Source organism: Eulemur rufifrons, chromosome 6, assembly GCF_041146395.1.
Source record: "Eulemur rufifrons isolate Redbay chromosome 6, OSU_ERuf_1, whole genome shotgun sequence".
Classification (NCBI taxonomy): Eukaryota; Metazoa; Chordata; class Mammalia; order Primates; family Lemuridae; genus Eulemur; species Eulemur rufifrons.
Genome location: NC_090988.1, coordinates 97,299,542 through 97,550,489, shown reverse-complemented (window position 1 = coordinate 97,550,489; position 250,948 = coordinate 97,299,542). Strand labels below are relative to the sequence as shown.

The 250,948-nt window shown below is 53.6% G+C and overlaps 12 protein-coding genes, 1 long non-coding RNA gene and 1 other non-coding gene across 40 annotated transcripts; 1 reads left to right on the top strand and 13 right to left on the bottom strand.

Moving 5' to 3' along the window:
* Positions 1-12,524: 12,524 nt before the first annotated feature.
* RASGRP2 (RAS guanyl releasing protein 2) lies at positions 12,525-26,855 on the bottom strand. 4 transcript variants are annotated; one of them, XM_069470222.1, is made up of 17 exons: positions 26,672-26,855; positions 24,202-24,344; positions 23,450-23,552; positions 22,826-22,888; positions 22,364-22,495; positions 21,435-21,585; positions 21,058-21,231; positions 20,788-20,904; positions 19,463-19,744; positions 18,642-18,719; positions 18,278-18,400; positions 17,855-17,970; positions 14,618-14,759; positions 14,297-14,333; positions 13,753-13,935; positions 12,887-12,951; positions 12,525-12,741 (listed from the first exon to the last, which is right to left on the bottom strand). In XM_069470222.1, the coding sequence occupies exons 2-16, from the start codon at positions 24,272-24,274 to the stop codon at positions 12,893-12,895; spliced, it is 1,833 nt and encodes a 610-aa protein (XP_069326323.1). In that variant the 5' UTR covers positions 24,275-24,344; positions 26,672-26,855; the 3' UTR covers positions 12,525-12,741; positions 12,887-12,892. The 4 variants fall into 4 exon arrangements, with proteins under 4 accessions (XP_069326323.1, XP_069326321.1, XP_069326322.1 ...); XM_069470220.1 differs by lacking the exon at positions 26,672-26,855 and adding an exon at positions 26,143-26,228; XM_069470221.1 differs by lacking the exon at positions 26,672-26,855 and adding an exon at positions 25,420-25,559.
* A 1,207-nt stretch (positions 26,856-28,062) lies between these two features.
* On the bottom strand, positions 28,063-39,292 carry PYGM (glycogen phosphorylase, muscle associated). Of its 3 annotated transcripts, XM_069470217.1 has the most exons (20): positions 39,050-39,292; positions 37,919-38,020; positions 37,747-37,825; positions 37,555-37,658; positions 37,055-37,186; positions 35,587-35,698; positions 35,413-35,495; positions 34,852-34,995; positions 34,441-34,533; positions 34,077-34,223; positions 33,707-33,870; positions 33,261-33,375; positions 32,573-32,674; positions 32,081-32,228; positions 31,735-31,793; positions 31,469-31,610; positions 30,849-31,056; positions 28,638-28,772; positions 28,343-28,409; positions 28,063-28,212 (listed from the first exon to the last, which is right to left on the bottom strand). In XM_069470217.1, the coding sequence occupies exons 1-20, from the start codon at positions 39,290-39,292 to the stop codon at positions 28,063-28,065; spliced, it is 2,529 nt and encodes an 842-aa protein (XP_069326318.1). The 3 variants fall into 3 exon arrangements, with proteins under 3 accessions (XP_069326318.1, XP_069326319.1, XP_069326320.1); XM_069470218.1 differs by lacking the exon at positions 37,919-38,020; XM_069470219.1 differs by lacking the exons at positions 37,747-37,825; positions 37,919-38,020 and having other exon boundaries at positions 37,555-37,575.
* A 4,380-nt stretch (positions 39,293-43,672) lies between these two features.
* Positions 43,673-58,745, bottom strand: SF1 (splicing factor 1). 14 transcript variants are annotated; one of them, XM_069471640.1, is made up of 14 exons: positions 57,936-58,744; positions 56,457-56,585; positions 53,661-53,736; positions 50,098-50,250; positions 49,814-49,903; positions 49,279-49,462; positions 49,072-49,187; positions 48,823-48,930; positions 47,243-47,423; positions 46,705-46,978; positions 46,313-46,372; positions 46,019-46,198; positions 45,064-45,265; positions 43,673-44,631 (listed from the first exon to the last, which is right to left on the bottom strand). In XM_069471640.1, the coding sequence occupies exons 1-14, from the start codon at positions 58,333-58,335 to the stop codon at positions 44,502-44,504; spliced, it is 2,283 nt and encodes a 760-aa protein (XP_069327741.1). In that variant the 5' UTR covers positions 58,336-58,744; the 3' UTR covers positions 43,673-44,501. The 14 variants fall into 14 exon arrangements, with proteins under 14 accessions (XP_069327741.1, XP_069327745.1, XP_069327742.1 ...); XM_069471644.1 differs by having other exon boundaries at positions 58,305-58,739; XM_069471641.1 differs by lacking the exon at positions 45,064-45,265 and having other exon boundaries at positions 57,936-58,742.
* Positions 58,746-66,780: 8,035 nt separating this feature from the next.
* MAP4K2 (mitogen-activated protein kinase kinase kinase kinase 2) lies at positions 66,781-81,192 on the bottom strand. Of its 2 annotated transcripts, none has more exons than XM_069471637.1 (32): positions 81,082-81,192; positions 80,886-80,943; positions 80,559-80,649; positions 80,414-80,478; positions 80,074-80,129; positions 79,716-79,763; positions 79,587-79,629; positions 79,113-79,185; positions 78,903-79,034; positions 78,767-78,829; positions 78,260-78,341; positions 78,063-78,170; positions 77,562-77,640; positions 77,410-77,468; positions 76,928-76,971; positions 76,807-76,845; positions 76,677-76,710; positions 76,449-76,554; positions 76,282-76,370; positions 76,163-76,204; positions 75,992-76,076; positions 75,818-75,897; positions 75,670-75,730; positions 75,448-75,565; positions 70,887-70,945; positions 70,708-70,811; positions 70,446-70,623; positions 69,608-69,676; positions 69,405-69,491; positions 69,103-69,173; positions 68,975-69,030; positions 66,781-68,882 (listed from the first exon to the last, which is right to left on the bottom strand). In XM_069471637.1, the coding sequence occupies exons 1-32, from the start codon at positions 81,175-81,177 to the stop codon at positions 68,795-68,797; spliced, it is 2,463 nt and encodes an 820-aa protein (XP_069327738.1). In that variant the 5' UTR covers positions 81,178-81,192; the 3' UTR covers positions 66,781-68,794. The 2 variants fall into 2 exon arrangements, with proteins under 2 accessions (XP_069327738.1, XP_069327739.1); XM_069471638.1 differs by having other exon boundaries at positions 76,282-76,346.
* A 397-nt stretch (positions 81,193-81,589) lies between these two features.
* MEN1 (menin 1) lies at positions 81,590-88,201 on the bottom strand. The gene is made up of 10 exons (XM_069470216.1): positions 88,181-88,201; positions 87,330-87,790; positions 86,166-86,374; positions 85,827-85,955; positions 85,466-85,506; positions 85,297-85,384; positions 84,493-84,629; positions 83,933-84,068; positions 83,130-83,294; positions 81,590-82,913 (listed from the first exon to the last, which is right to left on the bottom strand). Coding segments are annotated over exons 1-10 (1,851 nt in total). The 5' UTR covers positions 88,183-88,201; the 3' UTR covers positions 81,590-82,430.
* A 9,743-nt stretch (positions 88,202-97,944) lies between these two features.
* Positions 97,945-116,029, bottom strand: CDC42BPG (CDC42 binding protein kinase gamma). Its single transcript, XM_069471636.1, has 37 exons — positions 115,759-116,029; positions 113,206-113,297; positions 113,041-113,124; positions 112,537-112,632; positions 112,113-112,261; positions 111,547-111,640; positions 111,143-111,343; positions 110,790-111,038; positions 110,295-110,374; positions 109,475-109,572; positions 109,288-109,368; positions 108,940-109,046; positions 108,662-108,841; positions 108,429-108,518; positions 108,187-108,308; positions 108,032-108,104; positions 107,711-107,817; positions 107,519-107,633; positions 107,164-107,312; positions 106,999-107,087; positions 106,650-106,702; positions 106,462-106,560; positions 106,322-106,381; positions 106,036-106,141; positions 105,609-105,742; positions 105,388-105,527; positions 105,214-105,295; positions 104,249-104,465; positions 103,257-103,319; positions 102,545-103,144; positions 101,201-101,298; positions 101,037-101,121; positions 100,826-100,946; positions 100,593-100,710; positions 100,275-100,398; positions 100,083-100,168; positions 97,945-98,937 (listed from the first exon to the last, which is right to left on the bottom strand). Exons 1-37 carry the CDS (start codon positions 115,916-115,918, stop codon positions 98,881-98,883), a joined length of 4,659 nt encoding a protein of 1,552 aa, XP_069327737.1. The 5' UTR covers positions 115,919-116,029; the 3' UTR covers positions 97,945-98,880.
* A 6,967-nt stretch (positions 116,030-122,996) lies between these two features.
* On the bottom strand, positions 122,997-144,940 carry EHD1 (EH domain containing 1). 3 transcript variants are annotated; one of them, XM_069471632.1, is made up of 8 exons: positions 144,591-144,940; positions 144,390-144,507; positions 144,116-144,249; positions 142,783-143,187; positions 139,292-139,389; positions 127,778-128,190; positions 124,264-124,428; positions 122,997-123,816 (listed from the first exon to the last, which is right to left on the bottom strand). In XM_069471632.1, exons 3-8 carry the CDS (start codon positions 144,187-144,189, stop codon positions 123,292-123,294), a joined length of 1,680 nt encoding a protein of 559 aa, XP_069327733.1. In that variant the 5' UTR covers positions 144,190-144,249; positions 144,390-144,507; positions 144,591-144,940; the 3' UTR covers positions 122,997-123,291. The 3 variants fall into 3 exon arrangements, with proteins under 3 accessions (XP_069327733.1, XP_069327734.1, XP_069327735.1); XM_069471633.1 differs by having other exon boundaries at positions 144,390-144,500; XM_069471634.1 differs by lacking the exons at positions 144,116-144,249; positions 144,591-144,940 and having other exon boundaries at positions 142,783-143,209.
* Positions 144,941-144,961: 21 nt separating this feature from the next.
* LOC138385360 (uncharacterized) lies at positions 144,962-155,021 on the bottom strand. The gene is made up of 3 exons (XR_011233704.1): positions 154,999-155,021; positions 147,488-147,633; positions 144,962-145,594 (listed from the first exon to the last, which is right to left on the bottom strand). It is a non-coding gene; the product is annotated as an uncharacterized lncRNA (long non-coding RNA).
* A 1,214-nt stretch (positions 155,022-156,235) lies between these two features.
* On the bottom strand, positions 156,236-176,486 carry ATG2A (autophagy related 2A). 3 transcript variants are annotated; one of them, XM_069471630.1, is made up of 41 exons: positions 176,310-176,486; positions 173,576-173,738; positions 173,328-173,480; positions 173,076-173,178; positions 172,514-172,649; positions 172,289-172,387; positions 171,901-171,997; positions 171,655-171,819; positions 171,412-171,552; positions 170,600-170,837; positions 170,369-170,516; positions 170,178-170,270; positions 169,554-169,709; positions 169,193-169,436; positions 168,774-168,870; positions 168,504-168,663; positions 167,677-167,819; positions 167,455-167,594; positions 167,187-167,371; positions 166,691-166,841; positions 166,368-166,561; positions 166,182-166,262; positions 165,833-165,939; positions 165,653-165,745; positions 164,324-164,394; positions 164,051-164,127; positions 163,282-163,446; positions 163,010-163,136; positions 162,706-162,923; positions 161,949-162,157; positions 161,557-161,692; positions 160,066-160,272; positions 159,746-159,847; positions 159,569-159,653; positions 159,338-159,458; positions 159,182-159,254; positions 158,894-158,976; positions 158,487-158,608; positions 158,185-158,339; positions 157,081-157,233; positions 156,236-156,998 (listed from the first exon to the last, which is right to left on the bottom strand). In XM_069471630.1, exons 1-41 carry the CDS (start codon positions 176,478-176,480, stop codon positions 156,762-156,764), a joined length of 5,799 nt encoding a protein of 1,932 aa, XP_069327731.1. In that variant the 5' UTR covers positions 176,481-176,486; the 3' UTR covers positions 156,236-156,761. The 3 variants fall into 3 exon arrangements, with proteins under 3 accessions (XP_069327731.1, XP_069327730.1, XP_069327732.1); XM_069471629.1 differs by having other exon boundaries at positions 156,237-156,998; positions 163,276-163,446; positions 167,187-167,347; XM_069471631.1 differs by having other exon boundaries at positions 156,237-156,998; positions 167,187-167,347.
* A 3,084-nt stretch (positions 176,487-179,570) lies between these two features.
* Positions 179,571-179,696, bottom strand: LOC138385629 (U4atac minor spliceosomal RNA). The gene has a single exon (XR_011233849.1). It is a non-coding gene; the product is annotated as a U4atac minor spliceosomal RNA (small nuclear RNA).
* A 1,942-nt stretch (positions 179,697-181,638) lies between these two features.
* Positions 181,639-189,944, top strand: PPP2R5B (protein phosphatase 2 regulatory subunit B'beta). 4 transcript variants are annotated; one of them, XM_069471628.1, is made up of 14 exons: positions 181,639-181,933; positions 182,382-182,825; positions 183,539-183,735; positions 184,350-184,451; positions 184,614-184,706; positions 184,830-184,960; positions 186,115-186,174; positions 186,273-186,381; positions 186,873-186,926; positions 186,999-187,049; positions 187,184-187,303; positions 188,208-188,335; positions 188,608-188,709; positions 189,175-189,944. In XM_069471628.1, the coding sequence occupies exons 2-14, from the start codon at positions 182,627-182,629 to the stop codon at positions 189,320-189,322; spliced, it is 1,494 nt and encodes a 497-aa protein (XP_069327729.1). In that variant the 5' UTR covers positions 181,639-181,933; positions 182,382-182,626; the 3' UTR covers positions 189,323-189,944. The 4 variants fall into 4 exon arrangements, with proteins under 4 accessions (XP_069327729.1, XP_069327728.1, XP_069327726.1 ...); XM_069471627.1 differs by having other exon boundaries at positions 182,463-182,825; positions 186,873-187,049; XM_069471625.1 differs by having other exon boundaries at positions 186,873-187,049.
* Positions 189,945-189,962: 18 nt separating this feature from the next.
* Positions 189,963-194,730, bottom strand: GPHA2 (glycoprotein hormone subunit alpha 2). The gene is made up of 5 exons (XM_069471624.1): positions 194,719-194,730; positions 191,281-191,531; positions 190,825-190,927; positions 190,460-190,644; positions 189,963-190,361 (listed from the first exon to the last, which is right to left on the bottom strand). The coding sequence occupies exons 3-5, from the start codon at positions 190,925-190,927 to the stop codon at positions 190,260-190,262; spliced, it is 390 nt and encodes a 129-aa protein (XP_069327725.1). The 5' UTR covers positions 191,281-191,531; positions 194,719-194,730; the 3' UTR covers positions 189,963-190,259.
* MAJIN (membrane anchored junction protein) lies at positions 193,821-224,377 on the bottom strand. Its single transcript, XM_069471623.1, has 11 exons — positions 224,222-224,377; positions 213,898-214,015; positions 206,487-206,532; positions 202,781-202,856; positions 202,475-202,600; positions 201,612-201,643; positions 201,199-201,290; positions 199,545-199,608; positions 195,653-195,725; positions 194,719-194,827; positions 193,821-194,093 (listed from the first exon to the last, which is right to left on the bottom strand). Exons 2-11 carry the CDS (start codon positions 213,996-213,998, stop codon positions 194,048-194,050), a joined length of 765 nt encoding a protein of 254 aa, XP_069327724.1. The 5' UTR covers positions 213,999-214,015; positions 224,222-224,377; the 3' UTR covers positions 193,821-194,047.
* Positions 224,378-235,447: 11,070 nt separating this feature from the next.
* BATF2 (basic leucine zipper ATF-like transcription factor 2) lies at positions 235,448-240,987 on the bottom strand. Its single transcript, XM_069470215.1, has 3 exons — positions 240,927-240,987; positions 239,389-239,493; positions 235,448-237,246 (listed from the first exon to the last, which is right to left on the bottom strand). The coding sequence occupies exons 1-3, from the start codon at positions 240,963-240,965 to the stop codon at positions 236,563-236,565; spliced, it is 828 nt and encodes a 275-aa protein (XP_069326316.1). The 5' UTR covers positions 240,966-240,987; the 3' UTR covers positions 235,448-236,562.
* Positions 240,988-250,948: the final 9,961 nt, after the last annotated feature.

The window sequence follows — 250,948 nt, the reverse complement described above, 5'->3', positions numbered from 1 at the left end:
CCTCTCGAAGGACCCAGGTGTCAGACTAAGGCCAGTTCCTGGGGCTCGGCCTAGGAACTCTTCTCCAGCTGGTGATCCCAGCTCCTTCTCTGAGCTGCCCAACCTCTGTGCCTGGCTCCCACCTCCAGCCACCGCTCTTCTCTTTCATCAGCTCTTGATGCTGGATAATGAAGTTGCTAAATAATTCATTGGGATTAATTAAATGCCAATTCGTCAATGGCATCACAGGGTAACCAGGCGGGGAAGGGGACAAGGGAGAGAAGCTAGCCAAGACCCAGGTTTCCAGGCCCCAAGCCCTCTCCATTCATGCAAGGACACAGGCATCTGATTGTGTGTCTCCAATGCCCCCCAACCCATACTCACCCCTTCCCAGGCCCCAACCTTTCCCCTCACCAGCCCAGGTCCTTCCGGAAGCTAAATGTCTGTCACCCTCAACCACCAACTCCTGGTCCTCAGCCTCAGGACTGGCCCCACTACCCAGGTTCTCTTCACCCCTCAGTTCCTCCTGCCACCCCCACCCAGGACTAGGGGAGCCACCAGGAGGCAGGCAGGCTCATTTGCATAAAATTGCCTTTCTGAAATGATTACCCTTGTAACGGGCTGTCAGAGAGCAATTTATACCCCACGCCAGGGAGGGGAATTTGCATCTCGTTAAACTCTGAGTCGTAATTATTTATATCCAACAACCCTCCTGAATATTGCATTGATTTTATTTTGGGGAGGGAGAGAGGGAAGGAGGTGGGGATAAGCCTGGGAGAGAAGCAGGGAGGGGCCAGAGTTTGGGAAGAGACAGGGAAAGATTGAAGGTGGGGGGAGAGAGAAAGAGGAAGGAGAGAGGAAGCGCATGAAAAGTGACAGAGATGGAAGAGTGATGGAGGAGAAAGGTGGCCTGGCGGGCAGAAAAGAAAAAGAAGATAGAGAAAATTAAATTCCCAATTCAAACAGCATTTGTCAAGGCCCTGGATACTGGGCATTTTTACAAATCTCATTTTACTTAATCATTTGGAGAAGTCCCATTATTCCCATTAACCACCAGGGAAACCCACGTAAGAAGTCCAGGGACTTTCCCAAGGTCACATGGCAAATCAGCGTGGAACTGGGACTCAGATCCAAGTCTGTTCGACTCCAACATCCCCAGGAAAGAAATGAGGACAGGATAGCCACAGGTGTAGCTGTGAGGTGACAGCCAAAAGAAGAGGAGAGGGCTGACTTGGGGAGGGGAAGGTTGCAGGGGTGCAGTGAGGAGCCAAAGAGCTGTGTGGGAGGAAGTTGGGGCCCCCCTAAAAACCATAAGGAGGGGGTGAGCCAAGAGTGGCGCATGTACAGGAGGCAGATGGGACAGAGGGGGCCTCAGAAAGCCATAGAGAGTGTGTGGAGAGCCATGTCCAAGAGACCAAAACAGCCCAGCCCTCAGGTCTGTCCATCCAGCTCCTTCTGACAGCTGCCCTCCCAACCCTACAGGCTCCAAGGGGGACCCAAGTGTCCTGCCCCAGTACCTCTCCAAGGGCTGCCCCTTCCCAGGCAGAGGGGAGGAGATCTAGGCAAGCAGCCCCCACTCCCTACAAACACTGTCGAGGTTATATATAGCTTTGCCACTGCCTCTCCTCATTGGGTAATGGAGATAATTAACATGTGCGGGCTAATTAGCCAATCAAATTAAATGCAGCACCTGCTCCCAGCCTGATTGACGCCCTCACCCCACACACACACACCCCTACCCTAGCCCTGGGCAGAGGAGGGGGTCCCTCAGTCATCAGGGAGGGAAAGGCCAAAGCACCCCTACTTTTCCAGGAGTAGCCAGAGACCCCAGCAGAGGCACAGCCCTGTGGCCAGAAGTGACCATTCTTCCTCCCTCCCTGCTGGGATCTGGGTCTCAGTCTGGCCTAGCCTAGCCTCCGTCTGCCTCTCTCCCAGCCCCCACCCCTACACTATTTTGGGGAGGGAATTAATTAGCTATCGATTTCTGCTGGCGGAAGGAATAGAATTCGTGCTGCTGTCCACTCACCCCCCAAGCCCAGGAGAGGGGGGATTTCTATCCCCTGCCCCACTCCCAACCCAGTTCGCCTGCCATGCTCACTTGTCCCACCCTCTAGGGAAGTGGCAGTGGGGTTCTTGAGGAAAAGCCTAGGGAAGGGTCGCCCTCCATTCAGGGGGTTGGAGGAGGAGAGCGAAGGATGGTGGGGAGGCAGACAGAGCCTGGGAGGCAGGCCCTGGTTCCTAAGAGCCAGAGCTCTCACCTGGTTTGGGGGGTGGGGTTGGGGAAGAAAGTGAGAGTCCAGGAGGAGGTGACCGTGCTCTGTGTGAGGAAGGAGGCACGTGTCTGTGAGCGGCTGTGGGGCAGAGGCTGGGCTTATGCGGGCGCCTGGAGGGAGGGGTGAGGGCAGGGTCCGAGCCTGCGGCCCCTTAAGGCTCATTACTCATTCTCCCCACAGCCCACAGCTCTGCAGCACAGGCTGGCCTGGCTCGGTGCCGGGGGCACAGGGGCTGCAGGGCTGACCAGAAGGACGCCCCAGCCCTCCCTGAGTCCTCTCCCTGGGGACCTAGAGACCCTTGGGACAGCTTCAGCCTTCTGAGGCAGAGATATCCCCAAGAGAAGTGTGAGCTAAGCGGACACCTGGGTCCTTTGCACCCCACCCCTGCACCCCATGCCCAGGAAATGTGCTGCTCCCCCCCCCACCCCCGTGCCTTCCCCTTCCTCCAGCCTCCCCACCCCAGGCCAGGCTTCTGCTGACCTAGCCTCCAACCCACCCTTCTCCCAGGACACAAGGGTGTCCCTGCTGACCTAGGGTGCCCCATCCTCCCTCGGCCCCTGGTACTCCACTCTGGCCTCAGCAGCAGCCCTTATCTCCAGCGCTATCCTCCCCAGGGGCCTGGCCCATTGCCTCCCACAGCTATATCAAGTAAACGGTGTCCCCTGGAGTTGTACAAGGAAATGGCCCCTCCTCTGGGCTGATGCAGTACAGTGGAAGCCCCCTGCACCCACAGCGTTTAGGCACTGTCCTCCAAGACCCACTTTTCTTCTCCAGGGCCCACTGCCGTGCAGGGACATTGGCAAAAGCAGCCCTGGGGCACCCTGCGTGCTCACTGGCGTCCCCGTGCAGTGCACGCTGCTGGCCTGGGGCCACCACAGCTCTGGGGAGCTGACCTCCCCAGTAATCCGGGGATTCTGCACCCACTCAGCTCCCTAGCGTCCCCTGCCCACAGATGGACCCTGCAGCCTGAGACCACTGGTGACTGAAGCTGGAGGGGGTGGGGCTTGGGGTGACTAGGCTGCCCTCAGAACTACTGCCTACTCTTCTCCCTGACTCTACTCTCTCCCACTAACTCTTGCTGGGTCCTCCTAAGCCAGACAGCCTCCTCCTCATCCTCCCACAGCCAGGACAGTGCCACTGTAGCCTCTGGGCTGCAATTTTTGGGCTCCAAACTCTGCATGAGGCGGGACCCCCATGTGCACTGTCTTATTTAATCCTCCAGGTTCTAGGAGGTACTTTTGTCACTCAGGCTTTCAGATGAGGAAACTGAGCTTAGAACGATGTATTCACTTGCCCGATGTCACAGTGCAGGTGTGGCTCTGCTGGCTGCAAAGTCTATGGCCTTTCTTCTACCTCGTACTGTCCCCAGGCCACAGGGCAGTGTCTGGGGCTCAGAGCCCACCCTCCTCTGAGCTGGTCTTCACAGGGGACACCACGCTCTACAGGCGCCCCCGACTCTGAGCCCACCCTGGGGCTGAGAGAAAGAGGCCTCAGAGCTCATGGAGTTCATCTCTCTCACTTTTTCCTGAGGTGGAAACTGAGTCCCAGAGAGGGGCAGTGACTGAGCTGGTATCACAAAGAAAAGCAAGACTAGAACCGAAGTCACTGGGCTTCCATTCTAGATGATTCTCACTGTACACACTGATGCAGCCCTGGGCCTTCCTGCCCCACCAAAGTCCTCAGCCCTGACTCCACCAGTAAAACGTGAGCAAATGGGTGCACATTCTGGGGTGAGGAAGTCTGTGCCTCCCCCGGCAGATGCTTGGCCAGGGGCCCTCTCCCAGCATCCGCACAGCCCCCTCTCTGGCCATGCCAACACAAACACGCACACACCTCCAGCCATGGGAATGCCAGCCTCCCTCTGGCTCTCCTCTCCTCACGCCAGCATCCTCTCATGCCAGCTGGGAGTGAGACAGCAGGGGCCTCCCCCAGGCGCCAGGGAGGAAGAGCTGGGTTTACACACATTCTGGTGGCCCCAGAAGGCAGCACGTGGACAGGTGGGAGAAGTGCGTGTTACGAGGGGGGGAGATTTTGGCTCAAGCTAAAGAGAAACTTGCTGGCAATCCAAAGCCTCCAACAGTGGAGTAGGCTGCCTCAGGGGGTGGTGAGTTCCCCGTCTGTGGAGGTGTGTGAGCTGAAGCAGGATGACTAGTGCTCGGAGATGCTCAGGAAGGGGCTCCTGAATCATATGGGAGGGGGACATCAGACTGCTTGACCCATCAGGTCCCTTCAGGTGCAGAATGTTTTTTGGAGAGTCTCCTCTCCCCTTAAAACACCAGGCAGGATTGGCAGACTGCAAACAGTTCCTACCTTGCCTTCCTGCCCCTTCCTGTGAGCCCTGATGACCTGGCAGAGACAAGGGAAGACCCCCAGCAGGTACACACCCAACCACAACCTCAGCAGTGGGCAAACAAAAGTTAGTGCAATGGTTAGAAGCACTGGCTCTGGAGCCTGGGTTCAAATACCAGCTCTACCCCTGTCTAGCTGTGTGACCTTTGGCAAGTTACCTAGCCTCTCTGTGCTTCAGTTTTTTAATGTATAGAGATAATAATGTTGTCAAAATTAGAATTTATGTATGTAAAGCACTTAGTACAGTGCCTAGCATAAAGTGTGAAAAAATGTGTGCCGTATTAATGATGATTTTAGGACTCCTCAGCCTTTTACAGTTTGCAGAACTACACATGTATGGTGTTTCCTTTGATTCCCACCAGCACCTGGTAAGGGAAGTAAGCAAGGCAGGTATTATCATTGCGCCTCTTACAGATGAGGAAACTGACATGCAGAGGGGAGAAGGGGCCCACCCCAGGTCACACAGCTCATAGGTGGCAGGGCTGGGACTCAGATTTGGTTCCAACTCCCAGCCCTCGTGCCCCCCACTCTGCGTCGGAAGGTAGAACAAGTGAAGAGGTCTGAAGACAGGTGGGCTGGGAGTGAGTGGGCATGTCTGTGGGTCCCCTGAGCAGGTCTCTGGGCACATGGAGAGAAGTGTGAAGAGGGCTGGGCACAAGGGGTGGCAGCTCGAGGTGTGCAGGGCGAGAACGCTGAATGCTGCCAGGCGTGTGGGGCTGGGGAAATGGGCAGGCTGGGACAGAGGTACAATGGGGCGACTCGGTGGAGTGGGGGCCAGAGCACGTGGCACCATGGGGGTAGGCGGTGGGAAAGATGAGCTCCAAGTGTCCCTATGTTTTGCACAGCTGGGACACACCAACCTGGGCGGGTGTGGCCCAGTGATGCAGAGGGGACAGATGGTTTCCAGGGGCGGCCTTGTGAGTAAGCACAAGGTGCCTGGAATGTTCTAAAAGGTACCATGACAGGTGTGTGTATATGTGTGTGTATGTGTGTGTGTGTGTGTGCAGAGAAGATTATGATAATGATGACAAAAATAGCTGCCGTTTAGTGGGGGCCTTCCATGTGCCTGAGAAATACATCCAGTGAAGAAAAGGTCACAGAGTGCTTAGCATGGAGCCAGGCACACAGTAGGTACACAATAAATACAGTTGTTACTATTGTTATTGCCTCAATAATCATCTCATCTCCTCTTCATAACATCCCCATGAGGTAGGTGTGAGGATCCCATTTTACAGGTGAGGAAACTGAGGCTCTCTGAGGAGTAGAACTGAGTCCATGCAGCTGCCCCCTCACCCCACTGTGCTAAACAGCCTTGTAAACGACAACAGGTGCCATGCACACGCCAAAGGTGTGCGCCGGACCATTTGTTGAATGAGTCTGGGAAAGCCTACAGGCCTGTCGGTGTGGAAGGGGCCGGGGTGGGAGAGCTGCTCCAACAGATGGAGCAACAGGGTGGGTGGCGCGTGAGGACACACAATCAGGGCATCCCCGTGGGGGCCGAGCCAGAGCTGTGAATGAATGGACAGTGTGTCTCCAGCGCAAAGGCAGGTGTAGGGGCCCCGCGCATGAGGATTAATGCTGGGGGTGGAAGTGCTGAGAAATGGGGGGTGGGGTGGCTCAGAGGGAGGCCAGGTGTGGCTGAGTGCTAGGCTCCACTGGGAGGGATGGTGGTCATGGTCAGGACGGATGGCAGAGCCTAGGACTTGGGGGCTTTCTGAGAGTACAAAGATAAGAGAAAGAGTAACAGGGAGAGCGAAAGGGGGAGAGAGACTTAGGGGGTGAGCCAAGACATAAAGGGTGTGTTCGCATGCATGTATGCACCTGTGTGCACACACACGTGAACACATACAAAGGCCTGGGGCAAAGTGCTTAGGACCCAGACAAGCACATGGCACTCAATCATGCACTTATTGGGGGGCAGGGGTTTGGTGTGTCTAGGAGGGTGTGCATGTGTGGGTGTGTATACCTGGGAGTGATGGTGCGTCTAGGAGGGGAGGGTGTGTCCAGGGAGTGAAGGCCTGTGTAGCAGGAGCACAGGTGTGCCTAGATGCCTGGGAACCTGCAGAGGTGAATGGTTGCATGGGGGCTGTGTGTGTCTGAGGGTGAGGGCCGGTGGTGCTGTGCTGGGGGCTCTGGGGGCATGTAAGGGCCTTGTGCATGTCGTGTACATGACAGCAGGGTGTGTGGGGGAGGTCTCTGAGGCAGGCATAGAGGTGGCGGGGAATGTGGGTGGCATGCTGCTGGGAGGTGTATTGTGTATGCAGGTGTGTGTGCTTGTGTAGGTGTGTGTCTGGGTGGGTGCCACCAAGCGTGTGTATCAGTGTCAGAGTGTCTGTGTCACTGACAAGGGCAGGCAGGAGGGAGCAGTCAGACCTGGATAGAGACTGAGAGTGCGGAAGGGAAGCCAGGTGCCCAGCCCCTCCGGAACCCGGCCCCTTCCTCCCGGGAGTCCCTTGTCATAAGGGCTCAGCCCGGCCAAGAAGCCAGGGGAGGCCCAGGCTCCCGGAGAGAACTCCCCAGCAGCCGTGGCCTGTTGGCCAGTCCCGCCCACCCCTGTGGATCTGAGATGGGTCTGAAAACACTTGCTCTAGCAGGAATGAAAAGCCCCCCAGCCAATCCCTTCTCCCCTGCCCCAGAAAGATCCAGCCACACCTTGGATGCCAGCATCCCTGGAGCCATCCCTGGCAGCAGGAGGAATTAGGGACCTGAGCAGCTGAAGCACCCACAAAACGGAAGGCCTCACAGTTAACAGACCAGCAGACCTCCCTCCTCTCTTTCTTCCTTCCTTCCCCCTTCTCTCTTTCGCCTTCTTTGGCAAAAGACAGAGAATGTAAAACCCTAAAGTCCACCCTCCCCCAAAAGGAATGCCCAGAGCCTGGAAAGGTAGACTAGAAGGAGGGGCAAGAATGAATGAGAGAGGGGAGAGAAGCCCACCCCCCCAACACATACAAAAATGAGGGTGTACGGAAGCCCCCAAGGTAGTCAAAAGGACTGGAGACCCACTACTCAGCTCTAAGATTTATTCCACACTCCAGGTCTGGGCAGCCTCTCCCTTCACCTCCAGGCACCAAGAAACAGCCCCCTTCCAGCCCTTGCTGGTTCAGTGAGGCACCAAATGCCCTTTCCCAGGACTCAGGAGTGGGGTGAGAATAAAGGAGCCAACAGCCTCCCAAAGCCAATTTTGCCCCCAATAGCCCATCAAGGGTTCAAGGGCTCATACTCCAGCCCAAAGAACCCAGGGCAGACTGCTGCTTCAGCTGGGGGAGGAGGCTGGGACATCAGAAATGGTCCCCTCCTCTTTAGGGGTGGGGGAGCAAGCCCAGGGCCCTGCAGCTCCGTCTCCCCCTGCAGCACTCTCTGACCAGAACCTTGTCGCCGCCCCCAGCGCATTCCCAGCCCAGCACAAGCCCCCTCCTACTGATTTCCCAGTCTCCCTCTCTCATCACCCCCAGCCTTCCCCCGCAAGCTTCCGCTCCTCTCCCTCAGACCCCATCTCTCTCCACCAGCACAGACCATCTCTGCCTCAGCACGCTGGCACCTTCCCCTCTGCTCCCTCCCAGTAACCTCCTCTCCCCTTGGCTCCCATCCTCAGGAAAGCCTAGTCCTCAGTGGGTCCCCCCAGAAGGAAGCCCTTGGCCTGGCTCTGCTCCTTCCCTCTCCACTTCTCTCCTCTCTCCTCGCCGGCCCCCTCTCCTTCTCCTCCCACGAAGCTCAGTTCTCGCTGATTTCTCCCCTTTAGACCCTCCACAGCACAACAGCCCCTCTGGCCCAGCACTGCTTCCAGCACAGGCTAGGGACCCCCTTTAGCCCTCTGAACGCCCCTTCTTCCCTCCCCATCCCTTCCCCCAATGACCCACCCCTCCCACCCCCTCCACTCCCCCCAGCTCAGGGCCAGTGCCCCTTCCATAGAGAGCCTCCGACCCCCAAAGCCCCCCACCAGCGGCTTCGCCTCCTTGCTGTCACCCAGCCAGCCCTCTCAGCTTGGCGCCCCCGCCCCCCATTCATCCTTCATGCCTCCCCCGCCCCCTCCGATCCGCTCCCCTCACCCGATTCGGTTCCCACCCCCCGCCTGTCTCCGCCGCAGCCCCCTTCCTGTACCTGGGTCTGGGGGCGCCAGGAGCTGGAGGGTGGGGATCAGAGCTAAGGGCCGCCCCGTCTCCGGCGGGTGCAGAGCCAGGACCAGCAGTGTCCGCCGCCTCTCGCCTCTCTCGCTCCCCGCCGCGTCCCCGCCCGCCCGCCGGCCCCGCCGCGGTGCCTCTCCGAGGAGGATGCTCCGCGAGTCAGGGCGGCTGCTCCCGCCGCCGCATCCCTGCAACACCGACTGACGGCAGCATCAGCACCAGGGCCCGCCCCCCAGGCGTGCGCATTGGACCGCGCTGCGCTAACGGACGAGCGGCGCAGCCAATGCGAAGGCGCAGAAGCCGTCAGTCCCGCGGCTCCACAGGCCCACCTCCCTCCCCCACGCGGAACCCGGGCGTCCCGGCCCTAGGGCTCTCGTGCTCTTCCCCGCCTCTCCAGTCCTTAGCTCGGGCGCCCGGGACCCCAACCAAGCCGACCCCCAACCCAGCCTAGAGGTCTTTTCCGGGAACTCAGGCGCCCTAGCCCCTCACCCTTTGGGTTGGGCCCTTGGGTCCCGCACCCACCCCCCGGACGACGGATCTGTGTGGCAGCGCCCAGGGCTGGGACAAGCCGAAGGAGAGGCTGTGGACCCGGACTTGGGGCACCGCGGGAGCGGGAATGGCACGGGGCCGGGGCCGCAGCGCCCTCTGCTGGCTACGCCCTGGGGCGGGCCAGGGCTGCGAGGAGCTCAGGGAACCGGGAACCGGCCCACGGTCGCCTGCCAGGGGGCTTTTTCCGGGCGGTAGACTGGCCCCGCCTCCCACCGCCTGGGGGCCCCTAGCTTGAAACCCCCAGAACTGAGGAGGGAGGGGCTTTGCTGGGATTAGCACAGACAGGGGGCGGGAAGGGAGAGAAGGGGTCGAGGTACACCTAGGGGGTTGGGGTTTCCCAGTCCTGCCTGGAGCCCTGGTCTGGGGTGGGAGTAGGTTTGGGGGCGGGATTGCGGCTTCACATGCCCGGTCACTGAGGGAAACTGGCAGCAGCCCCCTTCTCTGCTCTCCTCCCCCCGCCCATGAGTTTCAGAGTTAGTGTGGCACTGGGGTGTAGGTCTTCCCTGTAGGGGCGTCTGCATCGCTGTGCATGTGTATGAGTGTGGGGGGGAGGGAGACACCTCTTCACTCAGCCAATAAAAGGTGGACCTGGCACCTACTGTGTGTACCACAAAGTTGGACACTGGGCTTCTGAATGAGGCAGTGTGTGTGTGTGTGTGTGTGTGTACCAGACCATTCTGCCAGCTCACTCCAGGACCCTAATTTCTGTTGCAGGGTCTGTGATCTGCACAGCTGGTGGCAGTTGGCACTTCCTTAGCCAGAGGCAACAGGCAAGAACACGCATATTCAACCATTAATGCATGCACATGGGGACACAGAGCCATGCACACCTATCCGTGAACAGGAGGCATTCCCAAAGAGACGACACACAGGGGCACTTGTAGAAATGCCCCACCATGGTAAGACACCCACAGGAAGCACATACTTGCCCAAGAACACACCCATGCACACACACACACTTGTGCACACAGGTACCTACACACTCGGAAATGAATATATATCCAGGGAACAGGTGCACACAGGGGACCTGCCCAAGGGGTCATCCTCCCCCATGAAGAAGTTTGCACAGAGTGGTCAGTTACTGAAGGGATGACTGTGGACAACAACCACCAGAGGGAATCTCCCTCCCCAGCCTGTGAGGGGGACCCAGGAAGGGCTGTTTCCCAGGGGTTGGGAAGGGCAATCCCTGAGCCAGGTCCCAGACTTAGGGCCCACTCTGACCTTGAAGAGACCCTCAGGTCATCCCTACCAAGGCCACTGAAGGAGCCAGAGAATGGGAATTGCTGAGTCAGGGCCTATGAATGTGAAATCACCTCTCTCACCCCACAGCCCACTGCCCCGCCCATTCCCCACTGCTCCTCTTCCTGCGGCTTCCTCGGACTCACACATAACCTCTCACACACACACCTGTCCAGCCAGGCACGAGGGCATAGATGGACAGACAGGGGCAGTGACTCAGATTAACTCTCAGACCCTTATAGATAAGCCTGGGCAGGGAGGCAGGTAAGGGTGAGCACTTGTCTCCTGTCTCCATCCTTAGCTTTGCCCATCAAGGGCAGGAAAGGTCACCTGGGCAGCTGCTGCACCTCCCTGCTCCTCCCACCTACAGGAATGTCTCTCCACAAGGTCCTCCATGCAGTTGGGACCCACCACTTCAAGACACACCCCACATACACATACAGGCACCCATCCAATGTGGATACTTGAGTGATATGCTGAGCACACGCTCTTCTCCCATACACACAGGCCAGTGGGGACACACAGGGGAGAGGAAATGCAGTGAATACAGCATGCATGTCCATGCACACACATATGCACACAAGCACGCATGCACACACAAGCGAATGTGAAGCTCAGACATATGCAACCATGAAAAGACAGGCACACATCACATCCCGGGTGGGGCAGACCTGGGCATATATATGCACACGCGTGCGCACGCGCGCGCGCACACACACACACACACACACACACACAAACACGCAGGGAAGAGTCCAGGCTGGAGCTGGGGGGTGGTGGGAAGGGGAGCCGACCAGGCTGCAGGGATGGAGGCAGTACAGGAGGCGGGTGCCGCAGGAGCGAGCTGCTCTTCACAACACAATCGCCGTCTGTTGTTATAGCAACTCAGCCCCCAAATCGTGAAACGGATATTACAGCCTCAAGAGGGGGAAGGGCTGGAGGGGGCTGAGGACAGAAGGAGGAACAGAGAGGGCACTCAACAGGGGACAGGGCTGGGGGGCCCAACAGGGGGCAGGCCTGAGCTATTGGAAGGGAGAAGGGGGCGACACAAAATAAGGACTAGGCCGGGGGGAGTGGGATCTCAAAGGTGAAGATGGACGTAAGGTGGGGGGACCCTGGAGGAGTACTGGGGCATTCACAGGGGAGCCGAGACCATTGCCATGTCTACAGATATTGTGCTTTGGACTTGGGGTGCTCAAGTCTCCATCCCCAAGACAATCCCACAGCTGCTGTAGGACACCCCCAGTTTGGGGGACTGGGGAGGTAGCTTGCATTCTCAAGGGTGCTGTCTGGAGTCTCCTGACCCCAGGGACAGCCTGGCCCAGCTTCAGAAGCTTTAGGAAACTCCCAGACCAGCTTTAAAAGTGGCCTCAGCCTTCTTCAGGTAGCGGTGACCCCCAAAACCTCTGTGCTGCAAGCTCAGGAGGGAAGAGCTGGGTTGGGAGAGGCTGCCGGAGGCTGAGAGCAGGATCAATATGCATTTCCTCTGGAAGTCACTGTCCTTCCGGCTGGCAGCAGTACCAGGCCGCTGGGAGGCTGCAAGGCCAAGGAGTGCGGCCCCCATCCTGAGGCACGAGCCCAGCAGGGGCCTATGACTGCCCAGTCCCTCTCTATCCCTCCCTCCTCCCCCATCCCCCAGCCAGCACTCTGGGCTGTCCCCTCCCTCCCAGGCCTCCAGCACCCCATTGCCAGAGGTGTCCAAGCAGGAGCTGAAAGGCCACCTGTCAAGCAAAAGAATTTTTTCTGTGGGCTGAAGCCTGAAGGTTATACATGACCACTGGGCCCAGCAATTCTGGGGTGCAAAGGCGCTATAGTTTCAAGTGTTAGATCCCCAAGATTCTAGACTCTTCAAGATTCTTATGTTCCAAGGTTTTCCAGTTCTAAGGTTCTATCCCCCAAAGTTCCAGACACATGAGATTCCAGACCTCCCAAGTTTCTCCAGCTACAAAGCTCTAGATCCCAAGATTGTAGTCCTTGTAATACAGCCCCCCAGGATTCTAGGCTCTGATGATCCAGGTTAATTACACGGGCCTTTTTATTCCATCTGGAAAATACAAATATTCACAAGAGTCTGTACAACCTTAGGGACACCAGCCCAGGCCCTGTCCTTAGCCACATGCCACCCTCACACCCACCCCCAGCCCCAGCCTCCTGCCCCAGCACCCCCAGGCTCCCTGCTCTGGTCCAAGTGTTTTCTCCAAGGCAGGAATGAGTCCTTGATCCAGTCACAGCTGGGAAAAGAAAAACAGAGGTGGTGAGGAAGTCCCTCCCCCACCTAGCCTGTGCCATTTGGACAGAGCACCCATTTCCCTAATACCCTCCGCCCTAGCCCCAGCCCTAAATGGGGAGGCTCCAGCTGGCTGTGGGAGGACTCACCATCAATTACAAGTGGATGTCAAACACCCCATCTTCCACGGTCTGCACCTCCTCCTCACGGATCTCTGCTGGGAGGGGGGTTGTCACAGAGGCCACTCCAGGGTCCCTGTGACCTCAGCAGCCCTTCCCCCCTCACAGGAGACACCTGCCCCATCCCAGAAGCAGACCCATCCACCAAAAATCAATTCCCTGAATGACCTAACGGCCCAATATTTGAGGCTCTTTTTCTAAGTTTTCATTTTGCTGCAGCTTTTTCGCAGCCACAGATTTGTCAGTGCAGTTTGCAGTGTGTACTTCACATTTTAGACCCTTGCACTTCTGGAAGGCTCGATGCAAATGGTTTTCTCTCTTCTATTTTTGAGGACTTCGCCCTGTGTCTGCCTCTATTTTTTTAGGACTTACGCCAAGCCAAATGGTTGTGGTCAACTGCCTTAGACCCCAGTTTAACATAGTTGCTCAGACTGTTCTCACCAAAATAATTATTTGGTCAATTGTCACTCAGCAAACTGACCAAGAGATTATTAGGGCCCGGACTTTTCTCAGAACAGCCTCTAGAGCAGCCTAAAAGGAAAATGCAAGCAAATGGCTCATATAACACCTTCTCCGATCCTTTGTCAATCCCTCTAACAAAGTAAGAGTGTGCCTGGATTCTTAAAGCTTTTTACATTTTTAGACATCTTTATAAATTAGGGTCTCTCCTTCTGGCACCCTTACCTGTCCAACACTTTCTTACTGTCCCATCAGAATAAGAAAATTATGAACTCTGGAATGGTTTCCATCCTGCATAAGTTAATACTTTGCCACAATGGCCCTGGATCCCTCCCTCCCTCCCTCCCAAGGCCTGTGCAAATGAGACTCCCTCTTACCTGGAGGCCGGGAGCCTCGCCTGCCAGGGCGGGGCAGGGAGAAGCTGAAGGCGCGATGATGATGGTGGGTGTGTGTGGGTGAGGGTGAGGGTCCAGACCCCTCCAGACTCACACTCTGGGCCCGGCGCCGGCACTCCACTGACAGGCGGTCCTTGCACTGCTTGTGGCAGTTCACACCACAGGCTGGGGGAAGGCAAATGGGGAGCCCAGCCAGGGCCATGGGTCAGAATACCCTCCATCCTTCAGGCAGGTTCTTTTGCACCTGAGCAGCTGCCCCACCAAAATAAGAATCTCCTTCCAAAGTGCTCTCTTCATCCTAACTGCCAGTCTATGCCCTCTCCAACATTCTCTGTCCCGGCAGCTGCCTCACCAAAATAAACATCCTCTTAAAGGCTACCCTTTCACATCAATCAGCATGCCTCTGTGGTTCCCAAGGACTTCACTGCTTGGCAATTGCCCCACCAAAATCAGAATCCCCGCCCTAACAGTAACTCGCCCAAAAGCACTGCCCAGCAGAGCAGCCCTGCCATTCATTCCGTCTCACCTCGGCATTTGAGGCCCTGCTTGTAGATGCCCAGGATCTGCAATAGAGGAAGGGGCCGTGCTGGGGAGGGAGGGATTTAGGGGTGATGACTCTCCCTCTCTCTTCTTGAGGGCAGGGACTGGGGTCTTAGAGCCGCCTCAGGGACAGAGACAGGGACAGGGACAGAACCACAGCAAGAGGAGAGGCCGGTGGAATTAACCAGGTTTGCCTCGGCAGACAAGGCTCCGGCAGGGGCGGGGTCAGAAGGGGCGGGGCACGGGCGGGACGGAGTCGGGGCTGCAAGGGAGCGGCTTGGGCGGCGAGCAGGTAGGGGGCGCTCACCAGGGCTTTGCAGTGGCGGCAGGCGACCGGGCGCAAGGAGTTGCTCTCCTGGAAGTTGTGTAGGAAGCCCATGCGGCCGCCCAGCACAGAGCTGGAGCGCAAGAAGTAGGAGACCATCTCCTCCCTGCTGATGCAGCCATCCCTGCAGGGGCGTGGGGGTGGGTGCCTCAGCTCCAGCCCTCCCAGGACTGCCCACCACTGGCCTAGCCCATCCCTCTGGGAAACTCCTACCAAATAAAAGGTCCTCACTGAACTTCAGACTCCTGGTGCAGGGAAGAGAAAGCACTGGCAGATGTAGCAGCTGCCATCAACTGGTGTGTGGTCTTGGGCAAGTCACTTTCCCTGGGTTTCCTTCTCAGAACAATGGGGATCATATTCCTGCCCTGCTCACTTCACACTTGGTGTGCAAAGATAAAGGGCTGTGCACTTTCCTGTGGAATCACCAGCCTCAGGTTCCCAAAGTGTGCTCTGCACACCAGTCAGGACCCCTGAGAATTAAGAGCTCTCTAGAGAGTTCTGGGGCCAGATGAGATGGGGGAAAGCTGCATCCCTCTCACTCTCGCATAATCCTGCTGGAAAGACACCTGCAATCTAGGGTTCCCCACATAACCCAGGGCTTCCAGCAGAACCTTTTTATTCCCTTATATTTTAGGGAAAGAATGAGCATGTGTTCTGGACACAGGCCTCAGTTCAAATCCCAGTTCTACTTCCCTGCCACGTGACCTGTGGCTAGTTAATCTTCCTGTACCTCAGTTGCCTTTTCTACAAATGGGCATAATGAGAATTCCTATACCTCATAGGATTTTTGTGAGGATTAAATGAGAAAATGCATGTAGTGTGCTTACAACAATGTCCATGAAGGTAATGGGTCCTCAGCCACTAGGTCTGGCCCTCGTTTGGGATTCCCACCCCCTGTATTTGAGGGTCCACAATAGAACCAGGTGGCAACTGGCCACCTGGTTTCCGGGACAACTGGCCCCGGAAAAAAAGATATAAATCTAGATGCCTACCTCATACTGTACATGAAAACTAAATTCTCACTGAATTGAGAACACTAATGTAAAAAATAAAAATCATAAATGCACCTGAAAAGATATGAGACTAATTTTGTAATCTTGAGGGGCTGAAGGCCTTTCTACACATAACACAAATCCAAGAAGCCATAAGGAAAAGACTGACATATCAAACACACAGAATTTTTTAAATTTTATATGGAAAAAGACAACATAAATGACAAACAGGGAGAAAATATTTGCAAACATATTCAACAGCAAAGAGTTAATATCCATTAACAGAGATTCTAGAAATCAATGAGAAAAAGACCAACAAACCCAGCAGAATAATGGACAAGGAATATGAACAGGCAATTAACAGAAGAAATGTAAGTGGCCAATAAACATATAAAAAGATATCCTATCCCCATTAGTATTAAAGAAATGCAAATTTAACCAAGATACCATTTGCCAACGAGACTGACAAAATTGTAAAGCTTTTTATAGCATCCACTGTTGGCAAGGAAGTTGGGAAGCAGGCACTTGTACACTGCTGATGGGCGTGTAAACGGGTATAACCTTGTCTGAGGTCAGTTTGGCAGCCTCTCTGCTAATTTAGAATGTGCATATCTCTTGATCCAATTATCCCACTTCTAGGAATTTTTCCTACAGAAATACTGGCCTGAGTGTATCAGTAAAAGGATGCTCACAGCAGCATGGTATATAATAATAGTGAAAAACAGGAACAGTCTACATGTCCATCAGCAGGAGAATGGTTAGGAAAACGATGGTCCAGCCATACAGTGGAATACTCTGCAGCCGTTCTAAAGAATGGGGCAGTTCTACATGAATCCACAGGGAAAGATGTCTGTGATAAATTGTTAAGTGGAAAGTAAACACGAAAGCAAAAAAAGCAAGGCATGCAGTTCTGTCAAGACAATGATTAAAAAAGGAAAAGAAAAGCAAAGAAAACAAGAAAAAAGAAAACCCCACTGCTACAAACACCTAGATGCTGGTTAAGAATATTTCAAAAATTGCTCTAAATGCATAGGTGATTTTGCAAGAAGGAAATGGAAACCGCCAAGTTCCAGAAACAAAGAGGGGCTTCATGATGAAGCAATGTGCTGGGCGGATCCTGAGAGGGAGCTGCTGATCTCCCTCTTGGTGCTGGGTTTTCATACCCACCAGGGCCAGGAGCACAGCCTGGGGCCTGCATGAGGCACAGAGTTAAGGCTGAGACCCCTCCACAAAGCTGGGGCCTCCAAAGTCTCCAAGGGCTGCACCCTCACTGAGAAGGTGGCCTGGAAAAGAATCCACCCACCAACCCAGGGAAATAACATGGAACTCAAATACCTTTGCCTCAACTCTGGGAGAAAAAACAAAGCAACCGCAACAAAAGCCACAAGCAGAACTGGATTTATACTATAATCCTGTTTGTCCGTGAAACAGACACCAAAAACACAAAATCTCTATCAATTTGCACATGCATAGAGAAACAGACTAGAAGGGTACACATGTTGCCAAACCGTTAACATTGTTAACAGTGTTTAAGCATGGTAACCTCTACTGGTGAGAGAGGGGGGAGGGAACTTTCACTTCTTTCTTTAAACACTTTGTTCACTATAAATTTATTTGACTGGTTTTTTTTTTTTCACCATGGATTTTTGTAACGTGGACATAAAAAACAATGGACTCTTGAAATCCAGGTAACATTAAAAAATAAATCAACCTGGGATGGACTGTAAATTTTGATTGGGGTTTCATCTGCTCAGTAAAAATGGGGCATGAACCTGGCTGCAGGGGGCATGTTTAACCTACTTCAGAGAACCAGCTGTTTTTCCAAATTGTCAGCATATGAATTGTTGATAAGCAAGTGGGTGCTAATTACAGGCATTTCTTATCTATTCATTAAAACAGGCTACCCAGGAGCTCAACTTGCCCACACTTTTTGCCAGCTGTGAGCTCCACAAATAAAACAGCCCTTACGTAGCAATAGTCCCCAGGCCATGGTCTTTGCAAGATTCAGGTGGAGCCCCCCATCTATCTGAATTAGTGAGGTGACATTGTGCCTCCACAGCTGGTAGACTCCCCTCCCCCAAAAAGCAAGAGGCCCTCCCCGTGTGGGCAGCTTCCCCAGCCAAGATTATCTGGCTCGATGGCCTGGTATTGCACATGAGGAACCTGAAGCCCGGGGGAAGTGGGCTGGGCTGCCTTCCCTCTCCCCCAGTCCCCCAGTCCTCCTCACTGGTTCTGGTCGAGGTCCCCAAAGGCGCTGAGGTAAGGGAAGTTCCCACGGATGATCTGGAACTCTTCCTGTGAGATGTGGCCATCCCCATCGACGTCAAAGTTCCGGAACACAGACTGGGGCACACAGAGGGACATACGGGGGTGGGAGAGGGAGAATCAAAGGAACATCAGGACCCATCCCTTTCCACATTCCCAGTCCACGTTATGAAGGATGCCTCAGAGAGGCTCCCCGACTCCACCACGGGGACCTCAGTCCTGTGCAGCCAGCTTGCTGTGCCCTGCGCCTCCTGGGCACTGAGCACTGGTTCTTGAACATGTCACTAGTGCTGGCTCCCAGGCAGTGCTCCGGCAAACCGGCCTTTACTGACCACTGCTTCTGTCAGTGGCCTTTCCCCCACTGCGCGGGCTGCAGGAGTCTCACCTCCACCATCTTCTCGATGTGCTCCACCACCAGGGCCTGGTCCAGCTTGGGCTTAGCAGCTGAGGTCCACTCCTCCAGCACAGGGGGGCGGGGAGGCGGTGTGCAGCTTGTGGGGCTGGTTGGCTGTGGGAACAGTCAGGCCTGAGCTAGGGCCAGAAGTGGAGGGAGCCCAGGGCCCAGGAGACCAGAGCAGGCAATCCCCAGGGAAGAAGGGGGCCTGCCCAAGGCCACTTCCCCGCCCCCAGGTTGCCTCTGTCCAACAAGAAGCAAGGGTGAGGTAGGTAGCTTCTAAGAGCTCTTCTTGTCCTCATATCCTGGGATTCTCAGGTGGGCCAAGTGAGGAAGCGAGGAGTCCCTCCCTCACCGAGGACTTGGAGCGAGGCTCCCGCTGCAGGGACAGCTGGTACAGCTCATCCTCTGTCTGATACTGATCCAGAGACACCTGCAACACACCGGTCTGATCACACCCACTGGCCCCTACTGTTCACAGGAGCACATGGCCCAGAGTCCAGAGCCCAGTTCAGAAGCCAGACTCAGGACAAAGCCTGGCTTAGAACTCACCCGGGCAACCCCACGCTGGCCTAGCACATAGACCAGACCACAGCTTGGCCCCAAACCTTCAACACAAGGCACTGCCAAGATCTCAGCCAAGAAGCAGGTCAGAACCCAGCCTCGAGCTCTGAGATTCACCTAGAATCCAGCTCAGATTTCAACCTTGATCCTGTCCAAAGCCCAGAAGCACCTAAGAACTCCAAATCCTAAAACCTAAGTTCCAGCCAACGTCTAGAATGTTAACTATAAATAACCCAGAACCCAACTCCCATCCTAGACCCCCAAACCAAGTTCAAGGCCAAGCCCAGAACTTCACTCAGAGCCCAGGACCATGTTTAGAAACCACCCCTGCCTGCAAAATCCAGAGCTTGGCCCCAGCCCTTAAATACAACCCACTACCAGGAACTCAACCCAGGCCAGGACTCAGCCCAGCCTCAGACACAGCACACAATCCACGTGCCAGCCTCAAGATCAGACCCCATCTCAGCATTCACTCCAAACCCTAGAGCTCAGGTTAGATCTGAGTTCCTTGACAAGAACCCCAAACCCAAGGCCAAGGCCACAGCTAGGACCAGATGGAGCTATCAACCCCTGGTGCCTGGCCCCCCAGCCTGCCTGACCCCAGCCCCTCACCGTGAGCAGGCTCAGCAGGTCAGGGTTGGCTTGCACCGGTGGCCGCAGGCTGGTCACCATGGCCAGCTCTTCCAGGATGCTAAAGAGCTGCTTCATCTTGGCCCCATTGAGCCGGGTCCTGGCAGGGTCCAGCCAGTCAGGTAGCGCCAGCTGCAGGGCCACCAGGTCCTTAAGGTGCACACCCAGGATGGGGAAGCGGAAGCCCACACAGGCTGCCAGCCGGCGTCGGTAGTTGCCATAGTTGCCCGTGGCTGTCACTAGTTCCATCAGACCTTCCCAGAGCTGGGGGGAGGGGGGAGGCAGAGGGTCACACACACACCCCCCACTCAAGCATCCTCCCCACCTCGGCCCCGGAAATGTGGAAGCAGAGAAAGAGGAGTCAGGGTCAGGGATAGATGAAAGAGTAAAATCCTCCCTTACTCTCCCTCAACAGCAATTCTCTAGGTCCCTGGAGGTCAGAGTTCATAGGTCATGAGTTCAAGGCAACACCCACTGCCAAACACACCACTAGACCTAGGCACAGGTTTTCATCAACATTCAACAGAAAAAGAAACCAAGGCTCAGGGAGGCAAGGCAGCACAGGGCAATGACCTAGAAGAATGTTCCTAGCTGCATTGTCCATCCATAGCAGCAAAAACTGGAAAACCCCCAAATGTTTAACAATAGAATAGAAACATAAAGTGGGATAGACTCACAATAAAATATTATGTGGCAACTAAATGAATGAACAATTGCTCCACATAACAGAATGAAAAGAATCTCACACCATGAGAAATGAAAGGAAGCAAGATACAAAATAACACATATGACATGATTCCATTCATTTAAAAACAGGCCAAAAAAAAAAAAAAACCCACATATTTGGGATGCACAGGTAAGTGGTAAAGCTGTAAAGAAAGCCAAAGTCATCATCACAAAAGGCAGCCATCATGTACCTCTGGCAGGGAGGGAGTTAGGCTCTAAGGTGCTGGGAGCTTCGGGGGCCGGAGATTTCCTACTTCCTCACCTGGCTGGCACTTACACAGGCATTTTCTTTATAATTTTTCTTTAAACTATTAATATATTTTATATACTCTTCTATAGGTACATTACCCAATATGTTTAAAAAAAAAGGGAGGAGAAAAAGAATAAGCTTTGGGGTGAGACAGACCTGTGAGCCCCTACTCTGCCATTTCCACTGTGCGACCTGGGAAAAGCACTTAATCCCTCCCAGCCTCAGTTTTCTTATCTGTCAAGTGAGACAGTCATGCCAGCCCCCAGCGCTGCTGGCAGGACACAGTGAGGCCAGACCTGGGAAGCACTGGCCAGTCCCCTATGGCAGGCACCTTGATGGTCTCAGGGCTGACGTGGCTGTGGGTCTCCTTGAGGCGGGAGATGGAGCTGTGGCTCAGGCCCCCAACCACCGCCATCAGCGTGTTGAAGTTCTGCAGCTGCAGCAGCTTCTGGGAGGCAAATGGGGAGGAGGAGGCAGTAAGTCACCAAGCGGGCCCAGAACTTGGCCCGGCCTTTCTGGATAGAGGCAGTGGGTTTGTGGAAAGGACGGCTAGGCTGGACTGGCAAATGGGGAGGTCAAGGGTGCGGGGAGGGGCAAGCACCTCTGCAACATGGACGAAGTGTGTGATGACCAGGGCCCGCTGTGGGGCTGTGGGCTTGCTGAGGATCATGAGCTGCACCCACTGCGAAACACTGTTGAAGAGGGAGATGAATCGCTCCAGGACAGGGTTGTCCACGGTGCAGCCGTGAGTCACGAAACTGTGATAGTCCTGGAACTGGGATGGGTGGGAGTGGCCTCAGCGCCTTGCCAGCCTCTCCCCTCATGGATGCCCACTTCTCAACCTCCAGCTGTCCTTTGATGGTTACACTGTAACCCCAAGCCCACACTGTAACCCCAAGCCCACACTGTGACCTTACCCTTCTTGGGACCCCCTTACAGCCCACACCAGACCCCTGGCCCCAAGCCCTCGGGCCACACCAGGATCTTGCAGAAGGAGCGATACTCCAAGTAGGTGAGATGCTCCGCCAGCTCCATGGGCTCCAGGTGGTCAAACAACAGGGACATCTTGCGTTTTTTCTGTCCCACAGGGTTCCGCTGGGTCACCTGCCGCTTCCATTTGTAGGTGGGGCTGGGGGAGCAGGGGTAGTGAGCCCTTTGCTAGAGATGTCCCATGCCTCATGGCCCCGCACTCACGCAGACACGCCACTCAAGCTGACGGAAGACCTCCACAATGTGCGGCACTGTCCTAGACACCATGACCCCAGTCTCAGCAACTCCGTACCTCCCATCCCGGTCATGCACTCAACACACGTTTATGGACAACGTACTCTGTGCCAGGCACTGTGCAAGGTGCTGGGTATACAGAGGTGAGTGAGACACGGTTCCTGCCCTCGAGGAGCTCACAGTCTACTAAGGGAGACAGACACAGAAACACACAATCACAAAACAGCGTGACACATGTACAGAGGTCTTTGTACAGGAATCTGTACAAAATTCCATGGGAGAACAGAGGAGGGAACAACAAATTCTGTTCTGGAAGAGCTCTGAACCCTCAGAGCCCAGAGACTTCACACGAGCCAAGTCTTGGCAACATGGAGGGGAACATTATGAGCAGACACCATGGTGGGAAAGGATGCAGTGGCTCAGACAATGGAGAGTGGACCCACGTAGCTGCAGCATGAGGTGTGGGGGATGGGCGGTGGGCTGTGGGAGATGGACAGGAAGGCCAAGCTGATGTCAGACTACCAAGGGCCTTAATGCGCAGATGAAGGCGATAGGGAGCCATGGAAGATCTTTAAGCAAGAGAGTGACATGACCCTCACTCATTCAATTCAACAGACATTTATTAAGCACAGATGGTGTAGGATGCTGAGTGCCCCCCAGCCCTCTGAGCTCCCCCCACGCACACGCTCTCGATGTCAATGAGGCTGCTGTGCCGGCGGTTGCCTTCTTGGTCTAGCAGAGCCTTCAGCTCCTTGATCTGCTCAGCCAGCTCCGGGTTCAAGTCAAACTCCGCTGGGAAAGCTGAGATCCAGTACCTAGTGGAGGGATGGAGTCATCCGAGGCAGCCCCCCCGCCCCCCACCACCATCCCCTAGTGGGCTACCCAAGGAACTAATTGGCACTGCAGTCCCCCAAAGAGGGGCAAAGAGCCTCAAACTGTGGTTCCCCCTCTCCCGGCTCTTTCCTTCTCCAAGTTACAGAAGACCCTGAGACAACCAGCCCCACTGGGCAGATAAGAAAACTAAGGCCCTTCAAACCTACATCACCCAACTCCTAGAATAGCGCTCTGTCCACACCTTCGGGTTCTCCTGAAGCCTGGGAGAATGGAGCAAGAGGAGGGGACGGAACCCCAGGAGGAAGACTCACCTGACCAGGTGGCACGTTTTCACCTGCAGTGAATTGGAGTTGTCCTTCCGGGATTGTTGGTAAGTGAAGAAGAGTCAAGGAAAGCAAGGACGGGGCCTAACTCTAAAACCTCTAGAACCTCTAGAACACGAGGCAGGGCTGGGGCGGAGTTCCTAGGGCAGGGAGTGGGGGCAGGGCCTGGCTCCACCGTGGGCGGAGCTCGTGGGGGGTGAGAGAGCTCACTGGGGGCGGGGCCTTTGTTCTTGGAGGATGCTGGGGGTGAGGCATGAGCTTTTCGAGGTCGTACAGGGGCTGGGGGTGGGCTAGGTTCTGGGGAGGCTGAGAAGCAGAGCCTAGGCTCTGGGAGAGAGGAGAAGCAAGAGCGGGGACCTGGACAGGTCTTAGACTCTAGGGGGGCTGCGGGCAAGTCCTAGGCTGGGGAGAGAGTCTGGGGCGGAGCCTGAGTGGCGAGGGCGCAAGGGTGGAGCTTAGGCCCCAGCGGGAGGCCGGCAAAGCCTGAATTCTGGAATACAGAACGAACAGGCCTATACGTAGGGGCGAAGCTCACTCTCCGCCTGGGCTGGGCAGCGGGGCTCGCTGGTGGGCCCCAACGGCAGCAGCCTTGGCGAGGCCCGCGAAGGATATATATGGAGCAGTTTTGCCGCCAGCTGAGAGGAGGGGATGTACCAGGGGTGCATCATGAGGAACATGCGCACCAGCTGCGGGTCCCGCACCTTCCCAGAGTCATCTAACTCCGAACAGTCAAAGAGAGGCGGGCTGACGCTGGGTCCCGCAGCCTCGGCCTCTAGACCCTGCCCCGCAGCCCACTGGGCGTCAGTCCTTCGGGCGCAATCCCGACCCCGCCCACCTCCCCGCTTTCCCAGGACTCCGAAACCAGGAGACAAACTAGAAAGGAAAGGTAGGGTGGGAGTAGGAGAGGGCCTGCCCTGAGGAGCTGGAGGAGGGGAGCGCCTGAGCCAGCCCATCGTCCGGAGGGGAACCAGCTGGGGCGGAAGGAGCCTGGGTTCCCTGGGGTCAAGAATCCAGAGGTCATTTCCTGAGTGCTGGGGGGAAGGGGCACCCTTCACCAGATAAGCCGTCCCCCATCAGCCGGAAACAGCTCCCAGGCCGGAGATAGCAAGTTCCTCCGGATCCCCTGGGAGACAGATAATGCCCCTCCCGTGTCAGAGCCTGGGACCCCGGCCCTCCCATCACCGCTGGCTTGGGAAGACTGGGGAAGGGAAACATTTCATCTATCTGAAACTCGTGCATCTCTGCCCTGTGGTGAAGAGGAGGCTTTCAGTAAAGAGGCTGCATGATGCGGAGCTGGGTGGGTCCCGACCAGGGGTCTGCTCTAGGAGACAGGGCCCCCCCGCCCCCTCCCCCCAGCCACTCACCGAAGGCTTCGATGCAGCCGCGGAGCAGCTCCTCCACCGTGCAGCCCTTGTCCAGGTCCAAGGTGCCCGCCATGGCCGCCAGCGCGGGTGGGCTGGGCCCAAGCTGCGTTCCGGGAGCCTCCCACCGGGTTCGCACCGAACCCCTGTCCGGGAAAGACAGCCGAAGTCTGTGGAGGCGCGGGCCGGGGGAGCGGCCCCGCGGGTAGGAACGGGGTGGGGCGGGCACGCCCCCTGCTGGGCAGGGGCGGAGTTGTCCGCTGCGGCCACTCCCGGGGTTAAACGGTCTGGCCCGGGATGGTGCAACCCGCTAGTTGGGAAACCGACGAGCCGAGAGGCTTCCGGCCCACCCTCGGAGTCGCTGGAGGGCCGAGGGGCTCCACGAGGATGGAGACGAGCCAGGACTCCAGGGATTAGCTGGTGCCCCAGGCCCCCGCAGGCCCCCTTCTCCTCGCTCCCTCTCCTGAGGCACCTGCAGCACCCCGCAGCTCAGCTCTGCGCCTCGCCCGCTTCCCTCCCTCCTCAGCCTCCCTTCCCCCGCAGGGTTATTTTGGGAACCCAGAGCCTGAGGGGACCTCGGAGGAATTTCTCCCTGAGTTGGGAGGGGGGGAAGAGAGAACCCAGGCGTCCTGCCCGCCTCGCCCCCTCCAGGGCGCCCAGGAAGGGAAGGCGGGGCTGTGGCGGTCCCCAGGGACCTGCACTTGGAGAGGCGGGCTGAAGAGAGGAACATTCCTGGGGCGGGGATGGGGGGTGGGGGGCCGCTGCGGCCCGGAGGCGTCAGCTGGAAGCCTGAGCCTGGGAACTGAGCGCTCCCAGGCCACCTCCGTGAAGGTCCCAGGGGTCCCGGCTCAGCTCTTCCACAGACCATCTTGCTCCTTAGGCCCCGCTCGCGACCCAGGCCCCCGCTCTTACACAAGCGAACTGTAAGGGCATACAGAGTAGGGTGCCCAGAAGGGGGCGCTAGCGTCGTGAGGGGTGACCAGTGCGTGCATGACACCATTAGCAACTCTGGTCACTGGCGGGGTCATATGCACCCATGCAGGGACAGACATCATTCCATACCCAAGTTATTCACCGGAGGCCAGGCAGCTGCACTGAGGTGCAAGATGCCCCGCTCACCCACACCAGGGCCACAGGCACTGGCCTCCCATCCTTCCGCTCACACACAATGGCACCCACACCCGTGCACACCTGCTCGGAGGAACCCTCAGGCACACATACCCAGTTCCTCTACCCCAGAATGCAAACCCGTGGACGAGGTCGCCTCCCGGACCTGCTGTTCACTTGAGCCAGGCCAACCTCGAGTCTTGCCTCCACAGCAGCGCTGACATCCGCACACGTGTGCACACACCCAAGCCAGTGCATCTCCACGCATGTACGCTCTCCCACACACATGCACACACCCCCGTGGGTGTGCACACGCCCATTCCACCGCCCCCCACTCCATCCGCTGTGCAGGGCCTGCCCTGCGGCCCCAGCGCCCTGACTCCCCTAACTCCCAGACCCTGGCCCCACGGAAAGGTACCCCGCCCCCACATACTCCCCCAGGCTGTGGGCGGGGGTCCTCTACGGAGTTCTCAGGCAGACTTTTCCTATGAGCCGCCTAAAGCCATCCCCGCCTGGCTCTGCTGCTTCCTCGCCGTGTGACCTTGAGAATTACTTGGCCTCTAGAGCCTCAATTTTCTCATCTGTCAAATGGGGGTTCGCAGAGTAGGGCCCCGCTGAGGTGTGGCTGGGAAGAGCCTGGTGCGCCGCGGATGCCCCCCCTCCCGCGGGTAGTCCAGAGCGCCTCAGCTCTCGCGGCAGCTCCCTCCTATCCGCGACCCGGGCCACAGACTCCCCACCCATCCGCCTCCCCCAGCCCACCCGCGCCGTCCTGGGGGGACCCAGGGGACCGTGCGCTCCACTGCCTGGCACCCCGCCAGCGCTCGCTCGCTCACTCACTCTTGGGACCTGCCGCAAGGAGCCCGCACCCGGCCGGGCCGGCCCCACCTCCGTGCGCTCCCGCCCGCCGGCCTCGCTGCGGCTGCAGCTGCCGCCCGGTCTCCGTGCAGCGGCCCCGCTCCCCGCCGCCCCGCCCCCGCGCCGCAGCCGCCCCCTCCCCTCCCCGCCCCTGCGCCCGGCTCCGCACCGCCGGCTGCGCCTCCCCCACCCGGGGCTCCCTCTCGCCCCGCACGCGGCGGTCCCTGCGGCAGCTTAACCCCTCCCCTGCCGCGCCACCCTGGGGGCAGGGGCAGCGGGCGGGGGCTGCGCCACTGGCTGCGCCGAGGGTGGGCGAGCCGAGGGCAGGCCGCGCGGGACGCGGAGGGGGTAACTAAATTAAGAGCCCCCTCCTCCCACCCTGGACGCCCTAGTGCCCCCCACCCTGCCTGGGTGTCGCGCGGAGGAAGCCGGGAGGGGCAGGAAGCGGACTGCGGTGGGGAAGGGGCGCCCCGCCCAGCCCCCAACCCGGGTTCCTGTTTTCGAGACAAACCGTTCCCACGGGGCTAACCCGACCCCGGGCCGGGCGTCTTCCTGCAGGAGGCGGGAGGCACAAGCCTGGCGGAGGTCTGGGGCTTGGGGGCAGCGGGTCCTTGTGATAGTCTGGGGGAGGGGCTAGGACAAGATAGGAGCATTTGGGGGGAAGAGGGGCCTGTAGGGAGCGAGGAATGAAAACGTGGCTACCTGGAGACGCGGCCTTGATGTCGGGGGATGGGCTGGGGGGGCTCCAGTTCGTACAGGAGGGACGGGGCCCCGGAAGCCTGGCTCCCTACAGGGCCAGATGAAAAGGGGCAGCCGCAGGCGGTGGGGGCCGGGGGTTCTCCGCAGCTTGGAGACTGGAGGCCTGGAGGCCTGGGCCCCAGCAGGGAGGAACTTGGGAGAGGCAGCCGCAGGCGGTTGGGGTCCCCTCTAGCCGGGCCTAGGAGAGCCGGCAACGGTTTCCGGCCATGTGGGTTCAGACACACTCACTTTGAAACCACCGACCCCAAACCTCCCTTCCGAGGCTTGCCCCTCCCTGCTTCGGGGCCACACCTCAATCTTGTTAATGTGAGACCTAGGAACAGGCCCTTTCTGATCCTCAGTTTCCCCATAATAAGGCGCTAACACTGGCCCAGCCTAGGCGGTCTATGCGTGAGTATCCCCTGCCCTAACACTCCCCTGACTTTGGATCAAGCATAGCCACCTGCTAAGAGACCCTTCAACGCCGCAGTGGGGCGGGGCTAAGGGCGGAGCCAAGAAGGCGCCAAGCACCTACGGTTGCCTCCCATTCCTGGGTCCTATCCCTGACCGCGTGGATCCTCTGTAGTCCCCGAGGCTTCAGCCCAAGTCCCAGCTCCCAACCCGGGTGGGCCCCACCCAGGCGGATGCCCCGCCCCGGCCAGCCAGGCTGGCCGCTGACCTAGTATGGACACAGCACTGGGAAGAGAGGCGTGGAGGGTGACGCTGGGAAAAGGGGCTGGAGAGTCCCAGGGCCCGCCCCTAAGGGCCGCTCCTTCCACCTCCCACCCCCACCGTACCCCCGCCCCCGGGACGCACCTTGGGGGGGGGATATGGAGGGTGGAGGATAAGGGGGCGATTGCGCAGCTGCTGTTGTGCCCGCCAAGAGCTAAAAATATTTCGCAACAGAGAGAGGAATAAGGAGGCTCCTAAGGAGAGTCAATTTATTGGGGAATGGGTGCAGTTGGTCAGACCCCATAAATAGGAGGGGGCAGAAAGCCTGAAGACAGAAGGGCACCAGTGTCCTTAGTCACACTGGACACTGAGGCCTGGAGGCTGGGGAAAAATGAGGATTCCAAAAAGGGGCTTAGAGAACTGACTCCAATACCCCATCCTCTGCATGAGGAGCTGGGGCTGGGCCAAGGGTTTGGGGTCTGGTCTGGAGGCTCAGATCTTCTCATCGGGGGCCGGCAGGCGCTGGCGGGAAGGCTCTACACCCCAGATCTCCCGGGCATACTGGGCAATGGTGCGGTCGCTGGAGAACTTGCCAGAGGTGGCTATGTTCCGGATCACCATCCGCGTCCACTCTCTCGGGTTCTACAAGCCAAAGGAAGTTTTGGATTCATTTTGTGGGCTGGGGGGAGGGGGCGGAAGTTGGGGGGACCTTCTGACTCTACCTAGTCAGGGCCACCAAAGCCCTGCCAACCTCTGACCCAGGACTCCTCACCTTGTACAGGTTACTGACTTTCTCCTGGCATTTAATGTAGTCTTCGTAATCTGCAAAGACTTTAAACCTGGAGGGGAAAGGACGGGCATAAGCCATCCCCTTTAAAGGGACAGGATAAGCCCTATGAGTCAAGGGCCAAGCCCATCCTGTGCCCTAGTGGACAGCTAGGACCTGGAGACTGATGCCGCTTCCAAAGGAGAGTGGCCCCAACTGCCCAGGACTCCTGTCCATCCTCCCCACCCCCACCTGAGCCCAGTGCAGCCCAGCAGCCCCACACGCATGGCTGCCAGCTCACCGGTCATGGTGCATGAGCATGTTGACAATGTCCTTGAAGAGGTCAGGCTGTTTAGGGGAGAAGAAGCCGCTGCTCAGCTGCTCAATGATTTGGCGAAGCTCGGGAATGCGGTCATAGTACTCCTGGGCATTGTACCTGCCAGGGCAGAGCCGTAGTCAGCTCCCTGGTAAGGAGTTCCCCACTCCTCCTCCACAGGAAATCTGGTACCAAGTACCAAATCAAGTACCAAGCCCCAGGGTCAAAACCCAGGCCCAGCCCATGGCTGCCCTCCCTGCGGCAGCCACATCCCCTCAGAGAGTCCTTCCTTGGCAGGTCCCTCCCTTCTTTGCTCAGTTTTTCATCCCCCATTTTGTGGATGAGGAACCTGAGGCCTGGAGGGGACAGAAAGGGAAGTGTTACAGCCAAGGCCCCAAAACAAGCGTTCTTCTTCCCAGACATCACCCCCGTCTCCTGGCCTCTTTGTTTCCTCTGTGAATGGCTTTTCTCCCCCACTGTCCCAAGTCCATCCGTGGCCTTGCCCTTGGGCTCCAGGAAGAGCCAACAGGTATGTCCTCAGGTATGTCCCTTAAATGCAGACTGTCCAACCGACCCTCAGCACCCCCACCCGGGGTTAGAAACCCTGCACAAGTCAGTCTCATCTCTTTCGCTCCCTGCCCCTTCCAACCAGAAACCAAGGACTCCCCCACCGCTTCCCATCCCCACCCCTGTGCTGCCCCAATGTGGGTGACTCTCCCTGCATTATGGTGCCAGTCAAGGCCCACACTGGTCCCCCCTGCCCTCTCCAGCCTAATCTCCCTCCCGCAGCCAGAGCTGTTCTGGAGCCCAGTTCTAACATGTGGGACCTTGCCCAAAACATTGCACAGAACAAGGTCTGAACTTTCTAGTCAAGCCTCACAGGAGAAGTTCCTTTCACTATGCGATGCCAGCTCTCGTAAGCTGTTGGTGGGAGTGTAAACTGGTAGAAACTTTCTGGAAAGCAGAATGGCAATCTGTGTCACCAGTCTTAAGAACTCATACTCTTTGGTTCAAAAATAACCCCCTTCTAATAATCAGAGGAAATAATCAGAGATGTGGACATAGATATTAAAAGGTTGCTCATCACAGGGATATTTAGACTAACAAACAGGAAATCAACCTTAGTGTCCAATCATATGGAATTGATCAAATAAGTTGTGACATGTTCATAGGATGGAACACTATACAAACATTTAAAGTATTTTTGAAGACTAATGACATGGGAAATGTATCTCTAATGTTAAATAAAACATCACGACTCAAAATTGTACATATGTTGTTCCCAACTTTTAAAAATTATATACAAAAATATATATATAGACACACATAAAAAAGGGGACTGTGGCTTTAAATCTGGGCGATGAGATTATGGGTGACAGTGATTTTGGTTTTGATTTTGTATTTTTCCAATTAGTGAGCATGTATTACTTTTATAATAAGAAAAAATCATATTTAAAAATACATTTTTGGCCGGGCGCGGTGGCTCACGCCTGTAATCCTAGCACTCTGGGAGGCCGAGGTGGGCGGATCGTTTGAGCTCAGAAGTTCGAGACCAGCCTGAGCAAGAGCGAGACCCCATCTCTACTAAAAATAGAAAGAAATTATATGGACAGCTAAAAATATATATAGAAAAAAAATTAGCCGGGCATGGTGGCACATGCCTGTAGTCCCAGCTACTCGGGAGGCTGAGACAGGAGGATCGCTTGAGCTCAGGAGTTTGAGGTTGCTGTGAGCTAGGCTGACGCCACGGCACTCACTCTAGCCTGGGCAACAGAGTCAGACTCTGTCTCAAAAAAATAAAAATAAAATAAAAATAAAAATACATTTTTTTAATGCCAGGAAAATGGCATTTCTCCTCTGAAGAACTGTGGGGTTTTGTTTTTGTTTTTGTTGTTTTGTTTCTTTTTTAGAGTAAACAGAGTGGGGTCTCGCTCTGTTGCCCAGGCTGGAGGGCAGTGCTGGGAGCAAGAGGCATATGCCTGGGAAGGCGGGCACAGGCTGGGCAAGGTCTTAGTTACAGCCATCAGGATTCTGGAAAACTCTTGAGGGAGCTTACAGGAAATAAGGATAATGAGATGGGAAAGAAATAACACAGAATTGAAGGAAAAGGAAGAGAAAACTATATTGGCAGACTGAGGCACACCTTGGTGCCTCCTGCCCATGAACCATGACCTTTGGGTCCTTGACCCCCATTACCCTCTCTGGTCGAGCTTTTCCACGTCCTCCACCCGCATGCCAAAGATGAAAAAGTTCTCCTCTCCCGCCTCTTCTGCCATCTCCACGTTGGCCCCGTCCATGGTGCCAATGGTCAGCGCTCCATTGAGCATGAACTTCATGTTGCCAGTCCCTGAGGCCTCAGTGCCCGCAGTGGAGATCTGCTCCGAGAGGTCAGCAGCCGGGATCACTGTGGGGCAGCAGCAGAGGGACAAGGAAACTCAGGGAAGAGCCCCACCCCAACTGGGGCTCTCGGCATAGCTGGACTCAGAGCCCCCCGGACCCCAACCCCCAGCCTTCACCAACCAAGTCTCCCTCTCACACCCCACCCCCACTGCCCTCCACCTATGGTTGATTCTTGAACACCTGGGTCCAACCTCGATTCCCCTACCTCCATAGTGGGATTTGAAGGGCACCGGCAAGGCCCGTCTGCCTGATGATTTCACCCTGTACTGCCTGAAATTCCACCCTTAGAGGGGTATCCTCATGGTTTAAACATGCCATCTCCAGATTCTTCTTTCAAGTGCAAGTACTCCAGGAAAAGGAGACTAATGCCTCCTCTTGGGACTGAACTAGGCAGAGCCTCCACAGGCAGCGCTCACCTTTCTCAGCCAGTGAGACTCGATAGTTCTCCAAGAAGATCACACGGAGGCGGTCTCCCACTGCTGGGTCATGGTTGACCACATCCCCAATGGCTGTGATGAGTTTAATGATCATCTTGGCCATGTGGTACCCAGGTGCAGCCTGTAGGGGTACAGTCTGGGGTCAGCCGTACATGCCAATCCCCTCTGTACCCCCTATCCTGCAACCCAGCCAAGCTGGCCTCAACCTGGACATCAAAGGCCCAGAGTGGGCCCCGGCTTCTCACCTTCCCTCCGATCATCACAGTTCGAGGTACAACAAACTTGTTGGGATCCTTCTTGATGCCTGTGGAGAACGGAGAAGGATCAAGCAGGCCAGCTTGTTCCCTCTGGGTAGTAGCTCCTGATAGGGCTGAACTGGGAGACAGTAGGCCTGACTTGGACAATCACTTGCTATGTGACTCTCGCTTTTCCCTCTCTGAGCCTCAGTTTGCCTATCTGTGAAATGGGGATAATTCCATGACCCAAGAGTTGTCATGAGGCCAAAGAAGATATTGATTAGGCATTATATGCTATGCTAACAGGTACACAGAGGGGACAACCGAGAGACAGGGTGGAGTCCCTGTCACTCACGGTTGTACAGGGTGATGACATGGAGGCAGTTGAGGAGCTGTCGTTTATATTCATGAATCCGCTTCACCTGGATGTCAAAGAGTGAGTTGGGGTTGATGTGGACTTTGTACTCCCTCTCTAGGTATGCAGAGAACTTCAACTTGTTTTCCTGGAGGAAGGGAAGAGGGGAAACGCTCACCAATAGGCCTCAGCCCCGGGAAATCCTACAGTCCTCATGTCTTTCCATTCACTCAAGCCCAGGAAGGTAGATAACAGGAGGCTCACTTGCTACCTTCATCCACTCCTGCACCAGGGCAGACATTGCTAATCAATGTCAGCACTCTTCCCTTGAGGTCAGATGATGTCTCAGACTCCAGACAACTTCAGTCAATGGCCTGGGGCTGGCAGGAGACATGAGCTCCATTTGCCGTCCCTAACCCAGTCATCTGGCCCCTCCAGCACTCTCCATGTGCCAGCCCTGGCACAGCTGTTCCAGGTTGCAGCCCTCCCCACCTGTTTCACTTTGGCCACATCCCGGATAAAGGCTTCATCATCCACGAAAGATAGAAGTTTGCGCAGCTGGTCCAGATCTGAGATGTAGTCCTCCCCGATGCGCTGTGGGAAGATGGCTCTCAGTCAAGACCATCGCCCCATCCTTCTTCTTCCAGACACAGGGGGGTCTCTGTCCAGGTCAGCCAAGCCACCTCTGCCCAGCAGACTGCTCTGAGAACACTCCCCTCTCCTCCTCCAGTCTCCTGACTGGGGCATGGTGCATCCCTGGCCATCTGCCTCCTCTCCCATCCTTGAGCTCTGATGGCTGACCCCCCCTGACCCCTGCAGGCCTTCCTGGCTTCCTGGCCTTTTCGTCATGCTGGCATGAGCTCACACCTCCTCTATTAGATATCTGCCCCTTCCAGTGTCACTCCAGATGTGACCCATGGATGGCCCCCCATTGGACTGTGAACCCCACCAGGTTCACCTCCAAAGCCAGGGCCTCCACTAACCTATAGGGCACCCTCATGAAAATAAGAAAGTGGTGCCCCTTCCTCCAGGCAGCTGCAAGGGAAGTCAGGGCAGGATGGATTTCAGCCCTCGGCTGGGGGCTGGGAGCCCTGGTACAGTGAGCCACCTACCCCACCGTACCCAGCTGATCCCTGAAGTGACCTGTATTAACCCTACTGGCCATACAGTGGCCTCTCACCTCGGCAATGACTTCTGCCAGCCCGGGGTTACACAGAACCAGCCAGCGTCGAGGGGTGATGCCATTGGTCTTATTCTGGAACTTACGAGGCTCCAGCTCATAAAAGTCCTTGAAGCTGCGGGAGGGGGTTGGACGAGGGTCGCCACTCACCCCTGTGGGATGAAGGCCTCCTCCCTGGGGCCCCTAGCCTGGTATCTTGCTGAAAGGGGCCTGGGCTGGGGAATTGCAGACCTGGGGAAGGTGAAGGGTGCTGTGTGTAAGACCAGGTCATCTTGGGACAGGACTGTACTGGAAGGGGATTGGTGCTTGTAAGAGCTACGCCACCTGTGGAAGGGGCCAGCTGCGGGAGACCGTGAATGGTCAGTGCCAGAAGGTGAGGGGCGGGGTCTATAAGTGACAGGGGCGTGGCTTGGTGAGAGGGGCGGGGTCCATAGAGCGGAGCTCACATGGTCTTCTTGAGGATCTCAGAATGGATGCGAGCCACGCCATTGACGGCGTGCGAACCTGCGATGCACAGGTGTGCCATGTTGATGCGCTTCACTGCGCCCTCCTCCACGAGGGACATGCGTCGCAGCCGGTCTACATCCCCTGGGAATGCGGCCGCCACCCGCTGTGTCCAGAGAGTCCAGAGCTAGGACCAGGACCCAGGAACCCCAGTCCCCAGCCCCATAACCCTGGAGCCAGCACCCATAACCCAGCACCCACTGTGCCAGTCTCGGGACCCTGGCTGGACACCCCTTCCGTGCCCCCGCTCCCGGCCTCTAGCCTGGGCTCCCACTCTGCCCCACAGCCACACCTTCCCGAATCACGACTCACGTTAAGGAAGCGCTGGTTGATCTCATAGATGATCTGGAGGTGCCGCGGCAGCAGTGTCTCCATGAGGTGCACTGGCCAGCGCTCCAGGGCCTCGGGCAGCACCGTGTGATTGGTGTAGGCGCAGGTCTTCACTGTCACTTCCCACGCCTAGCATACGGGTGGGAAGCGGACTCGGCCTAAGCCCCATGGCTCTCCATACGTACTGCGGCCGTTGGGACTGCCACTGCCAGGTTCCAGACACACCCCTCTGGTCTCACACGCCCGTCTGTTCACTGCACTCATATCCTTCCACCCCCCAAACTGGGAAGGGAAGGGAACCCTGCAGCAGAGAGCAGCAGATAGGTAGAAGGGTCCCGAAGCCCACCTTGTCCCACTCCATCCGCTCCAGGTCCACCAGGATCCTCATCAGCTCAGGGATGGCCAAGGAGGGGTGGGTGTCATTAAGCTGAATGGCCACCTGTGGGAAGGGACCGGAAGTCAGTCTGGGCTCCAACCCAAGCACTATGGTCACTGTCCTTTGCCACTTCAGAGCCCCCCAGAGAGCCCTGCATGGTTGTAAGGCTGAGCTGGGGGTGCAGGTGCTCATGGGGGCAGTGGCGGGGCAGGAGAAGGGTGGGAAGCCCAGGTTGTGTGCCTGTTGATTGAGGATCCTGAGAAGTCACAAGCCTGCACTCCCTCATCTGTGAGACAGGGTGGGGCAGGCTGAGGCTGGAGGGGAGAGGCGATGGCACACACTGTCCAGGTGAGAGCGTGGCCCATCCCACAGACACAGCACCTTATCTGGGAAGGCATCGAAGTTCGTGCGCACGGGATCACGGCAGCCAAACTTGGAGGACTTGAAGCGACGAATGATGTCCTGGAGGGTGGCGGCCACCACAAAGTACTCCTGCTTCAGCCGCAGCTCCTTCCCCTCAAAGAACTGGGGACAGCATGGGACAGGTGAGACAAGGTGGCTGGGGCGTGGCCTAGAGCTGTTATGGGTGTGGCCAGACCAGGCCCCCTGGGCCCTGAACCTGCCCCACCTCCAGCACACAGGGGTCTTTCTCCCACCAAGAAGTAGTGGTAGGGAAGAGCATCAGGAAGAGTGGGACACAAGGACCAAGAGTATTGTGGGTGCCACCAAGGGACAGTGCTTCCAAGTTCCCTTCCCTAGCCACCTCCCCTCAGGACTCAGGTGTCCTCCCACTCAAAGAACTTGGGGTGGGGGGACAGAAGGTACAAGGCCAGCAAAATGCCCTAGGTGTGACTAGGGCACCAGCACCTGTCCCTCCCCAGCTCTCCCTGACCCTCTCCCAAGGACTCAGGCTTTCTGCCTCCAGCCCAGGGTGTGACACACGTTGTCGTTGGGGTACAGGACACGAGAGATGTTCTCCGCCAGGTTGCGGTCCAGCACAGCCTGGATATAGCCACCAACGTTGACTGCGGGACGAAAGTAAGGACAGGGTCAGGCCTGGGCTGAATGTGGCCGGTGGGCAGGCTGGGGCGGCTTGCTATCAGCGGATGAACTCACAGTCCTTGAGGTTGAAGTCATTAGGTGCCTTGGCTGACCAGAGGCGCATAGTGTTGACAACATTGTTGCGGTAGCCAGGCACGGGTGTGTCGTAGGGCATAGCCAATACCACCTGCAAGGCACACTTTATCAGGAGCTGGACGGTCTGCCAAGGGTGCCAGCCCTGGTATCTGCCTGTATCTGACTCATGGGGCCCCCCTCCCCTCAAAGCTAGGACTCAAGACTTTGTCCCTGCACTCTGCCGAGTCCCAACCCGGCTCTAGTCCCAGCGCTGACATTTACGAGCTGGGCAACCATGAGCAAACCCATAGCCTCTCTGGACCTCATCTATAGGGAAGACACTCCCCAGCATCTCTCCCAGACGCCATAACCCCTGCCTTGTCTGACTGTTGCAAAGATTATAAGAGGAGCAGAGTGACACACCCAGAGCCCAAGGTGGGGCTCTGTTGGTGGCCACTCTGCACTGAGGGGGTTGGGCTGGCCACCCTGGCCTGAGCAAAAGCTAGAGACACTTTGGACTCATGAGAGGGCTGGGGGAATCTGGGGCCAGGCTGAAGTAGTCACAGAGGTCAAGTCCACTCAAAGGTCTTATGCCTGGTTGACCACAGGGCTAATTAGCAGTGACTAATGCTGGCCCTGCCTCCCCACAATTAACAAATGTCAATAACTGCTGCCAACAGCCGCCTGGTACCACAGTGCGGGGCACATGCGCTCTGCCAAGGGAGCCCTTTGAAGGGGCATTGCCCTCCCTCCCCACACTAAGTCACCCCTGATTGGAGCACAGCCAGAGCTGCTGCCCAGAGAGGGAAGGGACCGATCCAAGAGCACACAGCCAGGTGGCAGTGCCTTCTAGCCAGACTGCTTGAGCCAGGCTGCCATGTGCACCTGGCACGCACTGCCAGCAGCCCCACAGGGCCTTAGCCTGGATGACAGTAAACGAATGCCCAGTGCTGAAAGCCTAACGGTTTTCGTGCAGCCCATCTGGAGGCTGGTGACCTGCAGCCGCAGCAGGAGGAATGAATGAACTGGGATTTGGACACCTGGTTTGGCTTTACGATCCCCTGGCTTGCTCTGTGACAAGGGAATTCCTCACTCAAGGCTTTCATTTCTCCCCTGCTCCCCTTTCTGGGCTGCTACAGAATTGAGTCACCATGCTGGTCTTCTAATGAGTCTTGTGTTGTGGAGAGGAGCCAGGTCAGGGGAGGGGCATTGCGGAGCAGGGCAGCCTCTCTCTTCCTCTCAGGCTCTGCCCTTAGCCTGGCTCCCTGGTGACCCTGCCTCCAGTCTCTCCTGGCTGCAGCTGTGTGACCTTGAGTAAGTCACTTAGCCTCTCTGAGCCTCAGCGTCCTCGGTAGTAAAACAGCACTCGGTCCAATAACCTCCTGACTCTTTCCCTGTTTCCTGCTTCCTCTGGGAGCCTCCTCCCCTCACTGGGCGCCCCCCCCCCCGCCCCCGGCTTCATGCTTACCTGCGTGTCCACCCACTTGGCCCCATGGCTGGTGTGCTCCACTCGGCCATAGAAGTGCACAGGCAGCATGAACTCGGGTCGGGCCTTCTCCCAGGGGTTGCCGTAGCGAAGCCAGTCATCAGCCTCTTCCATCTGGACCCAAGGCAGGCCAGGGAGGAAGGGAGCCACGTCAGAGCCTGGTGGTCATGCCACAGTGGGTGGCAGGGCAGAGCAGGAGCAGTGGCCCTGGTGTACCCCCTACTATGTGTGAATTAAGGGCCCTGAGGTGGGCTGGCCCCTGGTCTGGTAGGCTATTCACTGGGACATGATGTGTCCCAAGAAGTCCACAGGTGGACCACCTGTTCCAGCGGTCACCAGCTGGCTTTGGGGGATGGGTAAGGGGCGAGGAGGCTTTCTGCAGAGCTTTGGGCTGATTCTGGACCTTTCCAGAGATGGATAACCAAATGGGGGTCCTCTCCATCATGACTGGGCCCCACAAGGTCAGGGCCAAGGCTGCTCACCTGCCAGCCCCCGCAGATCTTCTGGTTAAAAATCCCAAACTCATAGCGAATCCCGTAGCCATAGGCAGCCAGGCCCAGCGTCGCCATGGAGTCCAGAAAGCAGGCTGGGGGTGTGCAGGGAGGTGGGTGTCAGGGACCCAGCACAAAGGAACCCTTCTGCTCACCCCACCCCCAACAGCCCTGTGCACTTGCCTGCCAGCCGGCCCAGGCCCCCATTGCCCAGCCCTGCGTCCTCCTCGATTTCTTCCAGTTCCTCCATGTCCAGGCCCAGCTGGAGGGGGAGGGGTGGCAGTGGTCAGGGCCAAGTGCCGGCAGGGGAATCCCCCAATCCCTCAGGCTCACCCCACCCCCCACCCCCACACACCTGGTAGGTGGCCTCATCGCAGGCATTCTCCAAGGCCAAGTTCACCATGGTGTTTTGTAGCGTCCGTCCCATGTAGAACTCCAAGGACAGGTAGTAGATCCTCTGCCCAGGGAGACAGAGGGGGAGGGAGTGGGTCAGAGCCACCCACCAACATTCAACCAGGCCCACCTGGGCCTGGACCTCTCGCCCTCCTGCCCTACTCTTGGGCCCCAGCATGTCCCATCCCTGTCCCCAACTTCTTCCTCCCCACTCAGAGGAACCATCTCAGACTTTGGGGACCAGCAGGTAAGTTTCTGGTCCCAGCATTCCTCTGAATTTGGACAAATCACTTTCTTCTCTGGCCTCAGTTTCCTTATCTGGAAAGTGGAGCTGGCTATACCTACCTCAGAGATGGAGGTGCTCGGGAGAGGTGGGAAACCCTTCCATCATGAACATGCCTCCCAACAGCCCATCTGGGAGTCAGGACAGAGAAGCACCTCCAAGTACTCCCCAAGAGAACAGGGCCAAGGCCCAGAGAAAAAAGTCATTGGCTCAAGGTCACACAGTGACTCAGGGCTAGCCATTACCACCTCCCCTGCTCGCACAGCCCAGTTCCCTTGGCCCTCAAGCCTCAGTCCAAGAGGGGGACCCGGAGGCACCTGGAGCTAGGATGCTGATAGTGCCTGGTCTCCCTGTTTCCTGGGTCCCCTCCCTGCCCTGCCTGCCTGCCCCTCCCCCACTCCCCACGGTGGGGTGTTGGGTTGCTGACATTTACCAATGATCCCACCAGACACTTGATCCCTGCCGCCTCAGCTGCCCCAGCCTCACCCACCTGCTGCACAGGCACATCAGGAATACATCCCATGACTGACATGTCCTTCCACCCCGGTCCAACCCAGGCCATAGGCATCGTCCTGCCCACCACCAGGCCCTCTACCCTTCTCTGAGTGGGTGCTGGGCCTTTGCAACCAGCCTATCTGACTGGAGCCCCGTGAGCTGCCCCCACCCCAGGTTTCTCCCCTGGGCTGTCCCAGCACCCCTGGCACCTGGCACTCCTGGATCCTCCAACCCCAGGAACGTGGAGTGACCAGGGACAGCCACTTAATCCAGATCTCCCAGCCCATACCCCACCGAGGGTGTCCCTAGCAGCACCTTGGGGTCCTTCTCATAGTAGTGTTGCTGTGTGCGGATCCAGCGGCCCACAAGGTGGTCGCGCACGGTGTGGGCCAGCGCAAAGTAGTAGTCTCTCGGAGTGGCCACATTGCGGTCCTTTACGAGTGTGAAGTGTAAGTGCCGGTTGAAGTTCTTCTTCAGATCAGTCACATTCTCCACTCCGGCCAAGCCACGCACACTGATTTGCTTTCTCTTCTCCTGGTCTGACAGGGGCCGGGACATGGCTGTAGGAGGACAGGCCAGACGGATGGACGGATGGACGGACGGACGGACGAGGGGACAGTGGCCTCAGCGGTGCCTCCAGCCAGGGAGTGGAGCTCCCCAGCCCTGAGGGGATTTAAAGCCTGGCTCTGGGCGGCATGCCCCGCCTCCCCCTGCAATGGGAGGGTCTTGGCCTGGCAGCTCAGGGATCTATTTTGGGGTGAGCAGAGGAGAAGGGAGGGAGGGACCAGCTCCATAGGGCCAGGCCAACCCAGCCTGGCTTGTTCACTGCCCTGTGCTGACCTACTTCCTCCAGGTCTTATGTCTTCTGTCCCTTGTCCCTGCCTTTTGCAGAGTTGGAGACAAATGCAGTAGGCAGAGTGCTGCATTGGGGAGCTGTCTGTAGCTGCACTGGGGGAGGGAGTCCATGTGTTGTGGCAGGTCCCCCTGCAGGCTGAGGGGCCAGGAGCTGAGGGTCAGTGTGCCCTGCACAGAAGAGATGCAGCTCGCAGAGGACACTGGGTGTCTGCAAGAAGGTGGACCAGGACCCCGAGTTCCAAGGGGTGTTGTCAGGGAGGTTGTCTGAGGCAGGGCCACTGCCTCACCCCACCCCCACCAAAGCTGCTCTGAGCTCCCCCTGTTGCTGTCCCTCAAGGAGCTCCGAAGTGACCTTTTCGAGAGGGATGGTCAGATTACAGGCCAGCTTTGGCTAGAGGCCTCCAGCCGAGAACAGGGGTCCCTGGGAACTGTAGTCCTGTGGCCCCACAGGGGTGGGAGAAACTGAGGCATTTCCCACCCACACATAATACTGATGCATGATATTGTGCTCTCCCTGCAATCCCACTGCTGATGAGTGACTGGAGGCCTTCTCTCACTCCCTCCTCCCCCCTGCGGCCATGGCTCACAGCTCCTCGGGGATTTTTTTTTTTTTTTTTTTTTTTGATACAGGGTCTCACTCTGTCACCCAGGCTGGGATGCAATGGCGCGATCGTGGCTCGCTGCAGCCACGAACTCCTGGGCTCAAGCGATCCTTCTGCTTCAGCCTCTTAAGTAGCTGGGACTATAGGCTCAAACCACCACACCCAGCTAATTTATTTTTTATAGAGACGAGGGTTTCACTATGTTGCCCAGGCTGATCTTGAACTCCTGGCCTCAAGTGACCCTCCTCCCTTGGCCTCCCAAATTGCATCTTGGGGACTTGACGTTCCTGTGTGCCCTGGCAGCTTCAGGCCCTTCCTTGTGAGGCTTTGGCTCAAAGCTGCCCCCATTCACTGCTCATGTCATGGCCCTGGCACTGACTTGTGTGACCTTCGGCTGGTTGTTTTACCTTTCTGAGCCTTGGATTCCTTCATCAAATTTATACTCTCAAATGAGAATATAAATCCCTGCCTCATCAACTGTTGCCTCCTAATCTTGTGGGGTCAGACTTTGGATTTGGCTTTGTTCTTTGAGCAGAAGGAACCCAGGACCTTGTGCTATTTCAAAGGCAGCCCGGGCCTGCTGGGGTGGTGGGCTGGTTGAGAGGAGGAACTGGGTGCTCTGTGCTGAGGGCCAAGGAAGCAGGTCAGAGGCCTGGACAGTTACAGGATGCTATTGAGAGCCTGGTTTGGGGAAGGCCAAGTTTTCGAGGACTTTCTGGGCCACAGCAGACCCAGCCCTGGAATTAACTGCTCTGTGGGGGCCAAAGTACAAGTCCTACCTCCACAGGCCTTAGACTCCACTCCCCGGCCCTGCTCCACCCTGCCCCCGGGGCATCACCAACTGGCTAGTCATCCAAGTGGAGAAAAAAAGACCAAGAAATCCCCAAAATACACCTCCACAGATATAGTTAGTGGAAATATGGAAAACTTTTTTGCATTTTTCTGTAATTTCCAATTTCCTTTTTTAAAAAAGTTTTTTATAAACCATATTTCAAGACAGAAGCTGAATGCAGTGGCTCATGCCTGTAATCCCAGTGCTTTGGGAGGCTGAGGCGGGAGGATCACTTGAGCCCAGGAGTTGGAGGCTGCAGTGAGCTGTGATCGTGCCACTGCACTCTTGCCTAGGCTAGAGACCCTATCTCTTAAAAAAAACCAAGAATGCTGGTGGCTCTCAGATCTCTTCCCCTTCAAAGCCGGCACCCCACCCTCCACCAAGCATGGAATCCCTGGCTGGGCCTGGCATCTGAGATTCCCCTGGCCTGCACTTATCCCTGGGGGAGTTGCACTCCTGGCAGCCACCACTGGGCAAGTGGTGGCTGGTTAGCTATGCTGCCACCTCACATTCCAGTTGCGGTAGCATGTTTTGCCCACACAAACCTTTGCACATTGCCCCTATTGCCTGCAAGACTATCTTCCTACCACCCAGGACCCATCCTAGGAGACCATCCCCATCTTCTTATTGGCAGGCCTAGTGAGTCCGGTTCTTTCCCAGCTGCCAGCCCAAGGCCCTCCCTCCTGTCAATTCAGCCCTCTCCCTCCTGCACTCAGGCACTTACTGCAGCCCTGGAACAGTTTCTACTGGGCAATGCATGGTGCTTTGACTTGTCTTTCTTGTGGGTTGTGCTAGCAGCCCCTGAAGTGCTTCCAGCCTTTTTCCAGTGGTGACCACAGGGACCACCTCATTATTTGTACATCCAGCTCAGCATGACCAAACCTTGAAGGTTCAAACTCACCTGCTTCTGTTTCCCCATTTCCCCCATCCTCCGTCACCCCTCCCCCACCAGTGTTATATATTTTAATGAACCCTAAAAGCACATTTTCCCAACCTGAACTGCCCTCAAGGTTGTTTATCTGAGTTTCTACCAGAAACCCAGCCTCTTCCCTGGACCAAGCTGGCTTTCTCCAGAGCACTTGGCTGGGCCTCAGTAACAGAGCCTAAATGCTGACCTTTCCCACTGGCATTCCTCTTGTGGGCTGAGCGGGTGGGGACACTGCTGCAGCAGCAGAAACAGCCCTGTCACAACATAACATGACGGAGTAAAGGGCCTTCTTTCTCATTAAGACAGGTGGGCAAGCATTTCCCATCTCTCCCCAATTCTGCTGAAAGGCAGGTGCTTGCTGCAGTTCTGAGGGCCAAGCCTTTCTGCTGTCTCTTCCATTTCTGGGCCTGGAGCTCTGGAGACTGATGCCTTAGTCAGCCACTTTGTTACTCTCCAAAACCATAACAAAAGCTGACGGCAGGGAGCAGCGAGGGAGGGAGCACAGGCATGGAGCTGGCCTCAGGAGAGAGAGACTGGAGAAGATAGCTGGGCTGTGGTTAAGTCATTTATTGATTTTATTTCTAAAACCCACATAGCGCCACTTTGCTGCTTCCAGAGCTTCAAAGAGCTAATTAACCGCCCAATGAGCCCACCAGGGAAACCAAGCTTGGAGGGGAAGCAGTGAGGGGGAGCCAAGGTCAAAGAGGGTAGCCAGGCCCCAGGCCCTGCCCCCATTCCGTCAGTTAAGGACAAAGGGAAAGGATCTTAGTCAACCTTGGTTAGGGAAACCCGGGAACTTGCCTTGCTTCTGAGGGTTCCTTAAGCCCTGCAGGCCCATAGCAAAGCAGCACAGGCATCCTGGACAGCGACCAGACACTGGCTGCGCTCCCGGTCAACAGCAGTAGCCAGCCCGGGCTCAAAGCTGGAAAGCAGCCCAGGCCAGTTGCTGGCCCCAGTGGCCAGGTGCTGGGGGCGCTTGCACCGCCTAGAGGAAGGAGGGGTGGCTGGGAAGCAGGGCAGCTCACCCCAGGGGTGGTGCAACCAAGCAACAATAGCAGGAGCTAGGTGAGGGCCTCACTACCTGGGGGAAACTTCACATGGGTTTTTCTTCTGCCACAATGGCTAGTATCCACCGCCAAGACATGAAAGAAACTCAGACACAGCCTAAGACCCTTTGCAAGGTGCTTACAAAGCAAAAGGTGGGGCACTTTATCTTGCCCCCACCACTCCCTAAAGCCTACAGTGCTGGCAGGCTGCAAGCCACCAGCAGAGAAGAAAAAAGCCACTTGGCGGTTTTAATTTTAGCTGCTCTGTGCCTGACAGGCAGGATTAGTTGGCTTGACCTTTAGTGCTGATGCCTCCCCAGGCCCAGAGCCTTGGTCAGATGGCAGCTTCCAGGCACACATCACAACTGGAGCTCATCAGACGCAGGGTCCAAGCCCCAGGAAAAGGCCTTCGAAAAGACAGAGACTAGAGAGTTAACGGGTGACCAAGGAGGGGGAAACCTGGTTCTCAGCTATGTTAGCTAGTCAACAAGGGGCAGACAGTGGAGGCCCCGCAGGTAGGCAGGCAGCGGACTTCCTTAATTAATGCCCCACGGTTTCACCCTGGGGAGAAGCGGACTAGGGCCAGGTGCCGAACACAGGCAGGCAAGTTTGATGATGCTGCTGCCGCCGCCGGTAGAGGTACTTTATGTGAAAAGAAAATAATAAATAAGCAGACCCAGAAAACCGCACTGCTCTTTTATTCAATGGAACATCCCCCCTTTAGGGCAGTGTTAAATCAAACACCGAAAAAAAGCCCAGAGAAATTTCTGCAGATAAACCAGTGAAGAGAACGCGCAGTATACATTATTGTCAACATAATCACTCCATGGAGAGGAAAGGGGGGAGAAAAAGGATGTAGAATGAAGAACAGGGGGCTCAAACCCCTAGACACTGCAAAACATTCAGATGTTTGGGATTAAAATAAAATGTAAAAGGAAACCTTGCAGGAAGGAGAGGAACAAATGGAATCCGAGGCAGCTTAAGTGGTCAGGGAGCACAGAAAGAACTCCAGGCCAGCAGTTAAGCCCAAGGTGACTCGGGCTGTCCCACCTACTGCCAGCAGGAGTGCCAGGACAGATGTAGATCCTGCAGGTCCCAGAACCTGGCGATCAACACACCCACGGCAACCATACCAGACTTTCAACAAGGGTGGCAGAGATAAAACTCCACATGTAAGAAAAACAAACAAAAAACAAACAAACATCTTCAGGGGTAGCTATGGAACCTTGAAAAACTTAGAACCAAATGATACCCCCCACCTCCACTAGCCTGACATTAATGGCCAAAACCTGTGCCTAAAACCATTTGCTCCTCTCTCCTTGGCAAGGGAAGAACTGGAGAGAAGGGAAAGGAATCTAATTGCAGCAGAAGACCGGGAGAGCGTCTCCTTGGACGGAGTCTGAAGAAAGGAAGAAATAAGGAAATAACAAAGGAAAAAGAAACAAATTAATAAAAATTTCACAATATGGAGCCAGCGTGTTCCGATTCCGTCCACAAAAATAACTCAGGCTGCTTTGCCGAACCATCCTGTCCACCAGGGGCGCTGCTGAGGCTGTCTGCCTGGAAGGGTCACCAATGGGCGCGGAAAGTCCTCACTCTCATGGCTCGGGCCATCGCCGCCGCGGGGAGGGATCCTGGCGGCCCGGTTTGGGGAGAGGCAAAGGGAGTTGGGTGAGGAGAGAAAGAAGACAAAGACACTCGATGCTACGGGGCGCCAGGAGAGCCCAAGCTGGCGCCCCTACTACCATCTGCCCGTTCCCAAGCGAGTCCTCAGTCGCTTGGCCCAGCCCAATGCGTGCACACACACACATGCGTGCACATACAATCACATGCGTGCGTCCCAATGTCTGGCTCCATATCGTGAGGTTCGGCGTGTGTTTAAACGAGACCAATTCTCTCTCTCTATAATATATATTTTCTTAAAAAAACAAGTCTAGTTCTGTGGTGGAGGCGGTGGGGGAGCTGGAGGCATCCCGAAGGGCGGCATGCCCGCCACCCCCATGCCCATCATGGTGACAAAGTTAGAAGGGTCCATGGGAGGCGGAGGAGGAGGGGGCGGGGCATACATCATGCCGGAACCAGGTGGCGGAGGCGGCGGAGGGGGAGGGGCCCCGGGCGGCAGAGGCGGCTGGACCCCGGGGGGCAGGGGCACCATAGTGGGGTTGCCTTGCATCTGAGGGGCTCCTGGAGAAGCTGCGGCAGCCGCCTGCTGCTGTTGCCATGGCGGGATGGACCCTGTGCCAGCGCTCGTGGTGGTAGTCGTCGTATCTGGGGTGGTAAAGAAGCCCAAGGTCACACGCGCGGGGGCACACCGCGGCTCTCTGCGGCTGCTGCCTTGGGATGGGGGCGAGGGGCGCCTGCTCCTTGCTTGGCATGCGGTACGGTGGTGGGGGGGCGGGCGGGGCTGTCCTGGTGATGGGGAGTGGAGGGGTGGGCAGGACTACCCTGGGGTCGGCCTCGAGGTCTCTGGGCTTAACAGAGTAAGCCCTTTGTCACCAATGCCCCTGAAAGGGCTGAGGGGAAGGTACCAGACACAAGAACGGCTCTGATGTCCCTCTGCCCAGCCGCCGCCACCACCGAACGGCACATTCAACCTCAAGGCCACAGCTGCTCTCACCCCACTGCCCAGCCCCATGTCTGCAGTCTCTCAACCCAATCACAGCCCTCTCCAGAGCATGCATGCACCATCCCACTCGGGCCATATGCACCAGGCTCGGGCCAGCCAGCAGCTCACTCAGCCCATGAGAGCCTGGACTTTTGGCACCCTACCTAAAATAGCAGGCTCCCCTCCAGGCCGGCCCCCACAAATTTCTCCCCAGACACAACCACACCAAACATCAGCTCTCCTCTCCGAGACACCCCCCAGACCAGGAGGCCCTTTCTGTTTTCACCCCCAACAGAGACTAGAGTCTCTCCCCAAGGTGTGTCTGTCTGCCTGTGTGAACTGTGAGGTTCTATCATTCCTCTCAGCCCTAGCCCCCCATCCCACCCACCCCCACAAGCCCAAAATATTCTACTCACTTTGCTGCCATGGCAAGGGGGTACTGGAAGCCATACTGCTGCTGGGCGGAGGGGGTGGCGGAGGCTGCTGCTGCTGCTGTTGCCATGGGGGAAGAGGACCAGAGGGCGGGGGCGGGGGCTGCCCACTGGGAGGTGGCGGCGGTGGTGGCATCATGCCCATAGGCGGCGGCGGCATCATACCTGCAGGTAGGTGGAGGCAAGGGTGAGGCCTCAGGGCAGGAGAGGAATTTGGGCCAGAGCCCCCACTCACTCCCAAGCCTAGGGGAAGACGCAAAGGGAGCAGACACCTGTTACCTTTTCCTTGATGTAGGCGATAGACCCCAGAGCCCACAGGCGTACTTCCCAGGTACTGATCTTGATGGAAGGAAAGAGCAGGGACTTAGCAGGACATTTGAACTGGCCAGGAAAGACACACCCTCTCCAACAGTTTAAGTCACCACCCTTACAAGGAGTTCTCAGAACCCTGCCTGTAAGGGGCAGATCTGTGCCCACCACCCCACCCAGAAGTCACTCACTACCTGAACCAGAATGTAATCTTGCTCCTTCTGGAGCCTGAGCCTTGGCAAGTCAGGCAGATCCAGGGCACTACCTAGCCACTTTGAGAGCTGCTTCCAAGCTCCCAGCAACCCGATGGAAACCCTTGCTTATCCCAAAGCCCCAAGGTTTCTGGTCTGACACTTACTTACCCATTGGAGGAGGGCCATGGTGCCCAGGTGGGTGGGGGCCCTGGTTCATCGGTGGTGGTGGTGGCTGCATCCAAGGGGGTGGGGGTCCGTTAGGGTTGTGCTGCATGGGATGTCCACCATGCCCACCTGTCAGGCTAGGTAATGGGTGTGGGAAGCTATGGGGGCCGCCTCCAGGCCCGCCAGGACCACCTCCGTGCATGCCATGGTAGGGCCGACTCTCTGAAGGGCCAGAATTCATCCAGGGCGGGCGGCTCTGGGTAGTAGACATAAGAGACTATGTGAAAGCATTTCCCACCAATGTCCCTGCCTGTGCCCCCCGGTGGCAACACTGTTCTTCTGGTTATGCCACAGGACCAGAACACAAGAACATGGTCTTCCCAAAGACGAAAGGTCCCCAAACGGGCCTAACATCCCAGAAGAACAATGTTGCCAGCCACATTCATCAGCCTGCTCTACCCAAAGCAGTTGGCCATGGCTCCCATTCTCTGTGGAAGAGAATGGGGAAGCCAGACCAAGAGAACCAGCCCCTGAGGCTCACCGGTGGAGGAGGGTTGTTGGCAGGAGCAGCAGGCCGAGGTGCACTGGCCAGGGGTGTGGAGGCTGGCCCAGAGGTGGAGCCCACAGATGCTGGTACAGGCGCTTCACCCAGTTCAGCCATGAGGGACAAGTATTCTTTATCCATCCGTGCTTTATCCTGAGCTGACTGGGGGTCACCTGGCCTAAAATGAGGCAGGAGACACAGAGAAAGGGGAAAAACTCATTAAGAAGGAAGCTTTTACCCTCAGGAATTTATACACAGACGACTTTGGAGAATTCAATCGTATCATTGTATCTTCCTAACCCCTTACTGAGCATGGCTCAAAACAGTCTCATCAGATCTTCAGTTCTGTGCCCAGTTCTGCACCTGGGATCACCATGGCAACTGTCACAGCAGAGGCCCTGGGCGAAGAGCACAGGAAACCCTGAGCACCAAGCCCTCTCCAGCCACCAAAGCACAGGTTCTCTCAACTCTCAAATTCATTAAATTCTCCCTTCCCAGTTTGAGGGAAGGAAAAATGTGCAAGACTGGAGCAACTGCCAGAAAAAATTTCCTTAACAAAGCCTTACAGATTTGCTACCCAGGAAAAAAATGATTTATAAAGTGCTGATTTGCAACTGGTTAAAAAAATCGGATTGCTTAGTCTTCTTGAACCAATCTAAAGCAGGAAAAGTAGTGAATTTAATATTATAAGCCCAGTGAAAATATTTATGCCCAGAATGTGAGCTTCTAGTTTTCTTGGGCTAAAGACAAATTAGGAATATTTTCTGTACAGATGTTTCTAATCATCCTGGGCTTTAAATCACATTACAGACCACACTGACAGAAAACATTTTTCTTGGGCCGGGCGCGGTGGCTCACGCCTGTAATCCTAGCACTCTGGGAAGCCAAGGCGGGAGGATCACTTGAGGTCAGGAGTTCGAGACCAGCCTGAGCAAGAGTGAGACCCCATCTCTGCTAAAAATAGAAAAAAATGATTTGGACAGCTAAAAATACATATACAAAAAAATTAGCTGGGCATGGTGGCACATGCCAGTAGTCCCAGCTACTCGGAAGGCTGAGACAGAAGGATTGCTTAAGCCCTGGAGTTTGAGGTTGCTGTGAGCTAGGCTGACACCACCGCACTCTAGCCAGGGCAGAAGAGCGAGACTCTGTCTCAAGAAAAAAAAAAAAAAAAAGAAAAGAAAATATTTTTCTTGGACCCCTAAGATTAACCACCAATTAATGTGCTATGAAGAGCTGTCTTGGCCAGGTGTGATGGCTATAATCCCAACACATTGAGAAGCTGAGGCAGGAGGGTTGCTTAAGGCCACGAGTTTTGAGACCAGCCCGTGAAACATAACAAGACCCTGTCTCTACAAAAAAAGTTTTAAAAATTAGCTGGGCATGGTGGCTCACACCTGTAGTCCCAGCTACTCAGGAGGCTGAGGTAGGTAGGAGGACTGTTTGAGCCTAGCTCGAGGTTATACTGAGCTGTGATCAGCACCACTGCACTCCAGCCTGGACAACACAGCAAAAGGAGAGAGCTGTCCTGTACACCATGGGCTACCAAGAAACCATGAGAAGAGCCAGCCCCTCACCTTTGGAATTTGCAATCTGATGCTATGTGGCCAGCCCCTCCACACTTGGTACACACTGTGGTGTTGGTGATGCTGCGGGTCTCTGAGCTCTGCCAGGGTCTTAAGATCCTGCTGAGAAAGAAAAAAGTCAACAAGGGCTGTGGACAATCTCTACTTCCACAGGTTCTTCAGGTCTCTCCGCACTCTCCTCTAAACCGATTATATACCTGTTATCATCTTCCCGCACTCTCCTCTAAACTGATTATATACCTGTTATCATCTTCCCGAAGGGTCCCATTCAAGCGAGCCAACTCCCGAAGCTGCATCTTCCGTAGATCGTTCTGGTCCTCTGGGGTCTCGATACCCTGTTTCAGGATGTTTCTGATCTAATAAAGACACAATGGACAGCTATGTAAGTGTTTGAGGCCACCACCTAGATGCATGGCAAGAAGCTTTCTTTCTGGGCTCACCACTTACCTGCTCTACTGCCTTTTTGACATTCTCCATTGTATTGGCAGTGACCAGGGCATGAAGTGGCTCATCTTCTCCCGGCAACATCTGGCCATCTTTGCGCCCAACCTTCCCTTCTTTCACAGACCCTTTCCCCCGGATCATAATCTTGGCGTTGCACTCCTTCTCTATGTTCTTCAGGGTGTTCCCTCTATCAGAGGCAGAAAAGGACTGAGTTTATATCTGACATGCAAGTTCAGAGTCCAGGGGGGCAGACACTGGGCTGATGAGGCATTAATAGGAAACTACAAGTGCAGAGAATTGGATTTTCCCACTAAGATCCCCATAATCTCTAAGGTCAGCCACAGCAAATCCGAAGATTTGACTTCTCTGCAGTAGAACAGGGAAGTAAGAGAGATTTTCTCACGGAATGGCATAGTTCAGCCAAAGTGAACATCCTACCAAAAACAGCAAAGTAAGCCAACAGCACCCAATTTGGCATAACACACACATTTCAGATGTTCTAAAGAATTCTATATCCCATAGTTTAGCAGTCACTCACCTGGGCCCAATTAGCAGCCCCACGAAGTTGATTTCCGGATATTCATCTTGTGGAATCATTACTTTATCACTCACACGTGTTGCTGGAGGTCTAAGGAAGAACAGATTGTCACTGACTGCACACGTACAGAAAATGACACATATAGCCAATAGCTCTTCTAGACCCACTGCTACCACGTGCTAATTATGGGTGATTTGGGGCAGAGGCGAGTAGTACCAAAATTGTCCCAAGAGGTCACACATGACCTTCATGTGTCCTTGTCCCAAGGTAGCCCTGCTGCTTACTTGTAATCTGCAGGTGGCTTGAAATCAGGGTTGAGAGCAACCATCTCTGTGATGAGGTTGTGCCGTTCCTCTTCGAGTTTTTTCCGGGTGCGGAACTCTCGGGTGTTAAGCCGCTTCCCCTCACTGTTGTAGATGGGCTCGGGGGAAGGGGACCTGTGGGAAACAGACCCCTGTTTACTGCTCTGCCCCAACTTCTCTCATTCCCACATGGACTATAACAAGTCTTCCCCAGCCCCTCTGCCTTAGACCCTAATAGAACACTCTTCGGAGGAACCGACCATAACGTGTGCTACTCAAGATCGTGTGGAATGGAGAGATGGATCTGGCTTAACATTAGGGGGACTGAGGTGTGTGTGAGAAAGGAAAAAAATGGTTTCGCTTCTAAAAGTGAAGAGAGGGAACAAAAAAAAGTCTATCCTTTGGGGAAAATTTTGGACTGTAAGTGGCAAGGACAGTATCATCCTCTGGAGTCTTCTTGCCAAATATGGACTTTCATTTGAAAAAAAATTACAATATCACAACTTTACGAACCACAGAAACCCCATGTTTAGGCAAAATGTTAATTCTTGGAGAGCTCATGCCCTATCAGGAAGAGTGTCTGTACCCCTGACACATAGTAAGTATGAGCTCTTTAAACCCAATGCAACTGGGACACAAGGCTACTGAAGCTACTTGGCCCCAACAATGGAGAGAGATGGTTCAAGGCTTCATCTTTGCTTTTGCTTCAATGGCCTGGCTGGCTGTGTCCAAGGCCCAGGAGACAACCTGTTTTCTGGCTGTTCGAGGTTGGGCAGTCTGGGTAGAGAAAAACGTTAAATTGCTAAAGCAGCCTCTGAGAGAGGCTGCAAATGCAGATTTGGTCAAATACTTGTCTAGGGTCTGAACCTGCAAACAGCAAGGGGAAAACCTATGATTCTCCGCCAGAGTTTACAAAGTCCAGAAAGCAGATTTTCTCTCTCTCTCTTTTTTTTAAGGAGTAAAATGCTGTTGCTACAAGTAAAAAAAAATAGTAATGATAAAATGGTCAGTTTACCACAGCTGGATTTTGCGGTAATAAAAAAAGAGAAGTTACACTCCTAGAATTCTGAGTTAAGATTATAAAAAGGACCATAGGTTGATAATCTGAATGAAAATTTAGTAGCAGCTGCAAGAAGGGAAGAGACCATGTGGATCAAGTTATTAAAAAAACATCCTGAAAGTAGTCAAGACTCCTATACCCTTGGTTTAGTTGAGAGAACCTTGCCTAGTTGGAGAGCAAGGACTGAACTCGGCTGCTCCCACTGTCTTCAGCCTAAAGGGAACCATGTCATACCACGTTACACACACGATGGAATAAAAGGTCAGGTTTGTTCATTGCTAATGACGGCTAATTGACACCTCCGTTTCTAGCATTTGTATAAACTGTTAGCACAATCCAGTAATAGTGAACAAAAGCAAACATACCCCCACTCATTAGACTATCATCTTATACATTTAACTCTACAAAGATTTTAAAACATTTTTAACTGTTTAAGTTAAGCAACATCAAAATAGCATAAAGTGGCTTAATTTTGAGATACACCTTCTTAAGAAATAATCTTATTAAGGTAAGAAACTCATGCATTTCCCTCCAACCTGGTCTTAAAAGCAAAACCAATTAGGCATTAGGGCCTTCCAAAACTCAATACAAGGGAGGAAAAACCCTGCTCTGGTTTTATTTCTAACATGCTTGACACTGTTAATACCCACCCACAGCTGTCTAGAATTAAGCATTCTGGCTAATCACCAAAACAAGTTTTATCAGCACCCAATTGGCCAAATAAAGGCCTCACACCAGTTTAACCTCCTCCCAAACTGCAGAAGTAAAAGGTAAAAGCTAATATTCTAGAGGTTAGACTAGCCCGACTTCTTCACCTTGGATACGCATCGGATAGATCAACTAAATTGTAAGTTCTCCAGGAAGCAAAGAAGGTTTGTTAAAAATTCAACCTTTGGAGGAATTGCCTGGTAACCTGTAGACATATTATTAAAGGGAAAAAGGCCAAAAAGGCGATAAACAGTTGTGGTCTATAACCTACAATGTAAATCTTAAAAAAAAAAAAAATCCTCAAATCAAAAAGAAATGTACATCACAACACAACCCTCCAACCAAAATCTATAGGGAAAAAAATTACAAATTTAGTAAGTAAAAGTAAAGAGTCAATATGGAGAAATAAGGAAGTTAATCTGTTTTCTGACTAAGGGCAACAGAAACAGAAAGATGCCTGAGTGACTTCTGAAGCCATTACATCATCTTCCTGATTTAATGAGCTATTAACTGGGTAACAAAAGCCCAAAACACTACTTTTTAAAGCAAAGTCTTTTCTTTCTTTCTTTCTTTCTTTCTTTTTTTTTTTTTGAGACAGAGTCTCACTCTGTTGCCCAGGCTAGAGTGCCATGGCGTCAGCCTAGCTCACAGCAACCTCAAACTCCTGGGCTCAAGCAACCCTCCTGCCTCAGCCTCCCGAGTAGCTGGGACTACAGGCATGCGCCACCATGCCCGGCTAATTTTTCTATATATATTTTTAGCTGTCCATATAATTTCTTTCTATTTTTAGTAGAGACGGGGTCTTGCTCTTGCTCAGGCTGGTCTCGAACCCCTGAGCTCAAACAATCCGCCCGTCTGAGCCTCCCAGAGTGCTAGGATTACAGGCGTGAGCCACCGCGCCCGGCCTAAAGCAAAGTCTTTTCAACTATGCTGTATGCATTAGGACAAGTTTCAGTGAGAGGGAGAGACTATCCTATTAAATTACCAAATTTTAGCAGCTCAAAGATCAATTAGCCAATAAAATTCGAGTTTAAACAGTTCATCTCCCTCAAACTTTTTATTTTTCAAAGGACGAGAGAAATTGTAAACTGAAATGACATGACCACAGCTGTTTGAGGCCCACGCTCCCTTTAAAAAAAAAAAAAAAAAAAAAAGAGTAATTTAATTTAGGGTTGGTTGCTTGACTTCCCCAAACAGTTAAGAGTATTCTGGCCCCTCCCAGCACCCCCAGGCAATGGCCAAGGCTGAAAATTAACTGGCAGTGAAGGAAATTGGTTAGGAATCTCATCTGATTTCAAAACCATCTCAAAACCATGAGCAGGAAAGACTGCAGCAATGAGCTGATCCGAGTTTCTGGCCTGCTCAAATTCACCGATGCTCAAAAATATTCTTAATCCCTGCATCGTGTACCTGTGAGAAAAACTCTACCCCCTGGGCTTTCAGCCAAAGCAGGTACTGAAAAGGCAGGTTAATGGGCCACCTTAACTGTCCCTAGGTGTGGGTAAATCAGGTTAAAATCTACATGCTTACCAATCGGAAACCAGTTGTCCATTTTCCTGTGACTTTTTATTCTAATAATTAAGTTTCATTTCAATTTTCTAACTGTTGACTGACAATATATATCACTAATTAAACCCTAGGCCCCACAATGGTCAGAGTACCAGTCGTCTCACTAGGATAGGATTTCATTGAACTGACACAATATGTTGCCACCAGTAAAACGTATTGAGAAAAAGGTAAAAGCGTTACTGTCAGCTGGTTAAAACTGTTTCCCAACCTGTCCTCAGGGTTAGGGGGGATGCCCAGGTCTCCTGTGCGCAGTTTACGAGTCAGGTCTTCTATCTGCAGTTGCACTGGAAGAAACCAGGTTAGGAAAGAAAAAAAAAGGATGGAAAAAAGACAATGTTACCAAAAAACATCTCAAATCTCAACAACAAGCATGAAGAACTCGGAGACTTTGAAAGGGACGATTGATCAGTGAACACATTGAGGCAAAAAACCCCCAACCACCTATCGGAAGGAATCCACTTAAATCTATAGGTATTTTTCACTTCAAAATGGTTATCACTTAAGGAAGCAAACAGTTTGTTGGAAGAGGGGTTAGCAATAAAGACTGTTCACTAAGGCTAACATAAAAGCAATCATTATGAGGTGTTGTACCTCTCCCTCCCCATCAAGGCTTGCTTACAATTGGCACCCAGAAATCAAAAAACCACATATGATATCACCAATACCCAATTCCCACCAAATTACTTGAGGGCAAGACTTGAATTCATTTTTCTTCATTAAATATTAAACATAGCCCAAAACAAGACCCAATTAACATGGGACAAGGAAAAATACCAGTTGAGCAAAGATAATCTTCATTAATACCAGGCTTAAAATTCCTTAAACGAGACATTTAATAACCAATTGAACACCTTACAAAAATTTGTACATACTCTTTCTGTACAACCAGACCAGTACTAGTAAAGGTCTCCCAATACCTGTAGCTTTTGTTCAAATATTAAATGACAGACCACATTATGTTAATAAACCAGTAACCATTAAGTGCTAGAAATCTGTTTTCAGACTTGCTATTTATACGGGGAGTTGACGTGTAGCAGATGGGAAGTGTGGGTCAAGGAGAATGAATGTGGCCCTCAGGCCTTGACCAATGAGGCTGTACACAGAGAGAGATGAGGGTTTCATAAAAGTTGCCAGTGACTCCAGGGAAATGTGACACAGCTGATTTTCCGAGACAATGGGAACTGCAGAGCCACAGTGGCTTTCTTCAACGTGCTGAATAAATCACCTGTTCCTTACCTTTGTAGCATCTTAGAGTTCTAAGCAGGCATCTCTAATAAGGGTAAGTCTTACTAGGTTGTGTCAAAAGTTGAACTGGCTCCAAGATAGGATACCCTTCTAATTTTAAGTACATCCTCCAGGGTAATATCACCCCCCCCCCAACACTGAAGAAATGAAAACTCGTTAATATCAAAAGAAGACATTGAGGGTATTCTGGACAAAGCAGTGCATATCGCGGGAGACAGAAAATGAGTAAGACCCATGGCTCCCCAAGCTCCTTTATGCCAGAAAAATCCTGACTTTGCAGTTGAGTGTTAAGTGCTCAACAACTCAAGGTGAAAGCCACCTTCATGAAGCAATCAGTCTTAACTGGACTGTGGGGCTATGGACTCTAGTCTGAATAAACAGCTGGTACTAAAGATTAAATCAAAACAACCACTATCTTCTGAATAAATCTATTCCACACTCTACTTTTGATTCTGCCTATTTTGATTATAGCTATAGATTATCCCTTAAGGCTCAGTGCTTGGCCCTCCACAGAAAGAGTTGTTGTAAGAATAGTTTATTTTTCCCATTTTCTAAATCTGCTTGTGTTTTTGGTACACCTCTCCACTAGCGGCATTCCACAAGGTTGTAAAGACCCAACCTGGTCTAAAATGAGACATAAAAGGGGGCCAGGTGCAGTGGCTCACGCCTGTAATCCTAGCACTCTGAGAGGCCAAGGCGGGAGGATCGCTTGAGCTCAGGAGTTTGAGACCAGCCTGAGCAAGAACGAGACCCCCGTCTCTACTAAAAACAGAAAAAATTAGCCAGGCATGGTAGTGCATGCCTGTAGTCCCGGCTGAGGCTGAGGCAGGAGGATCGCTTGAGCCTAGGAGTTTGAGGTTGCTGTGAACTAGGCTGATGCCACAGCACTCTCCACAGGACAACAGAGTGAGACTGTGTTCTAAAAAAAAAAAACAAAAAAAAAAAAAACCAACCAAACCCCACAAAACCTTGCAGCTAAAAAAAAAAGTAATTCTGAGGTTAATTCCAATTCCACCATGGAAAGTCATTCTTAATTCTTAAAACTCCCCAGCAAATAAAATCTTTTATCCTACCACCTCATTCCAGTTCCATGCAGTATATCCCTTCTCCAGCAGAGTTCTTTAATAGTATATACAAGAGCCTGTTCATTTTAAGACAGCTCTCCGAAGACCAAACCAGAAAAGATACTGAAGGGGGAAGGTTAAAAATCAACAAAATAGTAAAAAGGGGTGAACTGTAAACACACTTTCAGAACCACTTTTTTGTTCAAACTGAGTTTTTTTTCCTTTCAGAAAGTACCTATAAAAGTAAAACCACATTTTAGGGGAGGGGAGGAATATGGAGTTATGGTGAAAGGCAATGCTGTGAAAAAGGTACCTGGTTTACAATACCTGCAGTGTTCTTCACTGGGGCCTGTCCAGAGCAGCAGACGACACTCACCTCATCAACTGGCAATGAGCAGCAGCTGAAAAGGGCGGGCTGCTGGACTGGGGATTATTCTCACTCCTAAGTGGGCCCCTACCTTTCTGGCACTTGTGGAGAACACTGCTATTATGAACAGACCAAAACAAGGAGCTGCAAATGCAGGACTCACTGTGCAAAAACTGATGGATCACATCAGAGTCATGAAAGTACACCTGAACACATCTTGTATTAAAAAAGAAAACAAAAATCTCAAACCTTCAAAACAAACAGAAGCATCACTCAGAATAAACAGTAACAATCTGAAAATGCATTTGGATGCAGAACGTGTATTTACCTATATAAGCTCTTTCTTGTTCCCGAGTAAGTCCAGGGGGGATAACTGTAGGCATTCCTGGAATCACTGTCTTCTGTTCCATTGTGTCTTGGTTCCAGCGGCTCCTCTTCCGCTTCTTACTGGGGAAGTCTAAAGGTAGACAAAGTCCATCAGGTGTAAATATAAACTAGCAAACCAGAGTAATTACGAACAGGCAGTACAGGATATCTAAAATATTACACAGAAACTCAGCAGACTCTGAAACTGAGAACTTGACCTAAAATTTAAACGACACAGAATGGAAAACCAACCTCAGAGATCAGAGATTAAAACACATGGCCACTATAAGAGTTATCTGGTCCTGGGTTAGGAAGTTAACATTTCATGTTCCTTATTTTTGTCTAGAGAAACTCTGTAGTATATAAACAAGGAAGCAAATCTTAATGCACAAAATTTCAGAGAATGAAATGATGCAATAAAAAGATATACACCACATTCAAGGGATGCTTTCAAAACTCCAGGGGAGACAATAAATTTAAGAATCACCATCAGCGGGTCTGTAAAGCACCATGGGGGCAATGCTGGCTCCTCCCACCTCCACACCCCTCACCAGTCAAGTTTCTACAATAGGCCACAACACAACTAAATCTATGGTTACATACTACTAAGTGAAAAACCTGATTTTTCAACAAGATCACCTTTTCTTCTTAAGTTTAGCCAAGATCAGCATTCACTTTCCCTGGCCAGTTGGACACTGAAGTCTTAAAGGATGTATCAAAAGTTCAACACAGAACAAGCTATGACAGTAAGGAAACCTTCTTTTCCGGATACACTGGCAGACACTCCCCACATTTAGCACACAGAAGTTGTGCTACTGCCCAAGGGGTACAGGTCCAAAGAGAAAGCCTTTTATATCAATGATGGGGAAGCCAATAAGTCACACGTGAGAACTCTCTAGGGTAAAATGGGATTTGGAAAAAACCGGAATCGCCTCCCCCAAAAAGCTAAAAGAGGCCGAACCAACCATTTGAAGCCTCTCCCGCTCTCCAGCGCGAACACCTTGCCGTGCTATACAAGCGGAGGAGCTGTTCGTGTATTAGTCTCCCTTTGAGATTCCTCTCAGACTAGGACACACGCTACGCGTCGTCAGGTGACCCTTTCACGCCCTCCCGGCATTCACACCCTCTATCCCTCTTCCCTACACTAGCAGGCTGGAGGGCCAGAGAGGGCCCCCAGCTTTTAGAGCTGAGCCTCAAAGCCCGGCCACCTCACCGAGTCTGCGCACAGCACACCTCCTCCCGCCCTTTACCCCTCCCCCAGCGCGCGTGCGCACTCGACGCCCCGTGAACCAGGCCGCGCGCCTTAGGGCGCCTCCGCCCGGGCCTCCCCGTGCGCGCGCGCGCCCCTGCCGCGTGCAGCCTCCGTCGCCGCTGCAGCGCGCCCCTTAGGCGGCCGGGCCCGTCCGCGCGACGCCGCTCGCGCTCTCTCGGCCCGACTCACCTCCTCCGCCGCCGGCCGGGCCCGGCTGCTGGTCCTGACGCGGCGGCTGGAGTGGCGGCGGCGGCTGCGGCGGCGACACGCGCTGGTAGAGCGGCGGCGGAGGGGGCGGCTGCGGCGGCGGGTACGAGGTGCCGGGGGACGGCGGCGGCGGCGGCTGCTGCTGCGGAGGTGGGGGGGGCGGCGGCGGCGGAGGCGGCGGCGGCAACGCCGCGAAGGGGAAGGCCGCGGTCAGGGCCCCCATTGAGCCCACGGGCGGGGGCGGCGGCGGCCCAGGCGCCAGCAGCCCCGCCCCAGGCGCAGATGGAGGCCCCGGTTCGAAGCCCCCTTTGGGCCCGGGAAGCGGAGGGAGGCCGGGGGGGCCGAGCTTACCCAGCGGCGTGGCGTTCGCTCCCGTCGCCATGGCGCCCCCGGGGACCGGCACCAGCGGCTCCTTTTTCTCGGCGGCGGCTGGCTTCTCCTTCGCGAGCCTCCCGGGGGGAGGGAACCCGACTGCGCTGCCGCGGAGCGCGGACCCAGTCCTCTTACGCGGCGGCGGCGGCGCGAGACGCACAAAGAGGGAGGAGAGAGGGCGCCGCGGGGGCGGGCCGGGGGCGGCGAAGCCGGGACCTGGATTGGGCCCGGCTGAGGAGAGGGTCAGAATCGCCGGCCTCCGATTGGCGGAGCCTTAGTCCTTCTCGATGCACGCTGGGATTGGCCGAGCCGTTAGGCCAGGCGAGGAAATGGCGGCGGAGTCCGGTAGGCAGGGAGGTGTCGCAGCGCGCACTTCATTTGTTACTGCGCGAACAGAGCTCAGAGTCCAGAAAGGCGGGGACAGGGTGGGGCAAACTCTATGACGAAGGGGCGAGGAGCTCGCTCATTGGCTACAGATGATGGAGTCAGTCAATCTCGGTTGCTCCGTAGTGGCGTGGGATTGGCCGTCGCTGGCTCGACACTTTGTCTCCTCTCCTCCCCCAGGGAGCAGTTTCTCCGGGATTAAGCGAGGAGTCAGAGCGGAAAAGGCCGGGCCGAACCAGCTTTATGGTCGGGGAGGCGTGGAGCAAGAAGTGCGCGTGCGTACGTGGGCAAAGCCGCCTCTCCGCCTCTTTCGCTTCACGGTCTACCTTGGCGTCCAGCGAGGAAGCCCTCGGTGACGTCAATCGTTCCCATGGTAACCGGAAACTTGGGGCGGGAGCGGGGGAGGGACTGGCGCGCGCCGGAAAATCGGATCTGTTGGTGCCGCAGGTGAAAAGGGATTTCCTGTTTTCTTTAAAAAAAAAAATTAAGTGACCCAAAAAGCTATAAAATACTCTTACTGAAAAATTTAAAATAATATCTGAACCGATGGACCAACATAATCTTAGATGAAAGACAACATACACTGTCAAGTCTCAAGTTAGTTTACAAATATAACACATTTCCATTGGAATACCAACGGGATAAGGGGGCTTTGATTAAATGATCTTAAAATCATGTAAAATAATAACTATGAAAATAATGGGAAAACTTGTAAACGAGACTGAGGAGGGGCTTGCCTTTCCAGTTAATAAGCATAGTCCCTAAGACACAATGACACAATATGACATTGTTGCAGAAAGATAAGTGCAACACAATAGAGTCCGGAATTAGATTCCCTTGGTAGAGGTAGAAGTATCACAAAGGTGGTACTTCAATTAAATGGAGAAAACAGTTAATAAATTGTGTAGGGTCTTAAAACATTTAGAATACAATTTCGGAGACTATAAAGATAATCTAGAGGTTGAGAGTCTAGGAAGACAGGAACCTTGAGCTAAAAAGATATATTAATACTTGATTAACAAAAAACCTTAAAACTTGTGGAAGTCAAGAGACAATGATAGATTAGGGGAAAAAATGTGTCTGCAAAGATTTCAAAAAAAATAGAGTAAATAATAAAAATTAAAAATTTTTGGCCGGGCGTGGTGGCTCACGCCTGTAATCCTAGCACTCTGGGAGGCCGAGGCGGGTGGATTGCTCGAGGTCAGGAGTTCGAGACCAGCCTGAGCGAGACCCCGTCTCTAGTAAAAATAGAAAGACATTATATGGACAACTGAAAATCCATATAGAAAAAAAATGAGCCGGGCATGGTGGCGCATGCCTGTAGTCCCAGCTACTCGGGAGGCTGAGGCAGTAGGATCGCTTAAGCCGAGGAGTCTGAGGTTGCTGTGAGCTAAGCTGACGCCACGGCACTCACTCTAGCCTGGGCAACAAAGTGAGACTCTGTCTCAACAAAAAAAAAACCAAAAAAAAACAAAACAAAAAAAAAATTAAAAATTTTTTTTAAAAAGGAAAAAATATTTGCAACACGGATAAAGAGCCAATATCTGTAATATACAGAGAAATCTTAACAAATTAAAAAAAAAGGCAAAAACAATAGAAAAGGAGCAAAAAATATGAATGGGCATGTCTCAGTGAATCCAAATAACCAAGAAACAAAAGGTTGTACAATCCTCCTGTTACAGTTTGTGCAAGTAAATGTAATTTTAAAGCTTTCGGAAACTCCAGAACACTTTAAGCCTTGAGAGAGATGTGACTATGATCTGAGTCACACATGGTTACAATTTGTTTCTCAGATTATCGATTGACTCGCTGTCTTATTTTTCTTGTTTTGTACAATGACTAGGGGACAGAAACCTCCTGTCTATTTTTTTTTTTTTTTGAGACAGAGTCTCACTCTGTTGCCCAGGCTAGAGTGAGTGCTGTGGCGTTAGCCTAGCTCACAGCAACCTCAAACTCCTGAGCTCAAGTGATCCTCCTGTCTCAGCCTCCCGAGTAGCTGGGACTACAGGCATGTGCCACCATGCCCGGCTAATTTTTTCTATATATATTTTTAGCTGTCCATATAATTTCTTTCTATTTTTAGTAGAGATGGGGTCTCGCTCTTGCTCAGGCTGGTCTCGAACTCCTGAGCTCAAACGATCTGCCCACCTCGGCCTCCCAGAGTGCTAGGATTACAGGCGTGAGCCACCGCGCACCCGGCCTCCTCCTGTCTATTTAAGTAGTGATTTTTGTCATAGATTAACTTCCCCTTTGTTGTCCTGCTATGCTTAGACCAGATGACAGAAAACCCATGACTATTACATCCTCTGTAAAAAATATTAAATGTACCCTTCTCAAAAAGAAACACTGCCTATAATTGATCAAATTGCTATAACTGCACCAACCGTGTTTAAATAATGTAATCCTGCTAAAAACTCTTCTGTTTCTGCCTGTATAAATGAAACTTTAACTTCCCTTCTTTGGACTGCTGACTCCATTCCTTTGGAGTTGGTGTGTCTGGGTGGTCCATTCTCACACTTTGCACCTGAATAAACTCCCTTTAAATTAGATTCTGACCCTTTTGATTATTTTAGGTTGACAGTTTTTAATGTGTTCCCCAAAGTTCATGTGTTAGAAACTCCTTTTTTTTTTTTTTTTTTTGATACATGGTATCACTCATGCATCATCATAGCTTACTGCAACCTCAAACTCCTGGGCAGCTGGGGCTACAGGTGCACACCACCATGCCTGGCTAATTTTTTTATTTTTTGTAGAGATGGGGTCTCACTATGTTGCTCAGGCTGGTCTTGAACTCCTGGCTTCAAGCAATCCTCCCACCTCGGTCTCCCAAAGTGCTAGGATGAGGCATGAACCACAGTGCCCAGCCCATGTGTTAGAAACTTAATCTCTAATGCAACAGGATCTTTAATTAGGTCATGAGGGCTCTGCCCTCGGAAATGAATTAATGCTTATACCTCAGGGGTGGGTTCCTGATAAAAAGATGAGATCAGCCCCCTTTTCCTTTCCTTTTGTGCTATTTTGCCCTTCTACCTTCTGCAATGGGATGACCCAGCAAGAAGACCCTCACCAGATGGGGGCCCCTCTACCTTGGACTTCCCAGCCTCCAGAACTGTTAAGAAATACATCTGTGTTCTTTATACATTACCCAGTCTCAGGTATTCTGTTAGAGGAGCATAAAGCATATTAAAACACCTCCTATCAGGGAAATGCAAATTAAGGTGATAATGAGGAATCTCTTTATCAAAATAGCAAAAAATAAAATGTGCTAACACCTGCTGCTGTGAATTCCTTTTTTGGAAAGCATTCTGTTGTCCATTAAAATGGTTCCCCCTTTCAAAATAAATAATAAATAAATAAACCCTTTCAATCCAGCATCCCACTCCTGGGAATCTGCCCCAGAACAAGGCATGTGATTATGTAATGTGTCCAGGCCGGGCACGGTGGCTCACACCTGTAATCCTAGCATTCTGGGAGGCCGAGGCAGGCAGATCGTTTGAGCTCAGGAGTTGGAGACCAGCCTGAGCAAGAGCGAGACCCTGTCTCTACTAAAAATAGAAAGAAATTATATGGACAGCTAAAAATATATATATATAGAAAAATTAGCCGGGCGTGGTGGCACATGCCTGTAGTCCCAGCTACTCAGGAGGCTGAGGCAGGAGGATCGCTTGAGCCCAGGAGTTTGAGGTTGCTGTGAGCTAGGCTGACGCCACAGCACTGTAGCCCAGGCAACAGAGTGAGACCCTGTCTCAAAAAAAAAAAAAAAGAAAGAAAGAAAGAACAAACAAACTATCAACAAGGTTCAAAGAGCTTCCAGTTTGGTGAACATAATGATGTACCAGGAGGGTGACATACCCTGACTTTACAGGGACAGAAGGTCTTGGGCTCAGGACCCTTCTAGACCTCACTGCCCTGTGTATCTCTTCATCTATCTGTTCATTTGTATCCTTTATAATAAAATGGTAATTATAATTATAACACTTTCCTGAGTTCTGTGTGTCAGTCTGACAAATTATTGAACCTGAAGGAGGTCATGGGAATTAGTGGCCAAGTTGGACAGAAGTGAGTTCCCTAACCTGTGGGATGGATCTGTGCTAACTCCAGGTGGTTCCTGTCAAAAGTGAATTGAATCATGGGCCATCCAGTCCGATAGTTGGTGTCGGAGTATTGCTGTTGAAGTGCAAAGGGCAAGAAGTTTCCAGCCTTTTCTAATCTCTGGCATTTTCTTTTATCTCTACATCTGATAGTTCAGAAACCCCAAGCCTGTGGGCATGATGGAGAGGCAGCAGCATCTAGCTAGCTGAGACTGGAGGGAGCAAGTCCATGGCTGTTTGTTTTGAGTCCAGCCTTTGGAGAGCCTCGCACCTCAGCCAAATTAGGAGTGATAATGTCTGCCCTGGAGTGAGCCTCTGTGATGCACCAAGTATTAATATTTTCCTTCATTTTTTTTGTCCTGACAACCATGTTTATTTAACAGCTTCCTATTAAAGGTAATTTGAGCCAAAGAGAAATGGGTAGCAGAATTTGTGACTTAGGTACAAATTAGAAATCATAGCATAATAGATAAGTGCAAATCCCAAGTCTGGTAAAGAACTTGTATCCAGACTCAAAACTCAACAATAAGAAATCTTACAAAGAACTGGTTTTTTTTCAAAGTGGACGTAAGATTTGAACAGACACTTCACCAAAACAGATGTATGGATGGCAAATAAGCACAGGAAAAGATGCTCAACATCATTTTTCAGTAAGGAAATACAAATTAAAACCACTGTGAGATACCACTACACACCTATTTGAATGGCACAGATTAAACAAGGCTGACCAAACCGAACGTTAATGAGGATGAAGGAAATGGAACTCCCCTCTAGTGCTGGTGGGAATGTAAAATGATACTGTTAGGTAGCTCGCGAGGGATTCTGGGTCTTCTAGGGTTCAAAGTGAGTGCCTTGCCTTGCTGCTGCCTTGAGCAATTGCCATACCTGGGAAGAGGGACAAGGGTGGGCCTCAGGCCCCCATCTTGTCGCTGTGCCACCTTAATCCTGTCCCCATAAACTGCCATACCTGGGGGTGGTGGGGACGCCCTACCAGTCTACCAATCGGAATTTAGCACACCAACTGCAAAAGAATGCAGAGGACTCTAGCCTGTGGGCAAAGTGGCATAGGTATAATAGATTCTGGAAGGTGACTTAGGACAACCTAAGGTTAATTATCATGTCATTGACTTAAATTTATGTTGTGGTTCACCCCCCACCACCATGGGCTTTCAGAGAGGCTCATGGGAAATCCACATGCACAGTAAGACTCAGGTCATATAACTGTCCATCAAAGTGGTTCCATGATGACATCTGAGCCACAAGGAGGTCCCTGTCCAGACACTATAAAACAAGACCCAGACCATAACCAAGTTTTCTTTTCCTATGACAAGGGGTCTGGTCGTCATCTGTGGCGTATGCATCTTGCTCTGTAAACCCCTATCTTAACTCATGCTCTATAATCCTATCTTGCTCCCCCTCAATTAATTTCAGCTCGTGCTTGCCTTACTTTGGTGTGTCTGGTCATTCTTTGGGAAGAGCACACCAAGAACCAAGAACACAGAACGAGATTGCCAAACCTGACAGTGCACCCACTTTGGAAAAGTATGGCAGTTTCTTATTTAATTTATTTAAAACTTTTTTTTTTTTTTACAAATGGGGCCTTACTGTGTTACCAAGGCTGGATTTGAACTCCTGGGCTCAAGCCGTCCTCCCACTTCATCCTCCTGAGTAGCTGTTGACTGCAGCAGGCACGTGCCACCACACTCAGCTGGTAATTTCTTAAAAATTTAAACTACATATACTTGTACATATGACTCAATCCTTCCACTCCAAAGTATTTACCCAAGAGAAATGAAAGAATATATCCAACAAAGACATGTACATGAATGTTCATAGCAGCTTTATTTGTAATAGTTCAAAACTAGACATGGTCCACATTGTCCATCAACAGGTGAATAGCTAAACAAACTGTGGTACATCCATACAGTGGAATATCACTTGGCAATAAAAAGAAATGATTGTTAATACATGCAGCAACATGGGTGAATCTCAAAATCCTTATACTTAGTTAAAGAAGCCAGAGAAAACACAATACATACTGTATGATTCTAGCTGTATAAGGTCTAGAAAATGCAAATCAGTCTATAGTGACAGCAGATTGATCAGTGGTTACTTGCGGATGGGAGGCAGTGGGGAGCAGGCCGGAGGGATTACCAAGGAGCACAGGGAAACCAGGGAGTGAAGGGGATGCTCATTATCTTGACTGTGCTAATGGTTTCACGGGTGTATACATATATCAAAGCCATCACATAGTACACTTTTAATAAATGCAGTTTATTGTATGCCAATTATACCTCAGTAAAGCTGTTTTTAAAAAAAATAATGGAAGACATATAGAAGTAGAAACTTGACATTTGAAAAAAAAAAGAGAAAGAAAAGATAATAATAGAAGACAGCAACTACAGGGAGAGGGTTCTGCCCAGAGTTCTATGCAGAACACTGGTGTGATTCCTTTCCACTTGGTTTCATTTAGGAAGGGATCATCTTTGTTTTTAGTTTTGTTTTTCAAGCCAGTTCTATTTTTTGAGTGATTACTGTTAAATATTAGTATTTAAAATTAAATTTTATTACCTAATATTTGATACATACAGAAGGATGTGTGGCACCTGTTGAGTTAGGAGCTGAATTATAAATCGAATACCTGTGAACCTACCGCCGAACCTGAGAGCCAAGATACCAGCAACACCTTTGCAAACTCCTGGGGTCCTTCCTTATTCCATCCCACACTCCCCTCAGGGACCACCGTCTTGAATTTTGTGCTTTTCCTTCCCTTGATCTTTAATAGTGTTTTATCACATGCTTGTGTTGCCAAACATGTGATGGTTTAGTTTTGCTTGTTTTTGAGCTTTATAAAATGCTATCACACTGTGTGTAGTTTTATGCAGATCACTGTTTTAATTTACCTCCAAGATTCATCTGTGTTATTGCATTATGTATATCATAGTATGTCCAGTCCTCCCAACAGCCCTGCAGTTGGCTTAGGATACGGTATACCTGGGGGGAATAAAGCTCAGCAAGCTGGGGTGGCTCACCCAGTCCACGGGCCAGACTCCAGGGCCATCTCTTCACCACCATGTTATGTTGTCTCCTTCATTCATGAGGGCCTCCTGTGCGCCAGTGAGCAGGTGCTGGACATACATCCTATGGGCATGTGGCACATCCCTTGCCATCCTGAAGCATACATCATGGCTCTCTGTTGACCATCCCAGCCAGGATGACTCCATGCACAGGCCAGTTACCCAAACATCCTGGGGCGCCCATGTCCCTGCTACTTGTCCATAAACATGACTTAAAAAGTGTCTGGTCTGACCCATCCCACAGGTTTCTGCCCATGGAGGGCAATTTGACAGTAGCTATTGCCATGACAAACGCAGCCACCTCTGACTCAGTAATGCTACTTGCAGGAATTTATCCTATAGAAACACCTGCATATGTACAGAGTGGCACTGGCATAAGAGTATTTATTGCAGTGTTGTTTGTAATATCACAGTAGTAGAAACAACTTAAATTTCCATCTGTAGGGATCTAATAACAGCTCATTAACATTAGTTATGGGGAACCTACACAAGGGAACACCACCAGCTTTGAAAAAAACAAAGGGGAACATTGATAATGGAAAGATCTCCAAGAGATTTTGGGGATACATGTGATAATTTAATACATTCGTATTCTCCAGGATATATTTTAAAAAGGCAAGGTCAGTACAGTATGTGGAATGTTACCATGTGTATAAAAGAGGGGGAAGAATAAAATTGTCCAAATATGCATAAAACTTCTAGAAGGGTTCATAAGTAACTGTGACCTGGGTGGCTGGGGACGGGTGAGAGGGAGATTTACCATATCTCTTTTGTTTGTTTGTTTGTTCATTTATTTATTTATTTTCTAACCACAAACAAAGCTTATAACATACCTCTTTTGTATTTTAAAAAAATATATACAATAGGGAAAGGGCTACCTACTAAAAAATACATAAATAAAATTTAAAGTTTTAGTTTCTCAGTGCATATTCCCCGGCTTTTGGCCTTTCTTTGGCTTGCAGTCTGCCGTTGCTGGCAGCAAACATTTCATCAGAGGCCCCAGCGTTTCACAGGCTCCCCCCTACTTTGGCACATTGCACTCTGACGCACAAACCCCCTTTGCAGACAGGATCTGAGGGCTGGAGAGACCTGCCACAGGTGGCACTGCCTGCCGCCTGCTGCTGTGTGGGCAGAAGGCCCGCCCTCCCCAGAGCACTGGGGTCTAGGGTCAGGGGCTTCTGGGGAATGGGAGCTCACCCCCCCCCCGCCCCCAGTATCCCTCCAAGAGATCTGGAAAGGAATTCATTTTGTATGCCTATCCCCTCATATGTGGACCATTAGATGCCCTTCAGCCCTTCAGACAGGTGCAAATCAGAATTGGAAGGTGCCTCTTGCCCTCCTTTGGGTCTCATGGGGAACATGGGTGTGAACAGCTGATACCGAGAGATTGGTCCCTGCCCTGGTCTGGCTCCCTGTTTCATCCAAGAAACCCTCCTAGTCACTGAAGGAGTCCGAACAGGCAGATCTCTGCTGGAGGTGGACAAGGAGACAATGTGATATTCATGGGAGCCACAGTCTATTCACACACGGGGCCATCCACCCTCCACCCCAACGTTGCTTCATTCATTTAGCAAGTATTTACTGCCGGCCACCATGTGCAAGGAAGCTCTTGTTCAAACACTTGCCTTAAATGTCAGAAGGAAGATAGTGGGACCACCTCCAGGCCTGACCTGGGCCTCCCCTCCTCCCCCTGCAGGCCGGGCCCTGCCTGTGCCCCTCACCCCTCAAGGCAGCTCTCCTCCTGCCTCCTTGGCCTCATCTGCTCCTGCCCAAGAGCAGCTGGTCAGTGCCTGGGGCAACAGGGGGACCCCTGGCCCTGGAGGGCCTTGGGGTCGGAACACTGTGAGAGGCAAACAGGGGAGAATGACACGCCCTTGACATGCGGACTCCAGCAAGGATGCCCCCTCCCTGGGGGCTGGTCCCTATCCTGGTAGTGACCCCAGGGCTTGGCACTGAGGGGGCCCTCCAGGAGTATTTGCTATAGGGACACAGGCTAATCTTCCCTCCAGTCTGACTTGATCCTCCTGCTGTGATCTAATGTTCCTGGCCTGACACCTAGGCCAGAGGTGGGAGGCAGGGAGGCAGCTCCAGGCCTGGGTGGGGTTGCAGGTCATAGCGGGCTGTTTCTACAGGCAGCAGCCTCTCTGAGGCTGGATGGAACACCCTTGGCTGGCCCCTCCTGGGCCCTTCCACAGGCCAGCAGGTGAGATGAAGAGTCCCTTTGTTCAGGAACCCCCATCTGCAAGAGTCCTTGGCATGCCAAACTACAGCAGAAGCCTCAAACTGCAAAGCTGAGGGTTAGTTCTGAGCAAGAGCGCCCAGGAAAACACGGTGCTGCTGAGATGGCAGCTGGGGCCACTGGCCTCCTGTTACCCCAACCAGGCTTCCCCAAAACACTGGTAGCCCCACCCTTCCATGGTGCGTGCACAGTACCTGGTGGCCACAGAAAGGTGTGCTAGAGGGAGAGAGGAAGGGGAGGAGGGAGTTGAGGCAGTGGGCTCAGCTCCCCCCACCTAGAGGGACCAGAGGAGTAAACCAAACCAGCTTTAATACCAATCTAGTGCTCTCTTTTAAATACCATGTTCCCCAGGACAGTGCTGGGGCAGGCTCTGGGCAGAATGCGTGGAAAGGAAATGTGGAATGGATGGCCCAGGGCCCCCTGCCTCGGGGCACTAGGGACTGGGTTGCCCCTTGGGGAGGGGGAGGTGACAGCAGCTTCCCCTGGTGCAGTTATTGCAGAGGCGTGGGTGGGTTCCCCTCCCTCCCCGGCCCCTAAACACCTCAGGATTATTTCTGCCCATCAGCCCCAGCAGAGCCCGGGCCTGGGCTCCTCTATCTGGGAGGGGCCCCTTTGCCCAAAAGGGTCTGCAACTAAGGCATGGGGGTGGGGCGGGGTGCCACTGGCCAGGCCTGCCGCTCAGTAAGTGCTCTGATGGCCTGTGAGAATGTAGAGGTTGCTGTGTGCTCCCGGGTTGTCAGTGGGAATGCTCTCCAGGATGATGTCTCTGGAGGGGATGGAGAAGCAGAGGTGAGCAGGGTGGGACGCACTCAGGCAGGCCCGTCCCTCCTCTGGGGAGGCTGAGGCACCACTGCCCACCTGTAGGCCCCAAGCACTCGGAAGATCCTCGTCTCATCTGTGATCTCCTGGGTCACCTGGGAAGACAAAGGGCACTGAGAGGTGGGGACCAGAGGGCAGGGGCAGGCCAGTTCCTGAGCCCCACGCACCTCGTTGGTATCCAGGCTGCGGCCTTGCATCCCATGGCTCCAGAAGGCCAGCACGCTGTCCTGAAGACACACTAGGGGGCCGGGCTGCCATCAGCCCTGCGCCTGCCCTGAGGAGACTGATGCCCCAAGCCACACCCACCCAGGTCTGGGCCACAGGTCTTCGCTGACCTCAGGTGTCCAGGCTGGCTCTCGAGAGGGGCTGGGGGATCTACCTCCTTGTCCCACCTCCAGCCCCGGGCCCCTGAGCCTCCTCACGTGTTCCAGGCCAGACAAAGTCCCGCACCCCGCCTCCGCTCACTCACCCACAGTCTCGATGGGGAAGTCAAAGGTCAGCTCGGGTGCCAGTGTGGCCGTGGGCTCACCCTGCATGTTGACTATCCTCACACAGCCTGCACGGGGAGGAGGCTGGTAGGTGGAGGTGCGTGGCCCCTCTGGGGAGGCAGACGACCAGGCTTCCCTCACCCCCACGATCTGCTGGCCCAAGCCCTGACCCCGGGGCACTCACGTTCAAAGCTGACGAGGACTGTGTCCCTGTCCACCTGGATTACCTGCTGGGCCGAGCCGGAGATCCCCTCTGCAGACAGAGAAGGGAGATAGGGCTGGCTGAGCCACCAGCACACTTGGGCCCCAAGAGAACACAGGGGACATACTACAGCCAGCCCTCGGCCATGAGCACACTTCAGCCTCACGATGGCCACATGGGGTTGGGAATCTTAATGTCAACTGCACAGCTAGGGAACTGAGGCTCAGAAAGGGTAAGTGACCCATCCTCAGGCTCTTGGGGAGCACGGGAGGAGTCCCAGGGAGCCATGGGAGGGCTCCAGGGTCAGGCGAACCAGGCCTCGTGACTCAGTCACTGTGTGACCTGGGACAAGTCACCGTGAGCCTCAGTTTCCTCATTTGTTACACAGGCACGATGATGCCCACCTTGCAGGGCTGCTGTGAGGGTCAAGAATGAAAACCCAGCACCCCGGAGGCCTCAGTCCATGTACACCTTCCCCTCTCCGTCACCCATCCCCACTCCCTAGCGGCCCCAGCTCCCAGCCGCAGCTCCCTTGCTCGGGGTGGAGGCCCCTGTCCCAGCCTTGCCAGGTTTGGCTCTTCCCTGCGGCTCCTGCCTCGGTCCAGAGCAGCGCTGGCCAGATTTTCCTTAGTTGCCACGCCCTGTGGCCTATAAAACCTTTTATGGAAGCTTGTTGAAGGGAGGCTGGGCGCTCCATACCCGACTCGGCGCCCTCAGGCCCCCAAATCCCCATAGAGCCTTAGGCTGTGAGGAGCCTAGTTTGAGAGCCTTACCCCGCCTCCCTCCCATCTGTCTCTCTGACAAACGCCCTCCTGCTCACCAGGTGGGATGAGGATGTCAGGCGTCAGGCCAGCCTCCAGGGGCAGGACATGGAACAGGACACGACAGCCAGGCCCCTCGGGCGCCTCGGCCCCCACACACACCTGAGGCAGCTCCTTCCTGTCCAGCACCAGTGGCTCCAGCATCCCGGCTGGGCAGGGCAGAGGGCTAGAGAAGTTCTGGGGGGCAGCAGGGATGCTCAGGTCTCCATTTCTCCCTGCAGACCCCTGAGGGTGCCTTGGGCCTCCCCCACCACCCCTCACCTTCAGCAGCAGGAACTTCTGCAGCGGCTCATACCACTGCAGCAGGAGCAGGCTGGCGGGCAGGGCGGCCAGCAGGAAGGTGCTGCCCGTGTAGGGGTTCCGCACTGTGGGAAGTAGTAGTTGGCACAGGGCCAGGCCTGCACTGCCACCCCTGCCCGGCACCCTAGCCCCATTCTTACCCACACGACACTGCAGGCAGCCTTTGGTGTCGGGAATCTTGGTAGACAGGGCAAAGCGCCTATAGGGGTGACAACCAGGGCATGTGTCTGGGTGCCATCTGCAGGCAAGCTCCCCACAGAGCCCTATGAAGTGGGCACTATCATCTTCTCACTTTACAGGTGAGAGACTGAGGCTCAGAGAGGCAGAGACACTTGTCCAGAGAACAGCTGTGAAGGGCAGAGGACCTGGAGCGGGTCTTGAGGCTCTACAGTCTGGAGTGTCTCTGTCCAGTCCAGGGCTTTGGGTCACAGAATCACCTCTAGCTCTGTGATCCTGTGCAAGTCACTTAACATCTCTGTGCCTCAATTTCCTCTATAGAATGGGGATAACAGTGGTGCCCATCCCAGAGGGTCAAAGAGGGGAGAAACTGAGAGCGGTGTCCAGCACATTGTGTGCTCACAGAGGGCTGGCTTTTATCAGCCTGTATTAGTATTTTTTTTTTTTTTTTTTTGAGACAGAATTTCACTCTGTTCCCCAGGCTAGAGTGAGTGCCGTGGCGTCAGCCTAGCTCACAGCAACCTCAAACTCCTGAGCTCAAGGGATCCTCCTGTCTCAGCCTCCCGAGTAGCTGGGACTACAGGCATGCACCACCATGCCCGGCTAATTTTTTCTATATATATTTTTAGCTGTCCATATAATTTCTTTCTATTTTTTTAGTAGAGATGGGGTCTCGCTCTTGCTCAGGCTGGTCTCGAACTCCTGAGCTGAAACGATCCGCCCACCTCGGCCTCCCAGAGTGCTAGGATTACAGGCGTGAGCCACCGCGCCCAGCCAGTATTTTTTTTTTTTAAATAGAGATGGGGGGGGGGGTCTCACTATGTTCCCTAGGCTGGTGTTGAACTGGCCTCAAGCGATTCTCCCACCTCAGCCTCCCAAAGTGCTGGGATTACAGGCATGAGCCACCGCACCTGGTCTCAGCCTGTATTAGTATTTTTCCATCTATTTCGAGTCATTGACAATCCTTTTTAGGTGAAGACAAGGTACAAATGAAGAAATGAGAGCATGTAGGCTCTGGCTCCCAGACTGCACAAAGTGCTCACGGCCCATTTCACAGATGGGAAAACAGGCCCAAGGAGGTTAAAGGACTTCAAAGGGCTAACGGCCCTCTTCAGCTGAGGCTACAGCCCTGAGGGCCCAGTGGGTGGCTCCCTTGTTGCCTGGGGAGAGGGGTGAGGGATGGTCATCAGAAGGGTCTTTGCGGGGGGATGGGTGTATACATACATAATGAGTGCAATGCGCACCGTCTAGGGGATGGACACGTTTAAAGCTCTGCCTGGGGGTGGGGCATGGGCAATATACGTAACCTAAACTTTTGTACCCCCACAATATGCTGAAATAATAAAAAAAACTGTATCTGACTAAAATAAACTTAAAAATGTAGAAATTATGATATAATGATAATGAAATTATCAATTAAAAAAAAAAAGAAGGGTCTTTGCCTTGGTCACTGAGTGTCCCATAATCCCCCAGAGGACCCTCTGGGCCTGTTTCTTCCCCTGGGGAACGGGGCTACATGCCGGCAGCCCTGCCATCTCCACTCAGCGACCCAGGTCCTGTCTGTACCTTCTGCCAGGACATGGACAGGAAGCCAACATTTGTCTGTCTGCCACCTCCCTCTCCCCTTGTTCTGCCCACCCGCTTCCCCAACTGGTCTTCGGGTGGGACAGAGGCATATAGTTTTGTATTTGTTTCTTCTCCAAACAATTCCAGTCCCCTGTTTTTTTACATTCAAAGTGGACACTGTGACTCTGTGATTTCCCAAACACTGGCCCAAAGCAACTCTTTGGGGCTCTGACAGGCCTCTTTCCTGCAGGTCCTGGGCCAAAGCACACGCTCCCTTGGGGACTGAGCTCAGGAAGCCCTGAGGCCACAGGGCTCCAGATGCAGTCCAGGAGGGAACACGTCACAGGAAGGGCCTGGGCCCTCCTGATCTGCCCAGCTGGAGCAGCCACTGGCCCGGCATCCCCTGCCCTCCCTGCTCAGTCCCCTGGTTCCCACAACCCACATGGTCATGACAATGTCTGATCCCATAGCAAACCCCCTCTCCTTGGAGTCCAGCCCCACCCAGCCACAGATGGATGGAGGTCCCACTTGCACATCTAACAAGCGTCTTAATGTGACAAAATTGAATTCAGCTCCCCCTGAAACCCACAGCTGATGACAGCTGCATCCTTCCTGTTGCCCAGGCCAAACACCCTGGAATCATCCATCCTTGACTCCTTTTTCCCTTCTATCCACCACCAACCGTCAGGAAATCCTGTTGGCTCAACTTCCAAAAGAGAACCAGAATCGAACCATTTTCTCCTCCTTCACTGCTACCCTGGCCCAAGCCACCACCACCTCCAACAGCCTCCTGAGGGGTCTCCCCTTTCCCCCTAACTCCTTCACTCTACTGTGGTGAACACAGCAGCGGCAGTGAGCTCATGCAGCTCTCAGCCCATGGCTCCCTCTGCAGCTTCCTCGCTGCTCCCCAAACAGGCCAGGCCTGCTCCTGCCCCAGGGCCTTTGCACTGGCCATCCCCTCTTCCTGGGACGCCCTTCTCCCAGGTACCCACAGGGCTTCCTCCTCACCTCCTCTAAGTCTTTGCTCAAACGGGACTTTCTCAGCGAGGCCTTTCTCAACCACCCCATTTGAAACCGCAGGCTACACCCCACCCTCCTGGCCTTCCTCACAGAGCCACCCCCACCTTGGTGCGTCATACAGAACACCCTCCTTTATCACGTGCACTAGCTACTGTCTGTCTCCCTCCACGAGACACTGGTGAGGAGATAAGGAGCATCTCAAGCCCCAGGACACGGCCTGGCACCTACGAGGTGCTGTGGAGATACTCACTGAATGATCAAGGAGTGACTCTCCCCTCAGACGTCCTCCTGGCGTCTCATAAAGCACAGAGCTCGTTATCTTCCTGCGCAACCTCCTGACACCACCCTCACTCCAGCCAGCGCTCGATCCTGTCAGTGCTACTTCCTGCACACTGCTCGGGCGCCAGCCCTCAGCCCAACCGCCGTCCTCTCAGGCCACTCCGCCGGCCTTCCCTCCTCCAATTCACCTTCCACTGTCGCCACAGCCAGCCAGCAGGTGCCTCTTGTTTTCATCTGCCCAGCATCCTTCCCGTTTGGCAAGAGGACTGGGGTTTTCCTTTGGGGGGCTGACGAGCCCTTCTCCCTCCCCCAGGCTCCAGGGAAGAGCCTGTGACCCTGGCCTGGCCACCCGCGCCCCACATCCCCGGGCCCCAGTGACTGGTGCAGGGGCAGGCATGCACCTAAGCTAGACCAATGAGAATGGGCTTCGGGACTTTTGTGGGAATGACTTGGAAACAGAGGTTCTAGTTCCACTGAGCTGTTAGCTAGCAAGACACGGGCCTGCAGGTGCAGACAGCCGTCACGTGACAAGACAGCCAACAAAGCCAAGACATGCAGAAAGGCTCCTGCTGGAGCCATTTAAACCCAGATCCGGTGGGGCCTGAAGCTAACCCTAGTCCTGAACTGTCAGTTACATGAGTCGTTAAGTCCCCTTTCTGTGCTTACGCCAGTGAGTTGAATCACCTACAAAAGGAAGAATCCCGATGAGCACACAGCGCGATCCTTTTATCACGCTCACGGTGCCACTACCAGCTGGACGAGGCCCAACTCCTGGGCCCGGCATCAAAGCAGGGGCTCTGCCACCTGTGCAGCTTCCACTCAGGCTATTCTGCCTCCTCCCTCAGGCCAAACACCCCTGAGCTCCCCAGAGCATGCATTCACCCCAACGTGCATTCGCTCTTCCCTCTGCCTGGAATGCCGTTCCTAGCTCTTCTGCCGGGGAAACCTTAATGTCCTTTCAAACTCCATGAGCTTGCCTGCCCTCCCTGAGGCCTCCCTGACCCCTCCCAGGTCCCCTTCTAGTTGGCTCTCAGCACCAGGTGCTAACTGTCTGGTGGTTTTTTTTGCTTTGTTTCTTTTTGAGACAGAGTCTCGCTCTGTCGCCCTGGCTAGAGTGCAGTGGTGTCATCACAGCTCACTGCAGCCTCAAACTCCTGGGCTTAAGCGATCCTCCTGCCTCACACCCTGAGTAGCTGGGACTACAGGAGCGTGCCACCATGCCCGGCTAATTTTTCTATTTTTTGTAGAGATGGGGTCTTGCTCGTGCTCAGGCTGGCTAACTGTCTGGTAATGGGCCCACATCTCCCTCGACTCTTGAAGGCATGGACTCATTTGACTCATTATGTCCCCGGGCCCAGAACAGGGCCAAGCACAGCATACATGCTCAGGAAATGTTCAACTGTCAAATCAAGCACCATACCCTAACAACCAGGCTCTCACAATTTGCAAAACACTTTCGCATCCACTACCTCCTCCTGGCCGCCCTACAAACCTGGAGAGGGCTGTCAACTGTATTGACAGAGGAGGAAATGGGCTCAGAGAGGGCAAGCAACCCTCTAAAATCACAGCGGTCCCAGTAATGGGCAGGGCCACATTCCGGCCCCACTCTGCCCCTCTGCCTCCCAGTCCCCTGCACACCACGGTCCCTGAGTCCCTGACCTGGGGATGATGCGCTGGGTGAGGCGGTTGGTGGGGATGGAGAGGGGAACCTGTTGCTGTAGTCGCCGCTGCTCAAACAGGCCTGGCAGGTCATGGGCCCAGATGTGCGTGGATTTCCCTGCCAGGGAGGGAGAGAGGCAGGGGCTCGAGGGTGCTGGTGGGCAGGGTACTGAGGAGCCGTGGGTGCTGCGGGGTCACCTCCCTGCCAGTCCCATCTTGTACCTGAGAGTGACAGCAGCACATTGTTCACACAGTAGAGCCAGGAGCAGCGGTGTGAAATCAGCTGGAGGTGACAGAGGGACAGGTGGACTGGTGGTCAGCACCTGGGCCCCTCAAAGCCCTCTACCCTCCACGGCCAGCCAGGCCTCACCTTCTCCAGCGTGTCCTCGTGCAGTTCATGCAGGTTGAGGGTGTAGATGCCTTCCTCGGCCCCCACCACCAGGAACTGGTCTGCAGGTTTGGGCACAGGTCAGAGGTCAGTCACGCCCCCTGGCCCAAGCTGAGGGATTCCTGGGCTCCTGCACCCTCCCTGCTCCCAGCCTACCCCGAGTAACAGGGTGAATCCAGGTGACAGCAGCGTGGATCCGCAGGGGGCAGCCATTGAAGACTTTGGAGAAGCAGGCCCCCATCTATGGAGGAGCGAGAGGCTGGAAGGGCACGTAGGGGCAGGGCAGGGGCAGGGGTGGGGGCAGTGGGGCCATGGGCAAACACTTACGTGCACCTTGGGGGTTGGGGGCAGCCCATGGCAGGACGACCTCTGGGAGGGAGGGAAGGGGTCAGGGCCAAGGTGAGGCCCTTGCCACCCACCCCCCACCCCTTGGCAGCACCCCTCACCTCAGGATCCTCCTGCTGCTTTATGGTGGCCCAGGCGGTGGGCAGCAGTGGAGGGCTGTCAGGGCCTTGTGGAGGTGGGGGCAGGGTTCCTGTAGGCACAGACTGGCTGCGATTCCCTGCCCAGCGCCTACCCTGGGCCTGCCCGACCTCCCAAGCCAGGGACTCACCTGGCAGGCTGGAAAGAGGGTCCTCAGCTGCAGGCTCAGAGGGGGGTGGCCCCAAGAATGGGGCCCGCTTGATGGTTCCCATGGAATCCTCCGGAGAGTCCAGCTCCTGGCAGGAGGGTTGGGGGCCCAGCCTGGCTGTTAGCAGGTGGCTCTGTAACCCGCCCTACCCCATCACACCCTCTGCAGTGGGTTCCTCACGCCCAGCTCCAGCCTCCCTCCATTCTGCACCTGCAGTTCCGAGGCTGGCCGCATGGTCAGGCTCCTGTAGGGGACAGACCAGAGGCAGCTGAGGTGTGAAGAGGTGACTGGCACCCAGGCCTGGCTGCCCCATGCCTGTCCCTGAGGCCCAGCCGCTCACCTTTCCTCCAGGGCCTCCTGGACCGACTGCAGCAGGCTCCTGGGCAGGGGAACAAAGGGGTCAGAGGTCAGCCTTTCTGCTGGCCCCAACCCCTCCCTGCAGCTTCCCTCCCCTCACTTACCCACTCAGCTCCTCCTTCCCCAGCAGCGTCCACTCCTCCTCCCACTTGGGGAAGCCACGGCAGAGACCCAGAAAGGGGCAGAGAGAGGGGGACAAGGTGAGAGGATGGTCAAGAGCTTCACGAAACAGCAAGGACAGACAGGTGGAAAGGGAGCTGCTGACAGGCAAGAGACTTGGGAGAGACGGTGAGAGGCAGAGAGACCAAGAAATTGTGAAAGAAAAGGGCAAAGAGACAAACAGGCGAGAGGGAGAGACAGACAGCAAGGCAGACAGGGACCGAGCCTGTGGGAGCAAAGGAAACGTGGCCCAGGAAGGAGCCCCGAGCCCTCCGGGTTCCTGGGTGGGACAGGCCTGCCTGGACAGTGGCCGAGGCCCAGGCAGCCACTGCTTCAAAGCTCCCTTGATTGGAGGTGTCCAGCTCCCCCAGAGTGCCCACCCACCCCACCCCTGCACACCACCCTGTCCACAAAGCCTGCCCCTCACCGGCTCATTTAGGGGGTCTGTTTCCTTCCTGCGTGGGGCACCAAATTTCACCTGGTGAACTGGGGGCCCAGAACACAGGGGTTAGAGGGCTGGAGTCTCAGGATGAACCACCCCCCTAGCAAATCCGCACACAGCCCCGCCCGAAGACTCACACTGGATCTCTGAGGGGGTCCTCTCGGCCGGGCCGTGCTGACCCCGGGAGTGAATGGTGTCTGGAAACATGTCATACGTCTAAGAGAGAACAAACAGTGGACACACACCTGGCACTTGCCTCACGCCCGGTATCATATTAGGTGTTCGTGGATTTCACTACAACCCTCTGAGGTTATCGTGAGATGAGATGACACCCTCATATAAGAAAACAGGCACAAAAATGTCAAATAACTTTTGAGAGATCACACAGAAAGCAAAAAGAAGCTGGGTCATGGTCTTGGTCAGCCTGGGCCCGAGGGCAGGAACCTATCAGGGTTCCTGGGTGTTACAGGGAGGCAAGACCCAGCTCAGGAAAGATTCCTAATGGGTGGGCCCAACTGGAGGGAAGCCCCCTGTGCAGGTAATTGTACAAGTTGAAGGGACCTTGACTGACAGACACCACCTTTGGGTCCTTCCAACCAGGCCCAGCCAAGACCCATTCCCCAGCCCCTGTCACTCACCTCCAGTTCACAGTCTTCAGGGGAGGGCGTTCCCAGATGGGGGTCATTGGCCTTGTCCAACAGCTGTGTGAGGAGGGCCCGAGGGAGCTGCTGGGTTGTGAATGGGTGCTGGAGGAGGCGGGTGATCACGTTGGTCCCTGTCGTCCAGGCCCCTGACTTGGAGCACTGAGCCCCCTGCCCCACCCCCTGCCTCCCACCTGCAGAAGCTTCTCTGCTGTTGGCCTCTTCTTGGGGTTCTTGGTCAAGGCCAGCTTGAGAAAATGGTGGAAATTATGGGTCCTAGTGGGCACAAGAGCCCCCCACCCCCAGACTCAGGTTAGTTCTTTTTTTTTTTTTCCCACACTGCCCGCCCCTCAGGTTAGTTCTTGTGTACAGCATCCCACCTGCTGCCCTGTCCCCCCTGAAGAGGAGTCTGCTGGGCCCACGCAGGAAAGAGTCAGCAGAGGCCAAGGGCAGCTGGCCTGAGCAATGCTGTGTTGCGACACAACAGATCCTCTGTCATCAACCCTCTGCCCTTCTTTTCTGTTCACACTGAATCCTCAGCCCAGAGGGCCACCAAGCCCCTCACTCAGACGGTCTGTAGAAGCCCAAAGAGGGCTCTTGAGGCTGCACCTTGGGAGCTGGCAGAAGGCTCCTCCTCCCTCATGGGGCCTGGCTGAAAAGTGGGGGGGAGGGGGTCCTAGGAGGGGAATGTGGGCCCTCACCAGCGAGTCTTGTCTCTCAGCTTGGGCGGCTGGAAGTTGCTCTTCGACATGAGCATCAGAGCCCTGTGGAGGGTGCAAGGTCAGGGGCCAAGGTCCGCAGGACAAGGGTTACAAAAGGGGCAAGTGCTGAGCTGACCTCATGGGGTGCAGGTGAAACAGAGGGGGCTGTAGCTCGCCCAACTCAATGGCGGTGATGCCCAGGGCCCAGACGTCACACAGCTCATTGTAGCCACCTTTGCGCTCCACAGCAGCCACCTCTGGAGCCATCCTAGAGGTGGGGTAACATGGGATGGCTGGGTGCCACACCTGTGGTCCCCTGCCCCCTCCGCCCGAGCCGCAGCCTCACCAGTAAGGCGTCCCAATGAAAGACCTCCTCTTGGCCACAGATGCCGTCAGCTCGCCTGACACCCCAAAGTCAGCTGCAGGGAGAAGCAGGGGCTCTCACCAGCCCTCTGCCTGCCACTTGCCATCTCACCCCAGGGTTCAAGCTCAGGATGCACCTGGTGGGGCTCAGATGGGCAGGTGGCCCAGGTTCAGTCATAGCTGCCACAGGCCCAAGGCAAAACCAGGTCCCTCTCCAGAAAGAGGTCAACCACCCACCATCCCTAACCGAGTGCCTGTCCCGTGTCAGTCTCCATACAGACCCAACCTCATCCAACCTCTAGAAGGGAGTACTGTTTCATCTTCTGAATGAGGAAACTGAGACTCAAGTGGCAAAGTGACTTGTCCAAGGACACCCAGCACTGAAGTCCAGGTTCTCTCTAAGACTCCCAGAGCTCCCACAGAACCCTCACCCTGTCTGTGTCCCCAGGGTACTGACCCAGCTTGACATCTCCCTGGAGAGTGAGGAGAAGGTTGGCTCCCTGTGGGAATGGAGGAAAGAGAATCCTGTCTGGTGCCCCGAAAGCCTCCTCCTCCCTCCCACGATGCCCTATGGCCAGACCCCTACCTTGATGTCTCTGTGGATCTTCCCCTGAGAATGCAAGTGGTGGAGCCCCTGGGGACAAAGAGGAATCCCTGAGAGCAGCTACCCAGCCCTATCGCCCCTCTCCTGAACCCCCTCTCAGGACTGGGGCCCCCCACCCAAGCCGCTTCCTCCTCCCCTCTCCCCAAACAGGAAGTAACTGAGCCAAGAGGGAAATGGGCTGCTTCCGGCAACAGGGCTGGGGCCCCTTCCCTGTAGGACCCACAGCCCCTTGGGCCAGCCCTGCCTGAGCCACTCCACCCACCCCCCCACTGTTCAACTGGGCTCTTGGCCCACAGGTCCTAGGTATTGGGGGTGGTGAATGACTCATGGGCCCAGCTACCTTCAGTGCCTCTCGGCAGACATAGGCAATCTGCCGTTCCTCCAGGGGCCCAGTGGCTGAAACAGAAAGTGTGAGGGCTGGTAGCAGGGCCAGGGGATATGCTGCCCCTCCCAGGCTACCCTGTGTTGGGGAAACAGCAAGCATTGCTAAATGAAAGAGCTGTTGGCCACATTCCCTCCTAGTATAGTCCGGCATATTGAGCCCAGAGATGGACAGCATTTCTCTCAAGGTCACACAGCCAGCCAGGAGTGAAGAGGTGCCCAAGTCCAGGACCCAGATTCTCCTCTCCTGCCCCAGCACTGGGGTGGGGGTGGGGTGAGGGGAAGGCCCTGGCCCTTACCGTGGTAAATCTCCTGCAGGGACCCCCCTCCACAGAACTCCATGCAGATCCACAGGCGGTCATTCCTGGAGGGACACAGAGCTGGGGTGGGCACGCAGCAGGCCACATAGGGGCTGCCTGGGAGCAGAAGATAAAACAGCCTCACCTGAGGTAGCTGCCAATGTAGGCCACCACATTGGGGTGGCGGCACTCCCGGAGGATAGTGATTTCCTGCTGGAGGGAGCTGATGTCGTCGCCTGGGGAACACAAGAAATCATGGGGGGAGCCGCACAAGGGTCGCCCTGACTCAGTGCCCCCATCTGCAAAATGGGTACAGAGTGCCTCCCTCCAGGCCAGACAGGTGCTAAGCGACAGGACCTCCTGGGGCATGCCTCTCAGGGACGCTCGCAAACGTCAGCCCCGGGCCCCCGCACACCGTGCCCGCCAGCGCTCCGCCCTCCCTCCGGCGCAGAGGCCCCGGCCTGGCCCTCACCTGGGTCTAGCTTGACTATCTTCACGGCGGCCAGTTCGGACGTGACCGTGTCGCGGGCCTGCAGGGGCGGAGGGGCGAAGGGGCGAAGCTGGATGAGGAGGGGGCGGGGCAGGGGGCTGGGGGCTGGTTCCCGCGGCAGGACGCAGAGCCGGCAGCCTCCTCCGGGCTCTCCCGCCTGTCCTGCCGCCCGGCGCACCTTGTAGACGTCGCCATAGGTCCCGGCTCCCACGCGCTGCAGCAGCTCGAAGCGGTCCCGCGGATCCTGCAGCGACACGTCCCGCAGCAGCGCCATGGCCCGGCGCCGGGCGGGCCGGCTGGCGGGCGGGCGCGAGCTGCGGAGCCGGCGCGGGACGGCGCGGGACGGCGCGGGGCGGGGCGGGACGGCGCGGACGCCGGTGGCTCCGAGGCCGCGGAGGCGGGCCCAGGGGCGGGGCCAGGGCGGGGATGCCCCGCCGCTGGCCGGGAGGAGGCGCCCGCGGGACAGGCCCTCTGCGACGCGGGGAAGTCCCGAGGCCGGGGCGGGGCCTGGGTCCTGAAGCCACGCGCCAGATCCTCGCCCTCTATGGGTAGGGGAGCGCCAAGTCCAGAAAGCCAGAAGGCAGAGGAAAGAGGGGCGTCCCACTCCCCTACCCATCCCCAATTTCCCAGATGAAACACAGACATGAGTTTTGTTTTTTTACAAAACGTATTTATCTTCCTCAGAACTGAAAAATAAATCTATGTACAAAATAGGAAGAGATTAGGCTCCCTTCACCCACTCCCAACCCCCTGCAGATTTCCTCCGGGGTCCCGGAGGTGGACTGAACCTCGAGGAGGTTCCTAGAGGGTCGTAAGAGAGGTCCTGCTCTGATCCCGGGCCAGTTAGGTCAGGAAGAGAGAGGGCAGGACTCAGGATTCTCATAGGCTGGGTGCAGAGTTTCGTGTCAGGGGCTCTTGGGATAGGAAGGAGAGGAAGCCAGGATTTCCAAGTTTTGGAGCAGGACTTAGGTTCTTTGGGGTAGGGGACTTCGATTCCCAAGGGTTGGAATTCTGAAGTGCGGAAATGTACTCCTAGGGGCTAACAGGGGCTCTGGGTTCCAGGGCTGGAGATGGGACCTGTGCTTCTTGGGTTAAGGGCGAAACCTCAGCCCCTACAAGCTGGGAGCAACTCGTAGCTCTAGGTTTGGGTCTAGGTTAAGCGCCTCCATTCTGAGGAGGAACCAGAGCAGAGTTTCCAGGCGTTGGACCTTTAAAGATCGGTGATCAGGGACTGGGGTGAGGTTTCAATCGGCCGGGTGGGATTCTGGGAGCGGGGTCCACGGTTCCGAGCTGGCGCGAATCTTAAATCGGGGATAGAGGGGGTATGTATGTAGTCGGTATTCCGGGGACCAGATTGCCTGGGTTCCGGGTAGGGGTGGGGCCTGGTCCTGAGGTGGCCGCCGGGCCCAGGCCCCCGAGCGCTGGGGGCGGAGCCTGGGCTCAGAGCGGGAGGACAGGGGTGGAGCCTCGATGCGGACTGAGGGCGGGCCCTGGGGCCGGGTGGGCTGTTAGGGAGTCCTCGGTATCTCAGAGGCCCTTGCGCTGCCGCTTGAGGAAAGAAAGAGTGTAGTCGCTGGGTGTGGACACTTTCTGCTTCTTCATCTGCACTTGCGACTGCGCCGTGAGTTGCAGCTTGATGGCACTCGAGTTGATCTTGGTGGCCACCAGCAGCTCCTTCATGCCCTTCATCTTCTCGCTCTGGAAAGTGAGCACCGGACCCTCGGGCGGTGGCGACGCTGCAGGTGCTGGCGCCTGAGTCGCGCTGCCGCCTTCAGGGCCTCGGGCAGTGCCCGGGACCATCCCTGCGGGCTTCCGTGGGGGTGCCGACACCGCATTCTGGCCAGCGCCCAGGCCCTTGTCCAGAGCGGGCTTCTTGGGTGGCGGAGGCTCCTCTGGCTTGGACTCTCGCCGCGGGCCCCTCCGCCGGCCTTCCCGCGCTTCCTCGCCCCAGGGCTCCTCGGCCTCTGCTGCCTCGGCCTCCCGGCTGACTATGCGCACCTTCTGCCGCACCTGGGCCGTGAGAGAGCAAGCTGAGGGAAAGGCTGCGGCCCACTGGCTGGAACTCCAGGACCCTGCCGTGGCCATCCCATCCTGTATAGGAAGTTTTGGTCTCAACTGTACCCAAGGGGATGGACAGATGCTGCCCCTGGGCCACAAAGGTCTAACTCTCCTGTGGCTGCTGTCACCACCTGGAATGCCCAGCCCCTCTGTATAGCCGCCCCTCACCTGTCCCTCAAAGCGTCCGAGGGACTGCACAAGGAAGGTGGCCCAGCCTACGTGCAGCACAGGCGTGGGGCTGCCCTCCTCCCATTTGCAGATGCCATCGTAGAATCGCAGCAGGTGGGCGAAGCACTCAGGGTCTTGGAGAGCAGAACCCTGGCTCTGGGTGCCCTGGGTGAGGGGGAAGGGAGGGCACAGGTCAGAGCCCCTTACTTGTCCCTAAGCAAAGGGCACAGTCCAGCCCCCCCACCTAGGCAACAAATCCTGGCTCTGGAAGAGGTGAACATAGGTTGGGAGCAGTCCCAGAACTTTCTTTTTTTGAGATAGGGTCTCACTCTGTCACCCGGGCTGGAGTATAGTAGCATAATCACAGCTCACTACAACCTCAAACTCCTGGGCTCAAGTGATCCTCCTGCCTCAGCCTCCTGAGTAGCTGGGACTACAGACACGAGCCCCCACACCTGGCTAATTTTTCAATTTTGTATAGAGACGGGGTCTCGCTCTTGCCCAGGCTTCATTCTTTCATAAAACCAGTCCTTAGCCAGGACTGGGGAAGGGGAACCATAAGCTGAATGAGGGACCTTGGCCATGAAAGAGATGAGCTTTCACCCCATTTACTTGAAGGCACAGGGTAGAAACCACTAAAGTACTCCCTGCCCCTCAAACCCAGGCCCAGGACCTCAGCTACAGCAGAAGGGAATGTGGCTTTCTGTTTGGAGCCACCTTCCTCTCATATAGCCCCATGTCCTGTAGCTGGGGAGTCCTGCAAGGTGGCAGGCTGGACACAGACTAGAGCACCAGCTCTTCACCTGGCTCTGTTCCCCTGGCCGCTCCTCGCCTGCCTCCAACAAGCTGGCTGCCTCCTTCAGTAAGTTGGGGATGACGTCATTGGCCACTTCAAAGAACTCCTTGTAGATCTCCTCATCTTCTCGGCAGTAGTTGTAGCTGTGAGAGCAGTGGGCACTGTGGGCTCTTGCCATGGGGGGTACCCCTGGGGACCCAGTGGGGGGTAGAGCCCAGGTTTCTTTTCCTGGGTCATCCAAGGGACTGGGGGAGTGGTTGGGGGTTTCACTCCAAAGTGATAGTGTCCATGTTAGCTTAGAGCAACAGTAAGGAGTGGGCATGGGGCTAAGGTGGAGGTCCCACTGCTGGATGACAATGGTTAAAAACTGGGAGGAGAGAGGGAGGGAGGGAAGGCCTTAATCAGGAGTCCCTACCTCCTGGGTGATGGGGGCTTTGGCTGCCTAGGGACTGGACAGAGAGGGGATGGGGCTTAGGATCCAGGCCTCACTGCTGGACGAGAGTGGTTGGAAACTGGGTGGAGGGTGAAGAAAGGAGGAGCTGGAGGCCCTAGTGGGGAGATCCTCACTCCTGGATGACAGTGGCTGTGTCGGCCCAGGCCTGCAGGGCTTCGCGCACATTGCGGTTGCGACAGTGGTAGCCGGCCAGGTACATGTAGGGGTAGATGTGCTCATCTCGGTAGTAGGTCTTGGCTGAGGCTATGCCCTGGGGGGTGAGGCAGAGGAACCTCAGGGAGGCAGCCCCCAGCTGCCTCAGCTGGCACAAATGCCTCATTAGGTCACACCCAGAAGGGGTAAAAGGAAGAGCCCAAAGAGTCCTTCCCATCTCCAATCCCACCCAGTCCCTGCCAGCTCCTCCCTGGGACTGCAGGACTGCTTGTTGAGGCCAGGGGCCAACTGCAGGGGTGGGGCCCACACAGAACAAGCCTAGGGAGGGGAGAGGCCTACCCTCTGAGCTCTGTCTCTTACCCAGGCTTTCCCACGTACTCGTCTACACAAACACCAAGGACTTCCAAGCCAAGGCCAATGGCCCTCCTACCCCCACCTCCACTAAGTTAACATTCCCCCCTCGTGTTCCCACTGTTTTTGACCTTCTGTTATACTCCAGGAAGGGGAGTGAGAGGCAGCAGAAAATGAAGGGCTGAAGGGACAAATCCAGCTCCTGCCACTCTCAGGCTGGGGAACCCAGAACACCCTTCAGGCAGCCCTGACTGCACGGAGTATGCACACAGTATATCTGATACAACGTGGGGCTGGATGGTAATACACCCCTACACACAAAGTTCTCACCTCACCTGCCCCTCCAAGCCCCTCGAAGGGGACCCCAGCCACTGCTGGGGTCTCCCTTCTGCACCCTCCTGAGATGACCCCACCTTGTGGTAGAGGGTGAGTGGGTCTGGCCGGCCAGGGGTGGGCTCCAGCTCCTCCAGATCTGCCAGGTTCCCTAGTGCCATAGGGTACCTGGGAAAGAATCATAAGTTCAGGCTGCCGCCCAGCCCTCTGGGCCCCCAAGGCCCAGCCTGGCCACTTTCCCCTACTGACCTTTCTAGATGTCCCAGGTCATAGAGCAGCCAGAGCAGCTTCTAGGGGCCAAAAGAGAAAGTTATGAGCTAGGAGGGTAGGGAGAGGAAGGGTCCTCAGTCTATCAAGCAGAGGTGGGAGCCAGAACCAACAGGGATCTCCCACCAAGGCGGAAGGGCCAGAATTTAGGAACTAGCCCTTTCATGTCTCAATTCCACTCTCCCAATAGCCCTGGGAAAGGCCAGGTCAGGAGTTACTAACCCATTTTACAGAAAGGGAAGTTGAAGCTCAGGAAGGGAAAGTGCCCCTGCCCCAGGTCCCACGGCAAGTCCAGTCAGCAGCCTGGCCTAGCCCACTCCTGCCCTACAGGCACAGCCCTCACCTGCTGCAGCTGCAGCAGCTCCAAGGAGTCGGTGTGCAGGTCGATGGAAGGGTTGATGGCACACACCATAAATGCCACCTCCATCTTGCGATCACAGCGCATGTATGATCCTTTCAGGTACAGCCAGCTCTTTCAAGGAGACAAGACCAAATGTCTCATGATGGTCCACCCTGTGCCTGCTTCAGGGAATGACAGCCAGGGAAGGGGCTCTTCTGCCTTCCCCTCCTGATATATGTAGGTGGTAATGGGAAGAGGGGAATGGGGCCCAAGAAAGTAAAGTCCTTTGGGTGGCTTGGGCTAGCAGAGTATGAAGGGGACAAGGTTGGGAGAACACAATACCCGCTCAGCCACACCCGCGTTGACAGTCTGGCCCCTGCGGTCCTCGTTGCCCTTGCCATGCCAGGTGACCTCAGCTGTCTGCTCTCCATTAGGCCCAAACACTACCCAGGCATGATCCTCAGACAGGGCCAGGTGGACATCCCGGAGACCCAGGGCCTGGCAGGCCCCCACCACAGCAAAGGCCACACCAGAGCTGTCCAGTTTGGTGCCTGTGGAAGGGGGAGGAAATGAAAGAGTCCTCTGTGCTTTGGCCTGGGGAAAGGGGGACAGGTAGTGATGGGCCACACTCCCTCCCATCCCCACTCTAAGCCTGTGCCCCAACTTTAGATGCTCCTGCCCACTGTCCCTTTTGCTCTTCCCTACTGTGTTCAAAGCCTCTCCCTCCCCGTTTACAACCCATCCCCAACAAGAGACCTTTCTGGATTTCCTGTAGCTGACCCAGACTTTGACCCTGTCCCTTCTCTCTCTGCAACTATGTTATATATTTCTGTGAATTTAAGGACTTCCCCATTTTATTGCACTTATTAGATTAAAACAGGGATGGCAAAAACAGGACACTCTGGCCAACACTCTTTTCACACACCCACCAAGATACTCCTAATTTATCTCTGCACTCTTTCCTGCTAAGCTCAGAAGCAGCCTCAGATTCCTTCTCAATATGGCATACTAGGATGTGACTGCCAGTCAACTGGGCTTGGCACAAAGTCACTCTTTGCAAGCTCTAAATCTTAATCTTGAAATTAAGCCCCTGGTCTGTTCATTTCCAAAACATTCTCATAGTTACTATTTCATTTAATCATCTCAAGTGTAGCCCAATTTTGTCTCCTTGGCCCTTAACCTGCTACCACCCTCTGTGCCTCATGCTGGGCTGCATGACTCCTGTGGCTGCTCAATGTCAGGGGTGGGGGTTCTGAGGGGCCAGAGGAGAGGCTAATGGATTTGGAGCCAAGTGATCAGGTTCCAGTCCCAGCCCTGCCATTCTGTGTGAGACTGGCACATCACTTTCCCTCTCTGGGCTTCAGCTTCCCCAACTGCAAAGGGACAACTAACACCTGCTCCACCACACAAGGTTTACAGGTCTCAAAAGGGCTTGTAAACCATGGAATGTTGTGAAGAGGTGGGACAGGATTCATTCTCTCCCCTTGCCACCAGTCAGGCTCCAACCTGTGATGAAACTGAAGAGGGACTGGATGTGGGCCCGGTCCTTGAAGTAGGAGCGGCTGAGGCTGTTCCATATGACATCGGAGACCTTCTTCACTAGCTCACGGCTGGAGACACCTCCCTCTCGAGGGTAAAGGGACAGGTCGACAGCGCCACGAATCTGGGCGGTGAAGCGGGCATAGAGGGCAGCGATGATGGATAGGTCAGCCACAGGGAAATAGGTGAGGCCGCCAGGAGGGTCAGGTGCGGGGCTGGGCTGGAAGGTGAGCTCGGGCACGTTGGTGGGGATGACGCGGTTGACAGCCAGGAAATGCTCCACGAAGCCCAGCACCAAGGAGAGAAGCACCAGGTCGGGCTCCTCACGCCCCAGCTCCGCAGCGAACAGGCGCACCACGTCGTCGATGGAGCGCAGCGGGAACAGCGTCTTCTGGGCGGCCTTCAGCCCCATGGCGGCGGGCGGCGGCCTGCGGGCGAGCCAGGGAAGGGAGGGTCGGGCAGGCTCGGCTGGAGAGCCCCCTCCCAGGCTCAGCTAAGGTTCCACCCCCAACAAACATACAACTTCCCTGCTTCCCTGTCTTCACTCTCCGCTCACCAGTTCTCCCTCTTTTGTCGGCGAGACCCTTCAGCTGAGGCTGTAGTAGGGCCTCCTTGTCCCCCACAACCCTGGGACCCCCAGCCCCGATGAGGGAGTGCCCCAAGGACCTCGCTAAGAACCCCCAATGGCCACCCCGTCCCCTCCCTACGACTGCACCCCCGGACCCCTAGAGTCCATCCGGAAGGCACACCCAAGCCAACGCCCCCAAACCCTAAAGAGAGTCCTGGCCTCGGTCCCCCGCGCCCACCTCCGCGCTTACATCCCACACAAGGCACCAAGGCGCCCGCCGCCTGGAGCCTGCTGGGAAATGAAGTCCCGCCCCTCGGCCTGCACTGCCTGCCGGGAAGTGGAGTCTGACCTCCCCCGCCCAGCCGAGTCTGGCGATGGGGCGGGCTCGGCCAGTTCGCGGTGGCTTGTGGGAGTGGTAGGCCCGTCGCTCCGGGAGCCGCAGAGGTAGGCGAGGAGAGGAGGCGACGCAGCCTTCCCGAAATACTCAGGCTTGGTCATTCCCTTCCCGCAGACCAGGTAGTAGGGGTGTCCGCGGTGCCTTCTGGGAGATATAGTCCGGGTAGTGGCTGGGCACGCTCAGGGGGTTACTGCGCTTCTGCAGGTTCTGCTATCACTAGTCGGTGGCCAAGATATGAGGGAAACAGGTACTTTTAAACACCGGTGGCTATATTCATAAGGGATATTATTGAAAAAATAAAAGGAAAAACAAAAAAGAATATAATAAATTTAAATGAATGAAGAATTTTTATATTATTAAAAAAAGAAAAAAAAATTTTAAACCAAAACAAACAAAAAAAAAAATAAACACCCGTGGAGTGTAAATGTGTTCAGCCACTTTGGTTGTATATTTACCAGGATCCATTAATGTATAAATATGCCTACTCTGTGTCTAGCAACTCTTCCCCGACGTGCAAAGAGGAACCTAAAAGAACCACTGTAGTTATTTGTATTAATAATAAGGTAAAAGTTAGAGTGAAGTAGCTCTATGCACCCTAAAATGGATCCTCAGGGCATATTTTTGAAGGAAATAAGCTGCAGAACAATATGTGTGCTAGGATAGTATTTATATCAGTATTTTATTTTATTTTATTTTTTTTTTTTTTGAGACAGAGTCTCACTCTGTTGCCCGGGCTAGAGTGAGTGCCGTGGCGTCAGCCTAGCTCACAGCAACCTCAAACTCCTGAGCTCAAGCGATCCTACTGCCTCAGCCTCCCGAGTAGCTGGGACTACAGGCATGAGCCACCATGCCCGGCTAATTTTTTTGTATATATATATTTTAGTTGTCCATATAATTTCTTTCTATTTTTAGTAGAGACGGTGTCTCACTCTTGCTCAGGCTGGTCTCGAACTCCTGACCTCGAGCGATCCACCAGCCTCGGCCTCCCAGAGTGCTAGGATTACAGGTGTGAGCCACCGCGCCCGGCCCTATATCAGTATTTTAAAACTTTGAAACAATACTAAATTTCCGCAGAGTCAGTCATGCTTATTCATTCAACAAACGAATTTTTGGTACCTACAATGGGCTAGGCACTCAGTTCTAGGCACTGAGTATATAGTAATGAATAAAACACCAAATTCCTGTCCTTCACCTCTTCACCTCTGGATTTTCCTCAAAATCCATAACTCTCATCTAATCATGAGAAAACATCTGATAAACCCAAGCTGAGGGACATTCTGCAAAATACCTGACCAGTACTGCTCAAAAGTGTAAAGCTCATGAAAGACAAGGAAGGACCCAGAAACTGTTGCAGATGAGAAGCTAAAGAGGCAGGACAACTAAATGCAATGTGGTGTTCTGGATTGAATCTTGGAACAGAAAAAGGACATCAGTGGAAAAACTAGTGAATAGGGTGACCAGCCATCCCAGTTGGCCCAGGACTGAGGGGACTCAGGGGTATGGGACTTTTCTGTTTTAAGATCAGTCAAGTCTTGGGCACCTGGGAGCCCTATGTGTGGAATTCAAATAAAGTCTTGGTGAATAGTTTTCATCAATAGTTTCAAAGTTGTTTGGTGAATAGTTTTCATCAATTAATTTTGATAAACGTGCCATGGTTGTGTAAGTTGATAACATTAGGGGGAGCAGGGTGAAGGGTTTATGGGAATTCTGTTCTATCTTTGCCACTCTTGTGTAAATCTAAGATTATTCAAAAATAAAAAAGTTTACTAGCCTGAGCAAGAGCAAGACCCCGTCTCTACTAAAAAATAGAAAGAAATTATCTGGACAGCTAAAAATATATATAGAAAAAAATTAGCCGGGCATGGTGGCGTGTGCCTGTAGTCCCAGCTACTCGGGAGGCTGAGGCAGAAGGATTGCTTAAGCCCAGGAGTCTGAGGTTGCTGTGAGCTAGGCTGATGCCACGGCACTCTAGCCCAGGGCAAAAGAGCGAGACTCTGTCTCAAAAAAAAAAAAAAAAAAAAGACAGTGCCGACTGCTGTGAAGACGATACACTGGAGAGGGTCAAGTTTGAGGACTGAAATAAAAGTCCTACTCCTCCCTAACAGACTAACAGACCCTCTTTTGGCTAAAAAACCCTGAAGTTTTAAGTTCCTGGCCATGACAGGGCAGAGGCTGGCCACATCCCGTTTGCTTCTACCTCACTTCCCTTTACTAATCCTTACTAGATTTTGTCAAAGACTGACTTGAGAAGAAAAAACTGGAAGACTTCGTTTTTTTGTTTTTTTGTTTTTTTGAGACAGAGTCTCGCTCTTTTGCCCTGGCTAGAGTGCTGTGGTGTCAAGCTCACAGCAACCTCAAACTCCTGGGCTTAAGCAATCCTTCTGCCTCAGCCTCCCAAGTAGCTGGGACTACAGGCATGTGCCACCATGCCCGGCTAATTTTTTCTATATATTTTTTAGTTGTCCATATAATTTCTTTCTATTTTTTTTTTTTTAGTAGAGACGGGGGTCGCGCTCTTGGTCAGGCTGGTCTTGAACTCCTGACCTCGAGCTATCCACCCGCCTCGGCCTCCCAGAGTGCTAGGATTACTGGCGTGAGCCACCGCGCCCGGCCTGGAAGACTTCTTCACTTACTTCCTGCGACCCCCAGTGGCCTCCTCCTGTTTTTATAGTTCTGACATGACAGCTATTTCACACCACAGTTTCTTCTTAATAAACGACCGTCAGCCGTGGACTGGTTCTGGCTGGTCTCCTGAGGATGCACAGTGCATGGACTCATGGCCTACATTTCACGTTTTTATGTATAGAACTTAATTGTAATGTATTTAAATGTTAAATCTCCACGCCAAAGTGATTATGGGATGTAGGTTGCATACATGTAAACCTAATACGCATGTGTGTGAGTCTCCTTTGTAATATTCATAACTCCTCCTGTAACCTGTTCAATATGTACACTTGGCCAACCTGTTCAGCATAAATTTCTGTCTTACCCCTTCCTCCCTTGAAGGGCCATTCTCCTTCTTAGCCTGTCAGAATGGCCAGCCTGCAGCTTGTAACCTTTTAGAAGAAATAACATCTCTTTTCTAAATTTACATACTTTGTGACTCTTTCACTCAACAAGGTTAGGGAGAGAACCTGTTTGGAGATACTGCAATATTCTGGACAAGAGATTACGTTTCTTAGTCCAGTTAGTAGAATTGGAGGAAGTGAAAAATGACCAGATTCTAGGTGTACCTTGATGATAAAGCTGTTGGAATCTGCTGACAGAATGGATGGGGCTATGAGAGAAAGAGAGGAATCAAAGATAATTCCAAAGTGTCCTTGTTCTTGGCCTTCTCTCTACTTATTTTGGATGAACTGTCCATGCTCCCAGCAAAAGCCAAACCCACTTGTGCAGGAGGTTGTTTTGGACCTGGTAAATCTGAATTGCCTCCTGGACAGTTGAGTAGAGATGCTGAGTCAGCAGCTGGATACATGAGTTCAGGGTTCTGGGAAGAGGTCTGGGCTAGAGAGAGAAATCTGGGACTTCCCAGCTCATGGGTAGGATTTAAAGCAGGAGAGGATGAGATCACCAAAGACTGAGTTCTGGGGTGCTCCTGCCTATAGAGTTTGGGAAGCCAGGATGAACCAGCAAAGCATCTGAGAAGGATTAGCCAGAGAGACAGGAGGAGAAGCAGAACATCTGGTGTCCCAGAGCATAACAAGAGTGAGGATCCAGGCAGCAGTGTGATCAGCAGTGTCGGATGCTGCTGATAGGTCAAGCAGGTTGAGGACCGACGACCCACCAGTGGATTTAGCTCTGAGGGCATCCCTGATGCCCACAGTAAGAGCAGTTTGGGAGCAAAAGTCTGATGGGCTTGGGCTCAAGAAAAATGGGAGGAAAGAGATTGGAGACAGTGATAACACACAACTCTTTCAGGGATCTTTGCAGCAAAGGGAGGGAGAAAAATAAGATAATAGCTGAAGAAAAAAGGTTTCATTGGTTAATAAGAGAGGAGTGGTGGCCTTGAGTGGGTGAGAGGGAATGAGTTTCTGGGTGGCAAGTTTAGCCTTTGCTAGAAGCGTGGGCCCTTTTTCCACAGCAACTGCAGACAAGGCCAAGTGCACGGGCACATGTGGTGGGTGCTTCGGTTTTCTCAATGAAATAAGAAGCCCAGTCGGTCATCGTCCTGTCTCCAGATATCCCTTGAGCTCCCTCCCTCCTTCACACCTTTGTTCAAATGTCACCTTCTCCATGAAGCTGTCCCAGACCTTACCTTCCTACTTAAAAATCACACCCTCCAGCCCGAATTCCTCTATTCATCCCTTGACCCTGCTCTACTTTTTTTTCTAAAGCATTAGCACCTTCTAGAACAGGATTTCTCCATCTAAGCACTATTGATATTTGAGACTGGAACAGTCTTTGTGGTTGGGGGCTGTCCTGTACATTGTAGGATGGTGAGCAGAATGCAGGGCTTCTACCCAGTGAATGCCAGCAGCACCCCTCCCCCAGCTGTGACAAATAAAAATGTCTCCAGACATTGCCAAATGTGCCCCGGGGGTCAAAATAGCCCTCGATTGAGAACCGCGATTCTAGCATATAATATAACTGACTTATTTGTTACTGTTTGTTTCCTACCACCAAAATATAAGCTCCACAGGACAGAGACTGTGTCTGTTTTGTTCACTGATGTGTCTGTCCCATGTGCCTAGAATAGAGTATGGCAGATAATAGGTGTACAACAAGTATTTGCTGAATAAATAAATACATGCATGCAAAGGAGTGATTATTCATGATTGACCTGGAATGTAGGCTGGGTGAGGACATGATGACACCACTGCCCTCATGCCCAGGCAACAGAGCAAGACTCTGTCTCAAAAAAAAGAGAAAGAGGCTGGGTGCGGTGGCTCACGCCTGTAATCCTAGCACTTGGGAGGCCGAGGCGGGTGGATCGTTTGAGCTTGGGAGTTCGAGACCAGCCTGAGCAAGAGCGAGACCCTGTCTCTACTAGAAATAGAAAGAAATTAGCTGAACAACTAAAAATATATAGAAAAAATTAGCCGGGCATGGTGGCGCACGCCTGTAGTCCCAGCTACTCAGGAGGCTGAGGCAGAAGGATCGCTTGAGCCCAGGAATTTGAGGTTGCTGTGAGCTAGGCTGACACCACGGCACTCTAGTCCGGGCAACAGAGAGAGACTCTGTTTCAAAAAAAAAAAAGAGAGAGAAAGAAATAGAAAAAGAGAAAGAAATGTCACATGAGCTGCATATGGAACTTTGGAATTTCCAGAAACTACATTAAAAAAAGCAAGACAAAGACACAGTCGGGATTAATTTTATAATAATAATATATTTTATTTAATGCAGTATATCTGAAATGCTATTTCAACTTGTAATCAGTATAAAAATTACTAATGATAATTATAATTCTTTCACACAAACTCTTTGAAATCTGATATGTATTTTACACTCATGGCACCTCTCAATTCAGACTAGGCACAGTGCTCCATGGCCAGATGTGGCTGGTGACTCCTTACTGGACACCATGGCTGTCCAGCATGACTGTGGGAATGAGTGGCTGAGGTAGGATAGAGGACAAGATCCTGGGAGAAGAGGGGTCCAAGGAACTGAGAGGCCTGGCATGTATATGGAAATCTCTAAGAATTAAGACAGGAGTGGGATGAGGAGTAACAGCAAGCCAGAAACCAAAATTATCTAGAAATGAGCCATCCATACGTTGGGAGATGTCAGAAACGAAGTGGGTTGTATCAGCTGATAACTGGAGTTTGAACCTGAGTGCTTGAAAGGAGGAGGGATGGAGAATGTCTGTAAGAGGTGATGGGGGCTAAGGAGGACAGGAGGACACCTACCTCACCTCCTCCAGGGCCAATGTCAGGAGGGGCGTAGGAAACCCTGGGGGGCGGTGGGGGGAGTAGCAGTGACCTCAGGGAGAGCAAGGTTTCTGCTAGAGCAGGGGGGGCATAAGGAACTGTTTGGAGAAGGGGTGAGGACCAGGAGATTTTGCTGAAGATGGACAGTCAACTACAGAGGGCACAAAGGACAGTTTCCGGGGCTGAGGAGGGGGGATGATGTCAGAAAACGGGGTGCCCAGAGCTGTGCAGAACCTGAGGAGAACTTGGGGAGCCTGAGAGTCTCTTGTGGTGAAACTGACCCACAGGGATGAAGGGCAGGACCACTTCAGAGGGTCTTGAGGTAGGGTGGGGGCAGGGAGCCAGCTGTGTGAGGGCAGGGATGTGGAAGTTCCTAAAGCTCCAATGTGATTCCCACTGCTGGAGGCAAGGAAGAGGGGGTGGTCCTTCTGGACATCTGCCAATATGTATGTATGTACAGGTAACCACGGAGCACATCAACATAAATTAGTCTTAATGGGGGGAGGGGAGGGAGTCAAGGGGGAATTCAGCCTCTAATTTTCTATTTTTTTTTTTTTTTGAGGCAGTCTCGCTCTGTCACCCTGAGTAGAGTGCAGTGGCATCTTTGTCATCATAGCTCACTGCAACCTCAAAGTCCTGGGCTCAGGTAATTCTTCTGCCTCCCAAGTAGCTGGGAATACAGGTGCATGCCACCATGCCCGGCTAATTTTTTCTATTTTTGGTAAAGACGGGGTCTTGCTCTTGCTTAGACTGGTCTCCAGAACTCCTGGCCTCAAGCGATCCTCCAGCCTTGGCCTCCCAGAGTGCTAGGATTACAGGCATGAGCCTAACATTCTTGACAGAAAAGTGCAATCTGATTTTAATGAGGAAACAATCAGACAAATGCAAATTGTAGTTCATTCTAAAAAGAACTGGACTGGACCCTTCAAAAATGTCAAGATGATGAAAGACAATAAAGAGGGAGGAAGGAATTGTTCCAGATTAAAGGAGAATAAAGAGACATGACAACCAAATGCAACATGTGAACCAGAATTGGATCCTTGATATTTCAAAAATGCTGTAATGAACATTTTTTTTTTTTAAGATAGGATCTTACTCTGTTGCCCAGGCTGGAGTGCAGTGGCCTGATCATAGCTCACTGCAGCCTCAAACTCCTGGGCTCAAGTGATCTTCCTGCCTCAGCCTCCCAAGTAGCTGGGACTACAGGCATGTGCCACCACACCTGGCTAATTTTTTAATTTTTTTGTAGAGACAGCGTCTCACTGTGTTGCCCAGGCTGTTCTCTAACTCTTGGCCTCAAGCGATCCTCCCACCTCGGCCTCCCAAAGTGCTTGGGATTATAGGCATGAGCCACCATGCCCAGCTATAAAGGACATTTTTGACACAATTGTATACAAAGTGGGCAGCTTAAGCAACAGAACTTTATTGTCTCACAGTTCTGGCAGCTAGATGTCCAAGATCAAGGTGTTGACAGGGTTGGTTCCTTCTGTTGGCTGTGAGGAAGACCCTATTTTATGCCTCTTCCCTAATTTTTGGTGATTTGCTGGCAATCTGTGGTGTTCCTCAGCTTTAGAAGCGTCACCCAGATCTCAGTCTGTGCCTTCATCTCACATGATATTCTCCTTGTGTGAATCTGTGTCTAAATTTCCTCTTTTTAAAAGGACACTAGTCATATTGGATTAGAGCCTACCCCAATGGCCTCATCTTAACTAATTCCATCTGCAATGACCCTAGTTCCAAATAAGTTCACAATCAAAGTGTTTGGGGTTGACTGCAACATACACATTTTAGGGGTTCATAATTCAACCCACGATAGACTGTATATTAAATAATGTTATATCAATGTAATTATGAGGTTTGGTGGCTTCTTATTCTTACAGATGCTTGCTAAAGCATTTAGGTGCAAAGTTCAAGATGCCTGCAACTTCCTTTCAAATGGTTTAGCAAAATATATGCTATACATATGTAGAGATGGAGAGATATGTAGGTAAAGCAAAGGCAGGCAAATGTTAATTGGCGAATCTAGGTGAAGAGTATATGGAATTCAAATTCTTGCAATCTTTCTGTAGGTTTGGAATTTGTCAGCATAAAACAGTGGGAGATTAATCTTCTAAAACTATAAAAATTTGGAAATCTGAAAGTGTTTTGGCTAAATTATTGCTGAGCACCAGAGAAGCAGGCATTTCTCCAATATAGTGAGGGATGGCTCCAGGTCTTAGCCTGCCTGCTGTCTGCCCAGGATCCTCTGTTTGGGCCTCTGCACCCCAATAGGCACACATTTCCTGAGTGGGCCAAAGGCATTTTACATCATTATCTCACCAAACACCAGAACCTCCCATGAGATGGATTTTATGATTCCCATTTATATATGGGGAAACTGAGACTTAGAGAAGTCAGGTAACTTATCCATGGCTGCATAGCTAGACTAGAATCCAGGTTGTCTGGCTCTCACTCCTGGGCTTCTAACCAGGCCATAGGATTCGATGGACACCCTCCAATGCCATTCACAACCAGACAGTGGCACCCCGAGTCTCTTTATTTTCCCCTAGCTTTAGGGCCCACGATGAGCCATAGGGCATAGCCATTGGTCCCCCAGGCCTGCCCCTGATCCTAGGGCACATGCCCTCCCCTCTTCTCAACCAGCCCAGCCTCAAGGTCTGGGTCCTGCCCAGCCATGGACACCCAAGCTAAAAACAAGTGAGACCCCTCCCAGACCTCTCCTCCTGGAGGGGCAACAGGGCATTGGATACCCCTGGTATGCCCTCCAGATTCACTTCTTCCCTTCTCCACCCTGCTGTGCCTCCAAAGGTAGCCACTACAACCTGTGGTCACTGAGTTCTTGGGCCTCTGGTTGCTAGTTGAGTTTGGACAAAGGGAGGCAGGAGATGGGAGAGAGTACTACTGGAGATGGAGGAATTTACTTCCTGGGCTGCCTTCCTGCTCAGCCATGGCCAAGTTCTACCAAAAGCCCGAGCTCCTATCAGGTAACACCATTGCTTCTTCCCGCCCAGGTGGCTTGGGATTCTAAGTTCCCCACTGCTGCCAGGGCTAGGGCACTGCCATTCTTTGATGGATTCCCTTAACACTGCCCACATTTTTATAAACCATCCCTCTGCTATTAAAGTCTATTCATTGGCCGGGTGCAGACTCACACCTGTAATCCCAGCACTTTGGGAGGCCAAGGCAGGAGGATCCCTTGAGGCCAGGAGTTCAAGACCAGACTGGGCAATACAGTGAGACCCCATCTCTACAAAAAATAAAAAAATTAGCTGGGCGTGTTGACACACATTTTGTAGTCCCAGCTACTTGGGAGGCTGAGGCAGTTATAGTGAGCTATGATGATGACACTGTACTACAGCTGAATGACAGTGAGACACTGTCTCAAAAAAAAAAAGCCTATTAATTTACTCCATTTGAGTCACCTGATTCCTGAAAATGCAGGGAAGGCATCTTATCTGTAACTTTCCATGTCACTCCCACTCCTCCCTCCATCCCTGACACCCCATCTTTTGAACCCTAGGTGGACAGATCCAGGCAGAGAGACCAGCAGCTTACAAAGTTGTCTTTATTAGTTTCTTGCTGCTTCACAGAGCATCATGGTCTGTCCCTCCTGGGAATGTGGCATTTGAGGAGATAAATATTTATTTTGCCCCCCACACCTCAGTAGGGGGAGGTTTAATAAAAATAGTAATATAATAACAATAATAATGACTATGATCAATAATAAAATGCCCCCTATGTTCCCCTAATACACAGTTGGTCGAAGCTTTGAGGAAAAGGAACCCCCTTTCTGGGAAGGGCCAGAGCATGCCTGGAGACCTGGCAGTGGCCGCCCTGGATGCCCATCTCCCAACAAGAAGCCCTTATAAATACCCTCCCCATCCCGTCCCTGCCTAGGATTCTCTTCCCCTCTGAGAGGTCTGGCTGACACTGAGTCCCCCTGTTCCCAGTCTCACCAAGCTCGTCCCCAGAGAAGGGACTGTAGGACTGTGTTCTTCCAGCTCCCACTCCTCCCCGCTCCTTTTCTCTCTCTCTTCTCTTCTTCTGCATCCTTCTTCTTCATCCCTCCCTCCCCCTCTGCATGGCTTCTGCCTCCTTCCGATTATTAATACCTCCTCCTCTACTTCCTTTCTCATGCCTCTCTCTCACCTCCTTCACCTACATCCTCTCCCTCCTCCATCCTCCTTGTCTCTGGATCAGTGCCTGTCTTTCCCACCGAGACCCTGAACACAGACCTTTCCCACCCAGACCCTGAACACAGACCTGGACTTGCCCCATCTTGGCCTCAGCTGGGGACCAGACAGTCTACAGACAAGATCCCCAACCTGCTCCCAGGGACCCGGTCCCTCTCCATCCCTCATCCCGACTCTCACAAGCCTCCTGGGGCTTGGTACCATAAGAGCTTTGGCACAATCACCCCTGGACACCAGGACAGAAAAGGGGCCATTCCATTCCCAATGGCTGGCACAGGCTGGGGCTGGGAGCAGAGGGGAAGGCAGGATGAGGACTGGGAGTCAGGACCGCCAAGTCCTAGGAACCCAGGCAAGCCTCTCAGTCACTGCCCAGTCCAGGACCTCCCTGAGTCCGAATTTCCATGTCCCGGACCAGCCGGAATATGGCATTTCTCAAGCTTTGTTCCCTCACATCTTTCTGTCCTGGGATTGGGGTGGGCCCTGGCAGAGAACATCAAAGTGTGCTCTCTGATTCAGGGGCCGGGGGGAGGCTCCGGGGCCGTTCTGAGACCTGGAGGGGAAAGAGAAGGATGTCAGAGTGGGAAGAGGCAGGGAGGACTATTTCCTCAGGGGGCCAGTGTCTCCCAGAGGCCTCCCTAGGACCCATCACCTGCTGTAGCAGGGCCCTTGGAGGAAGCCAGATGTGCAGTGGAGTTGGGGGGGGGGGGACATAGGTCATTGGAAGAACCTGGAGAACTCCTACTTAACCCTAAATGAACTCAAAGTCCCTTTGCTCATTCACTCCATTCTTCATCCAGTCAACAAACATGCTTTACTCTGGGCAGAAGAATGAAACCTGACTCCCACCATCAAGGAGCCCACAGTGGAGAGAGGACAGATACCCAGGAGAAAACCACAGTACAGCAGGAGCTGCAGGGAAGGAGTTGGGGGGAGGGGGGTGGCAAGGTGGCACCAGCCCCAGGGAGGCAGTGACCACCTGACCAGTGGCCAGGAAGGCTTCTTTGAAGGCGATAGTAGTGGGCACCTTGGAGGGAAGCCTAGGTGTTAATCAGGTTAAAGATAGGGAAGGGCATTCAAAACAGGGGGAACAGCAGGGGCAAGAGCCTGAAAGTGTGAAAGAACACGGCCAGTTCCAGGGCTCTGAGTGGCCTGGTGTGACTGGAGTGGGTGTGTGTATGGGGGGCATTGGAGATGTGGCTGGAGGGTGAGTGGTGCCTTCCCAGCTCCTCTTAGGTCTTCCCCTGTCCCCAGTCAGAATGGATTGCTCCTTCCTCTGACTACCCACCATGGGCTGGGCCTCTGTTAAGAGTTCCCAGAGCTCCCCCCGTGTGGCATCCTCCCCCTGTGCCAGGCACTGTGCTGAGCCATTCCCAGGTATCCTCACCTCACACAAGTCTCACGAAAATAACCTCATTTTACAGGTGAGTCAAAGCTCAGGGAGCTTAGGCACCTTGCCCAGGACCACACAGCTGGGACAGTCAGAGCCAAGATTCCCACCTGGCCGACCTGCCTCCAGGGCCCTGCTGGTGCCCACTGGTGGGGTCATATCGGTAAGAGTCCGCATCTCTTAGGATAGAGGGCAGGGATGGGCTCAGCTCATTCCCTAGCCTGGGGTCCCAGAGCGGGGGGCCTAGCACAGAACAGAACTGCCTGTCCTTTGAATGGCGGAGGGTAAAGCCCCTCCCACCAGCTCACCTGTATTAGGGAGGCTGCTGGGCTCAGAGATCCCTGGGGGCAGGACACGGACTCGCTGGATAGAGATGTCCACGGTTTCCTCTTCACTGCTCCAGGAGCAGGATAAGGGGACAAAAATGCCAAGGTCAGATGTGAGGAGCCCACAGCGGGTGGGAACTCGGGGGAGGGTGTGGAGTACTGGGCTGCCCTTACTGGGGTCTGCATGTCCAGCGAGGCCGTCACTGCCCACAGAGGCTGGGCGACGCAACGCCTCCGAGAAGCTGTGGGGCCGTTGCGGGCCAGAAGTGCGGGCACCTCGGCCCTTCCCTTCCGGAGCCTGTTGGGGGACAGTGCAGAGGGGCTAGGACCCGGAGGAACAGGATACCAGGACGAATGAACTGCCCTCTACCCCCGTCCTGGAAGTGCTTGAGTCCCAGCGCCGGAGGGATGAGTCACAGGCCTGTAATCACAGACGCCTGCGATTGGCTCGAGCTCACCACAGAGGCCGGTGATTGGCTCCGCAGGACTCACCCGGGGCGGGTCCCTGGCGCTGGGCCTCCCGTTGGTGGGGCCCACGTGCACCAGGTGGTTGAAATTGGTGGGCGGTGAGATGAGTTTGGAGCGCACAAAGGGGTCCTTCAGCATGTCCCTGCAGGTGGGTGGAGGGTGTGTCGGGAGCTGGGCGCGAAGCTCAAGGCCCCTCAGCAGGCGTTTCTTCGTCCCGCCCACAAGGAGGCCCCGCCCCCGGCGCCGCGCAGGCGTACCTGCGCTGCTGCTTCTGCAGCTCCTCCGACACCCGGAAAAAGAAGCGGCGCTTGCTCTTGGTGCGGAATAGCTGGCGCCGGCTGTTGTCGGTGAGGTCGGGGATGTCGAACTCGTCCTTCTCTGTGGGAGAGGCAGAGAGCAGGGCGGGGCTCACAAGTCCCCAGGGCCCCAGCGAGCTCGCGCTCAGGTCACACACACACACTCCCTCACCTGCCAGCTGGTTCCTGAGGTAGGTCAGGCGGACCTTCTCGGTGCCATAGAGGAACAAGGAGCCCTCTGGATTCAGGGGCCGCACCTGAGGTGGCAGGCAGAGGTCAGGCCAGGCCACCCAGCCCCTTCCCAGTGCAGCCTCAGGGGTCTGGGGAAGCCCTCACCTTCTTGAGCGGCACCGTCTGTACCCATTCTGCTCGCCTCACGTCAAACACATCGATGGCGCTCTCGCTGGACACTGTCAGGTAGGGGGCTGCATAACCTGCAGGCAGGAAACTGCCTGTGCTGTGCAGCCCCCAGCAAATCAGGCACCTCTCTGAGCTCATTTCCTCCTCTGCACCCCAGGGACCCTGTGCCCTGTCACAGCACAGTAACTTCCACACTCCACGCAGTGGTCCTTCTCCTGAGGACCCTACGGGCTGCCCTACAGAACCTCCACGGCAAATCAGAGGTAACAACTGTGGAGCACGCACTGCATACCTGGCACAGGTCTAAAGACTTGGCATGTTTTTTCTCCCTTAATTCTTTCCTCTCTCTCTCTCTTTCCAGACAAGATCTGCTATGTCACCCAGGCTGGTCTTGAATTCCTGGCCTCAAGCAATTCTCCCACTTCAGCCTCCAGAGTGGCTGGGATTACAGGTGAACCACACCCAGTTCCCTTAATTCTCAAACTCTGAGCAGGTACTGTTATTATCACCCCTAATTTACAGATGACAGAATGGAAACCTGGGAGCTAAGTAATGGTCAAGGTCACCCAGTGAGGGCTGGGATTTGGCCCCAGGCAGTCTGGGTCCAAAGCCTACAATGCTGACAGTCTGTGCTACACTCAAGCCACAAGCCCCATCCCAGAAGAGCCATTGCTCATGAAGGAAGCTCTGTCCCTTTTCCAGCCCTTAGCCCATCATCACACCAGTTACTTGTGAACGCACCTAACTGCCAGACTGCCCCACTACCCCATTCATTCATTCATCCCTCCGAACATTCACAGCCCCTGCAGTGTGCCTGCCTGGGCTGCGTGCTGGATATAGATGATGAAACCAACAGGGCCCATTCCCCAGGCCCCCAGCGCACCAGGCCAGTCGTTCAGTAGGAGGTGATGAGCCAGGACACAGGTTTGAACGGAGAGGTAGGAGAGCAGAGAGGGGAAAGACCAGTGATGGGAGGGCAGGGCTAGGAGCACGAAGGCACTAGTAACAATGACAGCAAGGGCAGCAGTCATCTTTAGAGCGCCTACCAGCTCCAGGCCCTGCACTGACACTGGAGCTGGACTTGGTTAAGAGTTTGCTGGATACAAAAAGACGGAGAGCAGCTTAGGCATGGAAGAGGAAGGTCCCACACAAGCCACTAAAAGCAGAACAGGCTGTGGTTGGGCTGGAGGATGTGCACTGGATCAAGGAATGAGATGTGTGAGGCATCCAATACCAAACTCAGGAGTTGGGGCAGGACCCTGTCTTCACCTATACACCGAAGGTGCCTGGCCCCCCAGCCAGGCCCTCTGCAGGCCTTACCCCAGCCTGTGGGTGCTGCTGGCCACAGCAGCTCGTGGCCACGAGACTTGCGGCCTGTGCCATCCACGTAGACGCCAGCAGTGGTGAAGAGCAGCAGGAACTCACTGAGGCTGAGCTCCAGGGCGCCCAGTGCCTCGCCCAGGCCCCCTCGGGACGGCGGCAGCTCCTCAGGCACCAGACCAGACCCCAGCACCAATGGTGCAGCCTCATTGAGCAGCGGGTAGACTGTGAAGCCACCGGCGGCACCCACACACAGCCGGTCGCCCAGCAGCCCCAGGCTCTGCACAGGTGCGGGTGCCTGCAACTCACGGATGCGGTGCTGCCAGGGCCCTGGGCCTGGACCCAGCTGGTAGCAGAGCACTTGGCGCTTGACAGCTACACAGAGCACTGGGGTGCGATCCTGCAGGATGCGCCCAGTTACCACCATCTGGCAGCCTCGAGACTCGGGGATCTTGGCACCTGCTGCCTCTGTGCTCTCCAGCTCGGCCAGTGCAAAGAGGCGCACACTGGGGCCACGGCCACACAGCACGATCAGCAGGCCCGCTGTGGGGCTCACGGCCAGCCGCTGCACCCGCCGGCACTCCCCCACCTGGAAGATGTCTGCAGGGTTGTCGAAGGGAGAGTGTCACCCACAGGTGGGTGGAAAGCAGCACATTCCCATCCTCCACTGTCCCCTGGGCTGACCCCACCCATGCCTGCCCTTGGCATGTACCGTTGCTGTGCAGATGGATCACAAACAGCCCCTCCTCGGTGCCCAGAGCAAGCCGCTCCTGGTCTGGTGGAGGGAGGGAGAGGGTCGGGGGTCAGAGGGTCTGTCCAGTGGTGGAAAAACTGGGCAGTCCACCTGCCCTTGCCGAGCCTGTTTCTCTTGAGGAGGTAGGGGTGGTAATAGTCCCACTGTCCCTGTGTCGCCGGACCCTTCTCTCCCTCGATTCAAAAGAGGAAAAGCTGTGGGGGCAGGGGGTAGGTGAGATGCCCACCACCTTGAGCTGTGGGATTTGTGGTAAGTCACATCAGCTCTTGGAGCCTCTGTTTCCCCTATGCAAACTGGGGACAATTATGGCACCTCTCTCACAGGGCAGCTGTGAGGAAGAGAAGCAGCAATGCTGGTGGCTGGGAAGCAGAGCCCTTGCTCAGTAACGCCCTAACCCCTCCAGCTCCCAACTGCCCTAGGGGACCCACACGCCCTCTCCCATGGCTCCCACCCTGAGCGAGGGCAGGGCTGGCTCAGGGGCTCAGCTGTTAGAAGACTAGGAGTGCTGCTTCAGGCATCTTTCCCCGCTGTAAGTCACGGAGGGGCCCTGCTGAACGTGAGTGAGCCTCATGGCAGCTCCGCCCAGGAGATGTGAGGCACCGGGTGGGTGGTTCTTTGGCTGCCCACAGTCCCCTAGCTGCTAGAGAGAGCCAGGACCGGAACCCTTGTTTGTCTCATTCAAAGCCCTTGCTCCTTCCACTTGCTTGAGATTCTTTTAGAAAAAGCAGAAACAGGCACAGAGAAATGCAGTGGCGAGAAGCCAGGCTCCCTGCCCCGTGGCCCAGGACTCTTCACGCAGCTGTGCACAGAGGAGGGCAGAGAGGATATGTGTGCAAAGCTGGGTCCACGGCTCATGGCTGCAGGGAATGGGCAGGGATGGTGGCCCTCTGGACTGTGCCTGGGCCAGCACCAACCCTACGGGCCCAGGTTGCTCCCTCGAGGCAGCTCACCAAGGATGGCAGCGCAGAGTGTGTGGGGCAGCAGTGGCAGCCCGTTGTCGTAGGCCTCCTTGAGTGTGTACACGGGCCGAGGTCTTGGCCGTGTGTCCAGCAGCAGCCGCTGCAACTCGCCCAGCATGTGCAGCCAGCGCTCCCGCTCCCCCTCGCTCTCGGCCAGCAGCAGCACGGTGCACATGGTAGGTGGCACGGTCAGCTGGGAGGCTGTCACCTGCAGGCAGGGTCCAGGCTGGAAGGCTGTGGGCTGAGAGCCTGCCATCCTGCCTCCCTTCCCACCTCACCAGCCAGTGTGCACAGAAACTGAGTGTGTACTTGTTGGGTGCAGCGCTAGGCCCTGTCCACAGCAGGGGACAAGCCAGTCAGGAGGTCAGACAGCATGCAGACAATTGCAGAGGACCGTATGACCAGCGCCATAATAGGGCAAGGACGGGCCTTGTGGGAACAAGAGTACAGCCCCTACCCCAGGCCAAGAGCTGAAGGATGACTTCCCAAGGGATGTGAAACTTCTGCCAGAGCCTAGGGGTGAGTGGACTAACCAGGCGTTAGTCAAGGAGGGTGAGGGGCTGGGGACCGGCGGGGGCTGCCAGTTCCATACAGAGGGAACAGAACATGAAGGACAGAGGATAAGGCGCACAGGGGTACAGGGAACCCTTGGAACTGGAGAAAGCAAGGTGTGGCCAGAGCAGGGAGAGGTGCCCGGGGAGAGGGCTGGGAGGCCTGCAGGGTCAAGGCCTCAGTCAGGAGCACCCTGAGGGCGATGGGAGCCACAGAGGATCCTAAACAAGGCAGGACGTGTCCAAATGCTCATGTGGGAAGCTCACTGTGGCTGCAGGATGACAAGCTCATTAGGGCCAGAATGGAGGCCACTGTGGCCAGCATGTGGAGAGGGAGGACAGTGGCTGGATTGGGGACAGCATGGGGAGGCAGTGTGGCTGGCCCATTGCGCCCCAGGCACTCACCCTAAAGATTCGTGGCAGATCCTTGGACTGAGCATGGATGACATCTGAGGCCAGGACAGGAGTGGCTGAGAACTGGGGATCCCTGGGAGGTCCATGGAGCAGGTTAGAGATCTCATTGTCCCTGGCTGCCCCCTCACCATTAGTCCCAGGCAGTGTCCCGCTGCCACCACCCACCTCAGATCCAGTGCCTGCAGGAGGGCCCCACTGGCTGGGCTGAGCCGAGGGTCAGGGGCGTCAAATAGCAGCAGGCGCGAGTCGCTGAGCGCAGCAAACACCCGTTGCCAGCCCCGCCGGACGCCAGAGGGCCGCGGCACCTGGGGGAAGGCAGGCATGGGAGGGCCCGCGCGCGAGCCCTCAGCCCCCCATACCGACCCTCTCCCCCAGCCCCTGCTCACCGACAGGAAGCCCTCGTAGGCAGTGCCCGTGCCCGTTTCGGGGTGCACTCCCAGGGCTGTGTGGAGCAGGTCAGGGGGCACGGGGCAGGGTGGGGCCTGTGGGACACAGGTTGAGTGACAGAAGTAGCCGCAGGCTGTGGGGAAAGTGGGAGAGGGCAGATAGGGTGAAGCTCGGAAGGGACAGCCTCGAGCCAGGACTTTAGGCATTCCCAGCCCCAGCTTTTCTGAGGCCATGGTGGCACCTGAACTGTCACCAATTCCCCAACAAGTGAGAAAAGAAAGACAAAAACTGAGCAGTGGGACATTGGACCAGCAGGTGCCAGTGACCCTCGGTTGGGAGAAACAGCCTGGGTGTGTCAGGGTCACACACATGGGGGCTGTGGCTGGAGTGTGGGGAGCGGGTGTGCGGAGGGCTGGGGCTTCTCACCGTCACAGCCCAGGCCCTGGCGGCCCAGGCCCAGCATCAGCGAGGTGCAGCGGAGACACTTGGTGGGGGATGGGAAGCTCCGGGGGCGCAGCATGTGTGAGCCAGGCTGGGGATGGGGAACATGCCATTACCCATGCTTGCCACAGCCTCCCAGGGCCCTGTGCCCATCCCTGAGGGCTCAGGCCACCCCAAATGTGTCTGCCCATCATTATGTGCGTGGAAGGTCCCACAGAGCTTGGCAGAATAGTTTGGCGCCCCCACCCCGCTCAGCCTGCTAGGTGCTGACCTTAGCAGGAGGACCTTCTGCAGGGGCTGTGGTGGCTGCAGGTACTCTGGGGAACACAGTCTGCAGGAGGGAAAGTGAACAGGTGAGAAGGGCAGGGGGTGGGGCCCCGCCCCCCAACCTTGGAACCTGCCTGTGCTCACCCCTGAGCGCAGGCTGCGTCGGCCCTCTGGCCTCAGCTCTGGCTCCATCCCAGGCCTTGGGGCCTCTCCTGAGATGCCAGTCTCTTTGGCAGGATCCTTCTGGGGATGGGAGAGGGAGGGACAAAGTCAAGGCCCCTGCACCTCGCTCCAGGACTCCTCCCCAAACAGCCCTTCTCCCTATCTCTTACCTCTGAGCTCCGGAAGGACAAGAAGGGAATCAGGGAGTTTGACGGCTTGGGGTCTGCAAGCAAAGAGTGTGGGTCACTGGGAATGGGGTCCCTGGCCCAATGAACCTGGGGCCAGCAGGGGCCTCAGTTAACCGCCTGAGTAAAACAGGGAAAGGACCACAGGCTGGGTGCAGGGCTGGCACACAGCGGGTGCTCAGTGAGTGCTGGTGACAGATGGCAGGGTAAGCAGCAGAGTCCGAGAACAGACTCCTGTTCCCACAGCCCTGCCAGGCCATTGCCAGAGCCCCTTGGTGGCCATGAAGCTGTGGTGGGGGCCTGGCTCCAGAATGGGCAGGCAGTGGCCACTCACCCCCTGGCCCGCGGGCCCGCAGCTCCTCCCGCAGCGTGGCCAGCTCCTGTTGCAGGGCCTGGCTCTTCTTCTCGGCTTCTTGCAGACGGCTGGGAGAGAACAGCAGGGGCTCGCCACCGGGCTCTGCACAGGGCCCAACCCTGCAGTGCCTGTCCCCAGCCTCACCGCTCGGCCTGCAGCTGGGCCTCCTGCACCTGCGTCAGCCGCTCCTGCAGGCCCTGCTTGGCGCGGATCTCCGCCTCCAGCGCCGACTGCAGCTCCAGCCTGGCCGAAGCCTCCATCTTCTGGAGCCGTCGTGCCTTCCACTGGTGGTCCTGATGGCCATGGGGCACACAGGTAAGATGCCCTCTGGGCCCGGCTGCCTCAGGGGCCCACTCCCCCAGAGCACACCACTGCCCATGCCTCCTGGCCAGGCTCAAAGCCCCAGCTCAGCCACTGACCTGCTGTGAGCGCAGTGTCCCCACCTGCAGAGTGAGGCTACTGGCACCCTGCACCCCCTAAGGGTGTCCCTGGGGCTCACCAGCGGCCGGGCAGGGAGTGTCTGGGTGCCCACGTTCCGCAAGGACTCCAGCTCCTCGGCCATCTTGGTGGCCAGGGCCTGCAGGTAGCCTCTTGAGACCTTCTCATCATTCACCCTGTTGGGAAAGGGGCTCAGGGTTAGGGGCTGGCCCTTCAGCCCTCCCTGGGCCCACTCTGGCCCACCAGCACCCACCAGCGGAGGATGTCAGCGATCTGGGCCTCCCAGTTGCTCTCTGTCTCCCGCCGCTCGCCCTCCAGCTGCTGCTTGCTCTGCTGCTCCTGCGCCAGCTCTTCTGCCAGCTGGGGACCGGGTGGGGAGGTGGCTGAACCCCAGGGTGTTCCAGCAGCCCTGGCCATCTGCTTTCTCCCTACAGGACTGCCAGCACCCAGAGCCCCATCTGTGTCTTGCTCACTGCTATAGCCTGCCTGCCCAGCCCCTGGCAGCTCCGCCCACCCTCCTGCTGGCTCTCCTTCCCTCTCTTGTCTACTCTGTCCCTCTGTCCGCCCTGCTCACCCGCTCCTGCTCCCGGCTCAGCCGCCGGTTCTCCTCCTGCAGCCGGCACAGAGCCTCCTCCTTCCCACTTGGCCTGGGGAGGAGAAGGCCGAGGCAGTGACTCCCAGCCTGGCCCGGGTCCAGCCTGTCCCCACCACCCCTCCTGCCCAGCTCACCCGTGGCTGTGGGCCTGCTCCAGCTGCTCCCGCAGAGCGGCCACTTCCTGCCTCAGTTGAGCTTCCTGAGGCCCACCCTCAGGCGGTCCCGTGCCATTGGTCTCAGAGGCTGTGTGGACCGTCTTGAGGACATGGAAAGGGGTCAAGGCAGGGGCCCAGGAGGCCATGGTCCACCCCCCCTGGGACACAGGGGTCAGGCCTGGGGGAAAGCACCTCTTGCCAAGGGGGTAAGACCTCACTACCTTGACCTGGGAACACTCCTCAAGGCTTCGCTCCCACTGTCCCTGCAGCTGTGTCACCTCCTGGCTCAGGGTGGCCACCTGGGCCTCCAGCTGTGATGGGTGCAGAGGCAGGCCAGTGCTGACTTTGCCCACTCCAATCCGTCTGCCCCACCTCGCCACAGACTCAGGCTCTGCCAGCCACAGCAGGCACGAGGAGGCAGTGGGCTTTGAGATCACCCCTCCTGCTCACCCACCTCCCTCTGGGTAGCCCGGGCTTCCTTCAGCTGGGAGCTCAGGGCCTGGGTCTGGCTGACTATGGCCGCTTCTCTCTTCTGGGCCTCCTGCAGCTTCTGGGACAGCTCCTCCTGCCGCTCCTGGGCTCTGCATAGCTCCTGCTCCTGAGCCTGCAGATTTGCTCGAGCCTCAGCCAGCTCCTGGGGAGTCAGGGTGGGGAGGACAAGGCCCAGAATCAGGGCAAGGACCTCCACAGCATGGAGCCCTGGGCCACTCACCAGCCTCAGAAGGCCCTCACCTGGTGGAGCCGGTCTCTCTCCTGCCATGGGTCACTGTCCTGACCTGGGCTATTAGCAGGGGACCCATCCGTCTGGGACAAGGGGGCATGGCTGTCCTTCAGCGTCTCTGCCAGGAATAGTCACTGAGACCTGCACGTACTGACTGCCCCAGCCTCAGCCAGGTACTGCATGTGCAGTGTCTCATAGAACCTTCACCACGGCCTGGGAGGTGGGTCTCCTTGGCCCATTTCCCACATGTAGGTTGAAGGTACTTCCCCAAGATCACACAGCATGTACAGAGCAGGGGTAGGAATGGAACCCAGGTGGGACTCAGCCCCAGCGTGGGCGTAGGATGGGGCCAGCAATACCTGACAACCTCTCCCGTAGAGTCTGCACTTCCTTTTGTAGCTGCTGCAGCTCCCAGTGGTCTGAAGGGGTGTGCAGGGCCTCTGGCAGGGGAGGCAGCCCCCATAGGTGAGCAGCTGCTCCTGCAGCAGCAGCCCCCAGGGCCAACATGCCCAACCTCAGCCAGTCCTCCCCAGCTGCTCCCCGTACCTTGGCACTTCCGGTTCAGCTCTACCTTCTCCTGCTCCAGACAGCAGAGCTTCCGCTCCAGAGCAGCCAAGGGCTCAGAGCTGCCCTCAGGACTGGGACTGGGGGAGGACAGGGGTGACACATGTTGGCAGAAAGCCCCCTCCATCCTAGTGCATCCAAACACTCCATCACCCAAGACACACCCAGACCAGACCTTGCCCTCAGGAGAACCCAGGCTGGTGCCATGGGCAGTGGCTCCAGGGCACAGGCTTCACGGTCCTGGGCCCAGGTGTAAGCCCTAGTCCTGGCCTTTCCAAGCTGTATCACCTTGAACCTAACATAGCTTCAGTTTCCTCACGGGCAATGGTGGCAATAACAAGGCCTCTCCCAGGGCCATTGAGAGGATGTGGTGACACAGGCCAAGTTGACCCTGATGAGTGGGGGTCAGAGGCATTTCCTGTACCCCAGAGCATGCCTCACCAGGACCTTGCCACAGTCTCACGCCAGCCCCTCAAATGCGTGATCATCCCACCCATTTTACAGAGGCACTAAGTGAAGCTTGGGAGCCATAGGGGCTTCAAACTCCAGGCCTCTGGCTCCAAGTCTAGTCCATCCTCAGCTTGCCATGGAGGGCACTGAGAGAGCCACATGCTGGGATGGGCCCAGCTGGGCACAGGCATGGCCTCACCAGGACCCTGAGGACATGCAGGCTCAGAGCACTTGTCACATGCAGGCACTGGGTAGCCATTCTGCCTTCCTTCCCGGTGCCTGGTGGGCTTCCAGTGTCCTCCAGGCCAGGCAACCCCCAGCTTCCCACCAGGTGTGTGAGGACTAAACTCACCTGCTGGAGGTATAGGTAAAGCCCACGAATGGCAGGTGGTGGCCTGAGAAGGCCCCGTGGGAGGGTGGTGGCAGGGTTCCCTGCAGGAGGAGATGGGAGGAGAGGCAGAGTGAACAGGCAGAGCTCCAAGAGGAGGCCTGGGAACCAGGAGGCCCCTGGGGACCTGCTCAGGTGGGAACCTAAGGGCATAACACGGCCCCACCAAAACGGCACCCAGTTCCCATGAGTCCCTGAGGATGTGGCCTCCCAGGGGCTGCTGGGAGTTTTCTTCCTTCTGCAAATGCTGATTAATAGGATGACACCTGGGATCAAAGGACCTTCACTTGGCACAACCCACTCCAGCACAGGTGAACGAGCTGAGGTGAACCATAACTCTTGCAAGCCCCTGGGGTCTGAAGGCCTCACCCCTAGCCCACCCCAGGGAACTTCTGGAGGGTTCCCACAGCTAGTGAGGGTCAGGGCACCTCCCCGCCTGCAGTAGCATCGGCCACTCACTGGATGGTTGAGGGTGTCATCATCCACATCAAAGTTGGAGGTGTCCATGGGCCCTTGGAGCTCAGGGACATAGGGGGCAGTGCTGGCCGCCAGCCGCTCCCAGTCCACACCTTCAAAGAAGGGATGGTTCCGGAAGTCATCCAGCCCGCCACGGCCCAGCCGCTCCTCCTGGTGGCACAGCAACTGTCGGATCAGGTCTCGGGCGCTGGCTGGTACATCAGGCATATCCGAGGGGAACTGCAGGTGGTCCTGCGGGCAGGGGAATCAGGCTGGGTCAAGTGTCCAGGATTCCAACCACACAGACTTGGGAGTCCCACTGCCCTCCCTGGAGCCCCAGAGCCTGGCAACCAGACCTCATGGTTCATGATCTTGCCATAGGTTTCCACCAGGGACTCGGCGTAGAAGGGCGTCTCCCCAAAGAGCAGCTCATAGGCACACACTCCCAGTGACCACCAGTCACACTGAGGGCCGTAGTGGCCCCTGCCCTCCTCCATGGCCTGCAGGATCTCAGGGGAGATATAGTCCGGTGTCCCTACTGCCACTGATGAGTCCACCTGTGGGGGGTGGTGTTGATCATGCCATGAGGGCAACTTCGGGCGTGGCTGGGGCTGCTGGCCCCTCACCACAACCCTGGCACTCCAACCCTGCCAGGGCTAGGCTGGCCTGATGCCCCCCACCTGGGGCCTGGGCCTCCCATTGCTCTGAGAGCTTGGCCTGCCTGGTGTCCCTTGATCCCACTCTGGGGTGGGGTCCTTACCATGCCGCTATTGTTGAGGCGCAGGCAGGAGCCAAAGTCAGCCAGGCGAATGTGTCCATTCACGTCCAGGAGGACGTTGTCTGGCTTGACATCCCTGGGGGAGGGCAGGGAGTATGAGGGGCTTGACCTGTATGTGTGGATGTGTGTTTAGGCTCATGCTCAGGTGCAAGGTGTGTGCGTGCACATGGGAGGGAGAGAAGGCTGGTGGCCAGGAGGAAGCAGATGGCTAGATTGGGGAAAGGACCCTTGAGGACAACCCTTGGAGGCAGGAGAGTGTGCTGTCGGGGCTGCAGGAGCCAGACAGCCCCAGTGCAGACCATGGCTCAGCCACCCATGAGCCAAGTCACCTTGAGTCAGGTGCTTACCCATGCTAAGCTCTGACTTCCTCAACTAAAATGGGGACAAGAGCAGCCCTCACCACATATGCTTTCTTAGCATAACGATTCAAAGGAACCACATATGAAGCCCCCAGCAGTGTTTGGCACACGCTGAGTGCTCAGCAAACAGCAGCTCTCCCCAGAGCAGTCAGCAGGGGCTGGATGGGGCAGGGGGCTGTGGGGCCCCACCTGTGGACATAGCCCAGCTGGTGCAGCGAGTGGATGGCTAGCACCATCTCCGCCAGGTAGAACTGGGCCAGCTCAGGTGGGAGGCGGTCCTCAAAGCGGCTCAGCAGTGTGAGGAGGTCCCCACCGGCATAGTAGTCCATCACCAGGTACTGGATGGCAACACGTAGGGAACAAGAATCAGCCTGGGAGGAAGGGGCACCTGCAGCCTCACATTGGTCCCATGGGGCTCTGGGAAGGCAGGGCTGTGTCCCCCAGCACGCCTAGGGTAGCCAGTTCCCAGCCAGAGCTCAGGCAGGAGGCTCCAGGCCCAGGAGCTGGTAGGGAGTGGAAGCCTCTTTGTCTCAGTAGAAGGAGTCTCTCTCCTTGGTCCCAGCACCCCCAGCTCCCCAGGCAACCCCCCTATAACCCTGCAGAGTGTCCTCACCAGGTACTCCTCATCTTGGAAGGCATAGTGCAGAGTGGTCACCCAGCGGCTGTCCCCCTTCACCAGAACATCCCGCTCCTCCCGGAAACAGGCCGTCTGCAGCAGGTTTTGGGGAGCAGGGGGTAGGATGGGATCAGAGCCCAGGAACCCCCACCCCTGCCTTGCCAGCTCAGGGGATGGGGAAGGACTTAGTAAGTCTAAGGGCTCAGATGGAGGTCACGGCTCTGCTCTCCCCAGGCTGCTTTGGATGAGCCCGAGCCCACACTTCATGGCTCTAGGCCTTGGTGTTACTGTAAGGAAAAGGGGAACAACTCTGCTTGCTTTTAAGAAAGGTTTGTAGTGAGGAAGGGACAGGAGATTGGTGGCTGTTGAGGGTGACATCCTTTGCCTGGTCAGCAGCCACCTCCGCCCCTTCCCCTGGATGCCCTAGAGGCCTCAAGGGCAGCACATACCTGCCCCCACCCACGTGAAGGCTGCCAAAGGCCCACCAGACCCCACACTGACCTCAGCTCTCTTCAGCATCTCCCACTTGTGCAGCATTTTCATGGCAAAAATCTGCCCACTGTCCCTCTGCCTCACCACAGCAACCTGAGGCCACAGGGAAGGCTGGGGTCAGCACAGCCGGGTGGGAACACACTCCTCCCCACCTACCCCAGGCCTTTTGCTCACCTCCCCGAAGGCCCCTCGGCCGATCACCTTCAAAATCTCAAAGTCATCTCTCTGCAGACGCAGCTCTTTCACCTTTGTTACGAAGGGGCTGGCTGAGGGAACATGGGGTGGGGCTCAGAGTGCATGCAGGGCGGGTGGGGGGCCAGCTCCCTCTCTCACCTTGGGAAGCAAGAGCTGCAACTCCTGTGAGGCCAGGGCAGGGATGCCCTCCCCAGTGACAGCCTCTGGCTAAGGGGTCCAGAGAAGCTAGAGCCCATTTGGCAATGATCAGGAAGTGTGGAATGTGAGGGTCCTGGCTCAGCTGACCAATTGGCCCCCAGACCTCTCTGGATCCCCATCCTCAGACTCCAGGCAGCCTCCACCCCAGGTGTTGATGGGATTTGTGGTCCTCCCCAGCCTAGGGCCTGACCCTGGCTGGCCAGGTTGCCCTGGGGACCATGGGGAGACCATTCCCACCCCAGCTCACAGTTCTTGGCCCCCTAACAGGGCCAGGCCAGGGCCTGTCTTGGGAAACTGGATGGGTGACATTCCTTGTCCCTAGAGAGGATTCTCTGCCATTTGGGAGCTGTGGGCCTGGGTCTGGGGACCCTGTAGGCATAGAGGAACCTGGTGAGGTCTGGGGCAGCCCCAGAGCAGGGAGGACAGTGGCTCTGCAGGGCTCTGGAAGGACAGGCTCTGTGCACCCCAAGTGGGGCCCCCTCGGTCTGGAGGCATAGATACCAGTCGCCCGGGTGCTCACAAGACTCAAAAACAGAGCCAAAACACCTTCCCATGGCACAGATGCTAGCACCTGAGGGTGTGAGCACTCAGGAACCCCTCCAGGCCTGACCAGCCTACAGCTCTAAGCCCTGCCTCCCTCCCGGGAGGAGGCCTATGCCTGGCCAAGAACCTCCTCCTTCCTAGCAGTCGGGGATGCCTCCGTAAGGGGCATCTCTAGCCACTCCCAGGCCCTTCCCAGGCCTGGAGTAGCCACAGGCTGGAGGGAGGGAACTGGGTCTTGGGAACTTAGGGAGGCAGGAGTGACCATTCAGGACAGGGGGCAGCTGTGGTCTGGCACCCTGCCTCAGTTTCCCCTTGCCAGGAGGTAAACTCCCTGCCAGCTGGGCGGGCCTGTGGGTGGGACAGAGAGCTGCTCCACAGGTTTATCAGGCAGAACCCCCGCAGCGGGGGTGGTGTGGAAACCTCATTACCAAAATTAATTGTCTCTTTCCCAGGTCTGTGTGTGGAGATGGGGAGAAGCAGCCACCGGCCTCCGAGCAGGAACCAAGGCCAGAGCAGAGGGGTGAACCACCAGCCAGCCAGAGGCCGATGCCCAGGGCCCATAGGCATGAGGATCCAGGCCCCCAGGACTGGCTGCCCAGTCCTCTTCCCTTGCCACAGGGCATGGGGGCTCTGGGCAGCAGCAGGGACAAGTTGGGGCAAGAGAGGAATGAGTCACCGCCCTTTGAGTTACCTCGGGAGATGTCAACAGATGGGTCCCCATGCTGGGGTCCCAGGTAAAGGTGCCAGAGGCAGGCAGGGAGGAGCACACATGTGTGTGCAAACACACACACGTGTGTGGTGAGGTGATGACAACACAGACACACGCATAACACACAGGAGTCCCAGGGAGACAGGCAGGCAACAGAGGCAGGGGCCGTCTGACTGCCCTCGGCCTGGACAGGAGGCCTGGGGCTGGGGGCCAAGTTGCTGGCACATCTGGGTTGCAGGCACCCAAGTGTGCCAGGCCAGGCCTTGTGCCCGCTCAGAGCTCAGGAGCGCAAGGAACGCTAGTCACCCACTGGGCAAACACCCGTCTCACCCCACCCTCCAGGCCAGGCCCCCGTGCCTTACTCCCATGGCCTGGCCGGGTATAATGAGGGAACCCTCTGAGTGGCGCCAGGGCCCACTGTAGGTTCAGGGTCACCCCAGGCCAGCCACTCCCGTTGACTCAGATGAGTCAACCAGGAAAAGGCACAGACCCACCTCCAGCCAGGCCCCCCTCCCCGGCCCTGGGGGAACAGCTCTCAGGGAGCCTTGGCCAGCAGCTGGCAGAGACCAAGGGGCTGAAGTTGGTTCCTAAGTCCAGGCTGCGGTGGTCCTGTACGCAGGGAGATGGGCGTGTGTTTGTGTGTGCGGGTATCTGCAAGTGTGCAAGACTGAGAAAGGCTGTGGCAGTGCACGGCACAGACGGGGGTCTGCGTGGGGTGTAGGGTGTGGGGTGTGATGTGTGAGCGAGAAATCTTGTACACAGCTCCGTAGGGCGTGCCTTGGGTACATGTGTCTGCGGTCTATACCTGGGCACAAGTTTGCGTGTGTCTGTGTGAAGTGTTTGCTGTGTACCTGTGCCAGAGTCTGTGAGTGTGAAGGGGCATGTGTGCATCTGAGTGAGGGTGAGGTGCACAGGTGAGTGAGCCGGCCGCGGGTTCTCCTGTCAGGGCCAGTGAGGAGAGTCTGCGAGGGGAACGTCTGGGGGTGCAGGTCCCTGCGGGAGGGCCTGTGAGCGTGGAGCGCGTGGGGTCCCGGCGCGGGGTCCCTAGGGCCGCCCCCCAACCTTGCCGCACCGCCACTCACCCCAGCTCAGAAACTGCGCCACGTTGCGCTCCCGCCGCAGGGGGGTGCTGCTGAGTTCGTGGTGCAGCCCCAGCAGCAGATCCAGGAGGCCGTCGAGCCCGGGGCCGCCGCCGGCCTCGCCCCGCGCCAGCCGCTCCAGCGCGCGCAGCCGCCGCTCCATGGCTGCGGCCCGAGCCCCGATCCCTGGCTAGAGCCCAGCCACCCGCATGCCCGACCGCATGCCCGCCCGTCGGTCCGTCCGTCCGTCGGTCCGCGCGTTCACCCCCCACCCTCCCGCCCTCCCCGCTGTCACCTTCCTCCGCCGCAGCCTGCGAGCCCTCACCTGGACGCCGCGCCCCGCCCCCCGCCCCGCCCCCCGCCGGACGGGCAGGTGCGCGCCGGCCAATGGGAGCCGCGGCTGAAGGTGAAGGTGGGAGGGCGGAGGGGCGCGGGGGTGGGACCAACTCCGGCCAGGAAGTGGGGGGGCGGGACGCGGAAAGTAACTCCTGGGCGGGGTGGGGGTGGGGTCCCCCCGGGTCTAAAAGACCGCCTAGATTCCTGCGCGGCCCCGGGCCCAGCTCTACCTGGGCCCTCACCGGGCCCTAACCCAGGTGGGAGAGGCCTGGAGCACCACAGCTTCCCTCTCCCCCTGGGCAGCGGCCGCCTCTCTGCTGGGTCAGGGAGAGGGGCTGGGGACGCCCGCGGTCCCGGAGCCGGATGGGAGTTGTAGTTCGCTCTCTCCCAGGTTTGCCCGCGCTTGGCACCCACTCATCCACCCCCAAAGTTTCTCATCTCACTTTAGTCGTATCGTTAGAGCTGCCCCGGGAGGCAGGAAGGTGGGGTAGGGATGATCACACCCATTTGGCAGATGGTCACACTGAGGCTTGGGAAGGCTGAAGGTGAATTGAGGGCCTGAGGATGAGGAGGCTCCGAAGCTGGACCCCTGGGGTGGCGCTGGGCTGGGCCTGAGTCTCAGCCTGGAATGTGAAGGGCAAGGAGAGGTCCCGATGGGCTGCCAGAGACCGGCGGGAGGGGAGGGGCTGACTCTGGTGGTATTTCTGATTTCTGCCCAGCTGTAGCCAGCTGGGCTGGACCAGACGCCATGGGACTTTGGGTCTGTCCAAGACGAGAGATTAAAGGGTGGAGCATTGTAGTGGCTTTAGACAACACATTCTTTCTTTAAAAGATCTGTTCAAGGGTTTGCCTCCCCTCTCAGACTGGGACCTCCTTGCGGAGGGACAGGGCGAGGTTCCCCGCCTTGGCGGAAGAGGAGCTCTGTGTTTGTAGAGCTGAACTGAGCACCCCCTGGCAGCAAACAGGGTGCTTCTCCACGTCAGGGGTCTCCCATGTGATCTCAGGGACTCTGCCCTGAGGCTTCGCAGGACGCACAATCTGAGAAATATTTGGGGAAACATAGTCCGGATGTGTTACCCAAGTCAGTCAGGCCGGAAAGGGGAGCCAAGATTCAAACCCAAATCTGGGGATCCCAGTCACTGTCTCCGGGTCTCCTGGGAGGGGTAGGGACAGGAGTTACTCTGGTTTGACAGAGCCCTCCTGTCCCTCGGAGGGATTCTGGGCCCTCCTACAGGCGGGGCGGGGGTGGGGCCCCCAGGAGGTGAGAGGCGCCTGCTCCTTCAGGCCACAGGAGGGCGCCAGAGACCAGGGGCGGGGCAGGCGCTGTGGCCGGAACGAAGTTCCCACCTGGAGAATCGCGGTGAGGGGGGCCTGGGTTGCAGGCGGACCTCTCCTCCGCCGCTGCTCTTGGACACCCCGATCGATCCTCCACCCCCACCGCAACACGGCCCCAGGGGTCCGCTGTCGGGGCCAACTTGTGAGGCCTCTGGGTGCTGGCTCATTCCCTGTGTGACCTCTGGTGAGTCTGTTAACCTCTCTGAAGGCTGAGTTCTCAGAAAAGTCCATCCTCCCCCGCATCAGACGCCATCTCCACACAGTACGGCGCAGCGGAAACTGAGTCCCGGACAGCAATAACGGAGTCCCCAGGCCAGGGGCTGCCTGTGGCCGTCCCTGCCTCTCTTGCACTTTATTAGTTTTTGTCACATCTCTTTTGCAGGCTTCAGTTTCCTTGTCTATAAAAGGGGGTCGGGCCCCTGCTCACTCCTGTGCAGCTTCAATGTCGGAAAGTCCTTAGAGGCGCAGTCTCTGCCTGGTCCGTTCCGGCCTCAACAAGGGCCAGGCCTCCAGCCCTGACAGAAGCAGCTCCTGGACATGGCCCCGCTTGGCCCCAGCAGATCTGTTCTCTGATCCCGTGTCAGCCAGACCCCCCCAGGGCCACAGAAACCCTATGGAGCCCTGCACACGGTGGCCCCTCTCGGAGTCCAGTGAGAGGCACCTCTCCCCGCAGAGCCTCGGCCCAGCCCATCCGGCCGTCAGGTCCCCTCTCCCTTCCTCCTCCTCTGTGGTCACTGCTTTCACCTCACCCCCCAGCCCCTCTGGCAACAGCTCTGCCCAGCCCTGGGGGGAACAAGTCATGCTGATAGCACCTTGCGTTCCCATGGGGCTTCTTGGCATTTCAAAGTGACTTCAGATCTGTTATCGTCACGAGAGCCCTGCCAGGAGAGAGTTATCATTACCTTCCTTTCACGGATTAATACACTGAGCTGCAGAGACTGGATGGTGCCAGCCTTGAGCTCCTTCCCTTGGTCCAGAGCCTGCTTGAGTCCCCAGGTTCCGGGCTAGGTCAGTGCCTGGCAGCAGAAGGGAACCATGTGGTGGCACCTAGATGCTGGGGACAGGGGCAGGGAGAGGCCAGACTGCAGTAGACTTGATGTAGGCTTCCGCAAAGGGCCTTGGATGGAGAAAAGGAAAGTGTCAACTCAGCGACCCAGGGCTCGCAGAAAGAGAAGGTTCAGAGGCAGTGAGAAGCCCAGAGAAGGGAGCACAAGTGACTGGCAGGGGACCCGTGTTCTTGACCCCAAGAGCATAGCCCTTTGGGTATAGGAGGCAGCTCAGACACAAGGTAGGCTCTGGGGGTCTGTAGCATGGCAGTCACATCGTAGGCACATGGCTGTGGCGGCCCCTTCCCCAAGGCCCAGGGAGTCAGCCTCCAGTAGGTGGCCTGGGCTGAGTCGCCCAGCCCCAGCCTCGGGATGCAGCTCCCAGCAGATGGTCCTGTAGGGCTGAGGAGAATGGCAGCCACCGTTGCCCTTGGCCACTTGGGAACCAGAGCGTGGTGTCCCACCTCCACCCAGGGGTCAGGGGATGAGCCGCTGGCTGTGGGGTCATACAGCCCTGTCCCTGCTGACCGGGCATGTGGCCTTGGGCAAGTCCCTTCCTTTCTGTCTGGACACTGTTTTTGTGTACAATGGAGAACTACACCTGCTCAGGTGTGAGGGACAAATGAGGTACCCAGTATGGCTCCCAATAGTCGTCCTAACTTTGCTCTCTAGAAGGGACTCAGGCAGCCATGTGGTTGGAGGCGGACGAGTTGGTAACCCTTCCTCTGCTGCTCAGGCCCCCAGTTTTATTGAAATGTGTGACTGTTGGGGGGCTCGGGGAGGGGCTGATGGAGATGGCGGGGGTTGAGAAGCCCCCACACCCCGCCCCCGCCCACCCGGCACACCAAGGGTGTGTCCTTGGAAAAGTCCAAAGCTCCAAATGGGTGGACATATGGTGGTTTCATCATCCTGATTTTTCTTCCAAAAACCTTCCCTGCGCTGCTCCAGCAAGCCATAGGGGCTCCTACGCTCCACAGTGGCTGCAGCCCCATGTGGTTTTACAATTATCCGTCCCTCTAGGTGCAAAGGAAGCCAGGCCTGGGCCCCCTTGGCCACCACCCCTCTGGCCCCCAGGCGCCACTGGGTCTGCAAGCTGCTTCAGGGAAGGGTGGGTCCAGCCTGCTTTGTTCTGGGTGTTGGGTGGGGCACTGTGCTCCCTGCACCCCACCCTACCCCCACCCCAACTAACCTCCCTGGGGTGCTCAGCCAAGGAGGCCACAAAGATGGGCCTCCCTGGGGCTCTGCCTCTGTGAAGTGCGGCTGCTCCTGCCTGTAGGACTGGCTGGCCCCCTGCAAGTGGCAGAGCTGGGATTTGAACCTGGGGCTGTCTGCCCAAGGGTGCCCTCTGTGTGCTGCCCGAGCTGTTGAGCTCTGAAGCGGGTGGGCAGGAGCGCTGGCAGGATCCTCCCGACCCCTCTCCCCCCTCCTCAGCCCACCCTGGCTCTGCAAGTCCTGCCAGTCCTACCTGCAGCCCGTGTGAGATAAGAACAGGGCCCTGGGTTGGATTTGTGGTTACTGTCTTTGTTTTCTAAGGAGCAGAAGAAATGTTTATTCTGAATGAGACCTTACCAGCAGCCTCTACATAGAAAACAGCTGCTGTGCGGGCAGGGGCCGAGGCAGTGGTGGGTGCTTTGCCTCCTGGGTCCTGGGCTCTGAGGTGCCACTGGGTGGGAAACCCTGATCAGATTGCCCCAGAAGCCTCTTACTCCAGAGGCTTGGGGACTGGGTGGAAACCCCCTCCTTTGCCCCTGGAGAAGAAGTCCCCTAGGGAGCTGGGGAGGAGGGGCCGGGGCTAGCCCTCCAGGTAGGTGGCCACATCCTAGTCCACATCCACTGGCCCTCCCCAGGCCTCTGTCATGGCCCAAAGAAGACCCCTCCCTGAGTTCTGGGGCAGACATCTGGCCTCAAGCCTCAGCTCAGCAGGCACTTCCTGGGGCAGCCCCCAGGGGTTCAAACTCCCTGTGTCACCTGCAGGGCCCCACTGGGGGAATGCACGTAGGGAAGGAGGGCAGGCAGCTTCCCTGACTCGCGGTCCACGAGCACTCCCAAGTTCTGTCTTTTCTCTGATGCACTAACTGCTCCACCTCTCTTGGGTGACACCTGCCAGCTGAGGGGCTGTCCCAAGCTTTCAGGGCTCAGGTTGGAGTGACAGCATTCAATCTTTGACATGGCTTTCTCAGCCCTGAGTGCAGCTGCAGTCTGGGGTGGGTAGCGTGGGGGATCACCACTGTGTATTTCTTCTTAAAGCATGCGGTGGATTAGAAGCCAGGTGGAGAGCGGGCTCTGGGGTGGCTCCTTCCACGACCAGTGCTGCTCCGGCCATTCCGGCCATTCTCGTCTTGGGTGCCCTGGAGGACACAATTGGGTCCTGCAAACCCTCAGGCTCTTGTTTACATCCTGCTTCTGCCAGTTTGCCTGGGGCAGTCTTTACCCAATTCTGTACCCTTTTCTGTCTCTCCACTCCCAACTTGGTCGCCTCCCCTCTGCTGGTACAGTCTCCCTATCTCTGACATCACCTGGGCCTGCCCAGCCCCACCCTTAATTGTACTTTTGATGCCGGCCTGTCTGCTTTGTCCATCTTTAGTCTTGGCTTCCCAGTCTGTAAACCACCCTTGGGGCCAGCATGGTGCCAGGCTGGCTCTGGAGCCCAGAACCCTTTATTTACTGACCCCTCCCTGTGCTGAGGGCCCCACGGGTGCCCCCTCATCTGTCCCTGGCTAAGGCGGAGCCCAGGCTGGAGGAGATGCCGAGAGGACCCTAGAAGGGTGCCAGCCTCGTCCTCAGTTATCAGATGTCTTCCCAGCCGCCTCACCCCCAAGTAAACCCTTGCCCAGCTCCCACCTAGCACGAGGAGGAAGTGGGTCGTCAGCCCCTGGAGCCCCCCTCTCCCTACCCGTCCAGGCCTCACCCTCTTCACAGGAGGCGACAGCTGCTGCACAGCGCCCCTGGCATCTCGGGCCCCCGAATGCTCTGCCAGCACCCCCACAGGGGGAGGAGGGCCCGGCTCCTGCCCCTAGAAAAGACGACAAAGCACCAGAAGCCAGCTCAGCACGATTAAAACTGTTTAATGCCAGGAAGAAGTCTTCAGTCACTTTCTTCCCACAAGCGAGTGTGGACAAGCTGCTGCCCCTCAGCAGCGGCTTCCCGGTGAGGACAGTGAGGACGCGTCCCTCCTCACCTAATACCGTGCGGCCGAAGGGCTGGGGAGGTAACAGGCCAGTTCCTGGAGACTCCGGCTGGCCAGGGCCAAGAGCAGCAGGGCAGCGCTGGGGGGCCGTAGGGGGGCAACTCCCTGGACCCCTGGCAGGGGTGGGGAACCTGTGGCCTTCTAGGTCCTTTAAGTACAGCCTTTTAACTGAATCCAAATTTTACAGAACAAATCATTTTATTAAAAGGGGTGCAACAGAGAAAGATGAAGCTTTTCTTGCCTCCTTTGGTGCTTAAGAACGAACAATCTTGAAATCAGAAGGCTGTGGGTTCCCCACCCCTGCCAGGCCTGGGGGAACACGGACATGAGGCACTTGGGCGCCACTGCGCCCGCGGCCACCCACCGGCCAGCGAGGGCCTGGTGAGTGCGTCGGCTCCCCAGGTGAGGCAGAGTGAGGGGCTCAGGCCACCACGCAGGCTCCAGTTTCTTATTGCTCAGCCTGGCGGGGTCGTTCTAAGGACATCTAAGTCACATGCCCTCCTCTGCGCAGCCAGGGAGGAGGAAGGCAGGAAAGGAAGGGGGTTCCCTCAACCCCTGCTGTCTGGACACTGGGCTGAGCCTCGGGCTTCCTCTCTCCCTCCCCAAACCGCTCGTGAGGACCCACCACCCACCTGAGGGCGGGGGAGGGGCACACCAGAAAGCTCCAGTACAGCGAGGGGGACATATTCCAGGACAGGCTCAGCCAGGACACAACTCTGGGGCCCCAGGAGGGGCGTGCTCCCCAGGACCCCGCATCTAATGGCTCCTGGGTGGAGCTGCCCCCAGGCTGGAATATGGGGAAGGGGAGACAAAAATCACAGCTTTTGAACAAGTGGCTGGGAAGTTGCTGGAAAAATCAGTCAAGTATGAAAGGTGTCACTTTACAGAACAAAAACTAGCTTATATATTTTTCTGGAAGACCTTCTCTCACTCCTCCCCGCAAGTCTCCAGAAAGACAAAGGTGGCTGGGCCTTGCTTCTGTGACTGCCAGGCTGGGGTGGAGCATTGGGGCAGGTGGGGTACGGGAGGAAAGAGCAGGGGCGGGCACAGGGGGCCCGGGAGGGGGAAGGCACAAGAACCCACTTCACCGAGAGCCGGGTGAGGGAGGAAACCACTGCCCCTGAAGTAACCCTCAGCTTGGAAACAGACGGAGGCTGCTGGGTGTTCCTGTCCGCACAGCCCTGGCCTGGCAGCTGCCAGAAGGGGCGAGCTAGTTCCCTTGTGGGCACAGTCACTGCACGCGCCGTCCAGCCAAAGCCAGAGCAGAGGGAAGGTCGGGAGGGGACAGAGGCTGTGTGTGGGGGGCTGTCAGACAGAGCAGGAGGCAAGAAAGAACGTGCCTCTAACGTTATATATTAAAAATATCCATAGTTCTTGTGCACAAAATTCCATCATTCACATCTGAGTATCACCCCTGCCTCCCCCGCCGGGCCCAGGAACAGCCTTAAAAGAAAGATGGCGGTTTTCCTTTTCAAGAGCTGAGGAAATATCCGCTCAGTCTTTATGGACCTTGAGAAATGGTGAGCCTTCCCCTCCCCCCAATCTCTGCCTCCCAGGCCTCTGCTTGCTGGGCGGTGTGGAGATGGCGGGTGGCCGGGGCGAGGCCAGTCACTCGGTCACTCGGTCACTCAGTCACTCGTGCCTCCGCTTGGAGGGCGGGATCAGGTGTGGGGGCAGGTCGGCGGGCAGCTCGTGGCCCTCCAGCTTGACCTTGATGAGGTGGTTGGCCAGGGCGAACTCCTCGTCGTCCAGCAGCCCGTCCTTGTCCACGTCGGCCAGCTTCCAGATCTTCCCCAGCACCGTGTTGGGCAGCTTGGACTTCACCATCTCCTTCTTGGCATTGGCGCCCGTGATCTTGCCATTGACGGGGGACAGCGTGTAGAAGATCTCATCGTAGGTGGGCTTGTCCTTGCCCACCACCCACTCGACATCGTCGATGCCCTCGCCGGCCCCCTCACCGTAGCCATGCCCAAAGGGCCCGTTCATGGTGCCCTCGAAGGCGCCGCCCTTCACAGCCTGGGAGGGCATCAGGGACTCCTCCTGGCGCACCATCACCATCAGCCGGGCAATGTCGTTGGCCAGCATGTCGTCCACTGTGTCCAGCAGCTTGGGCTTCAAGGCCTGGAACTTGCTGAAGTCCTGGGTCTGCAGGAGTTCCTGTGGGTGGGAGGAGGAAGACGAGCGCTGGGAAGGACGGCCCCTCCCGGGCTCCAGGCCCAGCGGCTCAAGTGGGGCCTCTCAAGTGGAAAGAGCTGCTCTCCCACTCTCCAGCTTGGGCAACTTAGGTAACCCGGCTGGGCCGTGGCTCCCTAACCTGTAAACAGGGGGTATCAACAGCACTTTCCTTGCAGCGCTGTGGCGAGGACTACTTCACAGGATGCCCCAGAGTGCCTTGCACAGCCCAGCCCTCTCCCCCCACGCAAGGTGAGTCACCACATTCCCCTGCTCGGTGTCACTGCCTGGGTCAACCCTGATTCGGGTGGGGTGCTGGTGATTAACCCAGCTGCTTCCGTTTTGGAAGGCCCTCCCCTGTGGAGCTGGGATTCCCTCCAGAACGAGTGCCCTGGGCCCTGCTGGCCCCGGGGGCGCTCAGGACAGCCGTACCTGCATCTTGCGGAGGCTCGGGAAGTCCCCAGGGGAGATCTGATGTTCCCGTTCGATCTTCTGGTAGATCTCTCCCAGGTTGTTCACCAGCTCTTTCTTCTTGCTCTCCTTACCAAAGACATTGGGCATCTCCTTTTTGAGGGAGCTGATGATGTAGGCATGGACCTAAGGGGACCGGAGGGCAGACGTCAGGTGCTTCCTTGGCTTATGCCCGGTGGCCCCAGGGAGCCTCCGGGGACACTGCTGCTGCCAGCTGCTCGGGAACAGGGAAGTGGGAGCAATGGCGTCAAGCTCCAGGCTGCTGCTGTCCCACAGGCCCCAAGGGCCCAGGAGCAGACACAGTGTGGCGAGGGCACCGCCACCCACTGCCACGGGCAGAGGGAAGGAGAGGAGAGGAAAACCCACTTGAAACGGACAGACAACAGCCCCGCACGAGACATCGTGAGGGTCCAGGAAGAGGAAAACCGCGTCTGTGAACTAAGAGAAGGCTGTTGAGTGCCACAAGGCCCAAGGGGTGGGGTGACTTCAACCTTGTCCCTGAGCAAGGTGGGCAGGTGGGAGGCCTTACCCAGGGTGCTTGGCTACTACGAGGAAGAGCCAGGACAGCATCCCCGGGGGCCAAGGTGGCCCGCAGCCTCCGTTCTTTCTGTTTGTCTGTGCCCTCCCCACAGTTGCCCCTCCCACGCGTGTTTCCTGCAGAGCTGAGGCTGCACGTGCCAGTCCTGCAGCGCGCTCGCGGAGAGCTCACACAACGCCAGCGGGCCTGAGCTACACCCCACTCTATCATCATGACGGCTTCGGGATGACTAAGGATTAGAAAAATCTCACGAAGGTTTTTCCCAGCAGTTTTGAGCTCTATGTGAGCTCCAGTACCTTGCTCAGACAGAGTTAAGGGTGGCACACCCTTCACTTCCCCGCAGCGGCGGGAACACTGGCACCCCTCCAGAGCAGCCCAGCCTCAGATCCTTCGGCCCTGCCAAGCGGCGTCCAGCCACGAAGGGCTGCGGCTGGCTCCAGCCCACCGCTGCCCTCCGCTCAGCACGAGCCCCGCCTGTCCAGCCCGGGCGGCCTGGCCAGGAACTGCCTCAGGCAGGCGGCCCCCCTAACCCCCATCCAGGATCTCCCGGAGATGCTGCAACAGGCAGGTCACGGAAAGCCATGGCCGCTACTCTGCCCTGCAGGGGCCAGTGAGAGTCGGTGCAGAGAGCGCCACTCACTCCAGGAATAGGAAGCCATCGAGACATGGCAGGGTTTCCAGGCGAGGGGACTCAGTATGCCTGTGGCAGGCAGTCACACACCACCTCTCCAGGCCACCAGGCAGGGGCCCACACCTGCCCTTTGTCCCGCCATCCTTGAGAGAGGCTGGGTGAGGCTCAGCCAGGGCCACAACCTTGCTCAGGACATCCTTGGTCCTTTGAGGCTGGGGTTCAGTCACCAGGGTTTTCTCATGGGTTCCTTTCTCAGAACCGGCTCCACTCATAGGGAAGCTCTAGAAGTCAGATATGGTTTTTTTTTTGTTTGTTTTTTTTTTTGAGACAGAGTCTCACTCTGTTGCCCAGGCTAGAGTGCTGTGGTGTCAGCCTAGCTCACAGCAACCTCAAACTCCTGGGTTTAAGCAATCCTCCTGCCTCACCCTGGGACTACAGGCCTGCGCCACCACGCTGGGCTAATTTTTTCTATTTTTAATAGAGAGGGGGGGTCTCTTTCTCCCTCAGGCTGGTCTCGAACTCCTGACCTCAAGGGATCCTCCCACCTTGGCCTCCCAGAGTGCTAGGATTACAGGCGTGAGCCACCGCTAGAAGTCAGATATCTTGAAAAACATGCAGCCCTGAACCCTCCAGAGCAGGCTCCGACCTGCTCCCATGCGCAGATCCCCAGGGGCTCAAGTCACAAGCAGATTCTGGCTCAGCAGGGCGAGGTGGCTCAGACCTGCACTGTGGGACCAACAGGCTGCGAAACTGCCGGCCACAGGCACTTTGGATCACAAGGTGGAGCCAGTGCAGTGGCACAGGACAAATGGTCAGCTCTAGTGCCTTGGGCCAGGCAGCACCCGAATGCCACTGGACGCTCTGGCCTCGAGACAGTGGGTGTAAGGGCCACTGGCTCAGCCACTGATGAGGCTCCACACCTCTGACCCACCCAGCGCAGGCGGGGGCATGGGCTCCCTGGAACGCGCCCTTCCTCAGTCCTCAGTCACACTCGGAGCCTGGAGGACTGTGTCCTTGGCCACAGGCCGTCACTGAGGCTCAGCACCCACACAGTGTCTGCCCGGGTCCTTCCCTGCAGGGGTGAGCACCGGCTCTGCGGCTTCTCACTGGAGAACCAGTGCTGGCAGGGCAGTTCCTGAGCCGAGCTCTGACCCAGCCTGGCAGGGGAGCTGCGGCCAGACCTGATCCCAGTGTGAGAGTCTGAAAGCACAGCTGCACGCCCTGCCAAAATGCCAGTGTTTGGACTTGGTCATTTCCGGCTGTTTAGTGCACGTTAGATACTCCCGTCCAAAGGGCCAACCCCAGCCACAGTTGGGACTGTCCCTCACAATGATATATCTGGGCTGGCTCATGATGTGGTGCTATCCCAAGTCAGATGCCCTAAGGGGACATGTTCTGTCCCTCTGTGTTTGGAGAGTCCACTGGCGGCATGAACCTTCATTTCCTAGCACCAGCACCCGGGGCTCTCACTCGAGTACGTGGCCAGCCACTGAGATTCCAAACTCTTGAACAATTTAGATGCTGGCGGCAGGTACCAGGGGCCCTGTGCTTCCTAAGGGGTGAGGATGGTTTACGAGGCCTGCGTGGACGGATGCCACCCCACCGTGGGCTGGGCTTCAGCACCCAGCATGCTCTCTGGGCTGCAGGCCGGCGCCCTTTCTCCTCACTAGCTGTTTCCTACCCAGCCTAAACATCCACTCCCGCCCGGGGCCTCCCAGCCCCTCTACCCCACCGGGACAGCTGCCCAGCTGTCAGCTCCTGCAGTGCCCTGTGCTCGCCCTGGACAACATAAACAACCAATGCTTATTTTTTGCGTATGCCCTGTTTTCCCCATGAAGGCTGGGGAGTGTTAGGCTGCGGGCTGTGTTCCTCCTCACTGTGTCCCCAGTGCCTAGCACTGTGCTGGGGACACTTCAGTGCTTAACAGCTCCAAGAGGGAAGCCCACGAGGTTCAGACCTATGTCCCCCCAAACACTCCATTTCTGGGGCTGCCTCCTTTGCATCAGTGGTGACTTCCTGTTTGCTGTTTCTATGTTGTCAGCATATTCAAATCCTTCCTTAAGTACTTGGGGTATAAACCACAAACGGAACAGGTTAAGAGGAGGCCAGGTGAGGGATCTCAGACGGGCAGGCTGCACTGCGGGTGTGCACGAGGACTGGTTTCTGCACACATGGAAACAGCACAGGGCAGGTTTGGCTGAGCAGCAGGCTGGGATGGGCCTTGGGCAATCCGGGGCCCGAGTGCCAGTCCCAGAGCCCCCGAGTCCCAACTGGCAATAGGCCGCTCCCCTCGTCCCAGGGTCTACCTTGGCCAGCCGCGCCCGCTTGATCAGGTCATTGAGCTTCCTGAGGGCGGCGTTTCGGGGCAGAGACTGGATGTCTTTGAAGAGGTCTTGCTCCTCGGCCTCAAAGAGCTTGCGGTTGTCGGGGATGAGGAGCGGGTGGGACCAGAAGGAGCCGATGTAGACCCTGACCACCTCGGGGGTGTTGATGATCTTCCCCAGGGACCACATGAGGGCCCCGTACACCCGCATCAACTGCTGCGTCTCAATCTGGTCGGCCTTGTTCAGCACCACGCGGATCTTGTCCTCATGGTTCTTGAGGGCCTTGATGACTTCCGAGAACTCATCAGAGATGTCCAGCTTGTGGGCGTCGAAGAGCAGGATGATGCGGTCCACCCTCTCGGCAAACCACTCCAGGACGGCCGCAAAGTCATAACCTGAGGGGGAGGAGAAGGGTGAGATCGAGGCACCGAGGGGCCCGGCTGCTCTGATGGCTCTTGCATTTCTAACTTGGCCTAGTATTTCTCAGTCTGAGGTCATTTTTTAAATTCTCACAATGTACTCGTCTGGAAGCCCAGCACCCTGAAGGCAGGCTCCTCAGGTCTCCCGTTTCTGTACCTGCCATGGTGGTGCCCACACAGCACCTGCATCAATAGATGCTAAAGCAAAGGAAGTTGCCAAGTCCAAGTTCACTAAGGTGGGTCAGACTAGGGCAAGAGTGAGGAGGAGACCCCAGCAACACGGCTCAGCACAGTATGGTGGGTAGAGCAGACAGGTGCCGCCACCTGCCAGCCGTGTGCCCTTGGACAGCAGTAACTGCAGCTGGTATTTGTGTAGTGCTTATGTCCCAGGCTCCCTATTTTGCAGGAATCTCATTTATTTTAACTCCTCCAGGGGTTGGCAAACTACGGCTCAGGGACCAAGTCTGGCCCACCACCTGTTTATGTAAATAAAGTTTTATTGAAACACAGCCAAGCTCATTTATATTGTCTATGGCTGCTTTTGTCTATAATAGCAGAGTTTAGTCGTTGTGACAGAAACCATGAGGTCTGCAAAGCTGAAAATATTAACTATCTGACCCTTACAGAAAAAGTCTGCTGACCTTTGCTCTACAGCAAGTGCAGGAAGTGCTACAAACCACTTCTCTTTTCTGGGTTTTAAACGCTTTTTGAAAATGAAGCAGGTGGGCTAGACAGACTCTAGCTCTAAACCTTAATCTATGCTGTTTCCCACCAACCCATTACGGCCCAATTAAGGCCCACCCATGAAAGGGAACTGTGTCCTCTGTGGCAGAGACTGCTACCCGGAATTCCTCCTTTAATAATGGAACTATCTCATTTCGGCTGGACTCATGGCCTCCTAGCTTAAGACTGCATTTCTCAGCCTCCCTTGCAGCAGAAATAAATGAGAAAAGGTACATGAGCCCTTTGTCGTTTTCTCAACTTCCTGAGGACTCGGATGCAGATGTGACAATAGGAGCTGGAGCAACCACTTTGGGTTCAGAGATGAAAGCTGCATGATAGGATGGCCTTGGACTTATTTTTCACATAAACTACTGGATATCAGATTTAAGCCAATGATTTTTGGGTCTCTGTAACAGCAGTCTAATTTGTACCCTATGTGACAACTACGGCTCTTCAAAACGTTTCCACTTCTTTCACTGCCTCCAGAAGAAGTGAAAATTCTGTCTTCACCTGTTAGGAATACCAAGAAGAGACAGGAAGATCCTGTGGCAACAGTGGCCTAGTGTCTGTGGGGAGCTTGAGTCCCAGCCCCTGAGGTGCCATGTGCCCTCTGACTGATTCTGAGCAAGCTTCTTTGTTCCCTGGCTCAGTCTATCCACAGGTACCAGGCCACCCTAAATATAGATCAGCCCTCTTAAAAACCACTAGGTACTTCCCAGAGAGCAGTCAAGCTCCCGAAAAAAGCCAGAGGAGCCAGAGAACAGTCTGGGACATGGCCCAGCTGTTGGCCAAAACCAAGCTCCTCACCTCCACGGCCTGCTCCTGGCATCCCCTATGGAACACACTTACCGCCCTCTGACCAAGCTGGGGATTTAGATATGTATTCTCTAGATTGCAGGGGACAGGAAGCGCAAAAAAAAAAAAAAGGGACAACGTGTCAAGGAAAGGCAGCAGCCAGGTGCAGAGCAACCTGCAGTGACAGGAGGGCAGCCCCCAGTGTCCCCCTGGTGAGGAACCTGCTGATTAGCCACCCTGAGCTGGGGAGGCAGCACAGTGGCACAGGCTGCCCCCGCCTGGGAAGCCCTCCCGGGCTGAAGGCAAGTCCACGGCCCGAGAGGCGGCCTCCACCTGCAGGCGCTGTGAGGCTTGCGAGGAGTAAGCTCTGCTTGGTTAGACAAACGTCCCCGCTGCCAGGCCCCCAGGTTCCAGTGTGCCTCAGAGTCACCTGTGAGCCTAAAGCCACAGGGTGCTGAGCCTCTCCTCACACGTGGGACATGCAGAAAGAATGTGGGCTTTTAGGCTGGTGGCTCACGCCTGTAATCCTAGCTCTCTGGGAGGCCGAGGCGAGTGGATCGTTTGAGCTCAGGAGTTCGAGACCAGCCTGAGCAAGAGTGAGACCCTGTCTCTACTAAAAATAGAAAGAAATTAGCTGGACAACTAAAAATATATATAGAAAAAATTAGCCGGGCATGGTGGCGCATGCCTGTAGTCCCAGCTACTCGGGAGGCTGAGGCAGTAGGATCGCTCAAGCCCAGGAGTTTGAGGTTGCTGTGAGCTAGGCTGACACCACGGCACTCTAGCCCGGGCGACACAGTGAGACTCTGTCTCAAAAAAAAAAAAAAGCAAGCTTTTAAGTAAGATGGCTCTGCACTCAACTCCCAGCTCCAGCCACTGGCTCTGGGACCTCAAGTTCTTTTCCTAATTTCTCAGTACTTTCTCCACCTGTAAAACTCAAACAGCAACCCCTCCTCTTAGCATTACGGGGAGGACGACTGAGGTAACGCACCGGATGCCCCGCAGACCTGCTGAGGGAACACGGGCCGAGCGGCCTGGGACCTCACCACGCTCGGCTCTGAGGCCAGAGACCAGCTTTTGTCCTGAAGGAAAATCACCAAAATGCAAGGAGAATCCCAAATCCACTGCTTCGGTCAACACAGCGTGGGCAGCCTCTCCAGAGCAGTGATTTCCAACGGTTTTCCTGCCCCAGCGCACCGGGGACACGGGGCACTCTGCTCAGAACCCAAACAGCCCCTCGAGGGTGGAGGCTCTTCACAGGATGGTGCTGGGGCCCTTCGGGCTGGGCACGGAAGCCCCGTCAGCCTCCCAGAGGCTCGTGGGGACGGCCCAGATCCCACGTCCCCAGAAGGTGTGGGAGGGCATCGAGCATGCGCCAGCTGCTAGCCAGGACCACGGGCTGCTGGTTCCAAAGTACAAGGCCTCTGAGGCGCCCTGACTCCCAGAACCACAGGAAGGGACGCCCAGAGAGTGAAAGATCAGCAGAAAACCAGAGAGAGGGGAAGGCCCAGGGGCAGCAGGCGGGAAGCAGGGGCAAGGAGAGGTCGCCTGCTGCCCTGGCGCCACCAGGGGCACCCAGCTGAGCCTGCAGGGCCTGCCTGGGGCCCATGGCTGCCACGGCCACGGGCCAGCTCTGAGAACACAGGTCAGCACTGAAAAATCGATGGCGCAAGGACTGAACAGCGTCTCCTTGCTCAGCAAAAGGGGCCCCATTTCCCCCCTCATTTTGTCCTCAGACCGGCCAGAGCTGAAACTAGAATTCACACAGCTGGGGAGGCAGTGATGCCAAAACCCAGTTCTTGGGAACAGGCCGTGTTGGCTTTGGCCTAGGAGTCAGGACAGCGCCTGGGGAGCTGAGGTCACCCTCCAGACTCCACCCAGTGTGGCCTCACTCCCTCCTCCCACTGGATGGAGGGGGACCCAGGGGAAAGGGAGAGAAAGGAGGAAGAACAGTCAAACTGTCTGCCAGTCCTCGGGTCCATGAGCCCCAGCCAGAGCCGCCCCCCGCCCAACCCTGCCTCCAAATCCAGTCACTGGCCGGCCTCAAGATCAAGTCAACAGAGCTAAGTCCCTTTTTTGCAGGTGAATGAAATTTCCTGTTTATTACAGAGAACACTCATACTTTTGCTGAGAAGAAAACACAGTGACTGGCCAAGCATACCCATAGTTGACAAAAAGGGGCACAGTATTCAGGCCTGTCCCATGTCATTGCAGGTGTGAGACCATGTGGCTGCAAACCACCAACCAGCCCCTCGCTGCCCTTGGATGCGCCTCACTCCCCCAGTTTCAAGAGGCGCCAAGGGCTAACCACACAGCGGCAGCACCGAGCCGCCCTTGGGCTTGGAGCTCAGCGCAGGTCACAAGCACAGAACAGGGCTGCCCAGCACCCCCAGCACTGCCCAAGGCCATGAGCCTTTTTTGGGACACACTGGAGGTAGAAACAGGAGTCAGACACCACCTCATGCGACAGCAATTATTACTTATTCCGCAGCAGAAGCAGGAAGCTGCGTGTGCTCAGTAAGAAAGGGGGACGTCCCCACCAAGGCAGGGGTGGGAGTGATAAAGCTGACACCTGTAGCTCCACTAAGGACACAGAAAATATGGCCCAGGGCGGTGGGCTGGAAAGAAAAGGCCACCTGCAGAGTGAGTAACTTCAGTGAGTAAAGCCAGACCCACCAGGGACCACCTGAGCTGCAGGACAAGCTGGGACTCTGGAGGCAACAGCTAAGTGAAATGAGCCCCTCACAAAAGGCCGAGAGCCCACTGTAGGGTTCCGTGTACAGGAGGAAGCCAGACGAGTCAAGTGCACAGAGGCGGAAAGTAGGATGGTGCGGCCAGGGTGAGGGAGGGGGAACTAGCGTTTAATGGGGGCAGAGTTTCAGTTTGGGAAGATGAAAAAAGTTCCGGAGCTGGATGGTGGTGACGGCCGCACAACAACGTGAATGTACTCAGTGCCACTGAACTGTGCACTTAAAAGTGGTTGAAACGGATATAGAGGTCTCTGATTTATGGAAAAAAAAGAAAAGAAAAAGGTAGAATTTTATTTTATTTATTTATTTTTTTTGAGACAGAGTCTCACTCTGTTGCCTGGACTAGAGTGCCGTGGCATCAGCCTGGCTCACAGCAACCTCAAACTCCTGGGCTCAAGTGATCCTCCTGCCTCAGCCTCCCGAGTAGCTGGGACTATAGGTGCGTGACACGCCCAGCTTATTTTTGCTATTTTTAGTAGAGACGGGGTCTCGCTCTTGTTCAAGCTGGTCTTGAACTCCTAACCTCAAGCTATCCTCCTGCCTTGGCCTCTCAGAGTGCTAGGATTATAGGCATGAGCCACCGTGCCCGGACAGAAAAGTAGAATTTTAAAAAAAGGAAACAAAATGGCTAAAATGGCAAATCTTCTATGTTAGGTATATTTTACCACAATTAAAAGAAAGAAAGAAAAAAGTCCTGGGAGCGGGGCAAGAGGGGAGAAAGAAGAGAGTCATTCTGGGCAATCAGGCTGAGCCATCTCGGCTGCCTGACACCTTGGGCAGTGTGTGCACGGGCACCCTGGGCAGGAGGCAGAGTGCCACCTCCCACAGTGGCTCCGTTCCCTCCTCCAGGCCCCTCCTGCTCAGGAGGCATCTGAACCTCCCCAGAGGCTGGCTGGCCTGTTCACAGGGGGCCACCTTCCTGCCTTCCGCCACCCAGGAGAGGTAGAGGAGGGAGCTGTTTTGATGCCTCCGAGCCCTACCCTAGCACCCTCCAAAATGCAGGTAGTTCCAGTAGCTGGGGGAAAATCGGCTTCGTACATTCCAAAAGTTTCTAAAACACAAAACAATAGAGGGTTTGTCTCCAATCGACTTATATTTCCTGCCATTCAAGCTGCGTGGGCTTCGGTATTTCTCGCCGGTCTCCCCATCACACAGGTTTCCAACCCGGGCCAGGCCCAGGAGAAAGCAGCACGGGAGAGCGAGACAGCGATTCAGGAACCGAGAAGAACCTATACTGGGAGGATTTGTTCCTGAGCTTCCTCCACTGAAGCTCTTAAGGGAAGGGCCTTTCCAGGGTAGCACAGAGGTGAAAAGTCAGGGTCCTCCCCACCCTAGGTACTTACCCAAGGAAATGACAACACATACCCAAAGTGCTGAGCACAAACGTTTATAGCAGCTAATTTAAAACTGCCCCGAGCTGGAAACAACCTCAATGCCCTTCAACAGGTGAACATTCCTGCGCCAGGACACGGCCCACCATCAGAAAGGGGCGAACCACTGATACTCTCAAACACGTGGATGCATCGCAAAAGCAGAAAGCTCCAGTGACAGAAGCGACAGAAGACAGACACTAAGGCTTCATGCTGTATGATTCTATCTATGTGACTGCGCTGCCTGGGACCAGAGGTGACTACATGGGGCACGGGGAACTTTTGGGTGACAGGAGTACTCTCTATCTTGGCTGTGGGGGTGGCCCCGGCTGCCTCCCCGAGCAGCACACCCACCGCCAAGGGTGGGTTCTACTGTACCTGGCAGACCTCGACAGGCCGGGCCTGAAGTGGGCCAAAGAAGAGGAGGAAGGACGAACGGACGCTGGAGTCGGGCCCACATTTCCATCCCGAGCCTCCTACAAACCAGCTGTGTGACCCCGGAGGCCATTTGCCTCTGGAGCTTCAGTCCCCAGCCTCCCCACCTGTGGCTGGAAGACAGTCGGCCTCCCCCTCGGAGAGCTGCCGGGAGGCTCGGCTGAGCCTGGCACTCTGTGAGCACGTTGTAAATGTTTGCTCTTATTTACTCGCAGGATCTGTATTTTGGGCTGAAGAAGCTCAGATTCTGCTGGGTGTGTGGGCAAGGATCACTTCACACGCATGACGCATGCCTCGTCCTCCAAATATAAACGGCATGTGTGCCGGCGCCCTGGCCAGCTGCTCCCCCGCCCGCGCGGCTCGCAGCCTGGGAACAGGTGCCGCAGGCACAGCCTGGTACGTCCCCTCTGCCGCGCTGTGGCCAACAGCCTCCTGGCACTCCGGCCTGCTGGACTAGGGGAGGGAACAGTGGTGCAGGGGCTGAGCTGAAGGCCTGGGAGGCTGCACGGAGGCTGGAAGCTGCAGAGCCCCAAGGCGGCCCTGGAGTCTGAAGGGAAAACCTGGCAGACTCAGTGCTGCCCTGAGGATCCTCCTCCAGGTTACACAGAAAAAGGTCTCCTTCATCAACGCCTGGGGCACGCTGGATTTTTCAGTCTCTTTATTATTAATCAGCTGACATCTGTTGAACACTTAACTGTGTACCAGGCACTAGAGCAAGAGCCTAACACAAGTAAGCGTCTGTACTCAGCAACAGCCCTAGAGGCTGGTATTGTTATGCCTACTATACTGACGCGGCTCCCGGGGGTCATGGCAACTCCCCGGGGCCACTCAGCTCCTAAAGTATTGACGTGGGACTTGAACCTTCTGTTACATGTGTGCTGTGGATGCTGTGAATCCAAGAGGGACACAGCACTTGGCCTTGCCCAGGGCCTCTGGACAACCCTTTGGGACACCGTAATGTCTGCAGAACGCCCTGGTGAACACCAACCTAGAGGGCTGTCTACAGAGCAGCTCCACCTCTGGGTCACAGGGTTCCAGGCCACACAGATGGGAGTCTGGGCCGGGGAGGCCCTGTCGACTATTGAGGATGAGGACGGCTCCCAGGCCTGGATAGAGTTAGCAGGAGGACAAATGAGAACCCAGGGAACCAGCCACCCTGGGCCAGGGCTCCAAGTGCCACTCCCTGGGTGGCCTGGGGGTCATTTCTGGCTGGAGGCAGGAAACAGGGAAAAGGAAGACGATACCAGCAATGTCGCTCAAGGCCCAGACCTCAGGTCCATTTGTGGACTTGGAGTCTGACCTTGGGCTGGAAGAGAAGCAGAGCATGGCCTCCGCACGTTTCAGGACAGCTCTGAACCTCCACAGTAACGACCCGCCAGGCTCAAAGGTCTGTCTAATCCAAGCTCTCGGGACTCCACAGCAAGGCGCCCTCTCTCAGCTGCACTGCGGTATGTGCATGCACAGCCCCTGCCCGGGTTCGAATCCTAGCCCCAACATTTGCTAGCCTGTGTGTCATCTTAGGCTAATTACTCAACTTTCCTAAGCCTGTTTCCTCCTCTGAAATGCAGCAGCTTCCGCACAGATGCAGCTGCTGTGACACCGCAATGGAGCCCGTTGACGGGGCCAGCAAAAGTCAGGCACAAAGCCGGCCAGGTCTCCCATCTCCTAGTCTAAGTTGAAACAACACTCCCAGATGATACAACTTTTGTGAGGGAAACTGAGGCACAAAAGTTCCAGCTTAGCTGTGGGAAGAGCCTGCTCCCGGCTCCGCTGCACTGTGACTGTGCGGGGGTCGGCAGGCCCGCCACACCCCAGCTGCCCTTTGGAACGCCCTTTATCAGTCACACGGGCAGCACTCACGAATGAACGCTGTACCCACAGGCCACCTTTCTCTGCTGACACAGGAGAATGGTATCTTTAAAGTCACTCAGAAGATTGGCACAAGGGCCAGAGCAGGCCGAGACCCCAGCAGGGGCCCCTCCTCTTCAGAGTGCCTCAGGGTCCCTCACAGAGCCTGCGCATCCTGACTGCGCTGGGTGCCCCGCCTTATCTCTGCACACAGCATTTCCTGCACACGTTAGGGGACAAGGGGAAAAGAAGCCAGGAGGAGCCAGTCCAGTGAGGGTGGGAAATGGAAGTAAATGTCATTAGCAACGCTCGTGCACATGCAGTCTCCATGAGGACGTCTGTTCCCAGGGAACGAGGCTGGCAGGCCACGGGAAGGCGTGCCGCTTGCCGGCCCCACGTGCTGTGGCCCTATCTTTCTGAGGGAAACACCTGCTTTCCACGCCACGAGCAAAGGGAGCAGGAGGCGGCCAGCCCGGGGCCTGGAACGCACTGCCCTGCTGACTTCCTCTGCTGGACGGGGCGACTTGCCTGACTGATGGGCGGGACTCCAGGAAGGCTAAATCCACTCCTCCCAGTCACCTAGTGGTTCCCACCCTGGAGTCCACACCAGCACCTCCAAGAGGCACCCAGTGACGGTCTTCCTCCTGAGGACAAAATGCCGACACCAAACCCCAACTGGGTACCTTTTCTTTTCATTACACACAAATACATTTTTTTCCATTACATGTATATATTGTATAGTGGTAAAATACTGTTTTATTTTATTTTTTCCCTTTAATTGAGATGGGGTCTTGCTATGTCACTCGGGCTGATCTTGAACTCCTGGGCTCAAGCAATCCTCCCACCTCAGCCTCCCCAATAGCTGGGATTACAGGTGAATGCCACCATGCCCAGCAAGTAAGATACGTTTAAACTAAGACCCCCTAGGGCTATGGAGGGAAACAAACAGCCTAGTAAAATCGGTCTGACCTTGTACTATTACACAGCAAGAAACCCTCCTCCAATCGGAGCCATGTGCTTTTCTTTCGGCCATCCTCCCCTTCCTGTTCATGACGCAGTCGGGGAGGCCTTCTGTGGATTCAGGGGAGCCTGGCAGCTCAGGGACCCAGAGGGGCACACATTACTCCTGGAGGGGACAGGCAGGCCCCACAGGCAGAGTACCGACAGCTCACTCCTCCAATCTGTCGTTTGCACGGGCATCTTGAGGACCAGGACCACCCGTCACACTCGAGTCCTCCCCCAACCACTAGTCGAAACACGTCATGTCCGCTGGTCCTCTGACTGTGGAGCCTATGCCTCAAGCGCTGCTTTGGGGCCTGTCTCTCCTAACTAGGAAAGGAAGCAGAGGGACCGTCCAAGCGGGCAGGGGCCAGGGCACTCAACACATCCAGACATACAGTCTGAGTTGCTCAGCCTGCTAAGCTCTGAGGACACATGCCAAAAGGTCCAAGACAGTCCAGCGGGGGACCTTCCCAGCACTCGTGGAAAATAGCTCTGAGTTCCTTTTTGAGACAATAGGGGCCTCCAGAACCCTAAAGCCTTCCCTTTGCATACTAAACTCAGCTCTGAAGCTACACTGAGCAGTGGCACTCCGGCCAGATAAACCTCTTCTTGTGCGCTATTGTCCCTTGCCCCAGGATGTGTACACACCAGCCGCCCAGCGGGGCTGGCTTCTCTATCTCGTGGCCCCTGTCAGAGGAGTCCTCTCCACTACTGAAAGACACTTCAATAGAGCCTTAAACAATGTCCCTCCAGAATACCCTGGCCCTGGAGGCAGACCGAGAACACATTTCCTCTGTGCTTGTCTCTCCTCAAGAGTAACTTACTCAGACTCTCTGGCCTTGCTTCGGCAAATGACAAGTCTTTTGCTTATCAGGCATTTTCTTAAAACCAGGTTGGAACAATAATAGCAGTAAGAAAGAAAAAAACTGGCCCTCACTTTTTAAAAAACAGGTCCCCAAATCTCCTCCCTTGAACTCCTAGGAGCCTCACTATCACCAGGGGTGGGAGAACCTAAAAGCTTAATTGGCAGCTTTGCAACCAGATTAGAGAGACAGCAGTTTCAGTACACTCTGATGCAATCTCACATTGGCAGGGCCCACGAGCCTGGAAAGAAAGAGAAGCGAGGTTTCTCAGCACCAAGAACAGAGCCCCCACCCCCTCAGAGCCCCAGCAGAGAGACACACATGCACCCCAAATCCCAGGTCACAAGGCTCACTACCACTGGGCATTCTAGAAGAAAGGGACTCAGGAACATTTGCAAGTTAATGATAAACAAACCTGGTCACTGGTCCTCAACCTCTCCTTGAGTTTGATCTTATTCCATTTTCACACTGGCAGCTGTGGATGCCACTCCTGACCTGCCAGGTACCAGCCACCTGCCCTCAAGCTCCTCCCAGAAAGCATCCAGGTCCCAAAGCTCCCCACCCTTCTACAAAAATGGGCAGTGGCAGATAGATGACCCAGTTCAGGTTCATCCCAAATCAGATCTTCAAAAAAGCTCGGCGACATCCAGGCAGGGGTTTACACACCTGGAATGGGCCTGGCACCAATGCACAGCATGGAAACCTCACCCAGGGAGGCTGCTGACTATCAACAGCTAAGCGAATTTCCACTGGCCCCTAAACGTTTCAGCAAATTTCTGCTAACTTCTCCTTTTGGAGGGCTCCCTCACAGTCCTGCTGGACTCCACTAGGAATTCAGACAGCTTTGGGAGGCAAAGCTTTTAAACACAAGCTAAGGCAAGTGAGCCCCAGGGAGGCCGGGGTGCTGGCTGGACGACCTGGAGCACAGGTAGTAAGCCATTTCCTGTGCCCTCACCATGTGGCCTGAAGCCCTCTCTCCGGATCCTGTTGTTCCCAGCATGTCTCATAGGTTTGAAAGCATGACAGTCGCACAAAATTGGCTGTGGTCTCTCCTTGGTTGCTCTTGTCACCTGGGCATAGCGAGCAAGGCAGAAAGCAGCTCCTGTCCCCTCAGTGCTCGCAGCACTGCGGAGGTTAAGAGGCTGTTGTAAAATGGGTTCTCACTTGGACCTACTTTTTTCAAAAGCCTGGGGCTGGAAGAAATCTCAAGGGCAGATCTGAACCAGGTCACAGATATCAGATAGGAGTCTGACAACACCAGTGCCCGGGGCTGCAGTCAGGGCCTGTTTACCTCTGCTGATGCGCTGTTTCTCCCCGGACAGGATCCCAGGAGTGTCAATGATGCTGATGCTGTCCAGCACAGGGTTGGGCAGCTGGGCACACATGAACCTACACGAGAGCAAAAGCCAGAAGTGAGACATCAAGATGGAGTTATCACTGCTGCAGATACGACAACAGGGCTTTCTGGACTTTGTCTCCATCTCTGGCTTCCTCTACAGAAGGAAGGACTTCATAGGAGCTTTTCTGTCATCTCAGCTTCCAGGGGTGGGCAGCAAATTGGAGGTACTTTCCTAACCGGGCATGCAACCAGCAGGCGCGAACTGACCCACGCCAGCACTTCCCTTACAGCTGCTTTCCCCCCAGAATTCCAGAGTTCAGCTTTCAAGCTGCTGACTTCTTAGTGAAAACTGCGAGCCTAGGTCACCATGCAACTCAGAAGGGAAACAGGAGGGTGACACTCGGACCTTGGAACTCCAAGTTAATATTTTCAGCTGCTTGGCTAAACTTCCACACGCCAAAAAGAGCTGGTCTCTTCCTTTTGCTACAAGGGCCAGCCCTGCCCTTTCACCTAGCTGCCATGGGCGGCCAGTAAAAGCCAGGGGGCCACACAGGCTGGTGGACGGTGGAGGAAGTACAGACACATCACTCTCTGAAAGTCAAAGCAGGCTGAGGGAGAACAAGGCTGCGGAGAGCTGGTGACTCATGGGTGAGGGCTCAGCTATGCCCGCCTGAGTTCCACACTAAGCTTAGAACAGTCCAGAACAGCAAGGGGCTGTCTCAACTGACAGCAGGGATTCTTTACGGGACACAGAGAAAGCTCCTTTAAAAACTTCTCCGAAAAAGGTATGTGAGCAAAGAAAATACTGACTTATTGTCTGTAGATACAGACTCAAAGCCCTTCCAACAGAGGGGAGGAATCTGAGCTGATTAGATTCTCCTTTTGGTCACCTTCCCCCAAGTGACCGATGGCCCCCACAGGCCGGGGACAACTCGCCAGGGTGAGAGGTGCTGCCTGCAAGTGCGACAGAGCAAGAGCAGCTGACCCACAGGGTGAACAGACCTTGGACCTCACCCTCACTAGTGCCAGCAGCAGAGCTGCTAAGACGGGAGCCACTGGAGAAGATGACGACCTAGGAGGACTGGAAGTCCAACTGGCTATGGGAAGTAACATACCTAAAAATGAGCCTGGCCAGTGAGACAACATCTGTAGGGCCCAGAAACAAGTTGCTCTGCAAAGCCCAGGGAGTGTGGCAGACAACAAGAAAGGCAGCAGGCAGTAAAGATGCTCCAATCCCATCTTCTCACCAACAAGGAGGCAGATTTTACCTCATACTACGAGGGGGCAGTCCCAGTTATGCAAGGAGGAGTTTTCACAAGACGCTCTTAGGACACCAGGACACCCTGCCTGCGCCCTGCCCCGGTCTGCTCCATCTGATTTTATTCTTAGAGTAGCACTCAGGGGAAGAAGGCCGGAAACTCAAGTTCATGACTCAATGGGTCTCTTGAAGAGAGGCTGTATCAGCCAGAGAAAAGCCCCCTTTGTTGTGCTCTCCCCAGCCTGGTGGCACTCCCTGCACTATACACCCTGACACGGCTCCAGGCCTCAGCTCCGCTGATAAGGACGCCTCTGGCAGCGCCATCAGTGTCCAGAATGGACCCTCTGGAGATGAGGTAGTGGCAAGAAGGAAATAAAAGCATGCTGCTTTCAGATCCTGTGGCACCAATGTCATCAAAGTGCCTGTTTTGGACCAAGTGCTCCTAAACAGAACTGCTCTTTTTTCGGGTAGAAGCAACAGCGGGCAGTAACTGGCCACACAAAGGCCAGGCAGTGAGCACTCTGTAAACTTAAAGGGAGGCCTCAACAAGTCACCTGGGCCCTCAGCTTCCTCAATCAACAAGGTAGGGGTTGCTGAGATGCTAAGGTCCTCCCAGCTCTGAAACTCTGGGTTTCCAAATTCAGAGAACCAGTCATGTGCCCTGTTTCTCCTTTCAAAAACGGTCTGCCTTTACAATCAGAAGTGAACACCTGAGGATAGCAGAGGCAGGTACAGTGACCCTTCCTTATGGCTTCCCAGAGTTCTGCGTGGAAGCAGAGACCTAATGCTTGGACTTTCCAGCACAGCAGCCAAACTTTCCACAAGATCAAATGGCTCTCCCCAGCTTACGGTCTGAGCCAATCGCCTATCTATGGGCACAAAAATGTTAAAATACAGGAGGTCTGGGTAAATCAACACTATCTGGCTGATGCATAACCCTGACTCAAGCATAACAAAATCGCTCAAGGGCAAAGGATCCAGCCTCTCTCTTCAGGACCCTTAACCCAAAGGGTTGGTTGGTGCTTTCGTGGCCCTGACATACAAACACCAACAGCCATAAAACAAGAAGACAAGCTGACATGCCTGGAAGGGGCAAAAACACAACATTGAAGGTCAGCTCTGCGAATGGAGGTAGGCTTGGCACTGGCTCGCTGTGGGGCGAGCCGCCCTGCACGGCTGGACAGTGTCTGGAAAGGAATGTGGTCATGAAGGGCGGGGACCTGGGAGGCAGGATTCAGATTCCTTCCTAGGCTCTTCCCCTGACTGGAAAGGCATGTGGAGTCACTCCTTGAATGGGGGTGGTAGAGAGGGCAGGGTCTGTGAAGTCCTTTGGTATGTTCCCTGGGGGGTTGGGATGGGATGCCTTGAGTTCCTTTACAGAAAAGTGACTCCTTCTCCAAGAGGAGTCACTGTGCTTCACTCACGGCAAGAATCTTGGTGGATTCATGGGAAGGCAGGTCTTACTTATTTAACTGGGGAAACTGAGGCCCAAGTAGGTTAAGGAACATCTTATTGCGTCCACAGAGGGACCTGGGCTCCCAGTGCCACTACCTCATGCTGCTTCCTGAAGCCCCTCCAGGCAGCACCGACCCTATGAGAGCTGCCTTTGGAAGTGTTCAAACCCCATCAGTCCCCAGCCTCCAGGGCTGCCCCCAAATTAGCAGGCCACAGCAGAGCCTCCTTGTCATTCCTCCAAAAAACCACCATCCCAGGGGAGGTAGAGCAGAGACACCACACCAGCAAAGCGAATGGCTAACAGTTTGTGCTTTCCCGGGACACTCAAACAGAGCCTGAAGGCAGGGGAGTGAGGGGCTGATTTGAATGAATCGGTGTGTCCAGTGTGGGGAAGGAGGTGGAGACCTAGGAAGAGCAAACAGGAATGCCTCACTCTCCTACCACGGCCCTGTTCTGAGGGGAGTGGGGCTAGGATCTGCGGGGGGTTTGGGAGTTAAACTGATAACCTGGAAGATTCTGGGGCGACAGAAGCTGGAGGAGCCGGCAAGGCCCACTCCCGGACTCCCGGGTGGGTTTTCTGTGAAAAGAGGCAGGGCTCGTCCCAGGAAGTGGTCACTGAGGGTCTCACCAGGGCCTTGGAGACAAAGGACGGCGGGGGCCACGGCCGCGGGAGGGTCGGGACCGAGTACCCCAGCCGCGCCTCCCGCATCCTAAGGCAAGGGGTGGGTACCTGTTGAGGAAGGCGTTGCCGAAGGCGTTGAGCTTGCGGAAGGGGCGCCGCGGGTCGACGACAAGCGCGTTGCCCGGCACCACGCCCTCGGTGGGGCCGTGCATGACGGCGATGAAGGAGTCGGTGGTGGGCTCGGGCCCGATGCGCATCCCCGGGAAGTCCTGTTCGATCAGGTGCCGGATGAAGGTGGTTTTGCCCGTGCTGTACTGGCCCACGAGAAGCACCATGGGCTTGTTGTCGAAGTCAGCGTCCTCCAGCGCCGGCGAGTGGAACTCGTGGAAGCGGTAGTACTCTTCCAGCGGCAGCAGCTTCTGCGCGTACAGCTGCCGCAGCCCCTCGGCCACCGTCTGGAAGAGCTCCGGCTCCTTCTTGCGGCGGGCATCCTTGCTGACCCAGCTGAACATGCTGTTGGAGACAGGGCTGGCTGCTGCGGGGCAGACCGGCGGCTGAGAGATGGACGAGAGCACAGAGCCGAGGCGGGGCCTGGCCGGCCGGCTGGCTGACTAGGGCAGCAGGAGGCAGCAGCGGGGCAGGGGGCGGGGAGCGGCCCACACTGCGCAGGCGCACGGCACGGCCCGCGGAGGCGCCCTCAGCCAAGTGCAGCGCGCGCCCAGCCAAGCGCCCTTTATAGGATCGGCCCTGCAATCCGGCTGGCGCCGCCGCCGCTTGAGCAGCTGGGAATGGGGAGGGGAGGAAGGAGCCTCCAAGCCCCGCCCCTTAGCTGCGTGCCACGTCCTCCCCTCCTCCGCCTCCCATTGGCTGATTCCAAATATCGCGAGCCCCTGGTCGGGGTGCCGTGGCAACTGCACCTGTTTCGCCCCGCCCCTCAAGGGGCTGCTCGCGGAAGTGCTGCGGTTAGGAAGGCGAGGAGTGGGACCTCGCGCGGTGAGGTGTGGTGCTTAGGCGCCTTGCAGCACTTGTGAACCCCCGCACCTCGCAGGTTGGCTCCGCAAGAACCCAGTTAGGCACCTCAGCTCCTTGACTACGTGCCCCACCCGCAGTTGCCTCCGTGAACCGTCCTCCCACCGGCTCAGAATCCCCGGAAGCATCGGAGGCCCCAGGGTCGCGGCACCTCTTCTCCTTCGCGCTTCCCTGACACACATTCCTCTCGTCCCCTCGTCTTTTATCTGCTTTGCATAGGGAGAGACAGGAAAGAGGTAGCAGGAGAAGCTGAGGGAGTAGAGAATCCAAGGTGGGGTGGTGACCAGGAAAAGAAAAATGGGGAGGGAGAAGGAGCCGATGGGAAAAGTCTGACTGGCAGCAAAAGGCCTGACCTTTCCTCAGGCCGACGGGGCTGGGACTGGGAGAGGGACACAAGCGGTGGAGGACGTACGTGACATTTGACGTGTGGGGGTGAAGAGAAGGCTTCCCCAGAGAGGTTGCAACTGTGGCAGGGCGGGAGGTCATAAAGAGGAAGTTGAGGCTCTCTGGCCACTTGGGTTTGGAGGAAGTGAAATCGGAAATTCCCTATGTGGGGAGAAGGGAAATGTGGGGGCAACAATGAAATCTTGTGGGAACCTAGGGGGAAATTTAAAAACCCAAATACTTCCGCTTTCCCCTCAGGGTTACCACCAGTTACCATCTTTGACTCATGTCCCACTCCTTACCGGTTCCTGGCTGTTCCATTGGGCTCATGCCCCCGCCATCATCCCTGGCCACACATATACCCGCTTGGCTGTCCAGGCTGGTGAGAGTCTTCAGTAGGTGATGTCAGAGCTCTAGGGACTGTGATTGTTAGGTAACCAGTATCAGAACACTAAAGTGTGGGAGGGGGGCCCCCGGGGCTCTTGGAGAGATCTAAAATGAACCTGGGAACTCGAAGGCCTGTTCTCCAATTTTCTGGCTTTTGGGAGATGCGGAAGCCTAGAGAGCTGGGTGCCTCCAGCCGGGAAGAATGCAGTCTGGCAATCTAAGGGGACAGAGGTAGGAACTGGAGCTGAGTCAGGTGGGATCCGGAGAGAACAGGGTAGGAAGTTTGGTTACTCAGCCCTTGTAGGATCTGGCCTCTGTACCCTCTGAGGGAATAGATAAAGTTAGTTTGATTGCCTTCCCCTCTTCCTCCTCCCTAACCACTGGAAGCAGATATCAGCCCTGCCTGCAGTCTTAGGTCTCTGACTTACTGCTTTTATTTGGGATTTCATTAACATTCTTTTCGTCTATCACAGAATCACAGAAACCATCAAGACTTTTTTTTTTTTTTTTGGCATTCTCCATAAGAGGATATTGAGGCTGCTAGGCAGGGGTTGTCACCAGAGGCTGCGTGCCAATTGGTGACCAGGAGCCTCCGGGGGCCCAGTCCAGACTTCCTGGGTCAGCCTTAGAAGCCAAAGGATTTAGCTCCTAAACAGTGCTATGAGGGATCCACCCTGGAGATGCAATCTTTGGGTGGGTCTAGGAAAGAGCTGGGGGTGGGAGGGTGGGGGAAGGGATCCTGAATGAGGCGGTTGTTCCACCGTCTGAATGAGGCTGCACTGAGCCCCGCGGCACTCACACTGACCTGCCATGGTTTTCACATCTCCCCAGAGCCCTGTGAGCTGGGAAAACCCAGCGCCAGAAAACTGAAAACAACAAAATGTTCCTGGGTTATTTATAAATGAAACCGGGACCCTGTTGTTATGTATGGCCACTTGACTTCTCCACAGAGCTGGAAGGAATGGAAGAAGAGCTCTCTCTCACCCTACTGAGGCTCAAGTGGCCAGGAATTAGTTCCTCCAATTTCATGGAGTTGGCACCCAGGTCCTGGGCAGCTTCCTTATCTTGTCGTGCTCCTGATTGTGAAAATTTTCTTTGTGTTCCTTGAGTAGGATGGTTTCTGTTTGGTGGGAAAATTTTATAAAATGTGAATGAACCATTTCACTTTTGGTTTCTCTGCTGTTTCACTTTTGGCCTGTCTGCCTGGGTCCAGAGCAGACTGATGGCGACTTCAATTTCCCTTGTCTCAGAAACCATGTCCATCCCCCACTCCGAGTGTTTCCTTCTTCAGTTCACAGACACATTCATTCGATTCCTGGCAAATGCAGCCTTGGGGTGCCCCTGGGTCTCCTAGAGACTGCCCTCATCCAGCAGAAAGGGGTCTCCTGCAGCCTTGCCTCTCCTGGAAGCTCAGTCACATCATGGCCTAGTCTAGGGAAGTGTCTACAAGGTCCCCAAAGACAACTTTAAAAAAAAATAATAAAGAGGGAGTTTTTCTCCAAATATGGCAGAAGAATCAGGCTGGGAAAAGCCAAAAACACATAGGTTTCTCTCTGGGACGAGGAGTGGTTCATTCTTTCCACTGAGAAAGTTTGCATGTAAGCACAGATTTTTGTTCTTGCAGTCATGAGACTGCAACAGATCCATTTTACCAGAACAAGGTGAAAAACCGAGGAAATCTGTCTTTGCATGCCAGGATCTCCAGCCTGGCCAGAAAGGCATCCTTTCCACACCTCAAGGCCTCGCAGCAGGAGCCATGGCCTTGGGCTCAGCCTCTGGGGGGAGTTGCTGGGCTCCAGAGGCCTCTGTGGGCATCTGACAGCCAGGACACAGCCCACTTTGGAGGTGACAATGTCAGGATCTTAGCTGCTTTCAAATCCCACTGAGAAAAAGCCTGAGGCCCTGGGGTGTCCAGTGACTTGCTCGAGGTAGCCCAGGCTGAATGAGAAGCTGAGCCTTCGGAATTTCAATACCATGCTCTGTCCACGTGGTAACCTTCTGAAAGTGCGAGGTGAACAGGTGGAAAAGCATAGGGAAAGAGTTTCCAGAGCCTCTTTCCCAGGTGCAGGCTGGCGTGAACTCCCTGCCCTGAAGCTCACCAGCCCTCTCTAGCCCCTTTGCTGCCCCGCAGCCTGGGGGACAGGCTTGCACATTTACCACGCAATGTGCATGTGTAAACTACGTAGTGCTTGCAGAGCTGAGACTTAGAGGCCTGGGATGCTTTTAGTAAAAACTATAGTCAACTCTCAGGCTTCTAAATATGTGTCTTAGTCCCAGCAGCCTCTGGCTCCACCTTGCAGAGACTGTTGGGGCAGGAGCTGCAGCTGAACACAGCTTAGTGTTTACCTTAAACTCATTGGGGAGCCCAGGCACCGAGCTGGCCCTGCCTTGGGCCCCAGGCCTTTGCTTTAGAGAGATCGTGCACAGGAACCCCACAGGAAGTGGTTTATTATTTGCCACAAGAGCATTCTGTCTTCTACAGTGATGACATCAGAGGCTCCTTGCAGGTTGCTGGGGTCCCACTTAGCCTACACTAATGAAATGATGAGTGTAGCCCCTACGTCCCCCCGCCTCAGCAGCCTGAGAGTGCAAATGAGGTGCTCAGGTGTTGCTGCCTGAGTGACAATGGTCTTAGCCCCACTTGGGTGTGGGCCACAGGCCTGCTCAGGTTCCCTCCAGGCATTTCTAGGGGTCTCTGGGCTGTGTCTTGTGTGTGCACAAGAACAAGTCTGCCCATGTTCTTCTGCTCTGGCGGCCTCTCCCTGGCCACAGCCTCTCCCCCAAGTTCCTGTATGGCTGGGGGCTTCCCTGAGCCTTACCACAGGTGGCTCACAGGCTGGAGGCTGGAGGGTAGTTCTGTCCCCAACTGTGTGTCACACTCAGCCACCAGGGCACAGAGCCCAGCCCAGCCCAGCCCCATCCTCTCACACCCACACCTCAGGAGGGGTCAGACAGCACTCCCAAGGCCACCGTACAGTCCCCTCTGCTGACCTGACACCTCCTTCCTCCTTACCCCAAATCAAAGTCTCTGTGCAGGTTGCTTGGCATGGTCTGTGACGGTCCACAGAGCTGTCCCCAGCCCACTTGCTCTGCTGCCAGCTATTCTCTCTCTCCGCTCTTTTGGCCCAGCCATGACATTCCTCTGACCTGCATGTACACCTTAAATACAGAAAATGGTGAAAGGTCATCTGAGTGGGGACTGGAAGCCAGAGTCCCCACCGAGGCCTGTGTCTGTCCAAGCTCCATGCTTGCTCCCAGAAGTACCTGTTGGGCAGGAACACAGCAAGGCCCTTCCCAAAGCTGGGGTCAGGCCTCCTCCTCCTGCTCATCTGGCCTGGCCCTCTGCCCCTTGGTTCCATAATCTCCCCCAGAAACACCTCTCTTGCCCTTTGGTCACTGTGGTAGGCAGAATTTCTTGATATCCCCAAGATCCTCCCACCCTGGTGTACATACCCAGTGTAACCCTGGGTGTGTGAATCTGATGGACTTATTCCATGACAGGCTGTGTTAGGTGGCACAGTCTACACAGGGAGACCATCCGGGGGGCCCACCTGCTCTCATGTGCTCCTTGAAAGGAGAGAATTTTCTCCAGCTGGTCAGTTGCAGAAAAGGAAGTCAGAGATTCAAAACACAAGAAAGATTCAGGCCGGGCGCGGTGGCTCACGCCTGTAATCCTAGCACTCTGGGAGGCCGAGGCGGGCGTATCGCTCAAGGTCAGGAGTTCGAGACCAGCCTGAGCAAGAGCGAGACCCCGTCTCTACTAAAAATAGAAAAAAATTATATGGACAACTAAAAATATATATATAGAAAAATTAGCCGGGCATAGTGGCGCATGCCTGTAGTCCCAGCTACTCGGGAGGCTGAGACAGGAGGATCCCTTGAGCTCAAGAGTTTGAGGTTGCTGTGAGCTAGGCTGACGCCACGGCACTCACTCTAGCCTGGGCAACAAAGTGAGACTCTGTCTCAAAAAAAAAAAAAAAAAAAAGAAAGATTCAGTGTGTCATTGTTGGCTTGAAGATGGAGGAGACCATGTGGAAAGGAATGTGGGTGGCCTCTCAGGATCAAGAGGGCCCCCAGCAGACCTCCAGCAAGGAAATGGGGACCTCAGTCCTGCAGCTGCAAGGAACTGGATTCTGCCAACTGCAAAAAGGTTGGAAGCAGATTCCTCTGCAGCGCCTCCAGGTGAGCACCCAGCCTGGCTGGCACCGCGCTTTCAGCATCTGAGACGCCAGGCACGCTGTGCCCAGACTTCGACCCACAGAACTGGGAGCTTTTAAAGGGGGGGGTTGCTTTAAACCACGAGGTTTGTGGCACTTTGTTTTATGGCAATAGAAGACAACTATAGCAGTGGAGTTGTCTTTTTGTCAGTCCAGGAGGCCCTTGATAGGCCACACCTGGCAGCCATTAGACATGGGATGGAGAAGGAAATGGAAGGAAAGTAGAGTGACTATGAAGTACCAGTACCTGGGAAAGAAGATTTCAGAAGTGAATACCGTGTGAACTGGCTTGACACACATATACAGAGTGGTTCTCACCTGGGGGTGATTTTGGCAGTGTCTGTAGACATTCTTGGTAGCCACAACTTCGGGAACTACTGCTGGCATCTAGTGGGCGGAGGCCTGGGACGCGGCTAACCACCCTACAGTGCGCAGGGCAGCCCCACAGCGGAGTCACCCAGGGGTTCGAGTCCTGACTGTGATCTTTAGTAAGTCATCCAGGGTCTCTGAGACCGGCTGTAAAGCGGGAGATGGCAAAGGCCCCTCCCTCACAGGAGTCTTGAGTTAACGTGCACACGGCACGGGGAACAGCAGTCGGTTACTCGCGTGTCTACAGGGAATGTCTGCAGGGCTATGCTGCATCGTAGGAGCTGGGCCAACTTTCATTTACTTTTTTATATTGCCCCAATTCTTCATAATGAACTAATTTGACTTTTTTGATTGGAGGTAAAGGGGGAAAAAGATGAGGGACGTTCTACAAAACAGCTGATCTGAATTTTCAAAAAATACCAAGGTCTTGAAAAACAATGAAAGGCTGAGTATGGTTCCAGATTAAAGAAGACTGAAGAGACCCAACCAGCGGATTGGGATGGTCAGTGACATTTCAAAGTGGACTGCACCTCAGATAATAGCATTGCAGCACTGTCGCCAGCCCTGAGTTTGGTAACTGAATTGTGGTTGTGTAAGAGATGTCATTTTTCTTCGGAGATACATGTTGAAATATTTAAGGGTGAAGGGTTGTGGCTGACGTATCTTACTCTCCGATGGCTCAGAGTATGTGTGTGCGTGGGGAGGAGGGGCCCACATGTGAGACAGACAGAGGAAGCAAATATTATGGCAAAATGTGGACTATAGATCCAAGTAAAGGGTATGTGGCGTCGTTTGTACTTTTCTTGCAGCTTTTCTAAAGATTTCATAATTGTCAGAAAGAAAAACAAAAGGGCCTATCCTATGCCCTGGTGTCCCTCCGTCAGGCGGGTCCTACATTCACCGCCCGCCCGTGACCGCATTGCTCATGATAACCCCAAATTCGGGGGCGACCAAAGTCCACTTAGAGCAAAGTGGAAAAATAAATGGTATTACCCTCCCAGGACAGAGCACTGCACAGCAGTGACCAGGTGAGAACTAGCCCCAGCTCCAGCAGCCAGTCACAGCCGGGTGATTCCATTTATATGACAAGGACAACAGAGCCGGCTGAATGAACACGTGCTGCTTTGGGCTGTGTACAGGGCCAGGAAGCCGGGAATGGTGAGGAAGTGATTTCCATCAAGCTTGGGATTTGTGCTGACCTGGGGGGCGCGGGGCCTGGAAGGACACATCTGGGGGGCTCTGCGGGTTGTTACACAGGGACTCTTTATAGAATTATATGAATATACATTATACGTTTATGTTTTATACATACAGCAGTGGCAAGGGTCACACCAGGACCCCACTTTGGGGAAGGCGAGCGCTGAACACCTGGGACCCGGGCTGCACTCTCTGCCCAGGACAGCATCCAGGCCGGGCACAGCTCCCTCCCAGGTGGGCTAAAGGCCAGGCCACTGGGGGCTGTTTGGGAAGACTTGGCGGGGCGGGGTATGGGCCCTGTCCAGCTAGGGAGAGGTGTGCGTAGCACCGCCTAGCGGTGGGCACAGGGAGTAAGGCTTGTAGAAGAGCTTGTAGATAGCCCCTGCCTGTCCATCTGTACCCTAACCGCCCCTTTCCTGGGTCCCCTTTCAGCACCTTTGTCCCCCGGTATTCCTTCCTCCTCTAGTGCTCACGACCTATTCCTGGGCTTCACCGCAGCAAAAGCTGAACTCAAATTCACCTCTCTCAGGGAGCCTTTCCTGATCAAGGCCAGCCGGCCCTGACCACTGCTTCCCCCATCAGCCCTTTCTTTTTGGTCCGACAGGGTTAATGTGCAGGTGATCCATGTGCACATCCTCTGAGGATGCCGGGTCAGCTGCGGCAGTCGTTTCACATATGTGTGACATTGATGGTGGTGAGGAAGAGCACGGCTGGCATTTATTGAGGGCCTCCTGCTGGCCACGGTGCCCTGCCCACTCTGCAGGTGTCTGAAGCTCCCTCCCTAAACAACTTTATTCACACACGCAGTCAGTTCTGCAGTGTGCATTTATTAAGCACCTCCTCTATGCCAGTCTCTGAGGCTATAGGAAACAAAAAGTCAGTGGCCACCACTCCTGGGGGTTCACAGGCTGGTGGGGTAAATAGCCAGGTGTTAGTGATGGGGTGTGATGGGGGTGCCAACAGAGGCTGCAGAGCATCATGGGAGCCAGCGAGTGGGCAGGTGGGAAGCTGACTCCAGGGCACAGGCAGGTGTCTGGGAGGGAGTGGCCCTTAGGCAGGTCTCGAGGGGGCCCAAGAGGGGGTAGGGATGAGGCTCAGACTAGGGAAGATGTGCACAGGCCCAAGGCCTGCTGGGAAAAGGCCACAGGTCAGTGAAGGCCAAGGCCCCAAGTCAGAGGGAGCTGGGTCTGCCTTGCTAATGGTTGGGACCTGGTCTTCAAGAGCCATCTGAGACCTTTGTGGAACCACAGTGCTCTGTAGAGACAGATGGAGGAGGAGCCCCAGGGCAGGGGTGGCTGCTATCTGCCACCCCCTTCTACCCTAAGCCAGTGCTCTGCCGGGGGCCTAACTGCCCCGAGAGGGTCGCAGTCCAGTGTCCCACCACCCAGCCAGTGTGTCTTGAACACCTACCATGCTGGAGGGGGGCGGGGAGCCAGGCCAGGGAGGATGAGTAAGTCCTGGACTTTGCTCTCAAGGAGTCTGAGAGCAGCACGAGGATAAGATAAGCCCCCTCCACTCTGTGCGGAGTGAGATAAGGTGCTGGCAGGGGAAGCAGGTCCTGCAGAGCCCCGAGAGGGCCTGCAGCGACGCTTCTGCACTGGCCTTGGCAAGGGCAGATGGCAGTCCAGGTGTCAGGAGCAGCCAGGACAGTGTGAGTGAAACTGCCCGTGGGAAGGAAGGAGTGAGGGCCAGTATCTTAGGGACCAGAGTAGGGAGCCAGAAATTTGTCCTCAGAGGGAGAAGGTCCAACTTGCTTTGTGACTTTAGCAAATGCTCACCCTCTCTGAACCTGTGTCCTCATCTCCCAAACAGGTTCATGATGTTGCCTTGCAAGCCTGTCCCAAGGACTCCAGGTGACCCATGCAAGTGCCGAGCACACAGGAAGGCCTCAACGGCCAACTCCTGTTATTAAGCAATTTGGACTTTATTCCTAGGTCTGTTTCTAATTTAAAAAATTTTATTTTTCAGCAGCAGAGAACTTTTTATTCAAATGAAAATTTCTCCAGAACCCCATCATATAAGAAACAAGGGGAAGTGAGGCTGTTTGGGGGAGGTCAGGATGGGCTGGGGTTGGCCAACCGCCGCCCCCCCCAACCAGAGGGGGCTCCTGGGCCCTCTTTAGAATCCTGGGCCTGGAGTTACTGCTCTGCCAACCACAGCCAGGCCAGGGGAGCCTGGGGGTCAGGGCTGTGCTCCAGGGAGATGAGACTGGCAAGAGAGAGGAGAGAGGAGCAAGCAGAGAGAACACTGGCTCAGGGCCCCTGTCCTTGGTGGGGGCTCTAGCACAAAGACTGGAGCCCAGAGCACTTGGCATCCCTTGGCCGCACTGCATTTCGGTGGGTGCTTCCTTGGGGGGCAAGACGGAGGCTCAGGATCTGTCAGCAAACGTGTACTGTGGACACACCTGGGCTGGGGGCTGAGCATGCAGACGGTGGGGAGGACGGAGACACAGCACAGGACAGCAATGGGCTCGGCGAGTGCCATGCTCCAGGGCAGCACAGGGCACTAGGGGTGCTCAGGCTGGCATTTACAATCCAGTGAGTTGCAAGGAGGCTTCCTGGAGGCAGCAAATGCTTGGGCAGAGCTTGAACCAGTTAGTAAGTGTGAGTGTGGCAGACGAGCTGGGAAGGGTGTTCCAGTCAGAGGAACAGCATGGGCAGAGCACAGAGGCATGCCACCATGCAGGCGGCATAGGCGGGACTAAAACAGTCGGGCTCACAAAGAGGGAAATGGAAAGGTGGGAATGAGATAAAGTTGAGGCCTTGAGTGCTGCTTGGGGGTAGCAAGGTCTTCGTTAACCACGGGACACCCCCAGCCCCGCCCCTGCCCCGTAGATCCTGGTGGCTGGCATTGAGGCGAACATACCTATGACCTATGGAATTGGCAGCCAGAGGGGAAACAGGAGCACTGGCTGTCAATTCATAGGTCAGAGCCCTGTGCACTCGGTCTTGGTAGCCGGCCGGCAGCCACCTCCACGCTTTGCCATCCCGGGCTGGTTTGCTGGGTGGCGGCTGCCTCTCCTCCTTCGTGGGTACTGGTCCCCGCCCCAGATAACAGCAGCCCCACTGGAACCAGTGGGCACTTCCACATGGAGTTGCTGTTACAGGGGGTGGGAGCCAATTGGAGGCCTGGGCCCGGCCCGCCTGGCCTGTCCCCTGGGCAGGGTTCTGGGGAGAACCCCATGCCCACCCCCTTGGGCCCCTGGTCCGTGGTCTTTTTATTGAGGCTCCTTATCATCTGGGGCCCACACCTGGCGCCCTGTGTGATGCCAGCACTCCTTCCTGGGCGAAGTCCAGGCTCAACCCCGAATCTGCCTCATAAAGCCAGGAGCGGCTCAGATTTATGACTCCTGGGCAGTCTTTGCCCACTCTGACACCCCCACGCCCTCTGTCCCCAAGTTCTTTTGTTTCCTCGTTTCTTTCATGACCAGAGCTGGGCCTCATTTTCAGGTTTGGCCACTGAGGCCTCCGCCCTCTGCCCTTTGCCCACCCTCCCTGCCGCAGCCATGGGGCAGAGGGACAGCAAGGGACAGCTGGGCATCTCTCAGTCTCCAGGGATTTCCAAATACCCGGTTTCATGGGGATGGCCCCGTATAGGAAGCTGGAGACAGGACTGAGAGAGAAGTGGGTGGAGGGGCTGGAGAGGAACAGATGAGAGGAGCAGGCAGGGAGCAGGGAAGGGACAGAGAAAACAGGGACAGAGAATGGCGAGGTGGAGGAGACGGGGATGACAGGGAACTTGAAAAGATGCTGATGCACAAACCTGCCGGCAGCACGTCAAGAACAGAGCTTTACAGCTGCCCATCTGGAAGAACACTCAGTACCTCAGTGGCCTAAAAGCCAGCAGGGGCCTGGGAGCTGGGTGACCTTGAGCCAGTAGCTTAATCTCTCTGAGCCACTGCTGGTCCCTCACGTGCGAGTCAGGACTTGTGAGCCGTCCTGCACCCTGGCCTGGGCGGGGTGGGGGAGCCGCCCACTCTGGGACCCTTGTTTGTCTCCACTGTGGGGAGAGGAAGGAGCTGCCGACCAGGGTCCCTGAGCGGGCCCCGGGTTCCGGGGAGCAGACCTTTCTCCCACAAAGTACGTTCTTATCCCTTCCCAGACAGGCTTCAGCGACAGGAGCCAGTGCCAGTCCAGCAGAGACCCAGTGGGCATTTTGGGAGACTCCACAGCTTCTGGAGAGAAAAGGGAGCTTCTAGAACAAAGTTGCGCCATGTCTCTCTTTGCCAGCATTGGAAACAGGCCCAGAGAGGTAGAGGAGGCTGACCAAGGTGACAGAGCAGGGCCCTGGGGTCTGTGCTGCCCTGACAACCTCCCTAAGGTGGTGTCCTCCCTCTTGGGATGCAGTCTGATGGGATGAGGGAGTCCAGGCAGGGATCCTTCTGCGTGGGGGGACAGGCTTGCGAAGGAAGACACCACAGCCGGCGACCACCCCCTTCCCAAGCCCAGCCGCCCCTCCCAGAGGCCCGTCCCGTGCGGTGTGGGGTCCAAGGGCCCAGGTCTGGCGGAGGCAGTGCCGGGTCAGGAATCCCAGCTCCAGAGCTGATGCTCCTCCAGCCGCCTCCTCCCATAGGTGGAAACCGAGGCACAGAGCAGGAAGGAGCTCCTCAGAGTCACCCAGTAGCTGCCCAGATCCCCTCTCTTCCTCAGAAGGGCAGGTGGCCCTGCAGAAAGGTGCCTGGACTCAGGAGCGTCGTGGGGAAGAGGGGGTGCCGGGGTCCTACCGCAGTGAAATCTCTTACCTGGGTGCCTGGCTGGCCCTCGGGACACAAGGAGGAAGTGGGGACACCCTGGGCCCAGTGCCTTTTGAGCCGTTGGCCCAGCCCCTGGTGGCAGTTAATGATTATCCCACCACAGTCAATACTGATCACAAGTGTGGTTCGAAGGGCAGGAAACCCTGGACTGTGCCCGGGGAAGGGTGGGGCAGGCCCAGGAAGCATCAGGCTGGGCCCCTCCTGCCCCTCCCGGCAGCATCAGCCCCCAGCCTCTCCCTTGCTCCACCTCTTGCTCAGCCTATTGCCCAGGTGGCTGTGGGCAGCTAGAACCCTGGGTCCCCCAGGACAGTGTCTGCCTGTTCTGGTGCCCAGACCTCCCTAACTGCGGAGGGGTCACAGAGGGGGAGCTGGGTGGCAGGGGTGGGGTGGGGACTTTGCCAGTCCGAGAGGTCTGCAGATAAACTTAGCAAGGTGAGGGTTCTCTAGCTCTGATTCCTAACCCAGGCCTCAGTTTCCCTACGGGCCCACCCACTGCTGGGAGTGCTACTGGGAGCAGCTCCTTCCTTGCTCCAAGAATCAAGGTGTGGGGGAGGGCAGTGGACATTTTCCTGACCCCATTTAAGTTCTGTGTAGTGCCAGTTGGGACCCCTCTGGCCACAGTGCTGTCCCAGCATGCCCCGCCTCCAAGGCTTGGAGCTGCAACCCCAGGGCAGAGGCCTGGTCACCCCAAAAGCCTTCTGCTAGGGATGGTGGGAGCAGCCTCCAGAGAGCTCAGAGCTCAGAGTTCTAGGAGTGCCCTCAGGTGACACTCTGGGTCCCTGGGTCAACCAGGCAGGGACCACAAGGAGGCACCAAGGCTCAGAGACCCAGGGTGTTACCTCAGTCTCAGCTGGGCATCCCCCACAGCCCCGCCATTTGCACAGCCCCCCAAATAAGGCAGGACCCTGGGATCCTGCAGGGACAGAGCCAAAAAATATGTCTGGGCAAGGTGGGCGCCAAGGGCCATTCCTCCCTCCCTGGCAGGCCCAAGCAGCTCCTGGCACATCGGAAGTGGGACAGGGTGGCAGCCCCCCAGGAGGGCAACGAGGCAGAGTCCAGGGCCAAGGGAGGGAGCGCAGGGCTGGCTTAGAGGCCATGGGGCTGGGAGGCCTGAGTCCCTGTGCCCTGACCTATTGGGCAAGGCTGGGGGGTGCAGCGCCCCCTGGTGGTGACATGCAGGTGCTGGGTGCAGAGGTGGGATCTAGCCAGGAGCCAAGGTCGGGCTGAGGCCAGGGCTGACAGGGGCGGTCTAGGTACACAGGACCTGAGAGGGGGCTGGCGGTGGGCAGTTTATTCCACTTCATGCAGACACTGACCCACACACTCATGGAGTTTAAAAATAATACATCGAACCACACGGGTGTCCGTCTGCCCCCCTCCCCCAGAGACATAGAAAGACACTTGGCTGAGTGGGGTTGGGGTCCAGGGGTCCGAGGGTCCGAAAGCCTCCGTCCTGGGACAAGGCAGCAGTGTGGGCCCAGGTGGGAGGGACAGGCAATGTCCTTTCTCCCCAGAGGAAAAGTGCAGAGACAGGGCCAAGGCCCCAAGGCAGGTGGCCCCCCTCTCACAGCGGATTGGCAACGGCAGGCCGGGAGGCGTCCGTCACAGTGGCCATCCTCTGAGGGGCTGGGCCTGGCCCAGCCGTGGGTCAGAGCTCTTGGGAGGCTCAGGAGCCAGCGGCACGGCCCGAGCACGGTGGGCGGGATAGCGGCCGGTGGGCAGCGCCCCTTTGGGTCTCGGATGCCCCATGCTCAGTCCTGGGCCTCCTCTGTGCGCCACTTGAGGGCGTGGTCCTTGTGGGCGTCAGGGAGGATCTGGTTGCGCATCCCCCCGAGCAGGTTAGACGTGGCTTCCGTGGCTAGGATGAGTGGCTTTACCACTGTTGGGGGCAGCTGGCGGATCACACCCCCCACGGCACCCGTCAGCCCCTTCTGCTCATGACCCCGAGACGCCACGTCACAGATGGTCTGAGCTGTGTCCAGGATGCCCTGTGGAGGTCAGGGGTCAGTGTGAGGGTCTGAGTGAGGAGAGGGGTGAGGGACGGCTGGGGCAGGGTGGCGCCCTCATTACCTCTCGCACTGTGTCATAGGCCTTGGCCACTCCCTCCCGGAGGTCAGCGGGCTGCTGGCCCTTGCGCAGCTTCCTCGCAGAGCGCTTGTCCTGCAGGGAGCGGGAGACGGGTGCCGTCGGGGACAGGATGTCATACACCGTCTCAGCTGTGGCCTGAAGGACGAGAGCACCGGATGAGGAGAGCCAGCCTGGGTAGACGCATCTGGCTCCCAGGCCCCCCAGCCAGCCCGGGGAGCCTGCCAGCGCCCAGCCGCACCCACAGCCAGCACCTCCTCTCACTCCTCCTCCCCTTCCCGGGCTCCCGTCCAGGTCAGGGAATTTCAGGCAGAGCGTGTGACTCCTGAGGGGACTTTCCTACTGTCTTCTCAGGCCCAAGCCCTCCTCCTGCCGACCACATGCAGGCTGTGGCTGACAGACGCAGCTTGCCTGAGACTGTTTCCTTGCCAGCAAGGATCTGAGTTCCCCTCACCCACCGCCATGGACCGTCAGTGAGCCCAGCACCTCTGTCCCCCTGTCCCTGCGTTCCTCGCCCAGCATCACTCTTTCCCACCCAGCTGACACCCCTGGGCGCTCAAGTGCTTGCTTATCCCTCCTGCCTCCTCTCTCGAGACCCCCGCAATCCCCTGGGGTCTGAGCTTGCAGGTCCCCTCAAGCCTGCACGCTCGTCCCCCACCTGCAGAGCTCATCGCACTGGCTACAGTGGCTCTCAGGACTGCCCCCCTCACAGGTTGTCCCCTGCTTCCCCAGGGGTCCCTCCGGGCCTACGGAAGTCTGGGGCCCAAACAAATTGGGGCCTGTCTCAACCTCAGTGGGTTAGTCTGTAAACACAGCCACCCACCTCCTTCAGGACATGCCATGAGCGGGAAGACGCAGTGGGCTCTGCAGGCCTGGAGGGCACTCACCCTCCTGCACAGGAGCCACTGAGGGCCCCAGGCAAGTCACTTAGCCTCTCCTTTTTGTGATTGTTTCTCTATCAAATGAGGCTGCAAGACCCAGACTGTCCACTCAGTAGAGCTTTGAGGGCAGAAGTGGAGAGCCATGGGGCAGAAGGCTCCACACCTGCCCCCGCAGTGCTGCGTGGCCCAGACACAGGCACCCACTCACCTGGATGGCCTGCACCACCCGGTTGCTAAGTTCCAGGGCGGCGGAGGCCGTGGACGAGCCGAAGGAGGCAGCCCCTCGCTGCAGCCCCCGCATGAGGCGCCCGTCCTTCCTGTACTGCTCGATGGGCAGCCACAGTAGGTCCCGGAACCCTTGGACTGGGGGGACGGAGTTGTCAGAGACGCCCAAGGCTGCCCTGCCCCTACCACCCCTGCTTGAGGACCTCCTCCTCCTATTCCCATGGCAGCTTCTAGGCTGCCCAAGGTTAAGGGCAATTCCAAGGGCCTCCAAACCCAGACACTCACAGAGCTGGACAACCGAGTGCATGGGGCCCACGCCTCCCAGCAGGCCGGGCAGCTGGTTCTTGCGGATATCTTGTAGCCACTCGTTGAGAGCATAGCCCAGCACCTTGTCCACACCCAGGAGCCTGGGGCGGCCGTGGGGAGAGGCGAGGAGGGGGAGGTGGGGAAGAGCCACACGTTGAGAGAGCATGGGGCCAGGAGGACCCAGTACCCCATGGCAAGTGCTGTGAACACCCCAACCCTCTCTGTGGTCCCACCCAGCTGTGAGCAGAAGGATGACTGTGCCCATTTTACAGAGAAACTGAGGCCCTGAGAGGGGTGATGACTTGGCCAAGGCCACACAACCAGCCAGGAACAGAGCAAAGGGGAAGACAGGGGACCCGGGAGAGGCTGGGGTGCTGGGGGCTCACCCATGCCGGCAGCAGAGCCGCTTTAGCTTCAGCTCAGAGCAGTTGAGCTGGGCCAGGCCGATGAGGAGGCCAGCGAAAGTGCCCTGGGGGCGGCAGGGGGGTCCAGGTTTACATGAGGGGACTCAGGGAGCCGGCCAGCCCACAGGAGCCACTGGAGATCCACTTGGCAGTTGATGGTGCCCAAATGCAAAACCTGGCCCCCAGAGAGACTCGGCCAGAGCTGAGCAGAACTGGGAGCCCGCAGAGAGTCCGGCCCACATGGCCACCCCGCTTGACAGCCCAACTTACCACCTGGTCCATGGTGACGTGCTTGCCGTGGTAATCCAGCCAGATGGGCACCTCAGATGTGAAGCGGAACTCCCTGGGCGGAGGAGCAGGGAGAAGGGTCTTTTGGGACCGGCCTGGCCCCTGCAGTGTGGCCCGGGGCCCCAGCCCGCAGCCTACCTGAAGTAGATGGGTTGCTGATCAGCACAGGACGAGCCGCGTCTGCCGCCTGTGGCTTCCTGCGAGCCCTCGGGCTGCCCTTCCTGGGGGCTGCTGGGCTGGACTCGGGTCTGAGGGCGAGCTAGAGCGGGGGAGGTCACAGATTGGAGACCGAGCCAGGCATGGCTAGGAGTGGGGCTGCCCTGGGAGGCAGGAGGCCTGGACCCTCCCCTCCACGGCCCAGTCTCTCACCCTCAGCAGAGGTCTCCCCCGGGACCATGGGGTTGATGCCGGCTGCCAGGCTGGTGAAAAAGTCCTTGAGGAAGAAGAGGGCATCCTGCAGGGGTGAGTTCGGGGAACGGGTCAGACTCAGAGGCCCAGAAACAGTGGGGGTCACTCTGGGCTGTCCTCCCTCCCCTGCCCACTCACCTGGTCCACGTTGAGGCGCAGCGGCATCAGTGAGACGCGGAGACAGCACTCCGGCCCACCCAGGTTGGTGGTGGGGGCCACGTGCAGTGCTTTGATGGTGAGCTGGGGGCAGAGGGCAAGCTCTGGTGCTCGCTGGGCCTCTGGCCGCCGTTCCCCAACAGCTCGCCCGGGCAGCCTTGCCCATACAGGCTGTTCCCTTTGCTAAGACCACCCTACCTCCACCCTCCTCCCAGGCTCACAAACTGGGGATGTGTGTGTATGAGGATGTGTCCTCGATGGTCCTGTGCCCTGCCCCACGGTGGGTGGCGGGGCTGCCGTACCATGTTTGAGTGGGCACGCCGCGGCATCCGCTCGCTCGTGTGCAGGTACAGGAACTTGTTGATCTGGGAGGAGGCAAGCCGGTCTCGGACCTCAAGCTCCTGCACGATGAACACCTGGCGCGACAGTGGCTGCTCCTCCAGCTCTTGGCCAAGGGTCGCAAGGCCTGTGGCTGGCTCCGGTGGGTACACCTCATGTTGGAAGCTCACCTGTGGGGTGCATGGAGGCCTGAGCAGGGCAGACAGGGCCCCAGCTGGGGGGAAGGGCTAGCCCCAGGCCCCTTCTCTCCCACTGACTCTTCCTGAGCCCACCTCCACCTGAGCCCCACACCTCCACACGGCCATCCCACTGAACTCGTGACCTCCTCCGAATCTACCTGCCCCCTTCCTCGCAGCCCTTGACAAGCTTAAGTGGCACCTGCCTGCCCCGTCTTGGCTCTGCCCTCACTCTCCAACCCCTCCATCACCAAGCCCTCCTCAAACACGACTCCCTCTGAAGGGTCTGTCACCTCCACAGCTGCCATCTCCCCTCTTCCCCAGACAGACACCGTCCTCTCCAACCCGTTCTCCCCACACTCGCAGGGATCTTCGTGCAGCGTACGACGCCCACTCCTCGCCTTGGCCTGGCAGGGACCCGCCTCTCCCCCCAGACCTGCCCTGGCCCTTGCTGGAGGTGCCTGCGGTGCCAGCCTCTCTGTCCCTCCAACAGCCCAGGCCTGTCTGCTCTCCAGGACTTTGCCCTCCTGTTCCCTGTCCCCACACGGCCACTGCTCCCCATCAGGTCTCAGGGGCCACGGCCCCTGCCCTGAAGCTCCTCTCCTGAGTTCTCTCAGCACAGCCCCAGCCCCCAGCAGCCGTGTGCTCCTCTGTCGTCTGCCTCCAGCGGTTCCTTGGGAAGGCCAGCACTGGCCTGGGCTTCTCCCAGTCAGTGGGACCTGCCCCTGCACAATTTCTCAGGCCAGAACCCTCCAGACCTCTCTGTACCTCATGCATCTGATCCAGTGCCCAACCCGGGTCTTCCCCCCACCCAATCCCTGCAGAACCTGCCTGCTCTCACCCCGCTGCTAGGCCCCGCACCCCCAAGGCAGCCTCTCCTCAACACTCCTCAGGGGCTCCTGTCTCTAGAAAGAACCGGGTCTCTGGCTGTGCCAGGCCTTTGGCTATTCCTGGAAGACGTCGGGACACTCCCACTTGCAGCTTTCTTGCCGTCCCCTCTGTCTGAAAACCTCCTTCCCACTCACATTTTCACTCATGTAGGTCTTTGTTCCAGTGGCACCTTTTCAAAAGGACTGTCCAGACCCTCCCAGCACACCTGTGCCCCCGGATGACTCCCCGAACACCATTCGCCATCTGCCGCGCTACACAGACCCTGGTGTTGGCCTGGCTCCCTCCGCTGCAAAGGCGGGGGTTCTGCCTGCCTTGCTCATCGCTAGGGCAGCATCTGGAACAGCGTCCAGCCTGTGCGTAGTGTGACAGACGCCCCCGCCCGCTCACCTTGCTAAGCTGGATCTCCATGAGGACGTGGTGCTGCCGCCCGCTGCCCCCCTGCGTGCGCCACGAGTTCTGGGGCCGGTTGGGGCCAGAGCAGCGGGAAGGGGAGGCCCTGGGGCCTGTGAGGCCAACTCTTGCCCTGGAAAGCAGGACGGGGGACAAGCTGACTCAGAGGAGCCCCTTCTCTTCCCCTTCCTCAGAGCAAGCAAGCTTTAGCCAGGGGCAAGAGACCCTCTGCGGTCTCAGTCCTGGGAGGACGGCGGGGCAGGGCAGGATGAGGAAGCTGACCCACTGAGCGGTGGCTGGGTTCAAGGTGACCTGCTGCTGAAAGTCAGAGCTGGACTGAGCCTGGGCCCCAATCCCACCTCCCACCACCCGCACCCTCCCCTCCTCACCTGTGGCCAGGGTGGGGGCCAAAGTCTCGCCCACCATAGAGGTGCCAGACGAGGGAGACCTCACGCAGCACCACGCGACTGCTGGGCACTGGGAAGTGGGCGGGTGCCCGCAGCAGGTCTGTGCTGCCCAGCGGCCGTGAGAAGTGTCCGTCTCGCACGATGATGGGGCCGGGATGTAGCTGTGTCACCACGGGCTCCCCGTCACGAGGCTGGCGGGAGGGGCCGGCTAAGACCTGTAGCACAGGCTTCCCCAGCGCGGCCGCCCCGACCCAGCTCCCCTGTTCCTCCCCCTGTTCTCACATCTCCCCCCTCCCTGTTTTTGATAAACAATGACCCTCTTGGGCTACCATCCCCAGAGTCTGTGTCTGAGTGGCTTGTCCAGGAGGGGCCTGAGAGCCCCTTTCTTCCATCAGCTCTGTCGCCTGGGACCTCGGTGACTTTGGATATTCCCACTGGCCCCTGCAGCTGAACAGTTCTCCTCCCCTCTTACTAACCACCCTCTCCCCGTCCTCCAAGTCCCTGTCCTTCTACACGGGACTTCAGGCCTCCTCTTGCTCTGGAAATCCATCATCTACTCCAGCAAAGCCCAGAGTCAGGAGGCACGGACCCAGCACCCCTCCCAGGCGACGGTGACTGCCTCCTGCCTGCTTCTTTCACCACAAAAGCTCCAGAAGAGCCAGGCAACCACCACTGAGCGTCTGGGCCCCACATCCCAGACAGCCGCCTGAGAGCAACACACTGGGCCCCCAGCACATACCGGGATGCCCAGGCCAGGAGCATCGAGGATGCAGAACTCATCACTGTCAAGAGTGTCTCCGTCCCCCTCCTCTTCCTTTTCCTCTTCCTGAGAGTCTAAGCATGACGAGCCTAAGCTGCTAGTGGAGCCCCCACCAGGAGCTGAAAGAGGCTGTGCCCCGCTCCCTTCACCTGGGAACAGGTAGACCGAGACGGGTGAGGCCTGAGGGAGGGGGCCACCTATAGGAAGAAGAGGCCAGTTTGGAGAGATGCCCACGGTGGGTGCCTGATCATATCGGCTGTCCCCAAGGCACCTCTGACCCCACCTGAAGGCTGGGCCAGCTCCCGCAGGCTCCGCTCCGTGTCTAAGAGGGCGTCGGCCAGGTCCCGCTGGTTGATGAGGGCTGTCTCCACTGGGGGGCAGGAGGGCAGGGAGGCAGGGCTCTCGGAGAGCTGGGCCATGCAGGGGAGTGACAGATGAGTGACAGGAGGGGAGGAGGCTCCTCCAACCCCAGACATCCCCCGCCCCCCCTCCCCGCCCGCGGCAGGGGGGCCTGGCCGAGCTCTGGCAGCCTGTGTGGCCAGGCCTCACCTGTACCTTCTGGCCGGCGATCTCCGTGGGGCTGGGGGGCCGGGCTGGGGGGTGCAGGTCGCCCGCGCTCATTACGTACTGCAGCAGGTTGACCAGCAGGGCACAGGAGTCGGCACAGCTGTGCACGTGCACCACGTTGTTGGAGCAGCGCAGCTCAAACAGCGGCTGGCTCTGGGAGCAGGCGGGGCGGCATCAGCACAGGCCCCGCTGCTGACCAGGCCCTGCCTCCCTCCCTGCGAGGGCACCACACTGTCCCCACCACAGGTTCCGCCTGGATGGGTCTGCCTGGGGCAGGCGGCCCTCTCAGAAACCCCACCTAGCAGGTGAGCAAACAGCGCAGAGAGTGACAGGGCCTGGCCCAGAGCTCCCCCGGGAGGCAGCAGTGTGCCCCTCCCCCGCACCTCGGGAAGGGCTTTGCACACCCAGGCTGCTGTGCCCCTCGCCTCAGCCCGGTGAGGCAGGGCCTGTTGCCTCCATTTCACAGGTGGGGAAACTGGGCACCCACAGGGGGTGTCTGACTCCTGAGGCCCTGCTTCTGCCCCGGCTGCAGCTGCCCTCTGGTGGCAGGGCTAAAACCCACTGGGTTCCTTCATTCATTCAGCAAACACCAAGGGACACCTCCAAGGGGCACCAACCACAGCCCAGAGGGAAAGGCGCACGCACTGTGACCGGAGCCCAGGCAGGGAGCAGGTTCATGGGGGCAGGCAACTGCTGAAGCCTCCCTTGGCCCCTGCACCCGCTCTGGCTCTGGGGACTCTGGGTGGCAGCCACTCACCAGTTTGCCCTCAGTGCTCCCTTTCCAGGTTTTGATCACAAGCTCCAGGAGGTCAACGTCCAAGACACAGACATAATCTGCAGCAGGAGGCGGGAGAAAGGTCCCTGTTGCCTCCTGCCACCCAGCCCCTACCCCCCGCCAGAGGGAAGGATTGGGTCCATCCGGGGTAGCCCTGGCTGTGTGCACCTGTGTGGGGCAGCTAAGAATTGCTCTGGGAGTGGCTGGGGACCGTGGACCCTCAGAAGGGAGGGATCCCAGTGCAGGCCTGCCCACCTCGCCGCAGGTCCAGCGTCTCCACCTCACACTTGTCGGACAGGTACAAGGCAGAGTCGTCGAGGATGAACCTGGTGGGGGACAGGGCTGAGAAGGGCCCAGGAGCCACTGCAGGCGGCAGCTCCACGGGAAACGGACAGGGGTAGGGCTCCCAGAGGCAAGCGGCGGGCGCCCAGGCCCACAAGAAGGGGCATCAACGGGCCCTCTCCTGCCTCGGTGTTCTCGTGTGCGCAACGAGAGCAGGTCTGCTCTCCCGAGCCGCGGCCCTGCGCTCTCACAGTACGGCCAGCTCCACCACCTCGTGTGGGTCTCACCTCACTCGGGTCTCACAACAGTCCTGGGAGGGGGTGTCCTTTTCTCCCCCTACAGCGTTTGTTAGTCTTTAAAAATAAATTCTTATTTTAACAGTAATATAATAAAGACTTCCTCAAGATATTTTAGAATGATAAAAAAGAAAGTTAAAACCACCCATAATTGCTAATCCCCAATTCTGAGAAACCACCCTATACATCTTCCAATCTTTTCTGTGCAGCCACATAGAGAGACATATAAATATACTTTCATAAACATATTTTTAAAACATATATTGCTTTGGATCCAATTTTTTTTAGTAAACATTGTACTATGGCATTTTCTTATGTTTTAAAGTTATTCTTCAACTTGACTTTAATAGCTGCATAGTATCCCACCCATTGGGTGGGCCATGTTTATTTCCTCAGCTTGTAATTTGGAGGCAGATCGTTTGTAAGTTTGACTGTTTTAAATTATACCACAGAAGCATTATGTTCCACTTCTCTTATCCTTATATCCTTAGAACAACCCCCAGAGGACAGAGAGCACAAATGCTTTTTTGGGGGGAACAAAGTCTCGCTCTGTTGCCTGGGCTAGAGTGCCGTGGCGTCATCATAGCTCACAGCAACCTCAAACTCCTGGGTTCCAGTGATCCTCCTGCCTCAGCCTCCCAAGTAGCTGGGACTACAGGCATGCACCACCACACCCAGCTAATTTTTCTATTTTTCAGTAGAGATGGGGTCTCACTCTTGCACAAGCTGGTCTTGAACTCCTAACCTCAAGCAATCCTCTTGCCTCAGCCTCCCAAAATGCTAGCATTACAAGCATGAGCCACCACGCTTGGCCTACAAATGCTTTTAAGGCTCTGACTTAGAGGGTCCAACTCCCTCGGGAGGGTGGAAACAATTCACATTCCTGAGAACGGGATCATCACCCCAAATGTACAGAAAGACAGAGAAGCCCAAGGATACACAGCAGGTGGCAGGTACAGCCCAGCCGGGGGTGGCTGGACCGGGAGCACAGGGGCAGCCTGCATACCTGAGCAAAAAGGTGGAGGTGTCCATGATGATGTTGCTGGAGAGGGTGAAGGTCTCTGCGGTGAGGAGGACACGCACAGGGAGATAGAGTGGCCTGGGGGTCATACTTGGGCTGTGGCAGGCTCCTTACACCTGAGAGCCTGCCCCTGTCCCCAGCCCCTAGCCCGCCCAGGCTGGGTACCTGTAGTCCACAGCACAGGAGAACAGGTGCGTGTGCAGGACAGTGATGACCGTTGGAGGCAGGTAACCCAGCACGGGGTCATCCAGCACATCTAAGAACTCCAACAGCTTCAGAGGCCAGAGGGGGGAGCAGTGAGGTCAAGGTGGCCTCTTCTCTCCTTTCACCCCTCCCTGTCCCCACCCCCATCTGGCACCCCACCTGCCGCCCATCAGTTGTCCACCACACCCCTGGCCCAGGAGCTCCAGCCGAGGTCAGCTCTGGCCCAGCCCATTCTCTTCCCAACGCCTGCCCAAACCAGGAGTCCAACCTCACTAGGCCATGTGACTTCCCAGACCACCCTTGCTCTCACCTGATAGTGCCAGCTCTGTTCGGGCAGGGCCATGTAGTGGCGCAGGGTGGCTTTGTGCAGCTGCAGCGTCACCAGGAACTCCTGAGGGTGGGAGCACAGTCAAGGCAGTGGGGAGCCCGGCCCCACCAGGCGCTAGGGAGGCAGTGCCCAGCCATGCGGGGGGGTGGCAAGCAGGGGAGGTTATACCTTCACGTTTTTCTGGGGGTCCAGGTGGATGCGCACGGCAGTGGACAGCATGTGGGGGCCCTGGCCCTTGCGGCCCGAGGCTCCCTGCTCAGTCACCCCTTCTTCTGATGGGTAGATGGTTGGGGACAGCTGGGCCGGGGGGACAAAGCTGGGCAGTTCCAGGTGACTGGGCAGCAGGTAGTTATCCACAGCCGCTGGGGAGGGATACTGTGAGCCCCCTGCCAAGCCAACTGGCTACCCACTCCAGGAGGGCATGTCCCTCCTGAAAACCCACCACCCCTGACCCTAGATACCCAGTGACAACCAGCCCCCAGCCCTCACACCTCGGTGATAGAGCGTTGCCTTTTCGGCTTCTAGGCAGAAGTAGCCGAGCCCGGGCTGGCCGCGGTACTGGGAAACGCTGAAGATGGTGCCCTGCTCCACGTCCAGCACCAGCTCCCCGTGCGCAGCCTCCAGCCGCCTCCCGGCCTCGTCCTGCAGACGGAGCACACGGCCTGGCTTCACCAGCCGCACCGCCCCGGCCCCGGCGGGGTCAGCTCTAGCTTCTACCACACACTCTGCTCGAGGCCCTGGGCAGCACCTGCCTCTTTTGCCAATGGAGCAACCCTGCTGTCTGCCTCCTCGGGATGAAACTATGACCATCCTGACCCCCAGCGTGGCACATCACATACAGGAGGTACTAATAAGTGGCTGGGCTGGTGCATGTGGGTTGGTGCAGCCCACTCTGACCTGCTGCTCTCTACGTCCCCAACCTGGAGCTGCTCTCCCGCTGAAGGGGGCTCTGGAGTTAGGGGCCCACCTGCCCAGGGCTGCCCTCACCTTGGTCTCACAGAGGGCTGTGATCCGACCCTTCAGCACTGTCACCAACGTAGAGAAGGTACTCTTGGAGTGAGGACTTAAGGGCTCAGGGGCAGGGGGCTGGGGGGCACCTGATGCCCCCACTGAGAAGAAGTGGGCGTCCTCATCATCCGAGTCTGAGTCTGGGGCAAGATTAAGGCAGCCAGGTGGGAAGGAGAGCTGGGGGGTGGCCCAGCCCTGCCCCGATCTGGGGGTTCTCCCTCCAGCCCTGTCAGAGCACCCCTCATACCCAGCTTGAAGGCTGACTTGCACATCTTAAAGTTGTCGTGCCATGAGCCGAAGGGGCCGACGCAGCCCGGGGGCTGAGCAGGGGGCTCAGGGGTGGGAAGCAGGTCCGCAGGCTCCCACATGAGCAGGTCATTGTTGATCCTGAGATGGGCGGACGGATGGCAGAGGTGAGGCAGGCCTGGGCCCGGCCGCTCACCCAGCCCGCCCTGCCCCATGTCCCTACCTGTTGTAGATGCTCTCGTAGACCTCCTTGCTGGGCAGAAAAACATGGGCACTGGGCAGGATCACTTCCAGGGTACATTGGGACAGTGTCAGGGTCCGGCTCTGGAACGTCCTCATCTCCTCAGGGTCTCCCGGGATCACCATCTAGACGCAGTGAGGGAGAAAGAGCACCCCGGCAGGAGACTCATCTTAGCGATGCCTGGGCTGTCTCCAGCCTGAGTCCTGACCGCCCGTCATTTGCTCGTTCACAGGAGCCCCTCTCTGCCGGGGTGTGTGGCGGCCATCTGGGATACGGCGCTGCCGGTACGCCAGCCCTGTTCTAAGGGCTTCGCACATGTTAACTCCTTTAAGCTTCAAGACAGGCCTAGGAGACAGAGGTCACTGTGCCCACTTCCCAGGGGAGGAAACTCATATGTAGGTAATTCTCCAAGAGGTTAGATAACTCCCCAAGTGTCATAGCTACTGAGAGGCAGAGGCTGGATTTGAACTCAGGCAGGTTGGCCCCAGAGGCCAGGCCTTCTCCCTCAGCTCCCATCATCTTCAGAAAAGAGGATCCTGAGGCCCAAGTATACACTGAGAAACAGCCGAGGTGGGATGGGGTCCTGCCCTCACAGTGCAGTTCACTCCCCGCCCTGTGAGCACAGAGCAACGCCTCAGACGCCTTTATCGGCTGCAAATACTGACAGAGACAGAATCCTCACCAGTGTTGGGTCACATCATGCCCACCCCAGGTGGTTTTGTCACCCCAGTCCACAGCCACGCAGGTGGCTCCCACGGTAGAACCTGGGCTGTGGGAGGGAGTCCTGGGAAGGTGGGGCCGGGCCTCACCTCCTCCGTCTCGTACATGGTCCTCTTGGAGGAGAAGGGTGAGGGCTCAGGCTCCCGAAGGTCACACGGACTCTCTGCCGACATCTCCAGCTCCTCTCCCTTCTCCGGGGCCACCTCCCACTGTATGCTGCTGGACTGGGGGTTCAGGGTCACCACTACCCTGCCGGAGCACAGGCCTGTCACTGGCCTGCAGGGCCCCCAGCACCTGGTCCCAAGCTGGCCCCAGCAGAACCCTCCTCTTCTGAGGCCCCTTCCAAAGCCCCCACTTACTGAGGCAGGAAGTACTTGCGCCCAGTGCTTTTGGGGTCTAGGGCTTTGGAGACACGCAGGCAGGGGACAGGTGGCTTCTCCCCATCTTCATAGATACCTGAAGGGCATGGAGAGGGCAAGGGGGTTGTCACTACTGCCTCTTTCTATTTCTTTCCCAGTGCCTGGGTTGGGTCAGAGTTGTACCCCACTAACCACCCGCCTGACACCCATGGTCTGAAGGAGCCCAGGGACAAAGGGTCCATTCTGACTGCTGCCTAGAGGCGGCCAGGGACAGGCAATGCTGGTGCCCTGCAGAGATAGTAAGGGCCTGGGCCAGGGTGTGCTCCAACTGTGACCCAGCCCCTTCTGTAGCCCCAAGCCCACCTCTCCCAGAGGCCCAGGTCTCCTGCCTCGGGTGTTATCAACCAGGGGGTTCTTACCATGCAGGTCAGAGCAGGTAAGTTCCAGTCGGGTAGGCGTGAGGGGCCCAGGCCCACTGCTAAACTCTGACCGGAACTGGGGCTCACTCAGCTCCAGCCGAAGCTGCTCAGCACGCACAGCCTGGCCTGCCCAGGGGTCCCGCTCGGGCCGCAGGTCAGCAATGGGGAAGCGTAGCCGCAGCGTAGCCCGGGGAGCTGAGAGCCGGAACACTGTCTGCTGCTCGGCCATTGGTGGGGGCTCTGTCTGTGGGGGGGTCGGGGGGTGGGGGGTGGTCAGAGCTGCTGCCAGGGCCCCTCCCACTGCAGTCAAGAACCAAAGGCCCTGCTCTCCACCCCCACCCGGCCTGGCTGGACATCTCACCAGCAGGCTGGCAGGCGGCTCGGGGGGCACGGTGGCCAGGTGCAGCAGGGCAGCGAGCCGGTTCAGGGCCCCCAGCTCCACATCCGCCTGGAAGTCGGCCAGGTCCAGGGCCAGCTCTGAGTGGCAATGGCAGGCAACTGAGCGCCGGGGTCGGCTCTGAGGGTGAGGGTGTTCAGGTCAGTGGTGGCTGTGGGTGAGGGCGGGACGGGGCCTCCTCGAGCAATAACAAAACCCTGCGTGCCCTGAATGTTGGGAGAAGAGCTTGGGCAGGGGCCCAAGAGGAGACAGGGAGACCTTTACCACCTTGCCTGATGCAGACCATGTGCTTGTTTGTCTAGGAAAAGCCACTCAATACTTGCCACTCTCAGCTTCCCAGAGGCCCAGCAGGGAGTTGCCATGTTGAGACAGGGAAAGGGAGCAAACAGGCTAAAAGAATGGCATGGACAGGGCACAGGGGTGGGGGTTCAAGGGCTCCTGAACAGTGAGGTGAGGCCTGGTTAGAGCACAGGGTGGGGAGAATGGGGGTGGGGGAGGAGCAGGGGGACACTGGTGGAGGCCAGGTGGGATCAGCACACCCTGGGAAGCAACCAACAGCCTTTAGGCCTGGAGTGGGGGGTGGGTTACCTTGGGCACGCGGCGCAGGGTCTGTGTGTGGCGCAGGTGGGCACAGGGCCGAGCTGAGGCCTGGGAGCCCAGGTTACTGGGGAAGCTCAGGATCTGGGATGAGGCACGAGAGGTGAACAGGGTCAGGCAGGGCCAGATGTCCACCCAAACCTCCAGACCCTGCCCCGCACAAACTCTGCGTCTGCCCTCACCTCTGTGTACTCAGGCTCCAAAGAGCCCCTGGGCCACAGACACTCCAGAACCTCAAGCTGCCCAAAGTGCATTTCCGTGCTGGTTGTCCGCCGGCGCCTACTGCCTGTCCGCAGCTCCCAGGACAGCTGCACGGCTGTGCCTGTTAGTCTGGGGGGAAGAAGACAGCCATCAGTGGGTAGGCTTGTGGGGCTCTGATATTCTCTCCTCAGGCGTCTGCCTCAGGCTTGTACCGGAGATGGCTACAGGGACAAGCCCTCTGGAAGCGTGGTCGAAGGTGGTGGAAGTCTCGGGAGCCAAAGGGGCCATCCTTGGTGGCATCAAACTCAGCAAAAAAGTGGGTGGCGAGGTCAGGTGGTCCAGAAGATGGGGCAGATGTCTGAAGCAAGGTCAGGGTCACACCCCCCAAGGTCATCTTCAGCAAGGAGTCAGGGCGCATGGTGTCCGGGAGGGGTGTGGAAGCCATCTTGCCTGAGGGGACAGAGGTTTCACCAGGGGCTCCTGAGAGCACATGGGTACCCCCAGTAGAATGACTGACGATCAGCCACTGGGCTGGGCCAGCCAGACTGTGGGAGACCAAGCCTACCGCATCACGCAGCTCTGCAGCTGCTTGGTCAGGCAAGGGTGACACAGTGCCTCCTGTATGCCAGACCCTCTGCCCAGACTCAATTTAATCCCCTCAAGGGTACTGGAAGGATTGGATGTGATAAAGCACCCAGCTCAGTGCCTGACCCACAATAAGCTCTCCATAAACATCAACCAAAACAGACAGCCTGGCAAAATCTGATCTTACTGTCCTATTTTTACAGAAGGGGAAACTGAGTCTCAGAGAGTTTAAGTGCTTGGCCAAGATCACTGACTCAGACGCCTAGGCTCTGTCCACTGCATCACCTGCTCACACTGAGTTTGGTCTCCAGGGAACCAAGTCACAGAGAGTGACCTCCAGGCATCGCTGGGGGCCTTCTGCATGCATCTGATGTCCCACAGCACCAAGGCCTTTTCCAGCCCTTCCTGCCCATGGGGTACCCAGGATACCCCAACTTACTGGCTGGGTGAGCCTGGGCAGAGAGCCGGCGGGAGGCCACGTCGCTGTGTACGGAGGAGCTCAGGTCTACATCAGAGAGGGAGAACTCGGAGAGGGCTGAGGCCACACTGCTCGTGAGGCCAGCCATGGAGAAGAAGAGGTCTGTGGAAGAGGTGAGGGGCATCAGGGACAGTTGGACTCAGCCACCAGACTCCTGCATCCACACTAGCTGCCCCTCCAGCCAGGGTCTGACCCCACGCCCACCTGTGCTGTCCAGGTTGAGAAGGGGATTGGTAAGGGGGTCTGAGCTAAGGGGCTCGGCCACAGTCCCGGCCTGCAGCTGCTGGTTCAGGTCCTGCTCAATCAGCCATAGGTCTTCAGCATCTAGTGGGCGGCTCTTGTTCAGCTTGTCAGCCAGGCCCTCAGCGTCTACAAGAGAGGACACTTCAGTCCAGGCTGCCCAGCCCTCCCTAGCTACCACCCACCCCCTGTACTTCCCAGAGGCCTCACCTGTAAGGCTTACAGCGCTGAGCAGTTCTTGAAGCCTCTGCAGCTGCTGGGGGGTCAGGAGCAGGTGCAAGGAGCCCAGTTGTCCCACCACCTCCAACTGGGGGCCAAGGGAGAAGCCATGGAGACTGTGCTCACCACCCAGCCCCTCTGACAGCCACCACCCACCTGCCTTCAGCAGGATGCTAGTTGCCAGGCTAAGCTCTGTTATCAATGAACTCTATGAACCTGGCCTCAACTTGACCTCTCTGAGCCTCAGTTTCTCCAGTTGCCAAGAAGGCAGTAATTTCTCCCACTTGACATCCCCCCCTGGCCTGGAGGTGATTAGGATTACTAAGGAGGAATCTGAGATGGGGCATGCTCCCTCATCCCCAGGGGCCTGGGGACCCACCTTGGGTCCTGGGAAGACCTCATTCTGTTTCAACTTCACCATCAGCTCCATGTAGCCTGAGCAGCTGCCAATCTGCAAGGGTGGCTCTGAAGCTCTTTCCTGGAGGTGAGAGCATGTAGGAGGGCGGAGTTGAGAAGATGGAGTCAGGGATGGTCAGAAGGGATGGGTCAGAGGGCTCAAGGGATTAGAAGGAGAAAGGGACCGTGGGAATCAGAGTCAGCCCACCTGTTGAGGGAGCTCCTCGAAGTACAGGCGGACCCCTGCCAGCTGCAGCAGCTTGTGCAGGAAGGCAGGCAGCTGATGCACGTCCACCGGGGGTGCCTGGCTTGGGTCCCGCACTGCCTCGTCACAGTACTCTAGTCTGGGGAGCGTAGGGTCAGCCCTTGCCCTGCCACCCCAGGCCTAGACCCCTCTCTCCACACAGTGCTCTGTTCTAGGTGCATGGGGTCAGGACGCCTGGCCTGCAGAGCTGCCCCATCATGCCCAGGCCATCTTGGACCACCATGTCCAGCTTGGGGGCTGAGGCCTGCCCGTGTTCCTCACACTCTCTAACCGGTCCTTGGGGCTTCAACCTCTCTGGGCCTACACAACTGGCCCAGGCCTCTGGATACCAGTCCAGGCTCACAACGCAGCCCACTTCTCCAACCCTACCACCACCCAGGCCCACCCTGCCACTTCCCAGGAGCCTAGGCTAGGGGTGGGGACATGGGTGGGGCTACCCAGCAGCTCTCACTCCCCTTCTTCAAACAAGCCCAGCCAAGCCCAGCCCAGCGCAGCCTGCCCCTACCTCTGCACGTGGACCTCTATGGCCACACCACGCTCCCCGTCACCCGGCAAGTGCTCTACCCTCACAACTGTGTCCAGGAAGGTCACCTTGATCCTCCGCAGCACTGGGGGGGAGGGAGGGTCTCAGGTCAGGTGAAGCAGCATGCGGGGAGGCAAAGTTTCCCATTTAGACAGCAGGGTGGCTGTGCTGCTGTCTGAAGCCCCTGTCCTGTGGGTCATGAAGGGGAAGGGTGGCCAGGAGGGGCCTGCTCACCAGTCTCGATGGTCTGGGCGAACATCTCCAGCCCCTCTAGGGGCTGCGGTGGCTCAGAGGGCTCGGGCAGCCCATCCCGCAGACACTCCTGGGCCAATTGCAGGCTCGTGGTCATGCATGAGGCCCAGGTCTGTGAGTCGGCAGCTCCTGGGCCTGCAGGGAGGAAACGGCAGGCAGGCTCAATCAGCTCCTGGGTGCCCTGGCCCAGTCTCACCGCTTGTCTGCCCCCTGCTTCGCCCTGCCCTCACCTGGGCCCTGGCGGGGCTGCAAGGTGAGCTGGAGGCCGGACACGCGCACGGTGCAGTGGTCGGTGAGCAGAGCAGCCCAGGGCACAGCCACCTCGATGGAGCCCACGAAGCCTTCCACCAGCTCCAGCGGCGACTCCATTGACTCCAGCACCTCGTTCACAGACTGGAAGCAGGCAAAGGACAAAGCCAGCTCAGGAAAACCCCAAATCCAGGTGGCTGCCACAGCCTTGTCTGGCCACTCTGTCTTGGAGAGCACCCTTGGCTTTCCCTGTCCCTCAACACACTATCTACAAGCTCCCACCTTTGCTCATGTTGTACCTACTCCTGGGCTGCCCCTTCACCCTGTCATCCAAAGGTGCCCAATCCAGCAAGCCAGCTCAACTGTTTCCCTCTCCATTCAATTCAAAATAATATTTACTGAGCACCTTCTACATTCTGACACCCGCTACATGGGCAAATAGAATGTTATTGCTCAGCCTAGCAAGGCTCCAGCCAAGAACTCAGCACACACCAGGTGAGCAAGCACGGGGGGTGGGGGGGCTGCCAAGCAGGCCTGGGCCATCAGAGGAGGGGAGAGCTGAAGGGTGAAGAGGAGGAAGCGGGTGGGTATGTGGTATGCTGCTGGCACAGGAATAACAATAAAGGCCTGGCAGAGGCCGGGCGTGGTGGCTCACGCCTGTAATCCTAGCACTCTGGGAGGCAGGAAGATCACTTGAGCTCAGGAGTTCGAGACCAGCCTAAGCAAGACTGAGACCCCGTCTCTACAAAAAAACAGAAAACAATTAGCTAGGTCTTGTGGTGCGTGCCTGTATTCCCAGCTATTTGAGAGGCTGGGGCAGGGGGATCCCTTGAGCCCAGGAGTTTGAGGTTGCAGTGAGCTACGATGACACCACTGTACTCTACCTGGGGTGACAGAGTAAAACTCTTATCTCAAAAAAACCAAAACCAAAACAAATAAACACAAATGCCTGGCAGAGAGCACAGCAGCACCCACATTTACCCTGGGTGAACACAGAGTTTAAGGGGAAAGTGTTCAGAGGGGCTAACCGGAGGCCAGATGGGACCCCCAAACCCCAAATACAGTGAAGCTATACCTCTCTCTGAGCCTCTGGCTAAAATGTCTGTATTAGACTTGTACCCCTGCCGGCCTGGGACCTCCTTGAAGGCAGCTGTCTACCTGCCTTCCCCCTGTGACCCCAGGCACTGTGTATTGCCACCCAGAGAGGGCCTCAGTAAATACTTGTTGGCTCCCAGAATAAATAAGCACATAGCAGAGCTGGAAGGCCTACAGAGATCTAGGCCAAATTCCTCAGCCAGAGACCCACAGGTGGGGAAACTGAGGCCTAGAGAAACAAGACTAGTCTAGTCACCCAGTATACTGTGGGGACTGAGACTGGGACCCAGGCCTCTTTCCTGAGCCCCCAGGCACTCTGCTTCTTTTGGTGCCTTCAAGGTGGGGGCTGTACGCTGGGTGGCAGGGAGGAGGGGCTGGTTATCAAGGAAGCACGTGCATACCGCCCGGAGCCAGTGCCTCCCTGGAGGCAGAAAGCAGCCTAGCCAGAAGCCAATTCAATACCAAAAAGGAGAGCAGGGCAGAGGAGTGGGAGTGTTTTCTGGAGCTGAAAATAGACAGGGGCAGCCTAGAGGTCTAGGCCATTAGGCCAGCCTAAGAGGTTGAGGTCAGAGGTCAGAGAGAGCCTCCTACACTGGAATCAGACAACAGGCTACTGGGAGGTGCCCCAACTGAGGGCTCAGGTTTATCCCCCTATGCCACACTTGCTCACCAAGGCCTGGCCTACCCTTAATGCCTAGCTCTTCCTGCTGAGAGCTATAGACCCCCTGAGGCCAGCCAGAAAACTGAGAAGTCCCTGCCCCATGCCCACCCCTGCTGCTCTGGACCTGGAGGCTTGACCCAGTACCAGCCCTGGGCTGGTGCCTCTAATTGGTGGCTTCTTTGAAACTCCTCAGGTCAGCTGAGCTGTGAGTCAAGGGCCCTCACCACCCCCAGCCTCAGACCTGACCCAGACCTTACTCTTGGCTTCCTCAGCACCTCCCGTGGCCTGAGGCCAGGGCTCCCCTTCGGGTAGGGATGCTGACCCCAAATCCCTTCCCAAACACCAGCTTGGTGGTCCCACTCTCCCCAAAGCAGGAAGTAGACGGCAGCAGCAGTCGCACGAGGTGTTGATCAACACTGGTGCTGACGGGGTTGTTGACATCCACATCCGGAGGCAACCCCACCCACCACCCGGCCCAGGATCGTGGGGTCAAGAGGTCAGGGCACATTTTCCACAGGTGTCCTCCCCAGGGCCCTGGACCCCTACTAGCCTTCCCTGACCAGGTGCCTGAGTCCCAGCTCTGTCACTACCCTGGCCCAGTTCCACGGGGTTCCCAGTTCCTATGCTCCCTCTCCACCCCCTCCTTAGCTCCTCAGTACCAACCTCCTTAACTCAGCCCCCAAACTTATGTGCTTATGCTGGTGTTCTCCAGACAAGTGACACCCTCCTCCCCAACCTCAGTTCTCCTGTGGAGACGGGGACCCCTTCCTGCCCAGCTTTGGCTCTGGCAAGAAACTGAAGAAACAAGCCGGGGTGCCTCTGACACCTCGAGAGGGCTGGACACCCCCGGCCTCTCTACACCTGGTGCCAGGTTCCCCAAGCTGATCCTTTCGCGGAGAGCCTTAGGTCGCTGCGCTCCCGCCCTCCGCACCTTCCTGGCCTTGGGCCTGACTCCTCACCCAGATCTCCAGGTGGATATCCCGCAGAGTAACGCTGCCCTTGTACAGATCGAGACTGAGTTGGTCCAGGCTGAGGTGCTCCTGGAAAAAGTGGCCTAGATAATGGTGCAGCAAGTAGCGACAGACCCGTTCTTTCACACAGTTTGACCATGGCCACAGCCATCGTGACATCTCGGAGACCGCCGGGCCCGAACCGCCTCCGCTCGCCGCTTGCCGGCAATCCCCGTCCGGCTGCGCTGTTCACTAGAGCCCCCGGCTCTCCCCGCAGCTTCTCTCAGCGCCAGGCCGCGCCCCCGGGCGTCCAGCCACGCCCCCCACGCTCACTACTATTGGCCATTGCAAAGGGCGAGGCCTACTGATTGGCTACGGGGGGCGGGGCCGTCGGGCGCGAAAAAGGGACTGGGCTCTCTGCATGATATAGTGCTCTCAATAATGATTTACGCTTGCGTATAACTACTGTGTGGGAGGACCTTCAACCTCCTTCTACAGGTTCTGGGAAGGCTGTTGCCAGTCCCGCGAAGGAATGCGCATGTGCTGATTCGTCTACTACTTTAAGTGGTTGGAGAAGACTTAAAGAGACCGTGTCTCGTCAAACTTCGTACATAAAAGGCTCCTCAGAGGAATAAAGTCATTGTGAGCATCTGTGGAAACGATTAGGTGAATAAACTTTTGCATTTTGCAAAACGCTTTTACCATCCTTTAGCTCACTCAACCCTCTTAACAACCCTCTAAGGTAGGGATTATTGTCACCACTTGACAGGTATTAATAAGAAAACTGGTTTATAAAAGTTGCTAAGTCCCTCACTTGGAAAGTCTGTTTTTCCACTCCTCACCACCCAGTACTCAGCAGATTAACCGACCCTCCCATCTCTCTGCTGTTGGTCAGGTCTCAGGCTCCCTTCTGGAATAGTAATAGCTTTTCCTATCTTTTTCCTGTCTCTAATCCTAAAATCAGAATGGATTCTACCTCCCTTGCGCAGGGGTCCATTGTTTTTTACAGCCTGTGAACTAAAAATAGGCTTTTACATTTTTTAATTGTTAGTAAAAAATCAGAAGCATTAACAATTCATGACATGTGAAAATCACATTTCAGTGTTTAGAAATAAAGTTTTAGTGGAACGCAGCCATGCGTATTTGCTTAAGTACCACCTAGGGCTGTTTTCTTGCTATTAATACGATGGCCAAGTTGAGTGCTTGTGACAGGGGCCTGCAAAGCCTAATTTATTTTCTGGACCTTTATAGAAAAAGTTTCCTGAGGCCTGCTCTGTAGGATTGGCCACACAAAACCTCTTATATCATGGGTGACTTCAGGGCTATCCATGGGTAATTGTGGTCCTGTTTTAGCTTTACTAGGGAGTTGGACTATTGCCAATCTAATGCCAAATGTCAGCCTGTAGCAAGGACAACTGCCCTGGCCCAGGGGGCAAAGACCTGGATTCGATTCCCAGTCTCAGGCAAGTCACTGCTCCTCTTGCTAGCCCCAGTTTTATCCCCTGTTACCTGGGGTTATGTTGGTAGGCAGGGGCAGCTTAAATTACCCGGAAGGGATTGAGGAGCAGCCTCCGAGAGAATTCAGGAATCATTGGGAAGGCCCCATTCACAGAGGTAGGCTGAGTTGGTGACCATTCAGAAAGTGCTTGTGGAGTGAATCAAGAGATCTGCCTGCTCTCCATGACAGGCCAGGGACAGTGCTGTGTTCATTGGTTGTTTATTAAATTAATAAAATAAAAATAGCATACCATGAATTAAGCCTGTGTGATGTCCTAGGCCCTGGGCTCCCTACTTACATGCCTTATCTCATCAGCTCTGCTCTTCACCATAGGCTCATGAGGGAGGCAATGTTAATACCCCAACTTTTGCAGGAGGGGAAACTGAGACTATGCACATAGTGCTGTGGAGCAACACTTCTTCCAAAGGCAGTGGGTCTCAACACAGTGTTCTGGGAGAGAGGGGGAAGAGACAAAGGCAGTGGAAATAAAAGGGCGCATTCTCCTGGAGTCCAGGAAAAGTTGTTCTTGTGTCCTGTCGAGGAAGGGGTGATCATTCCCTGCTCTGGGAATGGGATGTACCATGTGCAAAGGCTCGGGACACAGGGTCATTCCCTATATCTAGGCCCCCAGCTCCCCTCTGAGGAGTCTGCTTCCCGAGTCTACTTTCCTCCGCTGAGGTGGACTCCAGGGTCAGGCTCTACTCACATCTGTCTCTCATTATATTAACAACTTGACTGGCTGGCACACCTGTCTCTTAGGAGTTGTGCCTGTGAGTCCATTCCTGAGCCTGAGCCACAGCAGATTAGATAGGACTGAGAGGGGGCACCAAGGTCTTTCTGCCATCTTCCCCAATCACTTCACCACAAGCTCCACAGAAAACCAACTTCAAAGACAGTCATTCCACAATCTAGCCCAGGCCTTGCAGCAGAAGCTGAAGGAGTAAATGAAAAATACTGGCAGATTAAAGGAGACAGTATTCTTTTTGGAGAGAAGGTGGTGACAGGGACTCCATGGGGCATTTCTGGGATAACATCCCAAGCCCCACTTTAGGTCCCGCAGTCCAAAAAAATACACTGGCCCTGGGCACTGCATTAGGGAGCTTCTACTGGACAATTGGATCCCGGTCAACCCAAGAGGTCTGGGGAAGATTCCTCCCCATGGAGAGCAAAAGGGGAGGGCCAGGCTTTGCCCAGGAGGGAGGCTCCTGGGGGGGGGGCCTCCCCACCTCAGATTAGGTGGGAACTCATCAGGTAAACAGCAAGCTCTAGGCCTCAGGGGCCCTGACCTGAAGGATTCTCTCCCTTCCCCCAAGGGATGGCACACCCTCTGGGAATTGTCCTCAGTAGGATCAGGATAGGTGTGGAAGGGATCATGGAAGGCGGCCTGGGGGGCTGTAGCTTTTTGGTCCTTCCTGGAAGGCTTAGATTTTATTTGAGGGAAGGGCTTTCCAGGAGAAAGAGAGGCCTATCTTTTCAAGGCTGGGTGGAGCTGGAGGGAGGAGGTCACCAGGAAGATGACAAGGCCAGAGGAGCTCCACCAGGTAGCTCAGGGGCAGCCATGAGGAGTGTAGCAGGATCTGGACACATCTAAAAAAAATTTCATCTATGAATATGCTAAATACCATTGAATTGTACAACTAAAATGGATGAATTTTTTTAGTTTGTAGTTTTCTTTTGAATATTTTTCTATCATTGCATATCACAATGTAACATATTTTACTCAAATTGTGGTAAAACATACATAACATAAATTTCACCATCTTAATACCTTTTTTTTCCAAAATTGCACCAAGGTAAAGCCAAGCTCTAGTTGATAGGGGCATGTTGTGCAAGCGTTAGCAGTACTGCCCTCACTACACACTCATTGGACAGTAGCACGACCCTAAGAAAAGGATAGTTAATACCATTTTTAAGTGTACGGTTCAGTAGTGTTAAGAATATTCACATTGTTGTACAACCAATTTCTGGAACTTTTTCATCTTGCAAAACTGAAATATTATATCCATTAAACAAGGACTCCAAAATGGGTGAATTTTATGGTATGTGAATGGTATCTCAATAAAGACATTAAGAAAAGGATTTTCAACCCTGCATCCCCCAGGTGACATTATGCCTATTTTGAGACCCAGTTCAAATGCTACTTCTTCCAGAAGTCTTATGCCTCTCCTCCACCCTTCAGTCCCCCAGTCCTCAAATGGACCATCTCCTTTGCACAGAGCACCAGCCATCCATGGTCAGTCTGGCCTTGGGACCAGGGCACTGGCTCCCAGGAGGCCTGTGTTGGCGGGCTGGAGCCAGCTGGGATGTGGAGGCCTGGGCCCCAGTACCAGGTTTTGGTGACAAGCTGTGTGACCTTCTCCTCTCTGGGCCTTGGGCTCCTTGCCTAGCTATAGAAAGCTCTGTGGGCCGGTCTTGCCCCAGCTTGTTCAGGGATGTGGAAGAAGCTTCACTTCCTGACCTGGGATGTAGGCAAGGAAGGAGATTATGGATTCCCAACTGACACACGAGGACACAAAGAGCCAGGTGGGCAAGGACTGCTGAAGATTCCTGAGAAGTGGAATGCTAGCTGGGTCGCCGGTGATATAGTCGTGGATCCCAGCCTGGCTAAACTGCAGGCCTCAGTACAGACCTCTGCTTTCCATTGCTCTAGCATGGGGGCTCCTCTTGGGCACTCAGGCTCCCTCTGCAGCAGGGAGGATGGCTAGGTGGTTCTTCTGGAGCACTGAATGGTCACCAGGGCCCAACCAAAGCAGGGTGCAGCAGACTCTGAAAAGGGCCTAACCCTCTCCTCGATCTCTCTGTCCAGTCTCCTCTCCCTTTTCTGCTACTCAGCATAGACCAGTTGTTCATCTAGGCAAAATTCCAGGGTGAAGATTTCACAGGAGTGCAGGAGATGGAGTTCAGGGAAATAAAGGGGGTTGGGGTCCAGGGTCCTAGGAAGGGGACCCAGGACTGTAGGCTGGGGACTTGTGGCCAGAATGCCAAACTCCTAGAATCCCACCTGTGTCCTGAACACCCAGCAGCAGGATTTTGAAGGAGATACTCCTCCCTCTCCCTGGCCCTCCCCACACATCTTAGGGCCCAGAGAGTCTGGGAGATCCATGAGGAGGCCAGATTGCCTGGTAGGGGGCAGTGGCAGCCCCCGGAGAAAACCTCCTGCTCTCATGCTTTACCACTCCAGGGCTGGCCCTTTAAACTCAAGACCATGATGTCACCATAGACAGCAAGGGACAGGAGGGGGACTGCAGGCCTGAGGATGGACTGCATTTCCCAGCAGCCTCTGGTGAACCACACCCCTCCCAGCAGGCACTGACTCATTGCGGACAATTAACTAGTCCAGTGCCGGTTTCCAAGGGATTTCTGAAGTGTCTGGCCATCTTGGGGTGATGGTGGGGTTCCCATGGGCATAGATGACCCAGGCCAAATCCGAGGGCCTGGCATAGCATGCTGGGCCTCTTTCCTCCCAGTGTTCTGGCATCACCACCAGTTTCTTTTTTTTTTGCCCTCCCCAGGACCGCCAGTTTCCCGATGCAGACTCCTGAGTCCTCCTCTCTCCCTGTACAGTCTCCCTTCCAGAGTCCAGGGGTCCAGTCCCCAGCTACAGCCCATCCCACTCTGCTCTCTGGCTTCAAAAGCTGCAGCCTTTGCCCGGAGTCCTCCTTTAGGGTTTACCCGCTTCAGTTTGGTAGCTCCCCTTAAAGGGTGCGGGGACTACATCTCCCAGCGGCCCCGGGGCCTTCCTGTCGCAGGCCCCGCCCCGCCAGCCCGCCGGGAGGTGCGGGCCGGGCGGGGGGAGGTGACTTGATGTCATCCTGAGCAGCTGGGCGGCGGGTGCCGGTGCGCACCGAGCCGTGGCTCCCGCTGCGCTGCACCCCGTTGGGTCGGAGTCCCAGGACTTCAGCGGAGGTCCGCGCGCTGCCCAGGCCAGCGTGGAGCCCGCCATTTGCCCGGCCCCGACCCGGGGCTGAGCTGGGGGCATGCTCCAGCCCCCCCGGAGCCCGGGAGAGAACCCAGGAGCGCCGCCGCCCAGTCCCAGCGCCCCGAGCAGAACCGCCGCAAAGGAGCCCTGAACCACCGCCCCCCTCCCCACGGGCAGCCTCCAGGGGTTGGCGACCAAAGTCTGGGTTTCTGAGAAGTGAGTGTTCCCCCCCCCATGAGGTTTGGGGGGCCAGGAAGGAGGAGCTCAGGCGGGGGAGGGTGTCGGGTTCTAGGAGGGGGCTGGCATGGGGATACGGCCTCGTTCTTGGGGGCGCCCATAGTGGCAGGCGTTAGTGGAGCAGGGTTTCATTCTGTAAAGGGCTAGGGATGAGAAAGGGGTTCCCATTCTGAGAAGGGGGCTGGCTTGGGGATAGGCCCTATTCTGGGAGCAGTTATTTTGGAGCCTGGGGCCCTTCAGTCTGGGAGAAGGGAGGAACACGTCCACGATGGGAGGGGGCTGCACCCTGGGCAAGGATAGGAGGGAAAAGCAGACATGGGCACCCAGCTGCAGCCCCACGGGCTATCTGTCCTGAAAGAACTGACTGGCTCTCTCTGTCTCTTTCTTGCTGACCTTTCTGCCCCGACTTCATTTTCAAAAAAGCCAGGGTGGGAACCCTAACTGGACTCTTCAGGACCCCGAGGAAGGACCTGAGCCATCCTCCTTTCTACCCTGCCTGCCCCCCCAGGACCGGGCAGTTGCCGAAGGCCCTGGGGGGGGGCTCAGGACTGTGGTTGTGCCCCCCCCTCCGACAGGATGGACCCAAGTTAGTCTGCCCAGCCTCACCCAGCATCCTCCAGGCCCAGAGAGAACCCCAAGGGCTCTGAAAGCTTGACCTGCTGCCTGTCCGCCATGGAGACGAAGTTGCCCTCTGCAAGCACCCCCACAAGCCCCTCCTCCCCAGGGCTGTCGCCTGTGCCCCCACCCGACAAGGTGGATGGCTTCTCCCGCCGGTCCCTCCGCAGGGCCCGGCCCCGGCGCTCCCACAGCTCTTCTCAGTTCCGCTATCAGAGCAATCAGCAAGAGCTCACACCACTGCCCCTGCTCAAAGGTGAGCTAGCTGCTGGCTGCTGGGGTACCTGAGCCCCAGAGGGGAACAGCAAGGCCAGCTGTGAGAAGCAGCTCACCCCTAGCCCTCTCTGCTGACGCATGGCCTGACTGGCCTGTCATCCCTGGAGGTGGGGCATCTGAAGGTGGCACCACCCTGGGGGGCAGATCAGGGCTAAAGGTGGGGCCTGCAGCCCGGGTTCCAGGAGGCCACTGTCAGCCCAGCTAGCTGCTGGGGTCCTGGAGCAGGTGCTTGGCCTGGCTCCCTGTGATCACCATGTGGCCTCCATCCCCACCCCTGGCCTATAGGGCTGGACTGGCTGGGCCAGAGGGCACCCTAGACATCCTTGGCCCTGAGCCCTTTCCCACTTCTGGCACTTAGAGCAGGGTGCCACCTATGAGAAGGAGGTAGTGGCTGTTTGGGGCACCTGTGGAAAGCTCACATATCCGGGGCTTGTGATCTTGCTTTAAAATCAGGCCATCGGAACTCTCTGAGCCTGAATTAGGAGGAAGAGAAGAAGCTCCCCTAACCCTTAGGAATGGAGGATGGGAAAGGTGTTGTTTGCTCCTGCAAGGAGGGGGAGATGGCACAAGAGCACAGAGTCTGGGGACAGCAGAGGTGGCCTTGAGAACCAGCCTTAGAGATTAGGAGGGTCCACCCCTGCCCAGACCTGTGGCAGCTGGAGCCCTGGCTCAGCCCCCTCCCTCCCTCCTCAGATGTGCCGGCCTCGGAGCTGCACGAGCTGCTGAGCCGGAAGCTGGCCCAGTGTGGGGTAATGTTTGACTTCTTGGACTGTGTGGCCGACCTAAAGGGGAAGGAGGTGAAGCGGGCAGCACTCAATGAGCTGGTGGAGTGTGTAGGGAGCACCCGGGGTGTCCTCATTGAGCCTGTCTACCCAGACATCATCCGCATGGTAAGCGCCTAGCACCCAGCCTCTGACGGACAGTTTAGGGGGCGTGTGAACCCTACTGACCTACCCACAGGACCACTGTGCACAGAATAACACTACACTCTTCACTTCTTGGTGTAGCCTCATGCTCCACATCTCAGATCTAACCCTCCACCCTGCTGTGTTGCTGCCAGGCACCCACTCGGGGCCTGCTGGCCTGTCCCACCTCCACACCTTTGCTTGTGCTTGCCCAAGGCCTGGGGTGCCCTTCCCCCCACCCCTTACCTTCCATGGCCTGGCTCAGGTGCTGCCTCTGCCATGAAGCCACTCTGAGTGCCCAAGCTAGAAACCTCCTCTTTTCTGCCCAGAATGCCTGTAGATCTTACTGCTTTTGACTTCTGTCTTCCCCACTGGATTGTACCTGCCTAGAAGGCAGGGATGTGTCTTGTCCATCCTTGGGTCCCCAGCCCTTGGCCCAGGGCTGACACAAACTAGGTGTTTAGGTGATGATTGCCCAAGGAATGAATTGCTTGCTGGGGCGGGTGCTGAGGTCGACCCATTAGGACTTTGAATGAGGGAACACCCTGGCTTCTGCCTTCAAGGGCTCTTCCTTAAAGAACACTGACTCTGCCCCTCAGATCTCAGTGAATATCTTCCGGACCCTGCCACCCAGTGAGAACCCTGAATTTGACCCTGAAGAGGATGAGCCCAACCTTGAACCTTCATGGCCACATCTGCAGGTCTGGAGGGTTGGAGAAGGCAGGGATCCAAGTTGTGGAAGAGATCTGAGGAGCAGGGAGAGGGTCTCCTTAACCCCTGAACTGTTGGATGAGGGCCATAGGGTGGAGTAAGTGGGTGAGGCAGTTACTGAACTCACCTTTTTGTCTGTCCCCCTCCGCCAGCTGGTATATGAGTTTTTCCTGCGTTTCTTGGAGAGCCCAGACTTCCAGCCCTCTGTAGCCAAGAGATATGTGGATCAAAAGTTTGTTCTGATGGTGAAGTGGGGAGCCCAGGCTGGGTGGTAACATGAGGCAGGGGTGGGCTCTCTGAGGGGCCTGGGATAGGGTGGAAGCAATCTGGGTTGACCGCTCACCTGATCCCAACCCTGGGTTCTACAGCTCCTGGAACTGTTTGATAGCGAGGACCCCAGGGAGCGTGAGTACCTCAAGACTATCCTGCACCGGGTCTATGGCAAGTTCCTGGGTCTCCGGGCCTACATCCGCAAACAGTGCAACCACATCTTCCTCCGGTGAGTGGCTGCTGCTTGCCTGGCAGGGACCAGGGGAGAGAGAGAGAGCTGTTGGGGAGAAGACGGAGGCAAAGGCTCCCAGGCTGTGTGGACTTTGTGGAGCTCTGGTTTATAAAGTTCTTTATTGGTAACATATTACATAGTACAGATTATACAAAGCCTGCGATATCTGCAGGGAGTGGGTATTTATTTCCATTTTATAGATGAGAAAGTAGACACCAAGGGAGATGAAGTAGTTTGCAGGGACTAGGTCAGTCCAGGGGCCTAAGATAGGGCCTAAATTTTCTGACCCTTATTGCACTGGGCCAAAGAGAGATTCTTTCAGCAAACATATTGAGCACCAGCACGCAATGGGCCTCTGGGGATCACATGGCCTTGTAGTTGAGACCATGGCTCTGGAGTTAGATGGCCTGCATTTGAGTTTGGTTCCAATATTTGGGTAGACTTGGGCAAATCACTTAAGCTATATCCTAGTTTCCTCATCTTTAAAAGGGGTATGCTACCAGTACTAACCGTCGTCAAGGTGAAATGAGGTGTTGCCTCCAAAGCACTCAGTATAGCTCCTGGACTGAGGTCGGGACTCTGAAACATTAGCTTTTATTGTTAGTAGCTGCAGGATAGGCAAGACGCACTCTCAGTCCTCCAGGAGCTTGTGGTCCATTAGATTCCCCACTTAGTAACTGCTGAGTCTTGATTTCTTCATCTGTATAATGGATTTAGTAAGCCCTACCTCCTGGGATAATTTTGAGAATGATGTGGCATGGAGTAGATGCTCTAAGTGTTTGTTGTTCTTTTGGTTGACTGGCGCAGAGAGTGAAGGACGTAGGCTAGGTGCCTACAGGCTGGACGGGGATCAGCTGATGAGGGTTAGGGTCTGCGGGAGGAAGAGATGGGCTGGAACACTTCACAGCAGAGAGGGTTGAGCTGGGGATTCGGTGGCAGAGGTGGCAGGGCTGAGAAGAGCGTTTCAGAGGTGGGTATGGATCTCAGCGGGGCCTGGTTTGGGACATTGGGAAGGGACCGCAGCATCTGGGTTGGGAGAAGGTTGGATTGGCAGTATGGGTGGGGGGGGGGCAAGCAGGCAGGATGCCTAAGGCGGGGCTGGGCCTACTCCGATTGCTCTGAGCATTCCTGCTCTTCTCTTCCTCTTGCAGATTCATCTATGAACTCGAGCACTTCAATGGTGTGGCTGAGCTGCTGGAGATCTTAGGAAGGTGATTATCCCTGGCCCTCAGCGGGAGCTTAGGATTTTGAAAGGCGGGATTGGGGCTGGGTCATCTGAGCCCTCCTCCTCTCTTCTCCCAATCCTCAGCATCATCAATGGCTTTGCGCTGCCCCTGAAGACGGAGCACAAGCAGTTCCTGGTTCGCGTCCTGATTCCCCTACACTCTGTCAAGTCACTGTCTGTCTTTCACGCCCAGGTGAGGCCCAGCCCTGGCCCTGATGCAGCAGGACCTTCTGACAGAGTCAGAGCAGCCCGTGGGGCCTGGAGGTCATGGGATCCCATCCCACTTTATAATTCTTTTCCACCTACCTTAGGGAATTCCCACTGGCCCTTTAAGGCTGACCTGTGAAGCTTCCCCAGCCCCTTCCCTTTCTACCTGCCCTAGGCAGAGTTAAACTCTCTTCCTTCTATATTCCCAAAGATTTTGATGCAGAATTCTATTATGGAACCTTCTGCAAAATTTATAAGGATTAGTTTGCTGAATATTTCCTCCATGAGATCATTGTATTCCCAGCACACCAGTCCTGATGCCTGGTACATCCTAGGCAGGCAGTAAATGCTTGGTGAGTAAGAGAGTGAGGCAGTAAGTGAGCAGGTGTCTGGCATCCTGTCCTGGGAAGCCAGTCTTTGGCACCTGGTCGCCTCCTGACCCCTGTCTTCCTTCTCTCCACCCATCACCCCTCGCAGTTGGCATACTGTGTAGTGCAGTTCCTGGAGAAGGATGCCACCTTGACAGAGCACGTGAGTACTTCTGGGGGAAGGTGGGCCCCTCACCTCTGCCGGTCTGACTCCTTTCTGCCTCAACCCCGACAGGTGATCCGGGGGCTGCTCAAATACTGGCCAAAAACCTGCACCCAGAAGGAGGTATGAAGGGCTTTGATGCCCACCAGAGGGAGGTTGGGAGGGCTCGGCTTCCAGAGGCAGTCAGGTGTGTGTGTGTTGGGGGGAGATGTGAGCTGCTGTCCCTCTGTCCCTGTTCCCTCCCCCACTCCACCCAGGTGATGTTTCTGGGGGAGATGGAAGAGATTCTGGATGTCATCGAGCCTTCCCAGTTCGTAAAGATCCAGGAGCCTCTCTTCAAGCAGGTGGCTCGCTGTGTTTCCAGCCCCCATTTCCAGGTGTGAGGCGGGATGTGCAGGGTGGGAGCAGGGGTATGGCCTGGGAAGGCTGGCCAGTTGACCTAGCCTTGCTCCCTCTGTCCTCAGTTTCTCCTCCAGTCCTAGGTCTGATAATGGGGAGATGTTGGACTTAGGGCCAGGAGCCCTAGGGTCAAGCCTCATGTCTGCCTTCTGCTGAGGGGCCTTGGGCAAATCACTTTACCACTCCAGTTCTGATTAAGGCTTCTCACCTGTAAAATGGGCCAAGAACAATCTTTGCACAGCGGGGTGATGAGGATTGAAGAGATCGTGAGTGTAGACACGTTTGGTAAACTGAAATGTGCTTCAGAGTAGGGTGGAGGATTGTGACCACTTTCTCCCCTTTTTTAGTGGCCTTAGATTTCAGAAGATCCACCTTAGGACTCAGCCAGGCTTCCCCACCTCATCCCAGCTACTGTAACTCATGTTCTCCTGCATGTGTGCACCGACTTTCTCCCATTCTTATGAGCCATGACCTCCTGGAAGTCAGTTCTTCCTCACAGTGACCCTGGTACTTCAGTTTATTAAACACCTTAAAGTCCAGTATCTCATTTGATTCTTACAACAGTCCTGTGGAAGTCCGTATTATTAGCCCCATTTTACAGATGAGAAAAAACAGGCTGAGAGGTGAAATGCCTTCGTCCACAATCACACAGACATAGCAGAGCCTGTAGTGGAGTTACGATTTGCCCCTGAGCATTGGACTTCAAAACCAGTCCTCTTTTCTTTTCACCACATTGCTTCCTCCAGTGGGTCAGATGAGCTCTGAGTGTGGGGTGTATGGAGGTCAGAGGGCCTAGGTTTTGGGGTAGGGAAGGATACCAGACCTTCCACACACACACACAAAGCCACTGCCAGGCTCACTGTGCCATTTTGTATGCCCCAGGTTGCAGAGCGGGCTCTGTATTTCTGGAACAATGAGTATATCCTGAGCCTCATTGAGGACAACTGCCACACTGTGCTGCCTGCTGTGTTTGGGACCCTCTACCAAGTCTCCAAGGAGCACTGGAATCAGTGAGTCCCCAAGCCTTGACCTAACCCACAGAAACTGGGACCTGGGTCAGTCAGTCCAGACCCTGGGGCTACTCCTAGCTGGAGAGGATCAGAGAAAGCATCAGAACATGGCCAAGGGGGTGGTGAAAGGACAGAGAAGTGGGCAGTGCTCGTGGTGTTCAGGGCTACGTCCTGTGTTTGAGGAACAGGGACAGGCAGAATGCCGGAAAGAAAGGTGGGGCCAAATTGAAGTTGTTCTCATCTCCCCAACCCTCTCCCCTGACCCTGCCAAGAACCATCGTATCTCTGATCTACAATGTGCTCAAGACGTTCATGGAGATGAATGGAAAGCTGTTTGATGAACTCACAGCCTCCTACAAGCTGGAAAAGCAGCAGTGAGTGTGGTGGGGGGTCAGGTGTGGGGGAGAGGGAGATGAGCAGGAAGGAATCAGACCCTCATGGCTGGAGGGAACCCTAAAGGACCACCCCAAACCCTGTCTGATCAGATGCTGAAAGTCTCTCCCATGTTCCTGCCAAGTGCTGGGCCGTCCTGTGCCTGGCTGCCCACTTCATCCTCTAGTCATTCTTCCAGGTAGTTCTTCCAGGCACTGACCTGTTCTGGCTCCCTGTAGCTTCCTACCCTTCAGCCAGGGGGCCACTCAGAGCCAGGCTTGTTCATCTCCATGACGGCAGGCTGGGATAAGTCTCTCCTCAGCTCTCTTCGCTAAGCAGATGGTTCCTATGCAGTCCCAGAACAGAAAATGGTTCTGTGCCCTGCCTTTGCAGGTGGGGCAGTGGTGAGGGAGGTTGGACTGTGGGGGGGGCCCGGGTAGGGGAGCTGCCTCACCCTCTGTCCCCAGGGAGCAGCAGAAGGCCCGGGAGCGTCAGGAGCTGTGGCAAGGCCTGGAGGAGCTGCAGCTACGCCGGCTACAGGGAGCCCAGGGGACCAGGGAGGGTCCCCTCCAGCGGCTTACACCCCAGGTGTCCACCAGTGGGGGTCAGAGCTAGAGAGCCCCTCAGAAGGGGAGAAGCTAAACTCAAAGTCGCCAGCCAGTCCCGCCATCCCTTCTCCTGCCCAGGGGCCCAGAGAGACACACACCTCCCCCTGGCCTTGCCAGAGTGGCTTCTGAGGACTCCCTGCCTGGCCTAGCTTTCACTGGGGGGAGACGAGGAGAGGAGATGGTGGTCTTGGCAACAGAACTCTCAGGCCTGTATGGCAGGACTTGACCAGGGCAAGCTTGACCAGGAAGCTGCCGTCAGGGATCTTCCCCTGCCCTGCAAAGCTGGGCTCCAGGCTGCAGGCAGGCTCCTACCCCCTGCTCCCAGCCTAGGGCAAGGACACTCAGCACCTCACCTGCCCTTGCCTCGGGCCAGCTCGAGGTCCCTCCTCATCCCCACCATGGGGTCCATGGTCTATTTATTCTCGCCCAGCTCACCCTCAACACAGATACTGTCCTGGGACTGGGGCATTTTCCTTCCTTCCTCTCCCTCACCCTGTACTTCCTTGTCCCCTTTTTATTTATTGGGCACGGGGAGGGGTGAGGGCACAGGCAAGAAAAGATTCACAGTGTCCTGGGGTAAGAGTCACAGTAATAATGGTCTATCCCCCTTCCCCTGGCTGGGGGGTAGACTTAATAAAGAAAGAAACTCAAGAACTGCTTGCTTTATTTAGGGGTAGTGGCAAAGAGGAAAGTGAAATGATGAAAGAATGGTTAGAAGGGCCAGGAAGAGGCAGGGAAAAGGCAGAATCTTCCCTCTTCCCAGAAGGTGACAATCACAAAATCTTAAAAGGGTCAGAGCTGGAGAAACCCCTTCATTTAAGAAAATCCCATAGCAAGTAACCAGCAGAGTTGGAACTCCCCCCAGTTTTAAATCCCAGACCCAGGTTTTTCCCACCAGAACATCAAGCCCTGCGACCCAGGGGGGAAGGAGGGAAGAGGGTGGGCTAGTAGCGTGAGAGGCGACACATGTCACACTGGCAGGCCCTGGCCGTGAAGATCTCGAGCTCCTCCCTCCGGTTCCCCACACACTGCAGCTGCACCTTCACCTGTGGGAGAGGGGATTCCACGTTCCAGTGCCCTTTCTCAGGGCCATCTTGATCCCCCTCTCCTTTGCCTTCCCCCACCAGACCTGGGCCCTCCTCACCTTCTTCAGGCTGCTGATGGTGCAGCACTGAGAGACGGAGGTGATGTTGTGTCGGTAGCCACTGGCCACCAGCACAGAGTACCGGGAAGGGAAGGCACTGGACTCACAGTGGCCCACGCAGGCCTGTGCCACGTGGGAGCCCTGGCAGGTGCCTTGGCGGTCACTTCGCACTGTCACGTTGAAGGCTAGAAGGAGATGGGCGAGTGGTAGACAGTGGCTCTGCAAAGGCTTGCCCCAGCTCCTCTTGTCTGTGCCTCCGTGTGGGTCTATCTAGAAGCTGCCTGCCCCACGGTCTGGTCTATCAGCTCTTTGCTCCCACCCAGAACTTCCACTCCTCCTATCTCTCTGGTCCCAGAGTTACTCACGGTGCATGTGGCAGCCTGGGATGGCTGTCTCCTGACCCCAGCTTTCAGTGATTGCCAGGACTAGCAGGCAGAGGAGCAGGGTTTGGGGGGACGACATAGGCATCTGCAACACAGTGGGTAGATTCTGTGTGGGTGTGCAGGTGGGAGGGGGAATTCTTTAAATACTGCATGCCTCCAGGTGAGTGAGCCAGGGCTTAGTCTTTCTGACAGGTGAGGTGTATCTGAGTGTGTATGTGTGTGTGTCTGCCTGTGTCACTCTAGATGGATGTGTGTGTGAGCAGCTGTCTCCAGGTGGGACCTGTGTGTCAGCCCTCTGTGCGGTGATTCTCCCTGGAATTCCCCTCACCATCTGGCACACAAACATCTTCCTCCCTCCATCTGCCCCGTCTTGGCCTGCAGGGCCCTGTCCACATCCCCAGGCCCTCCCCAGAGCTCCTCCTGCCTCCGGGAGCTCACCACTTCCAAGGCCCAGGAGCAGAGTGGCTTGCAGTCTCCCTGTGCCTCCAGCTGGTCTCCAGACTGGTGCCGGCTCTCCAAGCTTTTATATTTGCCAGCAGTTTTGGAGCCACGCCCTCTTGGAGATCTGCTTTCAGGCCTGCCTCCCAGTCTGAAGCCTCAGCACAATCCCACCTGGGAGATCCTGCTCTTTGAGGCGTGGTCCTCAGAGAGTAGCTTCTGCTGCTTTCTGCTTCTCTCTGTCCATAAAGCTGCCGGCAGTCCAGGGTCGGGGAAGGGAGATGTGAAGAAAAGCCAGGAGTGGGTGGAGTATGCAGTGTGTGTGCACTAAAGGACAGGGGTCGGGACTGCTGGCCAAAGTGTGGCCACTGGGTTCTCTTCTTTGCTGTGTGACCTTGGGGAGGACACTTCCCTATTCAGGGCCTCGCCAACCCAACCTTAAAACCACTAAATTCAGCCCTGCCTGTGTTTTTTACTGACTGCAGAGGAAAAGGATTGGGGAAGAAGCGTCTTGTGGACGAGGGAAATTACACTGGGGTTGGGGGTCTCCTGAGGTGTGTTTGGTGGCAGAGCCAGGAAGGTTGGGGGTTACTAAGTGTGTCTCAGAACTTCACTCCCACAGTGTCAAGTAGTTGACTTCTCATCTTGTGGGTCAGCTCTAGAGTGGGGTTCTAAGCTGGACGGTCCTCCTAGTCTGGAATAACAGCGACCTGACGCCTTCCTGCAAGCCTGAAGCTGTCAACCCCAGCAAATCTGATGGTTTAGTCCAGCTCTGGTTTTGTAGGTTAGGCAACTAAGACTTAGAGAAGGAAAGTTTCTTAGTAAATGTCCCGCAGCCAGTTAATGTCAGGACTGGTTTAGAACCCAAATCTCTGGCCAGGTGTAGTTGGTGGCTCACACCTATAATCCTAGCACTTTGGGAGGCTAAGGTGGAAGGATTGCTTGAGGCCAGGAGTTCAAGACCAGCCTGATCAAGAGCGAGACCCTCTACAAAAAATAGAAAAATTAGCCCGGCATTGTCATCTGTGCCTGTAGTCCCAGCTACTCGGGAGGCTGGCAGGAGGACTGTTTGAACCCAGCAGTTTGAAGTTGCAGTGAGCTATTATGACACCACTGTACTCCAGGCCAGGTGACAGAGTGAGACTCTGCCTCAAAACAAAACAAAACAAAACAAAAAAATAGGACCCAAATCTCCTACCATCCATCCATGGTACTAAATTATACTTGGGGCAAGAATGTGACAAGTTGGAAAAAGACCCCTGGTCAGCAGTAGCCAGAGAGGTTGGGCAGGGTAGAGATCAGAAGGAAGCTGTGGTGATTCTGGACAGCTCCCCCCAGGGCCACTGCCTCACTGATCTGTTTAGAAAGAGCAGGGCCAGTCACACAGACTTCTAGAGCTAGAAGGCACTTTATAGCTCATCAAATCCTACCCTCTCCATCTCCAGATGAGGAAATAAGAACGTGAGAGGAAAGCGGCTTTCCCAAAGCTTCATTGTAAGCTACTCAGAGCCAGGATGAGCACTCAGATCTCCAGATTTTGGAGTTGTGCCTTTCAGCAGCTTTGTAAAGCAGGCCATGTTTGGGACAGTTAGAGCGAAGGCTGTACACAGTTTGAGAGGAATTGGTGTTACCAATGTTGCTAAGTCTCAAATCCCCACACCTCACAGTTTCCCCTCCAGTCCCTCCTCCCCTCAGGCCCTGGGTCCTCATTTGCTGGGGCACTGTAGCAGTCCACCTCTTTTCTTCTCCCCACCAACGGCTAAGGCAGTGAATTAAGGGGACTCAGCGGGACCTCCGCAGTCCAGCCCCCACTTTCCCAGTCATTGGGGGAACACTCTGGCATGTGACAGATAATCAGCTCTGTTTAACGCCTTTGCGTGATAAGGGCTGATTACCTCAGGACATAGCCCATTCTAATGCTGGACATTTTCAACAGTTAAAAAGTGATTCCTATGTCCTGAGCTAAAATAGGTTTCCCTAAATTCCTATTGATTATTTTGGTCCTCTGAAGCTACACAAGTCTAAACTATCTGTCAGCTCAGATCAGCTCTTCAGCTGAAGACACAGCTCGGGTGCGCAAGCCTTCTCCAGGGGCCCTAACCTGAACTGACTTCCAGTTAATCTAATAAACTAAGCTGTGTTACTATCAAAGAACCAGAGGGATAGGTAGGTGGGAAGCATTTTACCTATGGAGAGGCTACATTTTGGGGCCAAAGTGGGTGAATTGAGGAAGAGATTTCTGTTGGGTCAGCAGGGCTCAGGACAGTGAGTCTTGCAAAACCCCACTCCCTAACCCCTGGCACTGAAGTTTAAGATTTGAGGTCAGGTACAGACTCACCCACCCAAAGTGATCCAGTAAACGGTAACCAGGTAGACATAGAGGAAGTCTCATGCATTGTTTCTCTGTATCTTGAGGGAAGAGTTTGTTCTCTCTTACTCTCTCTACTTCACTAAATTCAATCAATAACTCTTCATAAATAATTTATTGTCATTAGAATCCTAAGTGCTAGAGACAAAAGACCTAAACTGGCCCTCAGGGCCAGAGCATTTTAGAAAGTTCCATTCTTTTCTTAATGTTTTAAATAGGAAAAAAATTCAGTTATAAAGGGGCAGAGGACAGGACAAACCCACAAGAGGACTCAGTTTGGTGCCCTCATTCCCCATGGCTGAAGTGTCATAAGGAAACGATAGAGTTGGAGGAAGAATGGCTCGGGAGGAATCACTGCAAGAGATGATCCTCCTTCCGCGGCTGCATTTGGAAGGCTCACTATTGGCTGCTCTTCCTGAAGAAATATCGGAACGGGCAGAGAGAGCTGCAGGAATGAGAGCAGAGTAGTCTGAGACTCTACAAGGTCTCCTTCCCTTCTTCCCCATTCCCATTAGTGCTTCATTAGCTAGGGCATTTTTGCTCTGGGGAACCACTGAATGGAAATTTAAGTCTGGAACAGCATTTGAAAAGGTATCCAAATTAGATTATACTCAGGAAGAGGAAATAAAAAGAATTGCAATAGGGTGGCTGAGCTCTAGACACATAGAGGGACTTGCTATCTTCTGAAAAAAAGACTCTGAAGACACAAAGCTAGATTCAGAGGGGAGAATGGAAATATTTTAGTAACCAAATCATCTGAATGACCCAAATAAAATAAGAATAGTCTCTGTTTATGCAATGTTTACAGAACCAGGCCCTTGCTGGGCATGCCAGGGTGGGGATGAACTGTATAAAAATGAATATGACACAGTCTAAATTCACAATGAGGGCTTTTGTTCTCAATCTCATTTCCATCATCTATCCTGGAGATCAATGAGAAATCTCTGCAAGTAATCTGCTTTCTTCTCTATTCTAATTACTGTGAAAGATTCAATGAGGCAAACTCTGGAAATAGAATGTCACTCTGGAGCTGGATCTCAGTTTGATGGCAGGAGAGAAGTTTGTCTTACCTTAGAAACCCAAAGAAGCCACTGGTTCCTAGTTCTTTAGGTGGAGGTGGACTGCTCTGCTGCAATGGTGGGACAATTGGCCCTGCCAGGCTGTCCCCCAACTTCGAATCTGTAAGGAAAACACTCAGGCAGGAAAAAGTGTTAGTCCATAGGCTGCTTTTGTGTGAGTAGGAGAAGGCAGGACACCCAGCATGAGATAAGGGCAGCCTTATACCAAGATTTCTTTAAATCCGGGTGAATTGTTTCTTGTGACCTTCCCAATTTCATCTCAGCTAAGTAAGATGCTATTTTGGTCTCGGAGTGTTCACTCAGGCTCCTGAGATATTTACACAGCTCAAGTCCCAGCTACCCACCATGGCTGATATGCCTTCACATGGAATGACAACTTGAAGAACTCACTTGCTTCCATATCCCCTGCTTCTGTGATAACTGCAGTTCCCACTGAGTCCTCATGCTGGGTAAAAGATCAGCAAGGTAGAAGGGTAATGCCTTGACTTGCATTCCCAGCCCTGCAGAGCATCCATCTGTACCTTCAATGTTAATGCTAATGCCCCAAGAGAAGAGAAGAGACAGCTTCCCAGAGACTGTTCTCCAACAGTACAGAAAAGGGAAGCACATCCCTCCAAACTTTTCTATAAAACTTATCACCCCAGTTGGAAATGTTTTGGAATCACGGGAGCATCAACTTCACCATAAGAAGCAAAGGACAGGCATGCATTGCCTCCTTTCACTCTTTTTGGGAGGTGGGGGGGCTTCTATTACTGTAGGACAGGCCCCTGGACCAGAAGGTGGCCAACAAGCACCTCCATGGGAGCAAGGCACATTACTCTGAGTGTGCCCAGACTCAGAGCTCTGTGCTGTTCTGCTCATCAGAGAATTAAACAGGACAAGGTGATTATTAAAGGAGAATAAATATGAATTTCTCAGAACCTACCCTCTTCTTGGACATCAGTGATATCAGAATCCAGGGTCTCTTGCCATTCTTGCTGGGTTTTGCTTTCCCTGTTCTGATTAAAAGAGGACCAAGGAAAGTCTTAAACTTTATTCCTACACAGCTTGGTGATCTGAATGCTATTTGCTGGTGAACTGATTTTATATCAGCACTGGGGCCTGGCTTCTGACTGCCCAGACAGGTTTTTGTTCTTTTTTTTCTGTCTTTAGGACTGTCCTTTTTTCATTTCTGCTTCCTAATCACTGTCCCTCTAAAATCATGAGATTTAAGGGCCAAGAACAAACCAAGCTGAGTTTAACTTACCATGTTACTGAGTGCCTACTATTGCCAAGGACAGAATATTGAGGTTTCAGAAATCAGGAGGACCTTAAATTTATCTTGGAGATATGCATAATCTGTGAGGTAAAATTGACATGCAAATTAAGTATTAGAGGCAGTGTGATAAGACTTACCCCATGAGTCTATATGGAGTGCTGTGGTTACTGAGGACATGAATGGAGTGGGCAGTAGTTAGTCAAGGAAGGCTTCATGGGGAAGTGACATTTGAATGGGGCCTTGATGGATGACTGGGATTTTGTCATAATGGGGGTGAGGAGATGGTCAATGAGAGCAGGACATTCCACACAGAGACATGATGTACAAGGGCACAGTGCCATTAAAGAGTAAATACAATTAGCATGGCTAGAGCCAGGCGCAGGAGAAACATAACTATGGCATTAGCAGTCAGCACAATACAATGCAATCTTATTATTTCTCCATGTGCTACTGCTTTATAGAAATTCCTTTGTACTTTGAAGAGGACATTCTACAAGCTGGTTCCAGGCCCACAACATTTCCCAGTAAATACTGACAGTCAGAACCATAGTTCATATATTTTCTTTGGGAATCTCTGCCAACTGTCCACTCTCCTCACCCAGTCAGAACATACAGGCCTGATTATGTAGCAGTGCTGGAGTTCCTTGAGCTGTTTTGCTGATGAAAAATTCTATAGCAAGGGGCTGTGGCCTGGCAAGGTGGGTTCTGGGAGGCAGAGGCATGACAAGCCCCTAGAAAAGTTAGGACCAGCCCCCATCCTAAGAGTAAGCTTCAGGTTAGAAAGGCAGATATTTCTGAGATGAGCTTCTTCGCAAACCTCTCAAATCCCAGACCAGATAGGCAGCTACCTTAGTCATATTCCTATAAAAGCAAAAGGGAACTCTGAGGAGGAAAAAGACCATTCTTGGCTTTTCTAGACAGAGTGGAGATGGAATTTAGAGGGCCCAGCTCTGGTTTCTGGCTTGGGGCAATGATTCTTATACACTTAATGAAACTATGGTTGTGGGCTTAAATCCTGCTGCCCAGAGTGGCCCTAATGAAAGCATCTATTAAGGTTGGTAGCAGGGATCAGAGGGCAAAGGCCCTATGGCAGAGGTATAGCCTACCCCTGAAGCAGGGGAGATTCCCTTTACAAGATAGGATGGCCTTTGTGGCTTTCCTCTAATCTTGAGAGAGGTTTTCTCAGGCAAAAGTCGTAAGAGAAGAAAAACATTATAGCTGGAATTAAGACTGAGGGTACCATCTGGGACATCCATCAGGGCATAATGTCCTTGAAAACCTGATGTAAGATTGTCCTTTGTATGTTCAGGGCCAGATCAGTTCAAGCAGAAGTGGCAAAACAAAAACAAACAAAAAAGAAGCTATATGCAGTCTATTTCACTTTTGGGCCATTCATCTGCTCTCCCCTTTTAAAAAATTTTTTGTTTGTTTTAGAGACAGGGTCTCACTCTGTCACCCAGGATGGAGTGCAGTGGCACCATCATAGCTCACTGCAGCCTCAAACTCCTGGGCTCATCTCCATTTTTTACCTTTCTGAAGTCCAGACCTTTAGGTCTGGGACCTGCAGTAACAAACAAGGTCTGCCCTTCCTTCCCATTCTCCCCGAAACACAACTTATGAAACAGAAAAGTGTTGTATTCTTCTAAGCTTTCCCCAACAGGCTCCCAATGTGTTCAAACATGCATCATCCACACTGACTACGATCTTACACCCTAACTCCCCACAAAGGGAGGAAGAAAATATTAAGCATTGGACCATAGAAGCAAATTCAATTTTTCCAGATCAAGTGACTTACACTGAGAGTCACTATGATCACTTTAATTTGGGAGAAATTCTCTCTCTGAGAACAGGGTATACAATGGAGACTGTCTTTGGGCTTTGAGTCAAAATCAATAAACATGTTCCTTTTACTCAGAGTCTTTTTCTAAACCCAGAATCAGGTTGAAAAGGTAATTATGTTGAGTAAGAAGCTGTGGGTACTGTTCTTGAGGGAGATGATGTGTCAAACTAAGAATAGGAAGGTACAAAGGGTAGAGAGTGAGGGAAATGTTCCTTTAATAGTAATTATCTTCGTTGTATAAAGTGTCTTTGTTCCCCGGAGCTTCATGTACTTCTCACGTACTTTCTCATTTCTTCTTACCTCTCTAAAGGATGGAAGGTATAGAAGGAAGTGACTATTTGCCTAGAATCACTCAGTGGGCCAGTAAACCCTGGCACAACTGGGGCCGTGTACTCTGCCCCTGCCCACAGAGGTAGAGGTCTAAATCCCCAAGGATGCATTCCTCTCCCAACTAAATTATAAACTCCTGGAAAAAAGAAACCAGGTGTTACATATGTTTATATGTGCCCCAGCACCCAACACAATGCCTTGCAAATAGGAGACAGAATAATAGTTTGGAAATGAAAATAACTTCATTCCTCTACTTAAAAATGTTTTAGGAAATTTTTGTGATCTTGAAGGTAGCCTCAAGGCCATTCATGATCCAGCCCATGCTAACCTCTCCAATAACGTTTCTCAGCACTGTGCTCTAAGCTCCAGGTGCACTGGCTTGCAGTCACCAAAAGCACCATACTCTTCCGTTTTGGCCTGAGCTCTTTAAGCTACTCTGAGCTACTCTGGGAACCCTTTCCTCATGGCCATTTTGTGTTCCCTTCGTACCCTGTGCTTCCTTCTACCCCTGCACATAGCACATCTGTCAGTAATTGTCTGCCTAGCTTTACACTGAGTATGTTTATGGGACAGCATGATATTCCCGGTACTTGGCACATAGTAGACACTCAATAAAAAGTTGTTGAATGTTATGTATGTGTAAATGTTTGCTTGATAACTGATCATGTTATGGGTTCTGGGAAGGTGAAGGAGATGAGTTGTTTGTGTTTGGATATTTAGAGTCAGAGCTACTTTGGAGACACAGAGAAGTAAGAAAAAAGGAAGATCTATAAGGCATGTATAACAGCTAACAGCTATTCAAAGAAGGGAGAAAAGAAAAAGGGCACTATTTTACAGACTACTATGGAAAAGAAGTGCTGAAAAGGAGTAGCAGATAAATGAGTATCTAAATGGGGAATAGATATATCCATAAATGAAATACTATCAGAGGACAGCCCATTACTGCTGTAGACCTTTCCTCTTATCAGTTACCAGTTCTGATACATGTCTAGCTCACCTGTAAAAACTTGACATTCCTAGACTCAGGCCCCAGTGTAGATGAAGGCAAAATTTTTCTAAAGAGAAAATTCTGTACTGGATCCCACCTCAATTCAGTACAGACCTATTTTCTTATTTCAACTACAGAGTATGAGAAGCAGCTTTTCAGGCTGAGAATAGAGGACCTTTTAACAAAAAGACTCATCGATGTGTATATTATACAGCCACTTTTGGGATGGGTTGTGGCAAGGGCGGAATAGTTGAATGTTGTTCTACAGATAGTGAAACCTGAGAATGAGTTCAGTCAATTCAATCTGCACTAAGGACCAAGATGTGCTGGTAACAGGAATCCTGACTTGTAACAGAGTAGGAACAGCCAAGCACCTCCAAAGCCTCCATTTTGGTGCTTACCCTCCTGGTTTCCATAGCGGGCTTCTTTGTGCTGGGGCCTTGGCTGGAAGTCTCCATCTTGGCCCTGAGTTTGAGAGAAAAAGCCCAGGAAATGTTACTGGCAGAGGCAATATTACTACATTCAAGCAAATGTGGTCCAAATGAATATTTCATCAGGTTAGCTATTTTTATACCATTCCTGGCCGGCAGGATAAATTGTGTGGCCAAATTTTCTTTGGGTGCTGCTTTAATTCTCAGTAGAATCCCAACTTGAGACACTGGGGTTTGAGAAAGGAAAAACTTGATTGACAGCAGGTAACAGATTTTGAAATACTTGATTGTGCATTGAAACCCAGAGAAAGAAAAGATCTGAGGCCTCTTCTCCACAGAAAATTCAGTCAAATGGAACAGAGCAAAGCTTCACACCTTGGAGTACTCTCACCTTTCACCTGGCTTGGAAAGGAGTTCCCCAACCATTCACCTACATGTGCATCTGGAGGGCCTGGGGTCAGCTTCCTGTGGTCTACCCTTGCTGCTCCTGTATGTATAGGGGCCCAGAGAGTCCCAGGAAAAGAACAGCTGTTCTCTGTGAAGCTTGGGTGAAAGCACCTTGGGCTGGGGAGCAAACCACACCTTGGATTATTCCAGCAGCCCTCTCTAGGATGCTAATAACAATGACTGAATTGTCTTACTGACTCATTTTATCCCTGACAGAGAATCAAAAGAAGAACATAAGTAGCCTCCACAATAGCAGCTTCAACATGTTAGGAATGTGCTCAATATTCTCCCTAATATCACAGTGCCTCACCTAATAATTGATACATACCCTCTTGCAAACATTTATATTTTAGCCTGGACTGGACTGCCTCTTAAGATTCCAAAAGCTTACTGCTCACTGGGTAAAATAGAATCACATTCTATTTGTTCTTACTCTTTCAAGGGTTTCCCTGTGTTTTTATATAATATTCTGAGACATCATAAGTCTCGTGCCTTCTCGTAGCCCTATCTTAGTAAGTACTAATTGAATGTTTTGATTCAATTGTTTGATTATATTGAATACAATTGTCTGATTGTATTTCCTCTCAGCCTTCATCTTTTTTTTTTTTTTTTTTTTTTTTTTTTGAGACAGAGTCTCGCTCTGTTGCCCGGTCTAGAGTGCCGTGGCATCACCCTAGCTCACAGCAACCTCAAACTCCCGGGCTCAAGCAATCCTTCTGCCTCAGCCTCCCAAGTAGCTGGGACTACAGGCATGCGCCACCATGCCCGGCTAATTTTTTTCTCTACATATTTTTAGCTGTCCAGATCATTTCTTTTCTATTTTTAGTAGAGACGGGGTCTCGTTCTTGCTCAGGCTGGTCTCGAACTCCTGACCTCGAGTGATCCTCCTGCCTCGGCCTCCCAGAGTGCTAGGATTACAGGCGTGAGCCACCGCGCACAGCCTTAGCCTTCATCTTGATGAATAGAACAATCCTACTTTGCTGAGAAAGGGACTATTTTCAAATTATATTGCAAATATCAATTTGCTTCCTTTCCTCAGTCCAACTATTGGCATAGGCAGGTACTGATTAAGCCCCCAAAAAGCAAGTGACTTGCCCAAGGATGGGATCAACTGGCAGCAATAGGTAGCAAAGTCTAACTAGGACGCAGGAGTTAGCCTCTCTCCCACACCACTGACCTGTGCAGCCTCGGCCCACTGGGGGAGCTGGGCTCTTCCATGCATTTTCGTTTCTTCATCATGGCTCCTACTGCTTTCTTCTCAGCTAGGACCTTTAAAGAGGAACCAGACGTCTGTGACTCCTCCTTTTCTAGAGTTGCCCACAGTTCATGAGGACACAGTGAAGACAACCCCCATCTTTAAGCTGCCAAAGGCAACTTTTAACACCAGCTTTGCAAGTAGGTATGGACATTCTGCTACAGACATGGTCTCAGAAATCTAGCCAAGGGGGAAAATATGGTCTTATGTTTACAATTCTGACGAGACCTAGGCAGCAACTGAGGGGCAAAGTAAGAAGAGACAAGATCAGGACTTTTTGGACAATAGGAGGCAATAAAGGCAATTTCCATTTTGTACAGAAAAGGCAAACTTACCAACCCCAGAGGACTGTCATTTATCGGCTTCCCTACAATAGGAAATTTGAATGTCATAATTGATGAAAACTATGTTTTACCTGGATTTCTGGCTACTATTTATTTTTTGGAACTGGCCCTAGACAAAACCTCCCCATCTGCCCTTCTCCCTTCTGCCTGGTACCACTTTCTCTAGAAATAGCGTCTTCAAACTCTCTTCCTTCCTGTTTCAGAATGATTGTCATTTATAAGCTGAAAAGGGTTTGATTCACATTACAATGATATGCCACTTAAAAAGGGATGATCCTTACTACAAAAAAAAAAAAAAAAAAAAGGGAACTTTAGGCAACAGTGACAAATGAATTAGATATTTTGAGGCAAGACCTTTTCAAATCAAACTGGCAGTTGTTTACTTGTCCTTCAATGAATAAAAGTAGTCATGGCCATTAGAGATTCAAAATTGGGAGATAACCTTAAGACACTTCTAAGGTGAAAGCCACCGAATACTCTAAAATGGAAGGAAGTGTTTACATAAAGGTCTCTTTCACTGAGTGATTACTCTAAGTCAGATTTTATACTTTCCATCTACTAGTGTTTATATATTTATTTAATCCTTTTAAAAACTCAATGAGATAGGTACTAATATTATTCTTTGCCATTTCACAAAGGCGGCACAGAAAGATTCAGTAATTTATTTAACTTTACACAGCAATTAAGTGGCAAAGCCACCAAGATTTGAACCCCGCAGTCTGGCTTGAAGCACATGCTCCTGACCTCTGCAGTGTGCAGGTGGAGCCCAATCTGGTGGCCCATTTGGCCATATTCAGCTGGTAGTGCTAACCCATTTTCTTCCCTACCACCCACACTCACATCATTCTACTTACCAGGTGACAGGTTTTCATGAAACCATTTCATCTCCACATATAGAGTGAAAACAAATGGGTAGGGGATCAAGACGATTTCCCCATGTTTGAATTTCAGGTGGGAAACTCTCTCCCATTTGCTTTTATCTGGGAAATGGTGCTAAGGAGTGAGGAAAGATGCCAGTATGCATCCCTGAGTACTATATTAGGTATAAGACTCCCTCTCCTTTCCCTGAGCTATCCTCCAAACTGCCTATGGTTTTGCTCCTTCCATTTGAATCTACAATGTGTGTTGTAGCTCATTTCCAGCCAGGAAAGAAAGGATACAGGGAAATACAATGAAGTGTTCTGTAGCAAAGGGCTGCAGATTGTCCAAGTTTCCCAAGACCACGCGGATAGAATCCTGAAAAAAATATTTGAAATGACTTTAATACTGTTGAGTCTCAGCCAACCTTTCTGTTTATATTTGTCACTTCTCATCACATACTCCTATGTTCTATCAAAATTGAACTATTTGCTGTTCCCTGAACGTGATTTCTGCTTCTCCATTTCTATGCTTTTGCATAATCTGTTCCCTCTGCCTGAAATGCCCCTTTCATCCATCAGCACATGTCCAAATCCTACCTGTCCTTTAAGGTACAATTCAAAAGCATCTCCTGGGGCGGGGGGGGAAGGGCAATATACGTAAACCAAACTTTTGTACCCCCACAATATGCTGAAATAATTTTAAAAAAAAAGCATCTCCTGCAGAAAGCTTTCACTGGCTTACCAAGTTGTAATTAACTGTTAGCCTCAAACTTCACGGTAGCTAGCCTAGAACCTTTACTACATTCCACATATGTTTTATATTCCTTACTGGGAGATCTACTTGTAGTAGAATATACACCTGATTTATATTAGCATCCCTTCTATGGTGTCTGCCATAGTGGATGATGGGTAACAGGTCCTCAATAAATGTATAGTGAATGAATGAATAATGCTGGTAATTACTGATATACAGTTATTTTGCTTTTGCTTAAGTTAAATCTTTTCTTCTCTTTAAATCTTAATTGATAATCCTTAATTAACATATGTTTATTAGGCTATACTAATTAAACAATTTGGTATCATAAAGAATACTGGATTTCTATAGGAAAAATTCTGAATTTCAGTCGTAGCTCATTTCACCTTTCTCAGACTCATTTTCCTCATGTTTGGGCTCACAGAAGACAAAAACTGTCTTGTTTATCTTTGTATTCTCTGTACTACCATAATGTCTAGCTTATAATAGCTAATGTTGATTGAGTGATAACTATGGCAAGTGTTACTGTTTTAATACATATTAATTACTTTAACACTCACAAAAACCCTACGAGATAGGCACTTCTGTTATTCCCATTTTACAGATGAGGAAACAAAGAGGTGAAAAAGCTTATTTGAGGCCGGGCGTTGTGACTCACACCTGTAATCCTAGCACTCTGGGAGGCCAAGGCGGGAGGATCACTCAAGGTCAGGAGCTCGAGACCAGCCTGAGCAAGAGCGAGACCCCGTCTCTGCTAAAAATAGAAAGAAATTATGTGGACAGCTAAAAATATATATAGAAAAATTAGCCGGGCATGGTGGCGCATGCCTATAGTCCCAGCTACTCAGGAGGCTGAGGCAGAAGGATTGCTTGAGCCCAGGAGTTTGAGGTTGCTGTGAACTAGGCTGACACCACAGCACTCTAGCCCGGGCAACAGAGTGAGACTCTGTCTCAAAAAAACAAAAAAACAAAAAAAAACTTATTCGAGGTTACACAGCTAGAAACAGTGGAGCCAAGATACGAACCAGGCAGTAGGGTTCCAGAGTTCACATTCTTAACCATTAGGCTAGACTGCTTCTCAATAAATGTTTTCTAAATGAATGAAAGAGAATAATAACATCTGCCTCAAAAGTAATGAGAGCAAAAGGAAGAGAACATTACAGAAATCACTTTAGAATCTTTTTTTTGTTTTTTTTTTGAGATAGAGTCTCACTCTGTTGCCCAGGCTAGAGTGCCGTGGCATCAGCCTTGCTCACAGCAACTTCAAACTCCTGAGCTCAAGCAATCCTCCTGCCTCAGCCTCCCGAGTAGCTGGGACTACAGGCATGTGCCACCATTCCTGGATAATTTTTTCTATATATATTTTTAGTTGTCCATATAATTTCTTTCTATTTTTGGTAGAGACAAGGTCTCGCTCTTGCTCAAGCTGGTCTCGAACTGAGCTCAAACGATCCACCTGCCTCGTCTCCCAGAGTGCTAGGATTACAGGTGTGAGCCACCGTGCCCGGCCCCCTAGAATCTTTAATATGATATATAAACGTATGTAAATGCTCTCTAACTAGTGTTTATTGAGCTATTATGTGGCAGGCATTACACGTTTTTTTTTTCTTTTTTTTGTTTTGAGATAGAGTTTCACTTCGTTGCCTGGGCCAGAGCACTGTGGCATCAGCCTCACTCACAGCAACCTCAAACTCCTGGTCTCAAGCAATCCTACTGTCTCAGCCTCCCGAGCAGCTGGGACTACAGGCATGCACCACCATGCCCAGCTAATTTTTTCTATATATTTTTAGTTGTCCAGCTAATTTCCTTCTATTTTTTTTTTTTTTTTTTTAGTAGAAACGGGGGTCTCACTCTTATTCAGGCTGGTCTGGAACTCCTGAGCTCAAACAATCCGTCCGCCTCGGCCTCCCAGAGTACTAGGATTACAGGCGTGAGCCACCTCGCCCGGCCTACACATGTTTATTTCTAATCCTCACCACACTCTGGAAGACAGGCATTACTTATTAATCTCATTTGACAGGTAAGAGAATAGACTCAGAGAGGGTGGGTAACTTGCCCAAAGTCACACTGTGGATGACAGAACTAGAATTCAAATCCAGGTTTGACTGGTCGTAAAGTCTATGCTCCCTCTATTTCACTATGATGCCTTGAGCATTCTCTGCCCAGATTAACTGAAGCAAAGTGCAATAAAAGCTTTTGTGTTCATAATTAAAATAAACAGAAAGTTTTCATGTTCTTATATTAAAATAATTGTTATTTATAATGATGTCTTTGAGGATCCTGCAAGATCCTAAGTTATCACCCAACACCTAGCCGGAGAGCCACAGGTGCCTTTAAGGCTATGACTCAATTGAGGGGTGGTTGGGGGGCGAGGGGTAATAAAGAAAAAAGAAAAAAAAGAAAAGAAAATTTTTAAAAAAGGCTATGACTCAAAGTTTTGTTCTCATGGAGTTTTGTGCTTAAGTGTATTTAATTGCTTTGAAATGTGGAAGCATAAGTCTTAAGAAATCACAATAGTCATAAATCAACCGAGCTGCAAAGTTAGAAGGGGATAAACTAGTTTAAACCTTTCATTTTACAAATGAGGCAATTAAGACCCAGACTGACATATGATTTGCCAAGGGTTACATTGTTAATTGGTAGCTAGGCCAGGACTAGAGTCCAGGGCCACCTCCCAGAACTCTAACACCTTGTCCAATGCTTTTACCTAGTTGCAAAGCTGTCCACCCGCTTAGTCTTCTTCTGTGGAAGAACCTAAAGCTAGAGGAGCTGGGTAGAAAGGAATGAAAATGAAGTGGGAATAAAGCAACTGCAAATGTTTCCAATTAAAATGAAGACACAGCAGCCTTGTCTGTGTATTTACAGTTGAGTTTCCTGAACGTCAAGTACCAGGCAGTGGTTGGGATGGTGAGGTTTCCCAGAGCCCTGGAAGGCAGAAGTCTTCCGGAAGCTTTCTCTAAGCCAGCTGCCACAAAAGAGAGCTGCCGAAGGCTGGGAACTCTGGTAGAAACTAAATAACTCTCAGCCTCTAAGGTGCTGACACATCAACTGGGAGAATTGAGAAAGGATACAGGCTTTAAATTACCCTGGAAAAACAGTCAAGTTTCTTTGCAGAGGAAATGTGGCAGGGAGAAGCCAAGTTATCAAGTAGAGGTTGTGACTCAGTTTGTAGGAAATAATTAAAATCTAGATGTGGATGCATCCTTGGCTTAAAAAATATCTTTCTCAGAAGTTGTCTGCTCCTTTCCTTACCTCCAGCTCCCGGATGATGACTTCCTTATCTTCTATCTCTTCTCCTCTAGAAGGTAAACAGACAAAAGTAAGACAAGAAGAAAAGCTCTGGAGAGGGTAGACTGTACTGGGGCAAAAATGACACTTCCACGAAGCTAAAGAAACATGACATAACAATTGTGTGGGCTGACCCAGTGCTCATGGGAAACAAGTGATCACCTAGGTGGCATGGCCTGAACATTGGTACAAGGCTGTACCAAAATGTCTTCTCCATTAACTCACCAAGACCTAAATTCCCACTGTGAAAGCTCATCATTTCATTAGACTAACTGTATTCAAAGTGTGGTTTGGGGACCCTTAGGAGACCTTAAGTTTCTTTCAAGGGGTCTCCAAGGGTAAAACTATTTTCATAATAATACTAAAATAGTATTTGGCTTTTTCATTGGGTTAACATTTGTAACCATTAGTGCAAAAGGAATGGTGTGCAAAATTACTAGTGCCTTAGCACATATCTAGCCACTTGCACTATGCTGTACTAGCAGTCATAATCTTCACTGCCACACAGGAAATAAAATCCAGTTTCATTTAATATTCTTGAGAAAACAGTAAAAAATTAATTTTTATAAAATCTCAACCTGGACTACATAAAAGTGTTTTGTGATAAAACAGCAAGTATGCATAAAGCACTTCTGCTGCACACCGAAATACGATGGGTATCCTGAGGAAACCCACCTGTGTGATGTTTAAGCTGCAAACTGAACTAACTGCTTTTTTCACAGAATTATATTTTATTTGAATGACCAGATGACAAGTTATGGTTGTTATTCAGAGTTGGGAGTTTGACAGACACTTTTTCAAAAATGAGCATGTCAATTCCAAGAAAAAACTGACAGTATTTGTTGTCAATGATAAATTATAGGCTTTCAAGTGAAAATATGAATTTTGGAAAACTTCTATCCAATATTGTGAGTTTGACAGCTTCCAAATACTTAAACACTTTTCTGATAATATCAGTAGTGATATTAACAAATATTTTTTGATATTATGTAATGAAATGTGTCACTCTTTGGAGGATTTGTATAAGCCAGTGAACCAAAATTTTCCAAATGACCAGTGAAACATGTCATGTTACAAAATCATCCCAGATAAAACATTCAAAGAACAAGATAGACCAGTGGATTTTATAACGTTACAGAATTTTAAAAAGTTCACTGATATAATTTCAGATTCCACATTGCAACTAACCTTTAAAAAAACTACCAGTTAAAAAAAACCCAAACTAGTTGTCAAGTTTTGTTGTAGGTTCAAAGAAGAATATCCACAATGATCTAAGAGGGCTGTTAATATGAATATATTCCTACCCTTCTCAACTACAAATCTGTGTGAACTGGATTTTTTTTCATATAAATCAACCGGAAAATAATTCACAACAGATTTTTTGGGGGAGGGTTGGTGGGGGACAGAGTCTCACTCTGTTGCCTGGGCTAGAGTGCCATGGCGTCAGCCTAGCTCACAGTCACCTCAAACTCCTAGGCTAAAGCAATCCTTCTGCCTCAGCCTCCCGAGTAGCTGGGACTACAGGCATGTGCCACCATGCCCGGCTAATTTTTTCTATATATTTTTAGATGTCCAGCTAATTTCTTTCTATTTTTTTAGTAGAGACAGGGTCTCACTCTAGCTCAGGCTGGTCTCGAACTCCTGAGCTCAAATAATCCGCCCGCCTCAGCCTCCCAGAGTGCTAGGATTACAGGCGTGAGCCACTGCGCCCAGCCTCACAACAGATTTAATGCAGCAGCAGATATGTTAATCTAGCAGTCTTCTAAAACCAGACATTAATGAGATTTGCAGAAATGTAAAATGATACCACTCTTCTCATTATTTTTTTTGTTTTGGAAAATATATTTTTAATAAAAACATGTTAAACCGTGCACAGTGGCTCATGCCTATAATTCCAGCAACTTGGAAGGCTGAGGCGGGAGGATGGCTTGAGCTCAGGAGTTTGTGGTTACAGTAAGCTATAACCACCACTGCACTCCAGCCTGGGGGACAGAGCAAAACCCCATCTCTTAAAAAAAAAAAAGTTAACATCTCATGGATGATTATTTTAAAATTAATACATTTTAAAACTGTGATTTAAAAAATCTATAACAAAATTGGCACAGTGGCTTGCAACAATAATCCCAGGTACTTGGGAGGCTGCGGGCAGGAGGATTGCTTTACGTCAAGAGTTCAATACCACCCTGGGCAACATAGACCCCATCCCTAAAAAAATAATTAGCTGGGTGCAGTGATGTGCACCTGTAGTCCCAGCTACTCAGGAGCCTGAGGCAGGAGGATCGCTTGAGCCCAGGAGTCCTATATAGCAAGACCCCGTCTCAAAAAAGAGAAATCTATAACCTAAAATTTGCCATTTTAACCATTTTTAAGTGTACAATTCAGTGATATTAAATATAGTCACAATGTTGTGTAACCATTGCCATTATCTATTTCCAAAATTTTTTATTACCCTGAGCAGAAAAACTGTACTCATTAAGCAATAACTAGTTTTCCCTCCTCCCAGCCCCTAGTGACCTCTAATCTATTAATACTTTCTGTCTCTATGAATTTTCCTATTCTATAAATTTCACATAAATAGAATCATACAATAGTTTTTCTTTTGGTTTATTTCATTTAGCATAATGACCTCAAGGTTCATTCATGTTGTACACGTATCAGAACTTCATTCCTTTTGCAATTTCTTTTTGTAGCTGAATAATATTACATTGTGCATATATACCACATTTTGTTTATCCATTCATCTGTTGATGGACACTTGGTTTGTTTCCAACTTCTGGTTATTGTGAATAATGCAGCTATGAACATCATACAAGTTATTGTTTGAGTCCCTGTTTTCAATTCGAGTATCTACCTAGGAGTGAAATTTCTGGGTCATATGATAACGTTTAACTTTTTGAGAAACTTCAGTCTGTTTTCCATAGCAGCTGTACCATTTTACATTCCTTTTTTTTTTTTTTTTTTTTTTGAGACAGAGTCTCACTTTGTTGCCCAGGCTAGAGTGAGTGCCGTGGCGTCAGCCTAGCTCACAGCAACCTCAAACTCCTGGGCTCAAGCGATCCTCCTGCCTCAGCCTCCCGAGTAGCTGGGACTACAGGCATGCGCCACTATGCCCGGCTAATTTTTCTATATATATATTTTTAGTTGTCCATATAATTTCTTTCTATTTTTAGTAGAGACGGGGTCTCGCTCTTGCTCAGGCTGGTCTCGAACTCCTGACCTTGAGCGATCCACCCGCCTCGGCCTCCCAGAGTGCTAGGATTACAGGCGTGAGCCACCGCGCCCGGCCCATTTTACATTCCTACCAGCGATGTATGGGGGCTCCAATTTCTCCACATTTTTGCCAACGCTGTTATTTTCTGTTTTGTTTTTCAAATTATTATAGTCATCCTAGTAGGTATAAAGTGATATCTCATTGTGGTTTTGATTTGCATTACTCTAGTCACTAATGATATTGAGCATCTTTTCATATATTTACTGGCCATTTGTATATCTTCTTTGGAGAAATGTCTATTCAAGTCCTTTGTCCACTTTTCAATTGTGTTGTTTATCTTTTTTTTTGAGACAGAGTCTCACTCTGTTGCCCAGGCTAGAGCATGGTGGCGTCAGCCTAGCTCACAGCAACCTCAAACTCCTGGGCTCAGGTGATCTTCCTGCCTCAGCCTCCTGAGTATCTGGGACTATAGGTGTGCAGCACCACACCTGGCTAATTTTTCTATTTTTTGTAGAGACAGGGTCTTGTTCTTGCTCAGGCTGGTCTTGAACTCCTGAGCTCAAGAGAGCTACCCGCCTCAGCAACCCAGAGTGCTAGTATTACAGGCTTGAGCCACCACGCCTGGCTCTAGGTTGTTTTTTAAGTTTTATGAATTCTTTATATATTATGGATATTAAACCCTTATCAGATATATGATTTGCAAATACTATCTTCCATTATATAGGTTGCCTTTTCACTCTGCTGAGTGTTCTTTGACACATAATTTTTTTTTTTTGAGATAGGGTCTCGCTCTATTGCCCTGGCTAGAGTGCAGTGGCATCCTCATAGCTCACTGCAACCTCAAACTCCTGGGCTCAAGTGAATTTGAGGTTGCCTTAATCTCCTCAGTGGCTGGGACTACACGCATATGCCACTACACCTGGAAAATATATTTTTAATAAAAACATGTCAATTTTTTATTTTAATAAAATGTTAATGTTAATAATGTTACTTATGTTGATTAACATGAATTAATGTTAATGTTAGTAAAATGTTCATTTTAATAAAAACTAGTTTAATTTTTGTAGAGATGAGGTCTTGCTATTGCCTGGGCTGGTCTGGAACTCCTGGCCTCAAGCAATCCTCCTGCCTCAGCCACCCAAAGTGCCAGATTATAGGCGTGAGCCACCACACCCAGCATTACACACAAAATTTTTAAGTTTTAAGGAAGTCCAATTTATTTATTTTTCTTGTGTTGCCTGTTTCTTTGGTATCATACTTAAAAAACCATAACCAAATCCAAAGTCATGAAGGTTTGCCTCTATGGTTTTTGCTAAGAGTTTTATAGTTTTGGCTCTTAAATTTAGGTCTTGAATACATTTTTAGTTAACTTTTGTATGTTGTGTAAGGTAAGAATACAAGTTTATTCTTCTGCATGTGGATATTCAGTTTTCCCAGAACTATTAATATTTGTTGAAGAGACTGTTCTTTCCCTCATTGAATGGTCTTGACACTCCAGTTGAAAATCAATTGACCATAGTTGTGAGGGTTTATTTCTGGGCTCTCAACTCTATTCCATTAATATATGTCTGTCCTTATGCAGTTTTGATTACTGTAGCTTTGTAGTAAGCTTTAAAATTAGGAAATATGAGTCCAACTTTATTCTTTTTCACAATTGTTTTAGATTTTTGGATTCCCCTGAAATTCCGTATGACTTTTAGGATGGCTCTTTCCATTTCTGCAAAAAAATAGAGTCATCTGGATTTTGATAGGGACTACATTGAATCTGCAGATTGCTTTGGCTAGTATTGTTATCTTAATTAATGATATTAAGTTTCCCAATCCATGAACAGAGGATGTCTTACTCTTTAAGTCTTCTTTAATTTCTTTCAGCAATATTTTATAGTTCTCAGTGTGTAAGTTTTACCCTTCTTGGTTAAATTTAAGTATTTTATTCTTTTTGACACCATTGTAAGTAGAATCGTTTTCTTAATTTTCTTTTCAGATTGCTTATTACCAGCCTATAGAAACATAACTATTTTTGTGTATTGATTTCTGTATCTTGCAACTTTGCTGAATTTACTTATTAGCTCTAACAGTTATTTTGTGTGGATTCTTTAGGGTTTTCTACCTATAAGATCACGTCATCTACAAATAATTGAGATAGTTTCGCTTCTTCCTTTCAAATTTAGATACTTTTTTTATTGCCTAAGTGCTCTGGCTAGAACTTCAGTATTATGTTGAATAGAAGTGGTAAAAGTGAGCATCCTTATCTTAGGGGAAAAGCTTCCTTATCTTAGGAAAAGCTTTAAGTCTTTCATCATTCAGTATGATGTTAACTGTGGGTTTTTTCACATAAGGCTTTTATCATGTTGAGAAAGTTCCCTTCTATTCCTAGTTTTTTTTTTAAGTGTTTTTTTTTTATTCATGAAAGGATGTTGGATTTGGCCAAATTCTATTCTGCATCAATTGAGATGATCATATGGAGGTTTTTTTCCTTCATTCTATTAATGTAAAGTATTATGTTTTTGTATGTTGATTGGTTTTTGTATGTTGAACCACCTTTGGATTCTTGGGGCAAACCCCAGGAAGGTAAACAACGCCAATCTTCTCATTTTTAAAGTAGAATTTCTAATAAAATGTTATTTGTTAACATTTAGGCCAGACGCGGTGGCTCATGCCTGTAATCCTAGCACCCTGGGAGGCCGAGGCAGGAGGATTGCTCGAGGTCAGGAGTTCGAGACCAGCCTGAGCAAAAGTTAGACCCTGTGTCTACTAAAAATAGAAAGAAATTAGCTGGACAACTAAAAATATATAGAAAAAATTAGCTGGGCATGGTGGCACATGTCTGTAGTTCTAGCTACCCAGGAAGCTGAGGCAGGAGGATCGCTCGAGCCCAGGAGTCTGAGGTTGCTGTGAGCTAGGCTGAGGCCATGGCACTCTAGCCTGGGCATCAGAGTGAGACTCTGACTCCAAAAAAAAAAAAAATTAATGAATATAACATTCTTACATTTATTTATTTATTTGTTTGCTTGTTTGTTTGAGATAGGGTATTTATTTATATATGTATGAATAAATGAGACACAAGGTCTCTCTCTGTTGCCCAGGCTACAGTGCAGGGGCATGTTTTATTTGAGACAGGGTCATTCATTTATTTATTTGAAACAGAGTCTTGCTCTGTTGCCCAGGCTAGAGTGCAAGGGCAAGATCATAGCTCATTGCAACCTCCCAACACTTAGACTCAAGCAGTCCTCCTACCTCAGCCTCCTGAGTAGCCGGGACTACAGGCACATGCCATCATGGCCAGCTAATTTTTCTATTTCTTGTATTATTTTATTAATTATTATTTTAATTTTTTTTTTTTTGAGACAGAGTCTCACTGTCTTGCCTGGGCTAGAGTGTCGTGGTGTCAGCCTAGCTCACAGCAACCTCAGACTCCTGGGCTCAAGCAATCCTACTGCCTCAGCCTCCTGAGTAGCTGGGACTACAGGCACATGCCACCATGCCCAGCTAATTTTTTCTATTTTTAGTGTTTGGCTAATTTCTTTCTATTTTTAGTAGAGACGGGGTCTCAATCTTGCTCAGGCTAGTCTCGAACTCCTGAGCTCAAGCAATCCTCCAGCCTTGGCCACCCAGAGTGCTAGGATTACAGGCGTGAGCCACTGCGCCCGGCCTCTATTTTTTGTAGACATGGAGTCTCATTATATTAGTTCAGTCTGGTCTGTTTTAATTTGTATATGATAAATATTGACAGGTATAGCCTACATAATCAAAAGTATTTGATTTTTTAATTTTTAATTTTTTTTTTTTAATTAGAGACAGGGTCTCACTCTTGTTCAGGCTGGTCTTGAACTCCTGAGCTCAAGCCATCCTCCCACCTCGGCCTCCCAGAGGGCTAGGATTACAGGCATGAGCCACCATGCTCAGCCCTATGATATTCAATAATTTTAAGAGTACAAAGGGGTTCTGAGATAAAAATTTTGAGAAACACTGCCTCAAATGTATGTTGTCTCTAATTAGAAACTTATATGAATAATAAACATACTGAATATAAAATGCCTTGGAAAGTCCTACAAGATGCTACTTTAGCCAGCTTCCTGTACTAGGTGAAGGCAGAGAAGAAATGACCTGTGGGAAGGCACTAACTGGTGCTTGGATAGCTTACCCTCCTACCTTTTAAATTACCTGATGCTGTTGCCATATCTGATTTTGAATTTATACACATTGGGTCCTGCATGAAGAAACCTCGTCTCTGGAAATGGGTAGGTAAAGGGTTTTAAACTCATTGCTTCCAAATGATAGCCTAAATAAAGTAGAAATATTAGAGAATTATTAAAAAACTAAAGATTGCTCCTTTATACAGGAAAGGGAGCCCGCCCAATCTGTAGCATTTCTTCATACGTAAAATATCCAGCACTCAGCCCTACTGCCTGTGTACCAGACTCAGTTCTGCTATTAATCACCTGGGTCATTCTCCTACTTGCATAGGGAAAATACATGGTGTGCTGGAATGATCTCTATGCTTGAAGTCAAAGACCAGAATTCAAGTTTTACCATTTATGACTTGTGCAAATCACTTCTCTTCCATAAAGCTAATGATACTAATATCTTCCCTGATGACTCACAGGGTTTCTGTTAGAATGAAATGTTTCTCCCAAATACCCCTTGAATCTATTCTCTTCCTCCATCCCTACTTTCCCTGGAACCTTAGTGGATATGAAGAAGGCTCAAGTTAAATAACGAGACAATCAAAAGGATACAACAATAAGAGGCCAATTAGGAGAACCTCTGCTATCAATTTTAGATGAAATTAAGTGATTACCACAGCTCCCTAACACAGTCAATGTAGCAAATAAGGATATACGCTGTTTCCCAGTGGTGCCGGGAATGCGTTATTTTCCCTGCCTCTCAATTACCCTTCCTCTCCACCACTTGTGACACTGCCATGTGTCTCAAGAGTGCCTACTATACCTCTAGCACTTACTAGTTTTATTTTTTCTATCCTTGAATCTCTGCCCACTTAAAATCCTCCCTGTGGGGAATTGAGGAAATGGGAGAGATGGAAAAAGAAGGATGGCATGTTTCTTCTCCTCCAAGAGGGCATTTGGCATGTGCTCAGAAGTAAGAATCAAGCACGCTGTGATTTTCTAAGTCACTAGGGTTTTCCTGTGCCTCTCTTTATTTGTAAAGTAGAAATGATAAAGATAATAAACCCTGCACTCTGTCTCTTCACAAGGAACTTTAAATAATAAATAATTAGAGAAAGACGTCCAGAGTTCCTAAGGATCAAAATGACCTATATACAACACAAGTATTGATATTAGAGGCAACTGAGACGGACTTGACAGAACAGGCACAAAGTAAGGAGACTCTGAGTTTGAATCTCAGCTCCCACGTCCCTACTTAATTTCTCTGAGCCTTGGTTCTCCTACTTGCCCAATAACAACTATCAGCAACTTCTGTCACACCCTACTCTAAGTGCTTTACATATATTATTTCACTTAATCCTCGCAACAAGCCTATGAGATAAGAAGTCTAAGTGTAATAGATGAGGAAACTGAGGCACTGAGAGATGAAGTAACCTGCCCAAAGCTATGAATGTTGGAATTTGAATTCAAACTGAGGCAGGAGAGATCCAGACTTGATATTCTTAACCACTGTGCCAGTCTGCTTCCTGGAGTTATGAGGAAGAAAAAAGAAGATAATAAACATATTAATAAAATCATTTTGTTAGTAAAATATCATACATGCATAAAGGACTATTTTCATTATTCTTTCCTCCATATTATCCTGATGCCATTTCTACTCAGCAGGGAAAACTCTTATATAGTAGAGTCATAAGATCTATGTGCCCAAAGAATGGAATTTCCCACAATTTCCAAAGTTCAAGTCTGGGGCTGCCAGTAAAGAGATACCTCAGTGTCTGATCTCAGCTGCTTGGGCTTAGAGAACAACAGGAAGTTGGAGCCAGAGCCCATGAGATTATTTAGACTACAATTTCAGTCAAAAATGAAAAGAAATAGTTGGTGCCAACTGCAAAGTCCCAGAGGGGAAATACTGTTCATATCCTGAGAAAAAACTTACTGATGCCCCATGCTCAAGGGATGGCAGGACCCCAAGCTAGATTTGATGGAGTTTTGGTGCCAGATGACTTTTCTAAGTAGGCAGGGAGCCCACCTGGTGAGACTTAGGTTGCTTCCACAAAAATTTAACTCTCAATTATTCAGGGATTTTTCTTTTCTTTCTTTCTTTCCTTTTTTTTTTTTTTTTTTGAGACACAGTCTCACTTTGTTGCCTGGGCTAGAGTGCCGTGGGGTCAGCCTAGCTCACAGCAACCTCAAACTCCTGGGCTTAAGCGATCCTCCTGCCTCAGCCTCCCGAGTAGCTGGGACTACAGGCATGTGCCACCATGCCTGGCTAATTTTTTCAATAAATAGTTTTAGATATCCATATAATTTCTTTCTATTTTTAGTAGAGACAGGGTCTCGCTGTTGCTCAGGCTGGTCTCAAACTCCTGAGCTCAAACCATCCACCTGCCTAAGCCTCCCAGAGTGCTAGGCTTACAGGCGTGAGGGATTTTTCTAAGATATAGTAACCTCCCTACAGAGGGCTGGGGGCAGCAGACCAAAGGAAATGAAGAACATTTGCTGGAAATGACAATCCAGAGAGGAAACTTCATGTGCTGCACCATAGCTGGCTGTCTGAAAGAAGAAAAAACAACCTTCTTCTAGCTAGGGCCTATTCCCATTAATTGCACTTCAGAAACAAACACCACACATTAATTACCTCATTTGAAAACAAAGATTAGACAGCATAATCCAAAACAACCACATAGTAGTAGTTTTTCAAATATTTCACAGGGTTATTTTCCACATTGAATACGGTAGCCATGGTGCCATTATGTTCCAACAACTACTATTAAGTTGATGGGATCTTGCATATGAAGGGTCAGACTCTCAACCCATTTTTAGGTGTCCACAAATCATGGCTTTAAAAGAAAGGAAGAAATTACAGACAATATGGGCTTGTACAAAAGACAAGATCTGGAACTGGAGGACCAACGCTTGAGTCCTACTTCTGCCTCTATTAGTCATCAGACCCTGAATAAATCACTTAGCCTCTTCATTTCGTAGTTTCTACATCTACAAATGGAGATTACACTCACCCCTGGAACTGCTGTGGTGATTAAATGAGAAAATCGTGTAAGTAGCCACTTCATAAACTCCAGAGTAAACATTAGCCGTTATAATAGATTTGAAGAGTTTTTCTTTTAATACTTCACTAGAAAAGCAAATTCAAGAGAGCAAAACTGATTAGCTTTAATCTCAATGCCAAATCTGACAAATCCCAACCAAAAACCTTTCCTTGAAAATATCTAAGAATTCAATTTATGTGAGCTAGGCTAACACCATGGCACTCACTCTAGCCAGGGCAACAAAGTGACACTCTGTCTCAAGAAAAAAAAAAAAAAAAGAATTCAATTTAAATGACAGGTAGGGACTGATGTTAAAAAGAACATGATTTTTTTAAGGTTTTAGTCATTTGTTTCAGATAAAGGAACATCTGGGTCAGTGCACAGAACCTGAAGCAGGGCTGAAGGCTATATAACGATAATGATATTGACTACTGAGGTGGAAGGAGACAATAAAGAAGTATTGTCACTAAATATATCTGGTGATATTTGATAGGAAAATCCTCCACAATATTGAAGAATAAAAGAGCTTCCATAAACATTTATTCAAAATACATTTACTGAACAGACGCACATGATAGGCTCTGTGACCACTAATGAGTGTGAGCAACAAAATAAGGAAATCCTGTTGATATCATGAATCCAAAGACATTTTAGAAATGTAATTGAGGACAGATGACCACTTCTTCTTTCAGAAGTCCTTGGCTGGTCTTAGATGTCTGCCCACCTTTGCTGAAGTAGATTCAGACTCCCTGAAAGCCTCTATTTCCAATTACAGATTCATGGATGCCTATAGCTGGACATGCCTTTCATTTTAGAGGGGATGAGAGGGAAGTGACTTCACCAAAGAAAGCAATGACTTCCACAGGTCACATAATCCAGTATGGAACCAGGATTAGTGCCCCAGGATTGTGGATCCTTTGGCTCATGCATTTTCTATTACAACATATCACCCTGTGAGTTATTTTATTAAATTATAACCCTGGTCACTCTTATGCTTCTGGGCGACTCAGGCAAACTCATTATGGGTACAAAGATATCAAACCAAAATATAAGCTGTTCTTTTTTTTTTTTGAGACAGCGTCTCACTCTGTTGCCCAGGCTAGAGTGCTGTGGCGTCAGCCTCGCTCACAGCAACCTCCAACTCCTGGGCTCGAGCGATCCTCCTGCCTCAGCCTCCCGAGTAGCTGGGACTACAGGCATGCGCCACCATGCCCAGCTAATTTTTTCTGTATATATTTTTAGTTGTCCATATAATTTCTTTCTATTTTTAGTAGAGACGGGGTCTCGCTCTTGCTCAGGCTGGTCTTGAACTCCTGAGCTCAAACGATCCACCCGCCTCGGCCTCCCAGAGTGCTAGGATTACAGGCGTGAGCCACCGCGCCCGGCCAAGCTGTTCTGATTAAAGTTTCTTAGAATTGTAATTTTGGATGTAAATGGTTACATTCACATTTGTTTGTCTTCAAGCTCTATTTTCAATTCTCAGTTTTCTTACCTACAGGGTGATTAGGATGATTAATGAAATAATGCATGTATAATTGTTTATTATAGTATGTAGCAAAGAGGTTACCCAATAAAGAAGCCTTTTATTTTTAAACAAAGTGTTAAAAAAAGATGTGAGATAGATAAGATATGAGACTGACAACATAAGACCATCTAGGACACTTCCACACTTATTAATGTCATTCTGTTTTCTCATAGGTTTCTTCTTACTTTTTCTGGTAAGACACAACCTTTAAAATGCCATTGGCATTTGTGCAGGAATAGATATGACCTTGGAATTATGCCAGATTTGATTTTGTTTTGTTTGGGGGGAGGGGAGTAATTAAACCTAACAGAGAGTTAGGAAGACACCTTGAAATGGAATCAAAAGGCCTTACTAGACAACTCAATAAACCAGAAAGGAGTTTAAGTTAACCTAGGTTAACTTAGTTACTCACTGTTACTCTTTACACTTAAGTTACTTTTTTTGTTTGTTTTGCTTTTTTGAGATGGAGTCTTACTCTGTCACCTGGGCTGGAGTGCCATGGTGTCAGCCTAGCTCACAGCAACCTCAAACTCTGGGTTCAAGCCATTCTCCTGCCTCAGCCTCCCACATAGCTGAGACTACAGGCATGCGCCACCATGCCTGGCCAATTTTTCTATTTTTAGTAGAGACTGGGTCTCCCTCTTGCTCACTCTGGTCTTGAACTCCTGAGCTTAAGGGATCCTCCCACCTCGGCCTCCCACAGTGCTAGGATTACAGGTGTGACCCACTGAGCCTGGCCTTAAGTTACTCTTAAATTACTCTTTGCACCTAAGTGCATCTTCCACTTCCACCTTAACAAATGTAAAAGCTAATGAAAAACTACCTTTGGCCAATAGGTCCAGGATTATGCTTTTTCTAAAAAAAAAAAAAAAAAGTGTATAAATTTAAGGGTTACATGTACAGTTTTGTCGCATGGATATATTGTGTAGAAGGACTGTGCTGCTCATTCTGGAAATGCAATGGTTTCTCATCTCACCACCCTGTCCAGTAGTTGTGGCTTGTTAGCATGAAGATCAACCTGTCTATTAGCATTCATATCACATTGAATTCACCGCAGCACTCTCCTACCAACCCCATAAACCCAAAGAGCATTTGGATGTAAAAGTGTAGGCAATGACGGACATTTTATTTTTTAGTTACACCATTGGGCGAACTGCCCTGAAGCAGTACATGTAGAGAAAAAGATTAAAAATGAAAAAAAATGGTAAAAAGGAATTTGAGGAGGAAAAATTAAAAGAAGCAGCATCAGTAGTTTCCGAAGGGCAAATGGTAGAGAGAATATCCTTAGCTAGAGAGAAAGGAAGCATCTTTTACAATTTTGAGCTATAAACTCTAAGTCTCTGATGTACATATCTTACAGGTCTAAGTAGCATAAGAAAGATACAGGAAAGTGTCAAAAGAAAACTTCCAAAAGATACAGCTTTGCTCTTGGTATAAAAGAATGGCAGATTGTGAAGAAATTAAGTTAATAAGAAAAGAAGGCCAACACAGTGGTTCACACCTGTAATCCAAGCACTTTGGCAGGCCAAGGTTGGAGGATTATTTGAGACCAGGAGTTCAAGACCAGCCTGGACAACATATCAAGACCCCCATCTCCACACATACACACACACACACACAAAATATATATATATACACACATATATGTGTATGTGTGTGTGTGTATATAGCTGAGTGTGGTGGTATGCACCTATAGTCCCAGCTACCTGGGAGACTGAGGTGGGAGAATCACTTGAGACTGGAAGGTAGAGGTGAGCTCTGATGCGGCCACTACACTCCAGCCCAAGTGACAGAGGAAGACTCTGTCTCTCAAACAAAAAAAGAGAGAGAGAAAAGAAAATGACTTTTTATATAAGGAGAACAAATTTCAGTTAGGAAATCTGTTATTTTGCTAACATTAATCCAATTCTGGTGAGATACGGGGAGACAAAAATTGTACTCAGAACAGTATGGAGGTTCCTCAAAAAACTAAAAATAGACCTACCATATGACAAGTAATCTCACTGCTGCACATATATTTTAATGAGGGGAAATCAGTATATTGAAAAGATATCTGCACTCCCATGTTTATTGTAGCATTATTCACAATAGCCAAGATTTGAAATCAACCTAAGTGTCCATCAATGGATAAATGGATAAAGAAATTGTGGTACATATACACAATGAAATATATAGCCATAAAAAAGAACGAAATCCTGCCATTTGCAATAACATGGATGGAAGTGGAGAACGTTACATTAAGTGAAACAAACTAAGCAGAGAAAGACAAATCTCTCGTGTCACTCATATGTGGGAGCTAAATATTAAAAAAAAAGATCTCATGGAGACAGATTGTAGAATGATGGTTACCAGAAGCTGGGAAGGGCACCAGGGAGGAGGAGGATAAAGTGGTGATGGTTAATGGGTACAAAAATATAGTTAGATAGAATGAATAATATTTGATAGCACAACAAAGTGACTATAATCAACAATGTTACTTTAAAATAACTAAAAGGGTGGAACTGGAATGTTTCTAACACAAAGAAATCATAAATGCCTGAGGTGATAGATATCCAATTCCCTGACTTGATTAATTCACATTGTGTGCCTGTATCAAAATATCCCATGTACCCTAAAAAGATATACAACTATTATGTACCCATAACAATTAAAAAGAAAAAGAAAAAAATTGTAATCACTAGGTTTATAAAAAGATATACCTGCCATGAGGAGATAATCTGATTTGGCCAAGGTCATACAGTAAGGGCCAGACTAAAACTCAGATATATTGCCACAGCAAGGTAGTCCAGCTGAATGAAGGGTGTCAAGAATGTGGTTACCTCACAAACTAGCCTAGACTCAATAATAGCCTCAGTTCTTTATATTTTACCACCTGAGCATGGCTCTAAAATAACAGAATTGGGCTAATTATTGCTAAGAAACAGAAAGCTCTGCACTTTGAAAGGCCATCAGACCATCGGAATCTGAGATGTTGACTAGGCCTTGGCAGGAAAAAAAAAAAGGAAAAAAATCTTGTATTTATAAAGCACCTTCAGTTTATACAATGCTTTCATATCTGTTATCTTAAACAAACCAAAAACTTCTCTGAAATAGGCACAGCAGATCCAGCTAACTTACACTTCATATTAACTACTCTCCTAATTTTTACCTGATTTGATCCTCTCAATCTTGTGTTCAGTCAATGTTCATTCATTCAGTTCACAAATCCTTGCATTCCTGATGTGTGCCAGAAACTAAGTGGTAAAGTGGAGAACAATAAGAACTTGGTCTTGCCTGCACAGAGCTTACAAATAGTTTTAAGTGTGGTGACTGTTACAAAAAAATATAGGGTGATACAGGAACATGTTAAAGAGAAACCTAACCTAGACTGGAGTCAGGGAAACCCACTCTAAGTAAGTGACTGATTTCTGAAGGATGAGCACAAATGGAGAGTAAGCATAGGGTCTGGGGTGGGTATAGAAAACAGCAGGTGCAACAGTCCTCAGTTGAGAAAAAGCATGGCACTTTTAAAGGAGAGAAGTATAGTAACCTGGAACACAGTGGGCAAGAAAGACAATGCTATGAGATTATACAGATGAGTGAGTCAGCACACATCTGATGCCCTACTGTGCATCAGGCAGTGTTCTGGGCACTAATACAAGAGAGACACAATTCCTTGTCTTTAAGAGCTTACATTTCAGGAGGTGTGGAGAGCAACAATAGACATATAAATAAATGTAATTTCAGGTACACTACATAGTATGAAGAAAATGCAATAGGTTTTTATCTTAGAGAATGACCAGGAAGCTGCTTTAGCTAGCATGGCCAGTGAAGGCTTTTCAGAAGGGATCACAGCTGAGTTGAGGCCTTAATGAAAAGGAAACAACCATGCAAAGATCAGGGGGAAAAGCATCCCAAACAGGGAAAAAAGCAAGCACAGATGCCCTTTGATGGGTAGTTTAATGGACAGAAACGTCAATGCGATTAGAACGCTGAGAATGAAGACAGAGAGGCAGATGAAGTCAGAGTGTTAGGCATGGGCCAGACCATGTAAGGCTTGTAGGCCATTGTAAAGAGTCCAGATTTTATGCTAAGGGCTTTATAAAGAGGAAAGAAATGATTTGATGTATGCTTTAGAAATATCTAAATAATCTGCCAGCCAAGAGGAAGATGAACTGTAAGAGGACAAGAACAGAAGCAGGGAGACAAATTAGGAAGCTTCTGTAGTAGTCCAAGAGAGAGAGGCTGCTGATTTGGACTCGGAGTTTTAGGAGTTAGTGAATAGTTTGAGGTATATTTTAGACTAACTAATAGACTAGATGTGGGAATCAAGGATGGCTCTTAGGTTTTTGACCTTTGCAATTAGGTAGACAATGGGACGTACCCTTTACTGAGGGGAGGAAGGATTCTAGAGAAAGATTTGTGGGGAGAGGGCAGGAGGAACAAACAGTTCTGTTGTGGTTAAGTCTGAGAGGCCTATGAGACATCCAAGTGGATGCAGTCTCCTACTGTGCAAGGGATGGAAATGAGGACGGAAATACGCATTGGAGTCATCAGTATTTAGATGGTATGTGGAGCTACAGGAATGGATGAGATCATCTAGGAAGAAAAGTATAGGGAAGGGATGAGGCCTTTTCTTACAAACCAGGTTATGGATTATGGAGTCTATCCTAAGAACAATCAGAAGGCACTGTAGGGTATAACAAAAAGATGACATGACCAGATGGCTGTGACTTAAAAAAAAAAATCTCTCTGGCTGTAATGTGGGAAACAACCCGGAACAGGAGCAGATGAAAGGAGACCAGCTAGGAGACTCCTGTGGTTCCAGGCAGAAGCTAACAGCAGCCTGGCCTACGGTGAAAACAGTGGAGATGAAGAGAAGGGGACTGATTAGGAAGGTGCCTAGTAACAATTTTGTGACGTGATGGGGTGGGAGAGAGAGAACAGTCAAGGATGACTCCCCATTGCTTGGGCAACTAACTGAAGAGATAAAAGTGCCACTTTCTGAAAAAAAGGAGCCTTGGTAAGTAAATTTTTAAGGGAAAGATTTTGAGTCTGTATTTGGAAACGCCCAAGTTTGAGGTGCCATGAGACATCTGGAGAGATCTAGGTGGACTGTTGGATATTGTGACAGGCTTACTGCCTGCAGAGGCACAAACGAAGGAACTAGAGCTCTGAAAATAAAAGCTGCTCAGCAAAGTATACTTGTTTGCATCTTTCTATCCACTACTCCAGGTGCCAAGACTCAGTCCAGGACCCGGGGAGCTGAGCTGAGATCTGATTGAGTGCCGTGACTCAACTATTCACTTCCCAGGTGAAATCGGGCATTTGAAAGCCAGAAACTCATTCAGATCATTAAGGCATGATGGGACAGGACACGTTTCACTGCAAGAAGTCTCGCTTTCGCGGCAACTGCTAAGCCTGGGTGAGAGGGTGTTACAGAGCAGAAGGAAGACTGTGGTTACTGCGGAAGGTTTTGCTAAGGGCTGGGTGAGCGGAGCTGGGTGGGGGGTGGGAGGAAGCAGGGTCCATGGGGTCGGCCCCGGGGTCCCGGGCTCTCTGCGCTGGTCACCCGCGCGGGACGCGCTGCCTGAGGGCCCTTCCTCCGCCTGGGCCCAGCAGTGGCACGGGCCGGACCTCGGTGTGCCGGGCGTCCCAGGGGCCTGGGGCTGAGAAGGCGACCTTCGGGGGAGGGGGAATACACTGCAGCTGCCGAGCGGTGGGGCCCGGGCCAGAAACTTCCCTCAGAGATAAAAGAAACCCAAAGCCAACCTGGCGGGGGCACCGGGCCGCTCGCTGTGTGCCGTTACCTCAGCCCCAAGGAGCTCCCAGGCTCTGTCTCACACACTCACTAGGGGTCCTTCGCGTCTCAGAAAAGTGGCCACGGCCGGAATACCCACTAAGAAATGCTCTCTGAACACGGCACCTGCCGACCTCAAGGAGCCGGCTTTGAGCACTGGCTCGCTCGCCCGCGACCTCCAGGGTCTCTGCCGCGCACCCGCCAGGCCTTCTGCGCACGCGCAGCCGCGCTGCTACCCAACCTCGTCCCCTCCGGGCGCGCGCCTGACGTGCGCGCCGCTGGGCCGGTGCCCAGGAGATACCGGCGCTGGACGCAGGACGCGAGAGCTGGGAGTGGCGTCCGGTCCCGCCCGCCGGAGCTTGGACGCTTGTCTGTAGCTCAGGGACTTATCCACCGATTGTTTGTTGGTTTTTTGAGACACAGTCTCTCTCTGTCACCCGGGCTAGAGTGCCTTGGCGTCAGCCTAGCTCACAGCAACCTCACACCCCTGGGCTTAAGCGATCCTACTGCCTCAGGCTCCTGTAGCTGGGACTACAGGCATGCGCCACCATGCCCGGCTAATTTATATATATATATATATATATACACACACACACACACACATACATACTAACATATATATATATATATATTTTTTTTTTAGCTGTCCATATAATTTCTTTCTATTTTTGGTAGAGACAGGGTGTCGGTCTTGCGCAAGCTGGTCTCGAACTCCTGACCTTGAGCAATCCCCCCGCCTCGGCCTCCCAGAGTGCTAGGATTACAGGCATGAGCCACCGTGCCCGGCCTCACAATGTCTTATAAATGGAGTCATATGGTACGTGACCTTTTGGAATTAGGTTCTTTCTGTTAGCGTGATGCATTTAGATTCATCCATGTTGTTTGTATATCAATAGTTCATTCCTTTTTATTGCTGAGTAGTGTTCTGTTATATGGATATGCCATCATTTGTTTATCCATTTACCTACTGATGGACATTTGGGTTGTTTCCAATTTTGGAAATTTTGAATAGAGCTTCTATGAACATTCGCTTATAGGTTGTGTAAATTTAAGTCTTCATATTTCTAAAGTAGATATCTAGAAGTAGGATTGCTGGATTATAGGTGTGTGTTTAACTTTATAAGAAACTACAAAAATGTTTTCTAGAGTAACTGTACATTGTACATTCCTACCAGCTCTGCGTCCTTGCCAACACTTGGTATTTTCAGTTTAAAAAATATGTGCCATTCCAGGCCAGGCCTGGTGGCTCAATGCCTGTAATTCCAGCACTTTGGGAAGCTGAAGCAGGAAGATCACTTAAGGCCAGGAGTTTAAGACCAGCCTGGGCAACATAGCGAGGCCCCATCTCTACAAAAATATTATTACAAATTAAAAAAAAAAGTTTGATGTTTCAGTAGATTAGATGTGTAATGGTATCTATTTGTACATTTAATTTGCATTTCCCTAATGACTAAGGATTTTTTTTTAAGAGACAGAGTCTTGCTCTGTCACTCATGCTAGAGTAGAGTGCAATGGTGCAATCAGAGCTCACTGCTGCCCCCAGCTCCTGAGCTCCAGCAATCCTCCTGTCTCAGCCCCCTGAGTAGCTGGGACCAGAGGCACGTACCACCATGCCCAGCTAATTTTTTTAATTTTTTATAGAGATGGGGTCTCACTGTGTTGCTCAGGCTGGCCTTGAACTCCTGGCCTCAAACAATCCTCCTGCCTCAGCCTCCCAGAGCACTGGGGTTACAGATCTGAGCCACTATGCCTTGCCTTTGAGCACCTTTTCACATGCCGTTGGGATTCTTGAGTATTAATAAACCTCTATCCCAATTCAGAAACAATTTACAGTGCTAAGACTTAGCTTGACATACTGAGTGAACACTTTAACAGATGACAACTGAATTCAAAGCACATATACGAGATCTGTCAAGCCAGCAAGCACATGGCAAGAGGCTCCTGGCTGCTCAGCACTGTCTTCTCTCTTCCAGGTTTTATGTAAAGGAAAGCATTTAAAAAATTTTTTTTTCCAGCAGTGCTATCCTTCCGGAAGGGAAAGCATTTTGCACCTTTGCCTTTGGGATGAGCACCCTGTCGGACTCTTCACCATTCTCGCAGGGTGTGTGTGTGTGTGTGTGTGTGTGTTTTCTGGACCTCCTATTTAACATTCTCCCTTCCTTCTTTCCTTGGCTAAATAAATATTTATTGAAATCTCAACTGCAAGCTAGTCTGTGCACTGGGCCCTAGGGACACCCAGTTGAAGGGGAGGCCTATTCACTAGATTTCACATTCTAACAAGGGAATTAACATGAAGCAGATTTTAAAATACAGTTCAGTAATAGCACTGATGCACTTGTGTTTCAGGCCTTGGGACTTAGAGGATGATACTTAATCAGCCCGGAGGAGTCCGGAGGGCTTCCTGGAGGAGAAAACACCTGCACTGGATCCTGAAGGATGGGTAAGAGGCAAGAGGGGACATACCAGGCAGAAGGGACAGCAGGAGCAAAGGCTTGTCGATAAGAAATAGATGCTCTGTGTAAGTTCAGTGTCACTCACATATAAGAAATGAAGGTGTGGAGTGGCAGGAGATGGGGTTGCTGAGGGAGGTAGGGGCTAGATCATGAAGAAGCTTGTGCTGAGCCACTTGAATATATCCCCAAAGCAATAAGGTGTTTTTAAAAGTTAGATTTGGGTTTCAGAAAAAGGTTCCTGGAACCCACCGCCTCCCCATCCCCATCCCTTCATTTTCTGCCTATTGATTCTTGCTCATCCTTCAAGGTCCAGCTCAAATGCTGCTTCCTCTGGGAAGCCCTCTCTATTTCCCCCTAGCCAGACAGAGCAACTTCTTCCTGGGGCTTTCTTTGCTTTCCCTGTACTTATTGGTCAGTCTGCCTGGAGGGTGGGACTAAGATTTACCCCACTTTGGGTTCCTTGTGGGGCTCAACAGGGGTCTAGCACAGAAGTGGTAATAAATATTTGATGAATGTAAATGAATTTGCGAATAAATGAAGTTTACTGGGCATCCTAGTCGTGGAGTCCTGTCCAATTATACCAATGCTAGTTCTCAAACATGAATGCATATCAGAATCACCTAGAAAGTGTATGGATTGCTGGACCCAGCCCCCAGGTTTCTGATTCATTAGATCTGGGGCAGGGCTGAGAATTTGCATGTTAAGTTCCCAGGGGAGGCTGCTCCTGCTGGTGGGGACCAGCTCAGATAACCTTTGGATAAAGCATTTCTGATGTGTGGTTGTGCTAACTGGCTTCTCAGGACCAAGCCCTGGGCGGGGGACTGTCAAGGGGCCACCATTGCTGTGCTTTTTCACAACCATCTGAACGCCTGACCCTTCAGGGGGTTTCCTTGGTCTTGACTATTGTCCCACCCCCTTTGAGCTGGAGCTGGGGCTTACTTGGCCCTCTCCTGGCCCTTTCTCCCAGGCATTCCCAGAAGGGTTTCTCAGAGGGGCCCTGGTCACATGGGTTCCATAGCTGGCTTCACTCTCACTGAGCAGTTCAGCCTGTGAGGCCCAGAGGACAGAACAAACCCTGTCCTCTGAAGAAGCCTAACGTAGGGAGGAAGAGTGAAGTGTTGGGGACAGGGGTCCTCTCCAACCCCCCGCAGCTCTTGGGGCAATGCCCTGCAGAAGCAGATCTTGTCTCCTTTAAGAGCTGCTGCTCCCTGGGCCTGTGCAGCTCCCCAGTCCCCAGGCTGAGAGAAGGAGCCACTTAATCAACAGCTCCACTTCCTGCAGCACCTGGGACTCCCCCTTCCCGCACCCTCCCCACCTCCCTTTGGGCTTCCCAGGCCAATTACCCACCAGGCCAATTACCCACCAGGCCCTCAGCTCAGCTGGCAGGCCAGAGACTCATCTGGCAGGGCGCAGGAAGTAGAACTGACCCGGCTCAGAGAGGCAGCCTGGGAGTGGGGGCAAGGGGTGTCTTCTAAGGGAGGATACTGTAATTCAGGAGGTCACTTCATCACTCCTTCTTTGTACATTGGGTGTCTGGGTCACAGTAAGGCCATAGAACCTCAGATGTGAGCCATGTAGAGCTTACAGAGGTGATGGGTGGGATAGATTTTTTTAAAGAGGCCTCTGAATCCGTCCAGGCTCAGCCCAGACTTTGGAGGTCTTTGAGCATTGTTTTATTAAAATAGTAGTGGGAGCTGATTCCTGCCGGTGCTGGCTGTCATAGGACATAAGCAGAGAACCCCAGGAAGGAGGGGAAACTCCCAAGAAGGAGGTGACCCACTGACCCGGTAACCCCTTCCCCACCTGGAGAGACCCCTTCAGAAGAGTACTCCTGGGAGAAGTTTTGTGTTTGGACCTAACTCAAAAGACTGGGCCTCTGGAGGCTCAAGTGTGCTCAGGAATCCTCCATGGAGCCTGTTCTAGTCACTGGGCACAGGCCACCCCCAGGGAGTCCGTCAGGAGTCTGGACATGACTGAGAGATCTTTTGTCGTAGGCTATTTTTACCCTGATTGGAGTCTCTTCCCTGTCCCCTAACACAAGCTCAAGAAAGGGAGAAAAGCTTGCAAGAGCCTAGACATGCTGTTGGATATAGTAGACCCAGGACTGGCCTCTCTAGGGAGATTTCAACATTCACTGGCTTAGAAAAACAAGGGGCTGTAGACCTTTTAAGATGGAATGTATTTCTGCATGAACACACACAGAGACACTCAGTCCCCAAGGAATAGTCTCCTTTCTGCAGGTTGGGAATGCCCCAAGAGGCACTGAACCACTAATCCAAAAGGAAAGGTCTTAGATTCCTTCCTGCTTCAGGTCCCATGTCAGACCTGAGATCTCTTCCTTTTCCTCCAGCCTTCCTTGAGCACAGGCTCTGATCTGTCCATGGTTCTGATTGTTAATGGATTTCACTTGGGGGCAAGGGATGGGTTATTTCATACATTCCGACTAGCTAACGTTTAGTGAGCACTTACTATGTGCCATGGACTGTGATCTACTCCTTACATGCAGCTCCTTTTTACTGAAGTGTATCAGACATAACAGAAGAGAGCACACATCATAAATGTGTAGCTCAATGAATTTTTATACAATGCACATGTTCATGCAAACCACAAAGATCAAGAAACAGAACATTATGAATATTAGCATACTAGAAAGGCCTTCTTGTACCCTTCCAGGGGCTGTCCCCTAACTGTAACCACCATCTTGACTTTTTAACCCTATAGATTATTTTTTTCTATTTTGAACTCTATATAAATGGATCATAAAAGTTGTCTCCTCTTTTGTGTCTAGCTTCTGTAGGTCATTGTGATGCTTGTGATGTTTATTTATATTATTCCAGTTATAATTTGTACATTCTCATTGCTGTATACCATTAACTTGTATAAAATATTCCACAATTTATTCATTCTAAAGTTGATGGGCATTTGGGTTGTTTCCAGTTTTCTACCATTATGAATACTGCTGATGTGAACATTCTTATTCATGTCTTTTGGTGAACATGTGCTTTTCTATTGCATTTATCTACCTTATATGAATATGTATACACACATACATATATGTGGGGTAGATTGTAGGTGGGTAACCTTTTTTAGTCCCCATATTTCAGATGAGAAAACTGAGTCTCAAAGAAGTTGGACCAGGAAATAGTAGAGCTGGGTCTTGAACCCTATCCTGTCTGGCACTGGAGCCTAAGCTCTCTCTCTTTTTTTTTTTTTTTGAGACAGAGTCTCACTCTGTTGCCCAGGCTAGAATGAGTGCCGTGGCGTCAGCCTAGCTCACAGCAACCTCAAACTCCTGGGCTCAAGCGATCCTCCTGTCTCAGCCTCCCGAGTAGCTGGGACTACAGGCATGCACCACCATGCCCGGCTAATTTTTTCTATATATATATTTTAGCTGTCCATATAATTTCTTTCTATTTTTAGTAGAGATGGGGTCTCGCTCTTGCTCAGGCTGGTCTCGAACTCCTGAGCTCAAACGATCCGCCCACCTCGGCCTCCCAGAGTGCTAGGATTACAGGCGTGAGCCACCGCTCCCGGCCTGGAGCCTAAGCTCTCTAACCACTATGCTTTGCTGCCTCCTAAAACATGGGCTGTTTTAAAGTTTTCATTGTGTGCCAAATTGGTGCTGTGATTGAGGAAGACGAGAAGATAGGAAGACACAGCCCCACGAGGAGAAAGATAGATGCTGGTGAGAGGCACAGGGAAGGTGTGGTGAGGGAGGTCACTTAACTTGGAAGATTACAGAGGCTTCTTAGAGGAAGGAGCATTTGAAGAGGAGTGGCAGAGGCAGCTTCTAGGCGTGCAGGAGTGGAGAGGGAAGGAGTGTCGGGCTGAGAGCTCTGGGTGCACTAGAAGAGGAGGCCCTTGTGGAGGCACAGGCTGCTTGGACCCTCAAGGTCATCTTGCCCATCCCTCGTTGTCCACTGATGGCTATATATCCAGTCCTGACCTTTCTCCAATCTCTAAACTCTTATTAACTAGTCAGATGTCAAATAGGCATCTCAGATTTAACATGGCCAAAATAGGGCTCCTGCCCCACCTCCTTAACACACACAAACCCCAAACTGCTCCTCTTCCAGTCTCTCCTGGCTTTGGGACTACCAACCATCAACTGCGCAGGCCCCAAATCTCAGTCATCCTTCCTCCCTCCCTTTGCCCACATCCGATCCATGAGCACATCCATCGGCTCCATCTATAAAGCACCTCTTCTGACCGCTCCTCTTTCTCGTCTCACCCATGAAAATTTCATCTTTTTTAAATGTCAAGCTCTCTGATTCATGGGAAAAAAGCAAAGCCCTTACAGTGGTCCCTATGATCTAGCCCTTGGATATCTCTCTGACCTCACCTGCTGCTACCTTCCCCCAGCTCCTTCAGGCCAGCCACACCAGCTTCCTGACTTAAATACTTCAGGCTCACTCCTGCCCCGGGGCCTTTGCACTGGCTCTTCCCTCTACCTGGAACACATCTCCACATGGCTAACTCACTTGCTCCTTAAAGTCTTTGCTCAAATGTCCTCTTCCTATTAATCTACCTTGACAACCCTATTTTAAATTGCAGCTTCTGCACTCTGACCCTCTCAATTCCTCTTTTCTTGGCCGGGCGCGGTGGCTCACGCCTGTAATCCTAGCTCTCTGGGAGGCCGAGGTGGGCGGATCGTTTGAGCTCAGGAGTTCGAGACCAGCCTGAGCAAGAGCGAGACCCCACCTCTACTAAAAATAGAAAGAAATTATATGGACAGCTAAAAATATATATAGAAAAAATTAGCCGGGCATGGTGGTGCATGCCTGTAGTCCCAACTACTCGGGAGGCTGAGACAGGAGGATCCCTTGAGCTCAGGAGTTTGAGGTTGCTGTGAGCTAGGCTGACGCCATGGCACTCACTCTAACCTGGGCAACAAAGTGAGACTCTGTCTCAAAAAAAAAAAAAAAAAAAAAAAAAAAAAAAAAATTCCTCTTTTCTTTTTGTCCAATTCCTCCTCCCTCTACTTCCCCACTAAAATGTAAGCATTTTTGTTTATTCCCTTCCTTATCCCAAGTACCTAAGACAGCATTTGAGAGTATGTGCTCAATAAATATTTTTTAAATGAATTTAAAAAATCAGTGTATTCCCCTGTTCAAAATTTTCCCACTCATGTGGGAAGAATCTCACATCCTTCATATGCTTACACAATTTTTCTGGACCCTCCTCAGACTTCATCTTTCTCTGTCTCCTAATTGATTGTGCTCCAGCCACATTGGCCTCATTTCTAGTTTAGCTTTGTCCTGCCCCAGGGCCTTTGCACATGCCATTGCTGCTGCCTGGGATGTTCTTATCCTAGATCTTTGCATGGCTGACTCCCTCTTGACATTCAGGTCTTAGTCCTGAATGATACCTCCTTAGAGACCCTTTCCCTGAATTCTCTAAAAAAGCAGTACCCTCACCAGACTCTCAACTTTCCCTGCTTTATTTTCTTTATAGCACATGCCACTCTCTGAATTACCTTATTTATTTGTGTTTATTGTCTCTGTCTCCCCTGATTTGACTATTAGTACCTTAAGAGCAGGGATGTCCACAGCCTTGTTCACTGCTGTATCCCCAGCACCTATGATAGTGTTTGGCATATACTGGGTGCTCAATAAATATTAATTGACTGACAACATGACTAAATGAATGAATGAAAGACTAAATGAAAGAAATACAGCCCAGAGAGAGATAGAGGGTTCCTCAAGGTCACTTTGCTGCTGGTGGTGCTGTCACGGGCCTGGCCTCTGCCTCTGTTTCCTTTGGCCCCTTAGCATTGCGCTTCTGTCCTGAGTCTCAGCTTCTGCCCGTTCACCGACGTTTCCCCCACTCCAGCTATTGCAGCTGAAAGGACACTGGGAAGCCCCTCTGTGGATGGTTGGAGCCCTCTGGTCCCACTCAGTGAGAGCTCGGAGGAAGTCTCCAGATCTCCGCTCACTGCGGGGGGCATTGCCACTGTTGCGAAGGGACACAAACTGTTTCCTTCTGAAAAATGGCCTCTCCAAAGAAAGCCAACACTAGTGCTGGTGGAGAAAGGGAACAGAAGGGTCCGCGCAAGTGCTGCCTCTTACCCGGCGTAGTAGCAGCCCCCAGGACGGCCCCCGCGAGCCCGCCGCCTGGTTTTCATGCCCTCATGTAATCCTCTCCCCTGGGTGTGGGCTAATCTGGGGACTTGCCTCTAATGAAGAAAATATGGCAAACGTGACAGGATGTCATTTCTGAAATCAGGTTATAAACAGTCCAACACTTCCACACTGCTCACCTTTCCTTGCTTTCTCTGAGGGAAGCCAGCTGCTATGTCAAACGGGCTATGGAGAGGCCTACGTGGCAAGGAACTAGTGTCTCCAGCCAATAACTTCCCAGAACCAGAGCTCCGCAGTCAGCAGCAAGCTCAGAAGTGGCTCTCCTGGGGCCTGCAGACAGCCACATGAGTGGGCTTGGAAGCAGATCGTCCCCATGTTGAGCCTTGAGATGACTATAATCCCAACCTGGACTACAGCCCTGTATGAGACTGAGCCAGAGGCACCCTAAGTCACCCCTGATGCTTGACCCACAGAAACTGTGGGACAATAAATGTTTGTTGCTTAAGCCACTAAGTTTTGGAGTAATTTGTTTTGTTTTGTCTTTTTAGGGACAGAGTCTGACTCCGTTGCCCAGGCTGGAGTGCAGTGGTGCGATCATAGCTCACTGCAGCCTCAAACTCCTGGGCTCAAGTGATCCTCCTGCTTCAGCCTCCCGAGTAGCTGGGACGACAGACATGCACCATCATACCCAGCTAGTTTTTAAAATTTTTCGTAGAGATGGGATCTCGCTATGTTGCCCAGGCTGGTCTCAAACTCCTAACCTCAAGCGATCTTCCTGCCTTGGCCTCCCAAAGTGCTGGGATTACAGGTGTGAGCCACCATGCCCGGCCACAGAGTAATTTGTTACGCAGCAACAGATAACTAATACACCCAGGTATAGATTTCCAGGATATATTCAGTGGAAAGCTTATGCTATAGTGGTAGCTGTGTTTACAAATTTGGGGATTCACAGATATTAGCACTTGTTCCTCCTCAAGAATCTACAACATTTCCTCCCACTCCTTTTACTCTGTTTATGTTTTTGAACAAACTTAATATCAAACTGTAGTGACAGTTACACGCTCTATTTTTTCTGTTTCATGTGTCACAAGCATCTTCTCACCTCATTAAATCATCATCAAAGAATTTTTCATTTTTAGCAGCTCTTCAGGCGTCTATCACATGAGCAGACCAACATTAATTTAAGCAATCGCTCCCCTCTCTTACTTGTTTTGAGCTCAAGGTACAGTCGTAGCCTCCTGGGTCACGTCATCGGTGTGTGCCACTCTCCGTTCAGGACGTGCAGTGAGAGGCCAGGGAAGGCTGAGGGTGAGATTGCCTGCAATTAAGGGGCTCCTCTTTGTTGAACCAAGTCTACATGGTTTCCTAGCTCTGTGATCTTGGGCTTGCTGCTTAACTCCTCTGGGCCTCAGTTTCCCCTTCTGAACAGTGGGGATGATAAGCATACTTCACAGAGTTACTAGAGGCATCATTGACTTAATCCAAGTAAAACACAGCACAGTGCCTGACTTACTTAGGGTGTGTCAACACAGCCAGGCCACAGTATCCTCATCCCCCACGCTGAGTCCTGGTTCCAGTGCCTCATGTTGACTCTTGTCCTAGACTCCAGCCCACCCCCAATCAGCTGCATTTTGGCTTCCTTGCCACCAGTTCGCTCACTCTGAAACTGCTGGTGACCCTGGCTCTGCTGCCATCCTCAATCCTTCGACCTGTCATTGCTACGGGACCCTGGCATGATGATTAATTTTGTGTGTCATCTTGGCTGGGCCATGGTGCTCAGAAACGTGGTCAAACATTATTCTGGATATTTTTGTGACTATATTTTTGGATGAGATTGATATTAAAATTGGGGGGCTTTGAGTAAAGCAGATTGCCCTCAGGATGTGGGTGGGCCTCATCCAATCAGTTGAAGGCCTGACTAAAATAGAAAGACTGACCTTTCCCAAGCAAGAGTAAGTTCTGCAGCAGATGGCCTTTGAACTTGAACTTGAACATCAGCTCTTTCCCGGGTCTGTGGCCTGCCAGTCCACCCGGCAGATTTTGGGTTTGCCAGCCTCCATAATCATGTGAACCAATTTATTAAATCTCTCTCTCTCTCCACACAGGCACATGCACCCACACACGCACATATGCACACACATCCTGTTGGCTCTGTTTCTGTGGAGAACCCTGACTAATACACTTGGGCAAGTGCATCCCATCTCTGGGCCTCAGTTTCCTCATCTGTAGTATGGGAGGGAGATTAGGTGGTTCATGAGGGATTACCCACCTTTAAGATTCTAGACTATTCCCTCTTCTTTCAAAGACACTTTGGTTTCAACAGTATAGGTACAACCAGAGCTTTAAACAGCTAGGCAGGCCAGGTGTGATGGTTCATGCCTGTAATCCCAGTCCTTGGGAGGCTGAGGTGGGAAGATTGTTTGAGGCCAGGAGTTCAACACCAGCCTGGGCAACATAGTGAGAAACTGTTTCTGAAAGAAAAAATTTAAAAACTATCTGGGCATGGTGGTGTGTACCTATAGTCCCAGCTACTCAGGAGGCTGAGGCAGGAGAATCGCTTGAGCCCAGGAGTTCAAGGTTACAGTAAGCTATGATTGCGCCACTGTGCTCCAGCCTGGGCAACAGAGCAAGACCCTACTGTATCAAAACAAAAAGAAAAACAAACAAGTAGGCAAAGCAAAAAGGACTGGAAAACACTTTATTTGCCATCACTTATGTGCCAAGACTTGTGTTCAGCACCCAGGAGTGTGTGAAATACTAACAGCGTCTTGCTTACATGTATGTGTAAATCTGAGTGAAGAGCTGGGGTTTGTCACCTCAAGCCCACTTAGAGTGCTTGTCCTGGAGTCTCAGCGAGAACCCCTCTTGCAGCAGACACTGCTGCTGAGCTCCCATCTGGTCCTAGGCTCTGCTCTTTGGCTGCTGTCAGCCCCAGCCAAAGGGCAACGAGGGAGCTGCGTAGGAGGCGTCCAAGTAGTGGGAGCCTGGGGACTGCACAGGGACGGAAGTGCTACCAGAGACCTGCTGCCAGGTGCAAATCCAGCTCTTCCCTCATTCTCCCCTCTTGCCTTATGTGTGTGAGATGAATGGCTCTCCCATCACAGCCTTGGGGGCCCTGAGGAGGTAGGAGGAATTTGGGAAGAGCCTGGAGAGCGGACCCTGCAGAATCTCCCAGAAGCCTTGGTATGGCTGTGGGTACTCAACCTCCAGAAACCCCAGAGGGGCCTGCTCCAGGACTCTCCTCCACTGCTACCCACAGCTTCAGTTTCTTGGCACTGAAAACACTACTTTGGGGAGAACGAGTCCACTTTAGGGCTTCTGCTTGGCCTCTATCCACCCAGGCTTGATCTCTGGACCGGCCCCAGCGAGGGCGGGGCTTCTGGGGCTGCAGGGCTCCAGCCTGGGGAATCATGAGACAGAGGGGAGAGGCCCTCTCTGCTCCCAGCGTGTGCACCTCCTCGCACCAGCCCTCAGTTTCCAGGACTTCAGCCCCTAGGGCACCTGGGCCAGGATCCCACCCGGATAGGGAAGAGCAGATGGTGGTGTTTCAGGTCCCAAGAAAGGCTGTGTGACTTTGGACATCTCTGGGCCTCTGCTCCTTCATCTGAAAAAGTGGGGTGATAATCTCCATTTTGAGGTTGAAATAAGACAGTGGCAGTGACAGGGCCTGCCACAGCAGCAGGCACTCAGGACAGCTTCCTTTTCCAATGTGCAGTCAGCTTCTCGGGGCAGCCTCCGGGAGCAATGGAGGAGATGCCCATGTGCTGAGGCTGCCTCCTGAGCCCAAGGGAGGGGCCAGCCCAGCTCCAGGGACCAGGTTAGAAGTGGACTTGAGCAGAGGAGAGCAGAGGGAAGGCCAGTAGAGGGTGGGGGCTGGGATCCACACTCAGCCCTTGCCAATCTGCTGTAGAGAAAGCAGGCCCATGCTCCCTGCTCTGCTGACACGCAAGCCTCAGAGCAGGGGAAGGGTTGTGGGGAGAGGACCCCAGCCTGCCCCCGGTGGAGTGCTCCAGCCCGAGGGGCTGTAGAGGGTCAGGTTGGGCTGTGGGGCTGGGCAGGAGGGCACTGAGCTTAGAGGAAGACTCCAGCAGGCTGTAGCCAGTGGGTGAGGCAGACAGGACAGGGCTGGGTGACAGCTGGGCAGGAGGTGCAGTAACCACAGCGGTGTCAAGGGACAGTGAGAGCAGAGGGCATGAGAGGAGACCAGGGGAATCATGAGGCTGTGGACCCGGAGAGAGTTGCTGAGCTGGGGGAGAACAGACTGGACTCTGGAATAAGCCTGGCTGCTCCTGGCAGCCCTGTTTTCCATGGGGGGTGGGGACCAGGAGCTTCTCAGTCTGGTCCCAGCAGTCCGGGGACCCTGGAGCCAAGCAGGAAGCACAGTCCATGCAGCACAGGCGCTCATGCATGTGCAGCGTCCGGCTCCACCATGCCAGCTCTGCCTGCAGGGCCTGGATCTCCTTCCGCAGGGTGTGGTTGTGTTTTTCCAGGGACTCGTGCTGCTGCAGGAGAAGCAGATGGGCAGGGAGGGGGCTGTTAGCCAGCATCAGGGACCTGGCATGGGCCCTGTCCCCATCCAGGGCCCCTGACTTCAGGGATTCACCACCAGCTCAGTGTCCAAGCTGGAACCCCTTGGCCATTCTGTGGCCTGCCCTTCACAACCATGCACCAAGTGTCCCTGTTCCACCTCCTGACCAGGCAGACTGTCTGCTCTCCCTCCCACCACTGGTCCCCGGAGCCAGCACCATTCCTCGCCTGGGGTCTCCACCAGCCTAACTGATGTGCCCCCAAAGCACCCCATTCTCTTGCCCAGAGGAGCCGTTCAGCGAATGTGTCATTAATTGTAAGTTACAGCCCTTTAAAGGCTCCCATGACCTGCAGGATCCAAAGTCTCTGTCATGGGATTTGAGGCCTGCATGGTGGCCCCAGCTCAGACCTCCAGCTTTCTCTCTCCCGCCTTCTTCCTGTCCCTCACATGAACTCTGCTTCCTCACCACGTTTCCCGTCTCCTCTGCCTGGATGCTCTTCCACCCCTCTCCCCGTGCTGGTCCTGACCTGGTCTTCACGTGGCGACTTTCATGTCATCTGTCTCGGACACTTGAGTCTACTTAATGCCACTGCCAGACCCGCCAGTGCCCCGGACTTGGCCACTGGAGCACTGTGGGAGGATTCAGGGGACCGTTTTACAGGTTGACACCACAGGTGTGTTCGATTCGGCACCCCTGAATCAGCTGATCGCCGGGTTCTGGGAACCCACTGGGACAGGAATCAACGTGCAGCTCTAAATAACCGTTTGTGATGGCAAAATGGGAAAATGCAGGAAAAATCTCACTTCTATGTCTCATAAGGCTGACCAACTGGAACGACTTCATCCCGAATACTTTCTGGATCATTTGTCTGTCTGTCTGGCTTTCCCACGAGAACATAAGCCCTGCGGTGGGGCTGGAGTGCCCTCACAGCTGTACCTCCGATGCCTCGCCCGTGCCTGTCACGCACTCAATACTCTGGAACAGGCGTCTCGGGGAGGAAGGAATAGGTGAAAGCACAGGGTCTCGTAGGCACCGTCCTAAGCACCGGTCCTCACTCTCGCCTGTCTGCAGGGTGCCTGCTGCCCCCTGTACCTGCGCCAGCACCGTTTCATTCACCCCGGTGCGTTTTCTCACCTTCATCCTCTGGGAAAACTCCTATTCACCCTTCAAGACCAGCTCAGACTTCATCTCCTCTTTATACCGCCTGCTGCCACTACCTGTGTGCTATGGACTGAATCGTGTCCCCACCCCCAAATTCAGACGTTGAAGCCCTAACCCCCAATGGGACTATATTCAGAGATAAGGTGTTTAGGAAGTAATTTGGATTCAATGAGGTCAGAAGGGTGGGGTTCTGATCCAGTAGGATTGGTGGCCTTAGCAGAAGAGGAAGGGAGAGCGATCGTGCTCTCTGCTCCTGCGTGCACGTGCACCGAGGAAAGGCCTTGAGCACACAGGGAGGAGGTGCCACCTGCCAGTCAGGGAGAGAGCCCTGCCCAGGAACCAAGCTGGCTCGCACCTTGATCTTGGACTTCGCCGCCTCCAGAGCTGTGAGAGATCAACGTCTGCTTTAAGCCACCCAGTCTGTGGTACTTTTCAGATGGGACTGGAGCTCAGCAAAGGAAGCAACTGGCAGCTGGGCCTGCACACCTCGCCCTTCCCAACCCTGAGCCAGAGTTCTCACAATGTGGTCCTGGCCACCGCCTGAGTGCTGACTCCAGGGCTATTAATGACAATACAGGTTTCTGGGCCCCACTTGGCCTCATGCGCGAGACCTGGCGAGGGAGGAAGAGTCTGCATTTTAGCAAGGGCCTCAGCTGGCCACTGTGCGGGGCTGTCCCCATTTGCCTCCCCTCCCTGCCTCCTTTCCCCTAGACTGGGGTGCTTTAAGGGCAGGGCCAGGCTGGGGATGAACCTTTGTGTCCCTGCAGCCAGTTGTGTACCCGGCACAGGGTTGCACTCAACACTCAGAAATTCCCCAATCTCAGCACAGGACCCTTTCCTCCTCCCAAACCCAGGCAACAACAGTTTAGGGGAGAACTGCTCACAGGCACAATGGAGAAGGGGTGGCTGGGCCAGGGGAGTGGAGTCAGGGACAGGAAAGGAAGGTGTCCCCACCTGGTGCAGGGCGTCTGCCTTGTCCATGTGCTTCTGTCGGCTGCGCTGGGCGGCTGCCCGGTTCTTCTGTTTCTTCTTCAGCTGCCTCTGATGCTCCTCAGGGTCCTACAGGGAACCAGGCAGAGGGCTCAGGGTCCCAGCAGGGGCCTTGCATCCTCTGTCCTGGCCACTCTTTGTACAGCCAAGTCCTCCCCCTTGAGTCAAGCCTCCGAGGGTCCCCGTTCTCCCTGAGGCCCCTCTTGCTCCCTCAGTGCCCACATCCCCCCCACGGCAGGTGCTGCCCACCTCGTGTAATGTCAGCCTCACCTCTGTGTCCTGCTCACAGCTCACGTGGGGCAGGCACGAGCGGGGAAGCTGGGAGCCTGGGGTTCAAACCCAGACAGGACTGACTCCACACCCCATATTCATGCAGCCCTGACACTCTGGGCAGGTCACTCACTTCTCTGGGCCCAGGCACCCCATCCCTGCAGTGGTGGCCCCACGGCGCCTCACTTATGGGCTGCTGTAGGAGCAGAGGAGAAAAACCTACTGAGCAGGTGGCTCTTGGGGGTCAGCTGCTGCTGTTCCCATTCCTGTTCTTCCCACAGTCAAGGTGCTGGTTTTCCCAGCGTAAGCCCGTGAAGACAGGGCCAGGGGCCGACTCAGTTCCATGTGCCCCTGCCCAGCTCAGGCCCAGAGCTGACATTCACTTACTCAACAAACATTTATTAAGCACCTGCTATGTGCCAGACACTAAGCTAGGGGGACACAGCAGTGAACAAAACAGGCAAAAATCCCTGCCCTCGAATTGCTCACATTCTAGCGGGGCAGTACCCAAGAATGAATGAATGAAGAGTCCGTTCTGACAGAGGAGTGGACTTAAAGGTTGACAGTAGTGACCATCCCTACTCTGGGGTCAATGAAACTTAGACAAAATATTTAATCCAAATGCTCAGAGCCCAGACAGTCAGGGCAAGAGGGACTGTTGGGGACCTCATAGCCCAAACCCCTCCCAAGTCACTCTGGGGGTGTGCTTTGTGTAACGACCTCAGGTGAGACTCTGGCTACCCTGGCAGAGGACTCTGTGCCCCAGCTCCATCCTGGCCACATGCTCCTAGGGGTCCATGGCCACAGCAGGCTCATTTTAGACACTGGGAGACCAAGAGACAAAGGCTAGGGAAGGACCCACTGCGAGCAAAGGGGTGGGGGCCAGGGGCCGTGGGTCCTATGAGAGGGGCAGGGCCTCTGAGGGAAACCACAGCCCAGGGAATCTGGAGAGGGAAGAGAAGGCTCCCGTGAGGGGGGAACAGGTAGACAGAGGCCAAGTTCTCATCTGGAAACTGGATCTGCAACATGAGAGCTGGAAAGGTTTCATTCTAATGCTCTGACTTCAGGGTAAGAAAGTGAGACTCAGAGAGGGGTGTGTGGAGCCCTTCGTAACACAGCCCTTGGGGACAGAGCTGGGACTCGGAGCTCCCAACTGCACCCCTCATTGCCTGGGTACTCGTCCCCCAGGCATGTTCCCCTTCTCATCCCCACCCCTGGTCCCCTGTACTCACTGTCCCGGTCAGCAGCCCATCGCCCCCGCAGAGGTGCATGGCTGAGGCAAGGGAAGCAGAAGCTCAGCCGCCTGTGCAGCGTCCCTGTCCCTCGGCAGCCGCGACCTTCCAGTGCCCTCTGGGGGCCTAAGGAAGTGGCAGCTCTTTAAATCCCCAGTGACCACTCCGCCCCCAGAGAGCCAAGTTTCAGTTTCTCCTAAAGCCACTTGCTGCCCAGAATCCCTGGCTCCGGGTTGCTCACGTGGGTGGAATTTCCGAACATGAACTGGCCTTCCGGTTGGGCCCCTTCTCTGGAAGGAGGCTGGTGGAGGGTGGGGAGGAGGGAAGACTAAAGGCCAGGTGTGGGGAGGGTGTTCTGGGGGAGGGAGGGCAGGGGGCCAGGGACGGAGCTGAGAGGAGAAGCCAGCAAGGACCAAGGGTGCATGTAGGGTATGGAGAGCCCCTGGGCTCCGGAATTGAGGGAGCCCAGGTTCGCAGCCCACGTTGCAGCTGTGCAGCTTTGAGAAGGTGACTCACCCTCTCTGAGCCTTAGTTTCCACATCTGTAAAAGGTATGAGAGAGATGGCACAAATACCCACTCCCAGGCTTGGTGTAGGAGCTAAGCTAGATAATACGACCACCCTCAGCCCTCTGAGACTAACGTTGAGGCATGCCTGTAAAAATAAGCAAGTCCCTTACATAGAGCAGATGGATAAATTACTGTTTTCATACCACAAACCACACGGCAGTGGAGAGACTGATGTGTGGTGTTTCGGAGCCCAGCTTGCAAGCTATGTGACCTGGGTTCGTAATTTCACCTGCCTGCACCTCTGTTTCCACATCTGTGGAGCGGGGATACAAATAATTTTTTTGTGAAGATTAAATGAGTTAAGGCAGGTAAGTCACTGAAACCATGCCTGCTGCAGACAGAATAAGGCCTCAACAAACATTCACAATTGTGATACGGCGTAAGATTCAAAACTGCACTTATTGTATGAAAATAGCAAGCTGCAACAAGATCTGAACAATATGCTATAGTTTCTATGAGGAAATGGACACATGGACACATAAAGATGTAATAAAAGATAAACACACGCCTGAGAATGAGAAACAACACTCAGAGAATGGTGAAGGGAAGCGAGGGGTGGTCTGAGAGGGACACACAGGGACTCTGTCCACTTGTCTGTAGTGTTTTAATAGCCTGAACTGTGTAAACAGTTCTCTGTGATATTATCCACACTTTGGGGTAATACTTGAAATGTTTCATAATAAAAACTTTTAAAGACCTAGCAAGCCCTGCAGCCCCAGGCAAACCTGAACGGGTGTCGGATCTCTGAGAGAGACGGCGCCTGGATGGGACATCTGTCGGGGGTTGGAGGAGCCGGCGACTCCTGTCCGAGAACTGCGCGCAGTTAGGGTCCTGTGGTCTGTGCTTCTTGGGGGTGTGCCTGAGTCCTGAGGGCTCAGGGCCGATGATGCGTGGTCACAGGGATGGCCAGTGCTGCATATAGGATCTTCTGACAGGTACACTGGGGGTGACAGAGAAATCTTACCTATGTGACAGACTGTGTTCTGAAGATGGAAAGAATGAGAAGAGTGGCAGCTCTGTGGACATTGTAAAGTACCATGTCCCATTCCCCCGCCTGACACTTGTGGTGTCATACTGTGGCCTCTAGGATTAATGCAGTGTCATCATTAAAAATGCCTGGCAGGGGGCGGGGGGCAGGATTGGGCATGACGGCTGGGCCTTGCCCTCCTTGCTTCTGAGGGGCCTGGGGGCAGAGGCTGACGTGGGACACCCCATGCTGCGAGGCTGCCCCAGTTTCTCTGAATTATTTTTGTTCCCCAGGAACCAGGAGGGCTGAGGCTTCTTGCCTGAGGTGGGCCCCAGCGGGACTCATTAAGCCAGTCCCCGGGCTCCACAGGAGCCAGCTGCAGGAGGCTCGTGCATGACGTAACTAAGAAAACACACCTGTGTGTGCACGCGTGTGTGTGTGGAGAGGGGCTAGGGCCCGCGTGTCCCCATCCCAGCCCCCAGCCCCAGCCCAGGACCTCCAGTCTTCCCCCTAGAAGGGAGAGAGTCAGCAGGTGTGGCTCCTCCCAGGAGGCCACAGCCCTGGAGGCAGCGTTTATGGCTTGATCTCCTTGAGGAGGAGACTGGGAGCAGGAGCGGCAGGGAGGGAGGGACTCTGGGAAGGTAATGTTTAACCACGAATGTCTGTGCGAGGCCCCCCTTCCCCCTAGGTGGACGCCAAGGCCAGCGGGGCCATCCAGCCTGACCTCCCACTCAGATGGCGTCTCAGTCTGTAACACACTACCACAGCCTGAGTGGCTTAAACAACAGACCCATTCTCGCAGTTCTGGAAGCGGGAAAGGCCAAGATCAAGGCGTTGGCAGATGTGGTTCCCGGTGAGGGCCGTCTTTCTGGCTTGCAGACAGCTGCATTCTAGCTGTGTCCTCACATGGCAGAGAGACAGAAAGCTCTGGTCTCTCTGTCTTCTTGTGAGGACGCTCATCCCACCCTCATGAGCTCGTCTAAACCTAGTTACCTGCTAAGGGCCCCACCTCCATCCACATACCGTCATATAGAGGGTTGGTGCTTCAACACACGAGTTCGGGGGTGGGGGACACAAACATGTACAACATGTACCCCCCAAATCTATTAAAGAAATAGAAAAACAAGAAAAAGGAAAAAATGGTGGGGTCCAAAAACAGGGATGAGGTTTTCTTTTCCTAAGGAAGTACCTTTTGAATGGGAAAAAAGTTAACGATTGTGTTTATGTGTGAGAAGTGGCACTTAGTGTCTGATGTAAACTGCCCCGCATTTCTCAGGCTTACAGAGGAGCTCGAGACGGGAGATCAGGGTTCTCTGGATTCTTGGTTGTCCCTACTTAGCCCTTCGCTGTCATTCATTGCCTTTTGAGTGGACTTGCCTTAATTTCACACAGTGTTGCAGTAAATGAAGTATTCTCTATGAGTCGCTCATGAAACCTTCGCTGAGAGGTAGGAGAGCTCTGTGTTAGAGGAGTCTCTCTCCCGTACAAATTATGGCGTCAAACTTAACTTACTGACCAGCCTGGAGTGCACCAGCCTCAGGCACAGCTGGACCATGCTGCCCAAGCAGTGTCACCAGGAGACTCGCTCCACCTGCTCTCCCGGGGCCTGCAGAAAGAGGGCCACAGAAACACCAGCTTGGCTTCCCCAGGGGGAGACATACCCCACCTCCTGCCACTGTCCCAGTAGTTTCAGCAAAGTCCCCAGGCCTGGCTCTCCACGGTCTGGCTTGCGTCATGTGCGTATTCCTGACACAGGTCACTGTGGCCAGAGATAAGGTGAGACTGCCAAAGCCAGAGTCCCAGGCCCACCCTGGAGCCCAGGGATGGGGTCAGCCCTGTCTAAGCCATAGGGATGACGGGTGAGGAAGGGGCCCCTCCTTAGGGCACCAGGTGCTGTCAGTGGAAGAAGGCTGAGTGGACGCTGGGGCGATGCCACTTCCCTGGCTCAGATTCAGCTATGCGAAGCTGTCACTCGGCTGCACATCCCTTGCCCCGGGTCACATCCCCAGGTGGATGGACTCAAATCCCCACGTGTCTCTGACACCAAGCTCCGCGCTCTCTTTCCATTACTGCACAGCTGCCCGAGTTGGGGAGGAAGGTCCCAGCGGTCAGAGACCCATGTACAGGAAAACGAAGGCTTGCTGAGGGGACGAATTCAGATGAACTAAATACTGGGCAGAGCCTGGGCCAGCGACGTCATGGGGACTCCCCAAGGCATGAAGTTGGGGGGGCTGGGTTGACTTTCACTTTCAGCACAGCACGTGGCCAGTGCTCATTAAAGCCTAAGTCTGGGCCGGGCGTGGTGGCTCACGCCTGTAATCCTAGCACTCTGGGAGGCCGAGGTGGGCGGATCATTTGAGCTCAGGAGTTCGAGACCAGCCTGAGCAAGAGCGAGACCCCATCTCTACTAAAAATAGAAAGAAATTATATGGACAGCTAAAAAATATATATAGAGAGAAAAAAATTAGCCGGGCATGGTGGTGCATGCCTGTAGCCCCAGCTACTTGGGAGGCTGAGACAGGAGGATCGCTTGAGCCTAGGAGGTTGCTGTGAGCTAGGCTGACGCCACGGCACTCACTCTAGCCTGGGCAACAGAGTGAGACTCTGTCTCAAAAAAAAAAAAAAAAAAAAAAAAAAGCCCAAGTCTGCAAATAGCTGGGCCTCCCAGGAACCCGGTGACTTGACCTGAGGTTCTATGGGTTCGTCCTCGCCCAGGCCTCGGGGCTGAGCGACAGGAAGCAGGAACTGGCGGATGTCCCCACACTCAGCTCCCCAGCCAAGCCCCCGTCCTGCTGCGCCCTTTGCTGCCTCCACAGCTTGATGCTTCTGATTCTTTGCCACTCTGGGAAACTGACAGGAACTCCTGGAAACGGGCAGGGTGTAGAAACAATAAACAGCAGCGCTCCGAGAGTTCGCCAGCATCCCAGGGCTTTGCAGCAAGTGGAAGTTGCAACCACAGCTCCCGGATATTCCCAGGTAGTCCAAGCCCTAGAGAGACCTGGGTTCAAATCCTTGCTCTGCCACTGCTAGCTGTGTGACCTTGGACAAGACCCTTGGTTTCTCTGAGCCTCAGTTTCCTTGTCTGTAAAATAGTGACAATACCCTTGCTTTGCCAGGACTGTCATGATAACTGAAACCACACATGCAAAGTGGTCACCAGGGAGCTTGAGTGAGTCCCCTCTACCTTGTCCCTGTGTCCGTTAGAGACAGGAGGGCAGGGCTGGGCTGGGCTGGGCTGGGGAATGAAGCCCAACCCAGCCTGGCCAGCGACCTGCAATGTACCAGGCAGGAGAGCACTGCCCTTGGCAGATCCAGCATCAGGGATGGCACCAGGGGTGCAGGGGAGCTTTGGCCAAGCAGGTTGGCAGCGGGTCATGGCCACAGGACTCTAGAGATTATCTGGTCTCCTTCTTTTACAACTGGGAAAACTGAGGCTCAATAAGAGAAGGGGGCTTGGCCAAGTGCAAGGAGGTTTTGGAGCCAGGCAGACCCGGGCTCTGCCACAGCCTCAGTGAGCTCTTCTCATCTTAATCCTCGCTGACCCAGCCAATGTCTCGGGGCCCTGGAGGGGAAATAATGGAGGACACTGGGCACCCCTAGAAGGGCAGGGAGCATTTGTACCTGCTGTGGACCGGCAGGAAGATTGAGGGGTGCACTGCTGATGGGGCCTCCCAGAGGTCTCAGGTTCCTGAAGCCAGGAAAGGGACCCCACCCATCCAGAAGAAAGGCTGGGAGTGGTCGCAGGAGAATTGGGTTCACCTGCAACTTATATGCGCCAGGCCAGGGCCGGCCGGGGGCTTCCTGGGAGAAACAGACACCACAGAGCCCAAGGAGGGCACTTTGCAAAACAAGGAACTGAGGGCGGGTACTGTGGGCACAGGTTCTGCTCCCGGGGCTGCCACCACCTGCTTCCACCCAGACCTCAGTCTCCCTTCCTGACACCCGTGGGGAGAGGGTTCTGAGATGCCCTTCTTGGTTTGGGCCTAGGGTGGGAGCTGGGATATGTGGGGACCTCAGAGAGTGGGAGCTGGGTCTCTGATTTGGGGGGCAGAGAAGCCTGGTGGTTAAGAACAAGATTGACAAAGCTCTGCTGCTTCCTAGCTGTGTGAGCAGCTAGAAGCAATTAACAAACCCTCTGCCCCTGTCTCTATCATGCAGCAAGTATTTCTTGAGCATCTACTATGTGGCAGGCCCTGTTCTAGGTGCTGGGAGACATCTGTTCTTCAAAAAAAGATGCAAATCCCTTCCCTTCTGGACCTTCCATTCTAGGGAGGAGTGGGGCAGACAATAAATGTAATAAGTTAAGTGAATTATACAGTCTGCTGCAAGGCCATAGGTGCTGTGGGGAAAACAAGCTAGGTAAAGGATTTGAGGAATGTGGGTGGGGGGTTCACATGTAATTAGTGGGGTCAGGCTGGGCCTCATCGAGATATTTGAACAAAAAAATTTTTTTACACCGACACTTGAACAAAGAATTGAGGAGGAGAGAGTGGTGACAGGGAGGTACTGGTTGTGGAGTGGAGGAATGTAACGTACCCCAGGCCCAGGTGGGACTGGCAGGGCAGGGGGAGCAGGAGATTGGGGTGCAGAGCCACAGGGCCACTCATACAGGGCCTTGTAGGCCACTGAAGACCTTGGGCTCTTCCTCTAGAAGACACAGGGGGCATGGGAGGGACTGGGGCAGAGGAGGGATGCGATGCACGGGTTGGAAGGGTCTCTGTGCCTTGGGAAGGGGAGCACGGAAACTGATCAGGAGGCTGCTGTGGTGATTCAGGTGAGTGGTGGCTCGGTCACATGGAGGTAAGAGTGGTACCTGAGCCTCAGCTTGCTGAGGGAAAGCACAGCAGCACGTGGGCGCCGGGTGTCAGCAACTACTGCTCTCGTTCGCCAGGCCAGGCCCCGTGGAGGCAGGAAGCTCAGGCACAGCCTTGTTCTCGAGGGTGTGCGGCAGGTGAGGTGGACTGCAAACGTGCTTGTTGGAAGAGCTCAGAGTTTTCAAGTCCTTCCCACTGCCAAAGGTTCTGGAAAGGCTTGCAGATGTCATGTGCCCTTGGGTGGATGGCAGGGAAGTGCGTCACAGCTCCTTTTGTCCTCTGGAAGTTGGAGAGGATGCCTCCTTTGCCTCCCACACGAGACAGCTGGGCTAAGACTTGTAATGAAGGTACTCGAACACTGTGACTTGCCATTTGAAGCATTTGGCAGTGGCCTGAGTGTTGTATATACCCACTGAGTAATCAGTGACCAGCTCTGGGGACAGGGCTGCCCTTGGATGCTTAAAGTTGATGAAGACGAGAGGTGGGAATACTAGAGCAGGCCAGGGTAGAACTGTAGTCTGTATGTAGTTCCCATTTCAGGGTTTAGGCTGCACATTCAACCTTCCAGTTCTGTTTACTAATAGGACAAAATCTATACTTGGGTGTGCTGCCACCAAGTGCTGGTTAGGGCCTCTGTCACAGGCACATGGTCCAAAAAATAAGACTTGAATCATAGATGTGTCTGACCAGAGAGAAAAACAGGTTTTCAGATTTCTCATTAAAACTGTAACTTTATTTATTTGTTTATTTATTATTTTTTTGAGACAGGACCTCGCACTCTTCCCCAGGCTGGGGTGCAATGGCATGATCACAGTTCACTGCAGCCTCAAACTCCTGGGCTCAAACAATCCTCCTGAACAGCTGAGACTACAGGCACACACCACTTCCCTAGGATAATTTTTTAATTTTTTGTAGAGACAAGGTCTCGATATGTTTCAGGGGCTAGTCTCAAACTCCTGGCCTCAAATGATCCTCCTGTCTCAGCCTCCCAAAGTGCTGGGATTACAGGCATGAATCATAGCACCCAGCCTAAAACTTTACCTTTATTTTAAACAACCTAATATGAACATTATAGTTTAAACGAATCAAACAGAAAATGTGTCTAGAGCATATATAAAAATAAATATACTAAAAAAAAATAAAATACTTAGGTATACTTCTTGCTAATATTTAATGATCAGCAATTATAATTTAAGCAGGATCTTCTCCCCTGACTTTTAAAAAAATTTATTTTTATTTTATCAGGCAACACTTCATTCAAAAAACAGAAGGAGGCCAGACACAGTGGCTCACGCCTGTAATCCTAGCACTCTGGGAGGCCGAGGCGGGAGGATGGCTCAAAGTCAGGAGTTCGAGACCAGTCTGAGCAAAAGCGACGTCTCTACTAAAAAATAGAAAGAAATTATCTGGACAACTAAAAATATATAGAAAAAGTTAGCCAGGCATGGTGGTGCATGCCTGTAGTCCCAGCTACTCGGGAGGCTGAGGCAGGAGGATCACTTGAGCCCAGGAGTCTGAGGTTGCTGAGAGCTAGGCTGACGTCACAGTACTCTAGCCCGGGCAACAGAGCAAGACTCTGTCCCAAAAGAGAAAAAAAAAAAAAAAAAAAACAGAAGGAGTGTTCCCTCCCATGGCTTTTTTTCTTTTGGTTCTAGAATATCAAGAGTTTTGTTGTTTTTCCTTATGATTATGAAGGTGATAGAGGAAGTAGCATGGCTGATTAAAAGACCTTTTTAAAATTAAAACTATAATGCCAAATCGTCCTCCCTAGCCACTGGGTAAACATGCCTATTTTTTTTTTTTTTTTAATTCTTATTTCAGCATATTGTGGGGGTACAAAAGTTTAGGTTACGTATATTGCCCTTGTCCCCCCATCCCACAAACATGCCTTTTTAAAAGGCATCTGGGGCCGGCGCGGTGGCTCACGCCTGTAATCCTAGCACTCTGGGAGGCCGAGGCGGGTGGATTGCTCAAGGTCAGGAGTTCGAGACCAGCCTGAGCGAGACCCCGTCTCTACTAAAAATAGAACGACATTATATGGACAACTAAAAATCTATATAGAAAAAATTAGCCGGGCATAGTGGCGCATGCCTGTAGTCCCAGCTACTTGGGAGGCTGAGGCAGTAGGATCGCATAAGCCGAGGAGTCTGAGGTTGCTGTGAGCTAAGCTGACGCCACGGCACTCACTCTAGCCTGGGCAACAAAGTGAGACTCTGTCTCAACAAAAAAAAAAAAATAAAAAAAAAAAATAAAAGGCATCTGGAACTCTATCTTCAAGTTATAATCCATTTTCTTAGCTCGAAGTTCTCCCTCGGAAAGCAGGTTTCACAGCTGTCAGGATTTGGGTATTTTAATATCATGATTCTTTCTTGTGAAAAAAAATATATTCATGGTTATATATAACTACAGCTCTATATATCTTCCTTCCCAGTTTTCTTTCAAAGGTATTTCCCAAAGATTTCATTTCCTTCTGCTCCTCTGCTTCAAGTAAAAAAACGAAAAGAAAAAAGAGCTCTCTTTCCTCCTTTCCATGAAGCAAATGAAAACATAGCCCATGCCTAGCCCCTACCTTTAGTCTTTAAAAGCCTCTCTGCCCTCTGATTTCTAGCTACAAGCAATTCTTCAAAAGTTAAACACAGTTACTTCCTGGACTCCCCCTTTTCACAGAGCTTGTAGGTTGTTTTTTTTAATCGCCATTCACTGAAATCCTACTATGTGGCCCTAGGAAGCTACAACACCAGGGACAGGCAGGACTTCAAGTATGACATTTAAATAAGTATTTCAATGCTAGTGGAAGTTTAATAAAGTAAAACAATCCAGAAGTGCTTAAAGTAATACTTTAAGTTCTCCCAAACTTACTTTCCAGAGATAGCTGAATTGCAGTGATTTTCAAACTCTTCTGTAACTCACAGTGAGAAGTACATACATCCATATAAATATCTGAAACAAATGTTTCACCAAACACTACTTACCTTTACTACGTGGGTAAAGGTGGTGATGTTTTCTGTTTGGTTCATTCTATTTAATTTTTGTTAATGCTACTAGGTTGAACCGTGTGAAAATGATATCTTTGTAGTCAAAATAGTCAAACATGGGCAATTTCCTATGGTTCAACCTATTTGTGACACTACAGTAATTTCACAATCCACTTAATGGACTGCATCCCATAGTTTGAAAAACATTGTTTAATGGGTATGTTTCCAGTTAATGTTATTTTTTAAATAAAAATGGGATTGAAATTTGATTATTTCATTTAATATTGTATGGACATCTTTCCACCTCACCCTCCTTAAGGGCTCCATGGAATCCACATACACCTACCCTGGCTTAGGTTAACCTGCCCTCACTGAAGGCACTCAGGTTTTTTCCAATTTCTTTCTGTTCCAAACCATGCCACAGTGAACTTCCTTGTCATAAAGGAAGGTATTGCTCACGTGCAATACCAGAATTTCTGTGGCACAGTCTCCTGGAGGCAGGATGGCAGGCTCCTGGTCTGGGCATTTCCCATTTTGATCTTAGTTGTGTTTCAAAGCCTTTAAGTAGGAGTTATGCACAAGCTCTTCCCTTGTGTGTGCCTGAAGGAGGGTCAATGGTGCTGATGGCAGGGGCCCACTCGGGCACTCTGTCTGTCCAGCCCTCCTCTCTGCCCACAACCTCCTTCTGCAGGATGGGA

Excerpts from the sequence above, each read along its gene's own strand:
- PPP2R5B (XM_069471627.1), top strand. The coding sequence starts at position 182,627 with ATGGAGACGAAGTTGCCCTCTGCAAGCACCCCCACAAGCCCCTCCTCC. Across the intron at positions 182,826-183,538 it reads ACCACTGCCCCTGCTCAAAG|ATGTGCCGGCCTCGGAGCTG; the intron begins GTGAGCTAGCTG and ends CTCCCTCCTCAG. Across the intron at positions 184,961-186,114 it reads TGCAACCACATCTTCCTCCG|ATTCATCTATGAACTCGAGC; the intron begins GTGAGTGGCTGC and ends TTCCTCTTGCAG.
- MAP4K2 (XM_069471637.1), bottom strand. The coding sequence starts at position 81,177 with ATGGCGCTGCTGCGGGACGTGTCGCTGCAGGATCCGCGGGACCGCTTC. Across the intron at positions 76,077-76,162 it reads CCCCAACCCCCAAGGTGCAC|ATGGGGGCCTGCTTCTCCAA; the intron begins GTAAGTGTTTGC and ends GCTCCTCCATAG. Across the intron at positions 69,492-69,607 it reads AGTCCTCGTCAGCTTTGAAC|GCTGTGTGAGGATAGTCAAC; the intron begins GTGAGTGCCCCG and ends CTCCCCGTGCAG.
- BATF2 (XM_069470215.1), bottom strand. The coding sequence starts at position 240,965 with ATGCACCTCTGCGGGGGCGATGGGCTGCTGACCGGGACA. Across the intron at positions 239,494-240,926 it reads ATGGGCTGCTGACCGGGACA|GACCCTGAGGAGCATCAGAG; the intron begins GTGAGTACAGGG and ends GGTTCCCTGTAG. Across the intron at positions 237,247-239,388 it reads AGGCAGACGCCCTGCACCAG|CAGCACGAGTCCCTGGAAAA; the intron begins GTGGGGACACCT and ends CTTCTCCTGCAG.
- PYGM (XM_069470217.1), bottom strand. The coding sequence starts at position 39,292 with ATGTCCCGGCCCCTGTCAGACCAGGAGAAGAGAAAGCAAATCAGTGTG. Across the intron at positions 35,699-37,054 it reads CCAAGTGGGTGGACACGCAG|GTGGTATTGGCTATGCCCTA; the intron begins GTAAGCATGAAG and ends TGTGCCTTGCAG. Across the intron at positions 33,871-34,076 it reads TCAACCAGCGCTTCCTTAAC|CGGGTGGCGGCCGCATTCCC; the intron begins GTGAGTCGTGAT and ends CTCTGGACACAG.
- SF1 (XM_069471639.1), bottom strand. The coding sequence starts at position 58,335 with ATGGCGACGGGAGCGAACGCCACGCCGCTGGGTAAGCTCGGCCCCCCC. Across the intron at positions 46,373-46,704 it reads CCATGGCCCTCCTCCAATGG|ATCAGTACCTGGGAAGTACG; the intron begins GTAAGTAAGTGT and ends CCTTCCATCAAG. Across the intron at positions 46,199-46,312 it reads TCGCCTACATCAAGGAAAAG|GTATGATGCCGCCGCCGCCT; the intron begins GTAACAGGTGTC and ends ACCTACCTGCAG.
- CDC42BPG (XM_069471636.1), bottom strand. The coding sequence starts at position 115,918 with ATGGAGCGGCGGCTGCGCGCGCTGGAGCGGCTGGCGCGGGGCGAGGCC. Across the intron at positions 113,298-115,758 it reads GGCGCAGTTTCTGAGCTGGG|CCAGCCCCTTCGTAACAAAG; the intron begins GTGAGTGGCGGT and ends ATGTTCCCTCAG. Across the intron at positions 112,633-113,040 it reads AGATGCTGAAGAGAGCTGAG|ACGGCCTGTTTCCGGGAGGA; the intron begins GTCAGTGTGGGG and ends AACCTGCTGCAG.
- GPHA2 (XM_069471624.1), bottom strand. The coding sequence starts at position 190,927 with ATGCCTATGTCGTCCCCCCAAACCCTGCTCCTCTGCCTGCTAGTCCTG. Across the intron at positions 190,645-190,824 it reads CCCAGGCTGCCACATGCACC|CCTTCAACGTGACAGTGCGA; the intron begins GTGAGTAACTCT and ends ATCTCCTTCTAG. Across the intron at positions 190,362-190,459 it reads CCATCAGCAGCCTGAAGAAG|GTGAAGGTGCAGCTGCAGTG; the intron begins GTGAGGAGGGCC and ends CCTCTCCCACAG.
- ATG2A (XM_069471630.1), bottom strand. The coding sequence starts at position 176,480 with ATGTCACGATGGCTGTGGCCATGGTCAAACTGTGTGAAAGAACGGGTC. Across the intron at positions 166,562-166,690 it reads GGCAACGCTCTATCACCGAG|CGGCTGTGGATAACTACCTG; the intron begins GTGTGAGGGCTG and ends ATCCCTCCCCAG. Across the intron at positions 163,447-164,050 it reads GGAGCACTGAGGGCAAACTG|AGCCAGCCGCTGTTTGAGCT; the intron begins GTGAGTGGCTGC and ends GCCTGCTCCCAG.
- RASGRP2 (XM_069470222.1), bottom strand. The coding sequence starts at position 24,274 with ATGGCGGGCACCTTGGACCTGGACAAGGGCTGCACGGTGGAGGAGCTG. Across the intron at positions 23,553-24,201 it reads CGGCTGCATCGAAGCCTTCG|ATGACTCTGGGAAGGTGCGG; the intron begins GTGAGTGGCTGG and ends GTTCGGAGTTAG. Across the intron at positions 18,720-19,462 it reads ACCTGCTGAGCCTGCTCACG|GTGTCTCTGGATCAGTATCA; the intron begins GTGAGGGGCTGG and ends GGTGTGTTGCAG.
- MEN1 (XM_069470216.1), bottom strand. Across the intron at positions 86,375-87,329 it reads CCTCTTCAGTTTCATCACAG|GCACCAAACTGGACAGCTCT; the intron begins GTTGGAGCCTGA and ends CCCCTTCCACAG. Across the intron at positions 85,507-85,826 it reads AGCTGCTGCAGCTGCAGCAG|AAGCTGCTCTGGCTGCTCTA; the intron begins GTGAGGGCTGTG and ends TTTGGCCCCTAG.
- EHD1 (XM_069471632.1), bottom strand. The coding sequence starts at position 144,189 with ATGACCTCCCGCCCTGCCACAGTTGCAACCTCTCTGGGGAAGCCTTCT. Across the intron at positions 143,188-144,115 it reads CCCCACACGTCAAATGTCAC|CATGTTCAGCTGGGTCAGCA; the intron begins GTACGTCCTCCA and ends TGTCTCCAACAG. Across the intron at positions 123,817-124,263 it reads CGAGCCTCCGCAAGATGCAG|GAACTCCTGCAGACCCAGGA; the intron begins GTACGGCTGTCC and ends TCCCACCCACAG.
- MAJIN (XM_069471623.1), bottom strand. The coding sequence starts at position 213,998 with ATGAGTTTAAAACCCTTTACCTACCCATTTCCAGAGACGAGGTTTCTT. Across the intron at positions 201,291-201,611 it reads ATGACAGTCCTCTGGGGTTG|GTCCTAGCTGAGAAGAAAGC; the intron begins GTAAGTTTGCCT and ends TCCTCTTTAAAG. Across the intron at positions 199,609-201,198 it reads AGTGGGCCGAGGCTGCACAG|GGCCAAGATGGAGACTTCCA; the intron begins GTCAGTGGTGTG and ends TCTCAAACTCAG.